This window comes from Megalobrama amblycephala, linkage group LG21, assembly GCF_018812025.1.
Source record: "Megalobrama amblycephala isolate DHTTF-2021 linkage group LG21, ASM1881202v1, whole genome shotgun sequence".
In the NCBI taxonomy this organism is placed as follows: domain Eukaryota; kingdom Metazoa; phylum Chordata; class Actinopteri; order Cypriniformes; family Xenocyprididae; genus Megalobrama; species Megalobrama amblycephala.
Window position 1 is genome coordinate 7,665,857 of NC_063064.1, and position 288,358 is coordinate 7,954,214.

Sequence of the window (288,358 nt, forward strand, 5' to 3'; positions counted from 1 at the left end):
GCTATCTACATTAATTAGCCACTTTATTCAAATTCACTTGACTAATGGTCTGATTAAAATATCTTTCAAACAACAATGTTACAAAATTGGTAATAGGTTGACAAAGGACAAGCCATATGACCATTTAATCAATATTTGTTTAAATATTAACATTTAAATACAAAAATTAAAGTGTAGCGGTGTTTTATTTACTGTCGTTTTTAAGTCACCTTTTTAATTTTAAACTAGCATGTCACAGTAGCCTAAACACAGTGGAAAATGCTTAACAATCAAATTTGGTTCATAGATTGGTTTCTATGTTAGGTTCATGTAATAAAATCATATGGACAATGTGATTATTTATTTACTTAGAAAAAGGAAATGTATAATATTTATTATTAGCTTCTTAATATTAGTCATCTGAATAAGAACCCGGATGGAAACATTGGTTTGTTGCTAAGAATCCGTGCGCTCCGGAAGAGTCCATGTATTTTACAGTGGGGAATTATGGTTAATCAACAGTAAACATACACGCGAAAGCATGCCTCTTAATCATGTAGAAATGAAACAATAATTTTACAAATTGTATAGGCAATAAAAAATCCAAACTGTATTTAAATTATATTGTGTTATTGTTAGTGTGTAAACAGCATGCAGTCCATGCGCCCCTATTTGAGAAATAGGTCAGTCCATCTTCATCGTACACTTGCGGTAACTGGACAACATACAGAGCAGATTGGGGGCTTTCATTCAAAGTCAAACATTTAAGTGAAATGTTAAAATAAAAAATATAATATTCATTAAGGTCAAAAATAAGATTTATACACAAAGAAACAGAAAAAAGCGAGGAACAGCGACATCATCGCAGACAGAGAGACATCAGCCCGTGTTTAGGTAATTTACTCAAAACCTTCTCATTTTCATCATCATTGATCTGATCACAATGGTTACACAGTTTATACAAAATAATAATGTTATTGACATATAATTATTCAATGGCTTGGGCTCAGTGTCCGTTAGCTATCAGGCTGTCTTGTGTCAGTATGCGGCGCATCTCTGCATCTCTCAGCGCATCCGCATCTGCTGTTTATAAATAATGATCATTTGTCACTTTAATAACATGCAGTATAACCTAAGAATTGTTTGCAATTTTCGTTGAGCAGTTTGGATGAACAGCTGCATAAATCCTGGCAGTGCAGTACCGGTGTTTTATTATCATCTGGGCCTCCTTGCATCAGTGGATATTGCAGAGAAATCAGAGGCAAATGAATCACATGACAGTGCAGAGCACACTGTCTTTAACTTTGACTAAGAAGGAGAATACAGGTGTTTGGATGCAGATCTGGTCTTTGCATCCTCATTATATGTGGCCTACTCACAGGCCAACACTTCCATCACATAATGATCATGAGTTAACCTGTGCACATGAGCCAGAACAACAAAAGATCAGTATTCATCCATCCATCCACCTCATGCCACAGCCTCTAGACTTCTTAGCAGTAGACCTCATATAATGTTTGTTGAGAGGGTGCCATGAGCTCTATACTGTAACAGAGCAGTGATTCAAGTCTAACAGCAGATTACATCACTGAAGTCTTCTGTTCATGGAAGACAATAGTTTCTAGGAGATGTTGTCTGCTCATTGGTTCACTGTTTCAGTAAACATTTTTGGTTATGCATTGTCCAGAGTAGGAGCTTTGGAGGTTTCTGGTGGTTGTTATCTATCTGTGTGGCCAGGGATTTTTTTCTTGCATACTGTAAGCAAAACTGGTGTGGTTATTATGTTGCCAAGGAGACATATATGTCCATGTCTAAGAGCTGTGCCCTAATTTTAGAAACTTACACAAAACTTAACACCCCACGCTTAGTGTGACTTCACACATATGGTTTATCAGAGGTGGGAGTTTTTTCTCATTGCTTAATCTATGAAAATAGTATTTTACTTCACACATATGGTTTATCAGAGGTTGGAGTCTTTTCTCATTGCTTAATCTATGAAAATAGTATTTTACATGATATACTAATTGTCACTAGGGCACATTACTGTTTATTATCTACCACTAAATGATGCATATTAGTACCTTAAAGGGATAGAAACCAAAACCAAACCGTTTTAGTTACCATTTTATTTGAGTTCTATTGTAAGGGTAAAAAAAAACAAAAAAAAACATTTTCCAAAATATCTGCAGAAAAAAGAAAGTCATAGAGGTTTGGAATGTCATGAGGGAGAGTAAATTATGATAAACTAATTTTGGGTGAACTATCCCTTCAAAGGGACCCTAAGGTACTATTATGCAACTTTTAGGGGTACAAAGGTGTACCTTTGAGGGTACTACCCCAGTGACAAGCTACAATTTTTGCAATTTTTTCTGACAATGCATGACTAATTTAATACAAACACTGGAAATCTTGAGTGAAATCTATCAATAGGCAGTTTTAAATACACTAAGCATTTTATTAAACAATTTAGCATGTGAATGTGACTTTTTTATTAGCAAAACACAAATGTATTACATAATGGTCGTAAAAAGTAGGGTTGTTACTTTGTTAATCGAGCACCCAACCGATGATTTTGATGATTAATCGAGCAATCAGTTTTTTTGATAATTAATAATTGCATCAGTAAAGTATCAAAATATGTAATCTTATGGTTTTATTGACCAAGCAAGTTTGGATGATATGCTATATAAATGGAGCCACAGATGCCAGTTGTCACATTGGACATGCTGACATACAACATGTGTGTGGCATGAGGCCTCGTGGGCCACTCTTTGCTCTCAATCAATATTTGGACCTTCAGCTGTCTCGGACCAAATGGTAGAAAATAGTATCTCAAAATGCTGACGAGTTTAAGTAAGTACTAAATCATTAAAGATGCTTAAGACTTAAAAGTCTCTATATTTGTTCTACATTTAATCTGTCATGATGGTAACTTACAGACATTAATCACAAGGGGACTGACAGAAACATTAGCTCTGTTTATTTGCAAATCTGTGGTCACTTTTTTGACACATAGGAATGTGTGTTTAACCGTTCAAGCCAGTGTTGCCAATTTAGGGATTTTGTCACTAGATTTAGTGACTTACCTTTTGAGACTTTTTTCAAAAGTTTAGGGACAAATCTAGCAACTTCTTGGACAAACCTTATCTAGATTTGATTGAACGGTTAAACACACATACCTATGTGTCAAAGTGACCACAGATTTGAAAGTAAACAGAGCTAATGTTTCTGTCAGTCCCCTTGTGATTAATGTCTGTAAGTTACCATCATGACAGATTAAATGTAGAACAAATATCAAGACTTTTAAATCTTAAGCGTCTTTAATAATTTAAAGGGATAGTTCACCCAAAAATGAAAATTTGATGTTTATCTGCTTACCCCCAGCGCATCCAAGATGTAGGTGACTTTGTTTCTTCAGTAGAACACAAATGAGGATTTTTAACTCCAACCGTTGCCGTCTGTCAGTCAAATAATGGGAGTGAATGGGAACTTGGATCAGTAAGAGTCGAAAAACCTTGCATAGACAAATCCAAATGCGGCTTGTGACGACACATTGATGTCCTAAGACACGAAACGATCGGTTTGTGTGAGAAACCGAACAGTATTTATATCATTTTTTACCTCTAAAACACCACTATGTCCAACTGCGTTCTGCACTCGTTTAGTGAGGTCTGATCGCGCTCTGACAATGGCAGTGATGTCTCGCGCATATACTTCAATGAGTGCTAGACATCACTTCCGTTGTCAGAGCGCGATCAGACCTCACTAAGCGAGTGCTGAACGCAGTTGGACATAGTGGTGTTTTAGAGGTAAAAAAATGATATAAATACTGTTCTGTTTCTCGCACAAACCGATCGTTTCGTGTCTTAGGACATCAATGTGTCGTCACAAGCTGCAGGGTTTAATTTGGATTTGTCTATGCAAGGTTTTTCGACTCTTACTGATCCAAGTTCCCATTCACTCCCATTATTTGACTGACAGACGGCAACGGTTGGAGTTAAAAATCATCATTTGTGTTCTACTGAAGAAACAAAGTCACCTACATCTTGGATGCGCTGGGGGTAAGCAGATAAACATCAGATTTTCATTTTTGGGTGAACTATCCCTTTAATACTTATTTAAACTCGTCAGCATTTTGAGATACTATTTTCTAGGGACAAATCTAGCAACTTCTTGGACAAACCTTATCTAGATTCTTATTTGCCCACTGATCTATATTCACATTTATATAGATCAATGAATTTGCAATTATGATGTCATCTAGTGACATTTAGCTACCAGTTTTAGCTACTTTCAATTGAAAGCAGTTGGCAACACTGGTTTAAGCCCAATTAGGCTGCAAAAAGCACTCAGTTCAGTCCTCACACGCTCTATGAGCAGCGGCTTAATGTCGCGCTGAGAAACAGTCTCTCAGAGAGCGTGTGCATATGGTGCATTAGTTGTCTTTCGCTGCTAATTGCACCTCACTGGTTTAAAACCACTTGTTTTTAAAACGCAGTGCTTAAAATGATACACTTTTTTGACCGCGCAGCATAGCAACCTCACGTGAGTGTAACTGCGACAGAGAGTAAACATCGAGCACGTCCCTAATTCACGATTGCCTTCTGAGAAAGGCATGTTCCCTTTCAGTCGGTCACGTTCGACGTACGTCAGTAGTGACCGACGAATTGGGATATCGCTAGAGAGCCCTATCAGCTTCGAGTGAACTAAAACAAGCCAATGGAATTGGCGTGCGATATTTGCATAATGCGCACCGCCTCCGACAGGTGTATATAAATAGGAAGCAGATGCAATCGCACTCTGTCTTTCGCTTCGGAGCCACCAGTTGGTGTCCAGCTTCAGACTTCACAAGAGTGAAACTAAACAGCCTTGGAGATTCAGCGTCTGTTTGTGTTGGCGTTAAAGCACAACAGCGAGGTCGCGAGCTTCCCGGGGAGCCTGAGCTTAAGCTCTCAACTGCTGTTTTAACAGCAACTGAATTCCCATATAAAACGCAGTTGTCTGACGGCCACAATCACTTTCTCTCATGTCTGCTTAGCGTGCTGAGACTGTGTTTGTGGGTGGTTCATATTCTCTTATGAGAATATGCCCACGTCGGCGCGTTGTTTGTCTCGCCTTTCTCGTAAGGGCTTGAGCGTTCAGCGCGCCGTGTGCCGTCGAGCTGCCGGCTGACAGCGCGCGTTGCCATGGCAACCCTGCGCGTCGTCTGGCGCTCTAGATGCACGGTCGAGACTCGAGCGCCTTTAATGAGGTGGAGTCCCCTCACTTATTCCCCGATCTAGTTTATTTTTCTGAATAAGAAAAATACTACTTTGGTTAATAAGCCTGGGTGACCAGAGGATCACAGTGGGGCTATACCTGCCGAGCCATTCTCCGTGGGCCCCCCACTCCTCTAGTGCATCGCAAACATGTTGTGACTATGTCCGTGGGTGGTTCATGTTTAATAAAACATGGCCACGTCGGCGCCCAGTGTGCCGTGTGTCGTCCAGTTGGACGGCCACGTTCACTGTCCAACATGGCTGGTAGCTTCTGCTTGGATTGCTGGTCCTTCTCATGAGGGACCTAGCGTCTTAGTCGGAGCTCCAGCAGAGGATCAGATGTCGACTGCTACATTGGAGAGAGTATTGTTAGGCTCTGAAAATGAAGATGATGCTGAGCGTCCCACAGTCGTGATGTGCTCATGCTGAATCAGATTCAGACTTGACAACCATGCTTTCCCGGGCCCCTGGGGGCGTTGTGTGACGCGCACTCGCCTTGCCCCGCCCCCTGTGCCCGGACGTGCATGGAAAAACTTGGCAGTTTTGTAGCCTCTTTGGTGTTAAATATGGAACGCCAAGGGGGCCATAATCTGCATTACAAGTTTTTTTCTCTCTCACTACCCTTTAGGGTGGGGTCGCAGTGCTACGGGCACACCACCTCTGCCCTGCATGGGTCTTGGCCCCCGGCAAGTCCGTGGTAGGCCAAAGCACTCATTGCATGTGGGTAGTTCTGAGTCAGGGTTGAGCTACGCATGATACAGGTCATAGCGCAGGCCTCTGGCCAGACAATGTCCACCATGGTGGTCCGGAAACACCCCTGGCTGGTCTTGCTGGGATGTGTCATCGTCAAGTACACTTTCTCGATGTGCTCATCTCACAAGCTGGCCTAAAACCCAGCCCGCTCTCCCCGCAGCCAACCCAGTTGGTTAGCAGGAGGCGGTCCTGGGGATATGGTGACCTGCAGCTGAAGTAAACAGTTCTTTCCCCGGAGGAGGGCCGGGTGGAGATTTCTGGTCTGTTCCGCCGCTGGCTCTCCGGAGTCCAGCGGTACCCACGAATAGAACTGTTATCTGATCCTCCAGGTCCCAAGAGGGTGTGGCTGGTAGTGTGCAAGGCCCCCCTTGCCACTCTCAGCCCTCTCTCACTTCACCAGCAGGTTCCAGTGTGGTGGTTCAGGCCGCACCCCATGTGCCGTCTCCCATTCACACTGCTACCTCGCAGAGTCTGACCACACTCCGGGCCGCTCCCATGCCGTCCGAGTCGGGTCCCCGTACTCTGCTTGCGGTTGTCAGCGTGCGAGGCCCTGCCTTGTGACGCGCAGCCCCCTCACATCGCCAGCGGGTGGCAGTGTGATGGCGCAGGCCGCGCCCCGTGCGCCGTCTCCCATACGCACTGCTGCCTCGCAGAGTCTGACCACACTCCGGGCCGCTCCATGCCGTCCGAGTCGGGTCCCCGTACTCTGCCTCGCTGCCCCACCCCCGGTGCGACTGTGGTGCCTTTGGTCCCGCTGGCTCGGTGTCTGGAAGCGTGGATAGCGCTCCCCAGCCTGTCCAGCTGGCTCATTCGTACCATCAGACTCGGCTATGCGATTCAGTTCGCCCGGCGTCCCCGGTTTTCAGGGGTGTCCACTACACTCAGGTGTCACTGGACAACGCACCTGTTCTCCGGGCGGAGATTGCTGTCCTCCTGGCGAAGGATGCAATCGAGCCGGTCCCTCCAGCCGATATGAAGTCGGGGTTTTACAGCCCCCTACTTCATTGTACCAAAAAGGGCGGTGGGCTATGGCCAATCCTGGATCTGTGCGTCTTGAACCGGTACCTTTACAAGTTGCCGTTCAAGATGCGCAGAAGCGCGTTTTCGAATGCGTCCGTCCCCGGGATTGGTTTGCAGCGATCGACCTGAAGGACGCGTACTTTCATGTCTCGATTCTGCCTCGCCACAGACCCTTTCTACGGTTTGCGTTCGAGGGTCGAGCATATCAGTACAAAGTCCTACCCTTCAGGCTGGCCCTGTCGCCCCGCGTCTTCACGAAGGATGCGGAGGCGGCCATTGTTCCCCTCAAGGAACAAGGCGTTCGTATTCTCAACTACCTCGACGACTGGTTGATCCTGGCCAGCTCGCGAGCGCAGTTGTGCGAACACAGGGATATGGTTTTAGCTCACCTCAGCCGGTTGGGGCTTCGGGTCAACTGGGACAAGAGCAACTCTCCCCCGGGCAGAGGATCTCTTGTCTCGGTCTCGAGCTAGACTCGGTCGCCCGGACTGTGCGCCTCACCGAGGAACGCATCCAGTCGGTGTTGACCTGCCTCAGCACGCTCAAGCGCAGGACAGCGGCCCCACTGAAAGTATTTCGGAGGCTCCTGGGGCATATGGCATCTGCAGCCGCGGTAACGACGCTCGGATTGCTCCATATGAGGCCGCTTCAACACTGGCTCCGCGGCCGGGTCCCGAGATGGGCGTGGCAGCGCGGCACGCTCCGTGTCCCCGTGACACCGAGCTGCCGTCGCACCCTCATCCGGTGGTCGGATCCTTCGTTCCTGCGGGCCGGAGTACCCCTCGAACAAGTGTCCAGGCATGCTGTGGTCTCCACAGACGCCTCTGCCACGGGATGGGGGGCCACGTACAACGGGCATGCAGTGTCGGGTCTTTGGACGGGGCCTCAGCTGCATTGGCATATCAATTGCCTGGAGTTGCTAGCAGTACGTCTTGCACTGGGCCGCTTCAAGGAGCTGCTGTCAGACAAGCACGTACTGGTCCGCTCGGACAGCACTGCGGCCGTTGCGTACATCAACCATCAAGGTGGTCTACGCTCCCGTCGCATGTCGCAACTTGCCCGCCATCTCTTGTTGTGGAGTCAGAAGCAACTGAGGTCCCTTCGGGCCACTCATGTCCCAGGTGTGCTCAACCGTGCAGCCGACGAGCTGTCACGGCAGCCTCCACTTGCGGGCGAGTGGCGGCTCCACCCCCAGGCGGTTCAGCTGATTTGGCAGCATTTCGGCGAGGCCCAGGTAGACCTGTTTGCCTACCCAGAAACTGCCCGCTGCCAGTGGTTCTATTCCCTGACCGGCGGCACGCTCGGCACGGATGCCCTGGCACACAGCTGGCCCCAGGGTCTACGCAAATATGCGTTTCCCCCAGTGAGCCTTCTCGCACAACTCCTGTGCAAGGTCAGGGAGGACGGGGAGCAGGTCTTGTTAGTGGCTCCGTACTGGCCCACTCGGACCTGGTTCTCGGACCTCATCCTCCTCGCGACAGCCCCTCCCTGGCCGATTTCTCTGAGGAAGGACCTCCTGACTCAGAGACGGGGCACCCTGTGGCACCCGCGTCCCGATCTGTGGAACCTCCACGTGTGGGCCCTGGACGGGATGCGGAGGTTCTGAGTGATCTCCCGCAAGCGGTCGTAGACACCATCACTTCCGCTAGAGCTCCTTCCACTAGGAGCCTCTACGCGCTGAAGTGGAACCTGTTCGTCGAATAGTGCGCCTCTCGCCGAGAGGACCCCCGATCATGCTCGGTCAGATCTGTGCTTTCCTTCCTGCAAGATGGGTTGGAGCGAAGGCTGTCTCCCTCCACCCTGAAGGTGTATGTTGCCGCTATCGCTGCACATCACCACGCAGTTGAGGGTAAGTCCCTGGGGAAACACGATCTGATCGTCAGGTTCCTGAGGGGGGCAAGGAGACTGAATCCTCCTCGCCCTTCCTCCGTACCCTCTTGGGATCTGAACCTGGTTCTCTCAGCTCTCCGGGGTCATCCCTTTGAGCCCTTGCGATCAGTCGACCTGAAACTAATGTCTCTGAAAACTGTCCTTCTGGTCGCATTGGCTTCCCTTAAGAGGGTAGGGGACCTGCATGCGTTTTCGGTCGACGAAGCGTGCCTAGAGTTCGGGCCCGGTGATTCTCACGTCATCCTGAGACCCCGGCCTGGATACGTGCCCAAGGTTCCTACCACTCCCTTCAGAGATCAGGTAGTGAACCTGCAAGCGCTGCCCTCGGAGGAGGCAGACCCAGCCCTAGCTTTGCTCTGTCCCGTCCGCGCTCTGCGTGTGTATGTGGACAGAACGCGAAGCTTCAGGACCTCAGATCAGCTCTTTGTCTGTTACGGAGGCCAGCAGAAGGGAAAGGCTGTCTCCAAGCAGAGGATGGCCCACTGGATAGTGGATGCCATCGCCTTGGCGTATGAATCCCAGGGCGTGCCTTGCCCGCTCAGGTTGAGAGCCCACTCCACCAGAGGGGTGGCCTCTTCCTGGGCGCTGGCTCATGGCGCCTCACTGACAGATATCTGTAGAGCTGCGGGCTGGGCGACACCTAACACGTTCGCTAGGTTTTATAGCCTACGTGTAGAGCCGGTATCTTCACGTGTACTCGCATCCACTAGTCGGTAGACGTGTTGTACCCGCTCTAAGTGTCGGCTTGCAATGCCATTCCCGCCCCTTGGCCGGATACGTGCATACTTTTTACTCCAGTCGTGTTCCCCGCTTGGCGAACCCTGTCGAGTTCCTCCGCCTCCCCCTTCGGCTCGGACATTGCGGAGTGTCTGATGCCAGGCCTACATCCGTCGCTGACGCTGTCTGTTGGCTGGGGCCCATATGTCGTGACTCCTCTACGTGAGCGGTCCCATATGTGTATTCATCCACGGTTTAAAACTCCCTACGGGCCGAGTCCGTGTCTTTCCCTTAGCAGAGCCAGCTCTGCTGTCACCTGTCAGATGAGTCTCCCCCTACCCAGGTGGAGCCATCCCAGGGACTCCATATGCATACTGCCCCCCGGGCCAGTCCATATGTGTATTCTCCACGTAAACTCCTCCCCCATTGGGTAGGTAGTGGCCTCCGCAGCGTCCCCACGGGTTCGCTTCCCCAGTGTAGTCTAGTTTACTTAGTGGGTATGTCGGAACAGCAGTAGACTCTCTCGGCGTAAGCTCGCCCCCTTCACCGTCCCAATTGGTGCGACGGGTGGCTAGAGCTTGCACTGGGCACTGGAAGGGGTTTCGTAACTGTGGCGCTTTATTTGGGATCCCAATTCGTCGGTCACTACTGACGTACGTCGAACGTGACCGACTGAAAGGGAACGTCTCGGTTACGTATGTAACCCTCGTTCCCTGAAGGAGGGAACGGAGACGTACGTCCCGTCGCCACAGTTTCTGTACCCTCGCTGTTGTGCGGACACCAGTTGTCTCCTCAGCGAAAAACAGAGTGCGATTGCATCTGCTTCCTATTTATATACACCTGTCGGAGGCGGTGCGCATTATGCAAATATCGCACGCCAATTCCATTGGCTTGTTTTAGTTCACTCTCTAGCGATATCCCAATTCGTCGGTCACTACTGACGTACGTCTCCGTTCCCTCCTTCAGGGAACGAGGGTTACATATGTAACCGAGACGTTTCTGTGCATGCACTTTGGCAGTGTGCCAGTCAGCACAAGTGCTGCACCGAGTTCCTTTCAGGATATATTGTGCTTATAACTCAAGCATGTCCCGCTCTATATATTCACATTCATGCATTTCATCTGAAGTGTCAATAGTGCAATATTTATACATACTGCGATATGTACAATATAGCAAAGTCTCTAACAATAGACATTTTATTTTGTGGTAATGATATATATCGTCATATCACCTGTCATATCACCACAGTACTGTGGTAAAAAAATGTGATGGTGTGAGAAGGCCTGAAGCGTACTTTACACAAGTACAAATCAAGCATGATTATGTGCATAATCAAGTAAAGTCAAGTTAAATGTATTGTATAGCACTTTTCACACATCATTTCAAATAAGTTTTAGTCATCCTCTTATGTGTAAAATGCCTTATTGCTTTACCATAGAGCTATATTTAGGGCTGGGTAATAATGACGATATATAACAGTACAAGTCATCTTCCAGATTTAGATCTGTATTTTATACTGTTGTCTAGCACATATATTTGAGCCGCAGTGACTCATACATCTGAACATTCAAAGGCAATTAAAATATTTAAATATTGGTTAGTAGTGTTCTATTAAGAGATTCAAATGTTGGTTTGTTTTGTTCTAAGTGAGAATAAGTGACTCTCAGAAAGTATTAATGAAAATGTGATTGTTGTTACGAATGAAAAGTCAGAAAAGTCAGGCACATGTAATTAAGTGAGAGTAAACAATTTTCAAAAAGCATCAATGAAGATACGATTGGCTGTCCCTATTCAGACGGTAACCATTTCTCATCGGGACGTAAGGTAATTTCACAATTTTCAGGTGCTGTTGGTGATTTTATCATTGTCTGAATCCAGAATGTCATTATTTTCTCCCACCACCTGAGTGAAAATTCCTGTCCGAATTACCTTCTGTTTTTTGACAAACACCAGGATCATGTGGTAATTAAATTGCTGTCCAAATCCACATCTCTGAGTTTACCAGAAGGGATCAATCCAAATGTCATTTTCTAAAACCTATTTGACCACTGCCAAGCACTGTACAGTAACTGTTGTGCATGGTTTTTTTTTGTTTTTTTTTAAATATGGACACTATTATTGAAATGCTGGAAACTTACAAGAAAAATATTATGTCACCACTCTTCTATACAGTGAGTGGGAACTGTTAAGAAAAAAAAAACAAAAAAAAAGAAGGAAAATAAAATCACATACACTTTTGATATGGGCAATTATGATATGCAATACATTTTAAAAAAAAATGTATGCATTTATATAGATTAGGGCTTGCACAACTAATCATTTATGTCTACCTTGTGTATAAGAGTTTGTGTTAAAGGATTAGTTCACCCAAAAATGAAAATTCTGCCATTTATTACTTACCCTCATGCCATTCCACACCCGTAAGACCTTCGTTAATCTTCGGAACACAAATTAAGATATTTTAGTTGAAATCCGATGGCTCCGTGAGGCCTTAATAGGGAGCAATGACACTTCCTCTCTTATGATCCATAAAGGTACTAAAAACATATTTAAATCGGTTCATGTGAGTACAGTGGTTCAATATTAATATTATAAAGCGACGAGAATATTTTTGGAGCGCCAAAAAAATAAAAATAAAAAATAACGACTTATATAGGGATGGCCGATTTCAAAACACTGCTTCATGAAGCATCGGAGCACAAATGAATCAGTGTATCGAATCATGATTCAGATCGCATGTCCAACTGCCAACGGCTGAAATCACGTGACTTTGGCGCTCCGAACAGCAGATTCGATACACTGATTCACTGTGCTCCGATGTTTCCTGAAGCATTGTTCTGAAATCGGCCATCACTAAATAAGTCGTTATTTTGTTATTTTTGGCACTCCAAAAATATTCTCGTCGCTTTATAATATTAACATTGAACCACTGTACTCACATGAACCTATTTAAATATGTTTTTAGTACCTTTATGGATCTTGAGAGAGGAAGTGTTATTGCTCCCTATGGAGGCCTCACGGAGCCATTGGATTTCAACTAAAATATCTTAATTTGTGTTCCGAAGATTAATGAAGGTCTTACGGGTGTGGAACGGCGTGAGGGTAAGTAATAAATGACAGAGATTTTATTTTTGGGTGAACTAACCCTTTAACTTGATTATACTAATTTACACATTTTTAAAATGACATCCATTTTTAGAGATCAAAAGGGAACAGCAGAAGTAACTGGATGAAATATTCTGAATTATATCCACAATCTGTGTTGTTGAATGGAACTGAATCAACACTGACTTCAGCTGAACAATGACACTATTTTCTTTTTAGAGCTGCTTTACAGCAGAATTGAACTCTGTTTGCATCGTTGGAATCATTATTTTCCTGTTTATCACAGTAAAGCTGCTTTGAAACAATTTGTATTGTATAAAGCACTAAAAAAATAAAGGTAACTTGACTTGACTTGATTTTGTTTACACGTCCCCGGGTTTGTAGGATCACTCAATCCTCCACCGTGAATAAATTGCCATCTATTTGCATAAGTTTTATCACTGAGGTGCATTGTAAATTTATTTTTACAGATGTCCCCATGAGAAACAATTACTGTGCGAATAGGGCTTTAAGTGAAAAATAGCTGGTTGTCAAAAACCTTATTCCGACTGTAATTGTTTCTCATGGGGATGTCTGTAATTTACATTTGCATGGCAGATTTGTGTTTGTCAAAAACAGGTAATTCGGCCAGGAATTTTTACGCAGGTGGTGGGAGAAAAACACAGTTTTTCTGGATTTACAAAGCAATAAAATCAATTAAATTAAATTCACATTTATTTGTATAGCACTTTTCACAATACATCATTTCAAAGCAGCTTTACAGAAAATGCAGGTTTCTACATTACAATTTCAAGTAATCTTTTATCAGAGGTGACTGTGTCAAAGTAATGTCCACGTCAAAAATTTACAGTTCTAATACAAATTACAGCTGCAAGCAGCGATGAAAGGGCCCTCGCACCTGGGGCCACCGCCACCTGGTGGCCTTAGGAAAACAGTGAATCGTGGGTGACATGCATGTAAGCGAGTAAATACAGGAGAAATAGGGCTGGACGATTATGGCCTAAAATCAAAACTTGATTAATTGAACATTTTACCTCGATTACGATTAATGAACGATTTTTTTTTTTTTTTTGCCTTCGTAGTTCACTGACAAGGTTTGTACTGTAAATATGATAAAGGTGGGATATTTTTTTTTCCTATTGAAAGAGTGATCTGACATAACAGCTCACTTTCAGCAGTTATTTTATCTATGGTTTGTAACATTTCTTACAGATTTCTGCTCGTTGTAAATCAGATACAGATAAATTAGCACAGTACCAGTACATAATGAAAGAGATTGCATGTGTGAATTAGTCATACCGTCTCTCTATTAATTGTGAAGCTGTGGGTTGTAAATAGTTCCCTCAAAAGTAGAAAAATATATGCTATAATAAGTTTTGAGTTTCTAAGCTGTTTTAGTGATAAATCACAGGACAACGATCTTCATGTTTTGCGCAGCTACTGTCTGTATGAGTGTTCGTGCCACAATGCAGTTGCGTGAGCACGGTAGCTCGAAATAATATACATCCAATCGTCTAAAATCGCTTGAATGTTCAAACTGGCAAACCTTAAAACAAATACAACTGACAAAGTTTAGTGAGGACACAAGGCTCACCGCTCACGTGCCATCACTATGTGTTGAACCGGCGTTCACCTCCGTGTTTTGCTTTTATGTTGCTGACTGGACGGGGCGGAGTCACATGGCTACACACGCGGTAGTATGTTTTTAAAGGGGAAGTATTAACAGGATTAAAAAAACGAAATAACCGACATGGGAAAATTACGTCGGTTAGAGGTTCTGAATGTCGGTTTCGATTACCTTCCGATTAATCATCCAGCCCTAAGGAGAAATATGGCAAAGTCATTTCAACGTGCCACACTTCCTGCTGCCAACATGTTGCGCTTTGACTATAACTGAATATTGCCATGTAGATGTCTTTAGGCCAGGACTATTATCAAACATGTGAAGTTTGGAGAAGATTGGACATTGTATGCCTCAGTTACAACAACTTCCTCTTTCATGGCGAAACATCACACATTTTCAGACCATCATGGACACGCCCTTCAGTGAAAACTCAAGATCTTTGCAATTTATCATTGCTAAGGCCTTAAGATTAGACTGACCAAATATGATGTTGATCTGGTTAAATCACAGTGTAAAACATGTAATTTCCTGTTGCCCACAGGTGGCGCTATGACTGTAACAGAATGTTGGCATGTAGATGTCTTCAGGTCAGGACTCTAATAAAACATGTGTAATTTCGGGCAGATTGGACATTGTATGCCTGAGTTACAACAACTTCCTGTTTCATGGCAAAACATCAAATTTTGTCAGGCCACCACAGACATGCCCTTAAGCGAAAACTCAAGATCTTCGCAATTTAATGTCGCAAAGGCCTTTAGATTAGACTGACCTAAATATGATGTTTATCTGATAACATTTCTATGAGATTGTTAAAGTACAATGTCTGGAAATGGCAAAAACTGCAAAAATTTTGCAGAGAAAATTAAAAATATCTGACTTCCTGTTGGGCTCCTACAGATTTTGCATCCAGGAACTTTTTGTAGGTATTGGGCTGTTATAACTGTCTACCGAATTTCATACTTGTATGTGAAACATAGCACAAAGGGGTTAGTTCAACCAAAAATGAAAATAATGTTATTTATTACTCACCCTCATGCCGTTTCACACCTTCGTTTCAGACCTTCGTTAATCTTTGGAACGCAAATTAAAGGTGCCATAGAATTGAAAATTGAATTTACCTCGGCATAGTTGAATAACAAGAGTTCAGTACATGGAAATGACATACAGTGAGTCTCAAACATCATTGTTTCCTCCTTCTTATGTAAATCTCATTAGTTTAAAAGACCTTAGAAGAACAGGCGAATCTCAACATAACACCGACTTTGACGCAACAGTCGGGATCATTAATATGTATGCCCCCAAATTTTTTTATATGCCAGCCCATGTTCAAGGCATTAGACAAGCCAGTATTAATGTCTGGATCTGTGCACAGCTGAATCGTTAGACTTTTTTCAGGTAAGCAAGCAAGGACAATAGCGAAAAATGGCAGATGGGGCAATAATAACTGACATGATCCATGATAACATGATATTGTTAGTGATATTTGTAAATTGTCTTTCTAAATGTTTTGCATGTTGCTAATGTACTGTTAAATGTGGTTTAAGTTACCATCGTTTCTTACTGTATTCACGGAGGCAAGACTGTTGTTATTTTCATTTTTTTAAACACTTGCAGTCTGTATAATTCATAAACAACTTCATTCTTTTTAAATCTCTCCAACAGTGTGTAATGTTAGCTTTAGCCCGTTAGCCACACATAGGCTACTATCAAACTCATTCAGAATCAAATGTAAACATCCAAATAAATACCATACTTACATAATCGGGTATGCTGCATGACGAACACTTTGTAAAGATCCATTTTGAGGGTTATATTAGCTGTGTGAACTTTGTTTATGCAATGTATTATAGAGTCGCGAGCTTGGGGGTGGGGAGCGCAAGCATTTAAAGGGGAACCGTGCTGAATCGGCGCATATTTAATTATGCCCCAAAATAGGCAGTTAAAAAAAATGAATAAAAAAAAATCTATGGGTATTTTGAGCTGAAACTTCACAGACACATTCAGGGGACACCTTAGACTTATATTACATCTTGTGAAAAAGTGTTGTAGGGCACCTTTAAGATATTTTTGTTGAAATCCGATGGCTCGGTGAGGCCTCTGTAGCCAGCAATGTAATTTCCTCTCTCAAGATCCATTAATGTACTAAAAACATATTTAAATCAGTTCACGTGAGTACAGTGGTTCAATATTAATGTTATAAAGCGACGAGAATATTTTTAGTGCACCAAAAAAACAAAATAATGACTTATATAGTGATGGCTGATTTCAAAACACTGCTTCATGAAGCTTTGGAGCGTTATGATTCTTTTGTGTCAAATCATGATTCGGATCGGGTGTCAACTGCTGAAATCACGTGACTTTGGCGCTCCGAACTGCTGATTCAACACACTGATTCATAATGCTCCAAAGCTTCCTGAAGCAGTGTTTTGAAATCAGCCATCACTATATAAGCCGTTATTTTGTTTTTTTGGTGAAATCATACAAAAATATTCTCGAATTTGACAAAATGCATATATCTAATAAATTTAGAAAAAACGTAAAAACTGAATTTTTCTTTTTATTAGCAGTAGGTGATCTGGGAAATGCTAACATTAGCTGAAAGCATTCAATCCCAACCTCCCTGCAAATCGCCATCCAAAGCCACGCTTGCTCCAAAACACATGAACGCACACTTAAACACGCAGCTGCTCTTGGCAAAGCGTCACAAGAGACAGTGTTAAACTACTTCATGTCTCAAAGCACATAACATTACAATAAAAATGAACGTGAACAACTTAGAGAGCTTGTACCTGACTGCTGCAGTTTTATTTAGGTGTTGATACTGTTGACATGGATATGCATAATTCCGAGTCTGACTGAACAGCTCCGGTTAGAACGTCACGGGTTGCCATCTCTTAATTACGGTAGTTTTACCATGAAAGCTTGTTGTTTTGATTAGGTAGGATCTGTAAAAGGTGACTGTTTGTTTGCGGTGCTCTGTGACTGATGTCTGTCTGTCTGTATAAAGTCTGCATAGCATGAAACATGCTGATGACGATGTCTGTGCGAACAGGGTGTTCAAGGTTATGTAAAAACATACATTGACAGGCAGGTAGAACATCATATTATTTCATTCGGACTGAATATAAAGATTGGATGAACATTTTATGGTCCTGCGCCTTCCACAGACGATAATATATATTTATAAAAATACATTTAGACCGTTTAACATAGTGATTGCTATCAGGATATGAGGAGACTTTCAACCAGTATAACAAAACATTTAATATGCACCTTTAATATGTTCCTTGAGGTTCACTTATTGTGTTAATAAAGTTTTTTTGCACCAAAAAAAAAACAACAAAAAAAAACAACAACACATATGTATGTGGAAAAACTATTATTTTCAATCCTCATTCTGACCCTAGCTCTTTTTAAAACGATCTGTTTTTAAGGGACGGCTCCTTTAAAGGATTTGTTCACTTTCAAATGAAAATTTCATGATAATTTACTCGCCTCCATGTCATCCAAGATGTTCATGTCTTTCTTTCTTCAGTCAAAAAGAAATTAAGGTTTTTGATGAAAACATTCCAGGATTTTTCTCCATATAGTGGACTTCAATGACCTCCAAACATTTGAAGGTCAAAATTACAGTTTCAGTGCAGCTTCAAAGGGCTTTAAACGATACCAGATGAGGAATAAGGGTCTTATCTAGAGAAACCATCACTCATTTTCTAAAAAAATAATTAAAATTTATACATTTTAACCATCTTCTTCTTCTTCTTCTTCTTCTTCTTCTTCTTCTTCTTCTTCTTCTTCTTCTTCTTCTTCTCTATTTGAATTCTGGCAGTGTAGACACTGCTAAGTGTATTACTGCCCTCCTCAGGTCAAAGTTTGTAATAAATTGTCATATACAATATGCTAGTGCAAGTATATAACAATTAGTTCAAACTTTAACCTGTGGAGGGCAGAAATACACTTAGCAGTGTCTACACTGCTGGAATTCAAATAGAGAAGAAGAAGAAGAGAGCTAGTTCAAGATGAGCATTTATGGTTAAAACATATATAATTTTAAATTTTTTTTAGAAAATGAGCAATGGTTTCTCTAGATACCTTATCTCTTATTCCTCGTCTGGGATTGTGTAGAATGCTTTGAAGCTGCAATGAAACTGTAATTTTGACCTTCAACTGTTTGGAGGCCATTGAAGTCCACTATATGGAGAAAAATCCTGGAATGTTTTCCTCAAAAACCTTCATTTCTTTTCGACTGAAGAAAGAAGGACATGGAAATCTTGGATGACATGGGGGTGAGTAAATTATCAGGAAATTTTCATTTGAAAGTGAACTAATCCTTTAAGGCTTGTCAGTAAATGGTGCACTGTAATGATTGGCTAACGTCATGGTATATAGCCCACTTGCTATTGCACATGAGGAAGTGTTTTGAAAACATTATCCATAGTGCTTTCTGACTCCCTCTACAGCTGAGAGAGGTGTTAGCAGGAAGTGATGCGACGTCTCAGAGGAAATAAAGTGTGAGTGGATTGTGGGTGGTGGAGCTGTCAGGGTGATGCATGATAGCAGGAGATTAGTCAAGCACTCATTCATCATATGCACGCCTGCCTGTCATTGTGTTGCTGTCTTGTGCTGTAACAGATTGAATGCACCTTCATAAATTGCCTGAACGCCTTTTTTAGCGACTGTTCTAATTGCATTATTACTTCACAATATGGAAATTGTATTGATAAAGCAGATGCTTTTTATGCAAATATTTTTTATTGCAGTGTTATGCATTGAGCTAATTGCAATCACACAATGGTGACAGGGTTTTCTTAGAGGTTATAAAGCAATTTAATATGAATTAATATCGATTCTGGAATTTAAAAAAAATCTATTTTAAAATAATGCGATAGGTGTTTTTTTTTTTTTTTTTTTTTTTCACAGCTCTAATCAGCATAGTTCAACACTGAATCTGATTCCTAAAACCATAGTTCCAATGAACATTTGCAAACAGCTTCACAAAGTTGTGTGGTTGGAACGACAGCTCTCGAGCTGTGGTTAGAAGCATGGTTTCTTGTGATATGTGGACCTAATAAATCCTTATGTTGAGCAAAATAACTAAGCTGACATTCATTACAATCTATATCATGTTTTTTCAAATTAATTTCAATTGTCTTTTAGTTTGTCATAAGACAAGGCACCGTTTTTTAAGAGTGCACATGTGCATGTGCTCCAGTACATAAGAACAAGACTATAATTGAATGTGGAAAAAAAGCAAAATAACAGAGAAAAATTAGAATTAGTCCTAGCCATATCCGTATATATATATATATATATGTATAGCAAGAAATCTGGAAAAGAAAAGATCTCACAACGCATTACTAAGTACTCCACCACCTGAGTGACATCAATCAACCAACATGGTTGAACGACAAATTTGCGACAATATGGTTTCGGGAAACAGTCGTGACTAGCTAGTTGATTTCTTCAAGGATGCATCGTACTAAGGTAGTTCAGCAACTCATTGTTGTACGGGAAACACACTCCTGATCAGTGTTGGGGAAACTACTTTGAAACTAGTTTTGCAAGCTGCAAGCTACTTTTGCTGCAAGATATTAACAAAAAGTAACTACAATGAAGTAACTTAAGAGGCCAATATCTTTAATCTGCATATATAATGGTCCATTTATAATTTAGTAATTAATTTATAATTAAAGAATTTATATAACCAAGTTAAAAAATAAATACAGCAGGATATAACTAAATGTTTCATTGTAAAAAAAGATCAGCAGAATTATTCATATACTCCAATGAGCAAGACAATATGTAACACTGCATCTGATATATTAGATTTAGTCATTGATATTCATATGCTGAGTGAAATATTTCCATAACTCCATAACTTATTCTCTTGTTTTTTGGAACTTTATATCAAATCCAATCTGAAAACTTGCACAGGACTTCACGGAATATATCTGCTTTGCCTGTCATCAACATATCAGATCCTGAATTTTTCAGATTCTCAAGCAAAACCAGACAAGATTAAGATTTGAAAATGGGTCATTTCGTGTCAAATCAACCAAATTTAGGGAACTTCCTTGGCTACAATTTTTGATTTTGTTAATTTATTTTTCTGTGCAAAGACAAACATAAATAGTGATGAAAGCCAAAATATTAAATGTCACAGATGAATATTTACTGAGTAATCCACTATTCTGTAGAGGGGTCAAAATGACCATTTTCACCTGAGATTTGAAGCCAATTTACAGGGGTGTAAAAATGACTTTAGAAAGATGGCAGCATCATTATTTTATTTTTACACAGAGAACTTTTCTTTGGGTATCTTCATTTTAAAAGCTCTTGATGGTTCAATCCCAGAGATATGGCTCCATGAGTAAATTGATAAATTGTACACATTTTCAGTGGTCAAAAACCAAATGCAGTTCAATTGTATACAGCTGACACTTTTTTATTTTAAAGAGGAATATCTAAAGAACAAATAATGTTAAAACTAGAAATGTATCTCATTTTTTCCCCATCAGATCAATTACATAGAACATACCTGTCTGAGTGCCGTAAATATTCTTTTTCTAAAGTTGTCATGCCTGTAACTCTAAAAGTATTCAAGATATTTTAATATTCTTCTAGATTCTCATTCTTGATTAACTTTCCTTTTGAAACCTTCATTTTTAAGGCCCTATATAGTTCAGTCCCATAGATATAGGGATCTCAAAGCAGCTCCATGTTTAATTTTTCAGTAATCTAAAACCAAATGCTATTCACTTTGAACACAGCTGATACTTTTTGCATTTTAAGAGGAATGTCTGTAGAATAAATAATGTTTAAACTGGAAATGTATCTTGTTTACCTCTATCAAAAGAACTGCATAAAACTCTCTGAGTACCAATAATCCACTGAAAATGGTTGAGGCACATTAACTTGCTGTGTATTTATAAGAATCTATTTTTGAATATTATATTTGAATATATATTTGGAAGATGGGATTTTGTTCATTTTAACAGATTCTGAAGCTACCATGAGTTTAAATACGCAGTATCGTAACCACACGTGACCGCATTGACATCCCTATATCTATGAGATTGAACCAAATGGGGCCTTAAAAATGAAGATTCTGAAAGAAATGTTTCATAAGAACAAGAATCTAAAATGACATTAAGATATCTTTAACACTTCTTGAATTAAAGACGTAAACTTAGGAAAAAATGTTTTTGGCACTCAGAGAGGTTTGTTGTATTCATTTGTTTTCATAGAGGGAAACAAGATGCATTTCTAGTTTCAGTATTATTTCTTCTTCAGGCATTCTTTTTTAAACACAATAATTATCAGCTGTTTAAAAAGTTACCTACATTTGGTTCTTAATCATTGAAAATGGGTAAAATTCAACAATTTGGACATGGAGTCACATTGGGGTCCCAATATCTATGGGACTGAAGTATATAGGGCCGTAAAAAGAAGATTCCAAAATAAATGTTTATTAAGAATGAGAATCAAGAAGGATATTTTGAATACTTTTAGAGTTACATGCATGACAACTTTAGAAAAAGAATATTTATGGCACTCAGACAGGTATGTTTTATGCAATTGAGCTGATAGAAAAAAAAGAGATACATTTCTAGGTTTAACATAATTTGTTAAATTATCATCTGTATTCAAAGTGACCCACATTTACTCATGGAGCCACATTAACATGTCCATATCTCTGGGATTGAACTATTGAGGGCCTTTAAAATGAAGATACCAAAAGGGAAGTTTGTTAAGAACCAGAATCTAAAAGGATATTATGATATCTTTAATACTTCTTGAGTTACAGGCATGCCAGCTTGAGGCAAAAAACAGACAAAGAAAAATAAAAAAACTCGCACACAAAATAGTGGATTACTCAGTAAATATACACAACATTTAATATTTTGGGACCTCTGGTTGAGTTTGACACGGAATGACCCAAATACATTTGGTATATTTTCTTCAACATACAGCATATAGTATGTGATCTTTGGAGTCACAAAATCAAAATCATTTGAGACACATGGAAGTACAGTACCTAATGTAAACATGGCGAGAGTGTGACCAAATGGTTTTGGCCATTTCCTTGAAATCTTTATTTATAATTTGAATCTGTAAATCAACCATTTTATGTTGTTTTGTTCCTTATTTCATTCTTGAACAGTGATCTGTTTTTATTTGTGTGAAATCAGTATGTGCCACTGCACTTTACAAATTTACCACCAGAAGTCAGTGTTGTGTTATATTTTGCCACTTGGGCTGTAAAGTAACAGTCATGGCTGAGGAATAAAAATCAGAAACATTTCATTGAAAAAAATAAATAAATAATAAAATAAAATAATTGACAATGAAAGATAAATAAATAAAATTAAAACTATTTTCTTTCCCAAAAACAGAATTATAAACAATTTCAAGCATTGTGCACAAATTTCATTTACATTTATGCATTTGGTAGATAGATGCTTTCATCCAAATGAACTTACATTGCATTTAGTTTAATCAGTTTAAAGCACACCTTCTCAAGAACAAAACCCAGACATTTTAAGGATGTTTCATATTGTCATTTTTAAATCATTTTAATCTGTAAACTATTATCCATCATCATGTATACAAATAACAATTCTGTAAAAAAAAAAAATATATAATATATAAATATATTTTGATATTTTAAGATATGACGAACTGTGAAGGAGCTACTTGCAAGGTGGTACATTTGAATTAATGTCAAGTTATTGTCATAAGGTATGAGGCAAATTTGTAGCAGGTCATCGTCATTGCTTTTTTTAGGCTGGGGGATGTATTTTTTTTTTGGCATTTCAACAATCTTTAACGTAAGAAAAATACACTATATTGCTAAAAGTATTAGAACACACCTCCAAATCATTGAATTCAGGTGTTCCAATCTCTTCCATGGCCACAAGTGCATAAAATCAAGCACCTAGGCATGCAGACTGCTTCCACAAACATTTGTGAAAGAATGAGTCGCTCTCAGGAGCTCAGTGAATTCAAGCGTGGTACAGTGATAGGTTGCCACCTGTGCAGTAAGTCCATTCGTGAAATTTCCTCACTACTAAATATTCCACGTCAAATGTTAGTGGTATCATAACAAAGTGGAAGCAATTTGGAACAACAGCAACTCAGCCACAAAGTGGTAGGCCACGTAAAATCACAGAGCGGGGTCAGCACATGCTGAGGCTCACAGTGCGCAGAAGTCGCTAACTTTCTTCAGAGTCAACAGCTATAGACCTCCAAACTTTGTGTGGCCTTCAGATTAGCTCAAGAACAGTGCGTAGAGAGCTTTGTGGAATGGGTTTCCATGGCCGAGCAGCTGCATCCAAGCCTTACACCACATCGGATGCAGTGGCGTAAAGAACGCCGCCACTGGACTCTAGAGCAGTGGAGACGTGTTTTCTGGAGTGACAAATCACACTTCTCTGTCTGGCAATCCGATGAACAAGTCTGGGTTTGGCGGTTGCCAGGAGAACGGTACTTGCCTGACTGCATTGTGCCAAGTGTAAAATTGGTGGAGGGGGGATTATGGTGTGGGGTTGTTTTCAGGGGTTGGGCTTGGCTCCTTGGTTCCAGTGAAAGGAACTCTTAATGCTTCAGCATACCAAGACATTTTGGGCAATTTCGTGCTCCCAACATTGTGGGAACAGTTTGGGGATGGCCCCTTCCTGTTCCAACATGACTGCGCACCAGTGCACAAAGCAAGGTCCATAAAGACATGGATGAGTGAGTTTGGTGTGGAGGAACTTGACTGGTCTGCACAGGGTCCTGACCTCATCCCGATAGAACACCTTTGGGATGTATTAGAGCGGAGCCTGCGAGCCAGGCCTTCTCGCCAACATCACTGCCTGACCTCACAAATGCGCTTCTAGAAGAATGGTGAATTCCCATGTACACACTCCTTAACCTTTTGGAAAGCCTTCCCAGAAGAGTTGAAGCTGTTATAGCTATAAAGGGTGGGCTAACTCCATATTAAACTCTATGGATTAAGAATGGGATGTCATTAAAGTTCTTGTGCATGCAAAGGCAGGCGTCCCAAAACTTTTGGCAATATAGTGTATGTTGAATATTGTCAAAAGGCTGAAAAATATTTATGCATTTCCTTGGAGCTGCCATTCCAACCAATGGGGACCTTTTACGCAAAATACCCTTTTATATTGTTTTTGAACACAATTATGTGTGCACAGTGTGTGTACATAACCTATTGTGGTAAGAATCCATCCACTCTATTTGTTATTTTCTCCATAAATCTGAAACAGTCGCTGCATCCGAAATCACGTACTGTCTAAGTAGGCACTACATTTGAATTTACTTCGCGGCCGTTAAAAAGGTACATTCTATATAGTATGAATATGTGTAGTATGAGTGAACTTCAGACGCACTACATCTGCCATGTTTTATTACTGTTCACGTGACCTACCAGCGTCAGTTGGGTCACTTCACTGCCATTCACAAATCCTCAGTGGCCTCGTGGGATAGTAATCTATCTCTACATTAGTGTCCATCGAATGTGCACTTTAGAATCTCGGCGGAAGTAGTAAGTCATCCGGCGACTTTTCACATACTGTTTTTTGAATACTATGCATTCGGACATACTACTCTTTCGCATTCAATATAGTAGGGAAGTATTTCGATTTCGGATGTAGCGAATCTCACAGTTTGAACTGATTCATGGACGTGAATCTTTATCTTTAACTTTGTTTCTAGCAAAGTCATAAATATATGATAAATAATTAATGTATCACCCAGATTTAGTCATCATTTGTCATCCTTGTGTCAAAAGAAAGTATTGCTTTGCTGTTGAGTTTGATGTTAGTATTAGTTTTTGAAGAGCGTGTTGTGTTGTTAGACGTGTGCTTTGCTGCGAGACAGATTACAGACATGTAAAGCAAACATTAGAATGTTAAACATGGAAAATCTCACAGGCTGATGATGCAGTGGCACTAATGTTGCTTTTGCTTGACAAGCAGCAGACAGACCCTCATCTGCTGAAGCCCCCGTCAGGCAACAAGAGCTGATCAGTGAGGTGAAACCTGCTGTCAGCGGCGCTGATGGGATTTGAGTGACACAGCAAACGTTTGGACAGACTGTGCAGTTCCCTCACTTTTCTTCTTTGTCTGACATTACCAATCTTCCTGTTTCTCTCTCTTCCTCAGACACCTTGTCTATCTGCCTATCTGTGGTTCGGTGAAAAAGCCCCGACCTCTTTCCTTGAAGATATATGGTCTACAACCGACCTTCAGCCGTCCCCTGCCTCATGATCTAAGTGGACAGATGATATTGCCACCTCCTGAAACTGTTGTCACAAAGACAGCGAAGAGGAAGTAGATTGGTGCCAAACTGTGCCTCAAAAGTCTCTGAGGCAGCGAGAGGTCAGCTGTTTGAGATATGCCCTCACCCCCCAATGATGGAGGTAAGTTTGATACAGTTACAACAGTGACCCCAAAAGTTCACCCAGAATACCAGAGAGCATCCATGCAGACCGTCTATGACCACCCCCTTCTTGGAAGTAGGCACTCTAGTAGGTGTTGAAGGGTATTTTGTGATACTAAAATGTACAATATATCAACAACAGCGCCGAACAGATAAAAAAATTAATCAAAATGAACTTTGATGTTGACTTAAGAAAAGCCTATTCTAAAAGTTTGTAGTACTTTTAAATGCTTGAAATTTGAAGGTTTTAGGTTTTTTTAAAGTGCCCCTGTTATCCTAATTTTGTTTTGGAGGTCTCCTATAACAGGTTTACATGCATCAAAAGTCAAAAAATGGTTTCATTTTTCATAATATACATTACACATCACCACATTTTTCAATGATTCTCAAATGACTCGTCCGATGATTCAGTCTCTCTAAATCCCCCCTTTCCACGAGCCTTCTCTGCTCTGATTGGCCAGATGGCCCAGTCTGTTGTGATTGGTCTACCGTTTACAGCACCTTTCGGAAACGAAATGTCCTTTACCATAACTGAACTTCAGCTCCGGAGGCTTCCTAAAGCTCAGCGATTGTACACACTGTAAAGACAGACTTTGTCGATTTTACCATATCAATCCAGAGTCCAGTGATGAAACATTGGAAGAACTAGTTTTTCAACCCGAACCTCCATCGCAAGGACGACTTGAGCAGGACATTTCTCAGTGATAAGCTACTCGGTTTGACATATGAGATGACGATATGGGATGTTGTTACTGTAATTCTTCACTGTCAGAATTAACAAGTATATGTCCATCAACAAACCGATGTGTATATTTCTAATTTATTGCGGTGCACATGTGGGAACGGCATTATTAACTGTATCAATAACAGCGCATATGTTAGCCGAGCACTATGACTGATGTAACTTTAAAATTTGTAAAACAACTCTTGCTCCATCCTTTATTTACTCAGAATAGTAAGAACAACAGACAATCTGCATTAATTGACACAATTTTAGGTAATAGTGCATACGTATGTCAGTAAGACAGTAATAACGTGAGTTAGCTGGTTAGTCGGAGACCTACACATTCAAGTACGTATTTTGAACACCTGGTAGAAAATATATACATCAGTATACTTACAGGTTGTGATTCTGAGGAGCCGTTGGTCCAAATAAAGTAGGTACTGTCCCATCTTTAAAGGTTAGTTCACCCAAAAAGGAAAATTCTGTCATTGATTACTCACCCTCGTGTCGTTCCACATCCGTAAGACCTTCGTTCATCTTTGTAACACAAATGAAGATATTTCCGAGAAGTTTCTGTTTCTCCATAGAGATCCAATGCAACTACCAATTTTAAGGTCTAGAAAAGTAATAATATAATATTATGGCAAAGCGCGTTCACGCAACAAATTAAGTTATGTTTCTTGTGCAATCAAATCACTCGCATCACTTCATACAATTGAGGTTAAACCACTGGAGTCACATGTATTACTTTAATGGTGTCTTTCCTACCTTTCTGGACCTTGAAAGTGGTAGGTAAATTGGATCTATATGGAGGGACAGAAAGCTCTCAGATTTCATTAAAAATACCTTAATTTGTGTTCTGAAGATGAACAAAGAGTCTTATGGATGTGGAATGGCATGAGGGTGAGTAATTAATGACAGAATTTTCATTTTTGGGTGAACTATCACTTTAATGGATAAGCGTTTTGTAAATCCCATTTACACCGCATGGAGATTTGAGAAGAAATCGTCCAAAAGGTACTTTTATACTGCTGTTGTATGGCTGTGGTAATTTTAATCATTGACTCTTCATATCCTCATTTTTTGGAAGTGTTTACAAAGATAATTTGCTTTTGCAGAGCAGAAAACAGTGTCTTCTCGACATGTATACGCGACACGAACCAGCTACAGTGTTTGAGGGCGGGTCAAAGTAAACGTTGTTCGCAGACAGTCAATGAAGACCATAGGCTGACATTATGCAAATATTTTACCACGTTACATATACAGGTCACTGAAGTGAGACTAGAATTTCTGACGACTCGTTTAGGAGGTTCAGAGTCGATTCTTTCTTTTGAGAGACAATAACTTTATTAATCGTGCACTTTCGACTTTACAACTTTGCAGACCGTTTACATTCATCGGCAGCTATGTTACACACTGCATGAAAGGCAATATTGAAAAAAAGCATAATGGGGGTAAAAAAACAGATTAGGTTACTCTGGATGGTTGCTAGAGTGTTGCTATCCAGATGCTAGTACATATTTTCACATTGCTAGCATGTTTCAGATAGATAATATGCTAGTTGCTTGATAGAGAGAATAGACAGTGAGTTTTTAAATAGTCTTGGCTCATTTGAATATTCCATCAATGTAAGTCTATGGGATTTTTATGAGTTTTAATCATCATTTTCAGGGAACATCGATCAGTTAGAAAAGATGTAGCAACACGAATCAGATCAGCCTGAAAGTCTGTGCAGAGTTTGGTGGTTGTAGCTTTACAGCTCTAGGAGGAATTACAGTAAGAAATTTGAGAAAAAGTTTAAATAGAATATCACTATGTTGGCTATCTCAAGCCAAAATAAAAGCCTTAGTAAATGGTCAGTGACTAAATGTTCTTTTTGTTCCACAGACGATCAAGGAACGTCCCCCATGAACATGCCACCGGCACTGTCCAATCAGAATGGAGTAAAGAGGAAGGTCCACACCAAGAAGAAGAAGAAAGGTTTCATCACAGCCAACGTTGCAGGAACAAAATATGAGATTGGTAGGAAAGAATGTTCTTTCATCAATTTGTTCATTATGTCAAACTTGTTGGTGTAAGGAGACGTTCACACAAAGTGTTTTTGTATTTAAAAATGCGAGATGCAGTGCAGTGGAATTTAATAAAAATTAATATTGAACACCCATTGAACACCCATTTTTTTATAGGGATTGCTTCAAATATTTATTAAACAGCAATATAAAAAAACTGAACAGTAGACCTATTTGAAGAACTTTTTTTTTATGCTGCATATATATATATATATATATACAGGTGCTGGTCATATAATTAGAATATCATCAAAAAGTTTATTTATTTAGTGAAACTTGCATATTATATTCATTCATTACACACAGACTGATATATTTCAAATGTTATTTCTTTTAATGTTGATGATTATAACTGACAACTAAGGAAAATCCCAAATTCAGTATCTCAGAAAATTACTTAAGACCAATACAAAGAAAGGATTTTTAGAAATCTTGCCACTGAAAAATATGAACATGAAAAGTATGAGCATTTACAGCACTCAATACTTAGTTGGGGCTCCTTTTGCCTGAATTACTGCAGAAATGCAGCGTGGCATGGAGTCGATCAGTCTGTGGCACTGCTCAGGTGTTATGAGAGCCCAGGTTGCTCTGATAGTGGCCTTCAGCTCTTCTGCATTGTTGGGTCAGGCGAGTTTGCTGGCCAATTAAGAACAGGGATACCATGGTCCTTAAACCAGGTACTGGTAGCTTTGGCACTGTGTGCAGGTGCCAAGCCCTGTTGGAAAATGAAATCTGCATCTCCATAAAGTTGGTCAGCAGCAGGAAGCATGAAGTGCTCTAAAACTTCCTGGTATACGGCTGCGTTGACCTTGGACCTCAGAAAACACAGTGGACCAACACCAGCAGATGACATGGCACCCCAAACCATCACTGACTGTGGAAACTTTACACTGGACCTCAAGCAACGTGGATTGTCTGCCTCTCCTCTCTTCCTCCAGACTCTGGGACCCTGATTTCCAAAGGAAATGCAAAATTTACTTTTATCAGAGAACATAACTTTGGACCACTCAGCAGCAGTCCAGTCCTTTTTGTCTTTAGACGCTTATGACACTGTCTGTTGTTCAAGAGTGGCTTGACACAAGGAATGTGACAGCTGAAACCCATGTCTTGCATACGTCTTGCGTAGTGGTTCTTGAAGCACTGACTCCAGCTGAGTCCACTCTTTGTGAATCTCCCCCACATTTTTGAATGGGTTTTGTTTCACAATCCTCTCCAGGGTGCGGTTATCCCTATTGCTTGTACACTTTTTTCTACCACATCTTTTCCTTCCCTTCACCTCTCTATTAATGTGCTTGGACACAGAGCTCTGTAAACAGACAGCCTCTTTTGCAATGTCCTTTTGTGTCTTGCCCTCCTTGTGCAAGGTGTCGATGGTCATCTTTTGGACAACTGTCAAGTCAGCAGTCTTCCCATGATTGTATAGCCTACAGAATAGACTGAGAGACCATTTAAAGGCCTTTGCAGGTGTTTTGAGTTAATTAGCTGATTAGAGTGTGGCACCAGGTGCCTTCAATATTGAACCTTTTCACAATATTCAAATTTTCTGAGATACTGAATTTGGGATTTTCCTTAGTTGTCAGTTATAATCATCAAAATTAAAAGAAATTAACATTTGAAATATATCAGTCTGTGTGTAATGAATGAATATAATATACAAGTTTCACTTTTTGAATGGAATTAGTGAAATAAATCAACTTTTTGATGATATTCTAATAATATGACCAACACCTGTGTGTGTATATATATATATATATATATATATATATATATATATATATATATATATATATATATATATATAATATGTGTACACACACACACACACACACACACACACACACACACACACACACACACACACACACATACTTTTTTTATATATCAGCCTGGAATTACAGATTTTTGGATTATTTATTTCTAAAACACAATAATAGATCCATGTTATATAGTTAGTAATATATGTTAGTAATTATGCTTCAGTACTACTATTTGAGTAGTATTGAAACCATGTATTTTTACATAAATGTATCTGCCAAATGCATAAATGTTAATAAATGTTAATTTCTAAGGCAATTATCATAGTTTTTACTCTTTACAAAGAACAAAGTACTTATTTCACATGTCATCGTAATGCAAATCAATTTTAAATATGATTTTACCTTACATTCATTAAAGGGTTAGTTCACCCAAAAATGAAATTTCTGTCATTAACTACTCACCCTCATTTCGTTCCAAACCCGTAAGACCTTCTCCTTCATTTTAGGAAAACAAATTCAATACAAAGATATTTTTAACATTTTTGTCCCGTATGTTATTCTTGTAGTAAATACAGTGCAGCGCTTCTGGGTTCTACGTCAGAACGACATCTCAGTATTGGCCAGCTCCTGCGTCGTGCTGCTCACATGTACAGCGACGGCCAATACTGAGCCACCGTTCTTATGTAGAATCAGAAGTGCTGCACTGTCTATACAACGTAAACAGAATAGGAGAATGACATGGAAGAGAAGAAATTGTTGAATGAAGTCATTATTTTTGTTTTGTTTGGAACAACAGGAGGGTAAGTAATTAAATCTGTGTATTAGACTGAAATCCAGTTAAACCAAAGCTTAAAAAACTTGCCATACCTGATTAAAACAACCATTGTAAGCAATTTCAGTTTTATAAGTCATTTGGCTGTAACTATGTGATTAAACAAGTTGCTTTACAAAGTGTGTGCTTCAAAGTTACTTTAAAGGTAGGGTAGGTCTTTTATTCCAGACATTTTTTTTTTTATTATGCTCGTTGAAAATCTCTTCACATCCTGGTAGCAATCACTAAGTGGTCTGAATGATGTGTATGTGTGTGTATATATATATATATATATATATATATATATATATATATATATATACAGTACAGTCCAAAAGTTTGGAACCACTAATGTTTAACGTTTTTAAAAGAAGTTTCGTCTGCTCACCAAGGCTACATTTATTTAATTAAAAATACAGTAAAAAACAGTAATATTGTGAAATATTATTACAATTTAAAATAACTGTTTTCTATTTGAATATATTTCACAAAGTATTTTATTCCTGTGATCAAAGCTGAATTTTCAGCATCATTACTCCAGTCTTCAGTGTCACATGATCCTTCAGAAATCATTCTAAAATGCTGATCTGCTGCTCAAGAAACATTTAATGTGTACAATTGTACAAAATATTTGTGTACAATATTTTTTTTCAGGATTATTTGATGAATAGAAAGTTCAAAAGAACAGTGTTTATCTGAAATCTAATCTTTTGTAACATTATAAATGTCTTTACTGCCACTTTTGATTGATTTAATGCATCCTTGCTGAATAAAAGTATTCATTTATTTAATTTCTTTTCAAAAAAATAAAAATAAAAATTCTTACTGACCCCAAACTTTTGAACGGTAGTGTATAATGCTACAGAAGCTTTGTATTTCAGATAAATGGGTCCCACTTTATATTAAGTGGCCTTAACTACTATATACTTACATTTAAATTAATCATTTGATACAATGCACTTATTGTGTACATACATGTTTTTACATTGTACTTATATTTTAAAAACACCTGCATGTAATTACATCTGTAATTAATTTATGTAATTACATTTATAATTACACTGTTGACCCATCCCTTAACCCTTACCCCTACTCTTAAACCTACCCATACCACCAAACCTGTCCCTAACCTTACCCGTATCCTCAATAGCAGCAAAAGTGTTTTGCAATTCAATATGAACCCAATAAGTACATTGTACTTATTTTTTGATGTAAGTACATAGTAGTTAAGGCCACTTAATATAAAGTGGGACCGATAAATGCTGTTCTTTTGAACTTTCTATTCATCAAGGAATCCTGAAAAAAAAAAGTACACAACTGTTTTCAACATTGAAAATAATCATAAATGTTTATTGAGCAGCAAATCAGTATATTAGAATGATTTCTGAAGGGTCATGTGACACTGAAGACTGGAGTAACGATGCTGAAAATTCAGCTTTGCATCACAGGAATAAATTACTTTGTCAAATATATTTAAATAGTACACAGTTATTTTAAATTGTAATAATATTTCACAATATTACTGTTTTATCTGGTTAAATGTTAGTAAGTATAATTTTTTACAGCAGTTCTCTCAATTAACAGTAATATAGTAACTCAACAATCATATCAAGTTTTCTAGCTTTAGTTTAACCGGATTTCAGTCTAAGCCTCACCGATTTGTTTTTATCCAGTAATGCTGATATTTATGGAAAAACAACATCATGATTATAATATTGCCAATTATTACAGCTATGTCATGTTTTTTTGGAAAGATACTGAAATGCAGACATAGCATTCTTAAAACACTTGAGTTGATGCAAAAGCATAAGTTAAGCATAATAATTATTAAAGCATTTAAGTAAAGAACAAGATGATGTCTGTTGATGAATTCTACTGATGAAGTCAGTTGTTTGTGCCCATTCAGTCATGGAAACAGAAATATGATCCAGCATTGTCAGTGTCAATGCATATCAAAGGAATCTAATTTGATTTATTTGCAGTTCGTATAGTCATTGAGGAGATGACCTTTCATAAAGCCAGAGATGATGATGAGATGGCCAATCTCATCTGGAACGACTCTGCAGTGCAACATGAGAAAATTGCTGAGCTCAGGAACTACCAGGTATTGTGATTTTCCTTTCAGGTCAAAGAATGGAAGAGAAAAAAATGTTAAAAACAAAGATGTAGCTAAGGTTTCCTCTTATTTTCCCTGTATTTAAGAGATGTGACCTTTACCATGGCTTATACTCATTTTCCTAACATCCTTCACAGGCATTTGCAGTTTAATCAACAGAAGTCATTACTGTATATAACCTTTATGCCTTAAGTACTATATAGTAGTAAAGCATCAATTGAGGTCACTCGAGATCAGCAAATTTGTCAGGAAAAGATTTGAACCCAAGTCCTTTTAGGGCAAGTCAGTTCATTGAGCAGCCAGCGGACTGTGGCTGCATTCGAAAGCTTAGCCACTTGTTCAGCTTTTTCCCTTGCACATGAGGGTACCTCCCGAAACTGATTTCAGACAGGCTTCTGAGGCAGTATAACAGTCTAATGACCTTCAACAAAATAGAGAGACTATTTGTGATAACTAAGTGAATATTTACTTAAATTGTTAACGCTAACACTAACTGACCACCAACCGCAATTTTCAGGTGTTGTTATATTTATTAGTTGAACTCACAGGATCGAATGCACAGGATAGTGGGATATTATAGGCAGTGAAGGGTACATATGTTGCCTTCAAAAATCGATTATATCAGTGTTTCTCAACTCCAGTCCTCGGGACCCACTGCTCTGCACATTTTGTATGTATCCCTTATTTAACACACCTGATTTAGATCATCAGCTCATTAGGAGAGTCTGCATGAACTGAATTGAGTGTGTCATATAAGAGAATGTGCAGAGCACACACAAAATGTGCAAAATGTGCAGAGCAGTGGGTCCCGAGGACTGGAGTTGAGAACCACTGGATTAGATGAAGGTGTCTCAGTAGACATGATGCGTCAATCATTGAATTCGGACATGCCTTGTTGGCTTCCTACCTCTGTATGCTGCCTGCAGAAAAAGCATTTTTCATCATTTGAAAAGGGAATACTTTCCTACCATATAGAATGCAAAAACAGTACGCCAAAAGAGTAGTTTAATACATAGTAATTGAAAAACAGTACCAAAAAAGTCCCAGGATACTTCTGCCGAGATTCTGAAGTGCACATTAGAAGGACACTTTACTATCCCATGAGGCCACAGGAGAGGATTTATGAATGGCAGTGAAGTGACACAACTGACGCTGGTAGGTCACGTGACAGTAACAACATGGTGAATGTAGTACATCCAAAATACATTCATACTACCCACATTCATACTATATAGAGCGTACTTTTTTAATGACCGTGAAGTCAATTTAAAAAAAAAAAAAATGTAGTACTTAATATATGTTTTTATGCATAATCACACTAAAATAATGGGCAATCTGTTTTTAATTGCACTGTTTATTTTTTTTACTAATCCATTTCAGAAATCAAGCATGTTTAAGTTTAACAATCAGTCATTCTCTCACATCGTCTGCCATTTTTTAAATTTCTTTTCTCACTGAGCGTGCATTGCCATCTCTGTGATGAATATATGCTATGCTGTCTTAAAACTGCAAAAATAAGGTATCTTAGGAGGTATCTTAATTAAAACAACCTTAAAGGAAAACTTCACCCAAAAATTTAAATTCTTTCATAATTTACTCACCCTCATTAAACCACTGGAGTTACACATTTGGACATATCAAAACCAATGCTGTTGCATTTACTTGAAGAAAAGCAGCATATTCATGTTCTTCAAAAATTCTCCTTTTATTTTCTGAAAAAGGAAAGTAAAAGGGAATGACATGAGAATGAGTAAAAAATTAAAGTAAACTCTAAATTTGAAGACTTCAGATGCAACTGCCTCTAAGTTCCATCTGAAATTTTCTTCTAAAATTAGCATTTTTATCAAGCTTATGTTTATGTTCAGTTATTTCACTTTAATGGCAATGAAAAGGACCTATTAATTGCCATTAAAGTAAAATTGATGCTTTGCTTCATGAAACACTTTTCATACAGTTGTGTTCTGTGTTTTCTTTTTTGGGGAAAGCATGTTGTGCTTTCACACTTACTAAAGGTTTGTTCTCCCCCCCCCCCGCTTTTCTGTGATTGGCTCAGCTGCCAAGCTACAGGTCATATGAGTCAAATTAATGGCCTTGTTCAGCCTCATTTGCTCAAAGAATACAGAAAAACTCAACCCCCCTTTCCTCTTTGCATTCAAAGCAATTCATTCATCTGTCAGTACCTACAACTACATGGGCTCTGATGCAGAACCAATTACCTTGGCCCTTAGAGTCAAAATTGATCGTCTTTTTTAGTTTTAAATTAAAAACAATGTGGGGAACTAAATAGGGGTTAAGAAAGGTCTGACAACCACCTTTTGTTTTAAGTCTGTAATTGGACATAAATGTCAAAATATTATAGTCTCAGTTCAAGACTTGGGCTCTAATGTTGTGTTTTTCCTCTAAGAGGTGAATAACCGAGTGCCCTCTAACAGTGTGATTATTTTCTTCAGAGGATAAACCATTTCCCGGGAATGGGTGAGATCTGTCGGAAAGACTGCTTGGCAAGGAACATGGCCAAGTGAGTTGAAAACATGATACCATATCAGATACATGACTGATTACAGCTGCCCTCCAGCCATGGAACATTTACTTTACTCTTCATTTTTGTTAATTTCAATACCCTGTTCTTTTCCTTAGAATGATTAAAAGTCAGCCTCAGGAATATAGCTTCATCCCCAAAACCTGGATCTTCCCAGCGGAGTGCACACAGTTCCAAAATTATGTAAAGGAATTGAAACGAAAACGCAAGCAGAAAACATTTATCGTTAAACCTGCGAATGGAGCCATGGGTCATGGGTAAGTTACAACAGACTGGAAGTTTTGCATCCTGTATGACTGAGAGTTGTTCTAGGGTATTTCTTAAAATATAGATTGTTTGTCATTTTTTTCCCCATGAACAGCATACTGCTACAAAAGTGGCAAACATTTTAAAGTAACATTTTGTTTAACCTAGCATTCCAGAAACTTACTCAACACTGAACTAATGTTGTCAAAAATATCAATATTTTGATATGTATCGATACTGAAATATCTGAAAAGGTTCCAATGCTCCTTTTCTGCAGTATACATACACCGATACCAGCTGTGTGTTCTCGCTCTTTCTTCTCTTCAACGGCGAACTGACACTCACCCGCCTCCTCCGGTGCTTGTCCACTGGCACGGAGCACTTCCGTAGGAAGGCACTTAAAAAGCTCACTCTGCTCTGCTCGCTTCTCGTCAGTGGACACACAACGTCACTCCCCTCATTCACTCCGGTTGGAATAGTGTTTGTATTGCGCATAATTTGAGTCATTCCCGCAGGTTTCGCGCTCACACCATTTAAGCACGCGCACCACTGATCTGTGTAGTGTAGCACTAAAATGGCGCTCTCATAAAGCCACTCAAACAGCTTGTGAGAACCAAATTGACTTCTTTTGCGTGGCTTATTGCAATTAAACGGTCAAATACATACAAAATGTTGTCAAAATGCTCATCTTACCAAGTATTCAGGTAAATACAGTCAGTTTTGGAACATAATTAGTTGAAATTAAACTCATGTTGTGTATCAGTATCCCTGCCTAAGCTCTTAAAGTGACAACAGCCTAATAAACCTGCTGCTGTCTGTCATGTTAATCAAAAAACAAGAGACAAAGACAAAATCACTCGCTGCTCTAGACTGAAACTTTAATCATAAGCATTAATCTGTATTTCATTTTTACAATGAAAACTATCCAGTGTTATTTTACATTTGATTATTTCTGTATTATTTCTTACCTCAATAAGTGGTACCTGAGACCCACCTGAAAAAGTAAAAGTAGTTCATTCATTTAAATAAAGCCTGCTTGTGCTGTGTGTAAGCTATTACTGTTACATTAGTTCTCCAAGGAAGACGAGGAAGGCAGGTTCAAAGACGATAATGTAGTTTAATCTCACAGAGTAGTCAGGAAACATAGAACACACGTAACATACAACAATACCGGACGCTAGACTGAAGACAGGGAGGAACTTAAATACACAATACTAATGAGCACAGCTGTGGGTGTTATCAGTGTCCATGGTAAATGATGAGTGGCGGGACCAGAAAACAAAGGATTACGTGACAGTCAATGACAACCAGGATGAGACGGTGAATGTAACATTAGCTCCCCCCTCCGGCAAGGTGAACATCATAGGGGTGGCCGGAGGGGGCTCTGGAGGTTAACGGAGTGATGGTGATGGAGTGATGAAGGGAAGACGACGATCCCCTGGTGGCGTAGGTGGATGACTGCTGGCACAGACCCAGAGCTCCCAGTCCACAGACCCAGATCTGACAGTCCATGGCCGAGTAGATGGAGGGCGGAGTCCAGATGATGTAGAGCGGACTGACGGCATCTGGGGGACGACCGACGGAGACTCGGCAGGTGGATTCCGGGGCGCAGATGGAGAGCTGGCGAACTCCCGCGACGTCGCTACCTGGGAGACTGCGGCGCTGTTCTGGCGATGACCGGTGGAGGTGGAGCTGGAGATCCCGAGGGCTGCGGTGACGTTGGCTCGACCGAGGATAGAGGCGACTCCGAGGGGAAGGAGGAGCCCCCTGTAGCCGAAGGGGTGGAGGGACGGAGTGTTAACGACAGTCTCGTAAGTCCAATGCGGAAGAGGAGGGATGACTGACCAAGGGGGAGCCGGCCGGATGAGGGAGACCGGAGGAACCGTCAGTCGGAGGGTCTCCGGCAGAACCGTAGATGGACGGAGCCTGGATGGAGCCGGCAGGTCGACGGGCCGAGATGGAGTGACGAGGTCAGCAGCTGAAGGCGGATCCACCGGAACCTCTGGCCTACGTGTTGCTGGTGGGAGTGTGACCTGCGGCTCGGCGTCAAAGGGGTTCCCTGGAGACGGCGCAGGGCAGATGACATCCAGCAGCGATGTAGTAAGAGGACTGGCTAAGCATGGTTTTGTTGTCAGCGTGGGTAGAGGATCTGTAAAGGAAACACAGTCCATAATAATGTCCTTGTCGGATGACAATGATGAACATGATGGGTGGGAATTAATTCATTGCTAAAGTCAATCAGCCAGTCCTCCCTCTCCGTAGTAATTTCTCCCTCATCAGCAGATGTTGTGGGCTCACACCCCTGGTCAGACGTCAGGTGGAGTTCCACTTCCGGGGCGCGGGTCACCTCTGTCCTCGGGGTCTCGGGATCTGGCTGACCGGTAGCTGCTGGTGGTAACTCTCCGTCTGCGGGGGGCTCGCACGAGTACTCCGCGGTCCGTGGGGAACATACGGGCTCTGGGTCTGGCTGTGCTCTAGATTGGGGACGAACACTCTCCAGACACCTGATGATATGCTCCGTCCAGCTGAGTCCGGAGGTGTCTGGGAGGTCCACGGGACGATGGTAGTTGGCCCCAATCCAGAACAACGACTTCAGGGTTTTGTCGTCGTAGGGGCAGGCGAGTGCAACACAGATGAATTCCTTTGTGAACAAACAAAAATCGTGGTTCTCCCGAGCCACGATCGTGAACATGTCGCCATAATCCATTTTCGGTTTCGGTCCGGTATTCTGTTGCCTTAGTTCTCCAAGGAAGACGAGGCAGGCAGGTTCAAAGACGATAATGTAGTTTAATCTCACATAGTAGTCAGGAAACATAGAACACACGTAACATACAACAATACCGGACGCTAGACTGAAGACAGGGAGGAACTTAAATACACAATACTAATGACAAACAGCTATGGGTGTAATCAGTGTCCATGGTGAATGATGAGTGGCGGGAACAGAAAACAAAGGATCACGTGACAGTCAATGACAACCAGGACGAGACGGTGAATGTAACAATTACATCAAAATTACCCAAACTATCAAAAAATTATGAGATAATAACAAATTATCTGTATGACGGAATGGCAACTTTCCCCCTTGGTATCGAAAATGGTATCAAATATTGATGTTTTTAAGGTATCATATCGAAGTTGGAAATTCTAGTATCGTGACAACACTACACTGAACTGACATCAGCTGAACAATGACACTATGTTCTTTTTAGAGCTGCTTTACAGCTGAATTGATCTCTGTTTGTATTATGGAATCATTAGCTCCTTTCACACAGCAATCCCATGCTGTTCCACACAAGCAACACAGTTCTGGCTTTTTACCGGTAAGAGACCATTCACACATCAGCAGCAAAATATCGGTAACTTCTGTGATGTCAGTCATCGGAAATGATCTTTAAACACTGCTTTGTTATCTTCATTCGCCCACATGAGGAGAAGCACTTTAGTTTCACTATCTGTTCAATTTGACATTTTTGTTGTTCATTTTTCAACATTTTTTGACGTCTGAGTACGCTGATGAATGCTCTCGGCTCTCGAGCGTGACACGTTGAAAAAGCTGTGAGACGTGTCGCAACAGTCAAAGATGATCACCTAGAACATATTTAAGTATGAAAACTATTAAAAAGCTTACTGTAAACAGCGTGGAGTAATCACCTCATCTCCATAAGAACTATGATTGGCCCAAAGCAGACTTCTTACGTCAGCACATTCCGACTTTGCACACGCACATACCGGTAATCTTCATTCTGCGTTCACACAGAGAAACATTACCAGTAATTTACTGGTAATGTTACAACTTCCCTTACTGGTAAATTGCCAGAAACAATTTACCGGTATTTTTAAAAAGGTCCTGTTCACACATGATCTCTTACCAGTAATTTACCGGTAATTTACCAGTAAAGACTCTATATGTGAAAGGGGCTATTATTTTTCTGTTTATCCCTGTAAAGCTGCTTTGAAACAATCTCTATTGTATAAAGTGCTATATAAATTAAGGTAATTTGACTTGACTTATATAAATAATATTGTGCCACCACAAGCATTAATCCTAATGGTAAACTTAAAACTGAACTCTAACCCTAATAATAAACCTAATCCCCAATCCTTTATCCTAATGCTGAAACCTTATACCTATGCTGAAAGTATACAGCAGCAGATGGGGCACTAGATTTATTTATGACTGTCTTTTATTTGTTTGTAAATTAATATTTCTATGGTCATACGCTACAGCAAGCCGGTACTTATTAAAATGAGAAGTCATCAAAGGTTGAGTTATTGTGCTGCATTTAACAAGTGAAAGAAGATCGTCTGCTAGGCTGGAGATTAAATTTGAAAAAGCGTAGCGTGACGCAGGAAATTAAGTTATATCTTCCTACGTAATTTATTTTTCAGGCCGAAAACTAAATGAATATTGTTTGTGTCTAAGCAGAGGCTTGTTAAAAACTGTGGCGGGCTAAAAGACGAGATCCCCACTGGTGCCAAATTAAACAGTCAGCCAAAGTGGGTTTTGATTACCTGCCATCAGCCCTCATCAATCATGTCATGCAATTCAAACAACCCCATTATCCTCTACAACATAACACAACACAAGCTACTGGACGCTAAACACACACCTGAGCCAGCGGACGCCAAGCGCAGGACTCTCTGCCAATACGGTGGAGATAAGGAAGATTGGCCAGTGTGCTGCTTTTGGCTAAGCATCAAATTCAAGTACTCTGAACTCCCTTCGCAAAGCAGATACAATTAATATTTAATTTTTAATTCTAAATTAAATTTTTATTTATTAAACGAAACACCTTTTAATGATAGGCAGCAATAGATGTGCATTTCTTATTGAAAGCAGAATGCATTTGAAGTGTAATAAATCCTAGAAATCCCCCAAGAGCCACTTATTACACTAGAGACTCAATCACAATAAATCATTTTTAATTGTTTTAATTGAGAAAATGCAACATCTCAATGTTATGCGGGTCTTTTTGTGGCCCATGTTCCTGTTTGGACATTTTCTGCAATTTTCTGCTTGTACTAAACAAACAAACTTAAATGAGTCAAATGTATCACGAGTCACAAGAGAATCTTTCGTAACAAAACACAATTCCCGAGAACGTTCCGCTGTGTTTTAATAGTGCTGAACCTCCACATCGAATTGCTCCAAGAACAAGTAGACAAATTCTGTTGCAATATTTATCAGCTGACACAGCTAACGAATGAACTGTGATGATCAAGCCCTCCTTCAGCAGCTTGCGGTTCTTGGAAAGTTGACGTTTCAGGTAATTGTTGAGGCCACATGCAAACCGGACGGAGAGAAACATGTAACCAATTAAGTCAATGCAGACCAATGGCCATATATTTTACCTTCAAAATTGTTTTTCTAAGGCCCCTTTGTTTGTTAAACATCCAAACTTCACTTTTTTCTTGTGTTTGGGACTGGTGAACACATCGTTGTCTGTATTCTATAACAGCCAAGAGCTGGAGATCTGTTCAACCTCAAAATCAAAGGAAATAAAGGATGGCAGGGCTTAAAACAGACCAAGACGTCTGGTCTTATTAACCTGGGTCTAGTCAGGGTCCAGAGACCAGCGACTGTCAACTCCTTAATAAACTCGCTCTCTCTGACACACTTCAGAGGTTTGGATTCTTATCCAACAATAAAATATGCACCACATTTTTGGGATGTGATAGAATCTTATCCATTTTCTCCCAGGATATCTCTGATTCGAAACTATGAAAAGCTCCCGGTCCAGGACCACTTCATTGTGCAGGAATACTTGGATAAGCCCTTCCTAATGGAGGGCTACAAGTTTGACCTGAGATTCTACATTCTTGTTACTTCCTGTGATCCACTGCGTGTCTTCCTCTACAACGACGGCCTGGTTCGAATGGGTACAGAGAAGTACCACACGCCAAACGAGTCAAACCTGGTAAGTTATGATGTCATCAAAGCGATGTGAAAATTGTAATTCTATGTAGTAAATGGACTAGAAAAAAGTAATCAAAACTGACTCCATTAAAGGATTAGTTCACTTTCAAATAAAAATTTCCTGATAATTTACTCACCCCCATGTCATCAAAGAATGTCCATGTCCTTCTTTCTTCAGTCGAAAAGAAATTAAGGTTTTTGATGAAAACATTCCAGGATTTTTCTCCATATAGTGGACTTCAATGGCCTCCAAATGGTTGAAGGTCAAAATTAGTTTCATTGCAGCTTCAAAGTGTTCTACACGATCCCAGACGAGGAATAAGAGTCTTATCTAGAGAAACCATCGCTCATTTTCTAAAAAAATAAATAAAATTATATACGTTTTAACCATAAATGCTCATCTTGAACTAGCTCTCTTCTTCTTCTCTATTTGAATTCCAGCAGTGTAGACACTGCTAAGTGTATTGCTGCCCTCCACAGGTCAAAGTTTGAACTAATTGTTGCATACTTGCACTAGCATATTGTATATGACAATTTAGTTTAAACTTTGACCTGAGGAGGGCAGTAATAAACTAAGCAGTGTCTACACTGCCGGAATTCTAATAGAGAGGAAGAAGAAGAGAGCTAGTTCAAGATGAGCATTTATGGTTAAAACGTATAAAATTTCTTTTTTTTTTTTTTTTTTTTTTAGAAAATAAGCGATGGTTTCTCTAGATAAGACCCTTATTCCTCGTCTGGGATTGTGTAGAATGCGTTGAAGCTGCAATGAAACTAATTTTGACCTTCAACCGTTTGGAGGACATTGAAGTACACAATATGGAGAAAAATCCTGGAATGTTTTCATTAAAACCCTTAATTTCTTTTCGACTGAAGAAAGAAGGACATGAACATCTTGGATGACATGGGGGTGAGTAAATTATTAGGAAATTTTTATTTGAAAGTGAACTAATCCTTTAATGGTCAAAACCCTCTACTCCATTCAACTCACATAGACACTTTTCACAATCCAGCAACTCCTGGTTAAAAAAGTAATTGCAAAAGCTGTTTCATATTGACTTTAACACTACATAATTGAGGTAACAGATATTAGTCAGAGAAGGCACCATATTTAATGTGATAAGAATGTGTATCTTTCAGCAATTCTTGCATAGTAATTTTTTTGGTGAATCCATTATTAAATAAGTTGCCACATTGTAAAGTTTGTGCCAATGACACATGGAAAATCTTCAAAAATCCATTCTAATGTAAATGGTTGAAATGTAAACACCTTTAAAACCTATTTCTTTTTTTTTTTTCTTTTTTATAAAAAAAAATTGTCATATTGTAAATCTTCATAAAAACATTCTTGTGTAAAATATATTGTGAATCTTAATACATAAATTCTTGTATAAAATGTTGCATTACATATATTCATACAATATTATTGTATTGGCAATCTTTTTAAAACCATTCAGTGAATTGTTTGTAAGGAAATAAATGTGACAATTTATATAATATTGGTTTTATTTACATAGATGTACTTCTTTGAGCTGACAAAACACTGACATTGTGCTTTTTCACTCATTTCAAAAAATGGCATCTATACTCTGATGGACTTTCATTTTTTTTTTTTTTTTTTTCCCCCTCAGAATCAGCTGTACATGCACTTGACCAACTACTCTGTAAACAAACACAATGAGAACTTTGAGCGAGATGAAACGGTGGACAAAGGCAGTAAGCGGTCTATTGGGTGGTTCACAGAGTTCCTTCGAACCAACGATTACGACGTGGCCAAATTCTGGGGCGATGTATCAGTGAGTTATTTTTATTTCTTACACAATTTTTCTTACACAAATGCATCGTTTCCGCTTCAGAAGCCATTTATTAAAGGTTTGACACTTAGAAGCTTATTTTATTCACTGAATTTAAATTACTTCTTGAAAACATACTTTAGGATCTTTTTAGGATATTTTTGTGTGAGGATCAATCCATTCGATACAACTTCAGTATCGAAAGTATCAATAATTCAGGATCAAGTCCGCCAATCCCTAACCATTGGTTTTTCCATGCACATGCACTGATGATCTTCAGATATTATTTTTGCAACTCATTTTAACTAGCTAACCCATTTAGGGCCTTTCACAAAGGTCATGTTCTTACATCTGTATGTGCTATTTTTTAATTGTCTATGCAAGACTTGCACTAGTTGGACAGTTGCAATGTATTTCACTTTCTTTTTAGCATTTATGTCTTTTTAAGGCACTGTCAAGTTAAAAGAAGTTCTACAAATTATGCATATGATGTCATCGTTTCACACACATCAGAAGACATCGCTCAACCAGATTTTTCTCCACATTTCTATTAACTTTACAGATTAATGGCTTTAATTTCATATCGCAATGCATATCACAACCCTGATGATAAGCTTATCGAGATTTGCAGTATTTTTCAGAATTCGATAGATAATGCAGCTCTACTTTAATCATCCTCCCTGGCTCAGGTTTCTTAATTGTATCAAATGTTCCTTTCAAAAACGAATCTGTTTCCTGTCAGTGTGTTACCAGTGTGACAGCTCTGCCCTTATCTCTCTCCTGCTTCTGTTTGCACTGTCTCTTTCTCCTTGCTGCCCACTTCACTCTTTTGATCTAATTGTGATTTTTTTCCATTTTTTAAATTAAGAGCTCATCCACTCACTGCACGTCTGCATCTCTGTTTACTCCTTTGCCAGGCATTCAGAAGTGTCACCATTGACCAAGCGTGCACCTTCTCTGTAATCCAGTGTCTCTGTATTGCTTTACATGTTGTCCTTTTTTTTTTTTTATTGAAATAATTTCTCAGGTGTGAAAACCGGTCTGAAGACCTTACTAATGTTAAATTCTCATTCATGTGTCAGAACAGATATGCATGAACATTTTGAGTCTATTTGAAGACACACACACACACACAATTCTTTCTGTTCTCTGTGGAGGATGCATGCTGGGATCTAACCTGCTTCTCCGGAACTGCACGTTTGGGGCCTGCGGGACGCTCAGCAAACGTCCCGCCGGTTATCTGCCCCTCATACTTCAACACAGCCTCTGTTTAATCATGCAGGGAGACCGCCGGCCTGCCAGACCTCTGATAAGCAAGTACAGCAGCTGATACAGGCCGTCTGTTCCTGTCTTCCTACGATCTGCCCCTGTCTTCCTGTAGCGTGCTGTCAGTCTTTGACCTATCATGTCTCTTCAGGGTGCTGGGATGTTAATGAGTCCCTCATACGGGCTGTTTGCACATGCAATGAGATTTCACGAGCATGCCCTCACCGAAAGTTAACACAATGTCATGCATATCTTGCGATTAGTGCAATTCAATTCACAAACGTCCACCTTTGATTGTACTGTTTGGAGTTGTTTAAATTTGTTGTGTTGTCTTTCATAACAAAAGTGTGTTTTGTGCGTGTGTTCGCAGGAGCTGGTGGTGAAGACCCTGATAGTGGCCGAGCCACATGTCCTCCACGCCTACCGTATGTGCCGCCCGGGTCAGCCACCAGGGAGCGCCAGCGTCTCCTTTGAGGTGCTGGGTTTTGACATAATCCTCGACCGCAAGCTCAAGCCCTGGCTGCTAGAGGTCTGTTTTCACCTTCTGTCCTCAATCAGTTCACTTTTTGATCCCAGTTATGTTGATATACAGTATACAGTCCACATTTGATTGTCATTGCGTGTTAGAAGCCAACATGATGGAGGATAATACCGCAATAGGACTTTTTTGTACCTCTTGACCATCTAAACACTTTTATTTTATTCTTATTTTATTATTATTACATTTATAGTGTTATCTATATGTGCTGAAAAAAAAAATCTCTCCACACCTTTTCATTGCTAATTTTTCACTGCATGTCCTTAGTACATCCTGACAGTAGTAAGACACACACACACACAAAAGGGTTTGCGCTGGTGCCAGCTGTTAGTAAATCCGGTCCAAAATGTATTAGCAATACACAGTAGAAGAGTAGTTGTTTTTTACAGGAAAAACAAAACAAAACTGCCAGCTGTGGTTCCCAGATAATTCAGTAAAAATACAGTAAAAATTTAAACATGTTTACAGAACAACCTGTATATTCTACAGTTTAGAACAGTAATTTATCAGTAATTAAAAAACAACAACAACAACAAAATTTTAAATCGGTAAATGCAACAGCTGTAAATGCAAAAAAAAAACATAATGCAAGACATTTTCCAAAATGTACATACATAATTACAAAATACACATTTCAGATATTAATACAATAGTTTAAATATTATATACACAAATATTTCATATTAAATATAAAATTATTTATCACTTTGTTTTTAAACATTTTCTTGAATTTACCAGGTGAAATACACAATTTTAATCCCTTATCACAATTATTCCATAGGTTTAACCCTTTGACAGATATACATCTATTTTTTTGTATTAAGTCCTTGCCCTTATTTTTTAAAAACATATATAGTCTTTTTAGTTTATACTGACTTTCTCTTATTTTGAACAGCCTCTGGATACAATTTGGAAGTACATTTGTATATACCTTATACATTATCTGTGCAGTATAAAAATCCACTAAATCAACAAATTTTAAAGCATGTAATTTATTAAACAATTTATTTGTTGGCTCATAATAGTCAGCGTTTTTTATAATCCTTATAGCTCTTTTTTGTAACGTATATATTAGGGTTGCAGGCACTCCGCTTATTGTACCTTATTGCTTGCTTTTAGCACCTAGAAATTTCTTTTCAATTTTTTATTTTTGCTCGTGAATTTTATTTTTTTATTTACGTCAAATCCATTAACACATTTATTGACATATCACTTAAGACTTACTGATATAAAATTATAATTAAAGCTTTATTTGGAGTATTTCTTTATTGCACAATGTACATTTCTTAATGTTATGCTTAAAAATTGTTTTAATATCACTATTAATAAGTATTGTATGATCTCTGTATAATATCAGTCATAAAATGCAAGATATTTAAAGTGTACCTAAAGGATACTTGTAATAGTTCCAATTTAGCACAATCAAATATACTTGAGTATATCTTTAGTTGTACCTCAGCACTACTTCCGCACAAATAAAGTGCATTAAGTACAAAATTAGTTGTTCCGATTTTGCTGACTTTAAGTATGCCAGTTTAGTATACCAAAAGTACAATTGCAGGGTATTCTGTATTTAGCACTTAAATATGTAAATGTATTTGTAGTATACTTAGCACAAAATAAATGTATTTCAAATACATTTTAGTATATTTTTTTTTCAATAGGGTTTTCTGCTGAAATAGCAAGACCACGCTGCTACTAAAAAGTGTTTTGTACTTTTAACATATACTTACATCCACCATAATAACACAAGTGGTAAAGAGAAATAGCCACATGATGAATCAAAGTTCAGTTTTTCCACAAGACAAGGTAAAGAAGGACATGCACACATACTGTATACAAAACACCATTATGGTAACACACATGGCACTAAAATAATGTAATAAACATTCATTTAGTAACATACAGATAAAACCCTAATGTACTGATAACAAAAACTAAGAAAAAATTCAATTAAAAAGAATTGTCACATAGGGAATTCTAGGAATGTCAGTTTACGGCTTTTCACTGTTAATTATTAGATGATTTGTTCTTTTTTCCTGATGAATGGTGCATTTAACAATATTTTACTGTAAACTTACACAAAATGTAAGGACAGCTCAATTATAGCTTTTCTCTGCATATAGTTTAGGAACTTACTGTTAACCAATTAACAGGTTTTTACTGTTGCATTTTTATAGTCCTTTACAATTAAATATTAAAACAAGTAAACAAGTAAAACATTTTACCGTGATAGTTTTACGTTGGAGGATAGCTAAGCTTACAAAAGTACACTGTAGGACATGCAAATATTGGGTAAAATACTGGGTTTATAATCAATGCTTTTCAGTATTGAATGCAGTCTACCATCTTGGATTGCAATGCATTTAGGGATTGCCTAATTCATGAAAGATCTTTTAGAAAGCTCTTTTTGAATGAGATATCAGAACCACAATGCTTCTGCTGATCTTTTGGAACTTGTTTCACATTGGTTGCATTGCCTATGATGCCTAAAAATGCAGTCTAGGTAGACAGCTCAGTAGGTTTTTAACAAAGATATAGATTGGAATGATTGCTAAATGATACCCAATTTAATTTTGTGGAAAGGTGAATAGGATGCATTCACCTCAGCTTTTGCTAAAGAATGTTGGGTTTTGCGTCCTTTTGTTCAACTTTTCACCATTTAAGGCAAAACTTTCCATGTAATTCAGCTAAACAAGGGACTCCCACTGAAAGATGATCTAAAGAGGCAGTTGTTTGTGTGTTTGAAAACAGTTGGTTTCTTAGATTCTGGGGTTTGGCATTTTTTTGTTCTGTTTCTCATTTTCATTTCCTTTTGCTGTGGTGTTCTGTAATGTTGGATGACAGTCATCTAAACAACATTTTCCAGCCGTTCCCAGGATGGACATCTTTTAACTCGACAAACATAAAATGATTGTGCTGACTATGCCTCTTCACCATGTGTTTGTCATGGTTATTGCTTAACCATATAGCAGCAATTTTTTTTGGGTGAATTTTAGAGGACACCAAACATTCTTCACAACCTAGTTTGCATTTAAACATTTATTCATGGGTGAATGGACGTCACTGATCAAGGTCGAATCACTGTCGATTTTTTTTTTTTTTTTTGCAAGAAAAATCAATGTTGATATCACAAAGCTGATGTCAATGACATTCTTAAAGATTCAATGTTGTATTTTGTATGTATATATGTATGCATGTATGTATTTTGTTACCCTTTTTAAAGCCATTTTGTAATGGGTAGTCTGAGTTCTGTTTTGTGACTTATTTCAGTTCTGTGTTTTTGTGTTCAGTCATTTTCCTGTGTATATCAGTTTTGATTAGTTTGGTCAGGTGTGTCTCATTTTGTTAATTAGTTTTTTTCAATGTATTTAAAGGTGCCATAGAATTGAAAATTGAATTTACTAGGGATGTCCAGATCCGATCACGTGATCGGAAATCGGGCCCGATCACGTGGTTTCAGACTCGATCAGAATCGGACGTTACCTCCCGATCAGGACTCGGATATATATGTATTAGGGGTGCAACGGTTCTCGGTAAAAAATCGAACCGTACGGTTCTCCACTTACGGTTCGGTACGCACTTGCACCGCGGTCCATCTCGAATGACGACGCATCTATTGGTTAATATGGTTTGTTTAAAATAGCAACGTGGAAAACAGACAGACAGAGTTCAGATAATGTATGTTTCAGTCGATGGATGCGCAAAACTTTACAACAACGATAATCAGAAAGCGTGGACAAAACAGTTACTCTTTGTAAACTGTTAACTGCGAGTGCCGTATGCTCTAATGTCCAGTCATTTACGCCGTCATCGCCGTTGATAGCGCGAGCGCAGGTGAGACCTGAACAGCACACGTTGCTATCTGTGTTTAAACTAACTCATTTAAGCCTTGCTGATTTACACCTTTAAGAACAAGACGCGAAAGAGAACTCGCGCACTGTGAGAAGATTTGTGTGCGGTCATCCGAAGCGCGCACACGCTTATTTCAGTCAGCGCGCAAATACTGAGTTCTCTTTCAAGTCTTGCGCTTCAGCGGACAAATTCATACAAAAATTATGTCAACATGCCCATCTTAGTGAGTATCCTAGCAAACATAGTCGGTTATGTCTTAAGTGAACGTATATTAGTCGAGAAAGACAGCGCATGTGTAACAGTATATGTACTGGATCGTGCATGTCTTATAGGGAAAAAAACTATTCCTGCTGCCTGTTTTTAATGTTAAATCAAACAACAAATAACAAAGAAATCACTCACTGCTCTTGACTGAATAGTTTTTGTAACTTCAATAATGATTAATCTTTATTTATTTTATACAGTAAAGATAATATGCAGTGTTATTTTATATTTGATTACTTTATCCATTTTCTGTACGTGAAAATTACTGTTAGATACCTGAAAAACCTGAAAAGCACTGTTCCTGGATCCTGGATCTGTTTTTTTGCTCTTCTTTATTCTTTTTTATGTATTATAGAAGTATCGGATCGGGACTCGGTATCGGTAGATACTCAAAATCAAATGACTCGGACTCGGACTCAAGGGCAAAAAAACGTGATCGGGACATCCCTAGAATTTACCTCAGCATAGTTGAATAACAAGAGTTCAGTACATGGAAATGACATACAGTGAGTCTCAAACACCATTGTTTCCTCCTTCTTATATAAATCTCATTTGTTTAAAAGACCTCCGAAGAACAGGCGAATCTCAACATAACACCGACTGTTACATAACAGTCGGGGTGTTCGCCCCCAATATTTGCATATACCAGCCCATGTTCAAGGCATTACACAAGGGCAGCCAGTATTAAAGTCTGGATGTGCACAACCAAATCATCAGACTAGGTAAGCAAGCAAGAACAATAGCGAAAAATGGCAGATGGAGCAATAATAACTGACATGATCCATGATAACATGATATTTTTAGTGATATTTGTGAATTGTCTTTCTAAATGTTTCGTTAGCATGTTGCTAATGTACTGTTAAATGTGGTTAAAGTTACCATCGTTTATTACTGTATTCACAGAGACAAGAGAGCCGTCGCTATTTTCATTTTTAAACACTGAATAATGTCTGAATAATGCATAAACACAACTTCATTCTTATAAATCTCTCCAATAGTGCAGCATTAGCCTTTAGCCACGGAGCACCATCAAACTCGTTCAGAATCAAATGTAAACATCCAAATAAATGTCGTACTTATGCGATTAGCCATGCTGCATGACGAACACTTTGTAAAGATCCTTTTTGAGGGTTATATTAGCTGTTATATTAGCTTTGTTTATGTAATGATAGAGTCGAGAGCTCGGGAGGGGGCGGAGAGCACGAGCAATTAAAGGGGCCGCAGCCTGAGTTGGCGCATTTCAAATTATGCCTCAAAATAGGCAGTTAAAAAAAATTAATTAAAAAAAATCGATGGGGTATTTTGAGCTGCAAATTCACAGACACATTCAGAGGACACCTTATATAGACTTATATTACATCTTGTAAAAAAACATTCGATGGCACCTTTAAGATCTGTGTTTCTTTCAGTTCTTGGTCAGTTTCTTGTCGTGTTTTTACCACCTGTTCGTTCTGTTCCTTGTTTCTAGAGAAGAGTGTTTTGTTGAATAAATCTGATACTGCTGCGAGTAGATCCATCTTCTCACCTTATAATGCTACATGTGACGCATTAATTCATTTTAAACGTTTTTAACATTTAACTAACAACTGCTGGCTGGGCAGACTTATATTAGGGGCTTTTCGCACTGAAGGGAGCCTTTTCATAGTTCCTTAGAACTATGGGCTGAAGTACCCAGATTTTGCAGTGTTCGCACCACTGGAACTAGGAATGATTTTAGTTCTAGGAACTCCTTTTGGGGGAATTAAATTAGCTCCTACTTCAGAGTAGAGTCTAAACCAGCCCTATAGGAACTTTCAGTGACGTAAGTGTACGTTGATTGGTCAAACGCATGTCAAACACCGGCACCCAGCATTTTTAAAAAAGCTATGTAAACATTTTTACTTCACGAACATGGAAGTAGAACATGGTTGTCATAGGAGATTTCGTCTCTTAGCCCCACTTTTTGCTCTTTCAGTTGTGTAGATTATGCATTTACATTCCATCTCCTGTTATCACGAATCCCACGACAGACAACAAACACAGCTCTGATCACGGCCTCCTCCATTCACAGGTTTTTAGCATTTGTAAATGCCGCGCTTAAAGACGCCGCTGTTGGCCGCTTCGGAGTTCCTATCCCCGGTGCAAATGCAACTAAGAACATGGCCCGGTGGAGAAATCAGTTCCTGGGGAACTATCCTTGTGGCTACTTCCTATAACTGAGTTCCTAGAACTATTCGGTGCAAAAGCCCCTATTGAGGTAAATGTCAATTTTGTAGGGCTGTCAATCGAAACTTTAATAATTAAAAATATTCTTAGTTTAGTGTCTATATCAGTGGTCACCAACATTTTTAAGCCCAAGATCCTTGACCTCGACCTTTTTGAAAGACAAGATCTACTTGATAGAAAAAGACAGCCCAGATTGTATTTAGTTTTTTTTTTTCGTGGCCAATGTAGATTCTGATTTATTTATTTATTTTTACAAGCAAATTGGCCAATTCTGATACTGGTTGCAGATATTCATTATTAATATTATTATAATAAACAAAAATACATAGCCATTTCAAATTGGGAACCACTGCTTTTTAATCACAATCCAAACAAAGATGCTACGCACATTGCATGAGCAGTTGTTTTTTTTATTTTAATTAGATATAATTTCAAGATTTAAAGCAAAAACAGAACAGTCTGACTTTATCTTTGTGAAATTATAAATGCTACACACACAAAAGCATGAAACAAAAACAGCAGGCTGAATGTGACGCAGATTCACTCTCTGACAGCAGGTAGCGCTTATGGAGCAGCAGTGATTCAGTGTTTCCTTGGTTACCGCTGTAAACAATGCTGAAATGCGCTAATAATGAGCTACTTTATTCTGAGGTAAGAAGAAAATAAAATGCCATTGCCATCGAAATCTTCCTGAAGACTGATCTCCTTTTAGAGATGAATTCATAATCCCTCACCCCCAATTCAATATTTATATTTTCTTCCTATATTTCGAGCATCGTGAACAGTGAGCTGCTCTGCCTGCTACAGAATTTTCTCCTCTTCGCGTCCGTCTTCAGCGTCTCTGGCCACTTGTTAACGGCCGTTTACAGACTCAGGCATGATGTGGGCTATTTACCTTTATCTGTCTGTCCCAGTAGCTCCCGAAAATAACATAAAATAAATACAAAAATACAGTACAAAATGGAGAAATGTAATGTATTTTGTACTCATATTTCTGTTATTTTCGCGAGCTACTGAAACAGTGATAAAGATCGACCGGTCGATCGCGATCGACGGGTTGGCGACCACTGGTCTATATCATTGAACAATAAGCTGACCTACAGTCCACAGCAATCCATTCTGGAAATCATCTTTATCAATTTGTCCGACATAAACATAGAGGCCGTTTACATAAGGCATAAGCTGTTTACATTTTTATTGTTTTGTCTGCAATATTTTCCCATGGCATCTTTGGCCGTTAGGACGCATCATGGTTTTAAGGTGATGTGTCAAGTAAAAACAGTTTTCGAGCTGTCTGGGTGCATGGAACGTGTCCCGTGTGAATGGTTCTTCACTCATTTTGCACTGCCTAACCACAGTAAGGGTGATTTTTTTGACTGGCAAAAAGTGGTACTTCAGGGTTAATTTGATCTAATCAAAAATTCTGTTATACAAACTGGTCAAGGCACATGATTAAAACAACAGCAGTATTTTGATATATTTGATTGTTTTAACAATCTATGTTATATTGGCAGCCCTACACATTTTTTAATGCTTTTGACTTGAGAAATGTGGCTGCCTTTTACATTTAAAGTGGGATTCCTGCACAACAGCAAGGATAAATGCTTAAATAGCAGCGTATTCAGGACTGACGTTCAGCATAAACACAGGGCTGAGTTTGCTTACACCAGAGCAAGAGCAGACTCTCTTCCCGTCTTTCCTCCGTTTGACAGACATGCTGCAGAAATGTAGGTCAGGACTGTGAGTTAAGATGGTTAGGATGCAGGAATGCTGGCGCTCTTACATGTGGGGTAATGTGCCGTTTGCTAACCCAGAAAGTTCCATGTCAGGTTTTCTGGATCGCCCACACTTCTGTGTGGCAGTTAAAGCATGACCTAAATCTTTTAACCCAAACTTCTGGCTGCAGCTTCCATCTTACTAACCGATTCTAGAATGTAAAATGCCTTGGGATGATTATTTTTTTGCCATTGGTTAAATCCTCAGAAGAATTTGATCTTTTATTAGAAACATTTTATTTTTGGGCTTTTTGCCCTTTTTTTTTTTTTTTTTTTTTTGATGATAGAAACATTAGAGAGGGAATTTTACTAAGGGATTAGAATCACACTGCAGGTTGAATTCAAACCTACGACTCCCATGTGAGCACCACTTTATGGCACATATGTGCTCACTGCTAGGCCATGGCTCTGAAAGAAATGGATCAGATTTTCTTTTTCTTTCTTTTTTTTACTTTAGTTTTTGGACTTTTGCCACTTTTTAAGTGAGACATTACAGAGGAGATATTATTAAGGTAATAGGATCAGGGTTAGGGTTAGGTTTTTTAGGGCGAGTACGTTTGTTATGTGGTATTTTCTTCTATTTATTTTAACATTTGCCACTTTTTTATTGACATAATAGAGAGGGGGGATTTTTTTGTGGAACTGGATCACGTTGCAGGCTTTATTTGAACTTGTATGTCCCACTTGAGCACCATAGCTAGGTCACGGGTCCAGAGAAAGTGCAATTTTTGTTGTTGTTTTAAGTGAAGTCATTGTGAAATTTTGGTGCAGGTTTTAGGAATGTCTGGTGTTGAGTGACGGTCGTTCCCCTGCAGTTCTCCGGCACTATTAGTGTCTCTTTTCAGGTTTTGGGAGAGAACACAAACTGTGGTGGTAGATGCAGTCGTTCAGCCCCAGTGATAATGATCCCTCAGTGCTACTAGCAGCCGCCACAAACTCCCATCAATTAACATCCCACAAGCTCCTCACTGAGGGGGAAAAAAAGCTGTTTCTTTTTCACGCTACATTTACTGAGCGAACATTTATTTCCGATTTCAAGTGATTAGTCAAGACACATATCCACACTGCAGCGTCTGACAGAGAGAGGCAGGAGGTGTGATTTTCTGCTGTCTGTTCTCTTGTGAAAGTTTCAAAGCTGACTGTCGTAATCTTTAGTGGATAAATATTGGCAATTGTCCGCTATGGTATTCTTTCAACTTCGTCCATCATCCTCTATTTAATTTCAGTTTTGATGGCTCACTCTTATCAGATATTCTATGAAATTTATTTCTTTGAAGCAGAAATTGTTACGATTGATCTACAATTATAATTTATTCAGGTTTCCGTACATCTGCAGGTCTTCTGATTCTTTTATCAAGACACTTTACTGTCTGCTGCAGTGGCAACAAAAAAGTAAAATGTAACCTCTTACTTTGACAGAGAAATGTCATATTCTCCTTTTCTTCATCGCTTATCAACTGTTTTTCATTTTATTTTCAGTTTCTTTTTCCTCCTATTTGCAAATGAGGCTGAAATGTCATCTGGGGTTTTACAATACCTTCAAACTGGCAACTCTCTCTCTCTCTCTCTCTCACTCGCACACATTTTACTGAGAGCTCTAAAACTTGTTTTTTTAAAGGACCACGGCTCAAACATTGATACATTCATTTACAATCAACATTCAATTGCAACAAAACACCAACATGCACACACACAAACACACACACACTCAAATAGACAACAGGTAAATTGCTCAAACACACAATTTCTCAAGAGCATACATTGGATATATTAAAGGGTTAGTTCACCCTAAAATGAAAATTCTGTCATTAATTACTCATGTCGTTCCAAACCCGTAAGGCTTTCATTCATCTTTGGAACACAATTGAAGATCTTTTTGATGAAATCTGAGAGCTTTCTGTCCCTCCATTGACAGCTTATGCAATCACAACTTTGACGCTTCAAAAAGTTCATAAAGAGATCATAAAACTAATCCATATGAATTGAGCGGTTTAGTCCTTTTTTTTTTTTTTTTTTTTTTTTGGAAGAGACTCAATCACTTTATAACAGATTAAATTTAGCCTTTTATTCACATATAAACATTGATCAGCGAACATAAACAGAAGCTCAACCGAAACTGATTGATGTGCAAGAACAAACCTTTTCCGAAAGCTCAAATGTGCTGCGTAACACACGACGTCAAGCAAACATGCTTGACCTTCCTTTTACCACAACTGATGTGTGAGTTGATGAATGCTTATATGTGAATAGAAGCCTGAATTAAATGTGTTCATCATATAAAGCAATCGTGTCTCTTCAGAAAATTTGAACAAAACCACTCAATTCATGGATTAGTTTTACGATCTCTTTATGAACTTTTTGAATGGAGGGACAGAAAGCTCTCAGATTTCATCAAAAAGATCTTCATTTGTGTTCCAAAGATGAACCAAAGTCTTACGGGTTTGGAACGACATGAAGGTGAGTAAATAATGACAGTTTTTTTTTTTTTCTTTTTGTTATACAAATACACTTAATTAACACATATCATTAAAACACCAACACATGCACACACAAATACAGACTGCTAAAACACCCAACACTAACATGCACATTTTTTAAAACCACACAAACACTAAAACAAGGGTTTTCAAACTGGGAAACCCCCAGGGGCTGCAAGAGATAATTAATTTTCCGCCGACAATTTTAGAGAAAACATGTTTTTTATTATTTTTTTTATTTTTTCCAGGGCTGTCAAAGTTAAAATGCTCACTAAAAATATTAAACAAATATGCAGTTAAATATGTTAATAATAGTAATAATAATAAAAATAAAATGATTATAAGTCATGTACTGCTTTTTTTTTAATTTTGCTTTCAAATGACAGGTTAGGAAAATAATTAATTGTAATTATTTTATATTGACAGCATACATTTTTAACAGTAAGAAATACAAACAAAATCTACATATAGTTATTGATTTATATTATATATATATATATATATATATATATATATATATATATATATATATATATATACATTTTTTTTTTTTTGACAATGATGTGAATTGAAATTGAACATCTTTTCAGGTTTATACATCTAACTGTACACTAAAAGTGGGTAGAAAAAATCTACACTTACTGCAATTCAAAGTAAATAGTAAATAGTAAATAGTTTCCAGAAAATATTTAAAAAAAAAATAAATAAAAAAAAGTCAGTACAGTGAAAATATAAAAGCTAAATATTTGTTTAGGCTTAATCAAATCACACTTTTTTCTCACACAGTATAAATGGGTCTTTATAAAATAAAATACATATATTGCACATATTACACATATAAACATACAGTTTAAAAGTTTTTCTTTTTACTTTATTTTTATAACGTTTTCACAAATGCAGCTCAGTTCTGGGTACAAATGTTCGCCTTAAAATATGGTTATGTAGGTACACACACATACAATCATTACGCACAAATACAAAATTAAAATAATGTAAACACACTCAAACACACATCATAGGAATACTAACATACACACTCCAACATAAACCTAAATTAAAAAGGCACAAATGGTCACGCGCACAAAACACATCGCTAAAACTCCACTAAACATAACATTTCAAAAACACCAACACATATGTGCCCTCAAAAACACACATTGGCTAAATAAACACTTAACGCACACATACTGACTCACACACACCACACACACACACACACACACACACACACACACACACACAAGCTGCAGCAGCACTTTAGCTCTGGCCAAACAGCTAATGTTCTGAGGCTTTTGTACTGATTTTATCTTCTCTGCGGGTTTTATTCTCCTTCCATTGACATTCAAAACATTTGAGCCATTGATACGAGCAGGAACACAAACATGGAAACCGGAGAAACCTCACTCTCTTTAGCTCGCCTCACATCATCCGCTAGACGTGGTGAGGCACCATTGTCCACGTCTTCACCAGAGCGCATCATTAACATGTTAATCTGGGTGCTGCTCATTCGCAGGGCTGCTGGGAAGGTTCGTCCACTCCACAGGTCAAACAGAAGCATCTGAGGGACTTGAATAGCCATTAGTCAAATGCTGTGGTGCAACATTGATATCACTCCCCCCCTGGGCCATCTCTGTCTTTTTCCCCCTCTTTTCTTTCCAGAAACTGCTCACACTGGAGCCGTTAAGCTGGCATGACGAATAATGCAAAGGCAGAGCCACAGAGAGAGAGAGAGAGAGAGAGAGAGAGAGAGAGACAGAGGGGAAACATGGCTTCTCAATTCACATGTTTCAATGAGTAGGATAGTGTCTGGATGCTTTTGAAAGCATTTCTGTTCCAAAACGTAGCGAGCCGCCTACCTAGAAAGCATTTTAGGGCAACATAAGTGCGCTCCTGACAAGACAGCTGTTTTAAAAGGTAAGTGGCAACATTATGCTGCCTTCTACTTGGCTACAGTTTAATGCAGCATTGCGTGTATTTTTCAGAAGGCAATCCCACAATGCATTGTGACAAGCACATTAAGCGGTATGTACAGTACTATGTAGCAAATCTGCTTGATTGTTATATCATATATTATCACCATATATTACATATATTAAAAGTTGCATATATAGTACATCCTACATATAGTATAATCATGTAAAGCAATACATACTATATAACAGATCTTGTGTGATTGTTTGTATCGTTGCAGAATGTAAACTGTATTTTGCACAGCTCTCTCTTTATATAAAGTTGGATATATATTATAGGGTTTAAAACTTTGTTTTTACCAACATAATGTGGAAAATATTGTGAAATGTATATTATCGAAAAACATGTAGGGCGTGATCAGTGGTAATTTGTTGGGATGTAAAAAGATTTCTTTATATGACAAGTTGTAGGGGAGGCTCTGAAAAATCAGAGAGTTTTATGATGTCTGCCACAAAGGAAAGTTGGTTCAACAGCTATTACATTTTGATTAAAAACTACAAACATTTTTTTTTTTTTTTCCCTATAATCATTAAAAGTAAAACTGAAATAGAAATCTAAACTTAACTGAAATGAATAATCCATTTCTGAAACAAGTTTGAAAATAGAAACATAATAGTAAATAAATAGTAAGGTCAGTTAATTGTAAATGTTCATATTTCTGGGGACAAATTTATACACAAAGTATAGCCCCCCCCACACACGCACACACAAACACACACACACGTTGGCTTTCCATGGTTTATGGGGACTTTCCGTAGACATAATGATTTTTATACTGTACAAACTGTATATTTTATCCCCTACCCATCACAGAAAGCTTTCTGCATTTTTACATTTTCAGAAAACATCACTTAGTACACTGAAAAAAAAAAAAAAATGTTCTTATTTAGTATTTTAGTTTTGTTTACCAGTTCAAATATCTAAACATTTTTAAATCAAGATATATTTACTTGAGAAGCAAAATTACTTAAGATACGAAGTCTCATTTTATGAAAAATGTATCAACATGAAGTGAGTTTTTGCTAAAAAGAGGAAAATCTGCCACTGGGGTCAGAAAAATATTATTTCAAAGGGAAAACATTTTTTTTTTTTTTTTTGGATGATTTATAAGCTGTTTTCCTCATGGGGACCAAAAATATCCCCACAAGGACAAGGATTTTGGATATTGCCATCTTTGCATTTTGTATATTTTCTCCCCATAACGTAGGGTATACTTGAACCACACACACACACACACACACATACAGGATTGTTTTGCTGTCTTAGTGAGGACATTCCATAGGCGTAATGGTTTTTATACTGTACAAATTGTACATTCCATCCCCCTACACTACCCCTATTCCTAAACCTACCCATCACAGGAAACATTCTGAATTTTTACATTTTTAATAAAACATTGTTTAGTATGTCTTTAAAGCTATTTTAAATATGAGGACTCATGAAATGTCCTCATATTTCATGTTTACGTCGTAATACCAGTGTAATATCCTTGTCATTATACAAATCTGTGTCCTCATAAATCACAAAACCACACACACACACACACTCTCTCTCTCACTCACTCACTTATGCTGGTTGTATTCCAGCTCCTTTTTCACTAACACAAATGCACTAGCAGTGATCTTTACCAATCTCTTGGATTCCATGTGGGTTTAATGTTATTGCAGCGACTGTACCTGCAATAAGGACAGAGTAGGGGAAAAAAATAAAACAAATTGACTTTATTTTGTGTTTAGCTTTCGTGAAGGTTGTGTCCTTGACGCTGTTGGTTTTCTGACAATCATTAGAGAAGCAGCAAGTGTCCAGGGACAGGAAGTGCTTCTCAAGTGTTTGCCAAACGCAGGTCAAGTAGAGCTTTAAGAGCTCACCCGCACACCCAAGATGATCGAAAGCACACTTATCTAATGCTCCACAGCCTACTTTTCTCAACATGACATAAACATATTTTTTAAGTCATGAGGTAAAAACGTAATAATAATATAATGCATTTTTTAATTCATTATTGACTCTTCGTGTCATTCAAAACCCATATGCAGTTATTTTTCGTGGAACACAAAAGTAGCATTTTTAATAGAACTGTTACACAGCTCTTGTCATAGAACTGCTAGGACAGTTTGCCATTTTGCAGTAGCATTGTGTGAAACAGGCTTTAAATTCTTTAAAATCTGGATGCTTTTTTAATTGAATTTATTTTAGTAATTTTTGGGTTAACCATCCCCTTAATTTAGCTATGCTAGTCTTGCCATTTTGAGATTTATTACAGTACATAGATAGTGGAGTTTTTTTATTTATTTATTTTGAAGAACCTTAAAACACTTGGTGTATTTGGTGGTTTTAAAAATATTTTTAAATTCTACCAGATGCGTTTATTTTTTAAGCACTATGAATTTGGTTTTACGCATTAGGAATTCATGCATAAAACAGAATTTTACATCTGCCAACTTCCTTAAGATTTCTCACAAGATGATCATAAATTATTCAAACATGCGTCATGATATGAGATGTGTGCTTTCCCATATATGCATCCACGTACACACATATCTAGCGCATTCACTGTTGGGTTAATTTGATTTTCCTTGCATGTATTAACCGTCATGCTTCTCTATTTAATTTTTATGCTCTTAATTAAGTCATAAAGCTGTGGTTCAGTGAGTGAAAACTCTAGGTGGCAGTGTTGCTCTTCAGTACTGCTCTTTTCAGCTTTATTAAAAATTATTACAGGGATCTATTCATCTGTCTATATCAGAACAAAACTAAATTACATAGCTTTTTTAATGCAGTCTCACAGGAAAAAAATAAAATAGTATATTTTATAAAGACCTGCATCAAATCTTTCTGTCACCTGAGTGTTTATTTTGTATGACAGTCGGTGTGTGTTTGGGAATTTCTGATAGGGGGCCAGGTCAGTGGCTGGCCCCAAACACGCACAGAAACACTGATTGGGTTTCGCTGTTGGAAGCAGCCTCTCCAAATGCGACAAAAGAACAAAATAGTGATTGATAAGGATGTGAAACACGATCCGCACGCCTCTCTCCGCAGCTGCTCCATTAGCAGAACTCAGATCAGTATTCCTGCACGTACAGCGTGCTGAGAATTTCAGCAAGTGTTGTTTTGTTTATCCTGATGTTGTTTATCCTGCATGCATGCACATTCAGTACTGTTGCATAGTAATGCATTGTATGCTTTGGATCATTGCAGATATCATACTGCTATTTATAGCTATTATTTAAAAAATCAATTTCTATCCCAGAGATTTATATTACACCTGAAAATTTAAAGCACACAACTGTTCATAATTTTTTTCATAAAGTTTAGATATGTTTATGCACTGTAAGAATGCAATATACAACACAAAGGCAAATATTTAAAATCTAAGTAAACTTAATTTAAATTAACAGTATGCACTGAAATGATTGCACAGTGAAATCATAATCCACTCACTGTGGTTTCTTGGATTACTGTCAGGCCATGAATACACCAAAACTTTGAGGAAAGTTACTTTCAGAAATTGTTATTGTGTGAAATTGATTTATTTATTTTACTTGATTAACTATGACCAAAAATCAAAACAGCAGTATTTTCCCTTTTTTATGTGCAATTTATTTATTTTTCAACAAACACTTGACACTTGAGGAAAAAAGAGACAACTGCAAGTATCTTAAAAGTTTAAACAGCCCAACACAGCAGCGTTGGCTTTTACATTGTTTGGGATGGCTTTTACTAGTCATGGGATGACAAGTATTTGTTTACCTGACCAATAGAAATGAGATACAGTTGTGTTCCGTGGTATTGATCATTCAGCTTATCTTAGTATCTTTGTTATACTATATATATATATATATATATATATATATATATATATATATATATATATATATATATATATATATATATATATATATATATATATATATATATATATATATATATATATATTGAATTAGATTTTATTTTTATATTTTCTTTTTCAATTTTATTTAAAATTTTAGTAATTTTGTTGTGTTATTGTCATTTTTTATTATTAGCATTATTATTTTTGTAGCCTAGAACCTATTAAATGGAGTTTATGTCCATAATAGTCTATATATCTCTACCCTGGCTACGCTCTAAGAAATGCTGGGTTAAAAACAACCCAAGTTGGTTTGAAAATGGACAAACCCACCGATTGGGTTGTTTTAACCCAGCGAATGGGTTAAATGTTTGACCAACTTGCTGGGAAGTTTTATTTAACACTACTATTGTTTAAAAATTACTATATGGCTGGCTTAAAATGAACTCAAAATAGGTTTGGAAATTAAAAATCAGACACATAATTACTAGAGGCAACAATAGTAATCAAAAGGTGAACATTTAAGCAATTTAATACATTTTATTGTTTAATTATTATTAATTAAACATATTGATAAATGTTAATTTCCAACATATTTTGGGTTCATTTTAAGCAAGCAATACAGTAATTTTTAAACAATAGTTGAGTTAAATAAAACTACCCAGCAGGTTGGGCAAACATTTAACCCAACCGTTGGGTTAAAACAACACAGTTGCTGGGTTTGTCCATTTTTATCCCAACTTGGGTTGTTTTTAACCCAGCTTTTTTAGAGTGTAAGGTCCATTGACAGGAGGGATCTTTTCATTTTTGAGTGTGTTATCGGACAAGCATTTTAATAAGATCATCAGTATTTTTTTTCTGTTGGAAGGGAAAGCTTGTAAATGTGAAATGTGTTTATCTGCTATAGTTTGACTTTTGGTCAACTTTTAAGTGTGCAGTAGCATATGGACAACTTCAGAGCTAACAGACCCTACAGTCTCTACAGGGATACATTAATCTCAGAATAGCTGGATTTCCTGTAGTTTGACCCCACATTGACACCACAACTCTCCACAATGAAGGTGTGCAAATTAAATATCAGTAAAATCTTTTGATGGTGTCAAGGAGCTTTTGTAAAATCTACTTGCGTCAGAACGATTTTTGTCAGAAGGTGTTGAATTATTAAGAAAAAAATTGAAAACATGGCTGACATCCTAAATCTGCAGGACTCCTGCGTGGTAGATCTAGATGAGGTGTCTTTGTTGCTTTGTGAAACGGGCCATCTGCGGGGCATCTACTCAGCGAGAGGTGACGTGGCCCAGCTCGGAGAGCTAAGAAAGCGTGAGCCGGATCAGCTACTGCTGCTACAGTTACTGCTGCTAAGGTTACGGCTGATACAGTAAATTCATTGATTTAATCCACCCTCCCACCAAACCCCCCTCTGACGCTCAGTTGTGATGTAAATATTATCTTACGGTCCTCTCCTAAGCGATCACCTTTCTGAGGGAGATTAACATCCGAGCAGGGCAGCTCTATTAAGAGCCCAGCAAGGGGTGGCTGTGTGTGCTGTCATCTCTCTCTGTTGCTGCCATCTTTCTCAAACCGTTTGTCCGTGCTGACGCTGAAGCATTAATGCTGTGTGTCTTACACACTGTAATGTGCAAAGCTCTACCCCAAACTAATTTTTGCCATATCGGAACTGGCAGCAGAGTGAGCGAATGTTTTTGTTGTTATTTGTCAAAGATGAAATACAAAAGAGCATACTATTATCTGAGGTGAAGAAAACCCTCCAGGAGTCTTACCTGCTGATAAATGGTGTTAGGAATAGTCGTTCCAAAAAATTCTGCTGCCCTTTACTCATCCTCATCCTCATCCTCATATCATTCCAAACATATTCCTTTAACAAAATATATGAATATCCTATCAAAAGATCATTGTATACAAAAATGTAATGTAATGTGGCATGGCAAAATGTTTAAAGATGTGAGCTGTTAACAAAAAGGTTGAAAATTCTCACACACACACACACACACACACACACACACACACACACACACACACACACACACACACACACACACACACACACACACACACGTGTGTATGGAAAGTATTCAGACCCCATTTTAGCCATTTGCTAAAATCATTTAAGTTCATTTTTTTTCCTCTTTAATGTACACACAGCACCCCATATTAACAGAAAAACACAGAATTGTTGACATTTTTGCAGATTTATTAAAAAAGAAAAACTGAAATATCACATGGTCCTAAGTATTCAGACCCTTTGCTGTGACACTCATATATTTAACTCAGGTGCTGTCCATTTCTTCTGATCATCCTTGAGTTGGTTCTACACCTTCATTTGAGTTCAGCTGTGTTTGATTATACTGATTGGACTTAATTAGGAAAGTCACACACCTGTCTATATAAGACCTTACAGCTCACAGTGCATGTCAGAGCAAATGAGAATCATGAGGTCAAAGGAACTGCCTGAAGAGCTCAGAGACAGAATTGTGGCAAGGCACAGATCTGGCCAAGGTTACAAAAACATTCTGCTGCACTTAAGGTTCCTAAGAGCACAGTGGCCTCCATAATCCTTAAATGGAAGACGTTTGGGACAACCAGACCCCTTCCTAGAGCTGGCCTTCCGGCCAAATTGAGCTATCGGGGGAGAAGAGCCTTGGTGAGAGAGGTAAAGAAGAACCCAAAGATCACTGTGGCTGAGCTCCAGAGATGCAGTCGGGAGATGGGAGAAAGTTTTAGAAAGTCAACCATCACTGCAGCCCTCCACCAGTCGGGGCTTTATGGCAGAGTGGCCCGACGGAAGCCTCTCCTCAGTGCAAGACACATGAAAGCCCGCATGGAGTTTGCTAAAAAACACCTGAAGGACTCCAAGATGGTGAGAAATAAGATTCTCTGTTCTGATGAGACCAAGATAAAACTTTTTGGCCTTAATTCTAAGCGGTATGTGTGGAGAAAACCAGGCACTGCTCATCAACTGTCCAATACAGTCCCAACAGTGAAGCATGGTGGTGGCAGCATCATGCTGTGGGGGTGTTTTTCAGCTGCAGCGACAGGACGACTGGTTGCAATCAAGGGAAAGATGAATGCAGCCAAGTACAGGGATATCCTGGACGAAAACCTTCTCCAGAGTGCTCAGGACCTCAGACTGGGCCGAAGGTTTACCTTCCAACAAGACAATGACCCTAAGCACACAGCTAAAATAACAAAGGAGTGGCTTCACAACAACTCCGTGACTGTTCTTGAATGGCCCAGCCAGAGCCCTGACTTAAACCCAATTGAGCATCTCTGGAGAGACCTAAAAATGGCTGTCCACCAACGTTTACCATCCAACCTGACAGAACTGGAGAGGATCTGCAAGGAGGAATGGCAGAGGATCCCCAAATCCAGGTGTGAAAAACTTGTTGCATCTTTCCCAAAAAGACTCATGGCTGTATTAGATCAAACGGGTGCTTCTACTAAATACTGAGCAAAGGGTCTGAATACTTAGGACCATGTGATATTTCAGATTTTCTTTTTTAATAAATCTGCAAAAATGTCAACAATTCTGTGTTTTTCTGTCAATATGGGGTACTGTGTGTACATTAATGAGGGAAAAAAATGAACTTAAATGGATGCAATATAACAAAGAGTGTTTTTATATATAAAATGTGTATTGTGTAATGAACATTATTTCACCAAAATGTCTACTTGACTTATCGGATAATCAATATATTTTATTTAAACATATTATTCCTGACAGCTGAAGTAACAATACTATATAAAGGAGAAAATTACTCAGTAATAATATAAAGTAATAAAGTAATTCTGTCTTGACTGTATGTTTTATTTGAGACGTCATCAATAACATTGTTTTTGTATCCTAACACTTGACTTCTTGTATTAAATTTGATATTATTTCCTAGTCTTCCATGCTTTTTATATTTTATAATGTTTTTGAAAGAAGTCTATAAACAAGGCTGCATATTTGATCAAAAATATACAGTATAAACTGTGATATTCTGAAATATTATTACAATTTAAAATACCTGTTTTCCATTTTATTATGTTTTAAAATGTAATTATTAATGTGATGGCAAAGTTTCAGAAGCCATTACTCTAGTCTTCAGAAATCATTCTAATATGCTGATTTGGTGCTCAGTTATTATGTCACGTTCAGTTTTGGTTTCTGTTTCATTTTGATGGACTCTGATCGCTGCCTCTTTTCGGCACTGGTTCCTCCTTCGGTGGCTCTGTTCAACTGCTCATCAGCCTTGGGCTCCCTCGGTTCCACCTGGGACCGTCATTCTTTCGGCTCCACTGGTCTTCCTTGTCCCTCTGCCTCTGCCATGGACTTCTGGGACTATAGCTCTGCCTTATCCCTCCAAACTTTTCAGCTCTGCCGGGCTACTCCTTCCCTCCGAATTCTCCTTAGTGCCCACTCACAATGGCTCCGCCTAAGTCTTCCATCACCCTAGCTCCACCTCGGCTGCTCATCACCACTGCTCCGCCTTGGCCCCCTTTTCCTACGGTGTCTTCTGGTCTCGCTGTCCCTTGGACAGTGTCTGGGTCTCCAACACGCCCGGCTTCACCTCTGTCGGGCGGACCCCGGGATCCGCCCTTGCTCCTCCATTGGTTACATCATAGGTCGTCCTCTTCCTGGCTCCAATCTGGGTCGCTCCTCCAGCCTTGGTGTGAGGATTCCCTGGCTCTGCCTCGGGCCTCTGAATCCATTACTCCACCTCGGTCCATAAACTAATTGGCTCACCTTGGCTCCTCTCTCCCTTGGTTCCACCAGGGACCATCATTCTTTTGGCTCCACTGGTCTCCCTTGTCCCTCCGTCGCTCTGCCTCTGCCATGAACTTCTGGGACTATGGCTCCGCCTTATCCCTCCAACCTTTTCAGCTCTGTCGGGCTACTCCTTCCCTCCGACTTCTCCTCAGTGCCCACTCACAATGGCTCCGCCTAAGTCTTCCATCACCCTAGCTCCACCTTGACTGCTCGTCACCATTGCTCCGCCTTGGCCCCCTTTTCCTATGGTGTCTTCTGGTCTCGCCGTCCCTCGGACTGCATCTGGGTCTCCAACACGCCCGGCTTCACCCTTGTCAGATGGACCCTGGGATCCGCCCTTGCTCCTCCATCGGTTACGCCATGGGTCATTCTCTTCCTGGCTCCTATCTGGATTGCTCAAGGACTCTCACTCCTCCAGAGCCCCATTGTCTTTTCTGCTGCCGGTTCCCCCATGGTCTCTTCCTTGCCACTTCCTCCGCAAGACCCTCACCCTCCCTCCACTTATATTGTTCCTCTCATGGTGCCAGGTGCCTACTGGGAAGGGGCCTTAATGTCACATTGTTTTTTTTTTTTTTTTTTTTTTTTTTTTAATGGACTCTTAAGCTGTGTCCGAAATCGAATGCTTCCCTACTATATAGTGTGCGAAAAACAGTACGCCAAAAGAATAGTATGTCCAAATACATAGTATTCGAAAAACAGTAGGTGAAAAGTTCCCGGATGACTTACTACTTCCACCGAGATTCTGAAGTGCACATTCAATGGATACTCTACTATCCCATGAGGAAACTGGAGAGGATTTGTGAATGGCAGTGAAGCCACGCAACTGATGCTGGTAGGTCACATGCCAGTATCAACTGTGATTATATTTAAACTAATAATATTACTATTTTACTGCATAAGAGCATAAGCATAAGAGACTTCCTTCAAAAAAAAAAAAAAAAAAAAAAAAAACTAAACTATGGATGGTTATTAAGAAAGTTCTAAGCATTTTTCACTTGTATTTATTGAATTTTAGTTGTTCTTCTGTCTCTTGCAACAATATGAACAGCAAAAGACTGAGTTTCTGGTCAACATTTCAAATACTGCAGTACTGAGCATAAAAGCTATGAATGAATATTATCATACATCACTGCGATTGTGCAGATATCACGAGCTGGTCTCATTTCCTGTGCAGTTTTTTTCGGTTCCACTGAGAAAATAACTCTGGCATCTGATGAATTAGCTTGTGTTGGCAGGAATGTGACAGATTATACTAATGCACGGAAAGGCATTCTATTGCTCAATTATCTCTAATTAACTGCTCAAATGATTCTGAATGGTTATAAATGATTTAATTCAAGCAAATATGTAAAACAGAATGCAAAGCTTTGGTTTTTATGTGTTTAGATCATGCCATTATTCTGGCCAAAGTGAACCAAACAAAGCTGATCTGACAAATATAAAACATAAATGCATGCTTATCACACTGGATAATGACAGAATGAAAGGGCTCACACAATATATTTGCATTTAGTGATGATTTCTTTCCCAGTCAGCTGTCAGACATCCATGAAGTGGCAGCACTTGAATAGATTCCTCGTGCGAAAAGATAAAAGATTTTGCTGATCAAGTGGTGACATCTATTGGCATTATCATTGGTGGTTCTGTTACATTCTCTGAAAAGAAGGACCCCAAAAACAGAAAAATGCTCAATGTCACTTTATTGCAAAACAAATATAAAACAGCGCGAGCCGCTGGGCTCCGAACCAACCCTGGGCAATAGGCAGAAGGAAATTCAAATAGGCTGGGGTCGAAATCCAGATCAGTCCATCAGCAAATAATATCCTGTTGTGAGGTGAGAGTCGAGGTCAGACAGACAGAAACAAGGGGCAGACAGTATCCAAGCTCACGGTCAAGATCAGGCTGATTGTCAGAAAACAGCAAGAAAGTCCAAGCAGGTAAGCAGTGCACTGAGGGAGAATCCAGACTCCAAAACCAACCAGGTCAGATGGTCAAAACCAGGAGAGTTGTCCAAGACCAGTGAGTTCTGGGGGACAAACAGGCAACCGACACAACTGGACAGAAGGGAAAAATGTAAACAAAAGAAAAACTAAACAAAACAAACAGGGACCCCAAACTTAACAAAATAATGGCAAAAGAGGCTGGAGACACAAAACACACTGACAGAGAACAGAGGGATACAGAGGATATATGTAGCACAGAATTCAAGAGACAAAGAGAAACAGGTGAGCGATAATGAGTGGCTGCGCTGATTACAGAGTAGAAGAGACAGGAACAAAACAAGAGAAAACAAAACAAAAGGAGTGATCAAACCTGAGTCCTGACAGATTCAGCATAATGGACTGGTTGGTTTGTTGCCTGGCTGAACACATTTGCTATGGTGTCTTCGTCCCAATCAGACATCATATTTAAAGAACAACAGCAGATTTTTTTGCTAAGTCAAGTCACCTTTATTTATGTAGCACTTTTTACAATGCAGATTGTTTCAAAGCAGCTTTACAGTGATAGCAGGAACATAATTCTGGCTGTATAGCATCTCTAGAAGAAAATAGTGTCATTGCCCAGCTTAAGTAAGTTCGGTATTGTTTATTTTCCATTGCAGAAATCATTAATTAATTTAGTTCATACAGTAGCTCTGGAGAAAACAGTGATGTCATCGTCCAGCTCAGTTCAGTTCGCGTACGATGGTGTCAACGCTGGCAGATCAGTAATATTGTTGAATATTAAAGGATTAGTTCACTTCAGAAATAAAATTTCCTGATAATTTACTCACCCCCATGTCATCCAAGATGTTTATGTCTTTCTTTCTTCAGTCGAAAAGAAATTAAGGCTTTTGAGGAAAATGGCTACCAATGGGTTGAAGGTCCAAATTGCAGTTTAAATACAGCTTCAAAGGGCTCTACATGATCCCAGGCGAGGAAGTCTAGTCTAGTCTAGTGAAACAATCGTCCATTTTCTAAAATGTATATATACTTTTAAACCACTAATGCTCGTCTTGCACTAGCTCTGTGATGCATTATGTAATAACATTGGAAAGGTCAAGCGTGACATAGACAGAAGACGTGGGTGAGTAAGTTATCAGGAAATTTTAATTTTGAAGTGAACTAATCCTTTAAGCATCTCTGACTAAGCATGCCAGAGGCGACAGTGGCAAGGAACCCAAACTCAGAAATAACAGAATGGAGAAAAAAAACCTTGGGAGAAACCAGGCTCAGTCGGGGGACCAGTCCTCCTCTGGCCAAAAAATGAACCATTACAGGTCAGAAGTCAGATTGCGATCGGAACGTTCAAAATATTTATTCCAGTTCCATCTGGTTGAAGATTGGATTCTGATTGAAGATTGGATTGTTTTATCATGTAACTCGGAAGCCAGGAAATGTCTTTAGCACTGAATAGAAGCAGATAGCATCAGATCACATTTTGTCATGATATGCCTTTGTGCCACACAACTCAATGTAAATAGACATCCAGTCTGTCTTCCATTTTTTGATTTAATGGCACCACCTACGCCATGATATGTCATGTGAATTGTCTGGTAATCACCGGCTGTGCTTTGAAAGCTCGGCAGCAAACAAGATCAAAGTTGCAATTGTTTGAACTTTGAACGTTGCGTGACCTGCATGCAGCACTTCACTCCATAGAGGTCATCATTTACTCACCCTCATGTTGTTCCAAACCCATATGTTTTTCTTTCTCTCAGGGATCAAAATTTTAAGATTTGTTTTCCACTCTCTTTTCCATGTCATTACAATGAGCGGACAATGAAGTTGACAATGAAGTTTGACCCTTTCAAATTAAAAAAATAAACATGGTTCATACAACTTGTGTGTTTGTCAGTCTCTCAGGCTGATAGAAGACTTAGTTAATACAGTTTTACATACCAGAAAAATGCAGTAAAAAATGATTTTGGATATTAGACAAAATTGCAGACAGTTTTGGATACCAAACAAAATGGATGTCTTCTGGCATGATCTGGTAAACAGGCTAGTTCCAATATTACGTGGAGATTCTATCTAATATTTTTTGGGGAGCAGGATATCGGCACAATCTAACATGGTGCATTCAAGAGAGTTCATAAGAGATGTAGTTATGTACTGTCAATACCTGATTTATTACCAAAATTGTAATAAATTTCTTGAGCTGGTGCACAGTGATTCATTCACAAACTAGACTGATCTGGTTCTTGACTTATTGACTCAGTAATCTAGTCTCAGCAGTTAAGAACTCATTGGAAGGGATATTTATGAGTGATTAACGATGTACATTTCGTTCTGTTTCTCACACAAAGCTGTCTTTTAGCTTCAGACGACTTGAAAGTACATGAGCTACTCTATATTCTCAACATCAGTGACAATTGCGGTTTTTGGGACGTTTAGACACACTCAAAAAAATGAACTTTCACTGTTGTTATTTTCACTCAAACCACCCTTGTTCACATTACTTAAAAAACTCATGTAACTACATGAACGTAATTTAAAGGGATAGTTCACCCAAAAATGAAAATTTGATGTTTATCTGCTTACCCCCAGTGCATCCAAGATGTAGGTGACTTTTTTTCTTCAGTCGAACGCAAATTATGATTTTTAACTGCAACTGCTGCCGTCTGTCAGTCAAATAATAGCAGTAGATGGGAACTTCAACTATAATAATATATTTGTGTTCGACTGAAGAAAAAAAGTCATCTACATCTTGGATGTCCTGGGGGTAAGCAGATAAACATCAAATTTTCATGTTTGGGTGAACTATCCCTTTAACTGCGTTGTTTCTACTAAAATTGAGTATTGTCAGCTTTACTTAGTAAGTGTTTGTTCAGTCAACTTAACATTGCTGTGTGAAACGCACACATTATTGTTGACATAACTAACTGTGCAGTGGATCCGTAGTTCCCAGCATGCTTTGCAAGGGACTGCATTAGGAGAGTAAATTTAGGGATTAAAGTGTTATTTTATGTGTTTTTCAGTAAAGGGAAAGATGTTGTTAGTTTATGTTAGTGTTTAACGTTCAGTTATGTTGGACATTTAGAGTAGTTTCTGTAATGTTTTTGAATTTTGTGGTTACCATCATGCAGAAGAGTGTCGCCTGTGTTTAGGCTGTGCGCACACATATGCTTATAGGATGAAATTCCTGCTCTCAATTCAATTGAGTTTGTTCAATTAGTTATTTTTTGAGTGCATTTTGGGGTGAGGGGCTGCATTCTGATATGATGTATCCTTTTTATTTAAATGATTATTCAAAAAAAAAAAAAAGAAATGTGTTCACCTTACGTAATCAACATAACATTATTAAGTAAACTGCACATATAAACATTATGTAACAGTGACATTCAAATGATTTGTATTTACTCAAAGAAATTTTGTCAGCTTTACTTGAATTTCTTTTGTTCATTTAACTAAATAGTTTTTTGTACAAATTACTCAATATTGTTGCGTGGAACCACTTGACACTTATTTTTTAAGTAAATCCAACAATTCATTTTTTTGAGTGCAGAACTTGTTTTTAATGAGAGCTGATGCCCTCTGATTTCAGGAATGGGTAATAGTGACCGTTTCTACTGTGGCTTCTCAGCCCCCTTTAAAAGTTGGCGATTGCTTCAGGTTTTGATTTTGAAATTGAAGAAAACAATATGAAAGCAAAAATATTTCTCTCTTTTTTACCTCTACAGATCAATCGTGCCCCGAGTTTTGGGACAGATCAAAAGATTGATTACGACGTGAAGAAGGGGGTTTTACTCAATGCTCTGAAACTGCTCAACATCAGGTATGGAGCAATACTCTCTCCAGAGTCCCATTAGAAAGAGAAAAAGAATGAGTTCATCAGAAATCTCACTCTCCATTGTTGGCCATCCACCATTCGTTTGTGTTTTCCAAAATATTGATTCCTTGATCTCTACTAAAAAGTTACCTGAAACTCTCTGATGGGTCCTCATGCATTTGTTTTTGCTACTGTTTGATTTGAAAAAAAGAATGAAAAGGATTGTAGAGTTTTTGTTTATTGCAACCACATTACGTGCAAAACCTCTAGTATTTACAATATGTTCTGTTGCAGTGTGAAGGCCCCAGAAAGTATTTGGACACTTTTGGACACTTAAGCTACATTTAAAAATATCTAGTCACTGCTTTGCATAACAAAATATTAAAACAAGTGGCATTTGCAAACAAATGGTGATAAGCCAACCTTTTATCAGGACTATCTCTCTTTTTTTCACAGAACTGAGTTATTTTTGCAGTGACCTTTATGCAACTGATATCAAGGTTTTTATTAGATGTATGAAGTCAGTTCATACAGGTTTCTTAAGTAAAGACAAACTCAACTCAGGATTGACAGTCACAAAATGTCACAATACTTGCCTTCATTTTGAACAAGATATCAATTTAAAAAACAAAAACAAATCTCAATTGCTTTGAATTGTTTGGGACCACTGTATTTGTGTTTGAGTTTAAAGAAGTATTATTGGTTGAAGTTAAGCTCTAGCAACAGGATATTTGGGGGAAAAAAATATTTTTGCCTAAAATGTTCTAAATCAGGGTTCTCAAAATTTTTGGGGTCAGGGACCCCTTAGAAAGGAGAAAATTTCCAAGGACCCCCTCCTAATTATAACAGTGATTAAGCATATGCTTGCTACAGTTTGTTCTCTTGTAATAAAAAAAGTTTTATTAAAAGTTTACCAAAAATGTAATTTTTAGGGCCATTTGAAATCAGGTTTTTCAATTTTAATAATCAAGAAACATGCTAATCAATTTAATTCATCAAACTTTAACAACATATTTAAAAAAAAAAAAATCTTTGCAATAGCAGGGCCCTATGAAATGTTTATTTTTGAAGTTTTAATACAAATTTATTATCAAAAGGCAGTAATGAAATGAAGGCTTTGTTTTAAAAATTGAAAGTTTTAAAATCATACATAGGGTAATCATACAGCAGTAATAAATAATAAACATTAAATTAAAAATATACAATTGCTGTAGTTATTTTAAAATTATAACAATAAAATCCACCTAAAAAAGTAGTCCTACTACTTAAAAGGGATTTAGACCAGGGGTGCCCCATAGCCAGGGTGTCCACGAAATAAATTTAGGGCCCTATGATTTCCACAATGCGGAAAAAGAGGACAGAATCCTGGAATCCAGTCATAAAAAGTGGAATTTGGCCAATTTTGGATGAATATATCAAAAGTAGGACTGTACACTTGATTAAAAATTGCAATATGCACTGGTGTCTGTGAATATTAATGCTCAAAAAGACTGCTATTTAAATATGAAGTCTGCATGTTTTGCATGTCTCTGTGTGAATGGGAAGTTTCGTCTATACATATACTCAAGCACACAAGATGCTTGTGGTGTTTTAGTGTCTGTCGTCTCATTATATAAGGGCATGAACACATGAACTTAATCTCCACACCTGCACTGAGAGTCACTTAACCAGCATTTCACCATTTCATTTGTTTACTGTAAATACTGTGGGTATTTTTTTTTTTAAACTGAAGGATAAATCATAATGTTTTTTTGTTTTTTTTTTATGACTTTATATGCCTTTATGTTTATGTGTGTGTTTGTATGTTGTGAATGTTTGCTTGTGCATACTTTTTAAATTTGTGTGACTGACTGCCTGTGTACATCTGTGAATGTATAGTTGTATGTCAGTATGCAGGGTATCCGCTGATTGATTACCGTAGACCTGGCCTTCAAATCCCAGGTCCACCCTTTGTACTAAATATACCAGAGTGGCCCAACAATGGTCCTAGAGTAGGAAACAAGAGCAGACAAACTCAATACAGCAGTGGATCAGATTTCAAGGATGCATTGCTACCATTCTGCCGCAGTGATTTTCTTGGAAGTCTCCACAGACGTTTACTGTGTCCCAACTTATCCAGCTGAGTTCTTACCAGTAACATATCAAAGCGACTCCTGTGTTATTTCCCCAGCAGTGGCAAGACAAAACCAATAACTCAGTGACAAGAACTCAGGAGTGTGAAAGTCGTATCAATAAAACGAGAGGGTTCCCCAGTGACTTAGGAGCCCACTGACCCTGAGTGGCCACTTACAACAGCAAATTTGAAGGGCCAGTGAGCGATGAAATCTTGAAGTGCTGAATGCTGTCAAGTCGAGTGATGTATGGAGTCTCGGAGTCTGTCAGGATTTCGGCTGGGAGTTTGGGCTACTTTGAGTGCTATTACTTGAACATTTCCTGATTTTTTTTTTTTCCCCCTTCTACGCAGAGCGAGTGATAAACGACGGAATCTGGCCCAGCAGAAAGCGGAAGCCCAGCGACGGCTGTATGGACAGGGATCCACGCGGAAACTGACGGCTGGATCATCGGAATGGGAGAAACAACGTCACCTACTTGAGCGCAGGAGAGAGGAACTGGTGCGACCCATTCAGCTGTTAGAAAGCAACGTTTTATTAGGTCATGTTTAAGTTATGAAGCAAAATAATGTTTTGATGTCAGAGCCATGGCTCCAGACTTGAATCTTATATATATATAATATATATAAGATATAATATAAGTATTCATATTTCAAAATGCAGGCATACAGACAAAGCATGTTTTCAGAGTAAGTAGAAGGAGCTTTGTGCACCAGTCCTTGATTGGTCTTTTGATCAACTTTTATTATATGAAGAGATGAATGAGGTTGAGATGACTGCAGGTAGGTGGTATTTTCAAAGGGCAAAGCTAGACGCAAAAGAGGAGTGAGATTTGGGGATTGGGGGCTGAGCGAATATGCCTGTACCAGCATTTAGCAGAGATCAGTGACTATTATAGAAGACACCCTGCTGCGCCACTGCAAATTGACCAGCTGACCTTTCCACAATTATAGTTTTTGATGTATTAAAATAGTACAGTGGGAGTTAAATCTATATGAATTATGAATGGGCCCCCTGTATTAACAAGTGTAGAGGAGAGACTGTTATATGCGCCTGCTAACTCTCAGACTTCATTAAGGTGCCTCGTAATATGGGAAAAGAGTCATTCGGTGACATTGTTATTCGGTTTTGGGTGGCTAAATTACACTGCAGGATAGCACCAGCAGAAACAGCATTATTTCTTTGTCATTCTTCCTACTTTTCACCACTTATTCACTTGTGTTGTGCTTTCAGAAAGAAAGACTGGCCCAAGTCCGCAAGCAGGTCTCCAGGGACGAGCACGAAAAGCGGCACCTGGGGAACTACAGGTAGGGAAGCCGCTTTGACGATTGTTATCCTGTAAGAATGTTCGCTTACACCTGTGGGGTCTCTTGTGGCTTGGTTTGGGATATGTAACAGTATGAAGCAATTTCTTAGGCTCTCGTGTGAGGACAAAGCAAGGACTAAGGTTGTTTTTAAAACTAAAACAATTCTGCCTTCGTAGGCAGAAAAATATGATAGTAAGGCACCAAGGCATGTCTGAATCCAGTGTTTGGGGAACAATCTGATTATAAAGATGCTTCCATATGTGCTGTTCAGTGATTGGTATAAAAATAAACAATATATATATATATAGGGAGAGAGAGAGAGGTATCAATATTAAAGGCCATGTCTAATTTTATTTGCAGGATTTGCATTTACACTTGTGCTATGTTGCATCCAACTAAAAGCCATGTGAAAAATTTAAAATTAATAAAACTGAATACCATTTGTTAATTAATCAATTACTTAATTAATTAATCAATCCATTCATTAATTTACTCAAGGCCACAACAAATTATAGTCAGGATTAACGAAAAATGGCAATATATTTGCAATATATTGTCTTCCTCACTCATGACCTGTAGTTTGTATGGAAGCTTGTTTCTGCCCCGGAATAAAACAATTTAAAAGTAGTGCTGTCAATCTATTAAAAAATAACTAAGTAATCACATATTTTTTTCTGTAATTAATTGTGATTAATTGTAATTAAAAACAATGGAGATTTTTTTTTTATTTATTGTAATAATTTCTCAGTTACTCTGAGAGATGTACGTCTGAACTGACAAATTGACTAATTGGGGATCGCTTTGAGAGACTAATCTACTTCAAGTGTAAACTAAACGAGCCAATGGACATTGGCATGCGGACTTTGCATCCGATGCTCTGCCCCACCATGCGGGTATAAATACGACGGGACGTACATTTCTGTTCCCTCTTTCAGTGAACGAGGGTTAAATACGTAACGAGATATTCCCTATTCAGTTGGTCATGTTCGACGTACGTTAGAACTGACTGACAAATTGTGGATATCTATTAACTGCCACTGTCGCTGGCCCTTCCAGTGCTTTGCTTGAGCCTCCTGGTCCACTCCCAAGTCTTGGAGCGGAAATCAGTGCTCTAAGCAGAGAAGGTCAGTCACTGCTGTTCCGCAAGTCCCACTCAGTGTTACTATTGGATAATGCTGGAAAGCGTGTCCTTCTAGGGGAAAGGAATGCTGCGGAAGCCACATCCTGCTCGTAGGGAGGTGAAATGTGGAAGTTACACATATGCACTAGCCAAGCAGGGTAGTACAACATATAGAAGTCTATGGGGTGGTTCCAGCCTAGTTCTAGGGGAGAAATAACACCATCAGAGATGACAGAGCAGGCTCTGTCGAGGGAAAGACACTGGCCAGCCAAACAGGGTAGCCGTGCCATGGAAGAATACACATATGGGATCACTACATATGGACACCCAGCCTACTCCTCCTACTCAGACTCCTCCATGTCTGACTGCCGGGGGTGACGGAGGAACTCAACAGGGTTAGCCATTTCTGGGGAACTCTACTGGAGCAAATAGATGCACGTATCCGGCCCAGTAGTCAGGAGTAGCATTGCAACCCCACACTTAGAGCTGGTCCCTCGTGCTAGTGGCCACTCAGCGCGAGTATACGGGAAGATACCGGCTCTACACAAAGGCTATAGAATCTAGTGAATGTTCAAGTTCAAGTTCAAGTTCAGTTTATTCCTAAAGCACATTTAAAAACGGCCAGGGCCGACCAAAGTGTTGTACAACAATGAGAGGAGTAGAGTACATAAAATATGCAAGAAACGCGTTAGGTGTCGCCCAGCCCACAGCTCTACATATCTCTGTCAGTGAGGTGCCTTGAGCCAGCACCCAGGAGGAAGCAACATTTCTAATTGAGTGTGCTCGCAACCCGAACAGGCAAGGCACATCTTGGGGTAGGCACGTCAAGACAGTTGCATCCACTATCCAGTGGGTTAATCTCTGCTTGGAGACAGCCTTTCCCTTCTGCTGGCCTCCGTAACAGACGAAGAACTGGTCTGAGGTCCTAAGCTTTGCGTTCTGTCCACATATAACCACAGAGTGCATACAGGACAGACAAAAGCCAGGGCTGGGTCTGCCTCCTCTAAGGGCAGCGCTTGGAGGTTCACCACCTGGTCCCTGTAGGAAGTGGTAGGACACATATTTAGGATGTCTCAGGACAACGTAAGAGTTGGCTGGCCCAAATTCTAGGCATGATTTGTAGACCGAAAATGATTGCAGGTCCCCTACCCTCTTGATGGAAGCTAATGCAGTCAGGAGTACTGTCTTCAATGACATACTTTAACTCAGCTGACTGCAAAGATTCAAAGGGAGACCTCTGTAGTGCTGTGAGCACCAGAGACAAGTCCCAAGAGGGTACTGAGGTAGGATGAGGGGGATTTAACTTTTTCGCACCTCTGAGGAACCTGAAGATCAGGTCATACTTTCCTATAGACTCACCTTTGACTGCATAATGATGTGCGGCTATTGCGGCAGTATACACCTTCAGGGTAGAGGGAGACAGCCTTCCCTCCAACCCCTCTTGCAGGAAGGAAAGCACGACTCTGTCTGGACATCTTCAGGGGTCTTCCTGGTGGGATGAGCACCATTTAATGAATAGGTTCCATTTCAATGCATAGAGGCGCCTCGTAGTGGGGGAACTGGAACTTGGGAGGGCACCGGGCGAACTGAATCACGTAGCCAATTCTGCTGTCTAAATGAGCCAGTGGGACTGGCTGGGGAATGCTCCTGCGGTGGGGCAGCGAGGTGGAGGGCAGGGACCCAACTCGAGAGGCACTGGGGTGGCCCCCGGCTAAGTGTGTGGTGCAACACTGACCTGGCTCCATGGTGGGACAGAGGGTGCGTGAGAAGGTTTGGTCATGTTCTCAAACCGCACGCTGCTGTTCGCTGGTGATTGAAGAGAAACGACAACAGTGAAGCATTGCGTCGCACGCTGTCATCCTCACCTTCTTGTGAAGAAGGGGACGAGAGTAGCGAGGCAAGATCTTGACTACCTCAACCTGCTACTGGACCAAGAACTGCTGGGCACAATCCTCGACAGTGTCGCTGAAAAAGTCCACCTCGTGAGATGGGAGCATCGAGAAAGCGTAATTTGGCAATGTCTCACAACTCTGCAAGGATTAGCCAGGGTGCTTCTGGACCACTAAGATGGACATTGTCTGGCTGAGGGCCTGCGCTGTGACATTAGTCACGGTTAGTCACTGTGCACAGCTCAACCCCAGCTCAGAACTACCCTTGTGCATTATGAGTGCTTCAGGCTGGCCAACGCATGCAGGGCAGAGGCAGCCTGCCAATAGCACTCCAGCCCCAACAACAAGGGAGAGCGGACAAGTGAGAGAGGAAAAACTTTTTATGCAGATTTTTGCACTTTTGGCTTTCCATATTTTGGCGCCAATATGGCTCCATACTGCAAAGTTTTCCATGCACATCCGGGAAAAAAGGCACGGGGACAGGCAAGGTGATTTTCGCATTGCATCCATACCCTTACAGTACCCTTACATTTTCATTTCCAGAGCATAACAGGCCTCTCTCCGATGTAGCGATTGACATCTGATCCTCCGCTGGAGCCCCGAATGAAACACTAGGTCCCCTATTAGAAGGACCAGCAATCCCATCCAGAAGCTGCCAGGCATGTGAAACAGTTAACGTAGCCGTCAGACTTGACGGCACATGCCGCGCTGAGCGCTCAAGCCCCAACACACCGACGTGGTCATGCTTTCATGAGAGAACATAAACCACCCACAAACGTGGTCTCAGCATGCTTGTAATGCGATAGAGGAGTGGGGAAAAAGCCCCACTGTAATCCTCAGGTCACCAAGGCTTATTAGCCAAAATAACCCTTTGCTGGTGGCCACCAGAAGAAGAACTAGATCGATCGGGGAATAGGCGAAGGAACTCATTTGAGGCACTCGAGTCTCGACCGCGCATCTAGAGTGCCGAACAATGCGCTCAAGCCCTTACAAGAAAGGCAAGATGAAAAATCTGCTGGCGTGGTCATGTTCTCATGAGAGAACATAAACCACCCACGAACGCAGTTACAGCATCTTTATGCCCAGGCATATGAAACAGTGACCGTGGCCATCAATGAGGACAGGAAATGACTGCATCCAGAAACATATGGGTGAAAGACGTCTTTAAAAAGACGCAGTGTCACACCCGTGTAAGCTCTTTTAGGGAAATTTAGCTCTCTTCTGGTGTTGAAGCAAACAGGGGAATAGTCACGGCACAACAGCAGGAATTTAGTGCAGCCCACTGTGTGCACTCACTCATTAAAGGGGCAACCTCTTTCAGGCTAAATGAACAGCAAAACTCATTAAAGGTGCAACAGTCTTAAGAGCTGTGAAAACAACTGTTTTAAATGCTCTTGAGAGATCGCAACCACCACTGAAAGAGCCATCACACCAACACCAATCAAAGAGGCTCCTTCCCCGAAGAGCAGTAGCTCGTAGAAACACTCTCAGAGAGATTGCAGCGCAGGAACAGTAGAACTGCTCGGCTCCGAAGCGAAAAGCAAATATGCAAGGCATCCGCTTCCTATTTATACCCGCACAGGGGGGCGGAGCGTCTGATGCAAAGTTCGCATGCCAGTGTCCATTGGCTCGTTTAGTTTACACTCGAAGCAGATTGGGCTCTCAAAGTGATCCCCAATTCGTCTGTCAGTTCTGACGTATGTCGAACGTGACCGACTGAAAGGGAACTGAAAGCTATCAATTTCAACATTTATTAGGATTTTTAAAAATAACAGCTTTTAATATAAGTGAACTTAAAACAATCTTCCCATAAACCCATTATAATAAATGTCATATTTACCCATATTTACTTTACTCAATTTCTGTATATTTGAAATATACAGAAATAGAATAAAGTTATCAAACACTTTATATTCTTCACTGCATAAATTATAAATGAAATATAGATTAATCCTTATTAATGCTATACTTTTCTGTGTTACCTTTGTTCTTTGATTAACAGTAATGACAGACATCACAGTAACTGGTTTATTACGCTGCTGTGACTTTAAGACTTGCCGCTGCCGGATCTGACATGCATCTCATTTTCTTAGAACTCTTTCATTTAAGTCAAGTCAAGTCAAGTCAAGTCAAGTCACCTTTATTTATATAGCACTTTTTACAATGCAGATTGTATCAAAGCAGCTTTACATTGATAACTGGTACATAGTTTTTGCTGCACAGCAGCTCTTCAAGAATAGTGTCAATGCAGGCAGATCAAAGCACTGTTGAATAAATGTCAAGAATACTGTTGAATATCAAATGTCAAGTCAAATGTCAAGTGTCCCCAACTAAGCAAGATGTTAAATTTAAGATGTTATTTAACTGATTTAAGACTGCTTGGTAACACTTTAGAATAACTCACACTATGAAGCATTAGTTAAGCATTAGTAAATAGTCAATTCATCATTTATTAAACATTAATAGACATTAGTAAGCCGTTTATAAATACAGCTATAAATGCTTTATTTTTGATTTATAAGCATATCTATAATGAGTATAATAATTGCATTTTCTTACTTTATTAATGATCAATTTATCATTTCTAAATTATGTATTACATTATTCACAAACCAGTTATTTAGGAGTTGTCAGTGGTTCATAAGATAATTTAGGAAGTGTAAGTAAATGATTAATAAAATATTTAAATGTACATTTATGCATCTTATTATTTAGACATATAGTATTAGTTACTTAGTGTGTTAATAAATGCTTTAAATCAAGAATAAAGCAATTATAGCTGTATTTATAAACTGCTTAGTAATGTCTATTAATGCTTTGTAAGTGATGAATTAACTATTTACTATGCTTAACTAATGCTTCATAGCGTGCAGTTATTATAAAGTGTTGCTGACTGCTCTTATGAGGATACTTGACAAAACAGTCATTTTGGCAGTAACTGTCTTATTGTTTGTTGAAGCTCAAAAGAAAACTTGATTCTGCGCATACGAGTCGCGTGTGTCACACAGGCACAACATTCACATACAGCGCATTCTCATTTGTCTTGTGGCACTTAAATGGTTTAAAGCATTTGCGTGAATAAGAGCTTGATCATAAAATGTAATGCTAGCCAAATTATGATGGAAAAAATAATGCTGCATTGATTGCATTATTTTTATTTTTAACGTGTTAAACTTATAAATATAATTGCATGTGTTAATGCGCTAATTTTGACAGCACTACTTAAAAGATAATTGCAACTTTTTATCTCGCAAAGTGACTTTTTTCTCAGAATTTCGAGTTTATATCTCACAATTCTGACTTTATAACTGGTAATTGCAAGTTTATATATTGTAATTCTGAGGAAAAAAGTAAGAATTGCGAGGTGTAAACTCACAATTGTGAGAAAAAAGTCGCAATTATCTTTTAAATTCTTTTGTAATTGTGAATTTATATATATATATATATATATATATATATATATATATAATTTATAACTCAGAATTGCCAATTTATATCACGCAGTTCTGGAAAAAGTCAGACTTGTTAGATAAAAAGTGGTAATTACCTTTTTTTATTTATTATTTACGTTGCGGAAACAAGCTTCCATAAGTTTGAGAGGCCTGGTGTAGAAGGAACAAAAGTTGTCAGTATTTTATATATTCTTGTCACACAAGGAGATTGCTTACTGCAGAACATAAAACAACTCCAAGTCACTCCTTTAATGACTACTAATGTTTTGTAAAGAAGCCAAATTCCTCAGAAGCCAAAAGCTTCTTGCATTGTATTACTCTTGTCATTTGTTACATTCAGATTTAGACACCAAAATCTGTCTAACGAAGACCTACCATTAAGATTTGATTAACTTGACCTCTTTACACATGCATCTCAACTAACCCTTTGTATTTACTGTAGAGGTAGAGTAGCTTCTTCATAGTGAAACTGCACCATTTAGCATATGCTGCATTTTTCATACAATGAGTCACTTCGTAATTGCAACAAATCGCTCCTTAATACGGAGCCTCCACGTCAGAGCCTCAGAGGAGGAATACGAAACGAATGCCTTTTCCTAAATAGGTCATTTTATGTTTATGCGCGTAACTGCTGTTCTGTTCAACTCTAAATAAAAACACCCCAAAAGATGCTGAAACATGAAAAAAAGTGTTTGAGGTTTGTGGGTCAGACCCAGATTTCAGCATGCCATATGCTGAAGACTAAGCCCACTTACTCTTACTAGATTACTTCTCCCACATAAGTTTGTCCATCGTGCTTGTAGCTCTTAATGGATTTGGGGCGGTTTATCATCTGATCTGAACATTTACATTACTTGAGCTTTTGATTACATTGAAGCCGGAATCCAAAAGAGCCGTTTTAAATGTCACACGCCAAGAGTGTTAGTTTATTAGACGGAAATGTGGAAATATGGGAGGTAAAACGTGTCGCTCGCTCCACCTTCGCTGTTTATTTAGATTGAGGCACTCATTATTTTGATCAGTGGTTCTCAAATGGTGGGTCAGTCTGTTTTTTTTTAAAAAAAGGGAGGAACAATGTTTCTAAATGCAAATGCAAATAAAAAAATCAACTAATGATATAATCATGTTGTGATAGCAGAATAAACAGGCTTATTTAGGATGGTACAACATCATCTTATGGTCTCTATGTTATGCCTTGCATAACAACATTTATAAGGGAGGGAAAACACCACCCATATATTTTGTGGCTGACATCAAAGGCTGTCCAATCAAACTGTCTAATACTAATACAATGTTTAGCTTGTTGTTTGTTCAATTTAAACTGGTAAATCACACTTATGATGTTGTTTATGTTTACACAGAATTTAAATTGTTTCTAATTCATGGTGATATGTTTCACTTTATAATAAGGTTTCATTAGATAAATACATTAGTTAACGTGAACTAACAACTGACTAATACTTTAAAGCATTTATTTATATGAACCAAAAATAAAAAGATGTATTTTTATTAACTAATGTTAAAAAAGATTAAAATATTAATAAACACTGCATTAATAAATAGTGCATTAACTAACGTTAACTATATATATATATATATATATATATATATATATTTTTTTTTTTTTTTTTAACACAATTTTGGCATTATAATGAGTCGCCATCTGATGTCTAATGTAAAATCTGGGTCCTGAAGCAAAGCCAGTTGCTGGTTTTGATTATATACACACCCAAATATGGCGCTGATCTGAAGATCCATCACACAGATATAGACAAAGGTTTACACGTCTCTGGCTTTTGTTTAGTCTTAACGTCTAATATAAAGACAAGTTTATTAATCATTAGTATATACACAGCATTAATGGACAAATGCATGTGTGAAAAGAGCGATTGAGGTTTGTTTAAGTGATTAGAAAAGCAGGCAGACCAGGCCGCTAAATCAGATAATCAGATAAAACTCTTTCTCTCCCTCTCCCTCTCTCTGTACAGGCGTATTTACCCCCCAGATGACAAGCTGCTCTTGGAGAAATATGAGAGTCTCCTTTCAGCTGCCTTTCAGACATTCCTCGCTGGGCGAGCAGCTTCACTTCAAAAGGAAATGAATAATCCACTGAAACGAATGAAGGCATGTACCTGAGACGCAACTCAACAATCTTTTGCTCTTTTCCCCTCTTTCTCTTCCACCCTACAACTACTTCCTACTACTTGCCCTTTTGCATTTGAAATGAGATATGTGGAAGAGTATTTTACTTCCTAACTCTTTTTGTGGCCATCTGTTTTTCATTATTGCCGTTTCAAGGCAACCATCAGTATTACTATTGCTCATTCAAAGGGTTAGGGATTTAAACAATCCATTTTGCTACAGACATGAATGATACCTCAAATCATGTGGCTAAGTTGAGGAGAGATGTGCTATTACTTTTCTAAGCGATGAGATTTGATTTGATTTGATTTTTTTTCTTTGCCTGGCACATAATAAAACAGGGCCATTGACTGAGCCATGCATATATACAGTGTTGGAAAAGCTATTTTGAAACTGTTGCTTCTAAAACTACCAGCTATTCATAATTTAAAGTTGTTTAGCTATAATGAAGCTAGCTTTTGTGTGAAAAAGTAGTTGGCGACACTACAAGCTAAAAAAAGATTTTTTTTTTAGAAAATTGCACTTTATACAGCAAATTACAAGCAAACATACACAGAAGCTTCAGAGTAAAAATAAAAATAAAAAAGCTAATCATGAAAAGTTAAAGTTTAAAATAAGAAATAGTCACATTGTGAAGTATAAAGTAGAAATAGAATAAAATATTGCAGAGAAATTCGCAACTGCGATATATAAAAATACAGTTGCGAAATATAAAGTCATTTATAAAGTATAAAGTCAGTTACGATTGTGAGATATGATGTTGGAGTTATTTTCAGAACGAGGATTCAGTATGGATCTCAATTACGTTGACATTATTAATGATTTAATACAAAAAAAAAAAAAAATAAAATTATATAATTGATCTAAGCATGAATGGCAGCATTTGACTAAATACATTATTTTGTGAAATTATGGTAATAAATATCCAGTAACACTTTACAATAAGGTTCATAGTTAACTACATTAGTTAACATGAACTAATAATGAACTGCAATTCTACAGCATTTATTAATCTTTGTTAATGTTAATTTCAACATTTACTAATGCATTATTAAAATCAAGTGTGAACTAACATGAACAACAACTGTATTGGACAATGGACAGCTGTATTTTTATTAACTAACATTAACAAATACAGTAACAAATGTATTGCTCATAGTTAGTTCATGTTAGTTAATATGTTAACTAATGTTAACAAATGAACCTTATTGTAAAGTGTTACCAAATATTCTAATATTAAAAGCTTTATTAGCCTTATATAAAAATTGTCCCACTGCATTTCTGAGCATTTTTTCTTTTTTTTTATGAAAGCCTCTGCTCTCAAATTTTCTATTCAGATGGAGTTCATTATTGTGCTGCACAACCTCTCTGAAACCTCTGGATGTTCATTTTACAGGGATTTTCAAGGCCGTATCTTTGTACCCATGCATATGAATGTGGCATATTGTTGGAAGGGTTCCGTCCTCATAACACACATCGATGGAATCTGAAATCTGGCTTTGGGATGAGTTTGAATGGAGATGGTTGTTAGGCAGGTTGTAGTTTTGAGTCGTTGATGTGGCAGGGGAGTGTGTGAGCCGTTTCCTATGGAGCTAGTGTCTGGCTTATTTGGGCAAGATTCAAGAGCCTGAGTTTGTGCCACTGCCATGTGGTCTTTGACCTTCTTGTCTGTCAGTGTGAATATGTATTGTTATAGCTTTAGTCTTTTAGCAACTCTGAGCATGTAACATTAGTCTAGGGCCTGTCTAATCCTCACAAATTCACAGAGAGTTGGGGGTGTTGCTCAAAATAAGTCATTAGTATTACTAATTACTACTTTTTTTTCATGGGAATACTTCACTAATGTACTCACTCTGTCTAAACAGTAATCACATTACTCTTTACTGTTGCTACAAAAGTGGCTTGTTCCAGAATCACTGGATTACAATAACTGGTCAAATTTACATGTCAACAGATTAGATTAGATTATTAAAATGTTCTTCATACTAAGAAAAAATGTTATTTTAAGAGCTGTTCACTGAAAGGAGAAAGCAGGATAAATGCTATGTCTATTATTCCTAAAACTAGAAAAACTATTAACAAGAATGAACTGTGGGAAAGTCTGTGTGTTGCTCTTGTCGCCCTGCATATTCCTAAGGGTACGCTCATTATTATTTTTAATAACCCTGATTATTTCAGCCGGGTTTTAATGTTATAAAATGCACATTTCAGAATTGTTTTTAGCTGTCACAATGTAATGCAGTCGGTGCAAAAAGGCTGCTTTTGAAAGATGCAGCAGGCAGCAAGGGCAGCACAAACTATACTGGACCCGAAAGCAAGCTTACAGTTCACAGCTCGCAGCAAAGCATTGCTTCTCATTTCACATGCAAAGAAGCTTTTACATCTTAGAAGCACAGCAGCAAAAAAATGGTCAATTTAAGGATCACAGAGAGGGTGGAGAATGGTAATGAAAATCTTAATGATGTCACTAAAAATTGTTAGTAATTTAATATTGTAAAACTTTAATATATAAAATAAACAAACAACAAAACGAAAGTCTCTAACGGCCGACTGCCGGCCACACAAGCATAATTAAACATAACATAACATCCAGGCCTGGTCCTCTCTCGTCCTTCACTGTTGTCGCTTCTCCATTTATTCTTCCGGAGCTCCTCCATGAGAGATACGAGACCGTGCCAAGAGCAGGTGACGCTCTTCAGCAATCACGTCACCGGCCGTGCACCGTTCCCTCACGGCTCTCGCCCCGTCCTGCTTGTCACAAATATTATACTACTTTTGTTAATAAAATGATCTAGATATCAGGGATTGTCAGATCAGGGTTTCTCATGTTTACAGACATATCCAAGTATAACATTATGATCAATTCTAGTAGCATAATGTCTAAAGATATTGTATGTCATTAGATAAATGCATGGACTTAAAGGGATAGTTCATGAAAAATGAAAATTCTGTCATCAGTGAGGTTGGATTAAATCGTTCCATTGAAATGCATTACATTTCAATGTCTTTTTTTGTTCTTTCTGATGCATTTTGGTTGTGTGGACTTTCAATGACCAAAATTAGGAGACAATATTGAACAAATCTTTGTGTTCTGAAGATGAACTGAAGTCTTATGGGTTAGAAACAACACGAGGGTAAGTCAATGATGACAGAATTTAATTTTTTGTGTAAACTGTACTTTTAATAATTTATTTATTACTCTAGTGCAGTAGTTCTCAACCAGGGGGCCTTGGCTAACTTCCAAGGGGGCCTTTTATATTATAATCCTAATATATTTTTAATTTATTAAAATAATATTAAAATTAAAATGTGAAAATAATATAATTATTTCACTTAATAAACACATACAATCAGAAAATATTTTATTAATGTTTAATTTACCCTCAATATTTTACCCAAAATCAACCCAAATCAAGGTAACAAAAACTAATTTCACATTTAACGGTAGCAACACTGGCAAATATTGACAAATCACCTGCAATCAGAGTGTTGGCTTATTGTGGCCCTTTTTTCTCTTCACCTACTGCCTGAACAATAAGTCATACTCTGAATTTAGAGAACAAGGCGGCGATGAGCAAAAGAACTGAGTTTAATGCACTTAAAATCTCTCTCCATCTGAAACAGAACAACAGATCAATGCCTGGCTTATTGAGTTACTGCTGGGATAATGTTTCTGCTTGAAAAGCATGCAACATTTGTAATGGAGAAACATCAGAGTCCATGAAACACACACACACACACAAAATGAAAAAAAGAAAAGAAAAAAAAAAACTTTCAAAAGATTCAGAACATTATTGATCAAATTGTTGAGACTGTGATGATTCAATCCTCACCAAAATGCATTTATTGTTTGTTTATACAACTGCACACTTGCCCTTTTCTCATCTGAACTTCTGTCATTATCCAATCTTGTTTTGTTTGGCTGCATTTATTTGTATGAACCAGTTGACAGGCACTAAGGCCGTTTTTTAGAGTAAAATTTAGTTTGGGATTTGAAGCCTAATAATATCTCTCATGTAAAATTACTAAGATATTTTTTATACACTGAATTTGGAAGTTATTTTTGATGTTATTAAATAAAAATTAAAATAAGAATGACTTTAAATTGAAAATATCTCTTCTTTGATGAACATGTTTCTGAATACTTTTTTTTTATATATATATATATATAAATTAAAATTGTCAAGGTGGTATAATCATCTTGAGTTAGTAATGAAGAAAAGGGTAGAAAAAGTCTCTATTAAAGTTGAAAAATGTTACATAAGAGGTGCTACATAATAGGGCATACAGATTATTAATAGATAAAAGAAAATATATTTATCAAATGATACTTGGAATATACAGTGATCAGTGTAAATGAGTACACCCCCTTTGAAAAGTAACATTTTAAACAATATCTCAATGAACACATAAACTATTTCCAAAATGTTGACAAGACTAAGTTTTATATAACATCTGTTTAACTTATAACATGAAAGTGAGGTTAATAATATAACTTAGAGAACAAAATTGTCAGTTTTACTCAAATTAGGGTGATGCAAAAATGAGTACACCCCACTGAGAGTCAAAGCAAAATTTTAGACTACAAATGTATAATTTAACAAGAATTCAACCAGAGGTGAGTCTAATTATTCATTACACAGGTGTCCAGCAGAGAGTTGACTATAAAATGGTGTTAAAACCCCTTCCCATTTCATGCTGTCAGCAATGGCACCACATGGAAAATAAATGTCACAAGACCTGAGAAAGAAAATAATTTCTTTATGCCAGAAAGGTGAAGATTAGCAAGCTTTACTTATCAGTCAGAATACTGTAGCAAAAGTGGTCCAAAAATTTAAAAAAGATAGAACTGCAACCATCTCACAGTGACGTCCAGGTTGTCCACGGAAGTTAACACCTCGACAGGAGCGTCTTCTGATGAGAAGGGTTGAAGAAAATTGGCATGCAAGTTCACTGCAGTTATCTAAAGAAGTAGAAAGCCAAACTGGGGTGACTATTTCCCATGACACAATACGGCGTACACTGCAGAGGAATAGAATGCATGGGCGCCGTCCACAAAAGAAACCTCTCCTAAAGCCCAGGCACAAAAAAGCCCACCTAGAGTTTGCCAGGGCCTATGCTGACAAAGATGAAGACTACTGGGACTCTATACTCTGGAGTGATGAGACCAAGATTAATGTTTTTGGAACTGATGGCTTCAAAACTGTATGGTGTTGCAAAGGTGAAGAATACAAAGAAAAATGCATGGTGCCTACAGTGAAACATGGTGGTGGCAGTGTCCTTGTGTGGGGCTGCATGAGTGCTGCTGGTGTCGGGGAGCTGCATTTCATTGATGGCATCATGAATTCACAGATGTACTGCTCTATACTGAAAGAGAAGATGCTACCATCACTCCATGCCCTTGGTCGTCATGCACTTTTCCAACATGACAATGATCCTAAACACATCTAAGGCCACTGTTGGATTTCTGAAGAAGAACAAGGTGAAAGTGATTCAGTGGGTCCTGATCTGAACCCAATCAAACACCTATGGGGAATTCTGAAGAGACAAGTTGAGTATCACTCTCCATCCAGCATCCAGTCTCTAAAAGAGGTCATTCTTGAAGAGTGGAAAAAAAAAAATGTTGCAAAATGTTGCCAACTTGTTCATTCCATGCCTAGAAGACTTGGTGCTGTCATTAAAAATCATGGAAACCATACAAAGTACTAGATGTAGTAGTTTTTGTTGTGGGGTGTACTCATTTTTGCATCAGCCTAATTTGAGTAAAACTGAAAAATGTGTAATCTAAGTTATATTATTAACATTACTTTCATGTTATAAGTTAAACAGATGTTATTTAAAACTTAGTCTTGTCAACATTTTGGAAATAGTTTTTGTGTTCATTGAGATATTGTTTAAAATGTTACTTTTCAAAGGAGGTGTACTCATTTACGCTAAGCACTGTATGACTATATCACGTACCTAATTAAATGCACCAATTAGTTAGAATAAAGTGCTAATTAGTTCATCAAATAGTAAGGCTAACCTTATGTAAACCTCAATAAACTGGTCTGGTTTGGTCATAAGCGTTGGAGTACGTCATGCCAATATCAAAAGAACTGCCTGAGCCCCCCACCAACCCCCCTAGAAGGAATGTCGTAGAGGCTTATGAGCCTGGGAAGGGATTTAAAGCCATTTCCAAGATATTTTAAGTCCACTATTGTAGGTAATCTACAAATAATGGTTTCAGACCACTGGCAATCTGTCCAGGCTGGTCTGTCACACCATTCATCCCAAGAGCAGAACTCAAGATGTTTCAGGATGACTTAAAAGAACTCCAGGGTGTCATCAAGGGATCTGCAGGCAGCTTCAGGAACAGACAGTGTGAATGTGCAACTGTTGTGGAAGAGGAATACATCATTTTAAAGACCGCTGGAATTATTGGAACTTTTTTATGGAAAGTGTTACACTATCATTGGAATCAGTATTATTAATCATACTGAATCATACTGATAATGAGTTTTACAGTGTTTTAAATTAACTGGTGTTGCTTGCCTGTATCATTGGTTTTAATTCATAAAATGTAATGGAAAATGAATTTAGTCAGGATTTAGTAATGTGTGATTAGTAATACCAGGGAACTGTAATTTTAGAGACTTTTCTCATGTGAACTGAGCAGTTGCAGTGAACCTATGCTTCAAAGTCAACAACAGAGTGCTTTATTTGAAAGAAATGACAAGAAGAAATGCTGCATAGATTATGATGTGTTAAACTCAAAGTGTGGTTCAGATACAGTGACTTGTAAGAAGGAATGAAGACCAGAAGGAATGAAGGAATGATTCCAGATGGATTCCTGAACTCGGGCTGAACACATGGCTTTGATTTATGCCAAGAAATTGTTTAGGTGTCATGCAAAGTTCTGTTTTGATTTAGGATTTTTTCCCCAGAAATTACTCAATTTGATTACTTATAGTTTGGACAAGATAATAATGGGTTTAAAATATTTTGGAATGTAGAGGCCTCACTGAAATTACATTTTTGTGTATTTATTTTTTTATTTTATTTTATTTTTTGCTGATTTCATACTAATAATATGAGTTGGCATGTGATATATCCAAAACAGTTCGTATGTTGATTGTTTTCAAGCCTTTTGGTGATATTTGATCTTGATATTTATGTATTTAATATAGTATCGCTTCAGAAGGGTCAGTCAGAGCATCCATTATTTCATCTAAAGTATTTGATTTAAAAATATAAATTTTACAGTAAATATTTGGTTAAAAATGATCAATATATGATCAAAATGTAAACTGACTGATTTTGATTGTTAAAAATAATTAACAGTATATCAACACATAGGGCCATATTTTAACGATCTAAGCGCATGGTCTAAAGCGCACAGCACAAGTGCGCTTAGGGCGTGACCGAATCCACCTTTGCTAGTTTAAGGACAGGAAAAATGGTCAGTGCTCCCGGCACATGGTCTAAAAGGGTTGTCCGTATTCTCTTAATGAGTAATGGATGTGTTTTGGGCGTAATGTGCAATAAACCAATCAGAGTCTCATCTCCCATTACTTTTAAAAGCCAGTTGCGCTCGCACCATGGTGGATTCGCTATTTACATGGCGGAATTTGCAAGTGGAAAAACTGAACGCTTCTCTAGTGAGAAAACGGATCCATCTACAGGAAAAGCCAGATTCCACCAAAGCATTTTTATCTTTATGCACACAATAATAATATTTTTAATATTTGCCATGTTTGTGTGCTGCTGTAAGTTTGCTTTAAGTTCCTGTGTGTGTGTAATAAGCAGAGTGTATACGCGTGTACCCGCCTATAGGCGCATATTACTAACGCGCCCTTTAAATAACAAAACAAATATTGCGCCTTTGACTTTAGACCAGGTTTTGTTGGTCAATGGCGTAGTCGTTTTCAGTTGTCTCAAAATAGCAACACGCCAACAATGTGCCTGAACACACCTTGTTTTCAACACAAATGGGTGCAAATGCATTTGCTATTTAAACAGCGTGGCACAGGACATGAAAATGATAACTGTGTCAGTCTGAAACTAGCAAAAACACTTGCGCCATGCCTGGCGCCGCATTGCACCGGGTGTATGATAGGGCCTATAGTAATATACAGTTACTTCAGGGAATGTTTCAGAGTATTAAAACAATCAAACGTTCAATCAAAGCAGTTCTTCAAACCATGTATTTGAGTAACTTGGACTTCCCTTATTTTCTTCTGACATTCATTGAAATCACTTGTGAGGTGCAAAAACGTGTTCATAGAGACAAGAAAAGTTTATATGTTAAAAACAAAGACTATCTTATGCTTTTGTTGGTGACTTGTTCTGCAGGAGGAAGATATCCTAGACCTCCTGGAGCAGTGTGAACTGGATGATGAGAAACTGATGGGAAAAACCTCTAAACAAAAAGGACCTAAGGTATGTAGTCACAAGTGTATGTGGATAACCTCACTTTCTCAATGTAAAGAAACTTAAAGCAATTACATTTGCCAACATATACATATATTATATAGATGTCCCATCATGATTATGTGTGACATAAATTAAATGCAAAATGGCATAATAGCACAATACTATCAATTATGAAAAGAAGAGTGAAGTACGGTGAAAATCAATCAGGTACTTAGTTTACTGCAAAATATAAGTAGTTTGATAACATTGGGAGACTAACTCGATTACGTCATTTGCAATGATTCATGGGAATCGGTGGTCGCTGCTGATCTCCTTTACCACAGTTCTTATTGCTCTCATGGTTCTCTGATTGGTGAAATCACACTGACTTAACACTGACCGCCCAACATTGGCAATAACTACACCAACATGGGAACTGAAAATGTAGTGTTTTGATTGAGTTTATATCATTTTTCGTGTCCAGTTTTCTCTTAATCTGAATGCATTTGAGCACTGTCTGTTACTGGACAGATCACAGTCTTAAGCAACCAATTCATAACTTCACAAAACAAGTAGTTACTGCTTTTGAATTTGTATAATCTAATCTCAGAATTTAAAGGTGCCCTTGATTCAAAAATTGAATTTACCTTGGCATAGTTAAATAACAAGAGTTCAGTACATGGAAAAGACATACAGTGAGTCTCAAACCCCATCGTTTCCTCCTTCTTATATAAATCTCATTTGTTTAAAACGACCTCCGGAAGAACAGGCGAATCTCAACATAACACCGACTGTTATGTAACAGTCGGGGTGAACGCCCCAATATTTGCATAATGCCAGCCCATGATGTTCCCAACATTATAAAAGGCATTAGACAAGGGCAGCCAGTTAACGTCTGGATCTGCACACAGGCCGAATCATCAGACAATAGATAGCAAGCAAGAACAATAGCGAAAAATGGCAGATGGAGCAATAATAACTGACATAATCCATGATAGCATGATATTTTTACTGATATTTGTAAATTGTCTTTCTAAAAGTTTCGTTAGCATGTTGCTAATGTACTGTTAAATGAGGTTAAAGTTACCATCGTTTCTTACTGTATTCACGGAGACAAGAGCCGTCGCTATTTTCATTTTTTAAACACTTGCAGTCTGTATAATGCATAAACACAACTTCATTCTTTATAAATCTCTCCAACAGTGTAGCATTAGCTGTTAGCCACAGAGCATATAGCCTCAAACTCATACAGAATCAAACGTAAACATCAAAATAAATACTATACTCACATAATTCGAAGCATGCATGCAGCATGTATGACGAACATCTTGTAAAGATCCATTTGAGGGTTATATTAGCTGTGTGAACTTTGTAAATGCGCTGTAATATAGTCGACAGCTGGTGTGGCAGGGAGCATGCGATTTAAGGGGCGGCGCCGAGTGTAAATCAGTGCATTGTTAATGATGCCCCAAAATAGGCAGTTAAAAAAATTAATTTAAAAAAATCTATGGGGTATTTTGAGCTGAAACTTCACAGACACATTCAGGAGACACCTTAGACTTATATTACATCTTGTGAAAGAACGTTCTTGGGCACCTTTAATCTCAGAGCTCATGATGGATCTGTCTTGAAAGTTTTCTTTACAGTTTTATTCTACGTATCCCTGGAGAAAATGTATGGGATTATTACTTTTGGAACCTGATTATCAAAAATGTCACAATGCAAAATATAATTCCTTTGTTGTTGCTTTAGTTTGGGGTGATATATGACCCAAGAACGCTCTCGACAGTTTTCATGAGATTCCCTCATAGAGATGTTACAGACAGTTACAAACACTGTTTGGCATGAAATTGATATTAATTGGTTCACTTTTGACTTAGCATAATGTAGGTTTCATTTCTGCTGTATCTGCTCTGATGGATTGGAACACTCTTAACAGTCCCATTACAGGGCCATCTGGAATAATCTGACAAGACAGAAATTAAGCAATTTAAATAGTCGCAAGCAGTTCCTCTTAAAAATGACAAGGAGAACAGGATCTTTCTGAATTCTTTCAAAACTCTGTTGGAGATTACATTCAAAGTGTTAATTTAGACAGACCTTTGAGCCAAATTGGAGTTGAAAAGGTGAAATCAGTGCATTCAGGAGTCTAATAGTCAGTGTATCCCAAGTGTTGGACAGATATTCAATTCGTTGTTCAATACTTCTTGAAGGACATAATAGATTAGTTCCCCTGACATACAATGTATGTGTTTCAGACCAAATGAACATGTTTCTGCTGTGGCATTAATCAAGACTTCAAGAAAATCAAGACAGGGTTCGCCAGGCATGCATCACTGCCGCCCTTCCATTCTTCCATTAGTGGCAAGCGTTAATTGGACTCGGGCTGAAAGCTGCAGAACTGACATTTTTCTAGGATCTTCTCTCATCATCTCTCCCTGCGGATGTGTTTGTGTGATTGTTTGCCTGTAGGTCCTGTCATCCATGCCTGAGAGCAGCCCGACACCCAGAGGGCACAGAGACCCTGAAGACTCTTCGGCCAGCTGCAGCGACAGCAGCTCCGGTTCCGACGCCGATGGAGAAGATGAAAGTAGCAGCATCACGCAGGAGAAACTCAATCGCCCCGAACGCTCCAGTGAGTTCCTTTCTTTGGGCCTGTGAAAGAAAGCGCTCTGGGAACCTCTATTAGCTCCTTTCCACAGATATGGTGCTGGTTCTCATTTTCTCAAAATGGTTCCAGTGCAAGTCGAAATGGTTCCATAGGTCAGGATAACGTGAAGTTTAAAATTCACTCATGACATGAATTTCTCAGCAGACAACAGCTCTGATGTAAATGCAAAACAAAACTAGATTGCTGTCATTATAATCAAGAAATCTGTTTACACAGAAAACAGTCAATGCAGAGATGTGCCACGCGTTTAGACAGACACCTCATTACTAAGCTTTAGCCATTTTAATTTTTGTGTGCGTGTGTGTGTGTGTGTGTGTGTGTGTGTGCATGTGTGCGTGTGTTTGTGTGTGTGGAAACTGTAACGTTTTTATTTTTCAGGATTCTTTGATGAATAGAAAGTTCAAAAGAACAAGCATTTATTTGAAATACAACTTTTTTGCAACAATGAAAAAGTCTGTTCTGTCACTTTTGATCAGTTCAATGCATCCCTGCTGAATAAAAGAATGAATTTAAAATATCTTACTGACCTTATTTGTTATGGCTTTTGACTTTAGCGGCAAAAACAGCAAAACAATGAAATTGTATTGATACATTTATAAGAATTAATTACAAAATGAATGTACAAATCTTTTAGTTTTGATAACATATTTAACATTGCCTCCCAAAAATGTAATTCTCTATGTTTTGCCATCACAAGCTGCTTTTGATGCAGCTGTTGGAAGTTAATTAAATTGATTGCAATCAATTTAAAGATGATTGCAAATAAAATTGTTTCATTTTAGCATCATTTGAACGTGCTTCACAGTTGCATCAACCGTTTCCAGTGTAGAAAAAATGTAATGATTTTGTAATGGGAGTGATCTAGTTTTGTTTTCCATCAGTCTTGCCAGACTCTGTTGTTGTTTTGGGAACTTTTCTTGATCTCAAAAACGGACTTCTGACGTTATCTGTTCTTACTTTGAGACCAGCAGGTTTTAGGGGTCTGCTCAGTGGAAAAGCTATTTATCACCTGTGGGCCAGGACTATTAGGGTAGACTTGGAGGTTCTGGGACGTTCTGCTGCTGAACCGCTTTTATAGGTGCTATCTGTCCCTCGATGGTTTCCAGATGACTGCAAGAGCTGCTTATGGCTTAAACTTTTAAGCAGCCTTTTGTCTAGCCAGACACATTAAATCTTCAGTGCCGTTTGCAGAGCCTGAGCTAAATTACAGATGTAAATCTACTATAATGCATTTGTTTACCTAATTAATACTTGAAACAGAGAAAATCCATCTTTTTTAATTAGGGTCACAGCATTCGCTGGCCCAGTGCAGTGGCTCTTAATTTGACTGGCTGACTGCGGCAGGTGATGTCGTGAGAGGTCCCCTGGCTCTCATGCGATGCAGCTTTAATGAGCTTTTCTGATGTTTCAGTCCGCTGGTTTAAAGGGAGACCGGCCACTCAGCTTGGGGAAAGCACAGGTTGGGGAGAAGTTCAGAGAAGCACTTCTGGCTTACCTTGAAAACTGTGCAAACAACCCCCGAAAAATGTTTGTGTTTTAAAGTGGAGCTTTTTTAGAAGCAGCATTTTCCTTGGAGTCCAGCAAACATTCTAAGTATAGCATTTTGATATCTATCTGTCTGTCTGTCTGTCTATATCTATCTGTCGTATTTTAGAAGCTGCTCTCACTATTACTCAATGTGATGTTTTATTAACATGGTTCAGATAAGGCATTTTTTTTCACTAGTATAGATCAAAAAAGGGCTGGTAGTTTTTTTTTTTTGTTTTTTTTTTCCCAAATAAATTTTAAGTTTTAAAAGTTGCAAACCTTCAGCAAATGTATGTCCACTTCAGGAGGTAAAGTTATTGCCATTGCTCATTTTTTAAGAGGTTTGCCATTTTTGCAACCCTGTTACAAAGATTTGGAGAAATGTCTGAAAACAATTTGAAACAAAGAAATTGTGATTTCATCATGTTCTTGCTATAAACAATAGACAAAAAATATAATTAAATTAAAGTATTTAGGAAAAATATAAATACAATCTAATAAAAAAAAAAAAAAAAAAAATATATATATATATATATATATATATATATATATATATATATATATATATATATATATATATATATATATGATAGAAACATGATATAGTTTAGTTTCCACCATCTACTCTGCAGGTCACAGCTAAATATAATGATTCTGATAATTAAAATAAGTTAATAATTAACCATACGTTTTCCACAATTATTTTAACATGTCAGAATGATTTTGTTTTATTATTAGATACAGGCAAAAAGGTTATAGACAGTATTCAGACAGTGTCCAACAGGGATAGGACAAGCCGGAATGATGAATTTTATGTCAGATAATAGTTTACAATAGTTCAATAATGGAAAACCAGTTTGTGCCCTATTTTGGAAAGTGCCATTATTGTGCAGTTTATTGCAGTTTATTGATTGTCCATGCCTCACACAGTTGAAGCTATGACTTTTCCATTAGCCAATAAAAGAGGAACAAAGAAGCAAGCAGGTTTATTTGGTGTGCGAGGGGTCACTGGTGATTGGGTTGCTGCCGGAGGGGGCATTAGACCATTCTGGGGTGACATTGTTCGCCCCCTTTGCCCCACACTACCCTGAGGCCATCTGCGATTTTCCGAGCTAAGCTGCTATAATACCGCATTTGGCAACTTCTTCCCTCAAGACTCACGGATGAAGCGGCCATGCCGCTGGCCAGCTCACAAACTGGAGGTCATTCAAAATCGTAGATTTGCTGTTTGTGTGTTTCAATTCGCTATCCGCCCTGAGTTGGAAACCTGACAGCCACTCAGGCCTGCAGTGATTAATTAAAGCTTTTTTTGTTGGTTATTGGATTTCAAATGCTTGACTTAATTTCCGTGGTGATCCAGGAGGGTGTGTGAATGTATGTGTCTTAAATTGAAGTCAAATGCTTTGGTTCTTTGTTTTAGGTCGTGTTCATTGGAAACCTGCCCCTAAACCAATGCGAGGTGCTTCCTCCTCCCCCAATTTTTCTGGGCTCATCCGCCGCTCCATGTCCTGTCCACGCTCCATATCCTCTCTGACTGCGCAGTCACCTACCAACGAGACCAGACAGCCAAAAACAGCCACTCACATGGCTAATGCATCGACCGCAGCCGCTCAAACGGCAGCCACCATGATGCAGATGACCCCGGGTCGACCCCACACAGCATCTCGGTCCCAGTCGCTCAGTCGCAACAGTTCTACAAACAGAGTTCCACACAGCAGCAGTCTAGGTGCCATTCATCCCAATACGGCAAGTATTCTCCTTATATCACACATTTGGACTATTCGAAAATTAGCATATTGCTTATTCTATTTATACAGTATGTGTGCTGCAATTCCATATGCATGGAAGACCCAGTCAAAATATTACATTGATCTGAATTTGCAGTATAAAACTAGAGAACACTATGTGGAATTAAGTATCCCATAAAGCAATGACCTGACCTGACCTGACCTTCCATTTCCATTTTGTTCAAGAGTTAATTTACACCCCAAGAAAAAAAAAAAAAAAAAAAAAAAAAAAAAAAAAAAAAAAAAAAAATATATATATATATATATATATATATATATATATTATAAATAAAAAACAGTTAAGCACATTTCCCCCTAAATTCTTAATTTTTCAAAGTGAAAAATAAATCATAAATATGTATAATTACAGCATCTTTTATATGATGATATGTTGATGTTAAATCAGCACATCTTAAAGACACAGACAAAACTGTATTAATTATAATGCCTGATCTGATATGTAACGATTCATGTACAGTCAGATGTTCTTTGTTTATGTGTCAGTACATCAAACTAGTGACTAAACGGTCAACTTCACATTGTTTAAATGGTGAATAAATTATATAAAGAAAGCAATCAAAGAACGCTCCCTTTGCAATCACTGGAGCTGTCAATCAAACATCGCGAGTTTATCAGTTCTGGATATGTGCCAAAACTCCCGTTTTATTCAACGAATCTCTTTTAAGTTACGTCGCGTTTGCACTGTTAGTTACGATGAAAGCATTCGTTAGTGCACAGAAATCGAGTTGCAATGACGAGATCACTGCTTTCATGCGCTCAACACTGCAACCTTTCATGCCACGATCAAAATATAATGTTATAGATCTAAATGTAATGCAGCACCTTTCACGATTAGTTAACCTTGAGAGCTGTAATAGTGAAAATGTGCTAAAAGAGAGAGTAATACTTGGCTATTTCAAATGGAAAGATGTCAGCCAATCACAGCAGTGGGCGTTTACACTAAAGTCTTTGAAATAAGAGGGCTAAAATCAGGGTAGCAAAAATGCCTTTTATTTCAAATTATGACAATTGTTGATGTATAAAGTATACTAACATTATAAGTGCACCCCAGGAAACATTATAAAACAACACAGTTCATGACCCCTTTAACATAGATACATAGTTAAATGGGAAACGTGGGAATTTGTTATTTTGAACACCACTATAGACACTACTGTGGACTGTGTATGCAGTATACAGTGAGCATTATGCTAGTATTTCATTCTGAACATAGACATACATATCTACACAGACACATCTATCTTTTTCTTTACCCTAGATGTCCTCTAGAGAGTCTGAACAGATGTTCACAAAAATGGCTGATTTAGAGAAGATCTGGCAACACTTCACCTGTAAAAATGAAAAATATCATTTTTATTTTCCCATCGCTGTCCTGAATCATTCCAATCCATCAAACAATAGAGATTCAACACACACACACACACACACATATACAATCAGTCAAGCTGTGTTTTCATACTGTGATAGTTTCTTCTCATTCTCACACTCCTATATCCACTCTCGTTCTCTGGGCATACCTTGGAGAGGAAAATTTGTCATATTGTGGAAAAATTGGGAGTGTGAAGCTAAATTGGGGCTTTATTTACGGGCACATTCATCTCGTGAATACCAGCACTCCCCCTTGTTCAAACTCTCATTAAGGAATATTAATCAGGAAAAACAGCACACACACTTATGCACTGTTTAATAAGACTTTAGATTGCGTTTAGCAAGATGGACTACTAAAGCTACATGCTCTTTTCAGAGTAATTGTATATAGGATGCATGATCATCAAGTTAATAAGGCTTCATTTTCTAATAATGGAACCTGTTTAATTAGGATTTGCACTCTTTCCTCAAAACTCTTCTAATATAAGGATTTTGTGCTTGGTTTGTAGAACTCTGATAAGCCTCCATAGACAATATTAAGTTTTTGGAAAGTTTTTGCTCAGTATATAAAGCAATATGGTAAATCTTATGGAAACATGCCTGGGTCATACAGTACCTGACAAAAGTTTGGACAAATATAAATATAAAAGTTTGGGATCGGTGAGATTTTTAATGTTTTTAAAAGAAGTTTTGTCTGCTCACCAAGGGTGCATTTACTTAATTAAAAATACAGCAAAAACAGTAATATTGTGAAATATTATTACAATTTAAAATGACTGTTTACTATTTGAAAATATTTTAAAATGTATTTTATTTTTTGTGTTGGCAAAGCTGAATTTTCAGCATCGTTAATCCAGTCTTCAGTGTCACATGATCCTTCAGAAATCATTCTAATATGTCAATTTGTTGCTCAAGAAACATTTATTGTTTACAATTGTACAAAATATTTGTGTACAACATTTTTTTTTTCAGGATTCTTTGATGAATAGAAAAGAACAGTGTTTATCTGAAATCTAATCTTTTGTTACATTATAAATGTCTTTACTGTCACTTTTGATTGATTTAATGCATCCTTGCTGAATAAAAGTATTAATTTCTTTATTTTCTTTTCAAAAAAATAAAAATAAAAATTCTTACTGACCCCAAACTTTTGAACGGTAGTGTATAATGCTACAGAAGCTTTGTATTTCAGATAAATGCTGTTCTTTTGAACTTTCTATTCATCAAGGAATCCTGAAAAAAAGTACACAACTGTTTTCAACATTGATAATAATAACAAATATTTCTTGAGGAACTAATCATCATATTAGAATGATTTCTGAAGGATCATGTGACACTGAAGACTGGAGTAATGATGCTGAAAATTCAGCTTTGCCAACACGAGAATAAATTACTTTGTAAAATATATTCAAATAGAAAACAGTTATTTAATTAAATAAATTAAGCCTTGGTGAGCTGACAAAACTTATTTTAAAAACATTAAAAATATTATCGATCCCAAACTTTTGAGCGGTAGTGTGTATATACAGTACAGTCCAAAAGTTTGGAACCACTAAGATTTTTAATGTTTTTAAAAGAAGATTCATCTGCTCACCAAGGCTACATTTATTTAATTAAAAATACAGTAAAAACAGTAATATTGTGAAATATTATTACAATTTAAAATAACTGTTTTCTATTTGAATATATTTCACAAAGTAATTTATTCCTGTGATGGCAAAGCTGAATTTTCAGCATCATTACTCCAGTCTTCAGTGTCACATGATCCTTCAGAAATCATTCTAATATGCTGATCTGCTGCTCAAGAAACATTTAATGTGTACAATTGTACAAAATATTTGTGTACAATATTTTTTTTCAGGATTATTTGATGAATAGAAAGTTCAAAAGAACAGTGTTTATCTGAAATCTAATCTTTTGTAACATTATAAATGTCTTTACTGCCACTTTTGATTCATTTAATGCATCCTTGCTGAATAAAAGTATTCATTTCTTTAATTTCTTTTCAAAAAAATAAAAATAAAAATTCTTACTGACCCCAAACATTTGAACGGTAGTGTATAATGCTACAGAAGCTTTGTATTTCAGATAAATGCTGTTCTTTTGAACTTTCTATTCATCAAGGAATCCTGAAAAAAAAAAGTACACAACTGTTTTCAACATTGAAAATAATCATAAATGTTTATTGAGCAGCAAATCAGCATATTAGAATGATTTCTGAAGGATCATGTGACACTGAAGACTGGAGTAACGATGCTGAAAATTCAGCTTTGCATCACAGGAATAAATTACTTTGTCAAATATATTTAAATAATACACAGTTATTTTAAATTGTAATAATATTTCACAATATTACTGTTTTTTACTGTATTTTTAATTAAATAAATGTAGCCTTGGTGAGCAGACGAAACTTCTTTTAAAAACATTAAAAATCTTAGTGGTTCCAAACTTTTGGACTGTACTATATGTATGTATATATATATATATATATATATATATATATATATATATATATATATATATATATATATATATATATATATATATATTTTTTTTTTTTTTTTTTTTGTAGGGATTTAAAATAGTATTTTTGACTTACATGTAGAATCAATTAGATGTTATCACATGAAGTACATTTTAGGTATTTTTTTATTAACTTTTTTCAGTGTCCAATTCTTTTTGTAATTTCCATTATTCTTTGTGATGATCTCATTTGATTAGTGTTTTAGTATGTTGCAGTAAAAAAAAAAAAAAGAAATATTCTTTTCATATTTTCATTGCTGAAATGTGAAACAGTGTTGTTAATTGGCATGCAATAATTTGTCTTTTGATTTTGTGATGAAACATAGCCCAACACGTTCTTCTAAATTTCTGTGATTCACCCTGATAGTGCCTCAGTCTCTGATATGTCTAACCCTAACTATATTTTGTCATTTTAAAACTTTTGTTCAGTTTGTGAAGCCGTATGTCTGAAAGTTGAGATCACTGTGTTTTCCTTCTCACAACGAGCAGTCAGGCACCATATTATGAACACACTGCTGCGATGGCCGAAACAAACCTGATGACTGCAGAGAAAAGAGTCACACTTAATAATTCATCTTTATTGTGTTGCTTCTTTGCATGTGCAGGCACAGGGAGAGACCCCACTGAGTAAAGAGCAGGAGGCCGAGCTGATGCAGCAGACGCTGGCTGCGCTCGGGGAGATGAGGATTCGTTACCCCGGGAAGAGCGAGGAGGAGGCCGAGGCCGTGTTGGATGAGGTGAGCTACGCAGCTGAGAGAAAGCGCTCTGTCAGGGCAGGCGGACCGTCTGCTCTGTTCCCCTCATTCCCTGAACTCATTTGAGGACGTCCCAGCCATTCGCAGCATCTCTCGCTGTATGTAGAGTCATTAGACATCCACCTGTATGCTTAATGAGATCCATTAGCTGTCTGTGCAGAAACACAGCTGGCCAACAGCACCTGTTTAAGACACTTTCCAGCATTCATTTACACATCACTTTCACGGCGATTGACCTGGCGTACATTTGCACATCAACAATCACGGAAACACAGCATTTAACAGGAGAAGCACAATTGAACTGATGCCGCTCTATTACCAGAGCTGTGAAATTGTAATTGGTGCTTTCCATGAATACGGTACACTTTAGTAAATATTTTATTTTCAACAATTAGGTGTGTTAGGTAAACTCTTATCTAACATAAAATTAACCTTGCGTGAAAATTAGTTAATTTTACACTGATTGCCTATAACCACCCGACCCCTGTGAAGGTAAAAGAGTAGCAAAACCCTGCTTGTAGATTTGAATTTGAGAACTTGTACAATAAATATTCACACTTGTTAGTTGAAATTTACAGTCACAGCTCTGATGTGAAAAGCTGAATGTTTTCATTTGCACATAGACAATAATCAAGATAGATTAAAATGTGTAAAATGACATTTACATGAACAAAAAGACTGGCACAAATGTGTTCCAGTGCGACTCTTCAGTTAAAGTGTGAGATAAAATGTACGTAGCTAAACTACCCATTTCTTGATAACTGTTTTATGCTTTAATAAACTTTAGTCTGACTTCGCCGTTTTGAACAGTAGTTATTCATGTAATGATTAGTAGTAGTAATGTGAGTTGTCAAGAAACAATAACGAAGCCGTTTTCATTATATATTAGGCATATGATTAATAATAAAGGCACATATTGTGAATTAATTTAATAAACTTTGTTACCTAGCTTTCCTGGTATCCTTCATTAAATTAACTTCTCTAAGAAATTGATTAATGATGAAAACATATAAATATCAATTGACCCTATGTTTACTTTCTACATTTCATATAAAAATGAAAAGACTATCAGTCAAAGCTCAGCTTTGTGAGGGGAAGAGAGAGATAAGGAGACTGAGTCGAAAAAAGAAAGAGAAAGTGATGGAGATCACATGGAGAGATTTTAAAGCTATTATTCACCCTTTTTTTTTGGCCTTCAAACGTCTTAAAATGCACATATGTAAATCAGAGAAATCTAAATTTTAAGAAGTTAATATTGTGTTATTTTAGACACAACACTTCACTTCTGAATGAATCAGCTGTTTGAACGGATTAAATTAATTAGACATTTACCGCCACCTACTGGCAGTTTTAGTTTCTTATTCAGAGTATAATTTCATTTAAAAATACCATATTTCCATATTAATAAAAAATAAATAAAGAGATAGTTCACCCACAAAAATCCTCATTTACTCAACCTCATTGTCCAAAAGATTGTGTAATTAATTCTATGTTTGGAACAAATAAGCTATTTCTTTCTGAGAATCTACTTTTTGTAATGTTTATTTGATGCTTTACACAATAATGACTTTATCTTTTTGATGTGTGATTAATTTGTGATTAATTCGATTATTTAATCGCCACATCATGCAATTTTTAATCACTTGACAGCCCTAACATATATATATATATACACACACACATATATGCAGATGTGACTGTGCATATCAAAACATTCAGCTTTTCACATCAGTGTGTGTAAATTTTAACTTAGAAGTGTGAATATTTATAAACCTTTGTAGACCCCCGTCCAAATGTTCCACCTTAGCAGTCTTTACTGCATACAACAATTTAAATAATACAGCAATATAATAATTTTGACAGTCTTGTGAATTTGTATTACATTTGTTGAACTGTTTTATTTTTATTTTTATTTTTTTTAAAGATTTAAATGACCACATTCATTAATATTGTGAAACCCAGGAAATAACGTCATTTGGACACTTTTTAAAGGCTAGTGGGAAGAAAAATAAATGATTTCATTCTGTTTTCGAAATTTTTAAACAAACTGCAGTGTTAACTACTGTACATTCATTAAGCTCAACCATTCAACTTTTTCTCTTTTACTTATTGAAAAAATAATGTGAACAAACAAATAGTTACCTTGAATATACAGGAAATACTGTAAATGACAAACCAACAATTGGTCAAATACCAGTTAACCCCTTCTTAGGTCTTAAACTATATTTCGTAGGGGTGTGACGAATAAGTGACGAGATGACTGACAAGACCATGGCGGAGGATTCTAGCTTAAAGCTTAAAGCTCTGATAAATGTCTTATCTTGTAGAAAGTATGCTCAGAACTGCCGCTCCCTATTCACAGAGTATGTGTGATCGCGAAATCAAAAGTGAAAAATGCGAACGTACATTCAAATGCAATTTCAATACCCCGCATTTTGAAAGTGGCTCCCTGATGCGTGCACATCTCCGAATATGAAAGCTATCTTAGGCTGGACTGTGTAGTTGTAACCATCTCTTCTGTATCATGCATGCTTGAAGAAAAATTTGATATCTGTTTGCACTTTGAATATTGAGAGAGTACTTTGATTTATACTGTTTTTATTTCTATGATCAATTTGTTGAAAGGAGTTCAGTTAGGAGGTCAAAAGTTGTAGGAGCTCATAAATCATGTACAGAAAGGTCTGAAGAGACTCATGAAATCATACAGGAGAGAAGTCAGTCAGTTGAGTTTGTGGCAAAACCTTTTACAGTGCTTGTATATTGTTGTCTTTTACTGCATATGATAATTTGTACTCAGAAAGTAGAACTGAAATGACATTCTTTACAAGATGATTACTTAAAACATTTCAAATGCACCTGCAGACTATTTTTCTAGTCATGTATTTCATCACTGAGGATTTCTTAAAAATACTGTGTAAAAATCGTCTCGTTCTTGTGAACTCGTGAGTCTCGTGTCTCGTCTCGTGAGCTGTCTGTTTACACCCCTAGTATTTAGAAAAAATTTGGTAACAAGGAAGCAAATCTCAAACCTCATATAAAATTACAACAGTATTACATGTAAATGTTTGTAATTAATATTTCTCAAAGTTTTTGGTCTAATTCACAGTCTAAATGAGTTATTAATGATTTAGCAAGGAAGATAAATGATAAAATTATGACCATATTTATGCCATCATCTCACACTCAAAACATGGACATAATTCATCTACTCATTTTAGTGGAAAGTACGAGAATGTATTCACTCGAAGGAGCGATCACTGGTGCATGCTGTGCCACCGGGACCCAGTGAGGAGAGTGTGTATATTTTATTGATAATGTAAATGATGTAAATATATTCAAACATTCAGATCAATGTTCCAACATGTTAAAAATTCATTCGTGGGGAGAAAACTCAAGTGAATGGACTGTTCCTATTCAAGGTCCTTGTGTTTGGAACATAAAAGAAAGAGATGCCTGCAGCAAAGACAGACAGACAGACAGACAAATAGATAGTTGTGTGTGTGTGTGTGTGTGTGTGTGTGTGTGTGTATATATATATGTATGTATGTATGTATGTATGTATATATGTGTGTGTGTGTGTGTGTGTGTGTAAGGCCCGCCCAATCGGTCCAACAGCGGTTCCCACAGGACGGGAAAGGTTTCTTGCGCTTTCGGTCTTTTCAGTGTGACAAAGTAGTTTAATTCCAAGTAAAATTTTATCTGACTCCATTTTATTATGACCTCGAATTTAGTTTAGAATGTCAACTGATTATTGGTCATTTGTATAATAATTTAGCTATACATTTGATTATTCTATTTACTCTTTACTCTTAGTACTCGTTCATTGATTCCTAACGCTTTGAGTCTCGAGGATGTTTTGTTTTATACATTTTTGCAATATTACTTGAAACTGTCTTTACTAACTGACCATTACCATAAATCAGGCTGACCAATTTAGCTTCCTCTAATGGTATTTACATAATAGCAGTGTTTACCCACTGAACTTAGTTAGAATAATATTAACCCTGTTTATACATCACTCTGTTGCTCTAAAAGGAAAAACCCATTATTGCACAAGTCTAAGTATACTTAACTAATGCCAATGTGCTAGCGGAGCTTAAAATCAGTTGGTGTGTCCCATTGCTCCACCTAAACTGTACTTTAGCCCGTTACTAACTAGATTTGTGGGGTTATGGACTTTAACGTAATCTCTGTCAATCAGAGTAAGTCGTCAAATGCAGTGTGTATCATGCCAATTACATAATCATCTCAAAGATGATCAATACAAACATCAAATGCTCAGAAACAGAGTAAAAGATGAATACCTGACATTAGATAAATGCAGTCTGAAGGACACTCAGCAATGTGGGCTCATCTGCACAGGATCGAGCCCTGAGCCTCCTGCAACATCTCTTTAAATACTTAGACCAAGACAGAAACTTTTTTCAAATGGAAACATGAATTCACAATGGGAATTTGAATGGGTCCTAGACTGAGTAGTTTACACCTTTTTGGGACAGAAGTCCATTTGCCTGAAAGACCTGGTGAAGGTGGTCACACCCACTACACAGGGCAAAATAACTCTAAAATCTTTAAACCTTTATTACCTTCTGGTTTACTTCTGTGGGAATGAGACCTTTGTACCAGTCGCACTGAGACATTTCAAATGATACCAAACATGTATAATGTTGTATGATAACTGTTCACATTGAACCATGTAGATTTTGGGTGAATTTCAGGTCATCTCCGTATGTAGAGAGAAGAGATGGGGGAAGGGGGGTGAAGGAAGGGAAATGTAGATTAAGGCATTGCTGAGGTGTGATTGCGTTTTGAATGGGGATGCTATTTTTGCAAGAGAGAGTTCAAATGTTAATTTCCTTTGTTTTCTCAAAGAGTGGCCCTTTCTTGGTCTAGGCACTCTGGCATCAGTCTTACATATGAAATAAATGTTTTTCTCCAAAACATGTTGGCCACAATTAATGGCACCCCTAGAATTTTTTATGAGTAAAATATCTCTGAAGTATATTCCTATTCATATTTACATTTTTTTAGCACACCAGGGTGACTAGGAGCATGAAATTGTCCAGCCACGACTTCCTGTTCCACAGGAGTATAAACATGAGGAAACACAAAGGCCAAATTCCCTTAATCATTCATCACAATGAGTAAAACCAAAGAATATAGTTATGATGTGCAGCAAAAGATTGTTGAGCTTCACAAAATAGAAAGTGGCTGTAAGAAAATAGCTAAAGCATTGAAAATCCCCATTTTCACTATCAGGGCAATAATTAAGAAGTTCCAATTAATTAAAGATGTTAAAAATCTGCCTGGAATCAGACATGTGTCTAAATCATCCTAATGCGCGGTGAGGAGGAGAGTTTGCATGGCCAAAGACTCTCCAAGGATCACAGCTGGAGAATCGCAGAGATTAGTTGAGTCTTGAGTCTCAGAAAACGTAAAAAAAAAAAAAAAAATCAAACAGCACCTACATCCCCACAAGTTGTTCAGGAGGGTTTCAACAAAAATCCTCTGCTCTCATCCAGAAACAATCTCCAGTATATTCAGTTGTCAGACAAGACTGAAACTTCAAATGGGAACGGCTTCTATGGTCAGATGAAACAAAAAAAAGAGCTTTCTGGCAGCAAACGCACCAGATGGGTATGGTGCACACATGGATAAAAAGTACCTCATGCCCACGGTTAAATATACTGCTGGATCTTTAATGTTGTGGGCCTATTTTTCTGCTGGAAGTCCTGGACATCATGTTCAGATATATGGTATCATGGATTCTACTAAATATCAACAGATAAAAAACAAAACCTGACCGCTTCTGCTAGAAATCCAATAATGGGTCATGGTTGGATCTTCCATCAGGACAATGATCCAAAACAAACATCAAAACCAACACAAAAATGTGTCACTGAGCACAAAATGAAGCTTCTGCCATGAAGAAATGGTCTCTGATCTCTTGTCAGGTGTTCTCTAAACTCATCAGGCATTATAGAAGAAGAGTGAGAGCTGTTTTCTTGACAAAAGGAGGTTGCAAAAACTATTGAATAAAAGGGTGCCAATAATTGTGGCCAACGTGTTTTGGATATAAACATTTATTTATATGTACTTTCCCCCACTTTCAATATTTTTCTTCAATGAAAGGTTAGATTTTTGCAAATTTTATGAATTAAAGATCAAAAGGATAAACAATACAGATTTATTTTTACATATCTTTGATATATTTACCAAGGGTTCCAATAATTCTGACCACAACTGAATAAAAATATTCAGACAATAACAGACAATAACACAGAGACAATAATTGTGCCTATTGCAATAATGACATTATTTTCATTTGCTACTTTAGATTCTGAACAACTGGAAATACCATAAACCAAAAGTTGCATCTTACTGGCTGGTGAAGTTAGACGCCACCAAACAAAGGAAGGTGAGTGGACTAAAAATGCATGACGTTTTGCAAAATAAATAAATAAATATATAATAAACACTACATTTTTTGATAAGTTGGAGTCTTTGGTGACCAAAGTGTATGGTGGGGGGAATGGAGGTCTTAAAAAATGCCATTTGGATCTATCTTAACAGAGCACATGATGCAACAAAATGAAACAGTTCAAAGCCACTCAATTTCAACACTATTACAGTAGTGAACGACAGGTGGTTACAGCAGGTTACAGGTGTTTTGATTTGACACAGTAGGGTGAACGTTGTTGGATGGGCATGACAGACTGATATAATGAGGGATTGTCTCGTTCCACAAGCTGATTATCAGCCAAAGTTTGAGGGATCAATCAGAATAGAGTTAACATGTCTCATACAGGGCCATTAAATCAGACATGTTGAAAGTCACTTCACAGATGTCAACGAGCAGAATAGAGTCAGGGAGCTGGAGGGAGAAGAGGAAGATTGGCGGAAACTCGCTGAGACTTATACCATTACTCTTCTTCTGGATTTTACTGTTCACAGTACCCTCCAGTATCATTGGGAAGTCTGATTCATTTGAGCAAACTGGTTCATTAGGACATTTCATATCAATGAATGATGCACTGATTAATTTGAATATTGTGCCCAGAAGTTCCTGCATTTTTGTAGCAAAATACATATTTACAGTATTTAAACTGTTATTATCATTAGTAGAATTCATCATTTCTTTTTGCTGTATGCTAATGTGAATTTATGTGTGCATTCTTAAATAGCTTCAGTGTAGTTTGGTACTTTTTGTAAGGAACTTTTAGTGTAGTTACAGCAATAACTTTTACAATGCTTAGCTTACACTTTTTTGAACACTGTTTCTTGTAGATTTTAAAATGAGTTGCTAAACTACAATTTCAAAGTAGTTTCCCCAAAATGTTACATTGTGTAAGTATTTGGCTTTGTGTGTGTGTGTGTGTGTGCGTGTGTGCGTGTGTGTGTGTGTGTGTATGCATGCACTTTTTCAAAAGGCTTATAAATCATACAGAATGAGGTTGTTTTTTTTTTGTTTTTGTTTTTTGAGAAAGTAAAAATGTGCACAGTTGTCTGTGATGGGTAGGTTTAGGGGTAGGGGTAGTGTAGGGCTATAGAAAATATGGTTTGTACAGTATAAAAACCATTACGCCTATGGAATGTCCCCACAATTCACAAAAACAAACCTGTGTGTGTGTGTGTGAGAGAGAGAGAGAGAGAGAGAGAGAGAGAGAGAGAGAGAGCTCTGATATATTTAGTGACTATTATTTATCTGATTGTTTCACAAAGGTTTTGGATATTGTTCGTACCAACATCCGCTCAGTGCTGCAGCGGATTTGGAGTGAACTGGATGTGGAGAGTCTACGCCTTTATCGCCTTTTCAACCGGGTTTTTAACCGTCTGCTCTGGAGTCATGGTCAGGGGCTCTGGAACTGTCTCTCCAGCTCTGGGTAAGATAATTATATTCTGCATTTAAAGTCAACATAAAATTAGAATTGAGCCTGTTTACTAGGGATGTAATGCTACTCAGAAGTCACGGTTCAGTACGTACCTCAGTTTTGGGGTCACGGTTCAATACGAGTTCGGTACATTTACATGTCTGGCCCCCAGATTCCTGATTGCTTAAAATAAAATATTAAGGAATTGTTGATTCCCTTTCAAAGGAACTTATGCAGTGTCGAAACGCTGTGGGAACGTCTCTGCGTGATTGAGGCATGAAGCCCGTAAGGAATCAGTCCAATGGCAAGACGGAACGTCATAGGCGGGTGATGTCATTGACGAGGAAACTATAAAGCATACCCGGACCAAACAGTGTTAGCTTCTGTGCTTTCAGCAAGTGCTAAATGTGAATTGTGTGTCCTAATTTTCGTTGTCTGTCCCTTCAGTCACAAGCATATATGTGAGCCTTCTCTCCCCTGAGTCAGCATCGTCCCTCAAAGCACCAGCATTACCCACCAAGCCTCTAAGAGCTACATCGGTTTTGGTGGGTAAGGCTTATTTGGCAGGAGGTCAGGCCGCAGCATGTCTGCATATTATGTCCATCCTCCAAGCATATCAGGCCGACCTGCTGAAAAACATTAGTAAGAGTGAGGATGTGAGCAGCAGATCTCGCTCTTCGGGCCACCAAGGAGACTGCCAAGTCAGTCAGCCCTGGTGGCCACTTAGAGGCATCTGTAGTTAAACCTTACTGGCATAACAAGGAGTAAGAAAAATAAAAAAACTTTCTGATGGATGCCCCTTTCTCCCCTGCTGGCCTCTTCGGTGATGCAGTTAATACTGTCACCAAGAGGTTTCAGGAAGCCAAAAAGCAGGAGGCAGCGTTCCAAAAATTCCTTCCTTGCCGGACTCATGTCTCTGGGGCTGGTGGGCGGGAGCAGCCCCAGCCATCAGCCAGCTCCTCACACAGGGTACAAATAAAACAGAGCATCACGTCTCAAGCTCCTCCACAAAAGAACTGGGAGGTGCGTGGGGATCTCAGGCAAAGCCTTCTAAGGGAAAAACTAATCTGAGGAAGGTTATTGTTTCAGTGAAGGCTTCTTCTAAAATAAGTCCTGACGCCAATGGCGCCAGGCTTCTGAGAGTACACCCTCCAGGGGAAGGCAGATCCCACTGCATTATACAGTGCCCGTCTCCCCTTGGTACCCTCAGGGGGCCGTTCTGCCAACCCTGCCCTATCGCTAGGGTGCAGAGGTTCCCAGCGAGTTTTCACCCGAGGGTGGCTCACTCCTTCTGAGGGGAGCATTAGAGCAGTCAAGCTAGTCATTCCCTGCCGGTGTGCTGATTCAGGGCACTGTGCTTACTACTCAAAATACACCAGTGGCCAGTCTCGAGAGACTGGTACCCTTAGTAGATTTTCTGGCAGAATGGAAGTGTCTACCAAACATACCTCGTTGGGTTCTGCAAACGATAGAGAAAGGCTATAAAATTCAGTTTAGGTCTTGTCCACCTCGATTCAGTGGGGTTTTGCCTACAGTGGTGGGCCCCGAGCAGGCTCTGGTTATGGAACTAGAAGTAAAGGAGGCTATACAGTGAGTTCCTCCTCCGAGCAGGGAGTCAGGGTTTTACAGACGGTACTTCGTTGTTCCAAATCAGGATGGGGGGGTTGCATCCGATTTTAGATCTGTGCCTACTGAACCACACTGTAGGGAAGCTCAAATTCAAAATGCTGACTCGTAGGCAAACCGTGTCACAAATCAGGTCTGAGGACTGTTTTTTCACGATAGATCTCAAGGACACATACTTCCACGTATCCATCCTTCCACAACACAGGAAGTTTCTGAGTTTCGCTTTCATGGTTTTGGATTCGACGATGATGCAGGCACGCCTGTCACTTTGATTCTCTCAGCCACAAATGAACTAAAGGCCAGTCAATCACTGTCAAACAGTTTCAGAGACTATTAGTTCTGATGGCAGTTACGTCGTGATACCTTTTGGCCTAAGGGAGGCCTTTGTGTCTTAGTCATGTGGAAAAAACCTTGGTTTCTTTCCCAAGGTCCTGTGCTGGGGGCTCCTTGTCATCGCATCACGCAAACGATGGATGCGTCCCTCACAGGCTGGGGGGTGATCATGAGTGGCCGCTCGGCTCAGGGTCTGTGGCAGGACCATCATCGAAATATTGTTGGTGTTTCGTGCACTGAAACACTTGCTCCCAGACCTGAGGTGCAGACGTGGAATGGTGCAGACGTGGCCTAGTCTGTATGCATCTCCCCTGATCGCTCTGCTCCTGAGAGTTCAGGAGAGGGTGCACCGGGATGGGCTCCATCTTCTATTAGTAGCCCCATTCTGGCCGGCCTGAATAAGGTTCTCAGACCTAGTGTCTCTCCTCGACATCTCCCCTTGGAGATTCCGCCCAGGAGGGACCTTCTTTCTCAGGCATGCGGGTCAATTCTTCACCCCCTTCCGGAGTTGTGTAAACTGTGGGCTTGGCCTCTGAGGGGGCCCAGTTCATAAATTCACGTCTCTCAACCGAGGTTGTTGAGACCATTCTCCACTCCAGAGCTCCATCCATGAGGAAACTATATGCCTTGAAGTGGAGATTGTTCACATCATGGTGCGGAAATCACCAGCTGGACTCAGTTAACTGCCGGGTGGGTGCAGTGCTGGAATTCCTGCAGGAGCAATTCTCTGCAGGGTTATCCCCTTCCACAATAAAAGTGTATGTGATGGCCTTAGCTGCTTACCACACTCCTTTGGGTGGTGTATCTTTGGGGAGACACCCTTTAATTACTCGTATCCTCCGTGGAACCCTGAGTCATTGGCCTGCAGTATGCACAAGGGTGCTGGCCTGGGATCTGGCCATAGTGTTGGAAGGCCTTTCTATGGCTCCCTTTGAGCCTGTCAAGGATGTTTCTGAAAAATTTCTCACTCTAAAAACTATATTCCTACTGGCTATCTCTCAATAGAATTGGAGACATTCAAGCCCTCTCGGTTGCACCCTCATGTCTGGAATTTGTGCCTGGAATGGTAAAGGCGTTTCTTCACTCTAGACCTGGCTATATTCCTAAGATTCTTTCTAATACTCAAGGCCTATCATACTACAGGCCTTCTGTCCTCCTCCCTTTCATACCTCAGACCAGGAGAAGCTTAATCTGCTCTGCCCAGTTAGGGCCCTATATGCGTATGTCCACAGAGCTGCCCTGTGGAGGAAATCTGAACAACTGTTCGTCTGTTGTTAGAGGGACTCTTTTTATTTGTGTACACTCATAATAAAAACACAACATTGTGCTTTTGTAAAATAAAGAAAACAAACAGGATTCTGCTTTTTGCTGTCTCGGTTTCCTTTCTGTAAAGCCTGTGGAGCTCGTCACAAAAATGTATCGAAACTCAGCGTATAGGCTAACAGCAAGCTCTTGAGTGCCATCTAAACACTTGTTTTAGGTTGGTGCATAGATTGTCTCTTCTTCTGCTATTTTTCTTGTCATGGCAGTTAGCAAACAGTGTTGCATTACCACGCGCACCCCTTCTGGATTGGAGTGTGGATCACCTGTGACTGACTGTATTCGTCATCTGACTGTATGCACAAACAATGATGTCTGTATCGTGACAGTTCCGGACCATTACACTCCGTACTGTTTACATTTACTTTATTAATACATATTTCTGGTCTTACTGTAAATTGCACATAAATTTGCACATAATTTAAAAAAAACTGGTATGTCTTCTTAAAATTTCATCATGTTGTATAAAAGCAATATCGTACTCTTAGTCAGAATTTCAGTACCTCTGTGATTTACTGCACTATTACTTGTGTGATATTGCTTAATTATTATTTGTCATTTCACTTCTAAATATCACATTATGGAGGATAAGTTGATTAGGAAGAGTGTTTAATGTTGAAAAGGCATTGAGACAGAACATAACCCTGGCCATGAGAAAAATGGTCTCTGTTTTGTCTTTATTGACTCAATTGTAAGTCTAGATATAGACTTTTACTTCCTAAGAGAGCCACACATAGAAGCATACACGCTTGCTGTTATAATACACATAGACTCTTACATGCTGTGATTTTATCAGCTCTGAGAGCAAACAGCAGGGACTCCTCCTTATTGACCGCCGTTCTCCCTCTAGTCATTGTGAGCACTTCTCGGGGGCTTTGTGTGGCCCAATCACTCTTGTAATTGCCACAGAGTGAAGGATGTTATATAGCCAGGTTTAGACCATTTGGAGTTGATGAGAGCGAACACAGCTCTAGGGGATTAGAGGCAGTGCCAGCAACCCATGCTGCTTCTGTTTAATCAGGGACTGACGTGTGAAGGTGGCCCATGAGCCGTTAGCACGGGAAGGAGATATCAGTGGGAGAGCACTGCATAGCCTCCCTGCCTGTAATGTACAATTCAGATCCCTAGAAGTTACATTTCATCATCTCTACAATGAAACCTCATTTCCTCCGCCAAGACTTTAAAGAGACATTTTATCGTTTCTTTCTCTAACTAGAGCCAAAGGAACGAGAATCAAACCCTTTAACCTTCCTGACAGATTGTTCCAGCGGTGTCTTTTACAATAAAAGCTGGCCCATATTACCCGTATGATGGTATACAACAGCAAAATGTCTAAAAATTGTTACTAAATCAGTATTTCATCTTATTTTCCAGTAAAATTATGTAAACATCCTCTAAACAAAATCAGATGGTGAAACTTATTTTCACAGAATAGCCTACATCTAGAATTAACTATTTTCTGTTTAATTCTTACTATCTATTGTTTTTGCCATTGAAGTTGGCATGACCCCTCCCAAAATTGACTGCAAACGTACTTTTTTTTTTTTTTTTTTTTTTAAAAAAAACTTGGTACTCTCAGACATATGTCACAATATAGAAGAAAAGGTCTCGTTGCTACTTCCATTTTATCATGACTTTAAAGCAAATACATTTGTTTTGTGTTAAGTATGTTTAAGTATTTTGTAAAATACAGTATATTTTTTTTGTTTTTTGTTTTTTTGCTGCTGCTGCTGTGGACTGGTAGAGATAGCCATTCTCTTTTTGTTTGGATAGATATTTCTGTCAGTGGGCAGAATGTATTCACATTATTTTGATAATACGTTATGTATAAGTGTGATGAATAAATGTGGAATATTGTGAAAATACTGAGTGAGATGGGTTGCACACTGGAAGATGAAGTTATTATTAAGGGGTTTAAGTTTGTGTTGTTTACAGTTGTGATACAACACTGTAACTTGATGCATTAATATAAAATTGCAGTCACGGGTGTGCATATATTTATTTAAAGGGCTAGTTCACCCAAAAATGAAAATTTTGTCATTATTTACTCACCCTCATGTCGTTCCAAACCCATAAGACTTCCGTTCATCTTCAGAACACAAATGAAGATTCATATGGATTAGTTTTATCTCTTTATGGACTTTTTGAAGTAACAAAATGGTAGTTGCGTGGCTGTCAGCTGAGGAATAGAAATTGCTCCGATTTCATTAAAAATATCTTCATTTGTGTTCAAAAGATGAACAAAAGTCTTATGGGTTTGGACATGTACGACATGAAGGTGATTAAATGACAGAATTTTCATTTTTGAGTGAACTAACCCTGTAATTTAATCATGTAAAAAGTGACTCATCTATTCAGTTTGAATGAAGTTGAAAATCTCAATTTTACTATGTTAATTTTACTGTTTTAATCTTAATGAGACTTGTGAGACTTATCATTCAGTTGTTAGGAATAATCTTATATTTTGGTTTGTGAACATGAATTTCATTAACTACAATAATCAAATGAAAAGTATCTAAAAATATTTAATTGACTGGATTATTATTATAAAACTGTGATATTACTGTGATATAAAAATATGCATACCATGACATATAATGTTGGTACTACCCACATCATGGCTGTAGTATTTATGTGCACATCTTCCTTCAGCAGGTCATCGTGGGAGAGCGTTTTCAGTAAGAGCAGTGAGGTGGTGACCGCACAGGAGCTGAGGTGCTGCCAGCGTGTCGTACAGTTGTGTAGAGACTGTCTGCTTGTAGTCTACAAGTTTGTGGCCGACTCCCGCGGTTCTCTCAGCGGACTTAGCCCAGACTGGGATGACACAAGGTATAGTTACCCTCTTCAAGCATCCATGGCGATGCTGCTAAAAGAATGTATTGACACTCACATCACCATTAGTACAGTTAACACTGAACTGCATTTTTAAATATTGAAAAACACCAAAACACAACAGATGGCACTGGCTATAATAAAATTGCATATTAAATGCAAATATACAAGTTAACTTACTATTGCGGCCGCTGCCATTTTTGGTGCTTTTATATGACGGCACAACAGGCAAGAGGGAGAACTCAGAACAAAAATTCTGGGGTGAATTCACAAAACGTTTGCATGCAGTATTTCAGTACGAACACTCATATTTACAATCATTGATGTAAAGTCAATACAAGTCTTTTCAGAGCAAAATACACCCCCTTTCTACATATAAATGTTGCCCATTATACAGAAGATTACAATTGATTCACAAAACTCAGTCTGGTATAAATAATGTGCTATACACACAATTTCTGACTATTTATGAGAAAGTGTTCCACATTTTTGTGCTGACACACTTACCTTACCACTTTTGTGCATGAAACATGCATTCAAACGAAACACTCCAGCGCAGCAGCACAAGCGCATCCGAAAGACTCTGTTCGTTCACTCAGTTCATTATGAAGAAGGTAAATTAGCTCCACATTTACTGAAACCCATGCACAATTTGGTTCTTATCACCTTATATTTGACAATTTCAATTCATGTCAAACTGATTCTACAATTGCAATTAATTGAATCAGGTTTGTTATGAGGTTTTAAACTGCAAAATTGATACAAAAACAGCAACTGTGGTATTTATACATAAAGAGGTGTTTATACAGACATAAGAGTGCATAGAGTCAGCATGAATGCATTTACTCAAGAATTACAAATCATAGGACACAATAAATCACAGTAAATCTGAAAGTGCGGTTACATTTATTGTTGTTAACTATTAACTATTTTTCTTAGCCCATTGACATTTGTTTTCTTGCTTTAAGCGTAAATGTCACACAATTTGATTTTATGCTTAAAACAACAACAACAAAATAAGAATAATATATAGAGTATATACAGGGGTATATATAGAGTACATATATATTAGGGCTGTCGATTTAATGTGTTAATTAGATTAATTGATTACTGTGAAAAATATTGCATTAAAATTATTAACGCATTTAACGCACTTGCCCCGCCCCAGACCTACTTAGGTCATCTGATATTTCATACAGTCGATTGGTGATGAATTTGAAGCAGGGCAACAGCTCACTGCGTGATGGAGTCTATAGAATGTAGTTAGAATGTCCCTAAAATTCAAGATATGCTGCTTGAGTTTTTGACTCATATTTACATCATATGATATAGTAAAGCAATATCACATGTGTAAGAAGCACAGTATTGATCACATGAGTGCTGTTTTTCTGTCCAGAATAACACAAGTGCAAAGCGATACTAATTTTATACAACAGTTCAATAAATAAGAAGTTAATATTGTGTTATTTTAGACACAGTATTGTCTGCTTTGCTCAGTTTTGCCAACAAAAATATAAAGACAAAGCAGAACTGTCTCTGAGCAACACACAACGGCATTTCATTTCCGAATCCATTTTTGGAACAAATCGGGTGAACCAATGATTTAATGAACAATTCATAAAGAGAACCTGTTTACTTACCATTACCACTTCTGAATCAATCAATCAATCAATCAATCAATCAATCAATCAATCAATCACCACCTACTGGCAGTATATATATATATATGTGTATGTATGTGTGTGTGTGTGTGTGTGTGTGTGTGTGTGTATGTATGTATATATGAAAATTGAAATTCAGTCATCATTTACTCAACCTCATGGTCCAAAAGTTGACACTGACAATGGACCTTTGTGATGAAATTTCGCTCACCTTTAATCACAAAACTGATTCTTGCAGAGCATTTTAACTTGTTCTTAAGAGAATATTGCATATTATTAGAGCAGATCAGCTCCATTAAAATCACCTACCATCTTGATGTGCTTAGGCACACATTGTGTGTGAATTTTACCTGAGCTTAAGCACTTAAGTGTAGTTTATGAATCATTCAGAATTATCCTGATTCTGTCCTTCGAGCCTGGCCAATTGACTACCACGGAAATTTGTCCTTGTTTGCTCGATGGCTCTCATCCTGTGATTCCACCTCCTTGGGCTTTATCTTTTGGTTTTGGATCACACTCTTTCCTCTCCAGTATGTCTGATCTTCGGCCACCAACCTTTGTCCACCTGCTTGCTGCTTTTTTGCTATATTTCCATGAGGGCGTAGCCTCAGAGAAACCAGCCAGTCATTTTCGATTTCCTCTCAACTCTGCATCCTAGCCAATATCCGCTCTCTTCTCACACTCGTGTTCTCTCAGGACATGCCTCATTGACGGCTCATTGCTGGAACGGCCCTTGGGGATCCGTTATTTTTCAATCAGCCGGCATCTGCTTTGCCTCGTTAGGAAAATGATGCCTGGGTAACAGTCTCATCCTTGCTTCTTACTCCATCGCTGCCTCCTCCTTCCTTGTTCAGATCCATCAGGTGACTGTCCTCTCTCCGAAAGAAGCAGTAGAGGTCACCTGACATACCAGAGATGTGCACTTTTCCAAATAACCCATTAGTTAAATCAGCACAAAATTAAAATTGACCATATGTACTTCATGTTCTAGACCATATTCTACATGATTGCATCAGTGCATTATTTTAAAGAAATGTTTTCAGAATTTTTGATCAAAATGTAACGACTTGCTCTGCCTCTGAAATAACCTTTTGGTTGAAGTCATCCAAGCCTATTTATTTTTAAGTCCCTTCTCTCTAACCACCTGTTATATGTGCAGCCCCTCCAGTTCGCACTGCCCGCTCCAAGCGGGCCCGTCCCCATGGGAGGGGGGGCGCTCTAACAAGCTCTAACGGCTAAAGACCGTCAGTCACTAGAGCGCCTCTTGAGATCAAGGGAGTGAGGTTTACATGCACAGCTCTTACTGGGCTACGTCCGTTACACTCACCCCCCTTAACCTCAGTTCCATCCGGGTCACGGCACCAATGTACCCCTCCAGTTCGCACCGCCCGCTCCAAGCGAGACGCGAACCCGGGCCTGTCCGCATGGGAGGTGGGCGTTCTAACAATTCAATTAAATTCAATTCACATTAATTTGTATAGCGCTTTTCACTATACATATTGTTTCAAAACAGCTTTACAGAGAATGCATGTCAACATTACAGTTTAGAGAATGCAGTTAGATAATAATGTAATAATTTAGGCAATTTAATTTACAGTCACTGTTAGCAGTTTAATTGAAGGTAGAAGCAATGAGCTCCTGGAAATAATGAATCACATATTAACAATAATTAGGATATATAGACATTTGGGAATGTGCTTGTTGATCCAGATATTGCATAATCTAAAATCCTTGCAGGAGTTGGTGCCGTCTCTTCAAAGGTGTTGGTCATCTGAGGTCTTCTTAAGAGGCTGGATCCAAACTGAAACTGATGTACTCTCTAGTCCTGAGGTGAAACAGAAAAGCAAATGGAGAATAATTAGCGTAGCTGCTGTTTATAACATTAAGCAAAGATAGTCATGCGGAATTTATCTGATATGAGATGCATTATGTGAATGCTTGGCTAAAGAGATGCGTCTTTAATCTAGATTTAAACAGGGTGAGCGAGTCTGAGCCCCGAACATTATCAGGAAGGCTATTCCAGAGTTTAGGAGCAAATGTGTAAACGCTCTCCCTCCTTTAAAGGACTTGGATATCCTAGGTACAACCAGAAGTCCAGAGTTTTGTGATCTTAAAGAGCGTGAAGGAAGCTAAAGACCGCAGTCTCTAGTGTCATATTATATTATTATTATTATTATTATTATTATTATTTACCTTCCAATCAGTTTCTAATGGATAAAATCAATTCCTACATTTTTTTTATTATTATTTGGAAATTTGTCATATTATAGAAATATGCGAACATTCACCTAACATAAGCGTAATGTGAAACTTCACCTTACATTACTCTGTTAGTAAAACAGTAAATAATTACTAATCCACTTACAGAGTAGACAGATTTGTTAGTCATGAAAAGTAATAGCAACCCACAAAATTACTTTAGTATAAAATAGGACTTTTTTTTTTTTTTTATAAGATCTATAAGATGCCACTGAAAGTTTTGTGAGTTTTTTTTTTTTTTTTTTTTTTTCAAGATGTAGAACTACAGAGATTTTTCTTAACTTTTGAGAAACGTAATATGATATTTGGTGAATGGGGAAGTCTCCTTTTTCTCTCAAAGTGTCTAAAAGTTCTCCCTCAAAGTTTTATGCGGCATGTGGCAGTTGGGTGATAGAGTGTAGGCTTTAAACAAGCAAACAGACGTGAGATATGTGCAGATCTCCGAGCGATTGTGTGTAATTAGTAAAGCACACACACGTTCGAAGGTTAGACAGCTGGCGGTTCTCTAGGGGCTTTGCACTGGCAGGTTTTTCCAAGAACTGCTCAATGATCAAAAGCCAAAGACCTGGAGGAATCCTCACAGAGGTCCAATTAAACACTGCCTGCAGCCTGATTGGACCCTGAGTGATGGAGCTCTCTCATGGATGAGACTTCCTTACAGGGAATTCTTCAGAGCCAGAAAGGCCCACCTTCATACATGTTCATATTTGAATTTCATATTCCTTTGACATTTCCTTTTGTTGACCAAACTCAGCAGTCTGTAGTGAAAAATATGCTAATGAGGCTCAACCCCAACCCAAAACCATTTCCTGAGAACTCACCTGTCTGGAGTTCCCAGAGGGAAGAACCAAAAATCAGGCCTGATTTTTAAAGCTTTAATGAAATGAACACGGTGAAAGATTGTGTGGGCATGGTGTGAAAGGTGGCTCAGTATGTGCGACGGAGACATTCATCGATATTCATCATTGTCCAGAGTTTTTATGATCCATAAAACATGCAAGATATCTGTGTTCCTTATTAAATATTGCCGATTGTAAGGAATGCACTGCAAACACATGTTTAGCGCAGTATCATGAGTAGATTCAAGGGCATTCTTTTATAAAAGTAAATTTGATTCTTCCCAAGTCTTTTGGCTCTGTCTTTCTGCAGCAGGGGCTTTAGAACAAATCTTCTTTAGTTAGATAAAGAGCGGCCCTAATTTGTACTGGAATTATGTATTGCTGTCATAACTACATCATTGCATTTATACAAAGCCACTTCTTGCATTCATACAAAGCCACTTCCTTGGCTTGAAGTGAATGGGATTTCATTGAAAACAGACGTGACACTCATTCTTTTTTTTTTTTCTTTTTTTTTTCTTTTCTTTTATTATTATTTAAAAATGTCTTTAATTACACTTCTTCTAAGATGAACAAGTTTTCCGTTTTTGAATTGTTACAAAATATGTCTTACTGAAATTCTTGATTGGTTGAAGTTGAAGTAGCATTGATATTATTAGGTCAATATTGATTTATTCATTGACTTCAATGAGTGAAGCAGTTTTGTTTTATTTATTTATTTATCATTTATTTATCTATTTATCATTTTTCACAAAAAAAAAAAAAAAATGACAAGAGTATGGTGTACATTTTAGGACTTCCTCACACCTCAGTCATACAACGAAAAGGCGTCATGCCTTAGACTAAAAGGCCTTCACTCATCAGACAAAACAGCATCGCGCCTCAGACTGAAAGGCTTCAGGTCTCAGAAAAAACAACGTCAGGTGTAAGGCCTGTACAATTAGGCATCAGATGAAACAGCCTCAGACCAAAAGGCATCAGCCGAAACAGACTCAGATAAAAAGGCATCAGATAAAAAGGCATCAGACGAAACAAACGTAGAAAGAAGCGAATTGCCCGCCTCAATGTGACGTCACGTGCACGCAGTTTTCTGAAAAATGTTACACTAAGTTGTATAAAACATATCCCACTGAGATTATTTTGTAAATTTTTATTATTCACTAGCTTTATTTGCATGTATAAAAAGTTAGCTAAATAACACATTGCAACTAGCTTGCATTGCAAACTATCGTGAACACATACGAAAATTAACCATGGTTAAAAGTGTGTTAACTATGTTTTGTTTGTTTTTTTGTCAGATTGATAGACTACTATTTGTATAACAATAATTTTACTACAAATACCATAAACTATAGTGTAGCAAAACCATGGTTAATTTGTGGTTACCATGGTTAACTACAATAACCATGTTTTTTTTGTTTTATTTGTAGTAAAACCATGGTTAATTTTTATAAGAGAGGTAAAAAAACTTTCAAGCTATTTGACTGTGTTGTTATAAGCACAGCTGCTTTGTGTACAGAGGTTACCAAGGGAAATGGCTTTATTTCTGCTGTTCCAGTGCAACCTACTGTCAGAGAGTCGATTAGGCAAGGCAAAGCAATTTTTTTTTTATTTAGCACATTTCACACACAATGGTAATTCAAAGTGCTTTACATAAAAAGGAAACAAATACATAAGAATAAAAATGGAATGCATAAAAAATAAAAATAACAATAAAAACAGAATACCACTATCTGGCATGGAAGAGTCACATTTTACATTTTCATTCAGCTCATTGCTTTTTTTCTGCAGACCAATGTGAAAATCGGCATGTTATTTTCTGTATAGAACCTAACCAGTGTAATATTTAATTAAGGCTCGCACACACATCTTACATCAATGTGGGTATAGTAACAGTTAAATATATAAAAAAAGGGAGAAAGAAAAAGACAACTGAAGGACGGCATTATGATAGGATAAAAGCCAATAGAAAGTTAGGCTATACTAAAAAAAAAAAAGTCCATTTCATCCAATGCCTTTTGGTCTGATGCCTTTTGGTCTGAGGCTGTTTCACCTGATGCCTAATTGTACAAAATTTTTGTGCGGCAAAAAACAAATAACAACTTTATTCAACAATATCTAGTGATGGGTGGTTTCAAAACACTGCTTCATGAACTTCATGAAGCTTTTACGAATCTTTTGTTTCGAATCAGTGGTTCGGAGCATGAATCAAGCTGCCAAAGTCACGTGCCCCAGTGGTGAACCATTGAAATTGAAAAAATAAGTTGATTTTAAATTTCATGGCATCAACACATCTCAAAAAAGTTGGGACAAGGCCATGTTTACCACTGTGTGGCATCCCCTCTTCTTTTTATAACAGTCTGCAAACGTCTGGGGACTGAGGAGACAAGTTGCTCAAGTTTAGGAATAGGAATGTTGTCCCATTGTTGTCTAATACAGGCTTCTAGTTGCTCAACTGTCTTAGGTCTTCTTTGTCGCATCTTCCTCTTTATGATGCGCCAAACATTTTCTATGGGTGAAAGATCTGGACTGCAGGCTGGCCATTTAGTACCCGGATCCTTCTTCTATGCAGCCATGATGTTGTAATTGACGCAGTATGTGGTCTGGCATTGTCATGTTGGAAAATGCAAGGTCTTCCCTGAAAGACACGACGTCTGGATGGGAGCATATGTTGTTCTAGAACTTGGATATACCTTTCAGCATTGATGGTGCCTTTCCAGATGTGTAAGCTGCCCATGCCACACGCACTCATGCAACCCCATACCATCAGAGATGCAGGCTTCTGAACTGAGCGCTGATAACAACTTGGGTTGTGATTTGTCCTCTTTAGTCCGGATGACATGGTGTCCCAGTTTTCCAAAAAGAACTTCGAATTTTGATTCGTCTGACCACAGAACAGTTTTCCACTTTGCCACAGTCCATTTTAAATGAGCCTTGGCCCAGAGAAAACGCCTGCGCTTCTGGATCATGTTTAGATATGGCTTCTTTTTTGACTATAGAGTTTTAGCCGGCAACGGCGAATGGCACGGTGGATTGTGTTCACCGACAATGTTTTCTGGAAGTATTCCTGAGCCCATGTTATAATTTCCATCACAGTAGCATTCCTGTATGTGATGCAGTGCCGTCTAAGGGCCCGAAGATCAAGGGCATCCAGTATGGTTTTCTGGCCTTGACTCTTACGCACAGAGATTGTTCCAGATTATCTGAATCTTTGGATGATATTATGCACTGTAGATGATGATAACTTCAAACTCTTTGCAATTTTTCTCTGAGAAACTCCTTTCTGATATTGCTCCACTATTTTTCCACTGCCACTCTGAGAGGACTTTTTTTATACCCAATCATGTTGCCAATTGACCTAATAAGTTGCAAATTGGTCCTCCAGCTACATTTAACTTTCCCAGCCTCTTATTGCTACCTGTCTCAACTTTTTTGGAATGTGTAGCTCTCATGCAATCCAAAATGTGCCAATATTTGGTATGACATTTCAAAATGTCTCACTTTCAACATTTGATATGTTATCTATATTCTATTGTGAATAAAATATAAGTTCATGAGATTTGTAAATTATTGCACTCCTTTTTTATTCACAATTTGTACAGTGTCCCAACTTTTTTGGAATCGGGTTTGTAACTATAAGTAGTTTGTTCAAACGGTTTAGTGTATTCTTATTTAGCATGACTTGTTTTTTGTTTTTTTTTATTGCCACTGTGTTATTTAATTAATTAACTGTTTAAATTGCCTTGTTTCGAGTAGAATTATAATTAAGCTGTTCTGGTATTAGCAAGTGTGGGTCGTCAGCTGTCCAGGCTGGTTACCCTCCTTGTCTCTGTGTAGGCTCTAATTATCTAAGCTGTTGTCCTGTCTTGGAACATCCTGTGCATTAAACAAGTTCTTATCTGTTAAAACAAGTCACGTTCAGCCACTTGTGTCACTCATTATTTAAAATGGCACAGTGTAAACGTGAGGGTCAGCAGAGGGGACGGGAATCTATAAAGCATCAGCTGGAGAAGGATTGGAAGCCGAGAGAGAGGAAAAGTGCCTGATCTCTTTCATGTGACCTTTGTGCCTCTAATCCTGCCTTTGAGTCTGGCATCCAACCCCTATTTCTGATTCCTCTCTCCGTCTGTGCAGGTATCTGCTGCCAGTCACCTCCCAGTTCATCATCAAGTGGCCGTCTTCTAGCTTCGGCCGCTCAGCGTCCTCAACACGCCCCCGCAGCGTCTTTACCGCACGGATGGGCCACTTCTGATGGCCGCTGGACTCCGACACCTGCTGGGGGAGAACATATTCAGACCTCTGTGAGAAGGACATAATGCCTGGGACCTCCGCAAATTCCAGGAGCGTATGTAAGGGGATTTGCCCGCCTGCTTTGGTAATGAGTCAGATGCATATGATCGACAGTTCTCTGCCTCCCTTCTGCTGTAAAAAATATCTGCTGCATTGCTTAGGATGCTGCATCTCCCTTAGGATGCTTGCAAATAAATTCATAATGTTCATCATCTTTACAAGACTGTACAATTTATTAATTCCAGTGAATGTTTTAGTGTCATGGAATCAGAAAATGTCATGTTCACCTTTTTTTTTTTTTTTTTTTGCTTTGACTTTTGCACTGTTTTTCCCTAAATTGTTTTATCACTTAATAATATAATTTAATTTTCTTAATATGCAATTTTTAATTTGACATCATTTAGTATATTTTACATTCTGCTCAGAATTAAATTTACAACACAGGGCGTTCGCATAGGTTCTCAACAGATGCGTGAAATGACTGACTATTTAATTATGGCGATGGACACAAACACACACAAACAGCATGATGTGTCGCAATGGCCAAAGATGTGAGTCTAAAATCAGGAATTTGTTTTCCACTGTGGGGAACCTTGTGTATGTTTGATTTGATTTGCTAATCAGTTTGATTTATTAATTAAAAATAATCATAAATGTAATGTGTAAATGTAATGCAGTCAGGAAGAACAACACGGATACAAAAGTTGAATCTCATACAATTGACAAGCTCACTATTTTATTTTATTGTATTTTTTTTTTAATGTGGCACAGTGGAGGAAACTACAGAGCCCCTAAAGGGACATGGTAGTGGAAAAAAATATATATATGAGATGGGAGGAAAAATAATAAGTCAGTGCTTTTGCGTTTTCTCACAAATGTTTTGCATTCCTCCGAAAATCCTTTAGGGGTTCCGTAGGAAACAATTGTAGACCGATAATTTTAAAACCGTGCAAACGGAATGTGTCCAGTGTGAAAGCCCCCCTAAAACTTATTTAGAAACGGAAAAAGTGTTAAATAGTTAAGTATTAGATTTGGGATCAGTGTTTGGGTTAGAGGTTAGGTCTAGGGCTTTATGACTATTATAGGTTAGGAATTAGAAATGCTTACTCTTTGGAGTAAACGCTATATGTCATTCTAGACTATAGTTGCCTGTTCTGAATTTAAAGCTGAGATCACCTATCAACTTAAGGGACGTAAGTCTCTTTTACATAACTTTTATGAGCCATACTGTGTAGATGCAAACATGAACCTCAGCGTCTGAGCTGACTGATATGTGTCCTTGCAGTGTTGAGGAGAGGGATTTTCAATATTGCTGCCGGTAGAGTGTGTCTATGATGAGCTCAGTGTGCTAAAATTTGGATGGCTGCATCTTAAAGATACTTGAATTAATTTATGCTATTTATTTTATTAAAATGTCTGTTTACATCTAATTTAAAGTTTGTTTTAACCATGCTTATTCATTTTAACCATGGCATAACCAATGTATCAGTGATTTTATGAACAGAATGACCTTTTACGAAAGTACTGTAATAAGTGCTAATTGCAGAGCTTTGCTTTGGATCTAATTAGGATACAGTAAATGTTCATGTAGTGTTTTAGTAAAAGTGACCTGGATGTGCCAGCTCAAACCACGCTGTGCCAACACTACTAGCGTAGCAGTGTGTCATCTCGGTGTGTTATTGAGGAGCTCTATGTGACTTTTTTTTCCTTTTTTTAATTTTTTTTTTATTTTGGTAAGTAAGAGAAATTGTAGTGACAGTGTTCTGACAGCCAACTATTTAATTCCCTGTGAAAACAGCGATAACCCGACACATATTCAACGAGCCAGTTATGGTCATTTTGCCCAACTTACCATCATGTCACAATGCCAAATATTATTTTTGCCTGGATTTTCATTCAGGAGAATGGTTTTTAATAGCAATAAAAGGCTTAAAACATCCAAACAGACTCCAGAATTCTATTTGAGTATCGCATTGAGCTGTGTCTGACCTCTCTGACATTTGCTTCTTTCTCCTGAGGATTTCTAAACACAAGGTACCTTACACACACCACACATACGATCCACAGCATGACACTCCATGTCATTCCACACAGTCTCGCACGAGATTTCAGAGCATAACCTTGTCATGTTTTGATCTAACCTGAGGTCATTCTTGAAAACTAAAAACTACACTGTAAAACTACTTGTTTCTTCCTCTTGTCTCTTACAACAAAAGAAAGACCATGACGGAGTTACTTAGCAACGGCAGAGAGAAGCATTGAGATTGAAATGTGTTGACACGTCAGTGTGTGTGATTCTTGAATCAAAGAAATGAAAATGTCAACAGCTGACACTTGAAGTGAGTTTTGATTAAACTCAGTACATTCTACTTTCGATATTTTTTACCTTTGTCAAACTGTTTTTGCAGTTTTGTTAGCAGTCAACAGTATTGCTATCCTCGGTTAAAGAGATAGAACAATGCCAGAGTGAGTAAATTATGTTTTTATTTTAGGGTGAACTAATGCCTTATGCCCTTCTTTCTTTTATGGACCACAAAAGGAGAATTTTTAAAAGATTTCCCACTCACCCTTGTCCATAAAATGGCAGTGAATAGCGACCAGCATCAAGCATGATCCCATGCGACACGTGCCGTATATATTCCAAGTGTTCTGGGGGTATATGATAGGGTATAGTGAGAAACTAACCTAAATTTAATGTATTATTTAACAAAATTCTTTATCTTGGTCGTTGGCCGGCTTGCACATTAGTGAGACTCTATTAGTGCTGCAGTTCACTCTGTAGCACACAAGTTGTGAGAAATCAAGATTAATAAAACTGCGACATGAAATACTACACCTAGAAAACCCAAAAAAGTATCCGTGTACTTTCTTCACTGAGTCAAATATCACTGGACCGGAGCTCTGTTTGTCTGACGACAGTCAGAATGACAGATGTGAACGCGATAACTTCTTGTTATGGCGAACAGAAGGGATATATTAACCTCAGAGAGGTTGTATTTCATGTCACGTATTTGTTAATCTTGATTTCTCACAACTTGTGTGCTTGTTCTGGGCGACACGGAGTGAACTTTTTTAAAATTGATGCTGGTTGCTATTCACTGCCATTAGCCTATATGAACATTTTTTTTTATTCTCCTTTTGTGGCCCACAAGAGAAAGAAGGGCGCCGCGTTCGTCCCGTAATTTGAATAGGGAAGGTGTAGGACATACAGCGTAAGCTTTTTGAAGAATATGGAAGGCGGTCTGGCGGAAGCACTTGCGAGGCGATCATTTGTGTTTATAAAGCATATACTTTTTTTTTTTTTTTTTTTTGAAAATTTACGATCGTTTCGCTAAGAACCTTATTCCTTGTCTGGTATTGTTTAAAGCCCTTTGAAGCTGCACTGAAACTGTAATTTTGACCTTCAACCATTTGGGGTCTACTGAAGTCCACTATAAGGAGAATAATCCTGGAATGTTTTCATCAAAAACCTTAATTTCTTTTCGACTGAAGAAAGAAGGACATGGACATTTTGGATGACATGGGGGTTGAGTAAATTATCAGGAAATTTTCATTTTAAAGTGAACTAATCCTTTAAAGGGACCATCAAAATAAAGTGAAACCGAAAATTGTTGTTTGTGTGAACTTTTTATATAATTGTGAGTAGCACCAAACGGAATCCAAACAGATTTCCCAAACATTCCTACTGGCCCATTGACCATGACCCCTGTCTGCTTTGATTTGTCCAAAAGGTAGTTCTACCCCAAACTTATGGCACTGGTAAGATTTTGAGTAGGATTTTGACATGTTAGACCATGCAAACAGACATTCTGACAGCGCCAGCACTGAGCACAATGTTTTTTTTTTTTTTTTTTTTTTTTTAGATCAACCTACAAATGGCAGAACAGATTTATGCAAGTAAAAGAACACAGATACATATGCAAAGCACAGTCTTGTGTGTTGTTGCACTCTGAAATGCGCCTTACTGCAGCTTGTTGTTGCATTCTCAGCATTGCCACAAGAGGCGCTGTAGCAGGAATTAGCATAAATGCTATTTAATTCTTCTTTTATGGTCTGTCTTGTTTTAGGGCAACTTACTAGCAACTTACCCTATAATAACACATTCAGATTAATGTCAGATACATTTGAATGCAAATCTATTGCTCTTTTGAGTACTGAGGTTTGTTACCTGTTACCGCAAGAGATTTATATTTTAGGATTTATAAAGCACTGCCGGCCAATGGGTTTTTGATTAAATGCCTGAAATAAGGTCTGTGGTTAACACAACATTTATCTTTGACATAAAATCAGTAATACCCCTTGTGTTTTTTTTTTTTAAGTTTTTATTTGTCTTGGAAAAGTGGGTAAGTGGGTCTGCAGAGGTTGTTGGGGACATTAAACATCATCATACTGAATAGTTAAACTCAAAAATCTATGGTTTATAATTGTGCTTTTGCAAACTATTCTAACTCATACTTTTAGGGATTTTTTTTTTTTTTTTTTTTTTTTTTTTTTTAATAAACACTGAAAGAGTTTTTGGTAGCTTAGTGATGGTGACATTGAAATCATGCCACTGTGGTGTAGTTTGTTTATAGCCTTCATTAAGCTTTGTACTTCTAGTGATTGTGTTTAGGCTTCAAAATTTTGAAGTGTTCACTTTTGAAGATTATTATGATGAACAACTTTTGTTGGTCACAGAGCATATTTTCTGCAATAATCCAAAAGCCAGTGTTGGGTTTTGTAGAGGGAACCAGGGTGTAGACAACTTACAGCACACTATAGTTGTCTAAAATGAACAGAACACCAGAACATGAAGGCATTTTATGCAGCACAAAACAACATATCAGAAACTTATGGTTTAGACAGCTCCATTTATTATACTGTGCCCAAACTAGAATTGTCATGACACATAACCTGATTTTGCTGAGTTCAACATGTTCCTGGGTCAACATTTTTGTTGATCCTGGAACAACATTTAAATCAACCAATCAGATTTGAGGGTTTACAGATTATGTCAAGTTTAGGCTTAAAATCATGAATTGGTGCTTCTACATCAGTGTTATTCATCTATCATTTTCCTCTGATTTTTGGGATAACTTATGGGTAGGGTTAGGTTTAGGGGTAGGAATAGGGTTAAGACTAAATTTTCAGACTGGAATGTTGTTCAGTGCAGAAAATTAACAACAGCTCAGCTCTTTACAGGATAGGATAAGTCAGATAATATTATTATATTAATAAGGTTCATACAGGAATGGGCTACATTAACATTTGGTCATGACACCACTTCATCTTAACTCTTTCCCTGCCAGCATTTTTTAACATTTTTACAAAAGTTTCATGGCCCCCAGAATATTTTGTTGTATGAATATCTGAACATGCCTAATATCAAAAGAAAGAACAGACCCTCTGCTTTTAAACTAAAAAACAACAACAACAACAACAACAACTGTTTTATTCTAGCTTCATTTGCATTTTTTAATTTTTTTTAGCAACATTTGAATGTGAGTAAGATTCATAAAAAATCAACACTTCGAGCAAAAACCTAAGAAAATCACATTTTTGTCAAAGACTACGTCTGGATCGAATTCAGAACAATGATCAAAACAATGATGGAGTAGATCGAGTCCATCAACACCCCCAAAGTTTGCACAGTCCTGGGTCAACATTTTATTCAGTAACGTTAGGCAGTTTGGATTTACATGTATGCTGATTAATGTTCATGATTGGGTTATTTTACATATGCATCTGCTTACATATGCTATCTCTTGTTTCTGCTTCTTTTTCGCATGTGTTTTGATCAGGAGATTCAGTACTCTTTCAGAAGATGCATAATAGTGCCCCCTACTGTATAACAGTGAAAACACAGAAAGACAGAAAATTCGTCAATGGCGAGGAAAGAGTTAATAATCATTTTCAAAAAGTGAGGACAGAACAAGAGAATAAACACAGGACAATTGCATAGATTGCACCCCCATATACTCCATGAGTAGTTCTTGTCAGTGGGGCTATATCCTCCTTTCACAGTTCTTGTTTGTTGATCTTTTTCTTATTTTAGGCCAAAAAGAGGAATTAACTTTCATTTTGTAAATACCCTTCCTTCATAAAAGCTTGTATAAGATCTGTGTAATGCAAGTATTTCATTGCACTATAGGAGCCACAACTGTAGAGAGACCTGTTAAAATTGCTGTCTCTTGAGCCTTCTACTCTGCAGCCTTTCTAATTCCCACATATAAAGGCCTCTCTGTGACTATTTAACGGATCACAGCCATAGACGCTTTCATGCACTGTAAAGTGTGAGTTTAAAGCCTCAGATTACCTGTGAACAGCCAACAAGTATAGTATTCTAAATGCTTGAAAGTACTTATGAAGTTTGCTTTTTTTTCCCCTGCGTGTCTTGCTGTCACAAAACCGACTCCAACCACAGTGTGAGCATTTCCACGGCTCAGCTGAGTTAGTGTCAGAAGAAAAGCCTGCCTACTGGGGGCTTGTCCGGGATCCTTCTGGAGATTATCATAGCCTCCGCTCTAGCCAGTTTCGCAGACAGACCCCTATGCACTGAAGTTCTGAGCTCAGGACTCAACAGCTGTCTGGCGGTCACAACTCCACTTTCATGTCGAGTGCTCATGTATTTAACAGTATCATTCAAAGCACTTGGTAATTAGAACTCTTGTGTTTTTCAAGTGTGGTGATTCATACCATTACCTTTGGTCCTCTCAGTCATTGTGAGGGACGGCTTGCTAAATGAAAATGGATTCATTAACATTGATAACTTTTTCCAGCTATTGTCCTCCCTCAATCTTCTGTGGGAATGCAAGAAAAGTCTAGCTTGCCTCCTGTCCATCTTCTCTTGACCCACTTGCAGGTATTGATTTAAGATTACAAACAGCCACAGTGATGGCTCAATTCTCACTGAGCAACTAACTTCTAGAAAATCAGGCAGCTACTGTGAGTTGTAGTGGTCAATTAATGAGGAGAATAAATGGTCTTGTCAGCCTGTCTGATGTTTTTGGGTCTTATTGTCAACAAAGCAAATGTTTTTTATTTGTAATCGAATACATTCCTCCTGTGACCTGGACTCATTACGCTTGCCTTTTCTTCTGAGGTTTCCAGGAACTGGAATGTCAAGACCTGAGCAATCCCTGGAATATTTATGAACCCCCATAGTCCCAAATGAGACAAAACAGGCTTTGAACAATCGACTTCTTAACGTTTCGTGATTTACTCTCCACTTCTGAACATAATTAAGTGTGGATTGACAGTAATGGTTATAATTATAATAATTATAATTACAATAATGAATATACTTCTTAGAAGAGAGGGGAGTGGAGAAGATCAGTTCTTTACAATGTGGGAAAGTGACTAAAAATGTTTTTGTTTTTTTTCTTGTGACTTTTCATTTTCAAAATTACTGGTGTTTTTCTTGATAAATATATTAATAATTCACTAACCATTTTTATCAAAAGCATTTCAAAGAGTAGTATTGACTACAAAAGCCTGAACCGACTGATTGCCTGGACAATAATGCTGTTATCTGCCTCTTATCCTGCTGTTTAGCGTCTTATGCAGCTCTCGTCTTATCGGTTTCACACAGTGAGGGGAGATGCTTGTAATGTATTCTTTTGGATATCCATATGTGCTCTCCAGAATTTGTCCAAACACTTACACCCGTCCCTCTCCAACCTCTAAACCCTCTCCAGTCTAAGGGGTCATTTACATGACATGGGCCTAAAAAGGAAACTTTTGAAAATGAGTTTCAAAGTGCAGGTTTTTGAAAAGGATACTGTTGTTGTATCTGTGTAAACTACAAAAATGCGGATTTGTGAATATGGTGATGACATGTGCATGCATATTACATGTTCAGTCTATAAGCGTGTAGTGTTTCTTTACAAAGTGACATCGCCAACTACTGGCCTGGCATGCATAATACAGAGTTTTTAATAGTTTTCACGGATCTGTGTGTACGCGAAAATGCGAAGGAAAAACTTTTCGGTTTTTAGTACACTGTTGTCATCTAAACATACCCTAATATTAAACTTACTGGATTGACATGCAGAATATTTAATGTCTGACAGTGATGCTCAAATTCACCCCATTCTTCAACCACTTCTAATTTCAATTTCTAAGCATGCTTCTTTATGGGATCTTTTTAAAAGTGTTCTATTTAGCACCAAAAAAAAAAAAAAAAAAGTTTCTGCTATTGTTACAAGCTTAAGAACAATAATCTGGTACTGTTTATAACTATTTTTCTTAAGAATGTACAATATATGACTCTCAATGGCAAATTACTGAAATTACAGTTTACCATAAGGTGTAGGCAGTTTTCCAACGAAATTACCCAGAACATTTTGTTCCAGGAACTTTTTCCCAAGAACTTTTTTCCCCCAGACCTGTTGCTGTCTGCATTTCCTTGTCAGTCTAAAGTACCGTGAAGATTAAAGGGATAGTTGAAAAATGAAAATTTGATGTTTATCTGCCTGCTTACCCCCAGCGCATCCAAGAAGTAGGTGACTTTGTTTCTTCAGTAGAACACAAATGATGATTTTTAACTCCAACCGTTGCTGTCTGTCAGTCAAATAATGCGTGTGAATGGGAACTCTATCAATAAGAGTCAAAAAAACACGACAGACAAATCCAAATTAAACCCTGCGGCTCGTGACAACACATTGATGTCCTAAGACACGAACCGATCGTTTTGTGCGAGAAACCAAACAGTATTTATATCATTTTTTACCTCTAAAACACCATTATGTCCAACTGCGTTCAGCATTCGTTTAGTGAGGTCTGATTGCACTCTGACAACGGAAGTAATGTCTTGCGCTTATATTTCAATGAGTGCGAGACATCACTTCCGTTGTGAGAGCGCGATCAGACCTCACTAAGCGAATGCTGAATGCAGTTGGACATAGTGGTTTCTCGCACAAATGGATTGTTTCATGTCTTAGGAAATCAGTGTGTCGTCACGAGCCGCAGGATTTAATTTGGTCTGTCGTGTTTTTTTTACTCTTATTGATAGAGTTCCCATTGACTCACATTATTTGACTGACAGACGGCAACGGTTGGAGTTAAAAAATCATCATTTGTGTTCTACTGAAGAAACAAAGTCTTGGATGCACTGGGGGTAAGCAGATAAACATCAAATTTTCATTTTTAGGTGAACTATCCCTTTAAGTCCGATGACGTAGGACTGTGCACAACTTTCAAGTTCCAGCTGGATTTTGTTCTCCACATATAAGCTTAATGAAGCCTGAACCTCGTCGTCGGCCCATCGGTCGTATTTTTTAAACTCCATTGAAAATGGTGGTTGAAATAAAATGCTGCATGGAGTCAACCAATCAAAATGCTGTGTGAACTCAAGCGCCCAAGTCCCACCCCCGAAAGTTCCAGAAAGTACTAGCAAGCAGGTGCTTTCTTAGGGAGAAATGTTTACCCGGAACTTCATTTAGACCCTGGTTTCTGTGGTCGAAACACAGCTAAAGATTCAATTTAAAGATAGCAAATGCGATGTATACACTTTTAGCAATATTGTTTTTAGGCAATATTTAATATTTAAAATGTTTAAAAGCAGAAATTGTAAATCAGCCTTTAGCAAGGCTGTTGGCAAATGATGAAAATGACACATGGGGAACCCAGCATTCCTGGTCAAATTACTCTCTTGGTCCTGGCCTTTGGCTGCAATGTGTGCTTGATATATAGGCTATATCAACATCAATATGTTTAATCTTGATCTGTAAGAGGACATAATCAATGGGTTCTTCATTATGTCTTCTATTAACATGATGTAACCCTTCTGTGTTGATGTGAGCTGCTGCTCCTTTAGAGTTCATGCCAACATTTAATCTCTACCTCCTACACAGGGTGGCAGAAATACAGGTTAATCTGAGCTCACCGGCTGCTGCAGACACAAGATTTGAGGCTCTGAATGGGCCAGCCAAGGATTCTTGAGTGAACAACTGTGAATTACTTTAACAGGTGTGAATGTCTGTATGTGTGTGACATTCACTACAGTGTAACAGTTTGTGTGCAAGTTGTGATGTCTTGCCTAATTTGTTCATGCCTAATTTCACTCGTTTCACATTTACCTTTACTCATCTGACATCTAAATCAAAATTTGCCAACAGGTGATCCAAGGGTACTAACTGTTCGCTTGTCTGTGTTTGCGGAATTCTAGAACAGAGTGTGTGAGCGGTGCGAAAACGCAGGGCGTCAAGTGCACTCAGCACTCTTGGCTTTGTGATTTTTCTTAAATATAACCTGACTTGAATTTTTAACACCTGAAACGTGTATAGGACATTAAATTCTCATCTGTCTGTCAAACACTGAATATTTGCAAGGAGACCTTCTTTCCAAAAATGGATGTTGAATATATGTTGGTGAGAATGTTGGAAAGAAGCCAAACCATGCAGAATTTTCAGATGACAAGGGTGAGATGTGTTAGTAATGTAGCATGAAATCAGTAGGGTAAATAAAGCTGTCTGTTATCTCTCTAGCATGTGATGAGGCAGAAGCCAAAGGATTTAATAGGACTTACTCAAGAGGGAGTTGATGCCCGCAGGAGAATGCAAACGTCTTCCTGTCAAAAAAAAAAAAAAAAAAAAAAAAAGTCAGACAGCTCCTTACTTTCTCTCCTGGCTTTCGCACCCTGGTCCTAATTCCTCACCGAGCGACTGCAGAGATAAGTGATTTAGTTTGCATTACATTGTTGAAACAGTTTTCAACATAGTTGACATAGTGACATTGCGTATTTGTTGCATATAAATATGTCACTTCTTGTCACAAATAATTGTTCACTGCACTGCTTTTTTTATGGAAATAGACTTTAATAGGCTGTGAAGGCCCAATGTGATGATATGAGTATTTGAATGTATTTTACGTAAACTTATGCAACTTATGTTTCCGTAGACACTAAAACATACAATATTGATGTATTGACAGCATCTAAAATGTGAATCATTTACGTGTGAACAGCCATACAGATATACAAATGTTTTCAAATCTTTTATTTAATATAAAAGATTTAATTAATGGAATTAATTGATTAATTTAGTTCTGTGTGACTTCTGGGGCCAGCTCGTTTCAAAGGATTACGGCATTTTAAACAACTATAATAATTATGTTTAACCATTACTTATGTAATATTCCCACACATTTTGATCAACATATTATGCATGACTTTTTGATTTGTTTGTGATGAGGTGTTAAGATATTCTGTAGAGATTACACTTACAAAAGAGCCATTTCTGGTAAGACTTTATCATAAGCATACAGTAATAAAGTACTTACAAATTATTACAAACTATTCGTTTATAGTTTATTCATATGTTGTAGTCTCTACATTGTTAATATATTAATATGCTATATACAAATAGCAAGTTCTCCATTAACTGCCACTGTAATTAACACAATTATTATTGTTTAATTAGCTTGTAGTAAAGGAATTATTCCTGGTTATTAGGAGTAAATAGTTCTCACTTTAGATTAGGTCACGGAAAATGGGAAAATGCCATTAATGCCATTAAAATGCCTACACTTACCCTACCCCTAAACCTACCCATCACATATAAGGAACACTTCATTCATACTAATGTGATTAATGTCCAATAAAGGTTGTTTTAAAGTGCATAATTAATGCCATTTTCCCATTTTCCGTGACCTAATCTAAAGTGAGAATTATTTACGATTAAAAACCATTATCTAACTCTTTACATATAAGCTAATTAAACATCAATAATTTGGTTAATTACAGTGAAAATGAATGAACGCACTTGCACCGCGGTCCATCTCGAATGACGACGCATCTATTGGTTAATATGGTTTGTTTAAAATAGCAACGTGGAAAACAGACAGACAGAGTTCAGATAATGTATGTTTCAGTCGATGGAAGCGCAAAACGTTACAACAACGGTAATCAAAAAGCGTGGACAAAACAGTCACTCTTTGTAAACTTTTAACTAGGAGTGCCGTTTGCTCTAATGTCCGGTCATTTACGCCGTCATCACCCGGGTGTTGATAGCGCGCGAGCGCAGGTGAGAACAGCACACGTTGCTATCTGTGTTTAAACTAAACTCATTTAAGCCTTGCTGATTTAAACCTTAAAGGTGCCCTAGATTATGTTTTTAAAAGATGTAATATAAGTCTAAGGTGTCCACTGAATGTGTCTGTGAAGTTTCAGCTCAAAATACTCAAAATATATTATGTACTTTTTTTAACTGTTAACTGTTTAACATGAAGTTGTGTTTATGCATTATACAGACTGCAAGTGTTTAAAAATGAAAATAGCGACGGCTCTCTTGTCTCTGTGAATACAGTAATAACCGATGGTAACTTTAACCACATTTAACAGTACATTAGCAACATGCTAATTTAGAAAGACAGTTTACAAATATCACTAAAAATATCATGTTATCATGGATCATGTCAGTTATTATTGCTCCATCTGCCATTTTTCGCTATTGTTCTTGCTTGCTTACCTAGTCTGATGGTTTGGTTGTGCACATCCAGACGTTAATACTGGCTGCCCTTGTCTAATGCCTTTTATAATGTTGGAAACGTGGGCTGGCATATGCAAATATTGGGGGCATACACCCCGACTGTTACGTAACAGTCTGTGTTATGTTGATATTTGCCTGTTCTTCGGAGGTCTTTTAAAGAACAAGACGCGAAAGAGAACTCGCACGCGCTGTGAGAAGATTTGTGTACGCTCATCCGAAGCACGCACACGCTTATTTCAGTCAGCGCGCAAATACTGAGTTCTCTTTCAAGTCTTGTGCTTCAGCGGACAAATTCATACAAAAATGATGTCAACATGCCCATCTTGGCGAGTATCCTAGCAAACATAGTCGGTTATGTCTTAAGTGAACGTATATTAGTCGAGAAAGACGGCGCATGTGTAACAGTATATGTACTGGATTGTGCATGTCTTAAAGGGAAAAAAAACTATTCCTGCTGCCTGTGTTTTTAATGTTAAATCAAATAACAAAGAAATCACTCACTGCTCTTGACTGAATAGTTTTTGTAACTTCAATAATGATTCATTTTTATTTAATTTATACAGTGAAGATAATAGGCAGTGTTATTTTATATTTTATTAATTTATCCATTGTCTGTACTTGAAAACTACTGTTAGATACCTGAAAAAACTGAAAAGCACTGTTTTTTTTATTTTATTTGAATATTTGCTTTATTGTACTTATTTGTGATGTTGCTTGTAGTTTACATATTCCAGGCCTGCAAGTAACATTTTCAAAATCTTCTTATGCTCCCGGGTTTTCCATGATTTCCAAAAATTTATTCAGAGACAGGAGCATTTCCTGAAACTCTTGAAATGAAATTAAGCTACAAATCTTCAGGCATTTTATGTTTGAACATATTTTATGAAACCAAAAAACACATTTCATGTCTCATATACATATACATGTAAATAATTCTACATTTTTCCCAACACTTTTTCCTTGAAATATTTACTATGTCTTATTTTTATTTATGTATTTACATTCATCTTCTTCTTCTTCTTCTTTTTTTTTTTTATATTTAATTAATTGTTAGCTTATACAACACAGACCCAGACTCATGAACCATCTGCAGTTCCCTTCTAAATCCTCAGTGTGAGAAGTCCTTTTCTGAGTGATCACCTTTATCCTGTGATAAGATATTTCTATCCTAATAAGAGTGGTCTCTTAGGATGACAATGGTGCCGTGCATAGCACACGAGAGGTCACTGAATGGTTTGATGAGTATGATGAAAATAAAGTGAATCGTGTGCTATATGGCCTTCACAGTCACCAGATCTCAACCCATTTACATTTTACATGTTTATGCATTCGGCAGATGCTTTTATCCAAAACGACTTACATCGCATTCAAGGTATTAAGGCTTTTTTTTCAGTTCATGCATTTCCTATGAATTCAACCAATGACCTTGTTGTTGATAGCACTATGCTCAACTGTTTGAGCTACAGGAATGAACAAAAAATGTGAACATCAATGGGAGATTTTGGATCGATGTGTTAGACAGCGCTCCCCACAATCATCATCAAAACAGCAAATGAGGGATTTTTATTTATTTATTTATTTGGACAAATGGTTTCATCTCTCCAGTTGAGTTCCAGAGACTGTAGAATCAATGCCAAAGTGAACTGAAGTGATTCTGGCAGCATGTGGTGGCCCAAAACCTTACCAAGTCACTTTATGTTGTTATTTTTCCTTTCATTTGTAGCCCATCTGTGTGTATGATATAAAAAGTATATGTATGTGGTCTCACATACTTTTTTTTTGGCATCACCTCAAGTTGAATCTCTTGTGGCCAACTCTGTTTTGTGGACCATATTATGACAACTGCCAGGTCCTGCCACCTCATTCTCCACAGCATAAGGACTATAAGGCCCATGCTCAACACCTACTCTACCGAGCTCCAGGCTCCAATCTTTTCTGGAAACTCTTTCATTGCCGGACAACCAGCATCTGCCACACACCCCCTCGAGGGCTTTCAAAATACTGTTTGTTTTCAACCTCCAGAAATTCTCTCACATTACCGTTCTCAGGTCTCTTCACTGACTGCCAATATCTGCAAGAATTCAGTTCGAAAAACCGTTCCTGGCTCACACTCCTGCCAATGCTCCCTCTGCCCCCATTACCTTCGTGCCATCATCGAGCTGTGTGTCTCTCCACATGAAGAGTTCCTGCCTGTTTAGCTCCAAAAACTTCTCCATCCTTGTTTTTGACTGTCGCATAGTATCAATATGGAACCTTTACATTACTGCTCCTAACTTTTACATCCCCACATGACATAATGTAAACTAAATATAAAAATGCTATGAAAAAAATTTGCCTTAAAAATGAGTTCTTTGTAATTAAATATATTTTCAACCCTCCAGGACCATTCTGTCTATATTAATTCTACGTAAGCGTTGTCTGTTTGTTTGAAAAGTTAAAGGGTTATTTCACCCAAAAATTAAAATTAATTACTCACCCTCATGTCGTTCTACACCCGTAAGACCTTAGTTCATCTTCAGAACGCAAATTAAGATATTTTTCAAAACTTTCAAAACACTGCTTCGAAGCTTTACGAATCTTTTGTTTTGAATCAGTGGTTCGGATCGCCAAAGTCACGTGATTTCAGTAAACGAGGCTTCATTACATGCATAAGTGTTTCGTAATTTCAATAGTTCACATGACTTTGGCAGTTTGATACGCGATCCGAACCACTGATTCGAAACAAAAGATTCATAAAGCTTCAAAGCAGTGTTTTGAAATCGGCCATCACTAGATATTGTTGAAAAGTCGTTGTTTAAAAAATAAATAAATAAATAAAAGTTGGCACACAAAAAGTATTCTCGTTGCTTCATAACATTAAGATTGAACCACTGTAGTCACATGGACTGTTTTAAATATGTCTTTAGTAGCTCTCTGGGCACTGAAAGTGTTAATTGTCTTGCTGGCACTAGAGCTGCTTTACACAGCTGACATTGATTCTGTTTCATATTTAACCCTCTACCGCATAGTGTTGCCATATGGCAACATACACTTTGTGTTTATTTCCTTGCCACTGTCTCTTTAACAGAACATTCTCGTTTTTTTGTTGGTAAGAGAAGACCTTAGTTTAGCCAATGATGTGCTTTGGTTAAGTCACATGACATGCAATTTTTTTCTGTGGCGCGATTTTCTGACAGACTGCCGTCTCTTGTATGTAGTTGCTGAAAGCAAATTAAAACGTTAGTAACAAACAAGGACCCTCCCATGTCACATTCACAAAAAAATTGTTAACATCATCTCTGGTAAGTTATGATGACATATTCACCACTCAAAAAAAAAAAAATATGATATTAGTTTTTGGTAAATCGATAAAATGTCTGTGTTGCCATATGGCAACACTGCGCAATAATGGAATGACATTATTATAATAGGTTAGATAGCTAGCAAAGGCCAGCTGCAGTCTGTTAAGCTATAACAATAAAAACATTAATGCTAGTGATATAATGTTAATTAGTCGTATGTTAAGGACTGCCATAACATTTGTATTATGGATTAAATCAACATCAGAGACCTGCCACCACAGCCAGTGCTACTGGCCCAGACCAACCACTGGCCTACCATGGTGTCTCAAAAAGGCAGGTGCAAGTGGATGTAAGTGTATTGTTAGGGTGAAGTGCACCAAATGTGATGTGTACATGTGTCTCACCTCTGAAAAAAAATGCTTTTTAAAGTTTCGTACAGAAAAAAGGTGAAGTTTCAAGGATTTTGGGGGGTTCATGTTCATAACCTTCCTCTCATAAGATTGCGTAATGTTTCATTTTCATGAACTGCAATGTTTTTAACAGTATTAGACTTGTTTTTAACTGTCTACATTTGCAATTTAAATAATATTCACGAAAAACGTAATGAAATTCAAAGAATATAAAGCATTATTCTGCAAAAGGAGAATAGAATAAATAAAAGCACAAGATGTTGGAAAATAAGTATAAGGTGTTGTTTATATTTACTGCTAAAGCTTATAATAGCACCAATTGTTTTTTTTAGGAAAAATATTATAACTATATACACTTACACTTATTCCAAGTTATTTCCACTATTGTACGTTGTTGCCATATGGCAACATATCATAAAGTACCTTAAAATAATATTTTTTTCCATTTTTTTTTTTTTTTTACAGCACTTCAAGTTAAGCCATTCTAAGATGGCATTCTAAATTTTTTTTATAAATTTATCATAATGCGTGCAGTAGAGGGTTAAATTTCAACATTAACGTGTTATTTTCCTGTTTATTACTGTAAATCTGCTTTGAAACAATCTGCTACAGTACTACAGTATCATAATTGATGAACTTTGCAACATTACCACTGTTACAGAAGTGAATTGAACCAACACTGAACTTGAGCTGAATAATGAAACAATTACATTCTGTATAGATGTTTATAGATGACTTGAGTTCATTTCATAATCAATGAATCAACACTGACACTGTTATTGAACTGAATCAACAATGAACTGACTTGAGCTGAATAATGACACTATTGTCTTTTGTAGAGTTGCTTTACAGCTGACATTGATTTTGTTTCATAATTGCTTAATTTTTCAACATTAACATGTTATTTTCCTGTTTATTACTGCAAAGCTACTTTGAAACAATCTGTACTGTATAAAGAAATATATATATAAGTGCTTTGACTTGTTTGGAAGGACATGCGGACGTGCAATTCTGCCTCCAGTGCTGATGACTGTATTTTATACAATTCTAAGAAAAAGCTTCAAACATCTTCATGGCATGACAAGTCAAGGCAATGAGAGAATGAGAAAATTATCAACCACAGAGGAAGCGCATATTAAAAAGAAAAAAAAGTATAAAAACTCTAACTTTGTATGGATATTCATCACTGAACTGATTCATGTTCCTTTGACCATTGCTGACTCTTGCCTCCTACAAGCTCTGAAAACAAACGACCCTCCTGTAAACAGGCTGTTTGTAGATACCGTCAGCTAAGCCCGAACACAAGATGTCCTGGGGATGTTGGGGAGCAAGGGATGTTGATAGGTCATGAGAGAGAGAGAGAGTGATTTCAACACAAGATAGAGTGCAGTTCAAGCTCTGTTAAAGTGAAATGAAAAACATTTCCCTCCTCTATCCTCACGTCCACCATCTGACCTCTACGGACACTGGATTGTTTTGTTTTTTTCCCAGAGCTTAGTGAATTGTTAAGAATGGCAGTTGGGAAAATTATAGAGTAAGAATCTGTGTACAACAGCTGACCTTATATAACTGTTGGCAAGTGTAATAAATCATCATAATACTCACTTTGTGAATTCTGGGGCCAAAAGGCCTGCTGACGTGCTTGTACTAGTATGCTGCTAATCTATGAGCATGCCAATTAATAATTACTTACAGGGTTAGTTCGGCCAAAAAGGAAAATTCTATCTTTATTTACACACCCTGATGTCATTCCTTGAAGTTTGTATAACTTTTCACTGTTGAGGACAAAAGGAGATGCTGCCAAAATGTATATGCAGCTCTTTCTCATAAAATGTATGTATATTTGTTTGTCCGTCCATCCGTCCGTCCGTCCATCCATCCATCTTATAAAAAGTAGGGTGAAAATTAAAAATGATCTAAGACTCCTGCATGTGAAATTAAATAAGGCATCTAACTTGACTAAGTTCCATGAAAGCAGGTTATAGCCAGGAGCTATGAAGCTCAAAGAAAAAAAAAAGCACTATGTCAATGTGGATTGCTGTTTGTAAACAATTTCAGTTCCATAATATGGTGTACTTCCAAGTGAAACAGGATATTCAAAAAAAAAAAAAAAAAAAAAAAAAAAAAAAAAGGAGGCTTCAGAGAGAATTGATTGGATCTTGAAAGTACCAGAATGGAGCCAGACCAATTATAATAATAATGAATGTCTAAATAGTGATTTGGCTGCATGGCCTGGCTGCAAGTAATGACAGTGGAAAGGAAGTTCTTTTATTTTTTTATTAAAAGTTATACAGTGAATTGTTTGTTTCTTTGGAATAACATGCACAGATGAATCATAATAAGACTGGGAGCATACATTGTGAAAATAAAACAATTTTCATTTTATGAATGTTAACCAAATGGGTATATTCATAGTTTTTAGATGCCGTACGATATATTTGCATGAGACCGAAATATGTGGGTAAATGATGACAGAACTGATCAATATATATCTTGATGGTTTGGAATAAGATTTCTTCTGCTCACCAAGGCTGCATTCATTTGATCAATAAAAACAGTGATATTGTGAAATATTGTTACAATTTAAAACAACTGCTTTCTATTTGAATAGGAAATTTAATGAATTTTCAGCATCATTACTCCAGTCTTCAGTGTCACACGATCCTTCAGAAATCATTCTAATATGACGATTTGGTGCCCAAGAATTTTTTCTTTCTTATCTTTCATTCAATTTTGAATTAAAAGATAGTAAAGACAATTATATTATGACAAAAGATTTCTTTTTTTTTTTTTTTTCAGATTCCACAGAAATATAATGCAGCAAAAACTGTTTTGAAGACTGATAAGAACAATTTTAAATAATTGATCATCAATAATAACTGATGCACCAAATAAGCATATTACAATGAAGAATCGTGTGATGCTGAAGACTGGAGTAATTGTTTTTACTGCATGTTTGAGCCTTGGTGAGAATGAGACTTGAGCAAAAATCTTTTCCAAACTTTTTACCGGTAGTGCATGTATACTTCAGAATAGTTCTGAAGTGTCAGTGGTAAAACATGTTACAAACAGTTTAAAATTAAGCCCAGTGTTACTCTCCCATTTGATTGAAATGTTCCAGTTTGCAGCTTTTCCTGAAGCATCCGGGTCTAGGGCTGCCAAGTAACATCAACCCAAATGATGTGAACACTGTGCTCATTATGTAGCCCTGCTGCCCTGCTGTTTTTCACCACCACTACAGTGGACAGATGGTCACAAACACTGACCAGCTATTTCCTGGTCACCTGAGCAGCGAGGAGCGGCTCACTTTGAGCTGGCTTCCTGCCTGCCTCCGTGGGTCCTGGGAAGGGTCAATGCGAGCCAGCATGTGAAAGGAGCCATACTGCCATATTTGTTATTCCAGCAAAGTCTTCTGGTTGAGAATAGGCCACCAACATCTTGTTGTGAATGAGGAACGTAAGGTTTACAAGGTCTAATCAAATCTCAACAAAGCATTAGAATTACATTGTACTTCACTGGCTTAAAATGGCCAGCAAAGCCTGTGAATATTAAGCGACAGATTCCTAGCAACCGAGTGCAACAACAAAGATGTTTATGAGTGATTAACCAGCGTTCTGGTTGATGTTTAAAGCATTGCGTCGCTCATTTGATCCTGAAGGATAAACAACAATGCTGGAAAACACCCAGAGCCTTTATTCGTTGAGAAACGAGACGGTTTTCAGAGCAGATGTTCCTGTTTTACAGGAGTCTCCAGGAGATAAGGTTTGAATTATGAAGGGAAATATTTATCCAGGCAGAGGAATATTACTCTTCCCCGTCACTCGGCCACACATTCGCACAGGCAAGACACAATATCCAAGGGAAGTGGAGGAGTTAACCTCATTTGTTGCCAGGGGTGATAAAACTAACCCAAGATCAGCCAGTCAGATATACAATGACAAATATGTGTCTCTGACTGCTTATATATACTACCGGTCAAAAGTAGACTTCAGAATAATTACGATTTTTTCATGTTTTTGAACATTTTTATGCTCACCAAGGCTGCAAAACTACAATAAACCAGTAATAATATTAAATATTATTACACTTCGAAATAACTGTTACTCTGGCCTTCAGTGTCACATGATCCTTCAGAAATCAGTCTAATATGCTGATTTGAAACATTTCCCATTATTATCAATGTTGAAAACATTTTTTTTTTTTCCCTGCTTAATATGTATAAGAAATGAATACTTTTATTCAGCAAGGACACGTTCAATTGACATTCAATGCATTTGTAATATTTCAAAAGACTTCTATTTTTTAAATAAATGAGCTTAGCTTATTTGGTGAGCTTATGTTCAATTCAAATGTATTATTTATTAATAACTGCAGGTGTGGCAACATCACAAAACATGTGGAATCAGTTTTTCTTTTCTTTTCTATTGTGATAAAAACTATATAAAGGCACTATGTTTTAAAACCAAAGCCATCCTGAGAAATATTCACTTGAGTAAAAAGCATGACATCTAACCCCAGTCTTCCTAATAATTTATTGCATTACACAGTCTCTGCAGGAACATTGCAACATGCTCTTTAGTAATTTCTGAGATACTCATGTTTTAAATCATGGTGTTTGATTGCATTTTATTATCACCCCACTGTCATGGCTTATTCACTTCTCTATCATGACATGCATAACTTCAGCTCTTATCCATTGAATAATAATCTTTCGGTGAATAAATCTTATCAGCTGTGAAATTTGGCACTGAGCGTCTGTTGGCTGATGACATATGAAGATAAAATGCCTCAAAACTCTAGTTCTCTTATGTCAGAACGTCAACTGTGATGCTTGAAGTTTTAAATTTCAGTATAAATAAAGAATAAATGAAATGTCATGACTATATTTGACGTTAATGAAATATCCCATTATTCAGGGCCTCCAAGATGAATTTAAAAAATCATTAAGAGATACATTAACACAGATCAAGCTACTCAACTTACCAGAGGAAAAACACATTTTATCCACCCAGCCGTGAGATTAATGGCTTTATAAACATGATTAATGAGCGTTATTTATGTTGACAGTCCTTGAGTGACATGTTACAGGTGTGAGGTAGCCCACAACAGCTTCCTCTTCTTAAAAGAGACTTTACAGCTGTCTCCTTCATACCAAACTACCTTCTCCATCAGCGACAGAGCACCATGACTGGGAGCAAAGCCTTTGACTGTGATGATAAACATTTTCCAGGCTCACAAGGAAAGTTTTTGTTCACTTCTAAAATCGTGGAGTGCTCATGGTCCTTAGCGTTCCCAATGGACCGGCCGAACTGAATAAATAGTTAAGCTGTCATCCAGCGATCAGACACAGCAGCCCACCAGACATTCAGAGAGCAGTTGGCAGGATCCATGAAAAAAAAAAAAAAAAAAAAAAGAAAAAATCAAAGGGATGAAAAACAACTGGAATTGGGACTCGTGTAACGAGAATTTAGTCAAGCTGACAGAACATGTCAGTCGTTTAAACTTTATATCTCAAATTCCTTGATCCTCACCTCTTAATTTATGCCTGTCTTTATTTGATCTTTATTTATTTAAAAAAAAAAAAAAAGAGTAAATGGGTGTTTCTTCAACTATGGACACCTTTGGCCCTCTGGACCTTTAGAAAATAAACTTTCTTAAAACCCACTTTTCACACTCTCACTAGTTTATTTCATTTGCCTGCTATGTCAAACAGTGGACACTCACAAGAGAATTCTGCCATTTTGTATTTTCTTTTTTTTTTCTTTTTCTGAACCATCATGAACAAATAATTTCCACCACATCTCAAATGTAGTTTAAAATCTCAAAGTTTTAAACATTTAGGTTATAAATAGTCCATTTCTATCTTTCTAAGACTTTCCAAGGCTAAATTTTATGGCTAGCATTTTATGAATCCTAAAAAAATAATCTTTAAATACAGTTAACATTTATTTTCACACTTTACAGCCTGGTTTCACAAACAGGGCTTAGATTAAACTAGGATTAGACCTTAGTTCAATTAGGACATTTAAATTCGTTTTGTAGATGTGCCTTGGGGGAAAAAAAGAAAAAAGAAGAAAAAAAACAAAGAGACAAAACAATGGCACTGACATGTTTTAAGATATGTCAGTGCAAGCTGCTTTCAATAGTTTTAATAATGTAAAGTAGTATTTTTATGATGGATTTTGATATTTTACGATTGAAAGTTTGGGACTAGGTCAAGGCTAAAACAATAAAATTACACAGAAAAAAGGGCATTTGAAAAGTAGCATAAAAAAACTGTTTTAATGTATTCTTCAAGCAGAAGAAAAATACATCCATCCATACATAAAATGTTAAAAACAGTAAATGATATCAGTAAATAATTTGCATTTTTGCATATGTTTCTGGTTCAGAAAGATCTAAAACATGTTTCCCTCAGGGCAGTCAGTTCTCAGGCGTTCTCTGTCTTGCTCAAGGGCACAATGCTGATAGAACAGGACTGTAATCTCAGTAACTCTCCGGTTCATGGATCACTTACGACAGAACAGGCAACCTTTGTGTAAATGGCCCAGTTCCTATAGCATCAGACTGCCACTAGACCCGCAAATTAGTCGGCCAGGAGGGAAACATTTCAAGCCACCAGCATTCCACTGTGGTCTGCTGTCTAGGCCGTAACCCCACCTGTGCTGAGAGAATCAGATCAGACGACGCTTGAATCATGGGCCACCTGGATGGAAAGAACTATAGCAAAGTTTCAAAACCCCAAAGCCAAATGATAGAAATGTACTTATAATATATACAGCAGTGACTGAATGATTTTGAGATCCGTCTTTTCACACTGAGGACAACTGAGGGACTCAAACACGACTTTTAAAAAAGGTTCAAACATTCACTGATGCTCCAGAAAAAAACATGATGCATTATGGGGGGTGAAAATTTTTGGAATTTGAATATCAAGATATGCAAGTGCATGCAAGTATCTTCTGTTGCTTCCGAAGGGCAATACTAAATGAAAAAAAAAAATGATATTCAAGCGAAATAAGAAAAATTTGGACCTCTTCATCCTGTTCAAAAGTTTTCACCCCCCGACTCTTAATGCATCGTGTTTCGTTCTGAAGCATCAGTGAATGTTTGAACCTTTTTTAGTAGTTGTGTTTGAGTCCCTCAGTTGTCCTCCATGTGAAAAGATGGATCTCAAAATCATTCAGTCACTGTTGTAAAGGGTTCAAATATGCAAAAGATGGTGGAAAACTGAAGAATTTTTTGGGACCTGGAGGATTTTTCTGAAGAACAGAGCTCAGTTTAACTGCTCAGAATAAACAAGGGACTCAATGGTATTAAGTATCAAGAATCAATAGTTCACAAACTTTTGAACTGGGTCATTTTAATAAATTCAGCTATTTTTTTTTGTCTTATGGATTATATGTAAACATCTTTTATGGAAAATATCTTACTCAGGACAGTACTAAATAAAAAATAACATTATATTTATATATAATGATCAACTACTCTAAAACTGCAGACTACAAAGGTACAAACTACTGATAATTTAAAGTAGTTAAAGCTGCTGCCCATAATTTTTTTTGGTTAAAAATGATCCAAAATCAATTTTTGAGCAAGTACATAACCAGTGTTCAAAACTATCCCCACGTCGTCATTTGTCTTTGTGTCATTACGTCACGTCTGTTTACATACAGAACGAGTCCCAGCTAACTAGGCTGTATCGCATGTGAGGCGGATCATTTATAGCCTTTTCTCACAGCAGCTGCAATAATTAACTTAAACTTATCATTTTGATGGCGGATTGTATGCTCTGACAAATTAATGTTACAGATTAGACTGTACAGAAATTGAAATCTACAGGTAATGCTAATACACACTAAATACACATAGTCACGCAATGCTGATGTTGTTAACATTAACAATTTGAGAAGAAAGTATAACAATAATAATGACTTGCAAATAATTGTTTTGAGGTGATCCGAGCTATGTGATCGTTAGATTTAATCACCATTGGCAGTGCGATTTATTGTAATGCGTTTTTTTCTTTTTCTTTTTTTCTTTCTCAGTTGGTCAGAACAAAAGTGGCAGACATGGCAGACATACTTACTTGTTTCTGTGTTTCCGAAGTACAGTATCCACACCGATGCGGTGACAGACAGCAAACATTAGATTCATCCACGCTGAGGAGTCTTACGTAAAGATGATAATTCTGCAAATAACTGCAATTGCAGGTTTCAAACAGAGATGGCGACAAAGAGGCAAAACTTACAGACTGCAGCTTAAACTACAGTCAAACTATAAAGGTAGTTAGCTACCAACAAAACAGCAAGATATAAAATATTAAGATCAAAATTATTTATCTGGCACAAAATCAATAACTTGAACTGATAAATTCACTAAATATGACACATACAATAAATATAGTGATAAACAGCAACATTTAACTAAACTTTTATTTTGCTACAGAAAAAGTCATAAAATGCCACACAGTATTGAGGGATGAGTGATGAGTAAAATGAACCACTAAATCATACATTCATACAAAAGAAGCATCTGAATGAATCAATTCTTCTAAAATGAAGAATGTCTTTTATTATTGCCTTTATTATTGGTTGTAATGCTGTGTGTGTGTGATACATTGTTACTTGTTAGGGGAAAAAAACAACAATGCAATATTTTGATGAATCAATATTTTTGAAAACATCAGGCTACTGTCACAATATTAAAAATGTGATTAGTAGTGAGAAATGCTGATATTTTCAGTTGCACACTTTTCACAACTTGTAAAATGACATATAGAGCCCCCCCCAAAAAAGGGGAAAGAAAAAAAAAAAGGAAATAAAGATTTACTAATTAATTTCATACATATTATTACAGGAACAGTCTCCTGACATAACCCAAGGTTAAGTGCCTTACTCAAGGGCACAATGGTAATATTTCATGAAAAAAAAAAAGAAAACCTATTGGGGTTTAAACCTAGAACCTTTCAATTACTGGCCCAGATCTTTAACCGCTAAGCTACATGACCCACCCGAAGACTATTTAATGCAGTTACCCACCCAGAACCATTTTATTGGCCCGATGGCTGAAAATCTTTGCGGCAATGTTTCGTCAATTCTCTGTAAATGATATATAACACGAGACATTTCCAGAGTAAACACACAGAACGGAAACAGGTGTAGGCATCACTAATGCTCATTGAGGTCACAGAAAACCCCACAATTCCATCCACCGCATTAACTCTGGCTCTGAAACCCCAAACGCATCCCACCCCACAAACTCCACCCGGACCCATCCGCTCCACCCAGCCTATAAACACCAAGGCTAACTGGAACTCTCATCTGAAGTTTACTGCCGTTTTGCTATTTTGCTACAAAATCAGAAAAAGAGGTCAGGATGAATCATCATCATGTTATACAGGAATCTGGATTTCTTCTGTTGTGCTTCGCTGTGAAGTATTGTCAGGGCACTGCTATGTGGTTGCTAAGGTATTCTGGGTGGTTGCTAGGTGGTTGCTTACAGGTCCAAATCTACCCCCATGTCTTTATGATTTTCTGGTCTCCAGATTTGGTTTTTTTCCCACCCGTTCATCATATTTTCGCCAGATGGAGATCGTAAGTCCACTAGAACACCTCTCCTCAGCAAGCCGCATGATTTGTGGTATCATTCATGTCATAAACACAACAGAGTGGGGCAGTATGAGCCAAAATCTAATATTTACGTTCAGGGATTGGAACAAACCTCTGAACCGTATAGTGAATATCTTGAATATAATGCTACTTTTACCAAGACAGTGACCAAAATTAATAAATAAAGAGTTTGCACTGATGTCTTGCTTGGTAATCTTTATGGATGACCTGCATGCTCAACTGTAGGTGACAAACTGAATGCCCAAATCCCAAACACAGCTAAGATCACAATCCAGGCTTAATCCATCCACCTCGAGCTGGATGTGTGTGGACGGGGACTGCTGTTCCCTGTGATGCAGTGCTAGCGTGCATGTGTGTGATCGGGCTAGTGACACGTTTTGACATCATGTAGTACCTGTTTAAACCAGATGGTGGTGTTCTCTGCAATGGTTCCATAAATCATACCCTGATCATCTTCGTCCTATCCCTTCTTATGCATTAAAAAAAAAAAAAAAAAAAAAAAAAGCTGGGAATAATAAGTCCCCGAGAAACGGAGAGAATGTAATGAAGCCATACTTAATAATGTATCCATCCTACCAGCTCTCCTGATTTCCGCACCCCTGTTGCAGTGGTGACTAGCGAAATCTCTTGTAAACTCTCTGTTCCTCTTTATACATCTCCTCCTAAACACACAGACACACACACACACACACACACACACACGTGTGAATGAATGTAAATAAACAACATCCTGTTCATTATGGGACAGTATCAGAAAGATTTTTAAATAAATTCTTAAATAATTCTGGAAAATAATGACTGCCTTTTGTTACTGATGGAAAGAATTATACCAAATGAAATTATGATCATTTTAAACTGAATTTCTGAACATGTTAAAGAAACAATATAAATGTATAAACATGTTTTCTTTTTAATTTTTTAATCTGATTGAATGATTATAGAATTTATATATTTAGAAATATCGATATATTTAGCATCTTTGATATTGATGGAATCAGATAATGCCTTCTTGGATGATTAACATTTTAAATACATGTTTTTGAGTTAATATTTTGTAATTTTCTAATAATAATAAAATTTCATGCATTTTGTGTATGTCTGTTTGTTGTCATTAATTATACCTGCATTATATCTGCAATCAGACAACTGCTATCTAGATATAAGCAATGAAAAAATAAAAAAATAAATAAAATTAAAAAAAAATATGCATTTGTCATCCATTAGTTGCAACCACAGTCAATCAGCATGTTTAATCTGTAGATTATATCAGGGCTAACGAGCATATGCTCCGGGTGATATGAGCGATTTTACCATATATCATAATCACAGGTCATTTTCCTAAAAAAGTCCATTTAAGAGCAGTAATGGAGTAAAACATGGATTGTGTGTTTGTGTCAAAGGCAGCCCTGACGTGGAGGAGAATTCAGAATGTGTGGGTGTCTCCACAGACAAAAGGCAAGGTTACGTGCGTGTGTGTGTGTGCAACTCTATTTGTGCGGCTCAGAGCACACCTGGCAAAATGTGTTTCTAATAATGAAATGAATTTTGCCTCATAAGCTCCATATGCAGATCCACAATTATGTGGTGGTAGATTTTATGTCACAAATTGGCTCAGCTGGAAGCCTGGTACACACAATAAGCCACTATCAACATCACCAGAACACACTAGATACCAACACACATGATGAGTATGTGTGTGTATTTGTGTGCTGTGTATATGTTTTTATTTTTTAAATCTAAATCATTTTCTCTTTGTTTTGGGCCAAATATAAATGAAATACTAAAAAAAAAACTAAAATTAAGTAATTTTAAAAGAAATAATTATGAATTATGAATAAATAATTAAAAAAGAATAATTAATTTGGCTCTTATTCAATCTCAGTCACACCTTCTTTTGTTTAATGTCTTTAGTCTTAACGTTTGGATTTACACACACACACACACACACACACACAGAGAGAGAGAGAGAGAGAGAGTCACTCTCCATTGAACAATACTGCGTCCAGCTCAACTCTTTCTCTCTGTCGACGGAAACACTCCGATCCCGTGCTGATGAGATAGTTAATTAGCTTCTCGATCACATCTGAATTTGAGGACTTTGAACAGATGAATAAAACTAAAAAAAAAAAGAAAATGCTGGCAAACAATTTTGCTGGCACACGTGCAAATCAAACATTGAAATTGTTCATTAGGATAACTAAACCTTCTATAGAAACCATTGGGAGACATTTGTATAATAATTTTGAGTGAATGTGACTCGTATTGGTGTGATAACTTTGTTCAACACATCCATCTATTTTCATGCTTGTAATCTGCACATTTTGAGAGTATATCACATTAGATGAGATACTCAAAATATTTATGACAACAATTAAAATGGCACAAAGACACCATATGAGGCCATTAGTTCCACTGATAAAAAGAGGGCAGTAAATTTCTCACATTTCTCGGATTCAAGCTGGGATATTAATGTAGTGTTGCACTGATCATTTCCGCTGAAATTAATCTGAGAGATCTCGACAAAAGATATTAACAGTGAAACCACACTAAAGACTTACAAATAGTTTATCTAAATATGTATTATTTAAGCAGCATGAAACAACAAAAAACTAAAAGGTACCCTATTATATACAGCAAATGAATAAATTCATTTGTTTGCACAACAGCTGTAGCAAAAATATGATGATTGTTAAATTTAATTTCGGTGATGGAATTCACATGCACACACAATTTTGATCATACAAAACAAGCATTTGCGTAATTGAGCCTTTATATGTCATGTCAAATTCCCCATATGTGACCCTGGACCACAAAACCAGTCATAAGTCACACGGGTATAGTTGTAGCAATAGCCAACAATACATTGTATGGGTCAAAATTATCGATTTTTCTTTTATGCCAGTACAGATCATGTTCCATGAAGATATTTAGTAAATTTCCTAACATAAATATATCAAAAATGTGGATATGCATTGCTAAGGTCTTCATTTGGACAACTTTAAAGGCAATTTTCTCAATATTTTTTTGCACCCTCAAGTTCCAGATTTTTAAATCGGCTAAATATTGTCCTATCCTAACAAACCATACATCAATGGAAAGCTTATTTATTCAGCTTTCATATGATGTATAAATCTCAATCCCAAAAAAATTGACCTTTGTGACTGGTTCTGTGGTCCATGGTCACATATGACAACTATCCCCTAACTGTAAATATATGTTAATATATTTTCAATCATAATGTTGAGGTCATTCTGTTGAGTTTCAGCTTTGGACAAAATATGACCAAGTCACGCATCAGCATCCTTTAAAGGTTTTGCCTTGACTATTCACCCATGCACACATTTGTGTAGACCTATCCTATTGAAGTTCACTGCCCATGCAGTGCTGAGACAGCTTGAAGCCCTAACTCAATCCAATCCAAATCAACACCAGCGGGTTACCGAGACCCCATGAACGCAATGGAATGACCGTAATGTCGAGGTACGTTTAGCCTCTGTAATGATAAACCCCCTGGATTCTGTAAGAATTAACAGTAGCTTTTCTTCTGCTCGCCGATGAATATTCGCAGGTGATGAAACTCCAGTCAAAGCACAAAGGGGACTGGGGATGTTCAAAGGAAGGTTTGTCGATGTGTATCTCTGTGTCGGCTCTAATAATCACCATCTCACATGCTGTGCGTCTGTAATCCCACTAATTAAAACCCGCTGACAGTTCACGCACACTGCATTGTTGTTGACCACTGAAGCTTTGGACATTTCGACTGAATTAAACACGTTGATGCTACAGTTATTCACAACAAGGCCAGGTCTGAATAAATACACACACTCACACACACACACACACACACACATATATATATACATGTATAATCAATAGTACACTGCTCTAAATAGGCATATTATGAATTTTGAGTTCCACTGCCAAAAGTGTTGCTATCCAGACACAATAGTCTACGCAGTGGCAACCTCTGGCTGGGGAGCATGCATGCGGCAGACTATTCCCGCCGGCCAATCAGATGGAGCTACCGAGAGATGAAACCAGCGCTTTACCTCGAGCCCGCCCGAGGCGAGTCATTAGGGGGAAGGAATTTGATGCCCCATACCAGCGCTTGGAGCTCTCAGATACAGAAAAGTTAAAGCTCATCACTTTTCTCCACCCAAAATCACTGTGTCCTTGAATGTAGAAGACCCATGGAGGAACGGAAAAATGGAATGTGTGGATGGGGGAGGGCTACATAAGCCTTTAGGTGTCACTCTGCTTTCAAGAATGATTCAGTGAATACACATTCAAACAAAATGATGTCTTGTGCAGGACCCCTGTGCTTCTACGCAACCCAAATTTATTATGACGCATCTGAACTTCCTGTCTAAATGGGGTGACAGCCTACGGATATCTGTGGTTCTTAAAAATCTCCATTTTTGTGGAGTGGTGTTTGCATATAGATACATCCCTATTGGAATGGAATAAATGATTTTGGACTTTTAAGCACACCAGTGTTTTTGGGCGCCCTGGCTCACAGTGAAAAAATAAAATAAATAAATAAATAAAAATAATAATAATTATAAAAAAACACACAAGCGTTCAAATGATAACAAATTCATCCGAGAGAACATCTATCCATACAAGGAAAACAAAAGACGAAGTAAAAGCACCCAGTGACCTCAGCAGAGCGTTTCAAACACTGTGTCATGTGTATGTATGTTCTTAAAGACTTCCAGATGTGTTGTGTTCTGGACACATGCATATTTCTGCTGCAGGAAATGAATGTGGTTTTGTTTGAATGGCTTCTTTTCAGAAAAGATATTTGTAGATGGCTAGATTTAAAGGAACATTTTTCCATGCATGACTTTACTGCATTGGAATTAAGTCAGATAGCATCAGTACCCAAAGATGCAGATTCACATCACATCTGGCCAGAGATGGGCTTTTATTTCTGTCGCACACAGAAGGAAACCAGCAGGAGATAGTAAAAACCCGATCTCGTGAGAAAACGTAACTATTTTACGAGGTGCCATTTTCGTATGAAGTGGTTTGTACAGAAACACAATTTTTAGAAAATATAAAGTAAATTGTTAAGAAATCATACGAATGAGGCCTAACCTAACCATCAGTGTGGTGTAAGAATATTGTACGAATGAGATCGTACGTAAGCAATAAGGTACAAGAGGCTGTGCTGTATCGTGAATAAGTCACGGATGAAGGGTGTTGTTAGGAACGATGCAACTTTGTCACGATACAGCACTAGCCTCGAGTATCTTATTGCTTTTATAAAACGGTTACCACACAATACAAATATTATAGCCAGAAATATGTATCAATGCAGCTTTCATGAAGTAAACTTTTTCTAAAAGCCTTCCTTCCCTGACCGCAAACAGCAACAGAAGTTACATTTTCATGCCATTAGATGGCGGTAAAGACTGTATTTATGAGTGTGTCAGTCAGTAGCGAAGACTTTTATATTGAAAAGACTGAATTGTTTTGAAAACGGAACAAGATGCAACTGACAAACGCTTTGACTAGCGCTGTCAGTCGTGGGAAAACCCCTTAACTGTTAAAAGGACAAGATAATACATCAGACATTATTTTATTATGAACATAGGACTGACCTGAAGGAAAATGCTAACTCTGAATGCAGGTAATAAACTCGCTCACTCGATCTCTTTCTCACAACACTCTTCTATATAATACAGTAAGCTTCAATGAACAATATCAATTGAGAACATACAGTTTGCGTTGCTAAGACTGGTTGCTAAGGGTGTTGTGTAGTGATACACAGAACCGTTGAGTTTATAGTGAATGAAACACAGCTGTTGACCAATCAGAACTAACCGTTTTATAAAAATTCGCACTAATTAGCAACCCGTTCTTCAAAATGTAGAACATTGCCATGAGAGTGTGTTGGATGGTAACCACACTCAAAACATTGAAACACAATTTTATCATTAAAAAAAATGGTTGAACAATATATGTGGGGTTTATTGAAAAGTTTGGATCACTTTGAATGCCAAATTCACATATTTTAGATGACAATCTCACGTCAAAGTTCAAATGTTAAATTTTTCCTTGGTTCATTTTAAAGAGAGATCACATTTCATAGGATGGGAGCAGTGTTCATGGAAATGTACATTCAACCATATATAAGAACAGTGCACCTCCTCAAGTGTCAGGTTCTGTCTCAGGAGACGTGCTGTCATTAGATATTCCTGGTATGTTTCTAAGAAAAGCAAATGCAGATTGACTCAGTGGAACGCAATACTGCCGTTGTTTTTGTCGCAGTGATAATAAGATTTATATTATTAGGTGAGATAGTATAAACCACATTTTTTTTTTTTTTTTTTTACTACAAAGCTGGAGGATTGTGGAACTGCTTTGAAACATTGTCTTTTTCTTGCTGTTATTGTTGTTGTTTTATTTTGGCTCGTTCACAGAAAAGGAAAACAAGAACCGGTGAATGTGCAGCATCTGTATCTATGTGGCTGGGATTTCTATGCCTGAAGAAGATCATTAACATTATGTCCCACCACCCTCTCAGATTCTGCCAGGGCAATTTCCAAAAACAAAAGCATTTAGGAGAGTTGAAGGCAAAACCGTCTGTGTGCGCGCCTGAACGAGAGAGCCAGAAGAGCAGCCTGGGATAAAATAATAGGTGGAGAGCGAGTGTGTGTGTGCGCGTGTGTGTGTGTTCAAATGAAGATAGGAGGGCCATGTCCCTGCTTTTCTCTGACCTAGTTTACAAGTTTGGAAGTGTGTGTGTGTGTGTGTGTGTGTGTGTATAGGGAGAGAGAGAGAGACAGATAGTGGAGTGCTGGGTTTCAAATCCAGCGGTCAGACAGTAACGGTGCCAGATGACCTTGGGTCGGTCCGTGACCATCTGCCACCTCCATCCCTCAGAGTTCGGCTCTCTAGCACAACTGTCACGCATGTCACATTGTGGTTACAGATTTCTTTAACATGTGTTAAAGAACAGTTCACACATATACAGTATGCACATACAATCAGAGACACAGCATTACTCTGTGATACTTAATTCTTATTGGTCAATTGATACATTCAGTTGTTGTATCATGTCTACTAAACTGTACATTTCACCTGTTGACCAAAGTATAAGTATTATTCTATATTCTTATATAGTTATTTTCATTGCTAGTTTTATCTTTCACCTCAAATTAAATTATATAATGTACATTTTTGCCTACACAATAATATTCTTTTAAGTAACTTTTGTTTTTAATATTGGTTTTGCACTGAAAAAATAATAGTACTTTTTAATTAAAAAGCTCTTTTTTTCTTCTACAAAAGAATGGCTCCCCTCATAAACATGTTGTTTAAATCACATGTGCAGATGAACAATACTGTTTATCTCCAAGTTTATGTCTGTAATCTCAATAATTATCAGACTATTGATTTAGGGGCCATTTACACAACACCATTTTCAACTAAAACAGAAACCTTTTTATGCATTTTGGTCTGAAATGGCCTGAAAATGCAAACTTTTGAAAATGGGTTTCAAAGTGCAAGTTTTTCAAAATGATTCTGTTATCGTCTCTGTGAAAACAACAAAAACATGAATTTGTGAAAATGGTGACATCATGTGCATGCATATTACGTGTTGTCTACAGGTGTGTAGTGTTTTTTTTTACAAAGTGACATCGCCATCTACTGGCCTGGTGTGAATAATACAGCATGTCTAGTCAACGTTTTCACAAATTTACGCAATCTCCATTCACACTGATCTGCGAAAATCAACCAAAGCGACATATTTCTTATATAGTAATTTTTCATTGCTAGTTTTGTCTTTCTTTCACCTCAATTTAAATTATTTAATGTACATTTAAATGTATACAGTAAGTAACTTGGTTTTACACTGAAAAAATAATGGTACTTTTTGATTTAAAAGCTCTTTTTTTCTTCTTCTACAAAGGAATGGTTTGCCTCATAATGGCATATAGTTTATATCACATGTGCATACAAACAGTACTGTTTATCTCAAAGTTTATATCTTTAACCTCAATAATTATCAGACTATTGATTTAGGAGCTGTTTACACGACACCGTTTTCAACTAAAAACAAAAACTTTTTATGCATTTTGGCCATTCATTTATGCGACAATGGTGTTTTGGGAGCCTGAAAACAAAATTTGAAAATGCTTTTCAAAGTGCAAGTTTTTGAAAACGATACCATTATCGTCTCTGTGGAAACTACAAACTACAAACTATGTGTTCAGTCTGTAGGTGCATAGTGTCTCTTTACAAGGTGGCATTGCCATCTACTGGCCTGGCATGAATAATATGAATAATAGTTGTTTTGTAACAGTATTTATCAATCTTCATTAACAAAAGCAACTGTTCATTGTTATTAACAGATACAACTTTTGACTTAATGTATTAGTAAATGTTGAATTGAGCATTATCTTTAGATTTTTAATTTTTCATTGTTAGTTGTATAGACACACAGTGTTTATTTTTGTTTATTTTTCTCATCATAACTGGGAAAGGAAGAAAAAAAGTGTTTTAACAGTGAAACATTTCACCGTCAAATAAAAAATTGTTTAACTCAGCATTGTTTTCTAATTATTATTTTTTTTTTTTTAATGAAATATATACATATAAAAATTAAATAAGGAGCTGAATGGTGGTTTAAAATATTTCACATATGGACCTATATATTTATTTGAGCTAGCATGCTAAATATTCTCACCCAGAACAGCAGTTATATGTTTGAGAATTTATACAATATCTAAATATGGAGTGCTTCTGCCACATAACTGCCACCTGCACACTTTCCTTACTGTTTGACTACTTTTTTCTTACTGATGCCAAATAATTTAAATTTACATTCAAATTTATGCTCTTGGCACCCATTCATACCTATGCAATCCACAAGAAAGTGCTGCATTTAATACTTCAGCAGGTAAGTTTAGCCTTAAAACCACAGAGTGCCAATAATAACTAATGAAAGCATTTACTATTGCTCAAACTTAGTTATTAAAAACGAAACTACTTACCCAAAAGTATTAAACTCTTGTGCGTAACACATCCCACACAGTTTGTGTCACATACATTTTATGAGATTTTTTTAAAGATAAAAGACTTACATTTCTGTCTGGTGTACTTACTTTGAAGGAGGGACTCAAACCATAACTAGAGACAAGAATATCATAGACACTTAAGGAAGGGCTTGCTTTCTCAGTAGAACTTCAGGGCCCAGTTTCACAGACAGGACTTAGACTAAGCCAGGATTAGGCCTTTGTTCAATTATGACATTTAAGTAGCTTTTATAAACATACCCTGTACCCTAAAAAAAAAAAAACATAACTGGTGTGCATCTTGAGACAAAACAATGGCACTGACATATTTTCAGATATGTCAGTGCAAGTTGCTTTCAGTTAAAACAGCTCAAACATGCATTTTAGCCTTGTCTGTGAAACCGGGGGCAGAAGCATCAAAAAAATCCAGCTGAACATAAGATCTCACCACAACACCTGATGGTCTCCACACTCCAGGTTTCCTGTACAGATCATCAAGGAATTTTCTTTAATGTGTTAATTATCTGCAGTTCTTCAGGAGTGTCTGAAAACCAGCTGGACTCTGCATTCCAGACGAGAGATAAGGACCAAAGGATCAGGCTGCTTATTAGTGCTGTAATCCTTTAAATGAAGCCTCCTGACATTTCTCACCGCTGCTGCTTTAGATGAGCATCTTCAGCTCATAAATCTAAGTGCTCTCTCCACACAAGCTCAATTCCGATTCTAAGGCCTGAGATTTAACAGAAGACTCTGAGCTAAAATGATCACCAAACACCAATGTGCCATTCAAGGGAGCAGAGTTTTGTGAAGGCTGTTGTAAATGTGAAATTGGACTCTACTGGTTAAAATATATTGTAATACAATGATAATTACAATGTAATAGTGTAATAATTAAGAATCATAATCATTTATATTTAGATTCCTGCTAGGCTGTTTTTTTTTTTACAGAGCCCTGCATATGGCATGAAGAAAAAAAAAAAAAAAAAAAAATTATCTCCCACTACTTACTAATACGTCAGCTAATTCGTTCCCAAATTTTAAGTAAATCATGTGCATGATATAATAATTTGCTCCCACATTTTACTAAATCGTGGCCACATTGTAATAATTTGTTCCCTTGTTTTAGTTCAACCAAAAGGAGGGAATGAATTAGTTAATTATGGCCATGATTTACTAAAATTAGAGAACAAATTCTTAATTCGTGGCCTATATAAATATTTGTCTGCATGTCATGTGCGGGACTAGTTTTTCACAGTAGATTTAATAAAAATCATAAAAGCAATAAGCCACAAAAAGATGGCTCGAGTGGTTTGTTGATTTTAAAAATAGCAAGAGCAATATTATAAAAGACACCAGTGCTCAAAAAAATCATATCTGTTATTATTAATTAATGAGCTACGGCTATGGCCACTGGTGTCATTTATTGGATTTTATGGTCCCACTTTATATTAAGTGTCTTTAACTATTATGTACTAAGAGTTAAATTTTGAAAAATACCTGCATGTGATTACATCTGTAATTCATTTTCTGTAATTAAATCTATCACGCTGTTGACCCAACACCTACAGTTTAACCAACACTTAAATGAAAAGCAGTCAGTCATGTTAACATTATTTAGTAAATGGATTTCCACTCTAATTAAAAATAATGCAATATACATGATACATGCAACCATTTAAAAGAAAAGAAAAAAAATGTTTTGTTATAGCTTTTGCAGCAACGGGAGCCGCCATCTTGCGTTACTATAAACTATGACGTCACAGCCTGCAACCTTTCTCTTTTTTTAATAGATGTCAATGTAGGCTTCACTATGCTGAATAAACCAATTTTGTGAGAAAATAGCTTATCATTTAATTAATTGACAGCCCATCAGCTAATCTTCAACATGTTTGCTCTTAAATATTATTTCTGAATGATCTGTTTTTAGAGTTTACACCGAAAAAAAATGCTGTTTTATAAGAGAAGTCATGGCAATTGCACAATATGATTCAGCTTATGGTGATTCAGCTTCTCATTCGTTTCTATGGTATCCACAAACAGTGATTGTTTAAATGGTTACATTTATTGTGTTTGTTATATAATATTTGATTAGATTAATAATTTGATTAATAATGTTAACTTGATTGACTGCTTCATTTCCACTTCAAACCTAACCATACCATGAAACCTTTCACCTTTCTCTAATATTACCCATCTCACCTCAATAGCAGTTGGCTACTGCAATCAATCCAGTGTTTTGCAATACAACATGAACACAGTAAGTACACTGTACCAAACAATTAATGGTAACGATTTTACAGTGTCCTTTTTACGCGCCACATGTAGTTGTAACTATGTAACTATAGTAATAACAATAAATTATGCATAATTACATGCAACAACACTAAATACATGTATCTAATTAATATTACTCAGTACTGAAATGTATAATTATACTGTAACAAAGACCTTAAAATAAAGTGTAACCCAATTCATTTTTGTTTGACTCATCCAATCAGAATAGTCATTTCATATTAATAGTAAATAACTGTTTCAGGTCTCAATAAAATTACATTCTGTATAATGCTCTCAGATTGCTACTTTCTCAAATATTTCCCTGCCTACAATTCCCCAACCATCCGTCCCTGTTTTTCTTGCCATCTGAAAATGATATAAAAGGGTAGAGTATTGGTGACCTCAGTTCTGACTTTGGGAAATTGCTGTGACCTTGTAGTTCTTATGAGAGGAAACAACCTGGCACATACCAAACAGGATGATGGTTTGAGCTTGAATCGGAGGAGGGAAAAAAAAAAAAAAAAAAAAAAAAAAATCTCCTCGCTTTCATTTACACACGGAAAGAGCACCTCATGGATCAGGTTACACCCCTCTGTCAGCTCATAACACACACATTCACAGAGAAAACACACACACACACACATAGAAACGTCTGGAATGTATGTTTATATAGAGCTGCTGTTATAGAAGTCATTATAACATCAAATAGATGGAGAATAATAAGAGAGTGCTTTAAAGAAAGGGGAGGTGTTTGAATACGTATAGAGCAGCTTGTGGGAGTTTGAAGGATGTCAGAACACAAAATTCAGCATTCTGCCTGAACAGCACGCACTTCAGGGTCACACACAAATATGGCAACTGACATCCCATTAATATAATTCTTAAGCAATCCTCCCTAAAAACAAGATAATCTTAACAATGATCACCTTTCACATAATTTACATAAGAAAATTATAGACCTGGACATGTTTACATCGTGGCAGTCAGCTATCAAGCATAAAATTAAGCATAAAATTAAGAATCTAGTCGAGTGTTAACAATGTTTCAATGATTTAACAGCCTGTGCAAATTTGCATATATTTATATATATCAGGGTTATTATAGTTAACTAAATCTAAAACAATAAAAAATGTTACTTGAAATAAAATAAACATTACCTGAAATAAAACAAAATCTACTTGCCAAGGCAACATTTAATTTAACTTGATTTGATAAATGACAAAAAAATAAAATAAATAAAACTGAAGTTAAAAATTGTAAAAATATACAAACACAGTGAAGAAAAAAAATAAAATAAAACTGGCAAAAAACAAACAAACAACTAAATTATTAAAATATTAATTAATATTAAAATAATATTTATTAAAATACTGATAAAAACTATAATAGTAGCTCAATGATACTAAAATAGCACTGAAGTATATATGATATATAAATATAAATCATATGTACTGTATGTGCATTATATACATTTTGGTAACACTTCATTTTGTCATGTTCATGTATTTAATAATTCTAATTGTCATTGTTTTTGAAGCATTCTTCTTATTAGTATAATAATTAATTATAGTAACAATATGTGTAACATGTAAATCCTCAGTATCAGTTTTCTTTAACAACTGTATATTGCTATTATTATTATTAAAGGTGAAATGCACAGTCTAAGCTCTGCACCGCACAGGGCATGAGGAGAAATATGTTTGAATAGCTCCTCCTACTCGCCAATAGTCCCACCCTAAACTCGTGCCATTGGCAGAGACAATGTTGGTTTTCCAGGCTGGTCAGGCTTTTCAACAAATAGAGCAATGTTTTGATAGTGCCACAGAGCCATTTAAACTTTGTAGGGGAATCTCCTAATTGCTCATTAAACTGGTATAGGAGAAAATATTTAAACATTGAAAAAATAACACACTTCACTTTTGGTAAATGTAGCGATTTCGTTTTCGACATTGGTGTCTTTGGTCATATTGCTGTTTGCTGCTTTTTTTGAATACATCTTACATATGATAAATCACTGTTTCTCTTTTGGATTAGTGTTTACATTATTTCTTTACATTTACTTTCATATTTATATACATTTATTAAAATATATAAATTAATATAAAGCTATAAATTAATTGTAACATTTTAATTAATAGACATAATATAAATACTGAAAAAAAACCCTGCTTGAAAAATGCTTGCTAAAATGACTAACATAAAAACACAGCAGAAAACAAACAACAAAAGCACTTGTTTTAATCCCAACCAAAGCTTCAAAGTACTACTACAAATGTTAATGTAAACCTCTTGAGTTTTGCCAGGAGAACTAACAGTGACTGAATTGTTCTGTTTTGTGGCAAGCGATGCATTTTCGTTAAGTGATGTCATGTGGCCTGCTGTGTTCGTCTCTGAGAGGCGACTGGGAGTATTTCTCATTTCTGCAGCCACTCACTCACTCACAGTTGGGGAGTGACTACATCTCTTTCTCATTTGCAGGAAATACAGGGGGAGGTGGGCAGGAATACCTTTGCTGTTAGTGCAAATTGCACCCAAGAGTTACATTGGACAGTACATTGACACACACTTCTGTACCAGTTTGTCGTGTTACGACCTTGCCGTTCTGTTCCAATATTTCAGCAATTTAGGCTCCTAAAGAGTCAAACCTTTATTTCTTCACAGCAAGATTCAGTATTTTGTTGGTTAGTAGCTATAATAAAGTATACAGCAGGCAGTTTACTGACTAACAACGACCAAAGAAACTGCTAATTAATGACAGATCATTTTCAATTTACAGAACTCTTTTTAAATTGGAGTAGACATTAGGGAAGCAATTTGGAAACATTTATTATTTTTATTGTACAGAAAAATTCTTCATATCTCTGTCAATTGCATCAAGGTTCCTACACTAAATGAATAAAAAACAAACAAACAAATGAATCAATGAACGAATACGGTGTAATTTCAGTGCAAAGCTATAATTGCAAATTATTGTTATATACCTCAATTTATCTAAATCTTATTTGCACAAATTTGTAATACAGCCAAGGCAATATGACATTTCTCTTGATATTGCTGTGAAACTGAATTGCTCATGATATTATAAATTAACTTTGCTGGATTTCAAGCTATTCATGGCTAAAATTGATGTAGCACATTTAACCTAATAATAATGCACAGAAGAATAGTAAAACTCCACTTTATTATATTAAATTATATACTTCAATTGGTGCTTTTAAACATCAGTCTATCTCAGTGCTCCTTAGTGGTGCTGTTATAGCTCTGTTATGCTCTAATATGATCTTACACCTTGTTATGTTTGGTAATAAGGGACACAATAAACAAAGACTGTTAAAAGCCTTTATGGTGAATGACTACTGCATAATGTGAACAATCAGCCACTCTAAATGGCAGCTTAATTAAATAAAGCACTTAAATAAGTGAAGCTTCATTTCCACCGGCAATTGTGTCAGCACACAAGATTTGGAGTTCTTTGGAATTAAAAGATAATTCTAGAAATACATAAAAAAAGGTAAAAGCCTGCAAAAGTGCAAACAAATTTGATAACAAAAAACTTTATTAACAAAAAAATAAAAGTAAATATGTAGTTAATGATCGTAATTACACCAGAGTAATATTAGCCCTAGGGCCGCAGCGCAAACTTCCTCTGTTGGCTTTTTTTTTTTTTTTTTTCTTCACTTGCCATGTCTCGTCCTCTTTCCAGGCTAATTGAGAGTATTTGTATGTCGGCTTGCTAATGAAGGTCTAGATGTGCCTGTAGCCTCTACTGTTACACTAATTCAGATAAAAGCTTGACTTCAGCTGCCATACTGACATTCAAGGTGTAGGACGGCTCAGTTCTCATCTATCAAAATGGCCATTAAGGGCTGAGGAACCTAATTAGCACGACAAGATCTAAAATACACTACTCCTCCTATTCACAGCATGCGTCCCTTAATCAGATAGATTGTGGCTAATTGCTAAGACATTGAGTTGATTTCCACTGGTGGAGTACGAGTGCTTTCAGGGCCCAAGTGGAGATGTGCTTTTATGAGAGCTCTGACATGCATAACCCGCCTGGAAATTCAAAAGCGACTCAGCCAGCATCTGTTTTGTTGCGCAGTTTGAGTCAAACAAACTCTTTGAATAACAATCATAAATAGATATGAATAAAAAACTACCCCAGGTGATTGATTACATTAAAAATTGCAAACCATTTTTTGTAATATATACAACCTATAAAATATACACTTAAAAGTGTATTTTGGATGTTTTCTTTCCACCAGTCTGAAAAAACACTTTATGAAAAGCCAAAAAGTGCAAAATCTCAAAATTGACAGGTGCCTGAAAAAACAGTGTTTTTGCCTGTAGTGTCTCCCCTTAAATGTCAACCATGCACAAGCCATGTGAAATTCATATTAGAAATCACAAACCACTATCCAGAAATCTCTTCTCGCACACAATGGGGAACACGGTGACAAGGTAACAGGAAATCTTTTTAACCCAAACTAGTATCCTACATAGAGAACATTTCTCTCAGAGAATGCATGCACTCTCTGAAAAAAAGGTACAAAAGCTGTCACTGGGGTGGTACCTTTTCAAAAGGAATACATTTGTACCTTATTTACCTTAAAGGGTGCATTTACATACCTTAAAGTTACATCAGCACCTAAATGGTACATGTTAGAAACTTTTGAAAAGGTGGTGATATAGTCTCAATGATAGCCTTTTTTTATACCATTTTTTTCTGAATGTGTACATTACTGTTAAATAGCTTGGTCTGTTATTTTTTATGATCACCAAGGCTGCATTTATTTTATCAAATATAAAGTCAAATATTGAGAAACCTTATTACAATTTAAAATAACTGTTTTCTGTTCATATATACACTGAAGACTGGAGTAATGTAATATATATATAATGTTATATAACATTACTCCACTCTTGATAGACAGATAGTTTGAAGAACAGCATTTATTTGAAATAGAAATTCATATGTTATCAGTCTGGGACTCTGAGTATAGCGACCATTATAACATTTCCTCCACTTTTCGATATTTATGAGTACAAACTTCAGCAAAATGAATTTTTTTTTAAAAGAATGATGGCAGAATTTTTATTTTGGGTGAACTATCCCTTTAACTATACAAAGTCTTTTAAGTGTTACTAGTGGCATAAACTTTTTTCATAACATAGACCTGGTCTGTGGAGACCACTGACAAGATGATTTGAGAAGCTTGCATTAATTCCACTTAAACAGAGCTGCAATAAAATAACTAAAAAAGAATCATGGAAACACATGAGACCCGCCGCAGTCTGGGAAGCTAGAGTGAAATCTCATGAACTCATGATCGCGAGGATGCAATAAAGAACAAGAACGGCCGACCAACAGGCTCTGACAGAGAAAAACGCTCCCCACCTACAGCGGATAATAAATCAGACGCAGGCGAATTAAAAAACCAACAGAAGAACAACAAATATGGCGTGTCTTGCTGGTTTTAAGTGTCCATACCTTACCCCCTTCACTGCAGGAGGGGAAGAGTATAATAACTTCACCTCTCTCATTGTCACCTAGAGAAACATTGGGATGATTTTCAATATGTTTTTTAATTACGCTTGCTTATTTCATCATTAGCTTAAAAAAAAGAGCATGACTGCCAGAAGTGGCCGGGGTCGTGTGGGGATAAAATGACAGAGAAAAAGTGTTCATGGGAAACTCTTTTGTACAAGGGAAGGCAATAAAATGAGAGAGAGAGAGAGAGAGAGAGAGAGAGAGAGAGAGAGAGAGAAGAGAAGAGAAGAAGGTCTGTGGAAGAAGAGTGCAGAATTATTGCAAAAATGAAAACTCTTTAACTAATTCAGTCACATGTTGTTCTAAACCTTTATGACTTTTTTGTGTAATTGCATTGGAAAGACTGACCAGTAGTTTCCTTACAGTCTTTACTATAAACAAGTGTTATCTAGTCCAGAATTAACACTGTTATCTAGTCCAGAATTAAATGTTCACATTGCTAATAACTTTTGAAACTGGACAGTACAACAGTAAAGCTAGCACACTCAGTGAATGTGTAGTCAATCAATCAATCAATCAATCAATCAATCAATCAATCAATCAATCAATCAATCAATCAATCAATCAATCAATCAATCAATCAATCAATCAATCAATCAGAGTCCTGTATATTAATGTTCTCTAATAGAACTAGGCAAAATTGGTGAAGCTCAATGTATCATTTGGACATAAAAAAAAAAAAAAAAAAAAATTAAAAATTAAAAGGAACAGTTTGAAAACACATCAGATCTCAGTGGGGAAAAATATCATGCTGGATATATGGACTGGGTAATGTGTTAGGAACGAAAGGATGCCACATCGTTTGATGGAAATGAAAATGATCAACCTACAGAGGATTGAATTCAAAGACACCCTGAAAATCAAAGTGAAAAAATGATGCAGCAGGCTAGTCCATTTTGCTGAAATTTCATTGCAGCAACTCAAAATGGTACTCAGTAGTTTGTATGGCCCCCACGTGCTTGTATGCTCCTAATGAGATGACAGATTGTGTCCTGGGGTATTTCCTCCCAGATCTGGACCCGGGCGTCTGAGGTGCAACCTGGTGGCGTCGGATGGGCCGAAACATAATGTCCCAGAGGTGTTCTATTGGATTTAGGACATGTGAGCCACCCACCACCAAACCGGTCATGCTGAACAATGTTATAGGCAGCATAACATTCTCCACGGCTTCTCCAGACCCTTTCACGTTTGTCACGTGCTCAGGGTGAACCTGCTCTCATCTGTGAAAAGCACAGGGCGCCAGTGGCGGACCTGCCAATTCTGGTGTTCAATGACGTCAGACCCTCAGGCCACCCTCATGAAGTCTGTTTCTGATTGTTTGGTCAGAGACATTCACACCAGTGGCCTGCTGGAGATCATTTTGTAGGTCTCTGGCAGTGCTCATCCTGTTCCTCCTTACACAAAGGAACAGATACCGGTCCTGCTGATGGGTTAAGGACCTTCTACGGCCCTGTCCAGCTCTCCTAACTCCATGCTCTTGATACTGTGCTGGGAGACACAGCAAACCTTCTGGCAATAGCACATGTTGATGTGCCATTCTGGAGGAGTTGGACTGCCTGTGCAAACTCTGTAGGGTCCAGGTATCGCCTCATGCCACCAGTAGTGACACTGACCCTAGCCAAATGCAAAACTAGTTGCATTTGGCTAGTCATTTGGCTAAAAACAGTCAAGAAGTTGAGTAGTGAAAAAAATGTCACTGGCCTCCACCTGTAAAACCATTCCTGTTTTGGGGGTCATCTCATTGTTGCCGATCTAGTGCACCTGTTGTTAATTTCATTAACATGAAAGCAGCTGAAACTGATTAACAACCCCCTCTGCTACTGAACTGACCAGATCAATATCCCAGGAGTTTAACTGACTTGATGCTATTCTCTGATTAAAAAGTGTTACTTTACTAAATAGTATATGCAAAACAGTATGCCAAAAGAAAAAATAGTAGGCAGAACAAGTCCCCTACTTCTGCCGAGATTCTGAAGTGCACATTAGATGGACACTCTACTACCCCATGAGGCCACAAGGGGACTTATAAATAGAAGTGAAGTGACGTAACTGAAGCTGGTAGGTCACGTGACAGCAATGACGGATGTAGTACGTCCGAAATTCATTCATTCAACCCACATTCATACTTTATAGAACATACTTTTTTAACGGTCACAAAGTAAATTCAAATGTAGTACCCACTCAGACAGTATGCAATTTCAGACACAGCACTTGTGTTTGTGTGTGTGTGTTTTTACTCACTTTCCTTACAGAATGTGTATCTCATTTCTGCTGGAGTCTTGCATTTTTTAGAACATTTGCAGTACATTCTCGGCAGAGTGCCGTTATGTGCTGATTCTTTGAAAACAAAAGGTTCAAAAACCAAAATATAAAAGTGAGGTGAGCAACGCTGTGCATTTAGCTGCCTTCTCTCATGTCGTTGTTACTAAGCAACAGGGCAAAACATATGCTGCTTTGATGACGCAAGCGTGCCTTGGTTTAGACCCAAATAAAATAACGTGAACACACTTTAGAGGGGGCAGGGAAGGAGGATCAGTCGAACTCGGGTTCAGACCAGGCAGTCAAACCAAGTGTGAAAGCACCCTTAAATTAATCATTTTTAATCATAATAATTGTATATATATCTGCATGTATTCATGAGTAAATCTATAATAACTTCTGTAATTACATCTATAATTACAATGTTGACCCCTCTCTTATACCATAACCCAACCAAAGTCATCTTTATTCATTTATACAGCGCTTTTTACAAGACAGATTGTTTCAAAGCAGCTTCACAATGATAATAGGATAATTAATGGACAGGGATTGTTTTGACTTTACAGCAGCTCTAGGAAAAAGATTTTATCGAGCTAAAATTTTTGATTGAATCACTTCTGTTGTAAAAATCGTTAATTATTAACTTAGGGACCGCTTAAATTACTAATTTTTAATTGAAAACAGAAGAGTTTTAATGCATTCTTGTCGTTCATTTACATGTTTAGTTTATAGGAATGCACGTTTGAATGTGTATGTGCGCAGATGCTTAGTCTTTCTTTACAAAGTGATAATGCCAAATTATTTATCTGGCACACATAATATAGAAATATTAGTGCTTTCCGCAGATCCATGCGAACTGGAATCATTTTGATAACGTTTTATTTATAGGGAATGGAAAGGGAAGGAGGCCTTCGCAAGTGATAGTTTAGTTAACACTTTAGGGCTGCGTTATCGTCGTGTCTAGGTGCAGGTCCCTCATCTCCTCTGGATACGGCCTGGATCTGGCAGACTGCGGTAAACCTCGGGATAAACAGAGAGAGACTATAATATTAGCGTAGACACCATTATTCTTATGATGTAGCAGGTACATTAGGTGTTATGGGAAGTGTTTCTGGTTCTGGCTGACCATAATTTATGCAGTCTAACAATTTACATGATTTAAATTATAGAAGTAGAATGTGTTATGCGTATGCCAGGTTAAAGAGATGTGTTTTTAGTCTAGATTTAGAATAGAACTAGAATCTAGAACAGAATGTGTCTGCTTCCCGAACAATGCTAGGAAGACTAAAAAGGAAAAGGATCTACCACCTGTGGTTGATTTTAATATTCTAGGTATTATCTACTTGGCCAGAATTTAGAGATCACAATAGACGTGAAGAACTATAATGTATTAAGAGCTCGCTCAAGTACTGGGGATCTAAACCATTTAGTGCTTTGTAAGTAATTTGCAAGATTTTAAAATTTATACAAAATGTTCTCCAACCAATATGACCATATAGGTTCGTTTGTCACTTGCCTGAAATACGACCCATAAGAGCGTTTACTAAAGTGGCGCCCCTATCGACAACAGAACAATTTCATTTTAATTCATGAAATACGACCCATAGGAGCGTTTTCTAAAGTTGTGCCTCTATTGACAACAGGACATTTTCATTTTAATTGCATTGTTCCCTTTTATCTGCGTCATATTTCAGGTTTCGCGTAGCTCAAGTTGGCAGAGCATTGCAATAACAATTATGCAATGTGATCATGTGATCATGGGTTCGATCCCAGGAAATGCATGTGCTCATAAAGTGTATATGCACTATTAATCACTAAGGGTAGGTTTAGGGATGGGGTGGTTGTAGTCGTTAATAAAAAAAAAAAAATGTTTTGCTAAATGGAAATAGGATAAATGGTGTAAAAAGTCCACACATTGCATTTAAATGAACATGCATTTTGATTGGTAACGACAGTCATACGTCATTTCTTGGCGATACATGCATTCATCGTCTCAATCGTGTATTTATTGTCATGAAAAGTGTTTATTTGGATGTTAAAGCAATGGTTAGCGATCTCTAGAAGACATGCCGTTAGTTCCTAGTTCCTTTTCTTCTTTATATGAATTTGTGGCCTAAAGGTGTACAGAGAGCGCCCTCCGGCTGCAAGTATGAATTGAAAACACCATTCCTGAAATGTCCTCTTCTTCTTTATAATAATTTGTGGACTAAAGGTGTACAGAGAGCGCCCTCCGGCTGCAATTATGAATTGAAAACACAGTATCCAGCACTCATAGTGATGACAATAAATATTACTTCTCAGTATAGAAAATTGACATAAATATATAAGAATCCATCAATATTTCTCCAAATGTGCATGCTTTTAAGCTAAAAGCCTATATGAAATGCCATAGAGGTAACATAATTGTTCTGACACTTTGCATCATAGAAATACATTATATTTTAAAGAATATAATAGAATACCATTATTTTAAATTGTAATGATATTTCACAGTATTGCTGTTTATGATGAGCTGAGACATTATTACAGAGGGTTTTTTTCACAGCCTACCTGACTGAAAGGCCTCATTAATATGCAAGTCATTTCAGGTCATTATTATGTGATTCTTTTGTCTTCTCAGGTGTAAATGGCCCATTATTCATGCAAATTCACGCCTCCACGCATACTGTGTTTCTTGACAAAAAATGTCTTACAAAAACTAAATCAATATATTGTTTTATATGAAGGAGTAGGCAGCATAATTTTTACATAATTCTGAAGCAAAAACTCTAGTCTACAACCTCCAATACCCAAAAGTCTTGTGAACACAGATTTAATATACTTTTTTTGGCCTTATTTCAGTGACTTAAGTTTTTTGTTTTTTCAATAACCACGCATAAACATTATTCCTTCAAAAATACAAACATGTACATACATGTTCCTCACATATTATTGTAGCCTAGTTTGTGCTGAATACAGTGTAATGACACTTTTGTCATTTATATGTTTATGAACAACTGAAAAAAGCACAAATGTCAGGGCATGTCAAAACTTCTCCAAGCCCCAAATCAGCCTCAGACTCCAGAGGGCTAATATGGTCATACTTCTAGTAGGATCTCTAGCTGCTGCATTTTGGACCAGCTGGACTTTGTTTATTAGGCATGCAGGGCAACCACTGAGTAAAGCATTACAATAATCTAGCCTTTCAGGTCATGAACGAATGTACTAACTGTTCCGCATTTCGTCATTGAGAGCATATATCGTAAAATAAAGATATATTTTTAAGATGGAAGATTCTAACCATACCACCACCAAACCTGTCCCTAACCTTACACGCATCTCACCTCAATAGTAGCAAAAGTGTTTTTGCAATACAACATGAACATGTAAAGTAGTTTAACATCTGTATAGTATAAGACACCTAATATAAAGTGTTACCATTTTTTTTTTTACAAATGGAAAACTGCATGATTGTTTTAGCACATAGTACATATACCATCACTCTTCTGCAGCAAAGTAACATGCTGCAAAAGTATCTTGTTTGATCTGAGCAGATATAATGTTTTTTTCTCCTGAATTCATCTCCTGCTGCCTGTAGTCCAACAGTCACATCATCAATACAGACAAGAGTGCCTGTTCCAGTGGCAGTGATACATAACAAAACCATAACTATATCATCACCATGTTTCTCAGATGAGGTGAGATTGTCAGCAGTTCCTCTTTGCTTTCTCTTTCTAGCGTTCAGTTCCAAGGTAATCTTTGTATCCAAACTTCTTTCTTTCTTTCTTTCTTTCTTTCTTTCTTTCTTTCTTTCTTTCTTTCTTTCTTTCTTTCTTTCTTTCTTTCTTTCTTTTTCTTTCAATGCAGTCCAATCAGTTGCATGACATCAGCTGTCAAATTCCACCCGTGTCATGTGACATGATCCACTTTTCAAAATGGAGGCAACAACGATTGGTTGCCCATTGATGTACGGCTAAATGATTTGGCCAAAAGACTAAAACAAGCCATACAGTAAAATGCTTTAAAAAGAAAATATAATGTTTATTTATCATTGAATGGCATATACGTAGAAAGATATTTAGATTATCTTTTGCCTTTTGCTTTATTCATAAGCTCTGAATGAATGCATCTTCAGCTTAGAAACACACAGATTTTTTTTTTTTTTTTTTTTTTTCCCAACTGTGAATATCTCACCTGTGAAGAACTAAACACTTGCAGTGATACAATTCTCACAATACAGGAGGTCAAAGACTCACATGTGTGTCTTCTAAAACAAGTGATGTCAGCTGTGCAATTCTTTTAAATAGTCACCAAGGGAACGTAACACATATAGCGGCGAAAGCTTTTCCAAGGTTCAAAATTGTACTGACACTTACTGACATCCCATCACCATGGGAACCTTGAGGGTGCCGAGAGCAACTTTCCCAAGATGCACATATCAAATAATTGTACAAATAGATATCGAATAATAGTGCAAAACTAGTGCCATTTGTGCCTCTTCATTTACATGTGTACTTTTTTTTTTAACAATAAATGGCTAATATAAACTTTTACTATATGTTAAAGGAAATTTTCATTAAAACATACACACAAACACATAATTTATTTATTTATTTATGCAAGTTCTTTTTGGCCAGTCCCACAGCCTCCTTGCTGTGTTGTGCAAATAAAAACACAAGCAATAAATAAAGGGTAGCATTTTGGCTTTATACATTTATAAAGTTTAAGTGACATATTATATTCTATAAGGTGAAATTTGGTCCCCAGGCTATTGTCAACCCTGTTATTATCATATTTTGCATCAGATAACTGCCATAATGACAACCTCATTTCATGAAGTGAACTCCTCGAGCATGAGCAAATGTCTCTTATTTGAACCACTTTAACTACACTTTACAGTAAGATTCCATTTGTTAGCATTGGTTAACATATTTAGTTAACATTAACTGCAATGAAAAATATTTTTGAAGCAGTTAGTAATCTTAATTTCAGCATTTTCTAATATATAATTAAAATCACAAGTTGTATCGGTTAATATTATTTCATGAACCGAAGCTAACATGAACTAACAATGAACTGTTGCAGTTTTGTTAGCTAACGTTAACAAAGATGAATAAATACTATAACAAATGTATTTCAGAATCAGAATCAGAAAGAGCTTTATTGCCAAGTATGTTTATGCACACAAAGGAATTTGTCTTGGCGACAGGAGCTTACAGTACAGACATAGTGCAGACAAACATGATAGTGTAGACATACATATGAATTACACCAATAGAAGATTAAATATAATGATAATACAAGAAAACAAAAATTTAAATAATGCAATATAATAGAGTAGTAGAAAACTAGCCAAAAATGTATATGTACATATATCATATTTACAAGTGTACAGTTTATGTAATTTACAAATGTGCAATTTTTTAGATGTTATATACAAATGTACAGTTATTGTAGCATTGTATATTATGGAAGTTTTTAATTATTCAGACTGAATATATGCTGCAGGAAATCAAGTGTTAATTATACATATTTGTGGAAATATTCACATCAAAAGTGATTTCACATCAAGGCTTGTTAAAGTCAAATTAAACAGTAAACCATGTTAAACTAGTAGAGCATAGCTCTGAAGAGCAACTAATGAATGTACTGTCTTGAATGTACAATAAATCGCTTAAATGAATAAATGTAAAACCTTAAATCATGTTTCCTTTTTAAAGCTATAATTATATTCCAATTTTTTTTTTTTTTTTTTGAAGTAACCCAATGTATAATTAACACTGATAAAATCTGCAAAAATACACTTTACATTAAGGATCTAACTATTAGAAACATAAAAATCATAGTACAACCAATAAATGAATATTGAAATCTTCTACAGAACACGGACAAGAGGCTACGATGCTATCCAAAACTCTGAATTCCCTTTGCAAGCTTGAATAAACACTCATCATTAGTATTGTTTAGTCGTAATAGTGTTTTAATTGGACATTTAGAGCCAAGAGTAAGGGTTAACTCGATGATTATTGAATTTCCATTTACCAGCTACTAAAAAAGTCACTTCAGCTTAGCTAAACCGTGATACAGAAGTGTCGAGATAGCGGCGGGTGTCATAGCACCAACATCAGATCAGCCAGTTTGGCTCAAAGGGGGCACCCCCTGTTTGGATACGCTGCTGTTAGCATTCTCATCTAAAGTCGTGTTGCGCTCCACGGCGAAAACAATGAAAGGAGTCCAGGCGTCCCTGTCAGGGTGAAATGCGGCCGTTGTGTAGATAACAGACACCCATCTCCAGCATTATAGCATGGACAATACCGTGAGGAGTAATCCCTCTTATGGGGTCTGATTTCCCCGTCACTGCTGAGCGTTAGCCACGCTGAGAGGCAGCGTCTGTAAATGACATCAGCACAAAGGCAGAGCTCAGGGCCCCTACTGGAGGCTGCTGGGCGTAGAATCGGGAATGATAGGGGAACAGAAAGTACTCTGGGTGTTGCGCGGATGTGAATCCCGCCGTGTGACCACCCAACAAATCCCCCTCAGAACTGACCTGCTGGAACATTCATCCACCCTGTAACCGAACCTCCGTGGCCCAAGATCTGACAGCTGCTCCCAAGAATATTGTTCTTACGAGACGAAGTCACAACAAAGAGCTTCACATCACGAGTCGAGCGCGACACAAGGGGTGGGGGAGACGGTGTCATTGTATCCATGTTAGTTACTCTAACATAAGTGTCTAAAGCCCAGTGCACCCTATACGTTTTTTTTCCCCCCTGTTTGGTTTCTTGTCAGATTGTACAATATTAATTTAAGTCAGATGTAAAAGCCAATGCAGACTGTGCACCTTCTATTTTCATGTTAGAATGTATGACAGCTAAGATTATGGTCATGGTTAACAGCATTGACTGGGCGTTTGATTTGATCACTCTTGCATCCTCATTTAGTCAAAAATGAAATGGTATCACACAAATGCAGACAAGATTTTGCCCTAATGTTGTCAATATATTTCCTGTGAAAAAAAAAAAAAGAAAGAAAAAAAAAAGTGGTAGTATGATCACAATGTAAAGGATTATGAAATAAGAAGTTTGTTGTATATCATATAGACAAGCTAATTTAAAGCACATCCTGATTTTGCCGAGTTAGACACGTTCCTGGGTCAACATATTTTATTGACCCTGGAACAACATTCCTATCTGAAAATTTAATCTGCACCCTATCCCTAACCTACTCTACCCTTGAGGTAACCCTAAAATCAGAGGGAAATGATGATGGTGATGGTGAATAACACTGATGTAGAAGCACCTAACCTTGGTTGTAAGCCTAAATTTGAAAAACTGTAAACTTGTCCCTCAATTCTGATTGATTGATTGATTGATTGGAGTGTTGTTCCAGGATCAACAAAGATGTTGATCTAGGAACATCTCTCCCTTTCTCTTTGTTGCTCTCTCTTTCTTACAAGCCTACATAAACGATTGCTAGGCTGTTACTGATTTTTCATTCGACAGCTGTCGTAGGAATAGCTGTACTGACTGTGACTCAGATTGCATACCTTTTTCAGAATATTGATGAAAAGTGATCAAAGACTGTCCAAATTTGCTATGATGAAAGAAATACTTCAGACAAAAATCTACAGTATGATATTTTCTGTTACTTAGGTTGAATATGAACTCTTTTCCAAGCGATAACTCATTGTCTGAGGTAGACCTTGCTGTAGTAACTAATTACGTGTGAACTTTCTTTTGCGCTTATATCAAATGAAGAGCATCTTCTTCTGATGTCATTAATGTGGAACCTTTCTTGGTAACACTTTACAATAAGGTTCATTAGTTAATGTATTAACTAACATGAACAAACCATAAGCAATACATTTGTTACTGTATTTACTAACCTTCGTTAATGTTAGTTAATGACAATGCAGTTGTTCATTGTTCATGTTACTTCACAGTGCATTAACTAATGTTAACAAGATTTTAATAATATATTAGTAAATGTTGAAATTAACATTAACAAAGATGAATAAATGCTGTATAAGTGCAGTTCATTATTAGTTGATGTTAACTAATGTAGTTAACTAATGAACCTTATTGTAAATTGTTACCCATTTATTTTTATAGCACTCCGGGGAAATTCATGTATTGTCAGTGATTTCCACCCCATACACTAAAAGCAAATATGCAAATCAGGTAATGGCGCAAACTCACACAAAAAGTTAATGCTAGGTGCAATTTGCATCATTTTACATCTTCCTGGCCAGTTTGAGTACTAGGTTGTGGAGGATGTCGAACACTAAACCCCTGGTCACATTATGAAGATGTCACACTCTAGGGCTTCTGTTTTCAATAAATAATAATAAATTCAAAATATGAAAATACACCATTGTAGCTTTTGTTCTTTAAATTCAGTCAATCTGGTCACAAGTGTTCACGTTATACAGTATGAATTTGTAGGTCAATGTTAACTTTTGTTCACAGCACGAAAAAACTTCACATGAGCTTGTTTCCAGTTTCCCACATTTGCATGTCTATCAATGGTAAGTAGAAGGCAGTCAAGTCTAGTGTGACCATGGCTTAACCACTGTGACGACACATTACTCCACCACTGCGACTACACATTGTGTCACGTTATAATGCTCTTCTCCATTATTTGATCATCACTGGATGAATTTCTGCTGATGGCTAGATAATATACACACACATCTCTTTTGAATGAAATGCCTAATTTAAATAATTAAAACTAATTTACACTGAAAGGATGCTGAAAAGAATGACAATGATTTGACTGGCTAAATCAGTGCAGACAGTGGTTGATTAAACTGGATTACGAGTGTTTAATGAATAAGATGCAGGTTTTGTGCAAAAAAAAAAAAAAAAAAAAATGCAAGAAGACAAGCTTGCTGCCTATGCAGATTTAAAGACTCACATTGGTACACTGTAAAAAAAATTATGTAGGTTTTACAGACAAATTTTGGCAGCTGTGGTTGCCAGAATAATTTTGTAAAAAATACAGAAAAACTGTAAACACATTTACAGAACTGTAAATTTTACAGTATAAAACTGTAATTTAAGAAAATTTGAATGTAAACCAGTAAATTCAACAATGCACACTACTACTAAAATCTGTTTTGTACCTTTAATATATATTGACAACCACCATAATAATGCAGGTGGTAAAAGAGAAAGCCACATGAAGAATCAGAGTTCATCACAAGTAGTTTTTCCACAAGCTGAAGTATATACTAATATAAAGAAGGTGCACAGTCATTCACCCAAATGCAAAACACCATCATTGTAACCCACAATACTTAAATAATGCAATAAACATTCATTAAACAACAGAAGATGTAACATAAAACCCTAATGTACATAACTGATAACAAAAACTATTAAGAAACCTGATTATTTAAACAAAATACTTTCAAATGTGGAGTGGCACAGGGAATTGTGGGAACATCAGTTTACAGATTTTGACTGTAAATTATACATTGATTTGTTCCTTTTTACTTCTAAAAATTGTAAAATTCACAGCATTTTACTGTGAAAATTGCATAAATGTCTGGTTAGAGCTTTTACAGTTTTTCCCTGTATATAATACGGTAACTTACTGTTAACCTATTTACAATTTTTTTTACAGTATTTTATCGTTAAAATCACATTCATTTTTTACAGTGTAGTTACAATCCCAAAATATACAGAAGTTGTGCGATAGTTTTTCACAACAGATAACATGGAGCAAGCTCTTGCAGCCATTTTTGCACTAACTGGGAAAGCAAAAAGGAAAACAGGAAACAAAAATGATTAAAAAGAGGCAATGATTGAACATAGATTGGGGATTCATGAGGAGCAGTTTGATGATTTTGGTTTCCACTTCCCAATACCATGCCCTCCTCTGATGTTCTATCGCTCTCTCACAGTTTCATTGGCTTGCGTTTATTGCTTGTTGTTGCCCTTTTAAATGTTGGGAGCAAGTATTCCGCACACATCCTGAAAAGTGAAGGGAAAACCTTTCAATCGTCCCTGGTGGCTGGCTGCAGTATAGGTCATAAACCGCACCCTCTCCATATAATCCAATGGGACGTCAATAAAAAAATCCAATTACACTTCAAGTTTTTTTTTTTCCCTAAAGATGGTTTCTGTCATTCATGCTAACGTATGCTCAAGTGTTCGTTTTTCCAATAAGTTTTAGTTAGATATTTGATGTTATAAAAAAGGGGTGTAACGTCACGATTGACAGCTGTGCTTGCAGTTGAGCCTGTGGAAGTATGGCTGGGACCTTGATACCATGGCTCCACCTCAGGATCACTACTGCCTAGACTTGGGGCCAGAATTACTAACAGCTTCTGCCAACGCAAACCCTTTTTTGGCATTAAAAACTACTGTCAGACACACAGTGAAAAATTAGTGCTGAAAAGTTGTGGACACAGTTATTTTTGCGGCTGACCTTATTGAATATGTCTTTCAGACACAAAAATTATGGGAGGAGAGTATTTAAATGAATCATGCAAGGTGATTTACTAAGGTTTGCACTTGTCAATTTACTGGTATTTGCAGCATTTTTCACTGCTTCAAAAAAGCATGTCTTAAACCAGATGCTGATTTGTGGTGGTTGGTAGATTGCGTTGGTCATAGTGAAAATGATCCGGCTGCGTCTGTGTTCTCTAATTTGCATGTCGTCAGTAAATCATGCGCAGAACTGCACTTTTTTTGAATTGCACTCTCATTCTAATTTGCCCTGTTTAGTAAATCTGCCCCTTGCCCTCCAAATAATATAATCGGCACATGATGTCAATGGCCATTTCTGGGATATTTTGTTTAATTTGTCTACAGTGGAAGGGAGTGGAGACATGTTGTCAATCTTTTTTTACAGTCTATAGTTGGGACAGTGTGCACACCTGACACCTGACTGATGATTTTAAACCAAATTTATTGTAACGTCAACTTGTGTGTCTAACAAGTGAATTCACAAGTGAAGCACCCTAGAAGAACGCCGCTAATGGGAAAATGCTGCAAGTTGGTTGTGTCTTGACTTTTTTTGGTTACATATTGACAACGAGATTCAGTCTTGTTCAGTTGTTTGCAAGTGGCTTCAGATGCCCTATGTGTCCTTTATTCATATAACTTCAGTTTATTGAGAGAGCAGTTCATTTGATTTAATGGGGAGATGAAGATGCTTATTACCATTGTAAATTAGTTTTTCTCCCGTGGCTATTAAATTGTTTCTCATGTGCTTTTCCTTTTTCAGGACTCATATTTCTGTGTTTTTGATTGGCAGTTATTTAAAGCTCTGATCAAATATATACGTACTTAGCAGGGTATGTGGCTCTGAACATTAATATATGCTAATTACCAGATAACAAGGGGAATAACAGGCCAATGCTCATTAAAAGTCACACAGACTCGATTTCATTTTTCATCTATTAAAACTTCGACAGAGCTGTACAAAAGTGATTGTTGAGCGGTTGTTGAGTCATTAGAGAGGACAATGATGAAAGAAACACAGCTAGGCATCATGTTCGACTGAAATTGCACTCTAGCCATTAAAAAAAAAAGTGATTCAGAAATATGTATGCCTTTCTTTACACAATACGTAGAAGGATTGATCTGACCTTCTGATGCCTGTATGTCTAATATATTATAAAGATGTCCTTAATGTGTTATAATTAGGGTTGCCAATTTAATGCATTAATTTAGTGTAACTGAATTCATGCGAGTCCTGGATAAAATGACAGAATTGAATTTCAAAATTGGTAAAAGCTTTTATTGTGAAAAATAAAAAAATAAAAAAAAACTAATAAAATGTATTAATGTGTTCATTCAACAACTTTCAGTTTGATATTTACATTTAGCATTGTTTTTTCTTCAAGTTATTTTTGTGTCGTAATCCACCAGTTAAAAACCGCTACCTTATACACCTTATAATTAACTGTAATTACAATTATGTATTAAAAGATAATATATAGCAATGGATATTTTAAGTAAAAATAGACTGTTATGTATCGGCTATGGTCGGGCTATTTTAATACAGAAATATTTGAATTAATATTACATACAATAAGGTGACATTTAATTACATTATATACATAATAGTTTTCATTGCATATATACAGAGCATGCAGAATTATTAGGCACGTTGATTTTCTGATCATATTGTTTTTTTCCAGGCGCATCTTACCAATTCCAAACCACAATAATCTTAATAACTACTAATTTGTATTTAATCATTTATAAGTGATATATAATTGTTCATGAAGGATGGAAATTAAAAATGTCTTATATTCAAGTGTGCATAATTATTAGGTATGTTTTCTTTTACAGATAAAATGAGCCAAAAAATAGATTTAAAATGGACTTCAAGGTAAGAGATGGACTGAAAATGAACTCCTACACCTTGCTGCCAGATTCTGGAAGATGAATTCTTCAAACAGTGGTACAAGAGGATGTGGTGTTGGTCCTTCAAGAGTCACTCTCAATCTGTCTGTCTTTAAAGACTATAAAAAACAGTCTTTGTGTATTTTACAACACTTCAGCTTGTGATTTTTATTAAGTGGGTGTCAATTTTTAGGATTCTTTACCTAACCTAAGTCTCTGAGATCCTGACACCTTGCACTTCTGGAGACTCTAGGTAGGTTGCAATTCTGGAAAATGGTGGAGCTGGAGACTAAAGGGTTCCTGATGGTTTCACACTTAATTCTTCACCTTAATTCTTAATTATTTTGCAGCTTGTCCACCTGTTTTTGTCTGACCCTGCTGACCATTGAGCATTTCACTGTCCAATGGTCATGCCTCAACTGCAATTTCTAGTACTGCATTAGTATTGCATCCTTCTCATGGGTATTTAATAATTTTGACTTTTCAGTCTGTTAAATCTATTTTTGTCTTAATTTATCTGTAAAAGAAAACGTACCTAATAATTATGCACATCTGGATATAAGGCTTTTTTCATTTCCAGCCTTCATAAACAATTATAAATCACTTATAAATGATTAAATACAAAATTAATAGTAGTTATTAAGATTAATGTGGTTTGGAATTGATAAGATGTGTCTGGAAATAAATATGATCAGAAAATCAACATGCCTAATAAGCGAGCACTGTATTGTCATTAAATGGCCACATTGATTTCTAGATATCTTTATTGGCCATTGAAATAGCCCATATTGGACGAGGATTTTAATAAGTCTTATTGGTTGTATAAAACAATATTATGAAAGACACCAATGTTTAATAAATAGTTACAATCCTATTGCCAGGTACATGCCAGGGATTTGGATACATGTATTTAAAATATGTATTTGAAGTACAAAATACTATTTTGGTTGGGGGATCTCCTCATCCACCACCGATGTGCAGCATTCACCTGGATGATGCGACGGCAGCCATATTGCGCCAGAACAACCACCACACACCAGCTTATTGGTGGAAAGGAGACAGAGTGATGAAGCAAATCAGTATATATGGGGATGATAAGGAGGCTGTAATTATGGACTGGCAAATTTGGGCAGGATGCCGGAGTTACACTCCTACTCTTTTTCGAAGAACATCCTGGGATGGTTCCACAGAGAGGACCTTGTATGTGGTAATGACGGAACTTGCTACCATAGTTGGCTTCGGGAAACGCACCCCTGGGGTGTAAGGACCCAAACAGACCGCAGGGTGAACACCCTGCCCCTGCTGGCCTCACTAACACCTCTTCAAGCAGCAACCTAATTTTCCCAGGAGGTCTCCCATCCAGGTATTGACCAGGCTCCACCGTGCCTAGCTTCAGTGGGCAACCAGTCTTGGGATATAGGGTGATAGCTGCTGGAAAACATGTAAGTTTATATTTTTGTATTTTCAAAACACATAAAATACTTTGTGCCAGTCAAGCTTCTTATTAGGCTGTAGATTTCCTGTATCAACTAGTTCTGACACCCCTACCCCAACTTTCATGCATGTTAGCTGTAGCTGTATGAGTCCATCTAGCATTGGGTGAGAGAATTTTCTGGAATAAGATGAGATGAGGATGTCATGGTCGATTCTCTTTGTTCATTATGGTTAAAATGGAACATCATTCAGATTTCCCTTCAGTTAACATGAAGGAATAAAAGAGCACTGGCACAGGGAAAAATAACATTAACCAGTCAGTTTTGATAGTTAATCGGTAGTTGGTTTGTGTCAGTTAGCTAATCAAATGTGTTTAAGCATTACTGCTTGCTAGGACTAGGTAATGTGATAATATAAGCTTTATTATGGCTATCATATAAATTGTGAATCGATTGAACCTTTTCTGTATCCTTTACATATTGGGGTATGCAAATATATCCATGAAGCTTTTAGTGGGCAGGACTTATTGACATGTTAGAGTGATAAAGGAACATGGATGAATCAGTAATAAAGAGTAGGATGTGCTTGATGTTAAAAGGAGTTATTAAAAATGTAATATGCCGTTAAGGGGAACTCAAATTCAGTATTCACAATATTACATATTCAGTATTTGCAATATAACAAATTCGCAGTATTACAATCAGTTTTCTGTGCATGGCTAAACTGTCAAATACACAAAAATAATTCAAAATCTGAGTATTCACGTAAACACAGTTGGTTTATGTCTTGAGTTAAGGTAAACAGTTGGGAGAATCAGATATGTGTATCAATATATTGGATCCATGCATTAGCTCTTAAAGTGACAGCAGCCTAATAAACTTGCTGCTGTCTGTGCCATTTAATATTAAAGGTGCACTATGTAATATTTTCTCTCCGCTAGAGTTCGCTAGAGGCCTTGGTTGAAAATTGCAATTTTCTCACGATTTACAAATAGTTGGAAACATTTGGGATATTGTAAGTACTCAAGTGAACAAAATACATAACACTGGCCTGGTGGTTTTTGGATATTTTACTGCAAAATTCGTACATATTGCACCTTTAGTCAAACAACCAAGGACAAAAAAAATAAAATAAATAAATAAATAAAATAAATCACTTACTGCTCATGACTGAATAATTTTTGTAACATTAATAAGTATCCATGTGTATTTAATTCATACTGTGAAGACTAAAAAATAAGTTAGAGGAACTAACTACATGTAACTAATTAAATAAATAAGATAAAATAACACTTAAATTAGACATTTATTCTCCTTATCCAGTCCTATGGAACTAGAATTCCACTGCATATTTTCTGAAGTTATCAAGACAAGTTACTGCATCTAAGCAAAAAATTGACTTTAAATTACACACAATATTAAGTTGATGATGTAATGATCAACACAACATTATTATGTAAACAGAACTCAACAAAATAATGTTTGCAACTTAAAAGGTTTAATTAAAACAATACATTTAAATTTTTAACTTGCAACCATGCCTTGATTTTAGTTGTGGTGACAGGTCCCCTGAATCACTTTTTAGATGCAGTGTTTTTATTTCACATTTGATTACTTAATCCAATACCTGTAGTATTTCTTACTTCTTTTAGGCAGACCTACATGAAAAATTTAGTATTCTTTATTTTATTTGTATATTTGTTCTACATACAAGTTGATATTTTATTTTGATGCATTTCAACTGAAGTATTTTTATTTTAAATACATGTTCATGTTCTCTGCCTATTGCCAAGTACTATAGCTCATTATTCCAGCTGTAGGCAGTTTACAGTTGGCAAGCAAAGTAGCAACTTGGCACATTAATATAGAATGAGCAGTCACAGGTGTTTATCATCAGTTTAAAACAAATTAGGCATTCTCAACTATGATGAATTTCTCCAGCCTATATCATAATGTAAAAAATCCAAAAATACAGCCTTTGTTTGATTATTTGACATGCTAATGTAGAGTTTCACAGTAATTATCAACGCTAGAACTTAATGCATGTCAGCATCACCTGCACTCACAGCCCTGCAACGCTTTTAGCCTCAAACCCTCCCCCACCAAACCGCTACACAAACAAACACTTTTACTTGTCTCTATTCCTAATGGACACCACTCTGTTGTCCATTTTCCTTGCCCCAGGAAAACAGGATGGACAGCCAGTGCAGTCTTCCACAACCAAAGACCCAATGCTGTTTATCTCCTAATTGATTCTCTGAGGAAAGTTGGAGATGGACAGCGTCAGTCTGACATTGCAAAGCAGCGCGTGTTAATAATGCATCATTGGAGTTTTCATTGATATGCTTCCCCTCTGAACTTCTGTCTATCCTTCCTGTCACACGTTCACGGCAGGTTGGTTTATGTGGCTCAGTGTAAATGGTATAAATTTCTTCCACTTATTAAAAACAAGAATTGGTTTTGATGATAATTAAAAGAGACTAGCTGTATAGCTGTGCAGGTTGAGATGTAATAGGAACACAACTGGCAGATTAAATTATGTTGTGTGTTTCAATCAACTCAAATGCCTTAATGCCTTAAACTGTAAATAGTAGCATCTTTCTCAAGTGAATCAATATATATGTGTATATATATTCAATCACAGTGTGATATATACTCGCAATAAATAAATTGATTAAATTCACTCTTTGAAAAAATAACATAATAACATCAGGTGAACTTGATGGAGAAAAACCAGCAAATCCTAGTCTACTTACTTGACCCAAATTATTATGTTTACCTTTTTCATTTAAAGGAATGCTTTTTTGTTGTTGTTGTAAGGTCATCCAATTAGTTTTTACAGTGGTAATTGATGATAATCAAATCAGGTGATGGCAAATTGTGAAGACAATAGAGACGTTGTGGTGGTAGAGCAGCATCATGTCATTGTGCTTTCAACATGAAGCAGGTCTTCATATGATGTTCTCTGTTAGTCAGACTCAAGCGTGGTTGTGCCCTGCAGGCCTGGCTGCTGATGTGTGTTGAACATCATTCTCATGGGTTTGCACCTCATGTTGTGTTTCATTGATTTTTTTTTATTTTTTATACTGAATATAATTGGTATTCATGCTTGTATATTTAGGGTGCAGTGATACAGTCAAAGGTCAAGCCCTCAAGTTATGTTATAGGATAGCTGCCGCATAACATGCCTGATGCCATGGAAATGATCCACTTAGACATTTTTTGGTGACCCATAACCCCAACTGATAAATCAGATGGACTGATAAATGGATGTATGAGAACCCTTCCCAGAGGTTGCTGTTAGTAAGTAAATTTACAATATGTACAAATCTCTAACTAAGAAATCATACATACTGTAACAGAATGAAGTTAAAATGTCAAATTAAGTTTTTGAGTTAAACATGAATTTTTCTCATTTATTGTAAATATAATAATGTGCACATTCCATTAATTCAACATTCTATCAACCTCTATGAATTCTATTTAGCTTCATAAACATTTGTTTGCCTGTTTTACATACATAAATGTATTTACATTTATGAAGTTTTCCATGCATCAACATTGTATGTATTGGTGTAAAAAAAAATCTAGTTTTAATGAGCATGAATGTAGTTTGAAAAGTATTTGCAGGAAAACTAATCAGGTTATTTTAAAATGTTTTATTAAGGATTAGATTTCCTGACATGTTTGTTTTATTATTATTATTTTTCTTTTAAAATATAATAACGCTAAGAGATATATAAAGAATTCTTGGATCCCTTTTACTCAGGACTGACTCTGACCCTATAAACCCCTTGACATTTGCTTGAAAACATTACTAGTTATGGACTTCATCAAAGAACGAGTTACAAGCGAGAATGATGTTCTGCCTTTAATTGACAGTGAAAGATATAGAGGCACAGATTCAGCTAAATCATGGTGCTTCTGGCCTTTTAGCTTCAACATTTTTAACAAAGTGACAAAACAACAATACTTGATCTTTTTTTTTCAGATGACATTTAGCTCCAAGTGAAAGAACAACAATGTAATTTTTTTCTTTAGGATTGGGAAAATGTCACCTACAGCATTAGAACATGAATGTGAAACAGATACTTAATTAACCCAAGTGAAGGTTAGTGTTGTCACAAACTGAGAAACTCTTGAATTATGTATGACTGTGCTGCTGTGGTTATTTATATGATGTCTAATAGTGTGACCACTGAATATAATTGGTCTTCATGTATGAATATATAATAAAATGTCAAGGTCTTTCTTAAATAAATAAACCTTAAGTTGTGTTCTTGTGTGGTGCCTTTTGTGTTTGGGTCATAATGGTTGCATAAAATGCATATCTATATCTATATATATATATATATATATATATATATATATATATATATATATATTGTGTTTGGGTCATAATGGTTGCATATCTATCTATCTATATATATATATATATATATATATATATATATATATATATCAGTGACAACAGCTATTATTATTGATTATTACTTACTAACAATAATTGTTATCATATATTATTATTATTATTATTATTATTATTATTATCATTATCATTATTATTATTAATTATACATGTCTTGAATTTGATTGTTAATGTTTTTTTATTTTAATTTTTTGTTTTTTTTTAAAGTGGGATATTCAGTAATTCTCAGTATTTCCACTCATTAGTATTGGAGATGAGACCAAATTTAATCCTTCATAATTCCAATAAAGTTACACTTCAGTGCAGGTGCAACTACATTTTAATTAGGAAAAATGAGAGTTGTCTTTTCATTTTCCTTCTTGACCCCAGCAACCAAGAAACAACAGCAAAGCTGCCAAAATCAGCTGAGTCTCTGTGAATGGATGTGTTAGTTAAGTCATACACACACACACACACACACACACACACACACACACACACACACACACACACACACACACACACACACACACACACACACACACAGAAAAATCCCTACTTACCTAATAGAAATGCTGCTCTCTCCTGAGAGACAGAGAGTCTCTCATGCACTGAACTGTTATTATATAAAGCTCTGTCTCTATCAGTAACTTCACGTGATCAGAAAGTCACCCCATGTCCTCCCCCACCCCACACCTTCTCCTTTTTTGCTGCTTTATGATAACATGCACGTCTTGTTTCAATTCCTCTGGTAAATTATATTAAAATAGATTAAAAAGCCAAAAGAAATCATCTGGAATAAAGAGTAGAGGTAGTTTAACTCATTTAATTCATTATGACCGACCACTTTTCATTTTGCAGCTCAGATTAATGATGATATTTTTGGTCTACCACCTCTATTTTAACCCTTTCTAAGATAGAGATAATTCTGGCAGCATTCCTGTCAGAACACTCAAAATATAATTATTAGTTGTGTTCGCTAAGACAAGCATCACTATTACTATTTCTCATACATAAACAAAACACAACAATGAATCATACCTCAAATAATGCAGCTTGAATGACAGTGGTGTGTGGCGGTGAACTCTTTTGACTTGGGCCAGTGTAACCACCCAAAACACCCTATAGCAACCACATACAGTAGCAATGTGTTAAAAACCACTCTGAGCACCTCAGCAGCTGTATAGAAACACACCGGCAACCACCCACAACACCTTTCCATCATAGCAATGACTTTCACATGGACAAGCACCCCTTTGCAAGCACTTTTTCCCCCCTCAGAATTTGATTATGCACAGTTTTTCTTTTAACTGATTCTCTGATACTCATCAGCTCTACTGTATGTTAATTTCATCGAAGGGTTAAAAGTTGTTTTCTGCAGCCATTAACCAAGATGAAGCTCTGGGAACCTATACGACAGCTCTAATCCGTTAGCAAACAGAAGTGATGTAACCTTAGAATGGATAACCGGCATCTACCACTGAATAGAGCCATGATTCATTTCCGCCTCTCAAAGAACCCCTGAGAAATGAAATAAATACATTAAAACTGCTCTGACCTTGTAATAGTGATTGTTATTCCAAGCAGGATGGACAGATATTCAGCTGCTTCTAAAAGTGACAGAGCCAAGTTTGCTGCTCCAGGCTAACAATTTAGTTTGGGTGTCCATGGGGGTGGGATTAGGTGTATTTGTGTGAGTGTGTGTGAGAGGGTGTGTTTGTATTCCTCTGTGCGCAAAGGAGTGAGTGAGTGTGTGTGTGTGTGTGTGTGTGTTTGTGTGTGTAATCGTATTCCGCTCTCTGGTAATTAACTTGACAGCATGAAAAATGGCCGTGATAAACGGTCTCCTTCTATAAAACACAAATATCCCATAATATTTTTTGCCGCAAACTCAATGAGCAAAAGACATCGGGGATTTGATTGCACTAATCACGTGGAATCATTCTAAAGCTCAGAACAGAAAAAGATGCATCAACTTTTCCTCTGTTGTAAGGAGAATAACAATACTCCGCAGTACTCCAGGCCTGTTACTCTGGCAGAAGAGGGATTGTAATATGATTTAGTCTTTACTCTCTTGTGTGTTCTGAAACCAAATGAATGAGATTGAATGAATTTCTAAAAATATAGGCTTTTTAGCCTTGTGGACTTTCAGAAAATATTTTTTCTTCACAGTCTCAGTGGATTTTATAATTATTATTTATATACTTTAAATAGATATTTAATTTAATTACCAACTTTTTTTCTTTTTTGATGACATTTGTGGATTGGATTACTTTTGTCTTGTGAAAACGTATTCACGCACTGAGAAAAAATGGTTATTTAAAATATTAAATATTAGTCAATATCACTCAATCCACCTAAATAGCATTGATTTGATTTGATTTTTGATACCAACAAAGCTAATTTTTATGCATTAGATCAGGTAAAACATAGTTCTTTGTGGTAACAATTGCAAATTACCACTTTTTATAGTGTAACTAGCATTTTTTGATTCCTAAATGAACATAATTAATGATTATTTTCACACTTCTGAGAAAAAATTGCAACTTGATTGGAAATTACATAGAATAAAATATTCTGTTCACAGGCAATATTACCTTGATCTTCCATTGTTATCTTCACAAATCAAATGTCTCAAATTATGCACATTCTCTCTAAAGCATGAATCAAAACTGATGTCACTTTGGGACCACAGGTAAAACTCTTTGTTTAGACTATCATTCCTATATATTTTTGTTTAATATTTTTATAAAACATTTTCATATTTTAGGGGTAAAACTATGGAAACAATACATAAAAAGCATTTGATAAACAGCAATTGCACACAATGAAGACATGGCAAAATGTTTGAAAGACGGTTGAAATCGGTTAGCATGAATAAAAATGGAAACTTTTAAACCTACTAAAAACAATGAATATACAAAGCACTGTAAGATTCAATAGCTGCTCGAATATTGTGACAATTTACATGAAAAAAAAAAAAAAAATGCTAATGTCAATAGAAATACAATAATGCTGTAAATGGGATTAGCCCTTCATGGAGTTAAAATCTGATTTGAAATTTGAGAACTTGCTCTGTCTCTAATGCCAGTGCCATGGTAGAAAGAACTAAATGTAATAAACCTGCACAAAGTTTTAAAATGCATATTGCGCAGATAAGGAACGCAGTACTGTACCTTTTTCTAAAGTAATTAGGAGATATTTTTTCATTTCTGTCATTAGTCAAACTGACAGGAGTTCCCCTCAGGCCAGGCTCCCTTGTGCTCGCTGCCACACACCTCTCTCAAACACACTACCGTAATGAATGTTTACAACACACAGGTAATGGGGTAAATATTGGAGTCATCAATTATTGAGGTTGAGGGACAGGCAATCAAATCCCATGATTATTGTGTCTTTAGAAAGCAGCTCCGCATGTAGGCCGCTGTCTGGCAGGCAGATATCTCTAGCATTGTCCTTATGAGATGGTAGCGCTAATGTTTGTGTTAGTGAAACAAAAGGTTGAAACGATGACATTGTTAAGCTGAGCGATACCTCTCAAAAAAGACAATGATATTGCATTAACAACACTGTCATAAAATGTGAAGACTAAGACTAAATTATAAGAAAACAAAAAACAAAAGATGTTATGTAAAATAAATAAATAAAACCTCATAAAGGGTTAGTTCACCCAAAACTGAAATTTCTGTCATTATACTCACTCTCATGTCGTTCCAAAACTGTTAGACCTTTGTTCATCTTTGGAACACAAATTAAGGTATTTTTGATGAAATTCAAGGGTATCTGATCCACACATAGCCAGCAATGTCACCTTTTGAGGTCCAGAAAGGTATTAAAGACATTGTTAAAATAGTCAACATGACCACAATGGTTCAACCTTAATATTATGAAGCGACGAAAATACACGACTTTTTGTGTGCAAAAACAAAATAAAAATAACAACTTTATTCAACAAATTCGTCTGTCCCGTCATTCTGCTACACTACTTACGTTGCAGCGCTTCCAGGTTCAACGTCAGAATGCCGACTCAGTATTGGCCGGCTCCTGCGTCAGCATCACACACATGCGTCGTGCTGCTCACGTGACCAGAGCTGGCCAATACTGAGCCCGTGTTCGGATGTAAACATGGACTCTTCAATGCAAATAATGTAGCAGAATGACAGGGCAGAGACAAATTTGTTATTTTTTGTTTTTGCGCACAAAAAGTATTCTCGTCGCTTCATAAAATTAAATGTAAAGTTCACCCAAAAATGAAAATTTGATGTTTATCTGCTTACCCCCAGGGCATCCAAGATGTAGGTGACTTTGTTTCTTCAGTAGAACACAAATGATGATTTTTAACTCCAACCGTTGCAGTCTGTCAGTCGTATATGCATGGCAATGGGAATTCCATCTATAAGAGTCAAAAAAACATGCACAGACAAATCCACATTAAACCCTACGGCTCGTGATGACACAATGATGTCCTAAGACACGAAACGATCGGTTTGTGTGCGAAACCGAACAGTATTTATATCATTTTTTACCTGTAATACACCATTATGTCCAACTCCCTTGAGCTCGCGCACGGCATCCGGTGCGTGACTCTGGTGTAGTTTAAACATGGTACCTGTAGTACAACAGTTGTTATACAAATGGAAGTAAACCACTAAAAAACATGGTTTTATTACATCAAAACTTCATTTTATTTTGTTACTTTTACAAAGGGCAGCTATACAAATAAAAAGGACACATACAAAGATCTTGTTCACATACCTCAGTTGGATATGGAAAAACCATAGGCACAGCAGATGGTTTAAGTCGTACGTGATCCTCTCCTGGGTATGTAAAATCATCAGGGGAAAAAAGATCGCTGCAGACCCTCAACAACTTTAGTACGTTAATGGGTGTGTTGATATCCAGCCGAAGAGCAATCAACCATAACTTCAGGCGAGCAGGCTCAGAAGTTGGGAATACGTGGAAAGTCACCACTCCCGAATAAGTTTGTGCGAGAGAACGTAATCTTTTAGTTTTAAGTTGGTTTGAACAATCTAGATAAGCCCAAGTAAGTACCATTTTGATTAGCCGTCGTACCTACAATGTTGTGCACTGTGTAAACAATGAGTGACGTATACGCGTGAGAGATCACTTCCGGCGCTTGCGTAAACTACGCCTCACGCACCGGATGCCGTGCGCGCTCAAGGCAGTTGGACATAGTGGTGTATTAGAGGTAAAAAATGATATAAATACTGTTCGGTTTCTCGCACAAACCGTTCGTTTCGTGTCTTAGGACATCAATGTGTCGTCACGAGCCACAGGGTTTAATTTGGATTTGTCCATATATGTTTTTTTTTTTTTTGACTCATAGTTTTTTTTTTTTTTTTTTTTTTTCCATTGCCATGCATTATACGACTTACAGACTGCAATGGTTGGAGTTAAAAATCATAATTTGTGTTCTACTGAAGAAACAAAGTCACCCACATCTTGGATGCCCTGAGGGTAAGCAGATAAACATCAAATTTTAATTTTCGGGTGAACTATCCCTTTAAGGTTGAACCACTGTAGTCACATGGACTATTTTAATGATTTTTCTTTAATACCTTTCTGGATATCAAATGGTGCAATGACATTGCTGCCTGTGTGTGGATCAGATACCGTCGGATTTCATCAAAAATATCTTAATTTGTGTTCCGAAGACAAACGCGGGTCTTGTGGGTTTGGGACGACATGAGGGTGAGTACTTAATGACAGAAATTTCATTTTTGGGTGAACTAACCCTTTAATTAATTACTCCACATCTTTATGGAAGAGTCCTAAAATCAGCAAGCTAAGGGAGTGAGCCACAAACATTGACAGAGAGTGTAGAGGATTGTGTCTGTGTGGATATATGGAGACATCATTCATACTGAGTTTAAAAACAACTGAATTTCTAGATGCAGGCTTTAACTTTTGTGCTGATGCCTGCTGGTTTGTTTTGACAGAGCTCTCTTGTTCTGTTTCCCAGTGTCACATTTTGATTTTAACAATGAAATTTCAATGTAAATGAAAGCCTCAATGAATTCTGAAATGTCTAAAATTAATTTGATGAAACATTTTAGTACTTTCTTCCTCATACACAATGGCATATGAGACATTTGAAAAGCTGTACCCCTGTGAATTGCAGGTCAGCAAATTTGGTTTGACAAGAATAAAGCACACAAGCAAAAGCCTAGCACCCACAGCTTGATATGTACAGCCTTTAATAGCTGCCATTTTGTAGCAGAAAGGCTATTCAACAGACTTTTCCAACATTTGAAAAGGCTATTTGAAAGACTTTTGGGAGTTCTTGCAGAATTCTTGGCACCATCTTTGAAAGCTAATTTTAAACAGAATTTTAGGAAAAGACTGAATGTACTGATAGGCCTCTAGGAACAGCATTAGCCTGTACATTCATACACACCAAAAAAAAACATCAATTCGCAGTGAAAAGATCACAAATTTCATCTGAAAATCAAAGAACCATTCACTTTTCACTACAGACAACCTTTCATCACGATCTGGTTAACAAATGCACATTTCATGTTCTTGCTGACAGACTGGCTCAGACATTAACAGTAAATTCAAGTGAAGGATTCACCACTGAGCGTTTGGCATTGTTGCTCTAGAATGGCACAAATGGGATGCTATGGAAGAGCAAATGGAATTGAGCTCTAATTTGTGAAGGGCACTTAGTGCTAGCACTAATGAGTCCACATTAGAAGCTCGCTGTGCAGCTGGGTTCAGCCTGCAGGAGTGCAGATATGCCCAGAGCTGGAGATGAACCAACTTAGTCTGCTCACCCCAGAACATCCAACATCACCCATCCATCAGTTCTCTACTGCAGTAAATATACAACCTGACATATTACTGCAATAGAAATGTACTGCGGACAGAAATAATACAAAGTTGAGGATTGGTGGTGTCAGTACCATTTTGTAAACACTGCATAAAACTGATGAAAAAAGAAATCAAACTATATAAGGACAATAATTTAAATTTTATTTAAAATGTTTTATTTAATTGAACAAATACTATCATAGTTTACTTACTCTCAAGCAGTTGAGTTTGAAATCTATTTTTATGAACTAAAATTTAAAGGAAATATTTTCAGAATAAACCATTTGCAATGCCATCGACTGAATAGCTGATGGGCTCAAATAAAGTTTTGTTCAGCTCTGAGATCCTCTAAAATCAATTCAATTCTACAGTATTTGTGACCTCCACTGCAGTCAGTATTCTGAAGGCACTACTGCGTACAACCCACGATCACCTCATACTGAACGCCCCAGAGCGTCCACAATAACCTAATGTGTACTAGCCTATACTAAATAGTGCATGTCTTTCTGAGAAAATTCTCAAGGTCATCGTTCAATGTCAGCTGCCTAAGCCAACACTAGAGGGCTGTTTCATAAAAAATGCTAAGAAAAGCGAGGATTAAACTTCAAAACCTGACATGATTGAACCTAACAAATGAGTTTGGTCTAAAGTGGTTTCATAAAAGGTAATTGAAGTTCAAGCAGTCCCGCTAATTTGATCCAGGTTTACTTAGTCAAGATAATTGCGCATGCACGCTTTTCTTAAGCAGGCCTAGAGGTCGATCATGGATCAAATCGATCCACCATCCATAGGAAACAGCATACATTTTGTGCTATTTTATGTGTTTGAGAAATGGTGTTTTCCTCAGTGCATAACTTACTTTTCACAAGTTTATTCTCCATCTGTAAATGTTAGAAAGTCATGCAAATATTTCCATTTTTCTGTTAAACTTCACAGTGAACGAGCGCTGCCGAGCACTTACGCGCCAAACAGACGGGATGCAATAAAAGCTAAATTCTGATTAAAATATACATTTTGCTAAAATATTTGATGTTGGACATTAAATGTGCCTTATGTACAATTTTAAATCTACAAGTAAGTGTATTTTTATGATAGTAACTGTAAATGGACTATGGGGTAAATCAACATACTGTAGGCCAGTTACTGAGTTTAGATTCATCTTACCAATAAAATTTAGTCTGTGCATATGTGTTTTAATTTTTAATTTGTGATTTTAACTTCTGCTCTTCTAATAACCATAAAATGTACTACAGCTGCCAAACAAAACCAGAGAGAAATGTATTCATATATTTTAAAACAATCCAATTAAATCTTGGACACAAAACATTTAGCCAGTAAAAAAGAAAACCTGTAGGTTACAGATATATAGATTACCAGAGGTCAATATTTTAATAAATATGGGCCTTGGAAAAAGCTAGCTGACTTTATTGTGCTTTGACTACAGTAGGTAGGCCTATTTCTAGTGTGAACAACAACCATGCATGTCACTTCTGCAGGATGCATCTTACTCTGTCACTCTTTTCATAGCTTTTGCTGGCTCTGAGGCACTTGCTTGGTATTTCTCCTGCTCTTTGTCGAGCAAAAAAACACACAAAAAAAACACTCATTACTAAATAAAAGCTTAAAAATGAAGGCCTGATGTCACAGTTCCATTGATTTTGAATTTCTGTGTTACTTTTGCTATATTTTCACATTTAAAACAATGATTTGGTAATCCTCTTGTACCACTGTCCTCTTTTGTGCTACGAAATAAGTTTTACTGACAGTTCTCTCTCATTTTTGTCAGTATTAAGTCTGAGAATGATTCAGTGGGCTATATAACACTTAATTTTTAAGAAATTACTTCTCTTTAAATGTTTTGGTTCATTATACTTACATTTTAATCAAAAATTGCCTTAAACTTACACCAATTATTATTATTATTTTTTTTTAGCTCTATATAGAAAATGGGTGTTTAATTTTGTAACACAACATTTTATCACTTTGATAAGAAAATCTTATTTATATTTATTTATTTTTGGACTGGTATTGGTTATTAAAGTCAAATAATTGTATGTGAGAGAGTCAGCTGTAATATCATTGCGTTCCTATTGGTCAGTGTTAGAGAAGCTCAGCTTAGCCTGACAGTTAGCCTGCTCCGGACCAGGCTAGTTTCCCAGCATAAGTTGCCAGAGTAACTGAGTTTGAACTAATTTAAGTTTGTTTAAGTGTTCAGGTGAAATCTGGTGATCTTAACTAATACATTTTCCCTGGAGCAATTATTATTAACCCTGGTCCTGGATGACTCTCAACAGTACACATTTTGGATGTCTCTCTTATCAGACACACCGATTTCAGGCCTTGGAGTCTTTAATGAACTAATGTGTTGAACCTGGTGTATTTGAGTAGGGAGACATACAAAATTTGCAGTGTTGGGGGGTCTCCAGGAACAGGGTTGGCAATAAGTACCCTGGAGAAGCCATTTAATGTCTATATCCATGGTGTCCAACCCTGCTCCTGGCAAGCCACCTTCCTGCAGAGTTTAGCTGCAACTCTAATTAAATAGTTGAACCAGCTAATCAAGGTCTTCAAAAGTAGCAGGTGTGTTGGAGCAGATTGCAGCTAGACTCTACAGGAAGGTGGCCATCCGGGAGCAAGACTGGACCAAAGAATATACACTAACAAGAAGTGAAACTCAATAGAACGTTCCATTGCAACACCGGCGCCCAGCAGCAGCCCTGCGTTTCCGCCATTTTGGGGTGAACGTGACTCGTGGGTCCACTAGTTTCTATGGCATATCAGCTGGTTTGTTAAAAAAAAGTACATTAAAGCCAAAATCCAACCTGAATGATGACAACACAGAATAAAATACTATCGCTAGTGATCATCAAATCCTTTTAACAGTTTATTTTGCAGACTTTGTGTTTAAGTCTTCCACTTTTTTTCACAAAACCTCTAGAAACCCTGTCAGTTTGGGGTAAAATTATTTGAAGTTCAAGTATTAGCATTATAAACACTGAATTAATACAACATATGAAATTAAATTAAGGACATGCATCAGAAAAATTGGGAATGTTGGACAATAAATATATAACGGAAAATAACAGCTTGTTTTTGCAGTGTTGTATGTTAAAGCAAAAGTGTCCAAAAGTGGAAATTATGCGATAACGGACACAACAATGCATCATATATTATAAGACCTCCGTTCATCTTTGGAACACAGTTTAAGATATTTTAGATTTAGTCCGACAGCTTTCTGTCCCTCCATTGAAAGTGTAGGTACGGTGCACTGTCCATGTCCAGAAAGGTAATAAAAACATCATCAAAGTAGTCCATGTGACATCAGTGGGTTAGTTAGAAGATTTTAAAGCATCTAAAATACATTTTGGTCCAAAAATAACAAAAACTACGACTTTATTCAGCATTGTCTTCTCTTCCGGGTCTGTGTATATCCACAGTGACGCTGCTTCTTCTTCTTCTACGTCGGTTGGCATCCAGCTTATTGGTGCATTACCGCCCCCTTCTGCTCCGGACTGTGACGCGATTAGGACATCCGCGACATGTACACCTACGCACTATTTAAAAAAATATAGCAATACCAAAATACAAACAATGTAGAATCGCTTGAATACAGCGTGCGTCTCCCTCAGACTGTAAACGAAGCTCGGGCGCACTACATAACACGTCATCAGCGTCACTGTCCGGAGCAGAAGGGGGTGGTAATGCACCAATAAGCTGGATGCCAACCGCCGTAGAAGAAGAAGAAGCATCGTCACTGTGGTTATACACAGACCCGGAAGAGAAGACAATGCTGAATAAAGTCGTAGTTTTTGATATTTTTGGACCAAAATGTATTTTAGATGCTTCAAAAGCTTCTAACTAACCCACTGATGTCACATGGACTACTTTGATGATGTTTTTATTACCTTTCTGGACATAGACAGTGCACCGTACCTACACTTTCAATGGAGGGACAGAAAGCTCTCGGACTAAATCTAAAATATCTTAAACTGTGTTCCGAAGATGAACGGAGGTCTTACGGGTTTGGAATGACATGAGGGTGAGTCATTAATGACATCATTTTCATTTTTGGGTGAACTAACCCTTTAATATGAAAAATGTTCTATTGCGCTTCTGATTTGGTTGTGAAATTCACCGATTTTGGGTGTGTAAGATGTGAAGGATTCTCTGGTCCAGTTGGCATTTTCACCCCATAATGGCGGCCGCGCTACCAGAGTGCCATCTAGTGGCTGTTGCCCAAAAAGGATAAGAGTTTCACCTCTTGGGTTCTATACTCTTTCACTGGTCCCCACTTGTTTATATGGACTCCGAAAAAATAAAGAAGCAACTTACAGACCAAAAAGTTAGCACTGATTACTAATTTGGTATATAGCTGATAAAAAAGTATAGCTATGAAAAGTGACTTACACTGCACTAATTAGAAGAACAGACCTTTCTGAAAAACTGTAGCACAATAGTGATACAAAGTTGAACTTAAAGGAACACTCCACTTTTTTTGAAAATAAAAAACAGTTGAGTTTTACCGTTTTCGCATCCATTCAGCCGATCTCCGGGTCTGGCGGTACCACTTTTAGCATAGCTTAGCATAGTTCATTGAATCTGATCACTCAAAAATGACCAAAGAGTTTCAATATTTTTCCCATTTAAAACTTGACTCTTCTGTAGTTACATTGTGTACTAAGACCGACGGAAAATGAAAGCCGATATGGCTAGGAACTATACTGTCATTCCGGCGAAATAATCAAGGAACTTTGCTGCCGTACCATGGGTGCAACAGGCGCAATGATATTACGCAGCAGCTGTGACCCCCTGCTTGCACAGGGAGCGTGCCTTGCAACCATGGAGACATTTGTGAGAGGCACTCCGTTATATCATTGCGCCTGCTGCACCCATGGTACAGCAGCAAAGTTCCTTGATTATTACGCTGGAATGAGAGTATAGTTCCTAGCCATATCGGCCTAGAAAATCGCAACTTTTCATTTTCCGTCGGTCTTAATACACAATGTAACTACAGAAGTGTCAAGTTTTAAATAGGAAAACTATTGAAACTCTGTGGTCATTTTTGAGCGAGATGCTTACGGTCTAATCAGATTCAATGAACTATGCTAAGCTATGCTAAAAGTGGTACTGCCAGACCCGGAGATCGGCTGAATGGATTCAAAAACGGTCATTTATACAGATCATTTATAGACTTTTCTCAGAGCAGCTGCAATAATTAAACTAAGTACAATAAGTAGAATATCCACACCTATGTGGTGACTGACAGCAAACATTAAATTCATCCGCACTGAGGAGCCGTGCCGATACGCAACCCACGTAAAGATGATAATTCCACAAATAACTGCAATTGCAGGTTTCAAACAGAGATGGCGACAAAGAGACAAAACTTACAGACTGCAGCTTTACCTTTTATTTAATAGCTCAAATGGAACCACTAGGCAACAGCTCAACAAATCAGCCTTCCTGTATTGCACTATATGCACAAGGCAAAACTGATTTCTTTACAAGAAACGTCCACCCAGAACTACTTTTTGATTCCCATCATTTGCTGGAACACTCTAGAACATGTGAGAATGAGACATCACAAAACAGAAAAAGAGCAGCTAAAAATCCATTGAAATGGAAGACAGGAAGAGGTGAAAACCTGCAGATATCCCAGACTGGGATTTTACTAAAACAACTAAAAGGACCAAAAAAGAAACCATCAACCATTTGGAGACAATTGCAATAATCCAAAGTACACCAAGACAGAAGCTTTTACACCCTAAGATCACACCCTGAACAAAAGTAAAAAGCAGCACAGTGCAATGCAATTAATAATACCTTGATTTAAACATTGGAGAAATGACAGAACTGTTTTACAAAATGATGGAATAAAACAGGCAACCCCTGTGTGCAGGACTTGGTCTTGTACCTGCATCTAAAGGACAAGAATCAGTCAATAAAGGACAGTGATGTAAAATTTTGGACAGGCAGGACAGATGTTTAGAGAAAAAAAGTGAAAGAGGCCATCTTTGTGAAACTGGAACAGCCATCTCTGCGACAAGGCCTGTCAGTTACTTACAATGCTGTCCTTTCATCTTTAGCCCAGCAGTTTCGCCCCAATTCACACAGCGATTGCAATTCGCACCATCTGGGAGGCGACTCCCACAGCGAATCAAACCTTACCACAGTGTGTGATCCAGTTAAATGTCAGGGAATCTCCGCAAACTGATGAATCCACTTGTATGAGTGGTGAAACATCTTGAACATATACAGTACAGAAGAACATGTCCTTCCAGATGTGCAAGAATAAATTTTAGGAGATATTCTGCAAATTTAAATGTACCTTGTAAGTCTTTCTTGAAACTCTCTTTTTAACTGTCTCAGGTTCTCAGCATGTGGGATCAGGACTGCAGGTAAATTGAATTTATTTGATATACTGCCACACTGTAAATCCCATCACTACTTTAGTTAGCATTATAGTATTATGTAGTTAGTTATTCCTAAACACTGGATGGATGGATGGATGACAATGTTTACCAATGGTTCCTCTCTTTTTTCTCATATGTCTGTTTCTTTTTTCCTGAATAGTCAGCAAATTCAATGGAACATTTTAATTAACCATTAAACAGCTTCTACTGTAACAGCTGGACAGTTAAAGGCGGCCACACCGTAATTGTGATGTACACACAGACACCGAATATTTTACACCTCACAGCTGGACAGGATGTGGCAAACACTGTTCCATTTCAATTGAAAAAGGAAAATATGAGTCATAATGAATTAAATAAGTTTATTTGGCAGTTCTGTTTGTCAGTGCATGGAATACTCAAACCCTCCCCCCCCCACACACACACATGCTCTAGTTTTTCGACACATCTCAGTTGACAGCTGAGTTGAAACAGCACCAGCAAAAGCAATAGTGGGACAGACTCCAGTGCTCTTGGGCACTGACACGTCTAATACGTTTATCGTTAATTGCAGCCTTTAGGGACATTTACTCTTGAATTAATTAATCCATGGAAGGTCTCTGTAGATATAAGATTATTCTATGAAGAGTAATATTTCACATCATTGGACACATTTTATATTCAATAAATTCAGCATCAACAATGTAGCACTGTATGGTGTAATAATTTTTATATTCAAACAGTTAAAGAAGTACACTGGAAAAAGTCTTCCTTAAACCTCATAAGGATGATCCCATGTTTATAAGCATAACGTGTTACAGAGCCATTGCATCGTTTCTGCATTGTGATGAAATTCGTCTTGCAAGGGAAAATTCAGCCCCCCAGAAATTCCCACGCAAACTAACAACAGCTATAATAAAACCCCATGGCCCTCAGTAGACAGTCAATTATCATTTCAGCAGACAAAGAGAAGTTTGTCTGAATAATTCAACTAATGAACGTGAGCCAAGTCTGACGAATAGCCGTCATACTGGTTGCTTGTGATATCACGCGTCCTGTGGCATATGTTTCCCTTCACAAGAGTTTCACGCCAAGGCCACTTGCTAATGAAAGAAGAAACAATTACTGACTTGTGAATTTGATTGCACTGTGTTGAAGCATTACAAATCAGAAACTTTAATTTATAGTTTTACTTAATATTTATCAAGACAAAGAACAAAAACAAAAAAGCAAAGAATGTTTGTGATTTGTTTGTGATTTGTGTTTGTATATATATATATACAGTTGTGCTCAAAATTATTTATACCCTTGGTAAATATGACCAAAGAAGGCTGTGGAAATAAATCTGCATCATTAATCCTTTTGATCTTTTATTTTAAAAATCTACAAAAATCCAACTTTTCCAGTCAGGTTTTGATTTTCTATCTGTTGGTATTTAATATAATCCATGATGCCATGTATCTGCACAAGATGTCCAGGATCTCCAGCAGAAAAATAGGCCCACAACATTAAAGATACAGCAGTATATTTCATTGTACACATGGGGTACTTTTTACCCCTGTTTGCACCAAACCAATATTGAGTGTTTGCTGCTAAAAAGCTCATTTTTTAGTTTCATCTGACCACCAAGACACGAAGGCATGCCTCATATTTATTTTGTCCATCAAATGTGTGCTTTCACTTTAATGACACTCTTGCTTGACACTCACATGTTGCTCCTGGTATGAATGCACACATTTGCATGTTGAAAAAAACTATGCACTGCTCGCATGCCGATCATGCTTGCGGTGTGAAACGGTCATAAGGATAGAAGGGCCTAACCCTACTGAGAGGCGCTAGTGGAGGAACTCCAGCACTGTACCAACCGGGGCAGAGTTGCCACCAATGGAGCTACGATCAACTTAGGCTTACGATGCTTTTGGGAAACTCTGCCCGAGACAGTGGACTGAGTTCATATAGTGTTCTATATAGTGTCTTATTATCCTAATTGTATTTATTTATTTATTTATTTTTTGCTTAAATATAAGACATTTCTCAGACAGTAGATATGGATCTTGTAGATGAATTTGAGGACTGCTGGTCTGGTCTTGGTCTTGAATCTGTCTTGCCCTGCCTTGGTATTGGTCTTGTCTTGGTCTCAACCCCACAAAGTCTTGGTCTTGTGTTGGTCTCAACACACTAAGCTCTTTACTTGTTCTCGATTTAGGTGGTCTTGACTACAACACTATTTGATACAGTATTTTGAGTCTCTTTAAATGGGAAGGAGCGCCATCCTGGAGACATACCAGGGCAGCGTTTCCCAAAAGCATCGTAAGCCTAAGTTGAATCAACTTAAGCTTACGATGCTTTTGGGAAATGCTGCCCAGATCTGAGAACCACACTCAGACTGGCTTGAATGTAGCCACTAATAATAGGTAAACTCAGTCTTGGTGAACCCTCACTAGGACTCCCAAGAGCAGAGCTATTGGAGGAAAGGCATACAGATGAAGTCTCCGTCATGTCTGTAACATGGCATCCCCCCAATGGAGTTGGAGGAGTGTTTGCGCGAACAAGAGGGGACAATGGGTCGACTCCTTAGAGGTGATCAAGTCCACTTTCGTCTGTGGGTGGAATCGCCATTCCCTCGGGCCTTAGGCCCTGCCTCAACAGGATATCTGTCCCCACATTTGCATGCCCTGGAATGTAAACTGCCCTCAGGGAGAGCATTTTGGTTTCTGCCCAGAGCAGGAACTGCTACACCTGCCTAAAAATTTAATGTGAACATAGCCTGCCTTGGAGATTGATGTATGAGAGCACCGTAGTGGTAGTTCCTCAGTTGTGGGAGGAAGTGTTTTAAAGCTAGAAAGACTGCCCTCTTTTTTCACATAGTTTATGTGCCATTAAAGATGAGGATCGATTTTGCCAGACAGCCATCGAGAACCACACCCCAGCCATTGAGAGAGGCGACTGTTGTGAGTGATTTGCAATGGCAGCACGCCCCAAGAATGGGCTACAAGGTCAGAAACCGAGGTCTTTTCCACATAAGAACACCACACTACACTGAGCCTACACCAGAGGTAAGTCTTGAGAGACTGACATGTCTTTTAGGCAAAAGTCCTGATGCATCAGGGCTCAGAACTTTGAGGGTGGGCCCCTCTGAGGAGAAATGGCCCACACCAGGTGTAAATGTGACCGATTCTTCTCAGTGCCCTCAAGAAATCGTTCCGCCAACCCCACCACCTCTGGTGTTTCAGGGTGCAGCGGTTTCCAGCACAGATACTTGCCCCCTCTTTTAGAGAAGTGTGTTTGGTCGTTTCCTGCTGGGTATCCACCTCAGGGCACCAGACATATGACTCAAAAAGTGCCCGCTTCAGCCCCGTGCTCTCAGAAAGTTATTCTGCCAACCTCGCCTCCCTGGTGTTTTGGGGCACAGCGATTTCCAAAAAGTTTGCTCAGTGTCCACCAGTGGACATTGTAGCATTAAAAGACTTGCTTTCTCTGAGGAAAATAGTTGAGTCTGTGTGGTTGATCCCCACCGGTCATCTGCTTCTACCTGAAATGCACCAGAGGCCAGTCTCGAGAAACTGGTTCCCTTAGCAGGCTACTTGGCAGAGTGGCAACTTCTGCTAAAAGTGTTTTAAAGTGTCCTGCAGACTATAGAGAGAGGGTACAGAATTTAATTTGGTTCTTGTCCACCTTGCTTCAATGGGGTTCTATCCACAGTGGTGATCCCAGAGCAAGCTCAGGTGCTGGAGCAAGAGATAGAACTTGAGAGACTGATATGATTCTTGAGAGAAACAGTTTCATAGACTGTTGGGACTCATGGCAGCTGCGTCTAACATGATACCTTTTGGCCTTCTGTACATGAGACCTTTGCAGTGTTGGCTCAAGACCAAGGGGTTTTACCCAAGGGGCAACCCGATTCGCATGATCAAGGTTACGTGCAAATGTCTTTGTACCTTGGTGATGTGGAAAAAACCTTAGTACAGATTCCATTCACAAACAACCAGAGTCCCGCCTGTGAACATGGAAAATGACGCTTATAGTGTATGGACTGCTTTTTACAGAAAATTTGATGGGGAAAAAGGAAAAATATTTAAATGAAGTCATGGAGACAGTGGAGAGGTGAATCTTCTGTCAGCTCGCTTTCTGATTGGATATTGTTTAATTTCACGTGATAATCTCCAGAGTGTGCACGCATTTGTCCTCTGGGTTCCCCCCACACATCAGGATTTCTGATTGTAAATATTCCTGATTGCTCTGACACTCTTCTGAGCAGATTCAGTCACACTTAACACACCTCACACCACAGGAAAATCTGATAAGATAATCTGTAGAACCATCAAGATAATTGGGACATTACCTAGGATTGTCGGAAGGGGAGAAATCATCCCAAAATCAGCCCAATTATCTTGGTGATGACCCAACATTAAAAACACAGACAAATGAGGTGATTAAAGATACACAGCTGACAGTGATGACAAATTAAATCAGTAACTATGACAACAAGCTCAACTAAGGGAAACGGCGCAAACATAAACAGAGTCCATGTGATGTGACAGAACGCCCCGTTCCGGGATGAGGAGATGGTGAAGGGGTGGTGAAGGGCTGGCAAAGGGATGGCGAAGGGTTAGCGAAACTGGCAAAAGATACAGGAGGAGGTTCTGGAGGTGGATGGCTGACTGGGAGGAGAGGGAACAGAAGGGTCCAGCGTGGTGCTGATGGTGATTAGAGCCAGGGAGGAGCCTTGAGCAGGAATGGCCTGATGGCGCTCCAGAGCAGAAGGAGTGGAATGACTCTGAAGGTCCCTGAGTCCACGATGGAGTCGCAACAACGACCCCCCAGAGATGGTAACAGGGTACCAGAGGGCTGAGTTGGAGCTTGAGGGAAAGCGGAGCCAAACAGAGCCATAGGGGTGGTATTTATTATGAGCAAATTCGAAAAACTACAGAACACAGTACAGAACTCAAAATCCAATCACAAACACACACTTATTCAAAATAACACAAACACAGGTAATACAGACAGGGTAACCAGAACATAATCCAAAAAGGGGGCCAAGAACATAATCCAAACTACAAAATGCATCGGCTTACATGGGTTGTGAAACCCATGTGAAAACCACGACCGACAAAAGACAACTGAAACACAGGGGTATAAATACACAGGGAAATGAGGGCTAAGAAACAACGGGTGAGAACTAATTAAGGTAAATATGGAGACAAACAAGGATAACTATAGAAACTAATAAGGGACAATGCAAACAGGAACTGAACACATACATAGGAACACAAAACACTTAAATTTAAAAGTCCTTAAACACAAGACAGGGGAACAAAAGACTTCTTATTCACCAATGACTAATCTAAACACTTTTGCCTGGCCATTCATGTGCTCAACAGACACATCTGTGATTGGTTACAATGCTCAACCCTGCAAAAAGCAGAGAAATCTTTGGTACAACGTGAGTAGAATGTACAGTAATGCCACAATCAATAATTTTTTTTTTCTAATACATTTTTTCTTTCTTTTTTTTTCACATTTCACTTTAACCCCGAAAGTCAGAATCAATTAAGTTTAATTGTGCAGGAGCTTTTTTTTTTTTTTTTTTTTTTGCCCCTGTATATTGAATTTGGGGGGTATTTTTGTTCATTTTGGTGACATTTTTCTCCCCCCACACCCCTGTCAATTCCAACCCTAGACTAAAGCCATATAGAGACCAGCAAATCATAAAGAGTTTGATGGTTTGACAGTATGCACCCACCTAGCAACAACCCAAAAAACCCTAGTAAATCATGTCATGCACTGAAAACCATTCAGAACACTTCAGCAACTGCATAGCAGCAAGTTTTACATGGGCATGAACGACTCACATTTTCCTCCAAAAATGTAAAAATCAAGTTATTTTTGCCACTCTGTTTGGTGCCGCTAGTGACACAGAAATGACACACTTCACCTTTAAGCAACTAAATCAATGAAAGCAGACATACAGTGGCATATAAAGTCATTTTTAAGAAAATCCAGCAACAACCACCAGCAGAGAGAGCAGCGAAAGGGGAGGAATCTTAAATTGCAGGTTCTGTCCATCAGCTGTTGTGTTGTAAACTCAGAGGACGGGCAGAAGCCCCGCTTATGCGGCTCCTACCTGGGCTGCTAATTTCAGCTGATAGCTGACAGCGTGTCACTCCGGTCCATATCCAGCACACACCTGCACTCTAAACCTGCTATCTGTATTGACGGGGTGCTATTGCTGTGGCTTAGTGTGGCCCTGGTGAATAAAGCAGACTATTAGTGAGAAAAAGGTTTAAACAATACATAAAAGGACTCTGAAAAACAATGAGAATGGAAGGGTGAAGAACAGACACAGAGAGGATGTTAAGAGACAAGCTCACCCCAGCGCACAGTCATGCTCCACAAACCTGAAATCAGCGGCTATGTCCGTCCTTTAAACCAGCAGCACGCCAAACGTTGCTATCAGCTTTTCTACCGCTACTGTCAATCAGTGTCATTCTGGATCAACAATGCAGAACCCCTACCTACCCCCAACCCTTCCCTGGGCAGAATTCCCCTTAAACTCTCTCCACATTTATTTATTTCTTTATTAGTTGCCGCAGATCAATTCTTTTCTGGAGCAACATCAGGTTCCCATAACAGAAAGAGTATCCTGCCAGAGAAAGACCCTGAGCGAACCATGTGGATGAGAGAGAGAAAAAAAAGAAGAAGAGTGAAACAGAGAAAACTAGAAAGAAAACCAGAGAAAAGCAAATGAGAATAAAGGCAGGGCACAGCAGTCATTAATATAATTTGGAGATATTCGACTACAGAATGCCATTAGTTGTCACACATGGAAGCTGTGGGGAAAACGTTTTCACTTCCAACTTGTCATGGATACTTGGTCAGGATCCCTTGGCATCTCTATTTAACACACAGGGTACCCCCTTTTTTTTCCCTTTTTTTCAATGTACAGAGTACACTATTGCTTTTAATGAGAGACTTTTGGTGTCATTACACAGATGTGATGAGCATTGGAATTTTATTGTCATTATGAAATCATATATTAGGGTGTAATTTTACCATTATGACATATATGTTGAGGTATGACTTTTAGACTTTAAGCACGTAACCCAACCCAATCCCTAAACCTACCCATTTGTGTATATATATATATATATATATATATATATGTATATATATATATATATATATATATATATATATATATATATATATATATTTATATTTTTACAAAAAATCTTCTGATTTAACCTTGAAATTTGAAGTATTAGATAGCTTTGATATTTGCACCACTATTTACAATGACACTAATCATTTTAAATTTCTGACAGGGATGCAAAATCATGCAAAATCAGTCAGTAGTTATTAATAGAATAACGAGACACAAACCTCTACATTCAATCGCATTTGCTCCCATTTATTTTTGATCACAGTGCATACACATGCAAACTTTTAGTTCAAAAGTGCGCACATTTGGAGAAGTACACGAAGAAAGAATAGAACCAGGGCCATATGCAGGGTTTCATAATTACCGAGGTCACAAAATGTAGTTTGCTAGGGGGGTTGGAAACATTTTGATTTCCCTGGTGTACATATGTGCATTTTTAAGACGTTTAAGGCAAACAAATTGGATAACAATAGCTTTAAAACCATGTCAACAAATGCATACATGCATGCACAGTTTTGAGGCAGCTTTAATCACATGTTTGGTGATTTCATGACTTAATTTACAACAGAACAACGACGGTACATGCTTGTAGTTTCTTTTGCACTTTATTTAAGCAATAATAAAGTAATATTCAGCATGAGCCACAGCATTTGCGCGTGCAATTCTTGAGTGCATGCCGTGAGCACAGTATAAAGGCTGATTGGAAAATATAGAATAGATAAAAAATAGATTAAAAAAATAGATAACTAGTTCTGGTATGAAACTCTAGATGGTGCAGGCTGATAGGTCTAACTCATTTGGCAATCACGTCATTTTCTACAAAGCAGCTGATTGGATGTTGCATCAGCGACAAATGAGCTGCAGCTCAACATTCAAACAAATACTGGTGTGTTTCTGGTAGTAGTGTGCAGTGCACTTTCAGAAACCCTCCACCCCAGTTCCACCTGTATAGATCTGCTACGGGGTTAATTCATGTATGTTACATATGCAAGCGGCATCAGCATGTCTTATATGCTCACAGCGATATCTGTTAATGTATTGGCAGTAGCATGTCTCAGTACTTGCTCTGCAGCAGCAACAGCGTAGCAGATCTATTCCTACAGGACCAAATACATTAACATTGCCATATCCATAATCATGTCAATCTCCATTACCATGCCAATCTCCCCAGAGTTGTTCATGATAGAACTCAATTTAGTACTGAGAGGCAGCTTTATGTTCAGTGGGAATGAGTAAAAATATGCGCAATACGTGCAAACAATATTTTTGACAAAACTACATTACACTTTGCTTATTATTTCAGATGCCTTTTTAAAAGACTACAATTGAAAATTGTATATATTATATATAAATATCAACCTGCCAAAATGACAGCTTTACATACCACTCCTCAGATCCTTTTTGGCAGGTTGGCTGGTGTTAATGTCAAGCCCTGGTCTTGTGATCGATTGCATTATGCTGGTCAGTTTTTGCAATAAATACTTGTGACTAAAGAAGATGCACCGATGTATCGGCTGCCGATATTTATCGGCTGATTTTTGCTCAATTTACAATCATCGGCATATTGGCTATAGCATGAAAAAGGCAGATATAACAAACTAATGGTTTATTAATTAAGTGTGAAAAGGCACTGGGCTGTAAATGTCTGTTGCATAATCCTAGCGCTGGTGTCTGCGTTTAATGCTAATCAAATAACAAAAGAAAAATAAATGAATGAATGAATGAATGAATGAATGAATAAATCACACACTATTCTTGACTAAATAACTTTTGTAACTTTCATAAGTGTAGCGGTTGTGGACCCCATCTAAATGATAGCCAAAACTGTACTGATGTTTTAAGTTTATTGTGTTTGTTTTTTGTTATTACAGTATTTTAAAAAAAAATACTTTAATAGCTAATCAAAACACAGTACAAGAAGTGCACATTAAACTCTCTCTCTCCGTTGCACTATCAACATACAGCAAATTACACAAAACAATTATTACAACTAAAAGTAAACAAATATATACAGACCTTATGGCTTTTTGAGGGGTGCTTAATAAACTGGCAAATTTTAAATCTGCAAAAAAAAAAAACAAACAAAAAAAAAACTGCGTGCTCTCCCTTTCATTACCCGTATCGCACCATAGACTAGTAGACCCGTCAAAATAAGAGTCCTGCCTTAGTAAAGGAGATCTTAGTAAAGTGCAGATTTATACATATTTAAACTTACAAAAAATGTTTGTAAAAACAAATTAGAAGGTTAATCACAATAAAGTCTGTTACAATAAGGAAGGATTAATATTTATTTAATTTATACAGTAAAGAATATGCAGTGTTATTTTACATTTGTTTACTTCTGTAGCCTACCTGAAAATGTCTCAGGTTACGTATGTAACCATGGTTCCCTCAGAACAGGGAATGAGACTCTGCATTTGACACACTTTGGGGAACGCCTCCGCGTGAACCGGTGTCTGAAAACAATATCAACTCATGACAGCCTATGACGTCATCATAGCGCGACCCGGAAGTATAAAAGGAGCGCCTAGTGAACCAGTCAGTATCTTATCGTCTGAAGGGACTGTTCAGCAGGCAGCCCCGATGCATGGCTAGGAAACGCAGAGTCTCATTCCCTGTTCTTTGACACACTTTGGGGAATGATATACCCACGTCGCCATGCTTGAGGGGAGTGCATGCAAAAAATGGCTAGACAAACGTCAAAACTAGCAGCTTCAACTGAAGTGCCAGAACCACTCCCCCTACGGGTCATAAATAGGCTGTCAGTGACAGCATTCCCTATGGAAAACACCCCAAGCTAAAAGCCTCAAAGAGGCCTTCCGCAGAAGGCCTACCAAGGTCGCTCAAAGGCTTCTGGAACCAAACTTCTCTACAAAGAAAAGAGGGTACCTTTAAGAGAATATGGCCAGGGGGCCCGAAGGAACCCTAGCCAGTTACTAGTCAGGGGAAAGTACTCGACCCTGATTGCCACCAAAGAGGCCTGACCTGGTCTACTTTACAGAAACCTAGTCTTGGCCAACAACCTGTCTGATCACTGAGTCTCCAATCACATTTCTTCAAAGAAGATATCCAGTAAGAGTGACTGCAAAGAGGCAGTAACCAACTCAGACCAGAGCGTAGAGACGGGCATCCTGGAGAGCAGGACTCAGCTAAGCGCTTTTTACCCTAACCAATGAGGGGAGTAACATTCTGCTCAATCCTAGGATCTACTCAGCGCATGATTATTTGCACTGAGGAGGCTGTGCACTCTAAAGGAACCCAACAAGGGGACTACATACCAGTATGGAGGCCTCTGAGAGGCCTCCGACCACTGACCAGTTTCGGGAGCTAAGTACTATGCAGGACAACCCTCAAACAAGGGGAGTACAAAGCTCAACCTAACAGATAAACCATACTGTAGGCACAGAATCATGGAGCCCCCAGAAGGGGCCTGCAACATGACGCTTTTTGGAAAGCTTAAAGGGCGGGCTGTGAAGGCCACACACCTAGAACATCTAGCTTGCTGATAAGCAAGATTCCACAAACATGGAACTCGCTCAGAATGAACCAAGTTTAACTAGCAGATGAGACTGTAGAGTGCCCACATATTACAGTTTACCTCAACACATTCCAACAAGCAGTGTACTCAGTAAAAACACTTTTTACTCTTAAAGCAAGAGGAGTACAACTTACGCCATCGTGCTCTAGAGGAGGTCCAAACAGGACCTACAACTTCAGAATGACATGGGTGTCAGCTAGTGGCAGTGTCTATGCTCTAAGGGAGCCAAATCTGAGAACCAAACTTTCCAGTGAGGTTGACTAGTTTAGCTCAACCTGAGCACACATTCCAACAGGCAATGTAATCAGTAAAAACACTTTTTACTCTTTAAGCAAGAGGAGTACAAACTTACACCATCATGCTCTGAATGAGGTCCAAACAGGACCTGAGACCTCAGAATAACACGGGCGTCAGCCAGTGGCAGTCTAAACTCTAAGGGAGCCAAACCTTAGAACCAAACTATTCAGTGAGGTTAACTACAGTAGTCAACATTTTAAGTGGATCAAAACCTTTCATCAAAGTTGTCATAAAACTTTCTTCTTAGAACAGCTTAGTTCTTAGGACAACTTTGATGATTTTTTTTGATCCACTTTAAATGTTGACTACTATAGTTTAGCTCAACCTGAGCTTAATTTTATCCACACATTCCAACAGGCAATGTACTCAGCAACAACACTTTTTACTCTTTAAGCAAGAGGAGTACAAACTTACGTCATCATGCTCTGAGGGAGGTCCAAACAGGACCTGCGACTTCAGAATGACACGGGCGTCAGCCTGTGGCAGTGCTAGTTTCCAAGTGAGCAAACTCTAACTGAAACATCTATCAACAAGCCTTGAATACAACAAGCTATTGTACTCTGAAGGAGGCCCAAACGAAGCCTTCTACTTCACACAACACTAGCGTCAGCTTGTGGCAGTGTTCAAGCTCTAAGGGAGCTTGAGGTTAGCTTTATAAACTCAACCTGAGCTTATACATTCCAACAGGCAATATACTCAGTAAAAACACTTTTTACCCTAGAGCAAGGGGAGTACAAACTGCCATACTCACCATACTCTAAATGAGGCCAAAGTCAGGCCTACTACTCCAGAACACAAGGGTGCTAGTCTGTGGCAGTATTAGAGTTACTGAGCTCACAAAGTGTAGGGCAGGAATCAGAACTATCATATTAAAGCACAAAAACCTTGAACAACAAGGGAGTACTATTAATCCAACCCTGAAAAATACAGGGTGGGTACTTCACATCAGAAATTCTCACCAAAAACAGATACAATCTGTACTGAACCCTAGGGAACAGGAGCTTTCATAAAAAGCTACAACTATATCACTCAAGCTTGAACATAGTTCAAGGGGTTCAGGGGAAAAACTGAAGTCAAAGTACCACTAGATAGTTCTGGGGGAGCGGGGCCACAGCAACAAAGTTTCTATTCATATAGTGAAAAGGGGCTTACACTGCCTGAGACAACGGCACCAGGGAGACTTAGCAATAGTCTGCTATCTTAGCTGCTATCTAATTTGCACCTACACCGAAGGGACAATGGGCCTTGGCCTGATAACTCTGATAAGAGGAGGCCAAAACTAGGAAAACTATACCACATAACAGGGGTAGTATAAAAAGGGCATAAATGCTACTAGCAGAATGCCTAAACCCTAGTTCTAGCCTAGGCCAGCCATAGCTGTGGACCTATAAGGCCAACACATAAACATAGATCTGCCTGGGGCTAAGAAAACAACAGCCTCTAAAGCATACAATGTCGGGTGGCCTGTAAGGCCGACGCTAAACATAGATCTATCTAAAGTTAGTGAAAACTAATCTCAAAACTCTAGCATTTACCAGAGGAGAAAGTTAATAAACCAAAATGTGGCTAACAGTGCAGCTTAGTTACAGCCGACATCTGAATACATATGAATGGTGGCTTAATTATCTGAAGCCAACACATCAAAAAAAGGGGACAAACAAAGTACTACCCTAATAATATATCATACCAGCTAACCTAATGGAACTTCAGGGCCCTAGTCTGCATCATAAACAGGAAACTGGGTAACACTTTATAATAACTCACACTATGAAGCATTAGTTAAGCATTAGTTAAGCACTAGTAAATAGTCAATTCATCATTTATAAAACATTAATAGACATTAGTAAGCCATTTATAAATACAGCTATAAATGCTTTGTTCTTGATTTATAAGCATGTCTATAATGAGTTTAATAATTATATTTTCATACTTTGTTAAAGATCAATTTATCATTTCTAAATTATGTATTACATTATTCACAAACCAGTTATTTAAGAGTTGTCAGTGGTTCATAAGATCATTTAGAAAGTGTAAGTAAATGATTAATAAAATATTTAAATGTACATTTATGCATCTTATTATTTAGACATAGAGTATTAGTTAATTAGTGTGTTAATAAATGCTTTATTAACACATATTCCTAGTGTCAAAACTACCTCAGTACCAACTTTACAAACATTAGAGAACAGCAGTGCAGAAGATCACTGAATCTTTAAATCTCATTTACAAAAGCTTTACGAGGCATAAATAGTCCTCACTTTAGATGAGCTCACAAAAATAGTTAACTGACCACTTCTAAATGTTTTATAATTACCTGAATTAATCATGAATTGCAGTAGGAATATGTGTTAATAAAGCATTTATTAATGCACTAAGTAAATATTACTGTCTAAATAATACGATGTATAAATTAATGTTTAAATAGTTTATTAATCATTTACTTACACTTCCTAAATGATCTTATGAACCACTGACAACTCCTAAATAACTGGTTTGTAAATAATGTAATACATAATTTAGAAATGATAAATTGATTATTAATAAAGTATGAAAATACAATTATTAAACACATTATACATATGCTTATAAATCAAGAATAAAGCATTTATAGCTGTATTTATAAACTATTTACTATTACTACTGTCTATTAATTAGGTTTGTAAATCGGACAGTTCATCACGATTCAATACAATATCGATTCTCATAGCCAGCGATTCGATATTTACCGATACCTCAAAAAGTTCTGTGATACGATTATGATACGATTCAATTCGATCAATATTTCGATATTTTGAGCCTATTTTACACAACCAGTTAAATTTTTATTAACTCACAACAGCATCCAAAATATATAACAAACATTTATTTCAAAATTTCACATCCTGAACCCTGATTGGGACATCCACAAATAAAAAATTCACACAGTAATCTAATGTCATGTCAGCTTATGACATGACAACAGTCAAGAAAGTATTTTAGTTCTGTGCTAAAATGTGTAATGTCAAAAAACTGATAAACAAGGAATACATATACACACACACACACACACACACACACACACACACACACACACACACACACACACACACACACATAATTAAAAGACATTTCGGTAACCTTTAGAATAACTCACGCTATGAAGCATTAGTTAAGCATTAGTAAATAGTTAATTCCTCATTTATAAAACATGAATAGACATTAGTAAGCCATTAAATACAGCTATAAATGCTTTGTTCTTGATTTATAAGCATATCTATAATGAGTTTAATAATTGTATTTTCATACTTTATTAATGACAATTTATCATTTCTAAATTATGTATTACATTATTCACAAACCAGTAATTTAGGAGTTGTCAGTGGTTCATAAGATCATTTAGGAAGTGTCAGTAAATGATTAATAAAATATTTAAATGTACATTTATGCATCTTATTATTTAGACATATAGTATTAGTTACTCAGTGTGTTAATAAATGCTTTATTAACATATTCCTAGTGTCAAAATTACCTCGGTACTAACTTTAAAACTTAGAGAACAGCATGCAGAAGACATGACTTTAAATCTCATTTATAAAAGCTTTACAAAGCATAAATAGTCCTCACTTTAGATGAGCTCACAAAAATAGTTAACTGACTACTTCTAAATGTTTTATAACTACCTGAATTAATCATGAATTGCAGTAGGAATATGTGTTAATAAAACATTTACTAACACACTAAGTAACTATTACTATGTGTCTAAATAATATGTATAAATGAATGTTTAAATAGTTTATTAATCATTTACTTACACTTACTAAATGAACTACTGACAACTCCTAAATAACTGGTTTGTAAATAATGTAATACTTAATTTAGAAATGATAAATTGATTATTAATAAAGTATGAAAATACAATTATTAAACACATTATAGATATGCTTATAAACAAGAATAAACAATTATACTGTATTTATAAACACTTACTAATGTCTATTAATGCTTTATAAGTGATGAAATAACTATTAACTAATGCTTAACTAATGCTTCATAGTGTGCAGTTATTATAAAGTGTTACCGACATTTCTTTTAAATGTATAGCGCAGGTTTTTAATGAAGCAACAACATATTATAGGTATGACAAAACAAGACAGGCTATTAATATTCTTTCATTGTGCAAATGTATTATAAAGGCTCTAATACAGAGCGGCACAAAGCACTTGCGCACATCCCGTGTGCAGAATGATGCGCTTGAAGCAACACAGAGTCACAGCGTGCGGCGCTCCTATGCGGCAGTTTATTGACCATATTCTTTCAGTGAAAGTTCCATCAACTGTCCCGAGTGTCATTTAAAAGGTAGTTTAAATGAGAATGCACGCGTTGGCGATAATGCATAGACTGATATTGTGTGAAAATGTGGAGAGTGTTAAAACAAAGGTGCCTCTATAATTAGCCCACAGGTATCGATTTTTTACGCATTGCATCGATGCATCGGATCGTTAGACATTAGATTGATGTATCGATCTATACTGATGTATTGTTACACCCCTACTATTAATGCTTTAAGTGATGAATTAACTATTTACTAATGCTTAACTAATGCTTCATAGTGTGCAGTTATTATCAAATGGGTAACACTTTACAATAAGGTTGTATTAGTTAACATTAGTTAATGCATTAGTTAACGTTAACTAACCATGAACAACACCTCTGTTCAGCATTAGTTAAACTTTGTTAACGTTAACACGCATATATTAATGCATCTATTCATGTTAACAGTGCAATTAGTTAAATTAGTTAACATTAGTTAACATTAACTAACCATGAACAACACCTCTGTTCAGCATTAGTTAAACTTTGTTAATGTTAACTCACGCATATATTAACGCATGTATTCACGTTGACAGTGCAAGTCGTTAACATTAGTTAATGCATTAATTAACATTAACAACACCTCTGTTCAGCATTAGTTAATGTTTATTAACGTTAACTCACGGATATATTAATGCATGTATTCATGTTAACTGCACAATTAGTTAACATTAGTTAATTCAATTAGTTAACATTACCTAACCAACAACACCTAGCTGTTCAACATTAGTTAATCATTGTTAACGTTAACTCACACATATATTAATGCATCTATTCATGTTAACAGTGTTAAGTAGTTAACATTAGGTAATGCATTAGATAATATGAAATAATGGGCAATGCCTGCAAATAGCCTTAATGTTTTAAGGTTAACTTACTGTGCATATTAGTTTATGTAGCGGTTGACACACTAAGAGTGATCATTTTTAACTCATCTACGCTAAAGGTAAAAATGCCATTGTGTTTATTCATATTAACAGCACAAGTAGTTAACATTAGTTAATGCATTAGATAACATGAACTAATCATGAACAATGCCTCTTATTTAGCCTTAATGTTTTAAGGTTAACTTACTGTACTTACATTAGTTTATGTAGCAGTTGACACATTTCTAACTCTCCACTCACTCACACTAAATTAAGGTAAAAAATACCATTGTGTACCTTATCAGCATTATTTATTAACAAGGCATTGATTTGGGCTGTAAATATAATTCTGAAGTGCAAACCATCTGAACATTAACAGATATGTTGTTCATGTTTATGCATTTTACTATCATTACTTACATTCAACAAAGCATTTATTAATGGAATATGTGAACCTTATTGTAAAGTGTACACTATTTCAACATTAACTGATGTGTTACTAACATTTGTTGACCCTTTATTAACATGACTTACCATTAACAAAGCATTTATTAATGGAATTTGTGAACCTTATTGTAAAGTGTACACTATTTCAACATTAACTGATGTGTTACTAACATTTGTTGACCCTTTATTAACATGAATTACCATTAACAAAGCATTCATTAATGGAATTTGTGAACCTTATTGTAAAGTGTACACTATTTCATCATTAACTGATGAGTTACTAACATTTGTTGACTCTTTATTAACACGACTTACCGTTAACAAAGCATTTATTAATGGAATTTGTGAACCTTATTGTAAAGTGTACACTATTTCATCATTAACTGATGAGTTACTAACATTTGTTGACTCTTTAACATGACTTACCATTAACAAAGCATTTATTAATGGAATTTGTGAACCTTATTGTAAAGTGTACACTATTTCATCATTAACTGATGTGTTACTAACATTTGTAGATCCTTTATTAACATGACTTACCATTAACAAAGCATTTAAATGAAAAATAAAATGTCTGTAATTGTTTACCCATTTTGTAATATTTAGTTTGTTTGCTGTGAGGCGTTTTCTCCTATGCAGTGACTGACAATGCATAAGACACACCAAAACACAACAAAAATTCACAAATCACATCAACTTTATTTGTTCGCTGTACTCCAAATCTTTATAATCCATATGTTTGTAAGGAACATATCCAAATTCTGCGTTTTTTCCGTTGTTCTTCATCTTCATTCTCAGCAGCGACCGTCATAGTCAAAGCCCGCGCTCGCTAATATTCAAATTTTTAAAAGTCGCGCGCGCCCACGAGATCCGTTACGGCATGGTTTACGGCACTGATATCAAACGCTCATTGGTTCTCACCTGCTTCGTCACAGATTGCGACATGCCGTGTTTCAGTGGATTGACATTTGAGTGCGCGCCTTCACGGAGAGAAGCCGGATTCATCATATTTTCATGGATTATTATCTTAAATTCTGCTCTGTATCCTATTAAAACTATTACCGCCAGAGAGGACTGCGACTGCAACTTCATCATCATTTGAACTAACGTACTTTCGGTACAACTTTTGACATTTTTGCAAAAAAATAAATTATTGTGATTACGCTTGTCTCTTATTCTTTTATTTATAACTGTACGGAGATTTAAGAAATGGTTATGGGTAGGTTTATGGGTAGGTGTGGATTATTGGCTCAAAATATCGTTTAATTTCATTAATGAATGCTTTGTTAAGGGTAAGTCATGTTAATAAAGGATCTACAAATGTTAGTAACACATCAGTTAATGATGAAATAGTGTACACTTTACAATAAGGTTCACAAATCCCATTAATAAATGCTTTGTTAATGGTAAGTCATGTTAATAAAGGGTCTACAAATGTTGGTAACTCATCAGTTAATGATGAAATAGTGTACACTTTACAATAAGGTTCACAAATTCCATTAATAAATGCTTTGTTGAATGTAAGTAATGATAGTAAAATGCATATAAACATGAACAACATATCTGTTAATGTTCAGATGGTTTGCACTTCGTAATTATATTTACAGCCCAAATCAATGCCTTGTTAATAAATAATGCTGATAAGGTACACAATGGTATTTTTTACCTTATTTTAGTATGAGTGGAGAGTTAGAAATGTGTCAACTGCTACATAAACTAATGTAAGTACAGTAAGTTAACCTTAAAACATTAAGGCTAAATAAGAGGCATTGTTCATGATTAGTTCATGTTATCTAATGCATTAACTAATGTTAACTACTTGCGCTGTTAATATGAATAGATTCATTAATATATGCATGATTTAATGTTAACAATGATTAACTAATGCATTAACTAATGTTAACTACTTGCGCTGTTAACATGAATAGATGCATTAATACATGCGTGAGTTAACGTTAACAAACATTAACTAATGCTGAACAGAGGTGTTGTTCATGGTTAGTTAACGTTAACTAATGCATTAACTAATGTTAACTAATACAACCTTATTGTAAAGTGTTACCCATATGTTACCAGAAACGGATATAAATATAAGAAACCTACCAAGCCAATCTCAGCAGGTCTAACTGATATGCTTACAAACAGACATTGGGTTTAAGCAACACCTGCCTGACCTGCTGCTGCGTATAAAGCATTGGAGCCTACCTATATCACGAGATAGTTGCACTCATCTCGTCAGTAGGAGGCGTCAACGTGTACCAATACTCACTCCATCAACATCAGCGAATTAACCTGCTGATGTTGATCAATGCGAGCTGAATACAGTTGCTTCCATGCCTTCTCAATCTCAGTATGAAGATCAAGAAGGAATGAAAAACTTACGGTGGCTGGAGAATTATGGCAAAAAAGGAACCGTTCGGACGAACCATTCGATGAACTGTCCATGAGCGGTTTCTTTCTTAACCTGCTCCAATGGCAGCCGCAGTCTGCCAGAGGCACGTTCCATAATCTCACACAGCTGTACATACATGGGGGCAGGGTGGTTTTGAGGATTCAGAAGGCTCACCATCTTCATCCTCATCAGCTATCTCCTGCTCTCTTGTTTGGCTTAGAACAAGAAGAGCAACTGCTGCTGAATCTAATGATGTCATAGACAACACATCATAATAATCACACAGCTCTCTCCCGTCAGCCTATTGAAGGTCACAGGGAATTTCACCCCTTCAACTCTTCAACAAGCTCCAGCTGAAACCCCTTGATCTAGTCTCTATTCTGCCTCAGTAAGAGTAAGACCTGAACCATTAAGTGCGAGGAAAAGACCAGTGGAAATGACAGTGGAAATTTTGGACCTACAATAATTTGATATGCTATATTGCCAAAAGTACTGGAACACCCCTCCAAATCATTGAATTCAGGCATTCCAATCACTTCCATGGCCAGAGGTGTATAAAATCAAGCACCTAGGCTTGCAGACTGCTTCTACAAACATTTGTGAAATAATGGGTCGCTCTCAGGAGCTCAGTGAATTCAAGCGTAGTACAGTGATAGGTTGCCACCTGTGCAATAAGTCCATTCGTGAAATTTCCTCACTACTAAATATTCCACGTCAACTGTTAGTGGTATCTTAACAAAGTGGAAGCAAATGGGAAGAACAGCAACTCAGCCACGAAGTGGTAGGCCACGTAAAATCACAGAGCGTGGTCAGCACATCCTGAGGCTCACAGTGCGCAGAAGTCGCCAACTTTCTGCAGAGTCAATAGCTACAGACCTCCAAACTTCATGTGGCCTTCAGATTAGCTCAAGAACAGTGCGTAGAGAGCTTCAAGGAATGGGTTTCCATGGCCGAGCAGTTCCATCCAAGCCTTACATCACCAAGTGCAATGCAAAGTGTCGGATGCAATGGTGTAAAGCACGCAGCCACTGGACTCTAGAGCAGTGGAGACGTGTTCTCTGGAGTGACGAATCACGCTTCTCTGTCTGGCAATCTGATGGATGAGTCTGGGTTTGGTGGTTGCCAGGAGAACGGTACTTGCCTGACTGCATTGTGCCAAGTGTAAAGTTTGGTGGAGGTGGGATTATGGTGTGGGGTTGTTTTTCAGGGGTTGGGCTTGACCCAGTGAAAGGAAGTCTTAATGTTTCAGCATACCAAGACATTTTGGACAATTTCATGCTCTCAACTTTGTGGGAACAGTTTGGGGATAGTCCCTTCCTGTTCAAATCATGACTGCGCACCAGTGCACAAAGCAAGGTCCATAAAGTTTGGTGTGGAATAACTTGACTGGCCTGCACAGAGTCCTGACCTCAACCCGATAGAAAACCTGTAGGATGAATTAGAGTGGAGACTGTGAGGCAGGCCTTCTTGCCGACATCACTGCCTGACCTCACAAATTCACTTCTAGAAGAATGGTCAAAAATTCCCATAAACACACTCCTAAACCTTGTGGAAAGCCTTCCCAGAAGAATTGAGGCTGTTATAGCTGCAAAGGGTGGGCCAACTCCATGTTAAACCCTACGAATTAAGAATGAGATGTCATTAAATTTCATGTGCACGTAAAGGCAGGCATCCCAAAACTTTTGGCAATATAGTGTACATTGGACTTATTATGTTCATATATAGTATGTATTTACGTTGAACTATCTGCATGTAATTACATCTGAAAGTTACAATGTTGACCCTAGCCCTACCCCTTAACCCACCTTTTAAAACTTAACTATGCATGAAACCTGTTCCTAACCTTACCTGTATTCCACCTCAATAGCAGCAAAAGTATTTTGCAAAACAAAATAAAAAGTACAAAACAACTATTAATTATTATTATTATTATTATTTAGTTTTATTATTTTACGTAAGTATATTTACAGTTTTTTTCAATTGCTAACAAGCGTTTACCAATACTTAAAGTACTTTTTCTAAACTCTTAACACAGCAACACACATACATCACACATGTGGCCAAATAGATAATTTTCTGCCCAAAACCATATTTTGTTAAATAAACACAAACTCTGCATTTCAAAATGCTAAAAACCTTTTTCAACACAAACTAACTCTATCAAAATACAGCAAACCTGATTCAAAATTGAGTCGTTCTGTCAAAACATAGCACTAGTTTTCTATCCAACATGAACATATAGTCAATCAAACGCAATGACTGTCAAAATACTAACAGTTGATGGCATTACGAAAACTGTATTTACTTGTCATGTTTCAGTTCAACCAACAGAAAATATGAAATTCATAGTTTTTAAAATTCACTTTCCTTTTACTGTAGTAAAAGTATATTGCATGTAAGCCATTCTACATGTTTGGTTGAGTGTTGAATGTGTGCATTCTTGGCAACAGAAGTGAGTCATTATTTTATAGAATGTGCAGTAGAAAAGGAGAAGAAGAAGAAGAAGAAAGTAACAGAATTGCTCAGGGCAGCCACTGGTCAAATGAGTCCCCATATATGCAGAACTTCAGTTGCCCCCTTGGTTGAAATCTCTTTCTGGGGTTGGGTGTGTGGTGTTGATGTTGCCCCCATAGAGGGTGGGATGGTGTCCACTTGGTAAGCTAGTGCCATATGCAGATCACATATTTTGTAAATATGGAACAGTGGTAGTGGAATTGTTGTAGTATAAAGCTTTTAAATGAAAACCAACAACAAATCCAACATACATGGTCTTTGGTTACTATGGAAGCTTTTTTCCACCACAGAATAAAAAAGCATAAAAATCAAAAATATTTATTTTGCAATTGTGAGTTTACATCTCACAATTCTGACTTTTTTTTTCCTCAGAATTGTGAGATATAAACTAGGAATTGAGAGAAAAAAAAGTAAGAATTGTAAGATAAAAAGTCACAGTTACCTTTTTTTTTTTATTTTCTATTCATGGCAGAAATAAACTTTCATAGGTTCCACATGTGTAAGGGGGAAAACCATAGAGATGCACAATCCAGCACACATTCTTCCTCCTCTCCTATACCTCTTCTTCTCCCTTGTCCTGATTCAACTTTTCCTTTCCTCCTTCAAAACGCTAAAAACCTTTTTAAACATATACTAACTCTATCAAAACACAGCAAACCTGATTCAAAATCGAGTCGTTCTGTCAAAACATAGCACTAGTTTTCTATTCAACATGAACATATAGTCAATCAAAGCACAATGACTGTCAAAATACTAACAGTTGATGGCATTATGAAAACTGCATCATGTTTCGGTTCTAACTGGAGAAAATATGAAATCCATTGTTCTGCAACAACAACAGCTCAAAAGTATTGAAAAAAATACATACAACAAATACTGAAACAATTGATAAGCATTTTTAATTAGCAGATCCACTGAAATATTGAGAAATAACAGATTCCAATCTCAGTTGGAAGCATAGTCAGGGTTTGAACTTCTTTTCATTACATGGACATACACAGTAAAATAGGACTCTTTAAATCGGATTTGTTCAGTGTGGATGAAGAACAACACAGAGGAGCAGAGAGAAAATAATATCTGGGTAAGGGAGAAGAATAGATGAAGGAGGAAAGGAGAAGTTGGATCAGGACAAGGGAGAAGAAGAGGTATGGGAGAGGAGGAAGAATGCTGGACTGTGCATCTCTGTTTTTTTCACTTACACGTGGAACCTATGAAAGCTTATTTCTGCCATGAATAGAAAATAAAAAAGGTAATTATGTCTTTTTATCTCACAACTCAATTCCTATAGTTTACATATCACAATTCGGAGGGGGAAAAGTCAGAATTGTGAGATGTATATTCACAATTGCAAAATAAAAAAATAAAAAATAAAAAAAATAGAATTGTGAGATAAAAAGTCACAATTACCTTTTATATGTTTTTATTCTGTGGTGGAAAAAAAGCTTCAACAGTAACCAAAGGCCATGTATGTTGGATTTGTTGTTGATCAATGCAATTTCATGTTTTCATTTCAGTAAAAGCTTCATGTAAAGCTTTTACTACAACGATTCCACTACCACTGTTCCATATATGCAGAAAATGTGGTCTGCGTAGGGCACTAACTACCAAGGGGACACCATCCCAACCTCTATGAGGGCAACATCAACACCACACACCCAACCCCAGAAAGAGATTTCAACCAAGAGGGACACTGAAGTCCTGCATAGGGGACTTATCTGACCAGTAGCTGCCCTGAGCAATTCTGTTACTTTCTTCTTCTTCTCTTTTTCTACTGCACATTCTGTAAAATAATGACTCACTTCTGTTGCCAAGAATGCACACATTCAACACTCAACCAAAAATATAGAATGGCTTACATGCATTATACTATTACTGTAGTTAAAGGAAACTGAATTATAAAAATTAGAGGTTTTATCCTATATTTAAAGATTGGATCATTGGGTCTTCATTTCTGACTTGCTGTGTTTAAGCATTTGCAAATAAGATGAGAAAGATCCATGATTTTGGTATGAGGTAGCTTATATGAAAAGAAAATTTAAGCATTTAAGAAATGTGTTAATTGATTGCATTTTGTGTGAAAACGACATGAATTGTGTTAATGGTATGGCCACAACAGACGGATGTTCTGCTAAATGTGTTTAGAGTTTTGAAAATGTGACTACAGAATGGACAAAAGTATGTTAGCAATTGAAAAAAACTGTAAGTGATCTGCTAATTACAGTTTTTTACAATCACTTTGCTACTATTTTCAGAACCTTGATGTCATTTTTCACAAGTCTAGACACAAAACTCACAACCAATGATCAAAATGCACATTTTTCAAAACTCTAACCGTTTTCTCAATTGCTTGGATACAATACACATAAAACTTAGATCATTTGTTCATTCAACAAAAATCACCCGTTCAATATGACACAACTTAACATCAAAGTACAACTATTTCAAAAGGCAATTCACACATTACATTTCAAATGAGTGTCTATTCATTTCCTTACAATGATCTACTGTAACTATCAATTGATACAACTGCTCAAAATGATAAGTAAATGTTGCATTACTCTTAATGCATAGTTGTATGGAAACAGACAAATAATCTTCCATGTTTGCTGTAAATCATGAAAGTTTCAAGGTAACGAGATTCATTGTCACCAATTAGTGTGGAGCATGAACCAATTAGACTACAATATCCATAGATGTAGCCTAATATTTTATCATAATGCTTCATCAGACACTGTGTCTATGGCCACAAATACTGTACCACCTTCTCACACTGCAAAAAATGCTGTTCTTACTTAGAGTTTTTGTCTAGTTTCTAGTCAAAATATCTTAAAGTTCTTAAATCAAGAAGCATTTTCTTGACAAGTAAAAATTATTTTCTTGTTTTCAGGAAAAACTTACTTAATTTTGACTTATTTTTCCTGAAAACAAGAAAATAATTTTTACTTGTCAAGAAAATGCTTCTTGATTTAAGATCTTTAAGATATTTTGACTAGAAACAAGACAAAAACTCTAAGTAAGAACAGCATGTTTTGCAGTGCACTCCTGTTTTGTTTCTTACAGTACAAGCAAGCAAGTTGAGGAACACTGCATTTGATGTTTTACAGTACTGTATTTCTTTTCTATTTCATAGCTAATTATTTTTGCTTTGATTCAAATAAACCTATGTTGTGATACTGCACTGTAAAAAACCCAACTTGAAAAAAGTTCAAATAACTGGTTTTGTTGTGTTGGCTCAGCAAAAATCTATGAAAAAGTCAGTACAACTATGTTTAATACACTTACTCAACACAATCCAGGTGTTTTTCCATAAACTTAAAACGATTAGTTTTGTGAACAAAGCTTTGCAAGTTCAACCAAAAAACTTCTGCTAACTTATTTATTTGAGTTAAGTCAATCTCGTTTAGTGAACTGCCCTCCCATAAGCAAATGCAAAATTCAAATTTTAGAATAAAATGCAACCATTTGGTTATGGGACAGTGAAGAAAAATTGGTGTTTAGTTATTTTACTTATTTATAACTTAGTTATATCATTTAACTTAGTTAAATGAGCTTAATGTATAATTGTAAATTAATAGTAATTGAATACTATTATTGTAAAATAATGATAATAATAATTAATATTAATAATAATTATTAAAAATATTATATATTATATAAATTATGTTGGTATTATTATTATTATTATTTAAAGTATGGATACTGTACAAATAATATTATTTTATTATGATAATAAAATTAGTATAATAATAATTATAATAATAATAATAATAATTATTATTATTACTACTACCAAAGTCCCTTTAAGACTATATTATACTATGTTATTCTATAGTCTTTGCTACTACTACTACTACTATTAGTAGTTATATTGTGCTCAACTGTGAACCCTTGGAGGAAGACTTTTTCTGTGAAGTTACGTTAATAAGTGTAGTGGGCGCCAATGCTCTCATCTCACTAGTTTGCGAACTGAGTATGTGGACTGTTCATTTTTTATTGAATTGTTAGATTTATATCAGCAATTATCAGCATGTTTTCCGATAAACGTTATCATTTCCTCTCGCGCTAAACCACGCCCCCAGTACGTGACCATTGCGCAATCTTGCTGTGCGTCAACCGGCGGCAACGTATACTTTTTTATCCGGGAGAAACAGCAAACGGCCGAAGAAGAAAGAAGAGACAGCACGTGGGTGATAATAATCCAGAGGAATATTTATGGTGAGTGCTCTTATTTGGTTTTTGATGATTGTTGCTCTATATTCCTAAATTATTCAATTGGATAATGTTCTGTATTCCTAAATTAGTCGATGGTAAAAATAGAGACACCGCTGCTTTTTCTTTGTAAGTTATCAACATTACTGCATATTGAAATCTAGTTGTATTTTTAATCCAGTTACATTTAATAATTACGTTTTTGTCTTTTGTTGCGATGGATTTTTCTGCACAGTGGCTCGTGCATATGACTTGAGTTGCCTCGTTGGAAAAAAATGGAAAAATGGAAACTACATTCCTCTCAGGAGAAAAGAAATAGTCAATGAGCAACTATTGCTGTCATCAAAGAAAGATGGCCTGGCCTGTAATGTAAGTTACATTTTGTCTATATATTATTTTGTCCTGATTGTACATGAAGACTTCAGATGCAAAAGCCTCTAAGTGCCATCTGAAATTTTCTTCTAAAATGAGCATTATTTAATAAGCTTGTATGTTTATGTTCAGTTATTTCACTTCAATGGAAATGAAAATGACCTATTAATTGCCATTAAAGTGAAATTACTGAACCTAAACATACGAGCTTGATAAAAATGCGCATTTTAGAAGAAAATTTCAGACGGCACTTAGAGGCTTTTGCATCTGAAGTCTTCATACAGATTTAAATGTTAACAGATTTTTTCCTTTCACTTCCTCAGGTTTGCACAGAGTTCCAAAGGATCACTTGTGTGGACCTTAAAACGACCTTCATGACAGCTCTTATATAGAAACTGTCTCATCAAAATGTATCGAGCAAAGAGTAAAGACAAAATTAAAATTATCCTGGACCATTTTGATGAGCAGGTATGATTCCTATACTTAAGAATCTTTTGAAATGAGTGGTTATACAGTGCGTGCAGAATTATTAGGCACGTTGATTTTCTGATCATTTATTTCCAGGCACATTAATCTTAATAACTACTATTCATTTTGTATTTAATAACTAATAAGTGATATATAATTGTTTGTGAAGGCTGGAAATAAAAAAAAAAAAAAAATACGCCTTATATTCAGGTGTGCATGATTATTAGACTTAGACTTTTTTGTATGTTTATTTTTTTACAGATAAAAAAAATTATTAAATGTCCATGGGAAGGGTGCAATACTAATGCAATACTAGAAATTAGGGCTGCACGATTAATTGCATGCTATTCTCACGCGCATTTCGTCAGTAAAGCCGGTTCCCTGATTACCGCTAAATTGCCATCACCTGTTTTTAAACGCAGCGCCTTTTAATAGACGGAGCCGTAGTTCACGGACAAGCCACGCAATATCGCGTTCATTATCGCAGGCGATTCATCTGCGATATGAACGCGATATTGCGTGGCTTTTCAGTGACCTACGGCTCTGTCTATTAAATGCCGCTTCATTTGAAAGCAGGTGATGGCGATTTAGCGGTAATCAGGGAACCGGCTTTACTGACGAAATGCGCGTGAGAATAGCATGCGATTAATCGTGCAGCCCTACTAGAAATTGCAGTTTAAGGCATGACCATTGGACAGTGAAATGCTCAATGGGTCAGACAGAAGCAGGTAGAGAAGAAAAGAAACCTTAACTGAAAAAGAATTAAGAATTAAGGTGAAGAATTAAGTGTGAACACCTGGAACAATTTGGTCTCCAGAACCACCATTTTCCAGAACTGCAACCCACCTGGAGTCTCCAGAAGCATGTCAGGATCTCAGAGATTTAAGTTGGATGAAGAATCCATATTTTTTGTATGGGCTTTATAGACAGATGATTGAAGAATTCATCTTCCAGAATCTGGCAGACTAAAAATGAAAAATTCTGGAATATGAAAACTTAAGTCTCTGAGATCCCGACACACTTCCGGAGACTCCAGGTAGGTTGCAGTTCTGGAAAATGGTGGTGCTAAATTGTTCCTAACGGTTACACACTTAATTCTTAACCTTAATTCTTAATTCTTTTTCAGTTAACATTTATTTTCTTCTCTACCTGCTTCTGTCTGACCCAATGAGCATTTCACTGTCCAATGGTCATGCCTTAAACTGCAATTTCTAGTATTGCATTAGTATTGGAACCTTCTCATGGACATTTTAATAATATATATATTTTTTTTTCAGTCTGAGTTAAATCTCTTTTTGCTAATTGTATCAGTAATAGAAAAGGAGCCTCATAATTATGTACACTTGAATATAAGGCGTGGTTCATTTCCAGCCTTTATGAACAATTATATATCACTTATAAATGATTAAATACAAAATGAATAGTAGTTAAGATTTAATGTGGTTTGGAATTGGTAAAATGTTAGTGGAAAAAAAAAATATGATCAGAAAATCGAAGTGCGTGCAAAATTATTAGGCACAATCTTTATACTAATGTGACACTTTTGTGACAATTATTTACTCTTTTTGAGTAACCGAAGATATTCTATATATTTTTGGGTGCTCAAAGACAAAATAATTGCCACAAAAATCTGTCACATTAATTATAAAGATTTAAAGATATAACCACTAAAAGATTGTGAATGTATAGATTACATTTTAGGCTTTTTGTAATCAGTTTTTGTGGATTATTTTTTGTTATTGTTGTTGTTGCCCTAAGCCCCACTTCATTTCTGACCCTTTGCCCATCTCTAATACACATTCAGTGACACTCAATGATCTTTAAAGGGTTAGTTCTCCCAAAAATGAAATGATTTACTCACCCTCAAGTCATCCTAGGTGTATATGATATTCTCCTTCCAGATGAATAAAATTTGATTTGCATTCAAAAAATATCCTTGCTCTTCCAAGCGTTATGATGGCAGTGAATGGCTGTTTCTGTTTTGAAGTCCATAAAAGTGCATCTATCCATCATAAAAGTGCTCCTTCTGAAGTGAAGCAATGCTTTCGTGTGAGAGAAATATCCACATTTAAAACTTTATTAACTAAAATAACTAGCTTCCGACAGATGGCCATATGACAGAATGTCATATACACCTAGGATGACTTGAGGGTGAGTAAATCATGGGCTAATTTAAATTTTTGTCTATCCCTTTAAGTAATCATGCAGAAGTAAATCATAATTAAAATGATTTATTTCTCTCTTACAGACAACAGACATTGTATCATAAAGATACTCTACGGCTCTACAGGGACTCACTCCCCTTGTACCTCAGGGAGCGAGATGCAATATCAAAGACTTGTGTGGTAGGTTTTCAGCTTTTTGTTCATCTCATATTTTCATTGATTACTGTTATTTTATTAAATGCTTTGTTATATTTAATAAAGTTCCTTATATGGTTTGCATGTGGCTTGTTTTCATCAAGTGTTTTCATCAAGTATTTACGTCAGGTTAGCACATAATGCCATGCTTTGTTTGCAATTTTTATATTTGTACTTCACCATTTTTCATGACATTTATATAATTTCTAAGGACACTGATTTAGAGGAGACGTACACAAGAGGAGTGAAACTGGGCATTCTTGAAGTCATGGAGGACAATCTCTCGCAGGCAACAAAGAGATGTCAAAACCTCGCCATCATCCTGGAGGAAACTGTGGTTGTGGAGGACGTACCTGACTTTCCCACTGCTTTCATGGTACTCTTTGGACTTCTCTATGCGCTAAACATTGAGTATCCAAAAGGACTCAAATACACAAATTTCATTTAATTGCCTTACACATGCTTGTGAAAGTAAATTGCTGTTTGGAATAAATGTTTTGTTGTGTTAACTTGCTGTTTTCAGTTTTTGTCTTGGGCAATGCTATTGTAGTTTCCAGCCATAACGTATTATTTCTTAGTACCCAATTTCCAATAGCATTTTTTTGTTCACTCAACTTAAGACATTGAGTTCTTCAGACAAAAAATGTTGAGTTGTCCCAACTTAAAGTTTGTTAAAGAATAGTTGGACCTCTCCAGAAAACTAACAATCTTAAGTTAACTCAACTAAACATTTTTTGTATGACTGACAACTTAATTTCAGTCAGTTTAACTGTTATTTACAAAAGTTGAGTAAACAAGAAAAAGCTAGGGGAAATTAGTACCAAGATTTTTTTTTGTTGTACTGGCTTAAAATTTTTTACAGTGTGAAGGGTTTTGCATCAATATATTACAATCTTTGTTCAATGATTCCACTGTGTCTGTAGTATTTTCTCTACTACTGCAGTACTTTTACAGAGATGTATTTACTGTACATGTAGAACCATAATGAAACCTGTATCACCTATTTTGTTCTACAATATTTAATGACTGTACGAACAATGACACAGTGAAACTATCGGTTGCTTGTGTGTGGGTGATCTATAGTTATGTTTCAATGGTATTTCACAGTAAATTTGTATTTTGAACCAATGATTGTGCAAGTGCAAGATTTCTTTAAAGATGTGAATGCACAATGCAATGTTTTGAACATTAGACAGCCTGTGTTACAAGTGATAACCGTTTTGAGTTTTGTGTCTAGAGTTTTGAAAAATGACATCAAGGTTCTGAAAATAGTAGCAAAGTGATTGTAAAAAACTGTAAAAATTCTTATCAATTGTTTCAGTATTTGTTTGATATTTTTTCCAGTAATTTTCCAGTACTGCTGTTGTTGGAAAAGTATAGGTTTTATCCTATATTTAAAGATTTGAACATTAGGTCTTCAATTCTGACCTGCTGTGTTTAAGCATTTGCAAATAAGACGAGAAAGATCCATGATTTTGCTAAGGGGTAAGCTTATATGAAAAGAAAATGTAAGCATTTTAGAAACGTATTAATTGACTGCATTTTGTGTGAAAACGACATGAATTGTGTTAATGGTATGGTCACAACAGACAGATGTTCTGCTAAATGTGTTTAGAGTTTTGAAAATGTGACTAAAGATTGGACAAACGTATGTTAGCAACTGAAAAAAAAACTGTAATATCTGTGCATGTGTGAAACCGAGTTCAAATCCAGCTTCTACTCTCCATTTATTCATATTTCCTTTGCTGCAACAAGATGGACATTTAATGTATTACATATATAGTATTATTTCTTTCTTTCTTCTTCTTCTTCTTATTATTATTACTTTTTAAAAGTTTTCTTCTTTGAACAGAAAGAGCAGCCTGTCAGGTAAAGACCCCAGTTGACACATGGCTGAGAGAGAGAAAGGGAGGCAGAAACAGCGAAATACAGGAGGACAGAGAAATGCGAGAGGGCTTGAGACCCAGCAAAAGTGAGATGGGACAGAAAGACAGAAAACGAGAAAGACAGAAAGCTGCTGCACACCTCTCTCCCAGCGCATGTAGCAGCAGTGACACCATGTCATTAAAGAACACCGCAGGCATCTGCTCCAAGAGAGAGAGAGAGAGAGACGGAGGCCAGCATGACAAACACAGACTCGTGCAACTGTTTACTGTAAGTTTAATGATCATAACCATGACTGGCAGTCATAATAATAACTAGGGCATCACTTATGATCTGTGACGCCTCTCATTACTGTGGCTGGCAGGGTGAAGTTTGAACAAACAGGCGATGTAAACACTTTTAAGCCCGATCCCTGATCAACATCAATAAAGTTTAGTCCAAGTCATTAATGCATATAAAATGTTTCATTGCAGTACCTTGTAATGCACTGTATTTAAAATGCATGTAGTTTACATGTACTATATATAAAGTACTACATCTTAAGCTATGCAGGTATGTTTTAAATATATAATACATTATTATTATTATTAATATGGCTTCTGTTAATTAGCTCTTTTTTTTTTTTACATTTTACTGCAATTGTTCAAAGTGTTTTACTCAATGAATAGCTTAAAATTCTGTTTGAATGTTGAAATGTAAAAATATGTAAAGATGTGAGCACACATTCCCGAAGGAAATACATGTTCCAGGGAATAAAACAAAGGTTGTTGTATATGGTTAAATTGAAGCATGAAAATATCATGATAGCATCATTGCTTTTGCTTAGATTGTAAACATTATGCAATAGGGGAGAGTGGGGTAAGATAAGTCGGTGGGTAAGTTAACCCACCCCCGTATTTCGGCAACCATACACTTTTTTTTATCGTAATGTGACCATACATTGAATTGGTAAGTTTTTTTTTTTTTTTTTTTTTTCAAAATAGCAGCTATGAGGCAAAGTGAGCCAAATGATGTGGGGTAATTATATTATATCTTTAAAATTTCACATGGGTTTGACTCAGATTCAGTTAGATAGTCAGTTTACTCCCATATGGTGCAACTTACCCACTCAAAAAAATGATTCTAGCTGCTTGTTCAGTTTATTTAAATAAAATAAGCTGAACCAACACAAATCTTTAGTTTTTTACTTAATTGGCATTTGCACTCAATTGTATTATGTTAAATGAAATTAAATTTGCAAAATGTTAGGTCAACCTAAACCATTTGTGTTGGGACTACATGAATCATTTATGTTGCATTGATTGAACCTGGGCAGTGGATTTCTAGTTCCCAGCATGCTTTGCGTAGGGAAAGATTGGGACAGTAAATGTTGAACTTAAGCGCTGTTTAATGTGTTTTTTAGTAAAGGGAAATACCTTTTAAAGTTTGATGTTCAGTTATATTTGACATTTAAAAGAGTTATGTCATTTTATGTCGATTTTTTGAGGTTACCATTATGCTGAAGTGTAGACCTTGTGGTTAGGCTCTAGGTGGCTACGTAAAATAAATTTATATTGTTCTCAACTAGCATTAACTGTGCTAAAGCCAGTGATGAGAAGTTCTTTATCTGATCATTACTTGCATGCTATAAATGTTACTTAGCATATGAAAAAGTGTTATTTTAGTTTAGTTTTTATAGAAATATAAATAAATTAGTTTGAGGGCCAGCACATAATTTACACATGTCTACATATGGTCATCAGTTTTTCCCCTCTCAATGGTCATGAAACATGTATGTCTGTGTACAACAGCTACTCAAAACCTAAGCACAAGCGCACATCTTCACCATGATGGTAACAAAAAAAAAAAAAAAAAAAAGCACTGGTTGGATCAACAAGAATGAATTATGTTCAGGAAACATACACAGAATATGTCAAATGAAACTGGTGTGATCTCATTCAATTAGGATGAATTTCACTCATCAGTACAATTAACCTAGCTTAAGTTCAAATAAATCAGTTCAACTGTGTGGAAATAGGTGTCATAATTGAATTACAGTTTTTTTCAATTGCTAACAAGCGTTTAGCAATACTTAAAGTACTTTTTCTAAACTCTTAACACAGCAACACACAAACATCACACAATTAGCCAAATAGTTAATTTTCTGCCCAAAACCAAATTTTGTTATATAAACACAAACTCCACATTTCAAAATGCTAAAAACCTTTTTCAACACATACTAACTCTATCAAAAACACAGCAAACCTGATTCAAAATCGAGTCGTTCTGTCAAACACTAGCACTAGTTTTCTATTCAACATGAACATATAGTCAATCAAAGCGCAATGACTCTCAAAATACTAACAGTTGATGGCATTATGAAAACTGCATTACTTGTCATGTTTCAGTTCTACCTGCAGAAAATATGAAATCCATTGTTTTTATAATTCAGTTTCCTTGTACTACAGTAATAGTATAATGCATGTAAGCCATTCTACATGTTTGGTTGAGTGTTGAATGTGTGCATTCTTGGCAAAAGAAGTGAGTCATTACTTTATAGAATGTGCGGTAGAAAAAGAGAAGAAGAAGAAAGTAACAGAATTGCTCAGGGCAGCTACTGGTCAGATGAGTCCCCTATGCAGAACTACAGTGTCCCCTTGGTTGAAATCTCTTTCTGGGGTTGGGTGTGTGGTGTTGATGTTGCCCTCATAGAGGTTGGGATGGTGTCCCCTTGGTAGTTAGTGCCCTACGCAGACCACATATTCTGCATATATGGAACAATGGTAGAGGAATTGTTGTAGTAAAAGCTTTACATGAAGCTTTTACTGAAATGAAAACATGAAATTGCTGCCATTGATCAACAAAAAATCCAACATACATGGCCTTTGGTTACTGTTGAAGCTTTTTTCCACCACAGAATAAAAAAAGTATAAAAGGTAATTGTGACTTTTTATCTCACAATTCAATTTTTTTATTTTTTTATTTTGCAATTGTGAATATACATCTCACAATTCTGACTTTTTCCCCTCCGAATTGTGATATGTAAACTATAGGAATTGAGTTTAAAAAGTCAGAATTGTGAGATAAAAAGACATAATTACCTTTTTTATTTTCTATGCATGGCAGAAATAAGCTTTCATAGGTTCTACATATGTAAGTGAAAAAAACAGAGATGCAGTCTAGCACACATTCTTCCTCCTCTCCTCTAACTCTTCTTCTCCCTTGTCCTGATCCAACTTCTCCTTTCCTCCTTCATCTATTCTTCTCCCTTACCCAGATATTATTTTCTCTCTGCTCCTCTGTGTTGTTCTTCATCCACACTGAACAAATCCGATTTAAAGAGTCCTATTTTACTGTGTATGTCCATGTAATGGAAAGAAGTTCAACCCCTGACTATTTCTCCAAATGAGATTGGAATCTGCTATTTCTCAATATTTCAGTGATCTGCTAATTAAAAATGCTTATCAATTGTTTCAGTATTTGTTTGATATATTTTTTCAAATACTTTTGAGCTGCTGTTGTTGCAAAAGTATATGTTTTATCCTATATTTAAAGATTGGAACATTGGGTCTTCATTTCTGACTTGCTGTGTTTAAGCATTTGCAAATAAGATGAGAAAGATCCATGATTTTGGTATGAGGTAAGCTTATATGAAAAGAAAATTTAAGCATTTAAGAAATGTGTTAATTGACTGCATTTTGTGTGAAAACGACATGAATTGTGTTAATGGTATGGCCACAACAGACGGATGTTCTGCTAAATGTGTTTAGAGTTTTGAAAATGTGACTACAGAATGGACAAAAGTATGTTAGCAATTGAAAAAAACTGTAAGTTAGACCAACAAGTTATTTTTTTGAGTGTGACTCGGATCAACTTACACATTGGGCAAATTGAGCCAAAGGAACACTTTTTTTAGAAGAAGCCACATTTTTTCACGTTGCCACATTTTGTCATAGATGCATTCTGATCATTTATATTGATAGGAAACATCATGAAGTTAGGTTAGATACTTTCATTGTACTTTTGCCTCATTTTCCCATAAGGACCACATAAGTTAAAAAAAAATGGCTTATCTTACCCCACTCTCCCCTACTTCTTGTTGCAGATTTTAGTGAAAATATCTGGCTTCAGTGTAGTGGATTTCCATGATGTACTGGTTGTTTAATGTATATGTGTAAACTGCATGCCAAGGAAAAATATAGTTATATAGCACTTGCTGTACTAATAAATAAATAAATGTGTCGCAAATTTCAGTTTCCAATTTCAATTTTAATGTACAACTTTAAATACAACAAAGCATCTCTACAGAGGATACTACAGTGTCAATTAAGGCCCCATCCACACTGAGACGCATTTCAGTGAAACCGCACAAATTTTTTATCGGATAGGCGTTTCGTCCACACGGATCCGGCATTTTCGAAAGGTGAAACTAGTATTTTTTGAAACCGGGTCCCAGAGTGGAAAAATTTGAAAACGCCGGCTTGCCGTTGTCGTATGGACGGGGCAATCCGTATATTTTCTTAAACGATGATGTCATCACCCCACGTGTCGACCCTAGTCAGATGCGCTAACACCACAAAACAGCACCAACAACAGCAATAGCAGACTCTACATGCTTGCGTTCGTGCTGCAGAAGCTACTGAACCAAAATAAAGTGTTATTTCTAAGCTTTGCTAAAGTTTGTATTCAGCGCGCAAGGTTTATGCGCATGCTCCAAGTCTTCTTCGCTGCTTTAAGTGCATTCCTGCGGCAGAATTACAGCGCCACATAATGGTCTGGCATGTATACTACATTGTTTTGAGTCATTTCAGTGGTTTCGTGTGGACGCAGATATTTTTTGAGACGAGGAAAAAAAAAGATCGGTTTAGGGTAAGCTCCGGCTTCGTGTGGACGTAGCCTAAGTGCTACAATAGTTTCAATTACAGCTTCACTGATAAGTTATACCAACTACTATTTCTCTTTTTGCCCCAAAATGAGCAATTCAAAAGCAACATTGGTAAGGAACAAAATCTCCATCAGTGACACGGACACTTAGTGGCTCCCTCTCTCCTGATTATAGATCACTGGCACCATATCCCTCATCATCACCGTACTCAGCAGCACCCACATATAAGCACACATCTCTAAGTCATGCTTCATCTGGCCTTGAAAGGGGATACAGACTCCTTACCTTGCTCTACATACCTTGGTGGTATAACTCATAGGTCTCTTCAACATTGATCTCCTGTGATTCTCCATCATTGCTCCTATTTCCTTCATCTCCCTCGTGCCTGATTCCTGTGAAAAGGAATGCTTACCTGCATTTATGAGACTGTCCAAGCACCTTATTATGACCCTATATTTACGTTTTAAAGTCATGCGCCCTCTAGCTGGCGTAAAAATAATGACAGTGTCGTTTTACGTCTGTCGCCATGAAATGACGTATGACTGCCATTACCAAATCAAAATGGCGTGTTCATTTAAATGCAATGTGTTACACGGTCCCCCATTTGTCCAATTTCCATTTTATTAACGACTACCCCACCTACCCCAATCCTAAACCTTACCCATTATAGTGCATATACACTTTATGAGCACAAGCGTTCACTGGGATCGAACCCATGATCATATGATCACATAATTACATATTGTTGTATATTGCTACGCGAAACCCGAAATATGACACAGATAAAAGGGTACAATGCATTAAAATGAAAGTGTCCTGTTGTCGATAGGGGCGCAACTTTAGTAAACGCTCCTATGGGTTGTATTTCAAGGAAGTGACAAACGACCTAGATGGTCATATTGGTTGGAGGACATGTTGGCATATTCCCATATTGCACTGGGTCAAGAAACAACTGTTTGGGTTTGCTAATCTCTGTCTCTGAGTCTGGTTTAGTCTGACAATCAGGTGAAACTTGAGAGAAACCAGTCCTCCTTTGGCCTGTGTAGCCTCAAAAGGCTGATATTCTGAATATCTATAGAATAAAAATAGGGTTGTGTAGCATTATGTGTACAAAAAGATTGTGAAAGTACAATAGTGTTTGTATTTCTTTACACAAATTGTACTGTGTAATTATTATAGCATATACAGTTCAGTCACTTATTCACAACTTTGTTTCACAGGCTGTAGTACTGGCTATGTATTATAACTAGAGATGTTCCGATACCCCTTTTCCATTCCCGATACCGATTCCGATACCTGAGCTCAAGGTATCGTCCGATACCGAGTACTGATCCGATACCAGGGTGCAGGGCTCTGAACCGGTTCAAGGAATGAAAACGAAAACCGGAAACGAACGAAATTTTGACCGGAACGTAACCAGAAACGGAAACTGAATCAGATTTAATCGTTTTGAACAGAAACGCTCATTTGAAATGGCCATTAACTGGTTAATAACGTTATTTTTTTTCGTTCTATTTAATATTTTGCTTTGGCAGTCAGCCAATCACAAATTCAAATAGTACAGCCTATGCAAATGTGACGCTGACGCATCCAATGTGAGTGAAATGCCCGCGCTGACGCTAAAAAGTGAGATGCCCACGCTGACGCGCTCAGGCTCAGCTGTCATGTCATAGCTTAGGTAAGTTACAATGGCAGTGCCCTGGCATTAGTTTTTCCGATGATATATGTCACCATTAGGCCTACATTTAAGTGAAAATGAATGTCAAGTAGGCTAATATGCAGCTTGTTGTGCGTTTTGAAACCAGCGAAAATTAGGCTACAGGATAGAACATGAGTTCACACAACACCACATCACGCACATGCAGCGGTTCAGTATAAAACTATAGGCTAACATAACACATATACATCAAAAGGGAACATTTAGGCCTAAAGGCTACGCAAAATATTTCACCATATAATTAGGTCTAAAGTTACATATACGAAAGTGGTTCATTGTGGCGCACTCCAGCGATCTAGGAAAGGAAACAGACATTCTGCTTGTTTTCGTTATTTAAATGTCTTTTGTAAATGTATGAATTATGTCTGGCTTTTAAATTCCGACCATAAACCATAAATTACAAAGTACAGTTTAAGAAAAAACGTTCCAGTGGTCGCGACGGCGCCTCATGCGCGCGCACACAAATTCTTGCATTGCTTACTTGATATCGCAGCTCAGCTGTTAAATATTAAAATAAAATACAATCAACCAAACATATAAAACTTTACACTGCTCAATTCAATTCTGTAATACAATCTGCCGTCCTGTGACCACCGCCTGACTGTGCTGTTATGTGAAGAATGATGTCGATAATGCGAGTGAAGTACAAAGCTTACATAATAAATAGCCTAATAGTTTAGCATTCGTCTCGAAAATGGAAACAGTGCCGAATGAGAAAGGTATGCTTCAGATTCACTTTAAATTAATTATTTAGTTTTATTTCTAATAAATAACCCTGTTTTTCACTTCTTCGCTGCTCTAAACAGTGGTTGCTTATGGCAACACAGCACGATTTCCGTTTTGCTACGTTAAGCAAAGATAGCGGGCACAACTAGATATTGTTTAAGAAAATGGTATCGGATCGGTACATGAGCTTAATTACTCGCCGATACCGATGCTAGAATTTTTTCTGGTATCGGTGGTATTTTCGATACTAGTATCGGAATCGGAACAACCCTAATTGTAACAAAGAGTTTAACTTATATAACAGTGTAACTCAGTTTTAGTGTTTAAATTCATTCAGATAACTAAAGTTTATGCAACCCCCCACAACTTCAAAACTTGCTTTAGGTTGCTTACAGTATTTTAAGTACAAATATGAATATACTACTCACATTGCATGTGTCATATTTTAATTAATATCTTTTTACATGTCATGTCAATTGAGTAAATTTCTTATTTAATTAAACTATAACTAATAAATAAATATTATTTAATTCATATTGTTACAAATTCTTGTCAAATAGTACTTTTTTGATAGATTCATAAAAGCAAATGGATACATAAAAAATAAATAAATAAATAAATAAATACACGATAGCCTACAGCATTAGGCATTATTAAAAACAATAAATATATAAAATAGTCATCTTTCATACCAAAATCCTTCATAATACAAAAGTGCCCCAACATAGCTTTCAAAATCCATGCTAGTCAAATAAAGTTGCAAAGAAGCTGTAATATTATACTAAATATATAGGAAGAATTAACAAGGATAGCCATCATTGTACTCACACTCTCTATGCTCGCTATTCTACAAACAGTCTATAGTGAATAAAATGATTTGCACATACAGGTTAAAAAAAAAAAAAAATTCCAATACAACACAATAACCCATTTAATGTGTATAATTCAATGTGTCATCATGTTCTATTCAGCAGCAAGGACCTTCTCAACATTATTAGTATTTTATTTGCACAGTTGTAATATAAGGCTAACTAACTAGATAGATAGATAGATAAGCACACCTAAGGCTGGAATTATCTACAAAGGTTTGAATGGAGACTACAGTATGTTAAGTAGCTTGAGCTGAATTAATTCCACAAAAGGAATATCAATAATGTGTTGCCTTGCCAACACTGTAATGTGTGTGTTGTTGTTTGGCAACCATAATCAGCCTACAGTTAAGCTTATGAATTATAGCATAATTATATATTATTTATTTTGATGATGATGATGATGATGATGACAATGATGGTTATTACCAAATTTAACTATTCTTATATATTTATATATCATTTTATCATATTACTGCTTTGCATTGTAATATACTAATGTGTAATTAATCATTGGACACACTAGCTTCTCATGCCTTATTGCTGTAATAGTAAATTATTCACAATTCATTTTGTGAATCCTAAAAAAAAAAATAAATAAAAATAAAAAAGTTTAATAACATGTATCTGTTATCTGTTAATAATTATTGTTATTATTATGATTATTTTGTAAATCCTTCTCTGAGGTTTTCCTTAAACTTAATTTTAAACTTTATTTATTTACTTTTTCAAAGATTTTTCAACCTTTGATTGCCAAGTTTAATTAATTTGTGGTCTAACCTTGGCATCTCTTTCTTTAGTCTTTATTCAGCAGCTGAATGCCACACACACACACACACACACACACACACACACACGCACACAAACAATTAAAAGATAACTTTGGCATTTTTTTTTGTTTTTTTTTTTTGTCTTTTATTCCTGTAGAACGCCCAGCAATAGAATTGAGAAAGTGAGAATTTTGAAAGCAGCTCACACTGATTAGCGTATGGAGCCTGAAACCGTGAGATTTTAATCATCAAACCATCGTATGTGGGAGTTAATTTTGACTGGCAAATATTTTTCCCTTCACACAATTTTTTGAAACGCCCGATATGCTGAAGTCCTTCACAGTTCTGACTTCACAGAGCCTAAGCTCATATGACACATGCAAACAAATCCAACAAAATCTATTATATATACATAGAAATATAACAATACACTTCTTTTTAAAACAACCCAATTTCTACCACCCTTCACATCAGCTAAGAAGATCTATGCCAGGTAACTATATGCCAACATTGATTTATCCCAATCATACATGACAAGAAGTACCTTCCACAAAGAATGTCCATCAAAACTCTCCCAATTTCCTGCATGTTGTACAATAAATAACCCCTGCATGAAATTCACAAGAGAAATACAACTTTGATCTGCTACCATTCGGCCGAAGGCTGTGTAGGGTTTGTTAGCTTCTTCAAGGCGACTGATGCAGCCGTGACTGTAGCGGTGGGAGTAGGAGACTCCACTCGGGAAAAGACAAAGAGAATGTATTGCCCATGCTGACTAGGGAGTGTGGGGGAGGACTAGGCATGTGTTCTAGTTAATGACATGTCACCAACAGGGATGAAAGGTCAAAACTTAACACAGTTCACAGGAAAGAATACTACATTACTTGCGTTGTTGCCATACTCTAAGGGCTTCCTGCAGAATGCAAGAATGTGTCAAGCTGTGGTTTGCACTGAGTAGATTAACTGATGTCTGCTGCTGGGAGCCTCACTGGTCCGAAAAATGATGAGCTTGCTGAATCTGTTTATAAAACTGCTTCCTTTCATCTTTTTGGTTCTTTTTTTGTGTTTGCCACATGTGCTGAAGATGAAACAAACTTTAGTTTTGGTAAGGAAACATCTGGTTAGAAACTCTCTTCATGTGTCATCCGTGTTGTCTGCAAAACAGATTGCAATCCTAATGCCAGAAACATACTAGTCACAAATACTGTAGGTCCCATTATACATACTTAACATGCCTTTACTGTGTTACTGTGGCTGTAACAAATCTCAGTGCTCAATAAGGCAGAGTTACCTTCAAGTGTTTGTGCCACCTGATGTGTTGTTATGCAGGTACAGTAGCTGTAAAAGTTGAACTAGCTTTACCTAAACCTGCTCTACAATAATTTCTACAAAATGTTGCTCCACTATGATAATAGTTGACTTGAAATTTAAAACCATACATAAAAAAAAAAAAAACAGCTTAAAGGTGCCGTAGAACGTCTTTTTAAAAGATGTAATATAAGTCAAAGGTGTCTCCTGAATGTGTCTGTGAAGATTTAGCTCAAAATACCCCATAGATTTTTTTTTATTAATTTTTTTTAACTGCCTATTTTGGGGCATCATTAAATATGAGCCAATTTAGGCTGCGGCCCCTTTAAATGCTCACGCTCCCCGCCCACGGAGCTTGCGCTTGCCTTAAACAGCATAAACAAAGTTTACACAGCTAATATAACCCTCAAAATGGACCTTTACAAAGTGTTCGTCATGCAACATGTCTAATCGCATAAGTATGGTAATTATTTGGATGTTTACATTTGATTCTGAATGAGTTTGATAGTGCTCCGTGGCTAAAGCTAACATTACACACTGTTGGAGAGATTTATAAAGAATGAAGTTGTGTTTATGAATTATACAGACTGCAAGTGTTTAAAAAATGAAAATAATGACAGTCTTGTCTCCGTGAATACAGTAAGAAACGATGGTAACTTTAACCACATTTAACAGTACATTAGCAACATGCTAATGAAACATTTAGAAAGACAATTTACAAATATCACTAAAAATATCATGATATCATGGATCATGTCAGTTATTATTGCTCCATCTGCCATTTTTCGCTGTTGTCCTTGCTTGCTTACCTAGTCTGATGATTCAGCTGTGCACAGATCCAGACGTTAATACTGGCTGCCTTTGTGTAATGCCTCGAACATGGGCTGGCATATGCAAATATTGGGGGCGAACACCGCGACTGTTACGTAACAGTCAGTGTTATGTTGAGATTCGCCTGTTCGTCAGAGGTCTTTTAAACAAATGAGATTTATATAAGAAGGAGGAAACAATGGTGTTTGAGACTCACTGTATGTCATTTCCTTGTACTGAACTCTTGTTATTTAACTATGCCAAGATAAATTCAATTTTTAATTCTAGGGCACCTTTAACACCTGTCATAACAACTCTCAGAATGCAATGAAATGTGGTCTGACATGAAAAGTCAAGTCTGAGATTCAGATTCAAGTCACAGTTAGAGGTGTATAGGTTGATCTTAGAAATGCTAACATTAGCCTGCTAGCCTTGAAAACATACAAACCCACCCTCGCTGCAAATCGCAGTCCAAAGCCACACCTCCTCCAAAACACATGAATGCACACACACACACACACACACACACAACTGCTCTCGGCAAAGTGTCACAAGAGACGGCATTAAACTACCTCATGTCTCAAAGCACGTACAATTACAATAATAAACAACGTAAACAACTTAGAGAGACTGTACCTGACTGCTGCAGTTTCATTTTGGTGTTGATACTGCATAATTCTGAGTCTCCAGTTAAAGCGACACTTCATAATTGCAGTAGGTTGTAGCGTGAACGCAGTCTGAGCTTGTTGTTTTGATTCGGTAGGAACTGTAAAAGGTGGCTGCTGTTTGTCTGAGGCTACTTGACTGAGGTCTGTCTATGGCCCGGTCCCAAATGGCACCCTAAACCCTCACGGTCTTCCACTGAGTCTGCACTTTTGTGACGTAATGCCGCTTTGACTGCTAGGTAAAGTCGTCTGCGTAGCTTGCAGACTCGCGGACTTAGCTGAAGCGTGCATCGAGGGCGCATAACGGCTGAAAAATGCATTTAGACCGTTTAACATAGTGATTGCTATCAGCATATAAGGAGACCTTCAAGTCAGTATATATATATATATATATATATATATATATATATATATATATATATATATATATATACGCTTTGACTAGTGACTTGAGACTTCACTTGGACTCCATTGAAATTTATGAACAATAAATAAAATCCAATGCTCATTGACAATGTTTATAAAACTAGCATGCAAAAGACTTTAAAAGACTTCAGATTTGACTTTGAAAAGACTTGTCTTTGAAAGACTTGACTTAGACTTGTCAGAGACATTTCAGAATGCAAACATACAAAATTAAGCTTGCATAGCAAGAATTGTTTGTGTTCACATACTTCCATGTTGTTGAAGTGTTTGTGTCGTCTGTCCTGATGTTAATTTTTTTCAGTTGTTAAGTCTTGATGACAAATTATATAATTAACATAAGTGATTTTAAGCAATAACAAGCAGATTTGTTGCATGTGGGCTCATCTGTTTGAAGACCAGAGTGTCTCTCTGCAGGTGTATTTGTGAGATGAAGTGATTTGTATGCTCCTTGTATAAAGCATCTGTTTGTTTCCCTTTACCATCCAGGCAATCTAAACGTCATAATACCCCTCCGCTGCCCAAAGATTTATGTGTGGAAACTGTCAGACCACAGTTTAGAGACCAGATGTCACTTCTGTAGAAGATAAACGGATGTTCTGCTGCTCCTGAGGACACTTCCTGAACCATTATTCTCTCACGCCTTCAGGGCCACTGGCTCACGCGGCTCTCCATCTTTGAAATTTAATTGCTCAGTCTTCCCAGACTTCTGGTTAAACTTAACATTGTCCTCCAGGTAAATCAGAGGTTGGCTGAGATGAAGTGGACTCTCTCCCTTTACTCTGAGCCCAAGTGATGTATATAAAACTCCAAACTCTGAAAACCAACCACCCAACCTCTCCTTCATAGGTCCTTCATAGCACATTCCTTCATCTTACTTAGTTACTCAGATCCTTTGTAACCCCTGCACTTATTTCTACTAAAGACAGCATAAGAATGAGAGGTCAGACACTGATACAAATAAATGGGAAAAGCACTCAACATACCTTCTTTAAGAGCAACTCCTGATTTTTAATAACGCTCCAAAAACATTACTGGCAAATACATTACATGGTCTTTACAACAGTCCGTACTCTAGGATGCATATGCATATTAGCGGACCATACTGACAAATATATTTTTAAAAGCACGGATTTGAACTAAAGAGCCCCAAGCTTGGCAATTGATTTTAAGATTTTCGGACCCTTTCCTATCCACTTGTATTGATGAGCCACCATTCAAATGAGCCACCAAAATGGCTGCCAAGTGGACAGACATAATCACACTAAAGGGATAGTTCATCCAAAAATGAAAATTATCCTTAAACCATCCTAGGAGTTATGTTATAAAATTAAAATCTAAAACATAACATTGTTCTTCCAAGCTCTATAATGATAGTGAATGGTTTTGAAGTCCAAAAAAGTACATCCATCCATCATTAAAGTAATCCACAATCCACAAAGTAATCCGGTGTTTTGTTTTGCTCTATCCTATGCGCTTTCGAGTTCATCAATAAATATTCACTTTAATTTTGATTCCTGATCGTCTTTATCTTCATTTGACTTTAATATAGAGTTACACAATGATGCATTTTATAATGCTAACATTAATAGGCAGTATAAAGTCAAAAGTTTGGATACACCTACTCATTAATTTTAATTACTCTGAAATGTGGAAAATACATAATAAAAGTATGGGGATTGTGAGGTGATCAAAAAACAATTCTCAAGCTATCAAATCTAGAGGCACACATTTGTTTATGTCTTTTTTTTTAAGAACTGAAGCAACACTTCTAATATGCCATATTTGCTGTCTAAAATGTTTTTAATGTAGAATGTGGCCATTGACTGCTTTATAATAAATATATAAATATAAGAAGAAAAAAAAAAGGGGGAGGGGGGGGGGTGTCCATAGTTCTTTTGTATGACAGCTGATCTGTCCATCTACTGTGTTGTTGTAAATGTCAGGATCTTAAAGGAGCTACATCAGACATCAGGTCTCCAGGGAGCTCTGGAGTGTGTGATATTTCACACTCCACTCTTGAGCAGATGAGAGGGACCTGTGGACATCCACTCAGGAGAGACAAGATTCACATACAATCCTCACACGCCTTCAGTTTTCTATGAGTTCAAGCTCAATTTCAATCACTCTTACAAAGGCCTCTGCACTCTCTCAGTCTGTAGCTGAAATTCATGTGAGAATACATGAGGAAGATGTTTGTCTAATGTGCAAAACTGAAAAGAAATGCAACTTCAGCCGTACTTTTTGCTTATTTTGCCACAACTGAAGTGGACATATTATTTTTATCCTATACATTTTATCAGTATACACAAGCTTATAATGTTATATATTATGTATAGTTTTACAAATCAAATTACCACACGCAAAAGTTCATGCATAAGTGAACATTACTATCACTAATAATTGTGCTGAATTTAAAGAAAAACTAGTTGCATTTGTGTACTGAGCACAGAAAATGGACTACATGCCCTTAATAACCAAAGCTTGTAAACACAATATCATTTATAGATCATATCAACCCTGTATTGCAATTTTTAGTCCAGTGGTCTTCTTCATTTATCATCCATGTGATAATACTGCCTTTTATGAAAACACTTTTGCTCAGCTTTCCTGAAGGGTGAAATCATTTGTAAGCTCTAGTTTGCGTTTTGAAGAGCACATTAATCATTAGGGACAGTTGGACTATATGTAAATTAATGGCATAGTGGTGCTAAAACTTTGACAAATTGCAGTTTCCTCTTTCTCTTCAACAAAAGGAAAGCCCTCTGTTATTTTAATGACCCTAAAAAATCCAGAAGCTCATGGTTACATGTCCACCCTTTAGCATAGCAGGTCCTCCCTTAGGAACATCATTAGGAGAATCAGTCAATACAGCCCATTTGGAAAGTGGTACGGTGGAGCGCATGATAAAAAGAGAGAGAGGGGGAGAAAGATAAAAGATAAAATAAAATTGAGTTATATATCTTAAGTACTAGATAAATATAAAAAAGGAAAATATAATAAATGATAAAAAATTGTTTTAAATTGAATAAAATTATTAAAATTGTTTTGCAAGTTTCAAAATTGAAGCAGAAATATATAATCTGTTTTTTTTTTTTTAAACTACATTTAATTTGAGATCAGTGCAATTGGCTGAGACATTTGACGTTACAAAATAAGGAAAGAGTGTTGTATTGTGGAAAAGGTATGTATGAGTAAGTGAATGTGTTAATCTGTAAATTTGTCTTTTTTGTTGTAATTTTTTAATGTGAATCCATAAAAAGGCTTCATTTCTGTTGAATACTTTTAACAAAACAAAATAACATCTTTCCATGTACTGCATACATCCTGGAGCCTGCTTAAGTATCCCAAGGGGTACATGCACCCGTTGTTCGGAATCACTGATCTAGAGCACTAAATATTCTCTACTAAAGGCCTGACAAAAACTGCACCGTGAATCTGTGAATATTAGCTGGGCTTGGGCATAAAATCAATATCTAAAGGCGTGGGAGCTAAACCTTGTCAGTGGATCTAAATGGCTCTGCACGAGCTGTGCTCATATGCAATCATATGCACACCTCACCAACCCTCAGACACATACAATGGTGGCCAGTTCTGTCTACAGGATATTTTCTCAGGTAGTCATATCATGGACAGGTGTGGTTTTGACAAACTGCAGGTAGGTTTTTTATGGCTGTAATTAACATGGTACCTACTTCAGTTTCAACTTTGGTTATTAATGCATAATTTAGCTATTAGGTCATGCATGTCTCTTAATATAATGTCTACCTTTACTGATTACATTATTATTTTATTCGATAATACTATGTTTTATTTTCTTCAATTAATAAGGGTGTTTATTATAATTTCATGCATCACATTTCAGCTTGTTACAGTCATTGCATAATATTTGGTATCTATATATACCTCTGTGGTGTTTTTTTTTTGTTTTTTTTTCATTTATAAATGATGCAGATAAAATCACATTTAAATTACAATAATAATATTCAACCAAATATATATATATATATATATATATATATATATATATATATAATTTATTTATTTATTTATTTATTTATTCAGTATTATCATATGACATCCCTCAGCCAAAAAAAATAAAATGTATGTGCCATGCAGTGTTGGGGGTAACGCATTACAAGTAACTTGAGTTACGTAATCAGATTACTTTTTCAAGTAACTAGTAAAGTAACGCATTACTTTTTCAATTTACAACAAATATCTAAGTTACTTTTTCAAATAAGTAACGCAAGTTACTTTTTCACATTTATTGACTGACATGTTGTCCCCATGTTGAGAGAAATAAAGTGCAGAGATATTGTGTGCGCTGTGTAAGCATGATGGTTATTGTAGTTCTAGACTAAATGTGAACATGCATTTACTCATTTCACTTGCACGAAATCATTCAGTATTCCTCAAAATGAATAAAAACAGTGAAATACAATCTCAGAATTTTTGCAAACCTGTAATAATTCACTATATTAAATTACACAAATATACTTTATGTATTTAATCTCAATTATTAACCAATGTCTTTGCTGCTGACCTTCAATATATCTAATTCAGCCATACTAATAAGCAGAAATACTTTAGATTAGATTTAGAAATAAGAACTAGAACTTCCTTCTCCTGTATCCTATTCTTCTTAAATCCAGAACGGCAGCACATCTGAAAGGTTTGTTGGAGCTGCGCCCTCTACTGTACAGGTGTAAATATGATTTTCCTTCAGCCTGAGGCTTATTGATTTCACTTTTGGTGTGAAAGGGCCTTTTTTGCCAAAAATAGAACGTTTTTGTTGTTATTAAAAAACAAACAAACAAGCAAGCCCAGCCCCGGTGAGAAAAAGTAACGCAAAAGTAAAGTAACGCATTTCTTTTCATAAAAAGTAACGAAGTAACGCAATTAGTTACTTTTTTAGGGAGTAACGCAATATTGTAATGCATTACTTTTAAAAGTAACTTTCCCCAACACTGGTGCCATGTGCTTGACATTTTTGGTAATATGCTGTCAAGGCTCCATTGTGAGTTCATTTTAGAATAGGAAATACATATAAATTTAATTAAGAAAAAACAAACAAAAAAAAAAAACATTGTACATCCAAACATGTTTTCTAAATTTTTGGTCATTGTATTGCACATTTTGTAAATTCAATTACTCAAATAACAAAAAATCTGTGTGTTATGCATAAATGACAAAGTCCAATATAGATTTTACGTATAGCTGCACTATTGTTCAATACTGGCAGGCAGTATAATAACCTTTTTGCATGTGTTTTAGGTTTATGTTAGTAAGTTTTATAGAAGACAGAGAGGAAAAGCTACCTTATCCAGAAAGTATTGGTGTTAATGAAAATAACATCAGAAAATAAGGTTGTAATAAGAAAGGAAGAAGTTAAAGATCAAGGAGAATAGAAGCACTCAGGGCTGTCCATAAGGCAGTGCAACCAGTAACAAATCATTGATTTGGAATTCCAAGAAAGAAACACTGTTAAAGATTTTTTTTTAATGTTTTTTTTAAACACTAAGACATGGTTTTACTATTTTCCAGGCAGTGAAGTTCCATCTGAATTTGTGTTAAGTTTTTGACATTTTCACATATAGTAGCACAAGCAGAAATGGAATGTTAATAAAGCTTTTGAATGTTTTTTGAAACACTAAGACCTTTTCCACTATACTTTTCAGATAGTGAGAATGCTTTTGAATGTTTGTACAGTTTCAATAAATATTTAATATATGTGGGGTTACATTTTTTTACTCATGCAACACACTAATATTATGCAGCACAAAAGTACTTTTTAAACCAACACCACATGATTCACAAGGGGCTGGTTGCACCAGCTGTGCGTAACTTAGCCTAGTTTTGACGTAAATGGGCACTAAGTTACAGCTTATGCACTACTAAATATTTTTGCATTGCACCATTAAACGTGTTGAAGCGTAACTCAACGTAAATATTTATGGAAGCCTCCCATTAGGAGTAACTGCGGGAACACATGCAGACTAACTGAATTGCATCAATAAGCTCTTGTTTTATCCAACAGACTTCAATCCTTAAGACATGTATGACGCTGACATTTATACTTGCTTAAATTTTAAGAGAGAGAATATTGTGTAAATAGATTACTTTGTTAGTGGCTCTTCACACTGTAAAAAAAAAAAAAAAAAAAAAAAAAAAAAATCCCAGAAAAATTACGGTAAAAAAAAAAAAAAAAAAAAAATCCCAGTAAAAATTACGGTAAAAAAAAAAACAGCTGTGGTTGCCAGAACTTTATTGTAAAAAATACGGTAGCAACTTTTAAGGTTTTATGGGACAGCACTTAGTTTACTGTTCTATTTTACAGTTCAAAACCATATACTTTAAAGCTTTATATTGTAATAATTTATTTTTTTACTAATATGTTTTATATGTTTGTAATACACTGACAACCACCAATAACACAGTGGTGAAGAAAATCACATGATGAATCAAAGTTCATCACAAGCAGATTTCCTACAAGCTGAGAAGGACAATACTAATATATAGAATGTACACCCAGTGTCATTCACACAAACACCATCATGGTAACACATGAAATTTTAAAAAATGCAACAAACATTAATTTAACAAAATTAGATGTAACATAAAACCCTATTGTACATAACTTATTAGAAAAAAATAAGAAAAACCAAGAAGAAACAGAGTTATTTCACCGAAAATCAAATGTGAAGTGTCACGCAGGGAATTGTGGGAATGTCAATTCATGGTTTTTCACTGTAAATTATACAATGACTTGTAATTTTTTCACTACCAAAACTGTAAATTTAACGGTATTTTACTGTAAAATTACATTAAATGTTTATTTAATGTAATTAGATCTATAGTTATTCACTGTATATAGTATGGAAACTTTCTGTAAACCGATTACCTTTTTCACCGTAGCATTTTTACAGTCTTTTACCATTAAAATCACTAACAATTTTTACAGTGCAACATGAACCTGTCCTAAACAGAACACCGCTGTGTGCATCAGAAAAAAAATGCACGTCAAGAAAAAGAAATATACGGAAGAGGATTAGGGCCAAGCAATAATAAAAAAATAAAACCATCTTGAGATTAAAGTTGTTAAATTTCGAGAAAAAAATCGTTAAATTTCAAGAAAAATGTCGAGATAAAATGTTGAGAATAAAGTCATTAAATTACGAGAAAAAAGTTGTTAAATTATGAGAACATATTCGTAATTTAACGAATTTGTTCTCGTAATTTAACGACTTTTTTCTCATAATTTAATGAGTTTATTCTCAACATTTTATCTCGACTTTTTTTCTTGAAATTTAACGACTTTTTTTCTCATAATTTAACGAATTTGTTCTCGTAATTTAATGACTTTTTTCTCATAATTTAATGACTTTATTCTCAACATTTTATCTCGATTTTTTTCTCGTAATTTAACAAGTTTATTCTCAACATTTTATCTCGACTTTTTTCTCGTAATTTAACGAATTTGTTCTCATAATTTAACGACTTTTTTCTCATAATTTAATGACTTTATCCTCAACATTTTATCTCGATTTTTTTCTCGAAATGTAACGAGTTTTTCTTGTAATTTAACAAGTTTATTCTCAACATTTTATCTCGACTTTTTTCTCGAAATTTAACAACTTTAATCTCGAGATGGTTTTATTTTTTTATTATTGCTTGGCCCTAATCCTCTTCCGTAGAAATAAATGTAAGTTGTTGAGTTTTTTTGTTTGTTTGTTTGTTTGTTTTTTTGTGTCAGTATTTATTGTATTAAGGACGCTGAGAAGAAGATGCTGTTTTCAGCGCTGCAAATCTACTAAGGACTCGCGCTAGAACTGATATGGTAAAATCGACGACATTGTTATTATTTGTATCACTGTGTATACAAACACTAATGAAGCCTCCGACATGTGCTGTAAATGGTAAATCAATCACAACAGACTGGGCCATCTGACCAATCAGAGCAGTAGGCTCAAGGAAAGGAGGGATTCAGAGAGACTGAATCTTTGAACAAACCGCTCTCAGACTCTTTGAAATTTTTTGATCTTGTACGTAAATGTATTGTAGGAGACCTCCAAAACAAAATTAGGAACCTCAAAAAAGCATAATAAGGGCACTTTAAATCCATATAATGCTGATTTTTACATTATGTGGATTTAAAGTGCATATGCATATGCTAACAAAGATGACGTGCAATTTTTCCTCACTGTGTACAAACTTGTAAGCCAAACTTTTTGGTGGTCAAGAAGAAGAAGATTGTAGACAGGTATATGAGTATGTGTACCTGGCTACAATCTATTGTCAGACTCCTTTTTTTTTTTTTTTTACAAGCTCAATTCCATACACATAGCAATATATCCTTTGCAAATTAGCTGAGTGAATCAGTTTTTATTCCATAGGCCCATTCGAGCAACTTACTTTTCCTAAGCGGCCACAGCTTCAGTGTATGTTTTACATATGAGTTGAGTGTATACTGTCAGTTGGCTTTAGTGAGCTGTCCGGCTCTAAGGGTGTGAGACAGAGCCAATGAAAACAACATATCCTTCAGTGGCTCCTTTCCAAAATGCAATTTAGTGTGTAATCTATGGAAATCTGCTCGGGAACGCGCTGTATGAGGTAGACAGACGATTATGCTTAATGTGCGTGCAGCAAATACTGTGAGAAAGACTGCATTCAGCCAGAAACGAACTGTTTTCAAGAATTCCATGGTAACCTGACTCTGTGACTGGAGAAATATTACAAAAGCAGTAGCTAAATATAATGGACCAAATGCAAGAGCGCTATTTTATTACTCATGCAAGTTGACAGTCTTTACAGGCATGTTTTCAGCCACTTATCTGCAAATCAGTAATCAAACCTGAGATTCAGCAAACATAATCGTACACCTGAAAAAGCTCACCTGCTGAGTTTCAGAGGCTGTGTTCAGAATGGCATACTTCCACACTAATCGTACTTGACCCATTAATACTAACACATAGTATACTATTCTATTATATTTCTATTCTATTCTATTTATAAAAAAAACTTGTTATACGTACTGTTCTAGACTAACTGCGACTTGTCACACCACTCACGTATTGTTGCACTATTGTTGATTTGATTGCTTCTATTGTTCTCATTTGTAAGTCACTTTGGATAAAAGCGTCTTCTAAATGATTAAATGTAAATGAAAATTTACTCTTTCTGCAGTGTATAGTAAAGTGCAGTAGTAGGCAATGTTCACCTACAAGTGAGCGCACCATAATTTTATTCCCATGTGAAAAAAAGAGAGAGGCCAGAAACTGGGCTGATCAACAAAAGGCGAGATTAATTCTGTTTGCCTTCAAAGTTTGTGAGCTTGATTTCCTGCTTTTATCTGAATTCATGAACAAAACCAGACATAGAAGTTCAAAGCTCTTCTAAAGAGATGGATGTTTTAAGACTAGAACATTGCACACACATTGCTCCTAAATATAGTTATTATTAGGCATTATTGGATTTGAATTGAATTTCAACATTTATAATGATTTGCAAAATAATGTGTTTGAATTGGATTGCAAAAACATTAAATGTTACTGTGGTGTAGGTGTGTGTGTTTTGGATGCTGCTCTGATAGAACTCTTACAGATCGGCAAAAGGCCAGTCTGATGTAGTTTTTTCAGCAGAATTATTTACCTAAAATACAGGATATTAATTAATATATGGCATGTTCTGTTTTGAGAGGTATGAGAACCACTGACATACAGTAAGAGTATTACATTTGCCAAAAAGATCAGTATACAACAGATATGCTTATACCAGAGCATAATACGGTTGACCTGACCTTTCATTTCCAGTGTGATGGATGAATGCAAAGTAATTACAGCCCTGATAACACCATGATAACATCTATTTTTGACTGATATATTGATTAGATATTTTTAAAGTAATTCAAAATGAAAAATTACAGTTATTATTTCCAAATTGATGTCTGAATGGCTTTCAAGAATAAACATGCCATATTCTGAGATCATGTGAGAACAATGCAGAATGTTTAACACTTGGGCTGAGTCCGAAATTACATACTCTTTTAAGTAGGTACTTATTTTGAATAAGTAATTACTTCACAACTGCTAAAAAAATATGTTCTATACAGTGTAATTGTGTGTAGTATGAATATAACATGGATGTATGACATTCACCATACTGTCATTATTATGTGACCTACCAGCATCAGTTGCGTCGCTTCACTGTCATTCATAAATCCTCTCCTGTGTCCTCATGGGATAGTAAAGTGTCCATTGCGAGCACACTTCAGAATCTCGCCAGAAATAGTAGGTCATTTGGGTACTTTTTGCCTACTCTTTTATGAGTTCTGTGATTTCAGATATACTTTTTTTGTCATATGCATGAAATGTATGTTTTTCACTCCTATATAGTAGGGAATTATGCAGTGCTCCCACTGGGACACAACATTTATGGGAAGTGACAGGAATTGTAAACAAATGAATTTTGTTATTGCCTGTGGAACTGTAAAGGGAATTCCCTTTATCACATGGCATTTCCTTTAGAAACTGACTTTAGAAGCGCAAGCAGATTACAGGTGAATACACTTCTCAAAGCAAATACACTTCTCAAAAAAAGAAAAAAAAAATTAAAGGGACACTTTGAAAACACATCAGATCTCAATGGGGAAAAATATCATGCTGGATATCTATACTGATATGGACTGGGTAATGTATTAGGAACGAAAGGATGCCACATTGTTTGATGGAAATTAAAATTTTCATCCAACAGAGTTCTGAATTCAAAGATACTCCGAAAATCAAAGTGAAAATGATGCAGCAGGCTAGTCCGTTTTGCTGAAATTCCTGGACAGTCTGAGGTGCAACCTGGCGGCATTGGATGGACCGAAACATAATGTCCCAGAGGTGTCCTATTGGATTTAGGTCAGGCGAGTGCGGGGGCCATTCAATGGTATCAATTCCTTCATCCTCCAGGAACTGCCTGCATACTCTCGCCACATGAGGCCGGGCATTGTCGTGCACCAGGAGGAACCCAGGACCCACTGCACCAGCGTAGGATCTGACAATGGGTCCAGGGATTTCATCCCGATACCTAATGGCAGTCAGGGTGCCATTGTCTAGCCTGTAGAAGTCTGTGCGTCCCTCCATGGAAATGCCTCCCCAGACCATCACTGATCCACCACCAAATCGGTCATGCTGAACGATGTTATAGGCAGCATAACGTTCTCCACGACTTCTCCAGACCCTTTCATGTCTGTCACATGTGCTCAGGGTGAACCTGCTCTCATGTGTGAAAAGCACAGGGCCCCAATGGCGGACCTGAAAATTCTGGTGTTCAATGGCAAATGCCAGTCGAGCTCTACGGTGCTGGGCAGTGAGCACAGGGCCCGACTAGAGGACATTCGGGCCTCTCAGGCCACCCTTATGAAGTCTGTTTTTGATTGTTTGGTCAGAGACATTCACACCAGTGGCCTGCTGGAGGTCAAGGACCTTCTACGGCCCTGTCCAGCTCTCCTAGAAGTAACTACCTGTCTCCTGGAATCTCCTCCATGCTCTTGAGACTGTGCTAGGAGACACAGCAAACCTTCTGGCAAAGGCATGTATTGATGTGCGATCCCGGAGGAGTTGGACTGCCTCTGCAACCTCTGTAGGGTAGTGACACTGACCCTAGCCAAATGCAAAACTAGTTAAAAACAGTCAGGAAAGATGAGTAGGGGGAAAAAAATGTCAGCGGCTCCCACCTGTAAAACCATTTCTGTTTTTGGGGTCATCTCATTGTTGCCCATCTAGTGCACCTGTTGTTAATTTAATTAACACCAAAGAAGCTGAAACTGATTTACAACCCCTAATTTACTGACCAGATTAATATCCCAGGAGTTTAACTGACTTGATGCTGTTCTCTGATTAAAAAATGTTCCTTTAATTTTTTTGAGCAGTGTACTAACAAGAACTAGCATTTAGAATTTACATTATACTTAAAATTGAAAGGCATAAATGTTTAAAAATAACATGAGGTTACATATTAACAGTTATGTATCAAGCTGTTTTAACAGAACCACTTCTATTTTGTTAAAATTATGAGCAAAACAATTAATCAAGAATAAAATACCTTCAATATGTGCCTTTTTTATACGTATATCACATCTTTAAGTATTTATTTTCTTTAGCATACTTATCATGTTATTTCATAATATATACCCAAAAGTTTAAAAAGTTATTACAGTCTTGTTTCTAAGACTGTAATAAGACTATAATAATAAGACCTTTATTGTCTTAGTCATGGCCCTGCATGTACAGTATATCTGTTTATGTATTCATAATGCTGTACATTATGGTACTGTTGGATTCATTGCCTGTTTTGTGTTACTGCAGCACTCTGTAGTATCTTCGAAATTATTTCTCAACTAAAGGCTGCACAGCACATTCCAAATGGCAATGATCTGCCTAGAAATTCCTTGGAAACAACTTTATAAGCAGCACAAAGCAAAGCAAAAAATCCCTGAACTGTTCATTTAGAACAATGGCACAGAGGACCATCTTTTTTTCTTCTGCGGGATCTTCTGCATCCCTGTGCAGTCAGTGAGCCTGAACTTTCCATGAGAACAATCAATTTCAGAACAACATCAGGCACAAACATCTTCATCTTTAATCTAAAGTTTGATCATAACAGCAGTTGTAATGCTAAGTAATTACAGTAAAACAAATATTCCCCAAAGAATATAATGAATGTGGAATGTATACCAAGTTATAGCACCCAGGGGTTTAATTTATAAATATTAATCCAATCGTTGGTGACCTGTGCCTGTTTTTAAATTCACTGTGTGTTTTTTGTTTGTTTGTTTTTTGTTTTTTTAAGACATAGGGGTCAACAAACCAGTCTTACACTGTGGCCCACACAAAGTCATTAGGAAATTAAGTACAGATTAAATAATATACTAAATAAATGTTCCAGATCCAATAAAATTAAACCCAGATGTCAGAATTCATTACCATAAAACTCATTCCTTAGATGTTGTTAAAAAAATGGTTAGAGTAAGTCAAGAGCTGAACGCAAAGCTCATATTTGTGTTAAAATATAAAGCATTAATTCTACTGGAAAATGTGTATTATTTGAGATTTATTGAGATTGTCTAAATTGTCATTTTTGCAGGAGTATTACTGTACTAAATAGGAACTTTATTTTGAAGACAACACATGGCAATTTGTAACTGTTTTGGTGAATTTGTGGCTTATTCGTACACTCACTTTAACATTTTCGTAGGATCTGCTTATGGTTATTGTTATCTGCTTATACACTTATGGTTAGGTTTAGGGGTGGGGTTAGGCATGGACTTTCATGCTTACATTTTTCTAAAAATCATACATTTCCATACAAATCACATCCCACAAATTCATACGAAGTTGGCACTCTGGAAAATAGTTGCTTTTTCTCACAAGATCAGGTTCGCCGACATATTCAGCTCAGTCTATTCAGCACAACAAAAGACAAATATTAAAAAAAAAAACTCTTTGTACATGTCCAAAAAATGCTAGGCAGTGGTTGATATATTCTAATGATTATATATCACAAATGCATGACAAATTGCCACTTTCATCTACTGTGGCAAAATGTATTTATTTATTTATTTATTTGGCTTCTTGGTCCATTAACACAGTGAGGTTGAGCTGAGAGCAGGCAAATGAAAAGAGCAGCTCAAAGTGTGCAGAAAGCAAACTCACTGGAGACAGATGGACTGAAAAAGTTAACATTGAGTGCGACATCCATGATGGATAGCAGGCAGTGAGAGAAGTTTCTGTTTCTCTGCAGAGCACACATCATTTCCCATCAGCCGTATGCACAATTCCTCCAACAGGAAACGCAAAGTGGAATGCTCAAGCGGCCACTTGAAAAGCAAAGATTTTTTTTCTTTTTTTTTTCAGCGGGGTGAAAGCTTTGACATATGTACAGTGTTAAACACACTAGACAAAGAATCCACCTCACTATACATGTCACGCTTTAGTCAACGACTCCTGCTGTGTTCCATTTCCAACCAGTCCTGTATTTTTTAAATGCTGTATTTTATTTTAATATTATATTTTTAAGGATCCTAAATATCCAAAATGTTTGTAATATCTTAAATCAAACATTCCCCTAAAGGTGAAAGCGTAATTTCTGAACCACTAGAAGTACCAAATGGATTTTTTTTTTTTTTAAATGTTGTGTTGGTAGAATGTGTGTGGCTGGCCTGCCAGGGTATTGCACCTCACCTGAGCCATAAATGCCATGTTACTAATTACTAGAGCCACAGGAAAAATAAGGTCATAACAGTGCTGATTGGCTCATGGCAACACAAGACTACACACACTTCAAAGCCATTAGTAGCCACTATCCTGTGACATGAAAGAAAGGACAAAACTATTATTATTAAGAGAGAGAGAGAGAGAAAAAAAGATTGGTCATTGGCAAATTATGTATTATGAAATAACTGTGCCATTGATTTAACAAGAAGTTGACATGTTAAATACTCAAACAGCAATGTTTTGAAAGTGCTACAGCTTTCAGTAAGTCAACTTAGAAATGGCTTACTTCAGTTGTCTCAACACATTCAGTTTTACAGGAGAAAATATTTTGCAAAAAGTATACACTTCATCTTTAATTTAGCTGATGTTAACATTGTATTTGGCATCTGCTATAGTGAGTATTGCATTTGGCATCTTTTATTAGCATCTACATCACTGGTGAACTGCAGGAGCACATGGGAGACAGAACGACATGTCTGGTGAATTACAACTTATTGAACAATGCTCATTTTGTCAAGCAATGTGTCCAAAGCAAGTGAAAGTGCATTTTTAGTCATGCCCCTATTAGTTAGCTCTATCTGCTCCCTGTGTCATTTAAATGTGCACCTGAATATACCACTAATAACCGAATCACACCACAGCTCTCACATTGCAAACGAAATGACAGTCAACAGCACCCCTCTGTCACACATCTTGGATTGGCCGTATGCAAGTAAACACTTCAACAGGTCAAAAACAGATGAAACAACATCAGCGCTCACCGCCTCTCTTCCCCTGGTATGGCATGTCCCCTGAGCCATGCATTAAAGACTCTCATCTTTGAGCATGGCTGTCAGACGCCAACCCACCTTTCCCCACATCTCTGCAGACATCTCCCTACAATTGTTTTCCAGGCTCTGGCAAAGCCATACAGCCTGGCAGGGCAGAGAATATAATAACTAAGCCTTCTGTGACGGAATGAGATGAGACTGCTTGATATGGATCCGATGCATAAGCTGTATGCATATTGGGCCAATCCTTCAGGGCCTGCATATCATTGCCTGAGGTAGACAGCTATACATACGCATTTGACATTTCAGAGTATGCGGTGTTCCCTCGATAAAAGCACTGTAACTGGGACACAACAGTTATGGGAAGTGACAGGAATTGTAAACAAATGAATTCTGTTATTGTCTGTGGAACTGTAAAATAGGGAATTCCCTTTATCACATGGCATTTCCTTTAGAAAATGACTTTTACAGGTGCCTCCACAAAGCAAATGCTAACAAGAACTAGCATTTACATGTACACACAATTGTGTAACCTGGTTAATGTAACAAGCTCTTAAATTGTCCTTTGTGGGAAATCCCTATAATACCGGGAGAAAGCTGTTGGTTAGTATCTTAATGGCAGTTTTTCGGCTGGAACATGCTTCCCTTACTGCCATCTTTGCTCATGGGCACTCAGTTCCAAAACATTTTAAAGGATTAGTTCACTTTGAAATGAAAATTAGCCCAATCTTTACTCACCCTCAAGCCATTCTAGGTGTATATGACTTTCTTGTTTCTGACGAAGACAATCTGAGAAATATTAATAAATATCCTGACGCATCCGAGCTTTATAATGGCATGATAGGGTTCAATGAGTATGAGCTGAACAAAGTGCTTCCATCCACATCCACCCACCATTAATATGTGCTCCACATGGCTCCGTGGGGTTTATAAAGGCCTTCTGAAGCGAAGTGATCTGTTTGTGTAAAACAAAATCCATATTTAAACAAGTTATGAAATCGAATATCGAGCTCCTGCCCGACCGCCTTCCGTATTCAATGTACGCAGAAAGTGTAAACCCCTTGCAGTTCACAAAGCTTACGCTACATCATGTGCCTTCCCTATTAAACTTATGGAAAAAGTGTAACTGACGCGACACCAGTTTACACTTTGTTTCTAACTTCATACGGAAGGCGGTCTGGCGGAAGCTCGATATTCGACTTCATAACTTGTTTAAATATGGATTTTTTTTTTTTACACAAACACATTGCTTCACTTCAGAAGGCCTTTATTAACACTCTGGGGCCATGTGGAGCACATATTTATGATGGATGGATGTGGATGGAAGCACTTTGTTCTGCTCATACTCATTGAACCCTATCACTGCCATTATAAAGCTCGGATGCGTCAGGATATTTATTAATATTTCTGCAATTATGTTCATCAGAAAGTTAGCTACACCTAGGATGGCTTGAGGGTGAGTAAAGGTTGGGCTAATTTTCATTTCAAAGTGAACTAATCCTTTAAGGCTGTCACCTGAGTTTCAAATGCCATGTAATTAATTACTCTGGAGCCAAAAGAAAAGTGTCCAGTTCATACAAAATTATATGTTGCTTACAATTTTTTTTTTTAAATAAATAAATAAAATTATATATATAAAATGGATAGTTCTGGTTCTTGATTATGGTCATGTCATCATGTCAGCACCCCTTTAGCTGTTTGAAAACAATGGATTATTGGGGCTTATTGCTTAAATTTATTATTAATTATATTTTGTCATTGCCACATTTGAATAGCTGTCAATGGAGAAAGTAATTTTTCTGCCATAATATAGTTACAGCATCTACCTGCAAGGACTAACTGTCACCTACAAACCAGCCAAACTCTGACACCATGGAAAATTTTAGCATTGAATCATCGGACTGTTACGTAAGCATAAAAGTTCAGTCTCCATTTGGGAACTGTGCACCAGGTCCTCATCACATATGCACATGTTTCAATAAAACAGACATTCTACATCAGCTCTACTATGACATCACCCACAAAAGCACGTCGGCTCCAGGGGCCACTGATTAGCCTTTACGTGCCCCGCGGCAAGATGCTTGATTGGCCAGACAAATTCTTCATGTACTCTTTGCTATCACAGCATGGCTGTCCAAATCATGCCAGCCATACAACTCCATGGGAGGCCTAGTGTAACACATATATCTTTACAATTTAATCAGAATCAGATGTTAAAAATTAAAGATCAGTGTTACTGTAGATCACAACATAAACTAAAAGCCATAAGCAATTTGTCTAGGGTCAGAAAATGGAACATCTGAGCAATTTAAAGCATTTATACCCAACATGTCTCCTACCCAACATGACCCAATCTGTTGGTTTTTTTTTAAACAGGTTTGAGTTAGTTTTTCATGTAAGTTTAAGTTAAGTTCATGCTTGCACATAATGGAAATATACTATACTGATTTTAACAAGGATTGTTAAGCAATGAAAATTGTGATCAAACTAATTACATACTATGCTGAAAAATAATCACATGTATCAAAATTTGGTGAGAAAATTGCCCAAATAAGGATACTGTAAAGATATTAAATTTATGTAATACAGCATTGGATAGACATCACAAAAAGTGTCTTTCACTGTCAATATTGTATTGTGTATGCCCTGTTCCTGGTTGCCTGTGTGCCCTGTCATTGTAAATGTACCTGGTTCCCTAGTGTGTGCCAGTTTGTTCCCTTAGTTACTGAAAAAAATGGACATACCAGCCGTACAGCTGCTATGTTTAAAGCAGGAGCAGCAATCCCTCGAGGATCATACCAGAAGAACTTTTACAACTATACCAAATGAACTTCCCGGACCGCTCACTATGCGTTTTCTAACTTGTCAGCCTTAACAACCGCCCAAAGGTACGCTTGCATCTGTTGGTCCTCGGGAGACAATATATATATATACACCATCTGCCCAGCGGAGGATATCACCAGCCCCACTCCAGACCCAGAACCCAGCCAGCCATTGTCCTGCTGTGCCAGAGTTGAGGACTGAGAAAGCCATCGCCCTGGAGACTGAGCCTCACAAAATGTCTGACCAGTTGTGTGAGCCAGCAACATCATATGGCATTGTGGGATTACTAGTGGAGTTTGAGGGAATTGAGGTAGATCCCACCCACCACTGAGGTTGAGACAGCTCAACGTTTCCTGTGCCCCTGCTGGTTCTGCCTAGCTTGAAGTCTCCTGCCTCTCCCACCTCCTCTTCCAAAGTCAGCCAATCTCCACCTCCACTGGTTCCCTCAGCTCCTCCTCTGACACCACTCTACTGTGTGGGTCTTCCGGACTCCAGCTCCACCTAGTCAAGAGGATACCCTGGCTCCACCTCCAGCCTTTGATCCCGTCACTCCACCTTGGCCCGCCGACCTGCCCTACTGACCTATGTCCTGTCCTACTTTTGCTTCTGGCTCCTCCCTAGTTCCTCCTACTGTCATCGCTGCACTGGTCTCTTCCTGTTTTATTTCCCCTAATTCCCTGCCCTTTGCCTGCTCTGCGTCCTCCTCCAGAGCCCCTGTCCTCCCTTCTCTGTTGGACTGTTTATGGCATGAGGACGCGACTTCCCGGGGGGTAATGTAACACCTATGATCTATTTTGGTTTAGTTTTATTGTGCTTTTGTTCTGTTTTCCCTGTTCTTGTTTGCCTGTGTGCTCTGTCCATACATTGACCTAGTTTCCTAGTGTGGGCCAGTTTGTTCCCTAGTTACTGATTATCATCACCTGTGCCTAATTGAGTTCTTTTGTTACCTCCTGTGTATTTATACCCCTGGTTCTGTTCAGTTCTCTGTCAGTTCTTGTTAATGTATGGATTGCATTTGTCCTGTGAGTTTCTTAGTAGAGTCTTTTGGATAATTAATAAAGTCGGTTATTTGAATCATCTTCATGAGTGCTACCTGCAAATGTGACAAATGTATTGTTTGTTTTATTTACATACCCCTTAAACTGACATAATCAACAGCTACAGTACATAGCAATCCATTTTGCTGTTGAGATGTAGACTTACAAGTCCAGTTCTTGTATTCCGTCTGTGCTTCCCATGAATCTGACAGATGTCTTTGGCCATTGAGTTTTGTTCTATCTCAGTTCAATGAACCCCCCAAAGCAAAATTGCTTGTCATGTTCTTGAATAACATATCTTGAGATCCTTGCATCATTCAGTTTCATTCTGTTGGGCTCCATCCAGCTATTTTTGTGTGAACATATCTTTACTAATTTTGTGCTACCTACTCATAAGTGTAGACTGTGTAAGTGTAGTGGCAGGCACATTGACTGCTGGGGCTGTGCCAGCTGGAAATGCAAAAATGAAATGTATTATTATTATGCAATTAATCACTCTAAAATGTTCCATTTTAACTTATTTTGTGTGCAGAAGAAATAACCAAGTGGGTTCAAGTACTATTGCCAGTACAGTTGGATCATCTTTGGACTTCATGTTAAAGTCACCATGAAATCAAAGTTCTTGTTTTTTATATAATATTGCAGAATTTATTATAAATAATTTATCAATGTAAATTATTATTATTAGTATTATTATTATTAGTAGTAGTAGTAGTAGTAAATTAATGTATAAAATTTAATCAAACTAACTTCCCCTCCCACTTGCATTGACATCTCTTTCTCTTCTTTGATGACATTTACCGGCGCAAGGGCGGGACAATCTATAGCTCACATGACAACCCAGCAATACATACAACAACGATCCAACGATCCAATCATGGACAAAATCAAGTCCTGTCCCACATTTTTTCTTGTTGGAGAAGCTGTTTCACTTGGATATACATCACAACAGGGAAGAAAAGACTATCGAAATTTCTGTTTCATGCCGACTTTAATTGCCTCTAATGTATACCTCTGATACCTCTATAGACTTCAAAATACATAGCTGGGGGAACTATTTTTGATTAATATGCTACTCAAGTTAGAAAACTAAAACACAATGCATGCTATATTAATATAGTTGACTACAGCCATCTAAACAGAACATTTTAGATGGTCTTGCAGCAAGCATCATAGTGAGTTATTCATTTATTAATAATTTGTGAGAAATAAGAGGAAAGCTCAATGATCAAGCTAGTAAACAGTTTGTAATTGATGTAGGCTGCTGAAAAGTGACACTTATTACATTGTTTTTCATGAGGTGTTAAACATCATGGGGTTTACTATGGTAAAACATGATTAAATTAACAAATTTGTTTTACAAGATTGTTGATGCCAAAGTTAATAGCTGTGTTCTTGTTAGCAATATATTTGTCTTTGATGCTAAGTGTTTTAACACAAAGAAACAGATGGCTAAGGAGTGCACCAATGAACAGTGAAATTCTTTACAACTTTGTTGACTCAGAAAAACCATCCATGTATCCATCTCAAAACACTAGCGCAGATGCCTGAGTGCAGTTATGTATGTAAATTTATACCCAATGTATGTGTGATGGGGAAGAACATTTTAATATCAGTTAATACTTGTCTAGTAGCAGTTAAGGAGATAGTCCACACAAAAATGAAAATTCTGTCCCTCATGTCATTCCAAACCTGTATGCATTTCTTTCTTCTGCAGAATACCAAACAACATTGGATGTAATGTATATTTACAAACTCCAAGACTAATAATTATTGTTTGTTACCAGCTGATATGTGAATTAAAATATTTTATGATGCTGTATATTGTGTTAAAACATCTTTCTGACCTAGAATCAGTTTGAAAAGTCGGTCTGTGGTTCGGAACCAGAAATGAACATTGACCGACTTTTCAAACTGACTCAAGTTCCGAACTTTGGCATCAACAATCTTGTAAAACAAATTTGGGGAAAAGAAAACAAAAAAGTGACCAAAAAGATAATAAAAAATTCAAATGATCAAAAAGGAAAATATAAAGGTGTAAAATTATATATATATTTTATAGAGATTAACACAGAGACTTTGCATGTTCTTTGAAAATCAACATGTGTAATGGTTTTATGTGAAGCTGCCAAGCAATGTGCCTATCATCTTTCAAAGAACATTGGTGCTTAATGATGTGACATGATGCAATATGAATTCAGTTTGTTATAAACAAAATACTTATGGTCTCTCTATGTCAGGAATGTGTCTGTGTTACTTGGTTTAAGAAAATGAATCATTTAAGTTATGCTTTCCACCACAGAATGGCAAGTGTGTCATTAAAAAGACTTTGCTAGTCAATAAAATTTTTCTTACAATCCTGTGACTCAGTGGGTATGTATGTGCTCAGAACATATGTGATCACTTGGACATTTAATTGACTTCCTTCCAGCAAATAAATAAACAAACAAATAAAAAAAGTAAAATAAAAGTCTAAATCGGTTTGATTAACAAAAAAAAAAAAATGTTCTTTGAAATGGTTTCTCAAATCTTTGTAGATTACCAGTTGTTTCTGGTGAAACATAAACAATTTTATACATTCACAACAGTTGATTAAAAATTAAGCTTTTACTGTGTATGTATAACGTCACACCAGTATTGCCTTTAACAGCTCAGTGACCATCTACATTATAACAGATGGGTGTCTTCTAATTAACATCAATAAATGGTAATAGGTCAAATGCCATCAATGAATCAGTTTCAGTTTCAGTTTATTGATTTATAAAGCACTACTAAAACAACAGAGCGTTGACCAAAGTGCTGTAGAATGAAGAAATTCTACATAAAATAAGACATAACACCAAACAAACCTCTAAAACAGTACACACAAAAGCCGATGCCTCAACACAATGCAGACTCGAAAGCTAAACTAAAAAGATGAGCCTTCAGATGTCTTTTAAAAATGTTTAGAGTGGAAGATACTCTAATATGAGATGGTAAACTATTCCATCTCTTTGGTGCTGCCACCGCGAAGGCCCGATCACCCCTCTGCTTGTATCTTGTCCTCTGAATAATTAAAACAGACTGATCAGAAGATCTTAAAGTTCTGGAAGGCTTATGCACCTGTAAAGTCTCTGACAAGTAAGAGGGAGCTAATCCATTCAGGCACTTATATACAAAAACCAGGAGCTTAAAATCAATCCTGTACTGGACAGGCAACCAGCCCAGAGAAGATAAAATAGGAGAAATATGGTTTCATTTGCGTGTCCTCGTCAATGAATCTTGAGTCATGAATCTTATTTATAACATAAACAAATTTGTATTTGTCAGAAAGTTTCAACTGAAATGTTTTATTCTCTGTTATTTTGTATTTTGTCTACTGTTAAAGGGGTAGTTCAGCCAAAAATGAAAATTCTGTTATTAATTACTTACCCTCATGTCGTTCCAAGACATTCATTCATCTACGGAACACAAATTAAAATATTTTTAAATAAATCTTAGAGCTTTCTGTCTCTCCATTGACACGCTACACAACTACCACTTTCAATCCCAGAAAGGTAGTAAAGTCATGATTAAAGTAATCCATGTGACTTAACCTCAATTTTATAAAGCGATGCAGGTGATTTGTTTCATTAAAAAAAAACAAAAAAAAAAAAACACAGAATTTACCACTTTATTTACAAAATATTAATCTCCAACGTCGTTTGCTCTCACGTCAACACAACACTCGTGGTGCTCTCGTGAACTCTCGTTGGAAAGTAATATTTTGTAAATAAATTTTTTGGGTGAACTAACCCTTTATTGAAAAACCACAATGATGCTTGCTTGAAAATACTACTCATTTAGCCAGTTTATGAAGGAACAGGCTTGTGTGGCTAAACATTTCCCATCATTCTCTAATCTCGAGAAGAACAAAATACAAAGATAAACCTGCTATAATGTGCATTTTTCACTGCTGAAAATCTTCCTTTTTCTAACAAGTAAATAATGGAGAAAAATTAAATAATTGTATTATGCTGGGGTGTATGCAAAAATGCCCATGTACAGGTAGAGTTTATTCTTCCCTTTGTCCACAAAGAACATGCAGTACAGAGCTACTTACTGGAACACAAACCCAAACCCTAATGTAGCACACCACATGCTTAACATGTTAACATGTACCAAGACATTTTTTTTTCTTCAAATCCTTCTTATGATAGGATGTTTGTATCCAAAGACTTCTGTTTTTAACTCAGACACATGGTTTTAATATGCCTCTGGATTATCCAAGTGTTGTGAAGTACACTTCACACACTGAGTTTTGCAATGGCGATAGCAGGAAATGTTCTGATGTCTCTGTCATTCAGATTTGAGCATGAGTGGACGAGAGGACACCAGTTAAAAATTCCTGGACATTCTCTTCTGTTCAGAATAGTCCTCAAACAGTTCTATTAGAGATTTATCTTGGCCTTCTAGATCTTGTCTTGACTTGAATAGTTCCTTTTTAATGTCTTGACATTTCGAACTGGGAAAATTGCAAACAGGAAACATTTAGATGCGTCTGTATTAGTTCCTCTGCTTTGTGAGTTATCTTGAGATTGTAATCCTCAGTCTGTCGCTCAGTGGAGCGCGTGGTGGTTGAGTTGCAGTACAACTCCCATGAGGTTCAAAGAGTCTGAAAGTTTATTAGGTTCTGGAATTGTCATCATTGACTTACAGTTCCACTAGAGGATGTACTGGAAAAGTGCTTAAAGTGAAAAAGTGCTTTGCACATGCCATATTTACTTTTAAAATGTGACAAGGCATAAATAGTATTGAAATAATAGAAATATTTTACATTCATATACTGCAGACAAAGTGGTAACATTTTCACCATAGTTACCTGTATTAGTTACCTGTATTACCTGTATTTTTTTTTTTTTTTAACTTAAATAATGAAGCATTACTTCATCATTTAAAGTAATAGTTCACAGCAACATTAAAAATTCAGTTCCCCTTCAGTCAGTCATGTTCGACATAGGTCAGTAGTGACCGGCGAATTGGGATATCACCAGAGAGCCCTATCAGCTTTGAATAAAACTAAAACAAGCCAATGGAATTGGCATGCGATATTTGCATAATGTGCACCACCCCCGCAAGGCGGATATAAATATGGAAGCGGATGCAATTGCACTCTGTTTTTCGCTTCGTAGCCAACCTGTTGTGTTCCTGCTAATGACTGAGAATGAACTTCTCAAGCCTGTGAAAGGCCTTTGTTTGTAGTGCTGGTGTTAAGGCACCCTACAGCAAAGCCGCAAGCTTTCAAGGAGTGAGCTGTCTCGAGCTATTATACAGCTCTCAACTGCTGTTTTCACAGCATTGTTTTCTGCCCAGTTTGGTTTGCGATTTGGGCCGGTTCCTCTGTGCATGTGACTCAGGGAGTGGTGTACCTGCAGTCACATCGCGGCTGTTCCCTGTGTGCTTCAGCACAAAGAACAAGAGCTGAATTTTCCCCTTCTAAAAGAGCTTTCATAGACGAACCCTGCGTCTTTTTCAAGATGTCATTCCGTCTGTGCGTTACTGGATGTGGTCGTTTCGCTGATGGTCACAATCGCTGTGTCACATGCCTGGGTGTTCAGTATGCTGAGGCAGCTTTTGTGGATAGCTCATGTTCTCACTGCGGGAACATGACTATCTCAGTGTTGAGGTCTAGACTCTCATTCCTTGGTTCTCAGGGAGTGGGGGTCCCCTCCCCTATGCCCCGTTCGGCTGTTTTCTCTGGCTCCGGTCAGGGGAGTGGCGCGTCTGCGTGTAGGAAGATTCACGGTTAGGGTTTCCCCTCCGAGCTCCGCGGGCCCCTATCCACTCTACAACACTGAAGCCTGTGGTGTTGCTGGAGGATCACGCCAGTCCTTCTGTCGAGCAACCAGCCATTTCCTTCAGTGCACCTGCGGACGAACAGATGTCGATTCGCAGCATCGGAAGGTGAGCTTGAGTCCTCGGGAGATAAAGACTCGGCTGCGCTACCTCCCTCCGGGACCGTAGCATTGCCCGAGGCCGATCCTGAGTTGACAGCTATGCTTTTCCGGGCCGCCGAGAAGGTCGGGCTTGTCTGGAATCCTCCACCACATCCCGATCCTTCTCGGGTGGACGATTGGTTTCTTGAGGCGGCCCGCGCTGGTCCTCAGCATCCCACCCCGGTGCCTTTCTTTCCGGAAGTGCATGAGGAGGTGACCAAGTCGTGGAGAAACCATATAGCGTTCGTGCCAGGCCTGGTCCCTCTTCTGAGCAAACTCGCTCCCGGGCTCTCTTATCGCAGTATGGAACTAGACGCGGTCAACCGAACAGTCTGCCTCATGAGGAGCGCGTCCAGTCAGTGTTGAACTGCCTGAGTTCGCTCAAGTGCAGGACAGCGGCCCCACTGCAACTTTTTCAGAGGCTCCTGGGGCATAAGTCATCTGTAGCCACAGTCACGCCGCTCGGATTGCTTCATATGAGGCCGCTTCAGCACTGGCTTCACGGTCCCGAAATGGCCGTGGCAACGTGGTATTTTCCATGTCCCCGTGACACCGAACTACTGTCATAACCTCACTCAGTGGTTGGATCCTTCGTTCCTGCAGGTAGGAGTTCCACTAGAACAAGTGTCCAGGCATGCTGTGGTCTCCAAAGATGCCTCTGCCACCGGGTGGGGAGCCACGTACAACGGGCATGCAGTGTCGGGTCTGTCCCCAACTGCATTGGCATATCAATTGCCTCGAGTTGCTAGCAGTACGTCTTGCACTGGGCCACTTCAAGGAGCTTTTGTCAGACAAGCACGTACTGGTGCTCAACCGTGCAGCCAATGAGCTCTCATGGCATCCTCTGCTTCCAGGCGAATGGAGACTCCATCCCTAGGTGGTCCAGCTGATCTGGCAGTGTTTCGGGGCCGCACAGATAGATCTGTTTGCCTCTCTGGACACAGCCCATTGCCAGTTGTTTTATTCCCTGTCCGAGGGCACTAATATGTGTTTCCCCCAGTGAGCCTTCTCGCACAGCTCCTGTGCAAAGTCAGGGAGGACGAGGAGCAGGTCTTGCTAGTGGCTCCATATTGGCCCACTCGGACTTTGCGGAGTGTCTAATGCCAGGCCAAACGTCCGTCTCTGACGTTGAGGTTTGGCTGGGTGCCATATGTTGTGACCCCTCCACATGAGTGGTCCCATATGTGTATTGTCCACGGTCAAACTCCCTATGGTGAGCCCGTGTCTTTCCCTTAGCAGAGTCAGCTCTGCTGTCACCTGTAAGGTGAGTCTCCCCCTATCTCTAGGCTGGAACCATTCCATGGACTACATATGCATACTGCCCACGGCCAGTCCATATGTATATTTCCATGTAATTCCTCCCACTCTGGATAGGTTGTGGCCTCCGCAGCATCCCCTATGGGTTTGCTTCCCCAGTGGGTAGTGGGTCTTGTGGAACAGCAGTAGACTCTCTCGGTGTAAGCTCACCCCATTCTCCGCCCCAAGGTGCGCCGGGTGGCTGGAGCTTACACTGGGTGCTGGAAGGAGTCAGTAACTGTGGCGTTTTATTTGGGATCCCAGTTCGTCGGTCACTACTGACGTACGTCGAACGTGACCGACTGAAAGGGAATGTCTTGGATAAATATGTAACCCTCATTCCCTGAAGGAGGGAATGGAGATGTATGTCCCATCGCCACAGTTTCTGTGCCTTTGCTGTAGTGCAGACTCAGGTTGTCTCCTCAGCAAAAAACAGAGTGCGATTGCATCCGCTTCCATATTTATACCAGCCTTGCGGGGGCAGTGCGCATTATGCAAATATCGCACACCAATTCCATATGCTTGTTTCAGTTTCACTCAAAGCTGATAGGGCTCTCTGTCACAGCAACCAAGCGCTCGCTCGGCGCTCTAGATGCGTGGTTCCCTTGCCTAATCTCCATTGTAGCGCCCTCTCTGGTGCACCAGAAGAGGTCTACTTTGCTGATATGGCTTGGGTGACATGAGGTTGAGGGGTTCCTTCAGGGAACCAACCCCCTAGAGCCCCTCCCTCTCTAGCGCATTACAAGCTGTGCAGTTTCTGGATTGGATTGCTGGTCCTTCTCAGAGGGAAACCTAGCATTTCATTCAGAGCTCCAGCTGAGGCTCAGACGTCGACTGCAGCATCGGAGAGAGTGCTATTATGCTCTGGAAATGAGGATGGCGCTGCCCACTGTAATGGTGTGTGCTTATGCTGACTCAGATTCAGAGTTTACAGCCATGCTTTCCCGGGTGTTCCGGATGTGCATGGAAAACTTGGCAGTATGGAGGTATTTTGGTGCCATAAATATGGAACACCAAAAGTACCAAAATCTGCATACGTTTTTCCTCTCTCACTGCTCTCTTGGATGGGGTGGCTGTACACAGACCACCCCCACCCTGCATGTGAGGCCAAGGCACTCTATGCATGAGGGTAGTTCTGAGCCGGGGTTGAGCTGCGCTTGTTGACTAACCGTGATCAAAGTCACGGCACAGGCCCTCAGCCAGACGATGTCCACCTCAGTGGTCCAGAAGTGCCCCCTGGCTTACCTTGTGAGGTGCGAGAGGTTGTCAAGCTAAATGCTTTCTCAATGCTCCCATCTCACGAGGTGGCCTTTTCGGTGACACTGTCGAGGACTGAGCCCAGCAGTTCTCCTCAGTTAGTAGCAGACCAGGGAGCTTCCCATGACAAACCACTGAGTTCCTCTTGGGCCGCACCTCAGTCTGCTTGTCGCCAAGGGTGTCGTCCCCTGCAAAAAACTCCGGCCCAGCCTGCTCTACTGTGTCCGTTGCGGGGAGATGACACCTCCCATCTCTGCTGCTGTTTAAGTGGTTGGTGAGAAAATCACCCCTGAGACGGGCGACCCAGAGATGGGTGGGGCTGCTCTTTCCACCCCCCGGAGGAGGGCCGGGTGGTAAATCCTTTTATTGGGTTTGTTTCTGTTCCGCCGCTGGCCCAACAGCCAGCGGTACCCAAATTTTCAATAAAAGAGCAGTTTCCTCCATCTCCGGGTCCGAAGAGGGCTCGGAGAGCAGTGGGAGGGCAAGAACCTCACCACTCTCATCCCCCTCTTCTGTCGCCAGCGGACAGCAGCGAGCAGCGGGTAGCCAAAGCCTTGACTGCTCCCTCTGTCCACCCGTGGAATCAGGTAAGTGTTGCCCAGCACACTCTGACGCTGCTTCGGGCCGCCTCGCAAAGAGAGCCCCCCAATCCACGTCCCTGTGTTCCACCACTCTGCCCCACTGCGGGTACGCCAGTGGTCCCTTTGGTCCCGCTTGTTTGGTCTCTGCGAACCTGGTTAGCGCTCCCCAGCCCGTCTCGCTGGCTCATTCGGACCATCAGGCTCGGCTATGCGATTCAGTTCGCCCGGTGTCCCTCCAAGTTCAGGGGCGTCCACTTCACTGTAGTGAAAGATGTTGATGCCCCTGTCTTGCGTGCGGAGATCGCAGTCCTACTGGCGAAGGACGCGATAGAGCCGGTCCCTCCAGCCGATATGAGGTCAGGGTTTTACAGTCCCTATTTCATTGTACCCAAGAAGAGCAGTGGGTTACGACCTATCCTGGATCTGCGAGGGTTGAATCGGAGCCTTCACAAGCTACCGTTCAAAATGCTCACGTAGAAACGCATTTTCGAATGCATCCGTCCCCAGGATTGGTTTACAGCAATCGACCTGAAGGACGCGTACTTTCATGTCTCGATTCTTCCGCGACACAGGCCATTCCTGCGTTTCGCGTTTGAAGGACGAGCATATCAGTAGAGAGTCCTACCCTTTGGGCTGGCCCTGTCTCCCCGCGTCTTCACGAAAGTCGTGGAGAGAGCCCTTGTTCCCATGAGAGAACAGGGTGTTCGCATCCTCAACTATCTCGACGACTGGCTCATTCTAGCACAGTCTCGGGATCAGTTGTGCGAACACAGGGATTTGGTGCTCAGACACCTCAGTCAGTTGGGGCTTCAGGTCATCTGGGAAAAGAGCAAACTCGCCCCGGTGCAGAGGATCTCTTTTCTCTGTATGGAGTTGGATTCGGTCGAACAGATAGCACGCCTCACAGAGGAACGTGCTCAGTCGGTGTTGAACTGCCTGAATAGGTTCAACGGCAGGACAGTGGTCCTACTGAAATACTTTCAGAAGCTCCTGGGGCATATGGCGGCCGCAGCGGCTGTAACACCGCTCGGTCTGCTTCATATGAGACCACTTCAACACTGGCTTCACGGCCTAGTCCCGAGATGGGCATGGCAACGCGGCACGTTCTGGGTGGCAATCACTCAGGAGTGTCACCAAGCCTTCAGCCCGTGGTCGGACCCCTTGTTTCTTCGGGCAGGAGTGCCCCTAGAACAGGTGTCCCGGCATGCTGTGGTTTTCACGGATGCCGCGACCACCGGCTGGGGTGCCACGTACAACGGGCTTGCAGTTTCAGGGGTTTGGACGGGACCCCATCTGCAGTTGCACATCAACTGCCTTGAGTTGCTTGCAGTACGCCTTGCTCTGAGCCGCCTCAAAGGGCCGCTACGGGGCAAGCATGTACTGGTCCGTACGGACAACACTGCGACCGTTGCGTACATCAACCGTCAAGGTGGTCTACGCTCCCGTCGCATGTCGCAACTCGCCCGCCATCTCCTCCTGTGGAGTCAGAAGCATCTGAGGTCGCTTCGCGCCATTCATGTTCTGGGTGTGCTCAACCGTGTGGTCGCGCGGTTTAAACATCTTTTGTTCTATTTTGTAAGCAAGGGTATATTCCTTTCTTTCATGAACTCTGTTTTAAGATTTTTTTATTATTATTTTTAATTGATAGTTCACAGGACATTTACAGGACACAGATTTAATAATTTTAATGGTCATCTCCTTCACTGGTCCATATGTGTTTCTTTTCTGATTTATTTATTTATTTATTTAAAACTAACCACTTTCTAAATTTGTGCTATATGAAGTAAAAACTCAAAAGTAAAAATCAATTTTATTTGTGAACTGAACTTCTTTTCTTATTTTCCAATCAAGCTTTAAATTTGTTGCATTATGGAAAGTGTGATACCATTAATTAACTGGGTATATAGTATGTAAAATATTAGCAATGAAATTACCCTCAGCCAGACAAGAGATTGTCATATTTATTCTATTTATTATTATTATTATTATTATTATTTTCTCATAATACCTGTAAACACAATATGCAATTTAAGATCATTTACAATTATTAATCTAATGTTAATCTAATCTAATAATATTGAGATAGCTAGTAACAAGTCACAAGGTTATACTGCTGCTGGCCTGTCAGTATTAAGGTTGAGAGCATTATAATCACTTCTTCTCACAACCAACACAAACAAACTGCCAGCAGCCTTACAGGCACAGCCTGTAATAAACAGAAGAACTTTGCAATGTGTAAATACTGCAGCCAACCGAAAGCAAGTGACCAGTCAAACAAACAAACAAACAAACAAACAAACAAACAACCTCACTGACACGGTAGCCCAAAAGGCTGTTAAGAAACACAAAATGTGAAAAGAAACCACATATGCACTCGTTTTAATCTCATTCTCCAGGCCTTCCATTCAGCGAACTCTTCCACAATGTTCTTTGTGTTCAATTTCATTCTCAACTGAAAGAATCACATAAAGCCCTGAGACAAGCAAGTCGTCAGCAACCTCTAGCAAAATTTTTTGTTCGTATTAATTTGGTGCGAAACAAAATTTACATGGTGTAAATATAATGACAATAATACATTTATGAACCCTTTGAAAATATCTGGATTTTTGCACTGATTACTGAATAAGTCACAGTTATAGAAAAAACACAATCTTACTTAACTACAATAACATACAAAGTATTTTTATGAAGAAGTGGCTGTTCAAACTGAAAATCATGCTCTAACATGTTAGTCATAATGATAAAATTACACCCCATAATTTAATGACAATAAAAATCCTATGCCCTTCACGTCTGTATATTGATGTCCAAAGGTTTCTCAATAGTTTCTCATGAGTTCCTCGTTCATCATAAATTGCCTTTATATGTATATTTTTTTGTACCTTTACTTTCTTAATAGTGACGCTAAAGGTGCTTGACCATGCTTCAGTTTTTGATGTCTTGGGATTTTGAAGGGGTTGAGTATAAAAATATCTAAGAGTGGGGGCTTCCATCCACCCAGGCCCATATGTACGTGCATACTCTGAATACAAAAAACACTATGCCCTTGTACTGAGACTAGAAAATCACATTGTGCTGAAAGTGTTCTTGAGTTTCAAAGAAGAATTGCCACGTGGCTTCAGTCCCCATTGCAATTGCATTTCTCACAATTCAATACATGTCTTCAACATTTCTCCTTTTGTGTTCCACAGAGGAAGACAGTCATACAGGTTTGAGACAACATGACAGTGAACAAATAATACTATAATTATTGGATGAACTAATCCTTCAATGCATAATTTTGATGGGGGAGGGTTGGGGGTTAAAGCAAGACCACCCCCAGTTCGCCAACAAACAAAAATGTTTGTACAAATATTATCTCTAGAAATCCAATATTTGATGGGTATTTTATTTTCTCTGCACTCCAGCTAGAGTTACTGAAGTATGAGCTCTGTAGATGCTTGTTCTAGTATCATACACTGCTCTGAATTCATCACTCCAAGGTTTGATTAAAATATTATGTTGCATTCACTTACATCAAATAAAGCAAACTGATTAAACCAAGCAAGGTACAAATTCTACCAAACTGGTGGCCTATAAGAATGAGTGGTGTGTGCTCTGATAATATTGCTGGCATTGTGTTTTGATGGCATTGCCGATGATTGATGATTTGTGTGTTTATATCAACATTCTCTCCGTGTTGGCATGTCTATTCAACTCTTTCTTTCTGGGAAGTCTGTCTGTACTTAGTCTGCATTCTGATTATTGTTGCTTTTACCTTGTTTTTGTAAGAAACAGTGAAGCTGGTTTTGCATGCATTATTATTTAGAAGGTAAATGAAGCACAAAAGTATAAATGCATCTTCATATTATGTATGGGTCAGATGCTGAGAGAAAAAAATACAGTGCAACAGTATTATCTCTGACACACAAGCATTAACGACCAGTGGTCTTGTTTCCTGACAATTTCCTAGTTATCTGTTTGCTAATGATTTACTGATAACAAGCTACAGAATTTCACAGACAAAGCTTTTTTAACCATGTAAAAAGTTATACTGCAGAGTTCATTATCATTATTTGGATTTATATTTCCATTATCTTCACTGTTGCCCTAAATGAGACTAGTTTAAAGTCAACATGAAACAGTGTTTGCAAGCCATTTTATTTCGCTAATGAGACATATTTCTGAATAAGGACATTCAATGAGAAAATGTAAAAGGAGGATATTGGATTGTAAAGACTTGTCTATAGTGATGTCTACAGTCATGAAGCAAAATTGGATGTCTCAGGAATGAGAATGCATTGGACAGGTAGTTGTAGGGAAGTGGTAGAAAAATGAGAGGGCTTGATGACTTCAGTTGCAAAAGAAAGTCATTTCAAAGCAGAGCAAGTTATTGCATTTTTTTTTTTTTTTTTTTTTTTTGGAACATGTGCAATGAATTATAAGACAGGATCATACACTATGAAGATAAAGTCAATTTTGACTTTGACATTGATTCTGTTTCTACATCATGAAAGGCACACCCTTTTATTTTGATTTGTTTTTGTTGAACATGCAAGCTAATTAATTAAACTAATGAACCAAAATAGTGTTTGTATATCAAAAGTACTCTGTACTGCTACATCAATTACTAGCAGTATCCAAACACTCAATTCTGCTACAATTGTTAGTTGTTTCTTTAACCATAGGGACCTTTATATTTTAGGGGTGTATTTTATTGAAAGTAACAGATTCCCACCCTCCCCCCGCCTCCTTTTTATAATAAAACTGAAGGTACATACGATACTAAATACTATATGAAATTTGCAAATACTACTACTACTACTACTGCTGCTGCTACTTCTACTACTACTACTACTACTACTACTAATACTACTACTAATAATAATAATAATAATAAAACTTTAAATCACGGGTTCTCAACTCTGGCCCTCAAGGTCCACTTTTTTTGTACTCCAACCCTAATTGAACACACATGAACAAGCTTAATCAAGGCGTATGTCTCAATCAGCTCTCTAGTTCAGTAGTCAGGGCACTGATAAGGGAGTTGGCCACATTCATTTACATGTATACTGATTCATGACCTAGAAAGGGAGTTGACTGAGATGCAGGGAAGTTCTTCAGAACCACTAGAAAATTATAGGCAGGTGAGTTTGATCAAGGTTGGAGCTAAACTCTGCAGGAAATTGAAACTTGAGAGCCAGAGTTGATAACGACTGATTTAACCCTCTGGGGTCTGAGGGGTTTTTTGGGCCCTGGCCCTGAAGTTTGGATATGTTGTGATGTTTGGGCTTTTTTCAGTTGCTTATGAACCTATTAATGGTAAAAGTGTCATTACACTGTATTCAGCATGAATTAGACTAACATAATATGTGAGCAACATGTATGTACATGTTTGCATTTTTGAGATAAGCATGGTTATTAAAAAATAGACAAACAAAAAAATAAGTAACTGAAATAAGGCCACAAAATACATACTAAATATGTGTCCACAAAACTTCTGAGTATTGGATGTTGAAGCCTAGAGTTTTTGCTTCAAAATGATGTGAAAATCACCCTGTCTACTCATTAACATAAATTAACTCATTAACAATATATTGATTTTGTAAGACACTTTTAGTTTACAAAGACAATATGCGTAGGGGTGTGAATGATCATGAATAATGCTGTGATTCACACCTGAGGAGATAATTACCCAAATAATGAGCTGCATAATGAGCCATTCAGTCAGGTATGTGAGAGGGAACTAGTACTGTATTAACGATAATATAATTTATTTTATAACCTGTGATATATATATATTTTTTTTTCAGGATTCTTTGATGAATAAGTAATGGCTAATGAAAATTAACATTTGCATTGCAGAACAAAATGATATTTTGCATTATATTAAAATAGAACACCATTATTTTTAATTGTAATAATATTTCACAATATTACATACACAAACTATAAATAACATGTTATAACATGCTATAAATAACAAAATATAAATAACATGTTGTGCCTACATGTAGGGTTGCATATAATAATAATATATTTTATAGTATTCTGCACAATGATAAATTCTATGTCAATTAGCATTTCATTATAAATATAATCTATTATTACAAACCCGATTCCAAAAAAGTTGGGACACTGTACAAATTGTGAATAAAAAAGGAATGCAATAATTTACAAATCTCATAAACGTATAATTTATTCACAATAGAATATAGATAACATATCAAATGTTGAAAGTGAGACATTTTGAAATGTCATGCCAAATATTGGCTCATTTTGGATTTCATGAGAGCTACACATTCCAAAAAAGTTGGGACAGGTAGCAATAAGAGGCTGTAAAAGTTAAATGTACATATAAGGAACAGCTGGAGGACCAATTTGCAACTTATTAGATCAATTGGAAACATGATTGGGTATAAAAAGAGCCTCTCAGAGTGGCAGTGTCTCTCAGATGTCAAGATGGGCAGAGGATTACCAATTCCCCCAATGCTGCGGCGAAAAATAGTGGAGCAATATCAGAAAGGAGTTTCTCAGAGAAAAAATGCAAAGAGTTTGAAGTTATGATCATCTACAGTGCATAATATCATCTAAAGATTCAGAGAATCTGGAACAATCTCTGTGTATAAGGGTCAAGGCCGGAAAACCATACTGGATACCCGTGATCTTCGGGCCCTTAGACGGCACTGCATCACATACAGGAATGCTACTGTAATGGAAATCACAACATGGGCTCAGGAATACTTCCAGAAAACATTGTCGGTGAACACAATCCACCCTTCCATTCACCGTTGCCGGCTAAAACTCTATAGGTCAAAAAAGAAGCCATATCTAAACATGATCCAGAAGCACAGGCGTTTTCTCTAGGCTGTAGCAAAGTGGAAAACTGTTCTGTGGTCAGACGAATCAAAATTTGAAGTTCTTTTTGGAAAACTGGGACACCATGTCATCCGGACTAAAGAGGACAAGGACAACCAAAGTTGTTATCAGTGCTCAGCTCAGAAGCCTGCATCTCTGATGGTATGGGGTTGCATGAGTGCATGTGGCATGGACAGCTTACACATCTGGAAAGGCACCATCAATGCTGAAAGGTATATCCAAGTTCTAGAACAACATTTGCTCCCATCCAGACGTCGTCTCTTTCAGGGAAGACCTTGCATTTTCCAACATGACAATGCCAGACCACATACTGCATCAATTACAACATCATGGCTGCGTAGAAGAAGGATCCGGGTACTGAAATAGCCAGCCTGCAGTCCAGATCTTTCACCCATAGAAAACATTTGGTGCATCATAAAGAGGAAGATGCGACAAAGAAGACCTAAGACAGTTGAGCAACTAGAAGCCTGTATTAGACAAGAATGGGACAACATTCCTATTCCTAAACTTGAGCAACTTGTCTCCTCAGTCCCCAGACGTTTGCAGACTGTTATAAAAAGAAGAGGGGATGCCACACAGTGGTAAACATGGCCTTGTCCCAACTTTTTTGAGATGTGTTGATGCCATGAAATTTGAAATCAACTTATTTTTACCCTTAAAATGATAAATTTTCTCAGTTTAAACATTTGATATGTCATCTATGTTGTATTCTGAATAAAATATTGAAATTTGAAACTTCCACATGATTGCATTCTGTTTTTATTCACAATTTGTACAGTTTCCCAACTTTTTTGGAATCGGGTTAGTATAAAAATACCTGGCATGGCTTGAAGATAATTCTAGCGATCGCTGGAAGCCTTATGTAAAGGAGTTCCTGGAATGTCATATGATGGCTGTTCATCACCTTCTCTTTTCTGGACTAAATGTGCCTAGAACGCCCTCCATTTTTCAGTCTGAATGAATCACAGCACACAAGTGCATTCAGTGGTACTACACAAAGCACCGCAGTTTGAAATTTGATGTGAACCTATGAGAATCTATCAATAATTCTCTAAATCTGTACACTTTTGAACTAAAAGACACTGTTTTGTCAAGCGCTTTCATGACGACCATATGGGATTTTTTTTTTTTTTTTTTTTTTCTGAATGGCAGCAGCTAAGGGTCATAATTCATATGAAAGGTAATGAGTCCTTTTTGCATTTTCATAACTTCTTCACACACTGCCACTATTGGATTTTCAGAATAAAATAGAGGTCAAATACTGAAAATTGAGTCTTAGATCTTTTTAATGATGTTTGTTGAGGTAATCCTTTACATTAAAACTTTGAACTAATATAATCAAAGAATGCTTCAGTACTTCAGTTCGGTTTATGCAACAATAACATGATAACTAATGTTCCTCTGCTGGATCGATCACATTCTTCTTTTGAAGTAATCCTAAGCTTATTCCTCACAGTGCGTCTTCCAAACTTGATGAAATTAATTATGAAGCTGATGCTTTGTTTACAGGTTTGCGTGCCTCACACGTGGATGATTTGCATGTTTAAGCCTATGTACCACATGGAGGTGGTCACATTAGAGATAATGAGCAAACTGAACCTCACGTTGGTTTCATAAGGATTACATGAATAGAGAATATTTGTTCGATATGAAGTACTTCATTTAAAAGTAGACACTTCAAGCTTTATAAAGACATATCTCTCATGTCTGTGTGGCAAGTATTTGCTGAGTTACAGTTAATTTTCAGACGCGGTTCAGACTGGACTTCACTGAGAGACAGATGCAAAACGTGCATAATGTTGGTTGTTTTTATTGTGAATATACACAAATAAAAGTAGATACTTAACGGTCCAGAATAATGTATAACACTCATCTGAGTATCTTTTGCACTGATGAGAAAAAAAAGCGAGTGAAGGCACCGGTGACTTTTTAAATACCTCAGAATACAGTGGGTACGGAAAGTATTCAGACCCCCTTAAATTTTTTCACTCTTTGTTATATTGCAGCCATTTGCTAAAATAATTTAAGTTCATTTTTTTCCTCATTAATGTATACACAGCACACCATATTGACAGAAAAACACAGAATTGTTGAAATTTTTGCAGATTTATTAAAAAAGAAAAACTGAAATATCACATGGTCCTAAGTATTCAGACCCTTTGCTGTGACACTCATATATTTAACTCAGGTGCTATCCATTTCTTCTGATCATCCTTGAGATGGTTCTACACCTTCATTTGAGTTCAGCTGTGTTTGATTATACTGATTGGACTTGATTAGGAAAGCCACACACATGTCTATATAAGACCTTACAGCTCACAGTGCATGTCAGAACAAATGAGAATCATGAGGTCAAAGGAACTGCCTGAAGAGCTCAGAGACAGAATTGTGGCAAGGCACAGATCTGGCCAAGGTTACGAAAAAATTTCTGCTGCACTTAAGGTTCCTAAGAGCACAGTGGCCTCCATAATCCTTCAATTGAAGACGTTTGGGACGACCAGAACCCTTCCTAGAGCTGACTGTCCGGCCAAACTGAGCTATTGGGGGAGAAGAGCCTTGGTGAGAGAGGTAAAGAAGAACCCAAAGATCACTGTGGCTGAGCTCCAGAGATGCAGTCGGGAGATGGGAGAAAGCTGTAGAAAGTCAACCATCACTGCAGCCCTCCACCAGTCAGGGCTTTATGGCAGAGTGGCCCGACGGAAGCCTCTCCTCAGTGCAAGACACATGAAAGCCCGCATGGAGTTTGCCAAGATGGTGAGAAATAAGATTCTCTAGTCTGATGAGACCAAGATAGAACTTTTTGGCCTTAATTCTAAGCGGTATGTGTGGAGAAAACCAGGCACTGCTCATCACCTGTCCAATACAGTCCCAACAGTGAAGCATGGTGGTGGCAGCATCATGCTGTGGGGGTGTTTTTCAGCTGCAGGGACAGGACGACTTGTTGCAATCGAGGGAAAGATGAATGCGGCCAAGTACAGGGATATCCTGGACGAAAACCTTCTCCAGAGTGCTCAGGACCTCAGACTGGGCCGAAGGTTTACCTTCCAACAAGACAATGACCCTAAGCACATAGCTAAAATAACGAAGGAGTGGCTTCACAACAACTCTTTGACTGTTCTTGAATGGCCCAGCCAGAGCCCTGACTTAAACCCAATTGAGCATCTCTGGAGAGACCTAAAAATGGCTGTCCACCAACGTTTACCATCCAACCTGACAGAACTGGAGAGGATCTGCAAGGAGGAATGGCAGAGGATCCCCAAATGCAGGTGTGAAAAACTTGTTGCATCTTTCCCAAAAAGACTTGTGGCTGTATTAGATCAAAAGGGTGCTTCTACTAAATACTGAGCAAAGGGTCTGAATACTTAGGACCATGTGATATTTCAGTTTTTCTTTTTTAATAAATCTGCAAAAATGTCAACAATTCTGTGTTTTTCTGTCAGTATGGGGTGCTGTGTGTACATTAATGAGGAAAAAAATGAACTTAAATGATTTTAGCAAATGGCTGCAATATAACAAAGAGTGAAAAATTTAAGGGGGTCTGAATACTTTCCGTACCCACTGTATGTCATGTTACTATTGTAAACTCTGTTTCTTGATGGTGGGAACAAGACTGTGTTGAAAGCTGACACTAGGGGTCATAATTAGGACCCACAAACACCTCTGATACTTCAGAAATGGCCAATATGAATTTGTGAGTGGAATTTGCATGCGCCACTCCCCTGAACATGCTCGGGTATAAAAGGAGCTGGAATGCATCCACTCATTCAAGTTTGTGCTTAGGAGCCAAGAGTGTGTCCCAGCCATCCAGCGAGTAATTCAATGTTGTGGCAGGAGGAACATCACGTCTCATTCCCTTTATCAGGGAATGGAAATTACAATAGTAACCAAGATGTTTCCTATCTGTCAGTCGCTTTGGCATGGTGTCGAATGCTGACACTAGGAGTCCCTGTGGAAAAGAACTGAATTAAGAGGTTCTGGCAATGCATATGTCGGCAAAGTACTGTGCGCTGGGTAACAAATGCACTCGCAACATCATAACCTACCTAGCGCCCCATGTGAGCCACATAGTCCTTTGTACCACTTGGGGACTCAAGGACAGTACTTACAATGAGAATAGGTTGCTTCAGCCAGACTTCCTTGACCTTAAACACTATAAAAAAAAAAAAACATTATGGAGACCACATCATACCCAAAGTGGTGATTAAGAATACATTGTGAAGAATATGAAGAATACAATACATAGACTTACACCTGAGAAGTACCACACATGGAAAAAAGTCCCTGTGGTAGATCCGGAACTACTACAAATGCAATGACTGGAGACAGATATGGGGCTCTAGGGGAAGGCACAGGTTTACCATCAGGGACAATAGACAGAAAATACATCATATGGGATTACCAACAGGGAATCACTACATATGGGCACCTAGCTCCAGTATATGGGCTGAACAAAGGGCATGCATCACGAGTACTGGGCCTGGTGTTGAATTCCTCCACCGAATTCGACTGCTGAAAAGTAAGTTACATCCAGCGTTCGCCAGACTCGGGAACTCACATGGACAAAAAGTGCACATTATTGCCTCAGGGGAGGAGAAAGGCACTGTGTGCAAGTGGAGCACCCAGCCAATTGCCCGCAGTTTACCTACTCATACCTGACAACACACTGGATGAAACTACCTCAACCCGGAGATTGTAAAATCTCCCAAAAGTATTAGGTGTTGTCCTGCCCGCCGCTCTGCAGATGTATGTTAGAGAGGTGCTTGTATCCCATCCCTGAGAAAGGAGATCTTTCCTCAGGGGGATTTGCCAGGGAGGGGCTATCATCAGGAGCATGAGCTCCAAGAACCAATTTCAGGTGGGCCAGTATGCCGCAACTAACAGGACCCATTCTTTTTCCTCCCTGACCTTGCAAAACGTCTATGCAAGCAGGCTTACTGGGGAAAAATGCATATTTGTGCAGGAACCAAGGGCCAAGCTGTGTGCCAGTATGTCCATGCCGAGGGGGGATTCAAAACTCACAGGTCTAGGATTGATCGTAACTCATTCGCCTTTCTTCGGTATGATGAAGTAATGGCAGTAGAAACCCATCTCTATCTCGGCTGGAGGGACAGGCCTCTATTGCGTCCTTCGCCAATAGGACTGCAATTTCCACTTGCAGGACTGGGGCATCTTATTCCTGCCACTGAGATAAAGAGGACACCATTGAACCTCACCTGGCACCTGGTGAACTGGGAGGCCACCCTGGCCCCACTGTCGAGGGTAGTGATGGTGGAAGAGAAGATTACTGGGATTAGGACATGGCTGTGAAGTCACACTCCAAACCCAGATACCAATCATCCAACCATTGGATTCCAGCCCTTGCTCTTCGGCAGCCTGGGCAAGCATGGCCAGCAACTCTGCATCATACTTGGACTGGGCCACTGCACCCGAGGGTGGGAGCCCAGTCGAGTCTCCCCCGTCAGAGGGCATTGGCCCACCCCTGATGCTGTCATTGATAATTCATCCTCATTTGGAACCCCATATGAGAAATCAGGTGTATCATGTGATGCAACATTAAACTCGCAACTGCAATGTCTCCATGGTCATGTTCTCACAGTGAGAACATGAGCCATCCACAAAAGCGTTCTCAGCATGTGAACAAACCAGACACACAAGGCAGCAACTGTGGTCGTCTGAGGCTGACAGGTATCAACTACAACCAGAAACACACAAAAAAGATGCTCTCTGTCTGTGTTTTGCTCTGTCAGAGGAATTTATTTTTTATTTTTATTTTTTTGCTGATGAGCCAAGGGGAACTCTCTGCACTTATCTGTGTCAGCATGGAAGAGACCTGCTGTGATGCGGCATGTGGCAGAATGCGGACACACTGCTCGGCTCTGAAGAACAAATCATAGATGTGTAGATGCACGCCAGCTCCTTTTATACCTGTATGTCAAGGGGAGTGGCGCATGCAAATTCCACTTGCCAAATCTCATTAGCCCTTTCTGAAGTATCAGAGGTGTTTGGGTCTCCAAAGTGTGACCCCTAACATCAGCCTTCAACACCAAGATGAAGTGACTGACAGATAGGGAACACAAAATTACATAATTTTTGATGTGGTTGAAAATTGGTGGTAAACACTAGTTTGAGAGTGTGAAGAGTTTTTCTAAAAGATTTTTTCAAAAGTTTATTTTCTGAAATCCACTGGTCCCAAAAGAGCTCGTAGATGAAGTAAAACCAAATTATGTCATGAATCATAATTATTATGATAATTATAATTACTTGTAGCTGCCCTGTTTATCACCAACACTGATCACAAGTGCCTGCCGTAATCATCGTTTCTTCGTAATGAAACAAAAGCTGAGCTAAATTTGAAGAACGTAAAAGAGAAGAAACAAGCACAGATGCTGAATAAATAGCAAACAGAAAAGAGAAGAGGCCATAACTGACGTCAGATTAGTTTGATGGACACCTAGACTTGAAGTGTCTCTGTGATGATGTTCCAAACAGGTTTATAGCACACCTGATGGACCGAAAATAGCCATACAGTGGCCACATCTCTGACAGATGGCTTTACAGAGAAGGAAAAAGCCCTGCCGAATCACCTTTGATTGAAACACAATGAGGGTGGCCCGCTGTTCAGTGCTGTGAAAATTGCGGATCAGCACCTTCTGATCTCCGCTCGCTGCCCTTGCCATGTTCCACCTTTACTTGATGTGCACTCCTCACCTAAGACCCAGGTGATTGGCCCACAGGCAGAAGATATTATAACACACAAGGGAATGACCTCTGGCTGAAGACACCAGCAGCATTTCATATCCTGTTTGGGCTGTCCTAATCTGCAGGGGGGATGCACAGGATGGGAAAGAAGACTATAAAACACTTTTCCATTCCATTTCGCAAAGATACACCCCGTGAAATAAATTGGCAGCAAAAGGGTAGAATAACATATTTATCTATATATGGAAGATCTAGTGCAGAGACTGGAGGGGGAAAGGAGAGTAGAAAGAATGAGAGGAGAGGAGAGAGATTGCCTGTTGCTGGCTTTAAATTGATGCAGGAGTATTGCACATTTGTGTTTCTGCATCGAGTGACGCTGATTTCCTTTTATCTGTCGGACACCTGCTTTTAAAAACTCACACCGTCGTTTTCTTCTCATTTCTGCCACTCTCAAAATTCATGTGCATTTAATTCTCCCTGAAATGCTGTGAAAAGGATTTTTTTTTTTTTTTTTTTTTTTTTTTTTTGACGTGATGCACAAGTTCAGTTGAAGCAAGTGAGTGTGTTAACAGAAAAGGCTGTCGATGGGGTCAAAATAGTGGTTGTTTACTGAATGTCAAGTTACTGAAAACAACCCTTCTGTATTTCAGTAGAAACACAGAATTTAAGATTTATTCAAGAAAAAAAACAAAACAAAACAAACAAACAAAAAAACAGTGTAACCTTGAATCTACACTAACCATGAGTACTTCAAACAACAATCAACATTTTCTTAACCTCATGTCTTTTTAAACCTGTATAACTCTCCTTTCTTTTGGGGGAAAAAAAAAAAAAAAAATCAGTACTGTTTTTGTCTAAAAAATTTCATCTTATTGACTTTCATTGTATGGCCAAAAAAAAAACAAAAAAAAAAACAACACATGTGTTTTTTTGGAACAAAATA

The 288,358-nt window shown here is 37.5% G+C and overlaps 1 protein-coding gene and 1 long non-coding RNA gene across 4 annotated transcripts; both read left to right on the top strand.

The window, feature by feature from the left end:
* The first annotated feature begins 662 nt into the window (after window positions 1–662).
* ttll7 (tubulin tyrosine ligase-like family, member 7) lies at window positions 663–128,503 on the top strand. Of its 3 annotated transcripts, none has more exons than XM_048172758.1 (21): window positions 663–873; window positions 25,512–25,768; window positions 28,400–28,534; window positions 33,132–33,253; window positions 35,716–35,783; window positions 35,903–36,061; window positions 41,755–41,971; window positions 43,599–43,763; window positions 45,397–45,555; window positions 72,374–72,468; window positions 74,927–75,074; window positions 75,807–75,880; window positions 84,330–84,465; window positions 92,818–92,904; window positions 95,350–95,512; window positions 98,496–98,821; window positions 103,380–103,511; window positions 109,867–109,947; window positions 111,252–111,412; window positions 117,335–117,508; window positions 126,405–128,503. In XM_048172758.1, exons 2-21 carry the CDS (start codon window positions 25,744–25,746, stop codon window positions 126,520–126,522), a joined length of 2,745 nt encoding a protein of 914 aa, XP_048028715.1. In that variant the 5' UTR covers window positions 663–873; window positions 25,512–25,743; the 3' UTR covers window positions 126,523–128,503. The 3 variants fall into 3 exon arrangements, with proteins under 3 accessions (XP_048028715.1, XP_048028714.1, XP_048028717.1); XM_048172757.1 differs by having other exon boundaries at window positions 664–873; window positions 117,332–117,508; XM_048172760.1 differs by lacking the exons at window positions 663–873; window positions 25,512–25,768 and adding an exon at window positions 28,182–28,288 and having other exon boundaries at window positions 117,332–117,508.
* A 102,251-nt stretch (window positions 128,504–230,754) lies between these two features.
* On the top strand, window positions 230,755–232,220 carry LOC125257036. Its single transcript, XR_007182235.1, has 2 exons — window positions 230,755–231,828; window positions 232,055–232,220. It is a non-coding gene; the product is annotated as an uncharacterized LOC125257036 (long non-coding RNA).
* The last annotated feature ends 56,138 nt before the right edge of the window (window positions 232,221–288,358 follow it).

What these genes read in the sequence shown, in the direction of transcription:
- ttll7 (XM_048172757.1), top strand. Translation starts at nt 25,744, where the DNA reads ATGCCCTCACCCCCCAATGATGGAG. An exon ending in AGCGCAGGAGAGAGGAACTG is followed by an intron (nt 75,075 to 75,806) that starts GTGCGACCCATT and finishes TTGTGCTTTCAG; the next exon opens with AAAGAAAGACTGGCCCAAGT. An exon ending in ATCCACTGAAACGAATGAAG is followed by an intron (nt 84,466 to 92,817) that starts GCATGTACCTGA and finishes CTTGTTCTGCAG; the next exon opens with GAGGAAGATATCCTAGACCT.